At 61.1% G+C, this 269,634-nt stretch overlaps 15 protein-coding genes, 1 non-coding gene and 1 pseudogene across 27 annotated transcripts; 6 read left to right on the top strand and 11 right to left on the bottom strand.

Moving 5' to 3' along the window:
• The first annotated feature begins 35,064 nt into the window (after positions 1 to 35,064).
• Positions 35,065 to 91,808, top strand: CACNA1H (calcium voltage-gated channel subunit alpha1 H). Of its 2 annotated transcripts, XM_068967139.1 has the most exons (34): positions 35,065 to 35,357; positions 66,706 to 66,817; positions 66,977 to 67,110; positions 67,557 to 67,654; positions 70,083 to 70,242; positions 70,510 to 70,828; positions 71,000 to 71,092; positions 71,838 to 72,606; positions 73,924 to 74,366; positions 75,798 to 75,949; positions 76,598 to 76,783; positions 77,539 to 77,656; positions 77,909 to 78,064; positions 78,367 to 78,457; positions 78,615 to 78,823; positions 80,281 to 80,697; positions 81,142 to 81,242; positions 81,374 to 81,497; positions 81,575 to 81,643; positions 81,748 to 81,932; positions 82,114 to 82,240; positions 82,405 to 82,530; positions 82,735 to 82,824; positions 83,028 to 83,220; positions 83,788 to 83,805; positions 84,967 to 85,118; positions 85,844 to 85,953; positions 86,144 to 86,277; positions 86,409 to 86,479; positions 87,751 to 87,829; positions 88,507 to 88,628; positions 88,724 to 89,159; positions 89,400 to 89,560; positions 90,118 to 91,808. In XM_068967139.1, exons 1-34 carry the CDS (start codon positions 35,065 to 35,067, stop codon positions 91,117 to 91,119), a joined length of 7,050 nt encoding a protein of 2,349 aa, XP_068823240.1. In that variant the 3' UTR covers positions 91,120 to 91,808. The 2 variants fall into 2 exon arrangements, with proteins under 2 accessions (XP_068823240.1, XP_068823239.1); XM_068967138.1 differs by lacking the exon at positions 83,788 to 83,805.
• A 2,053-nt stretch (positions 91,809 to 93,861) lies between these two features.
• Positions 93,862 to 98,982, bottom strand: LOC138075901 (tryptase-2). 2 transcript variants are annotated; one of them, XM_068967974.1, is made up of 6 exons: positions 98,962 to 98,982; positions 95,043 to 95,097; positions 94,761 to 94,932; positions 94,386 to 94,651; positions 94,098 to 94,261; positions 93,862 to 94,026 (listed from the first exon to the last, which is right to left on the bottom strand). In XM_068967974.1, exons 1-6 carry the CDS (start codon positions 98,980 to 98,982, stop codon positions 93,862 to 93,864), a joined length of 843 nt encoding a protein of 280 aa, XP_068824075.1. The 2 variants fall into 2 exon arrangements, with proteins under 2 accessions (XP_068824075.1, XP_068824076.1); XM_068967975.1 differs by lacking the exon at positions 98,962 to 98,982 and having other exon boundaries at positions 94,761 to 94,926.
• Positions 98,983 to 100,946: 1,964 nt separating this feature from the next.
• Positions 100,947 to 102,181, top strand: LOC138075801 (tryptase-2-like). 2 transcript variants are annotated; one of them, XM_068967816.1, is made up of 5 exons: positions 100,947 to 101,001; positions 101,117 to 101,282; positions 101,392 to 101,657; positions 101,781 to 101,944; positions 102,017 to 102,181. In XM_068967816.1, the coding sequence occupies exons 1-5, from the start codon at positions 100,947 to 100,949 to the stop codon at positions 102,179 to 102,181; spliced, it is 816 nt and encodes a 271-aa protein (XP_068823917.1). The 2 variants fall into 2 exon arrangements, with proteins under 2 accessions (XP_068823917.1, XP_068823916.1); XM_068967815.1 differs by having other exon boundaries at positions 101,111 to 101,282.
• Positions 102,182 to 107,821: 5,640 nt separating this feature from the next.
• Positions 107,822 to 111,854, bottom strand: LOC138076214 (serine protease 33-like). The gene is made up of 5 exons (XM_068968429.1): positions 111,793 to 111,854; positions 110,342 to 110,500; positions 109,391 to 109,611; positions 109,037 to 109,140; positions 107,822 to 108,187 (listed from the first exon to the last, which is right to left on the bottom strand). The coding sequence occupies exons 1-5, from the start codon at positions 111,852 to 111,854 to the stop codon at positions 107,822 to 107,824; spliced, it is 912 nt and encodes a 303-aa protein (XP_068824530.1).
• A 2,973-nt stretch (positions 111,855 to 114,827) lies between these two features.
• LOC138076085 (mastin-like) lies at positions 114,828 to 116,585 on the bottom strand (annotated as a pseudogene).
• Positions 116,586 to 125,226: 8,641 nt separating this feature from the next.
• On the bottom strand, positions 125,227 to 133,184 carry LOC138076213 (mastin-like). The gene is made up of 10 exons (XM_068968428.1): positions 133,134 to 133,184; positions 132,691 to 132,789; positions 131,405 to 131,544; positions 129,703 to 129,739; positions 129,159 to 129,266; positions 128,622 to 128,682; positions 128,289 to 128,469; positions 127,813 to 128,087; positions 125,510 to 125,670; positions 125,227 to 125,424 (listed from the first exon to the last, which is right to left on the bottom strand). The coding sequence occupies exons 1-10, from the start codon at positions 133,182 to 133,184 to the stop codon at positions 125,227 to 125,229; spliced, it is 1,311 nt and encodes a 436-aa protein (XP_068824529.1).
• TRNAY-GUA (transfer RNA tyrosine (anticodon GUA)) lies at positions 132,637 to 132,708 on the bottom strand. The gene has a single exon. It is a non-coding gene; the product is annotated as a tRNA-Tyr (tRNA).
• Positions 133,185 to 140,423: 7,239 nt separating the features above from the next.
• UBE2I (ubiquitin conjugating enzyme E2 I) lies at positions 140,424 to 152,597 on the top strand. Its single transcript, XM_068969614.1, has 7 exons — positions 140,424 to 140,538; positions 144,923 to 144,998; positions 145,158 to 145,241; positions 146,022 to 146,094; positions 149,372 to 149,481; positions 149,570 to 149,649; positions 151,405 to 152,597. The coding sequence occupies exons 2-7, from the start codon at positions 144,933 to 144,935 to the stop codon at positions 151,466 to 151,468; spliced, it is 477 nt and encodes a 158-aa protein (XP_068825715.1). The 5' UTR covers positions 140,424 to 140,538; positions 144,923 to 144,932; the 3' UTR covers positions 151,469 to 152,597.
• A 9,195-nt stretch (positions 152,598 to 161,792) lies between these two features.
• BAIAP3 (BAI1 associated protein 3) lies at positions 161,793 to 170,335 on the top strand. 5 transcript variants are annotated; one of them, XM_068967350.1, is made up of 33 exons: positions 161,793 to 161,923; positions 162,135 to 162,222; positions 162,363 to 162,443; positions 162,756 to 162,779; positions 163,220 to 163,279; positions 163,413 to 163,479; positions 163,609 to 163,804; positions 164,035 to 164,079; positions 164,199 to 164,276; positions 164,385 to 164,487; positions 164,799 to 164,906; positions 164,996 to 165,091; positions 165,223 to 165,326; positions 165,539 to 165,659; positions 166,143 to 166,267; positions 166,398 to 166,488; positions 166,626 to 166,682; positions 166,780 to 166,877; positions 166,981 to 167,032; positions 167,122 to 167,252; positions 167,399 to 167,522; positions 167,599 to 167,742; positions 167,830 to 167,922; positions 168,013 to 168,204; positions 168,292 to 168,360; positions 168,451 to 168,530; positions 168,602 to 168,710; positions 169,117 to 169,188; positions 169,326 to 169,406; positions 169,489 to 169,609; positions 169,689 to 169,812; positions 169,897 to 170,102; positions 170,232 to 170,335. In XM_068967350.1, the coding sequence occupies exons 1-33, from the start codon at positions 161,793 to 161,795 to the stop codon at positions 170,333 to 170,335; spliced, it is 3,375 nt and encodes a 1,124-aa protein (XP_068823451.1). The 5 variants fall into 5 exon arrangements, with proteins under 5 accessions (XP_068823451.1, XP_068823450.1, XP_068823449.1 ...); XM_068967349.1 differs by having other exon boundaries at positions 162,741 to 162,779; XM_068967348.1 differs by having other exon boundaries at positions 162,672 to 162,779.
• Positions 170,336 to 171,319: 984 nt separating this feature from the next.
• TSR3 (TSR3 ribosome maturation factor) lies at positions 171,320 to 173,652 on the bottom strand. The gene is made up of 6 exons (XM_068969143.1): positions 173,541 to 173,652; positions 173,235 to 173,454; positions 172,687 to 172,880; positions 172,116 to 172,292; positions 171,897 to 171,960; positions 171,320 to 171,658 (listed from the first exon to the last, which is right to left on the bottom strand). The coding sequence occupies exons 1-6, from the start codon at positions 173,650 to 173,652 to the stop codon at positions 171,451 to 171,453; spliced, it is 975 nt and encodes a 324-aa protein (XP_068825244.1). The 3' UTR covers positions 171,320 to 171,450.
• A 122-nt stretch (positions 173,653 to 173,774) lies between these two features.
• Positions 173,775 to 185,255, top strand: GNPTG (N-acetylglucosamine-1-phosphate transferase subunit gamma). The gene is made up of 11 exons (XM_068969484.1): positions 173,775 to 173,826; positions 173,928 to 173,985; positions 174,065 to 174,132; positions 183,179 to 183,233; positions 183,297 to 183,380; positions 183,450 to 183,543; positions 183,616 to 183,730; positions 183,808 to 183,890; positions 183,964 to 184,095; positions 184,173 to 184,254; positions 184,351 to 185,255. The coding sequence occupies exons 1-11, from the start codon at positions 173,775 to 173,777 to the stop codon at positions 184,446 to 184,448; spliced, it is 921 nt and encodes a 306-aa protein (XP_068825585.1). The 3' UTR covers positions 184,449 to 185,255.
• Positions 185,256 to 186,665: 1,410 nt separating this feature from the next.
• On the bottom strand, positions 186,666 to 216,170 carry UNKL (unk like zinc finger). 4 transcript variants are annotated; one of them, XM_068969479.1, is made up of 15 exons: positions 216,094 to 216,170; positions 214,671 to 214,880; positions 205,829 to 206,005; positions 205,396 to 205,529; positions 202,672 to 202,807; positions 201,374 to 201,491; positions 200,899 to 200,983; positions 200,327 to 200,412; positions 197,269 to 197,331; positions 194,777 to 194,954; positions 189,335 to 189,427; positions 188,619 to 188,846; positions 187,823 to 188,025; positions 187,426 to 187,683; positions 186,666 to 186,856 (listed from the first exon to the last, which is right to left on the bottom strand). In XM_068969479.1, the coding sequence occupies exons 1-15, from the start codon at positions 216,168 to 216,170 to the stop codon at positions 186,704 to 186,706; spliced, it is 2,199 nt and encodes a 732-aa protein (XP_068825580.1). In that variant the 3' UTR covers positions 186,666 to 186,703. The 4 variants fall into 4 exon arrangements, with proteins under 4 accessions (XP_068825580.1, XP_068825581.1, XP_068825582.1 ...); XM_068969480.1 differs by having other exon boundaries at positions 186,666 to 186,861; positions 187,581 to 187,683; XM_068969481.1 differs by having other exon boundaries at positions 186,666 to 186,861; positions 187,581 to 187,683; positions 200,899 to 200,974.
• Positions 216,171 to 219,667: 3,497 nt separating this feature from the next.
• UQCC4 (ubiquinol-cytochrome c reductase complex assembly factor 4) lies at positions 219,668 to 220,782 on the bottom strand. The gene is made up of 2 exons (XM_068969045.1): positions 220,741 to 220,782; positions 219,668 to 220,664 (listed from the first exon to the last, which is right to left on the bottom strand). Exons 1-2 carry the CDS (start codon positions 220,758 to 220,760, stop codon positions 220,289 to 220,291), a joined length of 396 nt encoding a protein of 131 aa, XP_068825146.1. The 5' UTR covers positions 220,761 to 220,782; the 3' UTR covers positions 219,668 to 220,288.
• Positions 220,783 to 228,533: 7,751 nt separating this feature from the next.
• PERCC1 (proline and glutamate rich with coiled coil 1) lies at positions 228,534 to 229,334 on the top strand. Its single transcript, XM_068967219.1, has one exon. It carries the CDS (start codon positions 228,534 to 228,536, stop codon positions 229,332 to 229,334), a length of 801 nt encoding a protein of 266 aa, XP_068823320.1.
• Positions 229,335 to 229,958: 624 nt separating this feature from the next.
• Positions 229,959 to 238,405, bottom strand: CCDC154 (coiled-coil domain containing 154). Its single transcript, XM_068968427.1, has 18 exons — positions 238,256 to 238,405; positions 237,221 to 237,333; positions 236,908 to 237,138; positions 236,623 to 236,821; positions 236,447 to 236,478; positions 236,053 to 236,148; positions 235,493 to 235,616; positions 233,922 to 234,023; positions 233,719 to 233,847; positions 233,369 to 233,490; positions 232,951 to 233,077; positions 232,729 to 232,872; positions 231,768 to 231,881; positions 231,620 to 231,696; positions 231,133 to 231,250; positions 230,647 to 230,733; positions 230,196 to 230,383; positions 229,959 to 230,088 (listed from the first exon to the last, which is right to left on the bottom strand). Exons 1-18 carry the CDS (start codon positions 238,403 to 238,405, stop codon positions 229,959 to 229,961), a joined length of 2,283 nt encoding a protein of 760 aa, XP_068824528.1.
• Positions 238,406 to 238,824: 419 nt separating this feature from the next.
• On the bottom strand, positions 238,825 to 258,505 carry CLCN7 (chloride voltage-gated channel 7). Of its 2 annotated transcripts, XM_068967106.1 has the most exons (25): positions 258,353 to 258,505; positions 252,163 to 252,234; positions 249,395 to 249,466; positions 249,238 to 249,303; positions 248,577 to 248,709; positions 248,245 to 248,354; positions 247,765 to 247,845; positions 247,121 to 247,183; positions 246,940 to 247,023; positions 246,268 to 246,361; positions 246,014 to 246,078; positions 245,766 to 245,882; positions 245,167 to 245,221; positions 244,858 to 244,918; positions 244,243 to 244,381; positions 243,444 to 243,537; positions 242,561 to 242,730; positions 241,669 to 241,720; positions 241,382 to 241,509; positions 241,213 to 241,298; positions 240,988 to 241,117; positions 240,420 to 240,479; positions 240,148 to 240,324; positions 239,985 to 240,065; positions 238,825 to 239,850 (listed from the first exon to the last, which is right to left on the bottom strand). In XM_068967106.1, exons 1-25 carry the CDS (start codon positions 258,503 to 258,505, stop codon positions 239,764 to 239,766), a joined length of 2,430 nt encoding a protein of 809 aa, XP_068823207.1. In that variant the 3' UTR covers positions 238,825 to 239,763. The 2 variants fall into 2 exon arrangements, with proteins under 2 accessions (XP_068823207.1, XP_068823208.1); XM_068967107.1 differs by lacking the exon at positions 252,163 to 252,234.
• Positions 258,506 to 262,429: 3,924 nt separating this feature from the next.
• Positions 262,430 to 265,773, bottom strand: PTX4 (pentraxin 4). The gene is made up of 3 exons (XM_068968426.1): positions 265,633 to 265,773; positions 264,433 to 265,057; positions 262,430 to 263,070 (listed from the first exon to the last, which is right to left on the bottom strand). Exons 1-3 carry the CDS (start codon positions 265,771 to 265,773, stop codon positions 262,430 to 262,432), a joined length of 1,407 nt encoding a protein of 468 aa, XP_068824527.1.
• Positions 265,774 to 269,634: the final 3,861 nt, after the last annotated feature.

Genomic DNA, 269,634 nt, shown 5'->3' with positions numbered 1-269,634 from the left:
AGGCCGTGGGGTGCAGGGCATTGAGCCGTGAGAGGGTCTGGGGCCTGCCCAGCCCCCACCAGCTGGGTGACTTCGCCTCTCTAACGGGAATAACGGGACTCGGGGGCCTTTGCGGGGAGCAAGGGTGGATGGGCGACGATGAGCAGCTGGGCTGAGGCGTCCAGGGGTGTAGGTGCGGTTGGGCCCCAGCCGGGGGACAGAGGAGCTGTCTGGACGCTGTTAGTACTGGGGCCTGAACCCCGGCCAAGCTCTGGGTCTTGGGCTCTGGGGCTGGCTGTCCTGGACACCCTAACCTTTGATAGGTCTCAGGGCTGCTCACACCCCCCCCCCCCGACATTATGCCTCTGCAACCCCAGGAGAAAAAATGAGTGGGGGCCATGAGGCGGCCGGGGGGCACACTGCATCCCTGGCTGACCCTGAGTGTAGACTGTGAGGTCCCTGGGGACAGGGCCTGGAGGGGCCTTGAGGGGGGTCCCCTCTCCCCCTCTGTACAGGGTGCCTCCCCCAACCCCGATCTAAGCTGGCCTGTCCCCAAGGGGGGCCCCACGCTTCCCACCCCTGTTCTCGACACCCCCTCCAGGCGTGGTCCCAGCGACCTTGGACTGTCCGGCAGAGAGTCAGCGGGGGGAGCCGCCTCTGATGTTAAGAGGCTCCAGTGACATCAGCTGCAAGTGCTTCTGTGGGCAATCGAGCCGATTAGGGGTGTGCGGGCTCCAGATAAGAGCCCAGGTCACTCGGAGGGCAAGCACAGAGGAGGACCAGTGCAAACGCATACTCTCCACCCAATCCCTGCCTCCTACCCGCCCACCCCGCCTCGCCCAGCCCCTCTGGAGGCTCCCATCAAGGGCATGGAGCTGCCCTGAAGTCAATCCTCCCAGACGAGCCCTCATCTGGCCTGAGCGCTGTGTGACCGCGGGCAAACCCTTAACCTCTCCGGGCCTTGTCTGCAAACTGGAGGCATGGTCTGCTGTCAGTGACTATGAAAGGGTGTCCAGCTCTCTGCCTGGCAGGCTACAGGCCACAGTGGGCCCGGGGCACCCGTTGTCTCGTGCGGGGGACTCTGGGACTCGTCAGGGAGAAGGGTGAAGTCTGATGCTCCTCTGGTGGCCCCCGGGGGGCCAGCAGCGGGCTCTGGGTTACACTATGGCCCCCATCAGACAACAGGGGTCAGGGTCCCACATGCAGTGCGACTGGGGGTCCCCAGGCCCCAAACATCCCCCCACAGGAGTCCCCAGGAGATCTTCACATCACCTTTCTGTGGGACCCCCTCACGCCCCCCACCGCCACAGCAGCAGTTCTCAGCGCAGGGACTCTGCCCAGGGGATACTTCGCAACGTCTGGAAGCATTCGTGGTGATCACGATGGCCGGGGAAGCGGTCTGATGGCATCCTGTGGGTAGCAGCCAGTGGCTCTGGTTACCTCCTCAGCACCCGCCCCCACCACTGGCTGCATCAAGCGGATGGGTTGGAGGGGGGTAGATCCTGACCTGGAAGGGGCCTGGCTCTTCCTGCTAGCCATCCTGAGCACAACCCTTCCTCTCTCTCCCAGACCACAGTTTTCCAGCAGGAAGGAGGAGCTGGCGCCACCCCCAACCCCCAGCATCCTTGGCCAAGGGCATCCCAAGAACATCTGAAGGGATGTCCGGCCCCCGGAGGCGCCAGGAGCCGGAGGCCCCAAAGAGGACACAAATAGCCCCAGTGCAGCCCCCCAGGGGCCGCGGTGGGAGGACGGGCTCCACCCAGCACTCAGCCCAAAGAGCCCTGAAAATAGACAGAGAACGGCGGCAAGACGCACACCGAGCCCCAAAGGCCCTCACGGCAGCGGCGGACGTGGCGTGGAGCCACTTAGCTGAGAACCAGGACCACTCAGAGTCTCTGAGAGGGAGCAAGCAGCCAGTTAAGTGCTTGGAGGAGGGGGGCAAGGTCACCAGCAGGCCTGGCCAACGGGGCGGCTGCAGGCCTGCCCGCCAGCCCTCCTCTGTCTGCCTGCCACCCCCATGCCAGCACCCCCAGCCTCCCCACAAAGTCCCCCACACCTGCACCCACTGCCCTGCCCCGGACTACGTGAGCTCTCTGCCAAAGGCCCCCTCCTAGCTGGGTTTCCCAAGCTCGGGGGCCAGGGTGAGGGTCCCCAGGTAATGTTTGCGTTCCTGTTTCATCTCCTCGATTCGTCTGGTCTCTGGGGCTGTGGAAGCGACCTCAGGAGTAAATTCAGCTCCTGGGTGTTGTCCCTCCCTAGGCGGGTAGGCCCAGGCAAGCTCAGTCACTTGTGTCACTGGCCTGGGACCCCTGGGGGGCAGTGGGCTCCAGAGGTCAGTGCAGACAGTGTCCGACAGGGACGGGGCCCCAGGAGGAGGGAGCTCGGTCGCTGCCCTCTGAACTCCAGGTGCTCCCCGAGCTGGGGGACCGTCCAGGGGACTGTCAAGACCGTCCTGGAGGACAAAGGTTCAGGGGCCACGCAGGCATGAGGAGGACCCCGACCCAGGCCCTGAGCCCAGGGGAGGCCCCGAGGTAGGCCTGCCAAGACCAGAGCCTTTTGTCTCCGGTCTCAGCTCTGCCAGGCACTTCTGGGAGCCGACGGTCCCAAGGCCAGGAGGGATGGTGGGCAATGAAGCCCAAGCGGGACTCCCCCAACCCAACCTGGCGACCTGCACCTGCCCACGGCAGCAAGTCACCCTGAGAGCACCCAGTGTGTGCCCAGAACTCCAGGAGTTAGCCGGGGCTGGGACAGGCCCTGAGTCCACCAGCCCATCAGAGACCGGATCTCCAGCTGCCGTGTGCCTCAGTGCCTGGTCCCAGCTAGTGTCCACCCTTTGGGTCCCCTAAGAAGGGCAAGGAGGCTCCTGGGAATCGGGGTCTTCCTTGCAGGGAAGGTAAGTGCAGACAGGGCCTACTGGAGAGAGGGGTGGACCCGGCACGGGGCGGGGGTAGGGGGTGCAGGGGGGCGGGGAACAGCCTCTGCCAGCCCCCAGCGCCCGTGAGAGCTGCCCCGCCCGCGCAGCTCTGGCCAGCTCTAAACAGCTGTCAGCCAAGGCATCACCACCTGACATGAAGCCCATGAGGGAGGCCGCCGCCCGCGGGGGGCCCAGGCCCCCGCCCCCGCCGCCCGCCTGCTAATGCACTCTGCATTATTGGGCATCTCACTTCCCTGAGAAGAGCGGAAGGTGCTCTGGGGACCCTGCCTCTGAAAGGAGCTGGCGCCTCATCCGCACAAACACCATTTACTCCTGATCTGCGGAAAGTTTCCTCCCTGCGGGTCCTGTGTGCCCACCCCCTGGCCTGCCGCCACGGCCCCTGCCAGCCCCCCGCCCGGCCACTCTGCCGCCCAGGCCAGCCTCGCGGGACCTCAGAGCGCAGGCTATCCTGCTCCTGGGTCTCCCCCAGGCTGCTCACCCTCCCGTCTCTCTCCATCCTCAGGACTGGCCCCGGGACTCCTCCTTCAGGAAGCTCCCGGGCATCCCCAGACTCTCCTGGGCCTCCAGGTGGGCCTCCGAGTCGCCCACACTTCGGCCTCCAGTGGCAAGTGGCCACAGAGTGCCCAGGCTGACCACGTGGGGGGGACCCCACCAAGCTGAGCCTGCGTCCCTCCTCCAGGCAGCGGTGTGACCACTGCCTGAGGGGCCCCCCACTCAGCCTGGAAGGGCCACCAGCCCAGCCAGCCCCTCGGCCACTCCACGGCCAGCTGACTGGCAGGAACACCTCACAGACAGAGTGAGACCCAGCCAGAGGCACTTGAGAGTCACTGCTTCCCTGAGAGCTGGCATCGCAGGCCTTGGGGGCAGGGGCTGCCTTGAGTGCACACTTCCTTTGTATGTTACACACCAAGAAAAGCACCAGAAGATGTGAAGAGGCACAATCCGTGCTTACAGGAGCCCTTGACGGTATCAGAGACTATCAGGACGACCATGATTTAAGGTAGATGTTAGCTTCCAAAGTTTTAGTTGCTTAGTTGTGCCTGACTCTGTGCAATGACCCCATGGACTGTCGCCCGCCAGGCTCCTCTGTCCATGGAATTCTCCAGGCAAGAATACCGGAGTGGGTCGCCATGCCCTCCTCCAGGGGAACTTCTCAACCCAGGACTCGAACCCAGGTCTCCTGCATTGCAGGCGGATTCTTTACCTTCTGAGCCACCAGGGAAGCCCAGCGTTAGCACCACAACCGGGGACTTAACCCAAAGCTCATCCTCTCGCAGTCTGGAGACTGAAAGTTCCAAAGCGAGGTGTCTCAGCACCCCGCTCCCTCCACAGCTCCTGGGAGGATCCTGTTAGCCAGCCTCTCCCAGCTTCTGGGGCCGCTGTGTTCCTTGGCTTGTAACTAATTGAGTTCTGAGGCCAGAATGGGCTTCGGCTCAGCGTGTTGCTGGCCAGCAGGGGCTGGCGCCAGCATGGCGCCTTAGGGGGACCAGAGAGATGTGGTCGGGGGGAGGATTTGATTTCTGCGTGACAGGAAGCTGGCCCAGGTTGGTGGTGTACAAACGGGGCCTTGACCCCGTTCGTCTCATTAACAGATGCGGGGAGAAGAGGCCGCCTGTCCCCACTCACTCCCGGCCCTGGCCAGAGAGGGACACAGATGGCCATGGTTTACTCTGGGAATGTGGTCTGTTTCTATGGCGACTGGGTCTCCTGGTCTTGGTGGAGAATTGCCCACCAGGCCTTGGGAGCGGGGTGAGGGGATAGGGGTCGAGCCAGGCCCCCGACCTTTGAGCAAGGAGCACATCCTGCTTCTTGGGCATCTGGGTGCCCAGGGTCCATGAGGTGGGGCTTGGGATTGGCCAGAGCAAAGCTGCATGGGTCTCTGAGCAGACCTGAGCTCCCCAGTGGAGGGTCTGCCTCTCCCCGACCACCAGGCGGGGGGACAAGTGCCCCCACTGGGAGCCTAGATTCACCACATCCCCGCCCCGAGTCCAGAGCGGGGTGCTCATGGCCGGGTGCACAGCACCCTGCCCTGAGCTCCAGCCTCGGCATCTGTGGTGAACTTACTCTCACAGTCTTTAGTGGTCCGTGAGGAACAATGGGGTTTGCCATCAGGGGATTGTGCTGGATCAATAGGGACAGTCTGGGTTTCACGGCCTCCTCCTCGGCCTGCCATCTGTCCCCCGAGCTCAGCCTGGAAGACCCCGGAAGCTTCCAGAGACTGGAAGGGTAGTTATGGGGCTGGGAGCGGGAGGGCTTGGCTATGTCCTGTGAACGCTATGGCCTGCAGCCCTCCCCCAGCCCACAGCCCATCTGCAAGCCGCACCCATGGGAGGCATCAAAGGCCTCAGAGAGGCACCCTCGTCAGGAGGTCCCTGTGGCCGGCGGGGGCCCCAGGGTCTGCGTGGAACAGAGGGGGGTTCCATGGCCCGTGTCTGAGAGTCCTCACTGTAGAGTCACCACTGCCGTGTCAAAGAGACACTAAAAGAAACTGCTTCCAGGGCAACACGCGAACACACACAGGCAGGCCTGGGCAGGGGTGACGGAACAGACCCCCCATCCGAGAGAAGGAGGGGCTCCCCAGGCCAGGCAGCTCTCGCGGACCAGCCGCCATGGGGGTGGCCCGAGGCTGGGGCTGCGTCACCCTGGGCTCCTCTGCCATCCAGGACAGGCTCATCGGAGCACTCAGCCCAGATGGAAACCTGGAGTCCTCTGCCCTGGGGGCAAGGGCTGGCCCCCCTCTCAGGCCAGGGGTCTTGCCAGGGCTCCCCAGAGGGACTGTGTGGGCAGCCCACCTGGATGCTGGGGGCTGGGGGCGCACTGCTTGGCCCCGCCTCCCTCCGAAGGCCCCCTCGCACTCGGGTCTCAGTCCCGGGGTTCCCTTGCCAGCTCTTCCAAGGTTCCCCAGGGTCTGGGCCCTGGTCCCCAGGCTGCGCCTGGGGCTCTGGACAAGCCCGGCTAGTGCTCAGTCAGCGTTATTCCAATGATCATAAATCCAGGGCAGCAGGGCCTTACCCAGAAGGACAGTGGGGGCTGGGAGCCTCCTATGTCCAGAGGCTGGAGAGAGGACTGCCCCCTTACAGGATGCAAGAGAGTGGACCCCGGCCCCGCCACGGGCTCAGAGGGACCAGGCACATGGGGAGGCCTGGTCGTAGGGCAGGTGGCTGGCTGGGACCCCCAGGTCCAGGCCCCAAGGTTGGGGGCTGACTGGCAGTGCCTCTGTAAACACCCCCCAGCTCTGCAGGACATCTGCTGGTTGCCAGCACTTGGCACCAGGCTCAGCGTACATTTGCACGTGGAAATCTTGGGTGTGCGTTTTACACTCAACAAAGAGAAAGACTCGAGTCTGTCTGGCTCACGTGTGTGAATGTGTACATGTGTGGCGGCCCCCCTCTTGAGCCCACATCCATCTGCTGGTTTGGGCTGCGACTTCACGGGCTGGGGAGGGCCCTGCCTCCCGGGAGATGCGAGTCCTCGAGCGTCAAGAAAGCTGGGCCCCCTCGGGGAAGCTCAGCTGAGGCTACTGGCCTCCGGGGGACCATGGCCTGGGGTATCCAGGTGCCCTTGAGCCGACGGGGTGGCTCGTGCCTCCAGGGCCCTCGGGGGAGCTCATCCACTCAGCTGTCTGCCCCCGCTGCGGGACACCCCTTAGTGCGTGGATAGTCCTTGAGAACTGAGAGTCCCCACGATGTAGAGACCCCAACGTGGACCACAGAGTCCTGTCGTGAGGGCATGGAAACCCCCAACCCCCCAAGGGGTCATCACGTCATTTCCCCTTCAAAGCCAGCGCTCCCCGCCCCCTACATCACACCCTCTGACAGGGGGCCTCGGGGTCGTGTGGCCTGGACCAGGTCCCCCATGGGTGGAAAGCTGGGATGCCAGTAGGGGGAGCCTGCATCCTGGCCCCGCTTGCCTCACTCCTCAGCTGGGGTGGCTGTGTACTCAGCGCTGGCCAGCCGGGGTGGGAGGCACACTCAGATCAGGGACACCCCGGTCTGTGTGAGGGTGTGGATGTGGAAGGAGCCGGTGACCCGGGCCTGCAGTCAAGCACACACAGCCCAGGACCTGGGTGCTTCCCCAGGGGCAGGTCAGCAGGTGGCGCCCAGGACGGCAGAGAGCCCGAGGCCGTGCTGCCTGCACGTGGGAGACTGCCCTGCATGCTGGTGCCCACAGAAGGCCAGGGTCCCAGCCAGTGTGACCCTCCTACGAGACCAGCCTTCTCCCTCATCCAGCCCCAGTGCTTCCCAGCGGGTCAGCTGGGACCAGCCCCGCCTACCTCACCCCGCCCCACCCTGGTTGGCAGGAGGACCAGGGCAAGGTGGAGCAAGCCCACAGTGGGGCTTGGGGCTGGGGTTTTGCCCACGGCTGGGGTTTGGCCCGGGAGGAGTGGACCAGGGTGGACCAGACTAGAAGCTTAGTGAGCAGTATCCCCAAGCCTGGATGGGGCCCTCACTGTCCTCAGCCCTTCCCCCTGAGGAAGCCTGGCTCACAGTCAGTGCTGCGGGCAGTTCTGGGCCCCCAGGGGGGCTGGCTTCGATTTTGCCTCCCCCACGGCCAGGACCTTCTTTCTTGGAGTCTGTGGGGTCCCTGTCCTCTGGCCAGTAGAGCCCTGGGCCGCGGGTCATGCCGGATCCTCACGGAGCAGACAGGCCCCCCAGGGCCCTAGAGCACCTTTGGGAAACCTGGGGTTTCAGATGTCTGGGGGCCGCAGCCCGGTCCCCCACCAGCTGTGGAGCTTCACTCAGAGCACCAGCAGGGGAGGCTCTGCGGGCGTGCCACGTGCCACTGAGGACCACCAGGAGCCGCTGGCCCCAGGCTGGGTCTGACCCTCACTTTCAGCCAGGCTGAGGGGACAGGCGGCCCTCGGTGTCCACTTGGGCCCAGCAGGAAGGCCCCAGACCTGAGCTGCACCATCACAGCCTGTGGGCCCACAGCTCTAAGCCGCTTGGAGTACTCCGGGGCCCCTCCCCTGACGGCAGGACAGGGGAGACAGCGTTCTGTTCTCTGGGGACCCCGGGGCGTCCGGGACACGCTCCCCTCCTGCTGCCTTAGCAAGCGGCCAGCCCGACTCCTGGCACTATGGCTCCTCCGCCCCCCGGAGCCCAGACGCAGGAGATGCACGTGGTGGTTGCCTGGCAACCCCGCTGCAGCGCCGCGCCCCACGCCCACGCAGGCCGGTCCCGCCTCCCCCGGCACCTCCGGCTTGGCCAGCCTGAGGGAAGGGCCGCAGGCGGGGCTGGCCCCTCTGCAGACAAGCCACACAGCCTCTCCCCTGCTCCCTGGGCTGCAGGCCCTGGGGGGACAGGTCCTGGTCAATGGTGGCATCTGCTGGTCCAGCCTCTGTCCTCAGCATCCGATGTCCAGTCCCTGCAAGAGGAAGAGAAAGCAGGGCCCCAACTGCCAGGAGCCCCTGCTGTCTTAAGCCTCCGAGCGTCCCCTGGCACGCAGGCCTCTGGGCAGGCCTCAGACCAGGTGATGGGCGTCCAACACCTGTGCTGGGTCAAGGTCTCTGGCTGCATGGCCTTGATTGAGGTCACACTGCTTTTTTGAGAAGTGGAAGCCCGATTTTAGGCCGGCGAGTGACAGCCCCCCCAGGTGTGAAGTGTGATCTGCAGTGCTCCCAGTTAGAGCAGAGACGTCTTCAGAGCGAGGGTGAGGCCCCCACCCCATCACACCTGCAGAGGGAGCCCACGTGCCCCTCATCACCTGGGGTCACATGCTGGACCACAGCTGGCACGGGACCCAGGGCACTGGGTCTCACCATTCCGGCTCCCACCCGGGAACACACCCTGGGGCAGGGGCTGCCTTCGTGCCGTCTGATCTCTGCAGGGTCCCCAGTTCAGCCTTCGGGTGGCCCTCCAGCCACCCGCATCCCCAGGGCCGAGGGCACCCCACCCTGCAGTCCCCACTCTGACAGGGGGCTGGGGCCTTGCTGCCCTCCACTCGGAGGCAGGCTGACCACAGACACCGGCCCTTCTGATACAGGGCCTCCAGCCTCCTGGCCAAGCCGCATTCCCTGGGCAAGGAGGTGCCGGCAGGTCCTCCCCTCCAGGACACACAGGCTGTTCTGGGTGGGGGGCCGGGGGCGGGACTGGGCCCAGGCTCTCCCCGACCCCCGCAGCCCCACTGACCCACCCTGGGGCGGACATGCACCACCCTGCAGTGTCTTTGTTATTGTTTATTTTTGGCTGAGCTGGGTCTTCGTTGCTGTTTGCGGGCTTTCTCTAGTGTGGTGGGCGGGGGCTACCCTCGAGTTGCAGGGCACAGACTTCGCACTGTGGAGGGGAGAAGCGGCCCCTCTTGCAGAGTACAAGTTCTAGGCGCACGTGTTTCAGTGGCTGTGGCCCACGGACTCGGTGGCTCCGAGGCGTGTGGGATCGTCCCAGACCAGGGGTCGAACCTGTGCCCCCACACTGGCAGATTCTCACCCACTGCGCCTCCAGGGCCACCCCCCACCAAGGCTCCTACCTCCCCTCTGACCTCCACTCTGGATGAGGTCAAGGTGCTGGTGAGGCCTAGCTCTGCAGACACCTCGGGTCCTGCGGGGCCATGGGGGTGCACCTGAATGGGCCTGGCATCCCCCCGGGCAGTGAGGGGGGCTGGCCTGGAGCCCTCTGCTCCTCCCTGCTGGGCCCTTCCAGAGGCACCTCAGAAGGTGCTCCAGGTGAGGGCAGGGCCCACGTGGCTGCCTTGAAGGTCCCTGGAGCTCAGCAGAAGGCCCAGAGGCTGGGATTTCCAGGAGTCCCCACTCCTCACAGCCTGGAGAAGGTGCATGTCCCCCCACCTGCCCTCGTCCATTGGGGCTCTCAGCAGGGCTGGAGTGGCCAAGCCCAGCAGTTCCATGACTCTGAGATGAGTCCTTATCCACAAAACCAGTGGGGGCGGGGTGTGGGGGGTTGTTGGGGGGGGGTCCTGCCCCATTCCAGGATGTTGGGGGCAGAGGGGCCGCTCCTGCCTGGCTCTCAGCAGGGGTGGTGGACGCCGGTTATCTCGGCCAGTAGGTAGCCAGCTCAGGGCTCCGAGAGCCCGTGTGTGACTGTTTGTTGGAAACAGAGAAGCAATATTTGCATTTCAAGGCCATCAGCCCTGGAAACCAAATATTTTGTTTGGGAATCAGGCCTGGCACACTGTGACGAGCAGATGCCCAGTGCCCGTTGGGAAGAAGACAAGGCCGGAGTCTGGGAGCCCCTGGCACCTCCAAGCGCCCACCCCGAGGCGAGGGTGACACCCACACCCTCACTGGCAGGTGGTGCCCTGCCACCTGCCCCTGGCCCCACCCCGCCCCCTCAAGTGATGCTCTAGACATCGGGGGACAGCGCTTAAGGGCCCCTGACCAGGCCCTGGGTGTGACCTCAGGCATCTGCAGGCTCCTGAGGGCCTCCCGAGGCCTTTGCACCCAGCGGGCTCCCCCACAGTTCTGGAAGCCTTCGCCTGAGCCCTCCTCTCAGGGAACAAGGGGCTCTGAGCCTCCCTGACCCCCTGCCTCTGCTCCTTCGACTGCTCACGGAGCCCCCAAGGCTCAGCCTGAGCCAACACGTCCCGTGGGTGTCATCTTGCTTAACCCTCGGGGTGAAGTCGACGCGAGATTGTTTAAGGAGTGTCCCGGCAGGGATGGGTAACCTCTAACCCTGAAGTCTGCCCCTCCCAGCCTGTTCTTCCTGTTGACGGGACTGGGGGTCCAGCCGTGCTCGATTCTCCTCTGGCAGCCAAGCGGAGTCTGCACACACGGTGCTCCTTAGGCACTTTAGGAATGAACAGTGAGTCGGGCAGCTCCAGGGCTGCTCAGCGAGAGCCGCCTCCTCCTCCTCCTGCCCCGCCCCTTCCTGCTCGCCTGAGTCACTCAGTCGTGTCCTCCTCTTTGTGACCCCGTGGATTGTAGCCCGCCAGGCTCCTCTGTCCGTGGGATTCTCCAGCAAAAATACTGGAGTGGGTTGCCATTTCCTTCTCCAGGGGATCTTCTCAATCTGGGGATCGAACCTGGGTCTCCTGCGTTGCAGGCAGATGCTTTACCATCTGAGCCACCAAGGAAGCCCCTCACTACTTTCCACCAGACTCCTAGCTGAGCCCCGTCCAGCCCTCCTCCTCAGAGGCCAGCTTTGCCCTCTCCCTGGAGCACTGGACAGTCTGGTCCGCAGACCAGAGGCTTCGCTTGTGTACGTGAGCTGTGTGGGCAAGGACTAACCATGCACCCTCCTGGGGAGACCCTCGGGTCGGGGCCGGGGTCAGGTCGCCAGGAAGCTCCACTGTAGGCTCTGAGATATCAGACGAGACCATGGCCTTTGATGGCCTCGGTTTCCCCTCTGGGAGGAGGAAGGGCCCCACGTCTCCATGGGGTCCATTCACCCAGGGGAGGCCCCCGCTAGCACCCGCAGACCTCCGGGATGCTCTGGGGCCGTCTCTTCTCCGACTCTCGCTACCCCGTGGATGGGCCCAGGGAGGGGACAATGCCCTCCCCCCACCACGCCCGGGCCTCCCGACCCCATCAGGCGTCTGGCGGAGAGGCCGAGGAGTCAGAGGTGGCGTCCCCGCTCTGTCACCAGGTGAGGGACACTTAAGTGGGGCAAATGGAGGGGCTCGGGGGTCCCGGGGCTCTGTTACCCTCTGAGTGCGGGGCTAGGGCCCCTGGAGCCCACAGTGGGGGCTGTGGGCCTCCTGGCTCCACACACACTTCCGAGAGCCTCCACCGGCCCAGCCCCGGATCCGGAGGGGTAGGATCTGGGGCAGCCTGGGTGCTGGCTGTCAGAAGCTCTGTGGTGTCCACACGCACAGCCAGGTTGAGCACATGATCAGGACCTCCCCAGGCTCGGCAGGTGAGCAGCCCCTCCCCAGGAGGGCCTGACGACATCACTGTGGCCCCCAGGAGCCACCTGGGCACCACGGGCTCCACAGGCAGACATGGGGCCAAGGGGCTGTGTTAGGAGGGAGCCGAGCTCTGCCTGGCCACCCAACCCCCAGCCCAGGCCTCTCCCACCCGCCCTGGACGCCCCAACTCCAGCACCATGTTCCCACCCGGCCTCTCTGGAGGGCATCAGGAGGCCTTCCACAGCTGCCCACGACTGGTCGCCATGGCTGTTTCCATGGAGACCACCTCCACCTGGCCACTCCAGCTCTGCCCCCAGGATGGCTGTGGAGGCAGAGATGGACAAGTGAGGGGAGAGGGGGCTGGAGCTGTGCCAAAGCCAGGCTGGAGTCCCCGAGGTTCCTCAGGACATAGGCAGAACTCGGATGTGGCCCAGGACCCTGGGAGCAGCCGTCCAACGGGAAAGCAGGACCCCTCCAGCTCCCCTTGGTGGGGACAGCACCCTCCCAGCCACCTCTCGCAGGGAAGGAGTGGTGGCTCACATCAACCCAAAAGGTCTCTTCCAGGAACCCACACTGTCCACACTCTCCCACTCAGCCTCGACTCCCAGAGACGGAAATAGAAAGCACTTCTGGCTTCACTATTTTTTCCAAGATCTTTACCTCTATTGAGGAATAATTGCATGAAGTGAAAAGCTCAGATTTCAAGAGTACAGATCTCATGGGGTTTTGAAGAGTGAATAGGAGTTTGTTCTGATGGGCAGAATAAGGAAAGACATTCTTGCTAGAGAGACCGACCAGCAGCAGGTCAGTTTTTTTGTTGAGGTGGGGGGATCTTAGTTCCTCCACCAGGGATGTAACCTATACCCCCTGCAGTGGAAGCGTGGAGCCCTAACCACTGGGCCACCAGGGAAATCCCAGCAGGTCAGTTTGCTGGTATGAACCCTGAGGGGCAGTGATGCTGTGAGCTGCGTCTATGGTGGTCCATTTATCAGAGCTACAAGAAAGATTCAGGGAAACGAAGAAGAGCACCCCCCCAGGTTAATTATGGGATGTCGATGGTGTGACTAGGTCACACAGCCTGTCTAGGAGATCCGGTCGAAATGTGGATTCCCTTCTGGTTGCCCTTGAATCTGTGTCCAGGGAACTGTGTCCCAGCCGAGGCTGCTGGTTAACCCCCTCGCTCTCAGCCCATCTGCATGTCTGCTACTCTTAGTCACTGCCAAGGAGCCAGGAGCTTCGGGTGTGAAGCTTGGAGGCCTTTCCTGGGAAAGTTAAAAGGCCCCGGGCCCCCGCCCCCGAGCTGTCCCCAAAGCCCTCCCACTGCACCCGCCCAGGAGCAAAGTCAGCACCTGGCTTCCAGCTCCAGCCTGCTCCTCACTTTGCGCTGTCTGTCTGTCCCCTGGACTCTGAGGCTCCCAGGGCACAGAGGGGTCTCCTTCACCCAGGGAATGAGAGGCAGGCAGTGTCTCCTCTTCCCAAGAAAGCCCCCCCACATACCCCCTCCTGCAGCCCCCATGGCCCCTCCCCACTCAAGGTCTGTGAAAGGGGTGGTTCCATCCCCAGGTCCCTCTCAATGAACCCTGACCCCTGACCTCTGACTTCCCTGCCATCCCACGAGTGTTGCCCCACTGACACTGACACTCTGGGCTGGGGGCCTGCAGAGCAGGTCAGAGACCAGAAGGAGGGTCGGAGGCAGGGGCCCAGGGTATGGGGTGGCCAGGGGACAGGAGGAGCATCTGAGCTTCCTGCCTGAGACCAGCAAAGGGGAATCCGGGTCACGGGCTTCCAGGCCTGGCCGCCACTTCCCAGCAGCTGGCGGTGGAGGCAGCAGGCTTCAGAGGGTCCTCACCCTAGGCCTCTGCTCCTCCCAGGCTCTGACCTGCTTCCCCCGTCTGTGTGTCTGTCTCCCTCCAGCAGGAGACCCTGATAGATGGACAGTCAGGGCCCAGTCTCAGAGCTCGTTTGTCGCAGCCCGTGACCGCCCCGCTGCAGGCACGGTGGTCCAGCCCATCTTACAGGTGAGGGAATTGTGGCGAGTCGTGCAGCCGTGAGGTGGAGTGCCCAGTTCTTGGCCTGAGCCCACGCCTGCTCCAGGGTGCCCTAGCAGGCTGCTCCCAAGTGCCCCCTATCCCCTGTGAGGATTTGGGCCCCTCTGGGCCTCCCCCACCCTGCCCTGCTGCTCCTTCAGCCCTGCTCATGCCCTTGGGTCCAGCCCCAGAGCTGGACAGCCTCAGGAAGCTCCGGGTCTACCTGGAACACAGCCGTCATCCTGGCCCAGGGTATGGGCTGTCTCTCCCAGTTCCCAGGTTCTGCAAGACATCACGAGGGGCCGGCCGCCTTGCTCACTTCCTCCGAGAGGCCCTGACATTCCGCAGACGCGGCTCGGCCTGGCCACGTGGATGCTGCGTGTGGGAAGCCACCCGCCAGGGCAGGAGCCGAGCTGGACACCTGGCGCCCCTCCAGCCCTGCTCTGGCTGCACGATGGCCTCCTGGCTGCAGCCGTGCACAGACCCGCGGCGCAGAGGGTGCCAGGTGAGGGCTCCCGTGGCCCCCCTGGGAGTTGCTGAGTTCTTGTGGGGACCCTGGGCCCGGGACTGGATGTCTGCCTCCTGCCAGCCATGCAGAGACAGTGGGGCGGGCCTGCAGACCGAAGGCCAAGAGGCTGCACCCCAGCTGTCCCACCCCCTCGGTGCTAAGCTCGCCACACCTTCTGGAGGAGTCGGGGGGGTCAGACTGGGAGAGGACAGTGCAGCCTGGAAACTCCAGAACAGCCCCTTGGCAGCACCAGTGCTTTCTTAGGGGACAAAGACCAAACCTTCCATTTCAGAAGGAAGGTTGAAGGGAAGGGGAAATTCGGAGATGGGTCGTTCTCACCCTCAGGGTGCACAGACGGTCGTCTTTGGTCACTGAAGGTCCCAGCTGTCCCCAGCACAGTCTCCACATACCCTGCCTGGTCTCCCTCCGCTCTTGGACTCCAAGTCAGGAACCGGGAACCACAGGCTCCGACTCGCCTGCCTGTCCATCGAGGGACCAGACTTGGGCTCTTAAGGGGCCTGGGGCCACCCAGGGTTACACACGGTTGGTCCCCAGCTCAGTACAAGTGACACGGGCTGGTAGATTGAATTTTCCCCCCCAGGAGATAAGTTGGAGTCCCAACCCCCAGCAGATAAGTCGGGATCCTGACCCCCAGGAGATAAGTTGGAGTCTCAACCCCCAGCAGATAAGTCTGGGTCCTGACCCCCGGGAGATAAGTTGGAGTCCCAATCCCCAGCAGATACGTCTGGGTCCTGACCCCCAGGAGATAAGTTGGGATCCTGACTCCAGTACCTGGGAATGGACCTTATTTGGAAATTGCTCTTTGCAGATGAATCACTGGGGACCCTGGTCCCTTGGGTACTGTCCTTATGAGAGAGGAGACTTGGCACTCAGACACACAGGGGAGGCCCAGTGATGACCGAGGCAGGGGCTGGAGGGAGCTGGGTGGAGCAGGAAGAGCCCTGAGGCCTCCTAGCTCCTGGACTCCGGCCTCCAGAGCATGGAAGGATGAGCTCCACGCAGGCTCCAGCCGCCCGCAGCCCCAGGGGAAACAGATGCCCCACATCCTCACCCCACCCCCCATGACAGTGCCCCCAGCCCCGTGTCCTCGCCCCATTCCCCGCGACGGTGCCCCCAGTTGCCCGCCCCCAGGCAGCCTCCCTGCTGGGCAGCGCTGGACATGAGCTAGTCTGGCCCCACTGCACCCCCTACCCCTCACCACCCCGCCCCCCACCACGTGTCAGACTCAGGTGGGTCCCCAGGACTCCAGACGGGAAGCCTTAACTGGCACTGCCCGAAGGGAGCTGGTGCCGGAGGAGCTGCTCAGCCAAGGGCAGTGCTGAGCCCTGGCTGCACACAGGGCATTGCCGATAACACCAAGCCTGCAGCGCTTAGAATCCTCGTGAATGGCATGGGGCGGGTGGGGGGACAGTGTGTGTAACAAGGAGCCGGCCCAGTGCTGGCGGGCTTCCTGGAGGAGGCAGTGCCTCACTGTCACAGGAGCACTTGCAAGGCAGTCTCAACCCCCAGGCCTGCTTGGCACAGTTGGCACTCAGTAAACAGGGTCCCACGGAAGGGGCTGGAGACTCTGTGTCAGCACCCATCAGTGGTCAGCCCTGAGAGCGAGGAGACGCCTTGAGCTTCTGTTGTTTCGCTGGCCAAGTGAGGCCTGCCCTGTCTTCAGGACCGGTCCCCACATCTCCTTGGGCCACCGTGCTCCCTGTCAACTCATCCTGTTTAAATATTTAATCCTGTTAAATATTAAACCTCTTCCAAGCCCCAGTTATGATCAGATCGATTCTGGGCTGCGGTTGTGCTGTCTGCTGGCGTTCTGCCTCCTGGCGCCCGGGTTGGCCCGGGGTGCGTGTCGGGGAAGAGGGCCCACAGGTGCCGCCCAACGCATGGCTGGGGGCAGGAGGCGGATGGAGCCCAGGACCCTGGTGGAGACCCCTCTGCAGCCCGAGGCAGGCGTCAGCCTGGAGCCCAGGGGCGGGCAGCCCCGAGCCCTCATGGCTCTCCTGCTTTCGCGGCCACGGCTGCAAGTGGGCAGAAGCAGGGTCTGGCGTTTGTCTTCTGGCTGTTCTGTGAACCAGCAAACCCTCCTCTCCACTCTCACCAGGGCCCTGTCTCTGCCTGGGTCCTGCGGCCGCGCCGGGTCCAGCCTCAGCAGGAATTTACTCCCAGTTATCATAGCCACCCATTGCATGTTTGGGCTCCGTGTGTCTCTGGAATCTGACGTGTCTTGGCTCTCACCAGTTCTGGAGGAGTCTCGGCTGTGACGGTCCTACCCCCGCATCTGCTTCCTTTCTTCTCTGGTGCTCCTTCCAGGGCAGGCGTCACAAGCATCCCAGGCTGCATGGGCCCGAGTGTCTTCATCAATGATGTGACTACAGCTTCAGGCTGAAAGAGTTCACAGACTACGTGTGAGCTCCTGGGCGAGGCTCTGATCACCCACCCCTGATCTCCTGACCTCTCTTTCATTTATTCCCTTTTTGGCTCCACTTGGGGTGGTCCCCAGACCTTTATCTTCCAATTCTCTCCTCAGCTTCGCACAACGTGATGTCCACCACACAAAGCTCAAAGGTCATCCTCACGTCTCCGAGCTCCGCTGCTCTCCCCAGGACATCTCATCTTCCCTGGGGTCTTCGGCTCCTTCTTGTGTGTTTTGAGCACTCTTCCACACCCTCTTCCTATTCCTTGCCTCTAATGTGTGTTATGGTGTGTGTGTGTGTGTGTGAGTTGCTCAGTTGTGTCTGACTCTTTGTGACCCCATGGACTGTAGCCTGCCAGGCTCCTCTGTTCATGGAATTCTCCAGGCAAGGATACCACAGTGGGTTGCCATTCCCGCCTCGGGGGATCTTCCCGACCCAGGGATTGAACTTGAGTCAGCTCTTTCAAAAACTTTATTTTTTTGGCTGCACCATGAGGAATCCTAGCTCCCCGCCTGGGATGGAACGTGCCCCGGGCAGTAGAAGTGTGGAGCCCTACACGCTGGACCACCAGAGAATATCCCAGCTCCCGTTTCGGAGCTCACGGAGCTGATCTCCTTGTGAGCTGAAACTGGTTGGAGGGTTGCCCCTTCAGAGGAGTTGGCCGCTTGTGGTCCGGGGACCTGGGCTTGTCGCTGGCCCAGTTTCTCAGTCATGTCTTGGTTGGAGGACCCCTAGGCCTGCAGGGCCTGTGTGAAGCCAGGCTGCTGTCTCAAGTCCCGGGACACATCTCTCCCTCCTGCCCGGGGGCCAGGCGGACACAGACAGCACTGGCGCCTGGACCTCGCCAGTCTCCCGGTCCCCAGTTCTAATCCCCCCGCCCCCCTGCTACCAGATGGAAAGCCTTGCCTCTGCATGGCAGCCAACATTGAATCCCCTGGTTAGGAGACCGGAAGGCAAGCCATCCCGGCCCCTAATCCAGACAGAGGGTGCACATCCCTGGCTCACCGCCTGGTTCCCTGCGGCCCCACCTCCTGTGGTTTGTCTGTGTCCCCCAGATCCACATGTGCGAACCTGAGCCCCAGGTGATGGTGTCAGGAGGCAGAGCCTTCAGGAGGTCACCAAGCCTCGGCAGGGAGCAGCGTCCTTATGAAGGAGACCCCACGGAACCCCTCTCTCTCGACCCCGGCACAGAGACAGGTTGGCCGCCGGCAGCCCAGCCATGCAGGCACCTGGCCTCGGACATCTGGCCTCTGGACCTCAGGGAGGAAATCCCTCTGGTGGACTAGCCGCCCAGCCGGCTGCGTTCTGCGTCGGCCGCCCCAGCAGCTGCCACTCCCCCGACACTATCGCTCCCTTCCTTCCTGGGTAAGCCGAGCGAGCCCTTCGAGCAGCGTCTGCGGTGGTTTGTTCAGCGTTTGTCCAGTGTCAGCGGGTGGGGTTTTCAGCTCATCCTTTGCTCCTCACTGCTGCTGCCCTGGGCACCCCCCCAACCCTGTCCATCCTGAAAGTCCCTGTGGGGCCACGAGCCCCTCGGCCAGGAGCCGGCTCCCACTGGAGACCTAGAGGGAGCGGAGGCCACAGCGTCCAGAGGGGAAGTAGTGGTCAGCGTGGGCTCTGGGGACGCAGGGCAGGCTTTGTCCTCATCCCAGCGGGGCTGTTAAACATGGGCTGAACGTGCTCCAGCTGAGGAGGAATGGAAGAGAGGATGCAGGTCTGGCACCGCGGGGAAGTGACTGGCCGGGCGGCCGTGGCGATGCTCAGCGGAGCTGCAGGAAGCGGGGGCAATGGGACCATGTGGCGGTGGAGGGCACCTCCTGGGGGGCCTGGGGCACCCCGGCCCCAGAGGCCACAACAGGCGACGAGCATGGGCCACAAAGGGGCCAGGTCTCCAAGGACGACCAGGGAAAGGAGGGCTAAATGCTGAGGGGAGTCGGGAGCGAACGCTTGGTTGGTGGTCAGGCGATGGGGGTCATGCGGGCAGTGGCCTCAGAGAGAGCCCCACGAGAGTTCCCCCACCTGGCTGTGTCGTGGGACAAACACTGCCCCCCAGAGACACGCCCCCCTCTCGACCCCGGTACCTGCAGGTGGGACCTCACCTGGAAGAAGCATCTCTGCAGATGGAGTGAAGGATGTTGATCATCCAGACGGGCCCTGAGTCCAGGCCCTTGTGAGACAAGAGCAGGAGGTGAGACATGGCCACACAGGAGTCAGGCTTGACCGAGGGGCAGGGGGAGGCAGACGGGCCTCCCCTGGCAGCTCCGAGGGGGCACAGCCCGCAACCCCTGGGTGCTAGACTCTAGCCCAGGCCGAGAGGGTAGATCCTGCTGTTCGAAGCCCCCTGATGTGTCACTGTGGACCCCAGACACCACACAGGGCTCCTCTAGAGCAGAGAGCCCTTGGGAAGCATGAGTGCCAGTACTGTTTACAGTGCTGACGAGGCGCGGCCCGTGTAGGGACTGAGCATCCCGTGTAGGGACTGAGCTTCCCGTGTAGGGACCAAGCATCTCGTGTAGGGACCGAGCTTCCCGTGTAGGGACCAAGAATCCCGAGTAGGGACCAAGAATCCCGAGTAAGGACCAAGGATCCCATGTAGGGACCAAGGATCCCGTGTAGGGACGGAGCATTCAGTGTCGGGACCAAGAATCCCGAGTAAGGACCAAGGATCCCGTGTAGGGACCAAGGATCCCGTGTAGGGACCGAGAATCCCAAGTAGGCACCAAGAATCCCGTGTAGGGACCGAGAATCCCAAGTAGGCACCAAGAATCCCGTGTAGGGACGGAGCATCCCATGTAGGGATGGAGCATCCCATGTAGGGATGGAGCATCCCGTGTAGGCACCAAGGATCCTGTGTAGGGACCGAGCTTTCCGTGTAGGGACAGAGCATCCCGTGTAGGGACGGAGCTTCCCTTGTAAGGACCAAGGATCCTGGGTAGGGACCAAACATCCCGTTTAAGGACGGAGCTTCCCGTGTGGGGACTGAGCTTCCCGTGTAGAGACCGAGCTTCTTGTTTAGGGACTGAGCACAGTCTCTGCCCAAGATCCCTGGGGACCCTCACCCACCGCCCATCTCCTCTTGGGGGCTGGAGGCCTCCAGGAGAGCCAGGTTCACCCCTCCCCTGGCCATGGAGCAGCCCCAAGAGCACGTGCTGGAGGCCGCGGGTCCCAGGGTGGGGAGGCCAAGGATCCACAGCCCCCGCGCCCTGTGCTGCCTCGCTCGGGGCTGAGATGTCGCTTCCTCTGCCCCCAGCTCAAGATCAGAGGGGAGGAAAGATGAGAGCGTGAGAGGATGTGTGTGGCCTGGAATCAAAGCCTCTGCGGAAACCGTGTGCCTGTGGGAACCTCGGCCACGTCAGGACACACGGACTGGTGCTCAGCCCAGGGCCCCGCAGCCATACCCCACACCGGCTGCCTGCCCCTCCCTGCTCCAGTGTGAGGCTCCCTCGGCCTCAGCTCTTTGTGACTGAGGACGAAGGGACCTGGAGCAGGGACGTGCGCAGGCCCCTGGAGACTGGGCCAGCATCCTTGCACTCCTTGCTCTCATGCAGCTCCCGGAGGTGCAGCTCATGTGCAATAAAACACGTGCGTTTGAAGTCGGACACACACGATGCCTGTGAAACCACCAAGATTAAGACAGCAGAAACGCCAGACTCCTGGAAGTCAGGAGCCCCCGCACAACCTGGTGTCACTGCAGGTGGACTGACGAGGAGGGCGGGCAGAGGTGTCCCCTCTCCCTCGGGTTCCTTCCCTCGGCCTCTCTGCTCCTCCTTCCCTTGGCCTCTCTGCTCGGGGCTCTGTCCTTCTCCCCTGGCCTCCTTCCCTCGGCCTCTCTGCTCCGGGCTCCGTCTGCACCCACTTACCCCTGCTGCCATGTCCTATGCTCTGGGATTGCCCTGCTGAGGGCATTCGGGTTGTTTCCAGTGTGGGGCTTAAGTTTGCAGTCTGGATGTTTGTTCAGTTGCTAAGTCGCATCCGACTCTTTGTGACCCCGTGGACTGCAGCACACCAGGCTCCCCTCTCCCTCACCATCTCCTGGACTTTGCTCAAACTAATATCGGTTGAATTAGTGATGCCGTCCAACCGTCTCATCCTCTGTCGTCCCCTTCTCCTTTTGCCTTCAATCATATTTGTGTCCCCCTAAATTCACACACTCACACCTGACCCCAGAAATGGTGTTAGGATGTGGGGCCTTCGGGAGGTGATCAGTCAGAAGGGCGGGTTAGAGCCTAGGCAGAGAAATGGAAATGACCAGTGAACCTGAAGACAGGTATATGAGGCTTGAACTGTGGTGCTGGAGAAGACTCGAGAGTCCCTCGGACTGCGAAGAGATCCAACCAGTCAACCCTAAAGGAAATCAACCTTGAATATTCATTGAAAGGACTGATGCTAAAGCTGAAGCTCCTATACTTTGGACACCTGATGCAAAGAGCCAACTCATTAGAAAAGACCTTGATGATAGGAAAGATTGAGGGCAGGAGAAGGGGGCAACAGAGGATGCGATGGTTGGATGGCATCACCGACTCAATGGAGATGAATCTGAGCAAACTCCAGGAGATGGAGAAGGACACAGAAGCCTAGCGTGCTGCTGTCGCAAAGAGTCAGAGACAACTGGGCGACTGAACGACAGCAGCAAGTGAGACCCTGGAGAGCTCCCTCACCACCTCCGCCGAGGACACCAAGCGAAGCTGCCCCGCCAGACGCAGGAATCCACGGGAGCTGAGGTCTCGGCCTCTCGGCCTCCAGACAGCGGGAGGCAATTATGTCTGCTATTAGTAAACGGCCCAGATCACGGTATTTTTGTTCTGGTGGCCTGGGCCAACGGGGACTGGGAATTACGAGGAAGCTGCTGTGAACCTTCAGGCAAATCTTGGAGATGGAAAGCAAAACTCACACTTCCATCTCTCTGGGGTAGATAGCAGCTGCAGAAAGATCAGACTGCACAGTGTGAGTGCATTTAAGGAACAGCCAAAATCCCCCCGAGTGGTCCCGCCGCTTTCCAATCCCATCAGCAGTGTGAGAGCTCGGACCCTGCTCACCAGCCGACACCTGGTACCGCAGCCCACCTGACAGGGGAGGGTCTCTGCTGTGGCCAGCAGGTCAGGGCTGCGTCCCCCAGTGACCCGTGATGCTGGACTTCTCCACCACATGCACGCCTTTCTTGGTGACATGTGTGTTCCAGCCGTTGACCATTTCCGAATCGGCTTGAGCGCTGGCGTTCTTCATCCATCCTGGGCTCGAGGCTTTCCTGTGGACCATGCGAATGTCCATGCCCAGTCTGCATCTTCCCTTGACTTCCTTTTGATGGGCAAGTTTTAACTGATACAGCTCAGTGTATCAACATTTAAAAAAATATTTATTTATTTGGCTGCGCCGGGTCTTAGCTGCAACATGCAGACACTTATTTGGGGCGTGTGGGATCGAGTTCCCTGACCAGGGATTGAACCTGGGTCCCCTGCACTGGGGACACGGAGTCCTAGCCACTGGACCACCAGGGAAGTCCCTCGACGTATCAGTTTTGCCTGTAATGGTTATGTTTCTGTGTTTTATTTGAGAAATATTTGCCCACTTCAAAGTTGCATAGATACTCACCCAGAACTTCTACAGACAATCACAGTTTTAGTTTTTACTCAGGGGTCTCTGCTTCATTTCTGAGGTGGTGCTAGTGGTAAGCAACCCAACTGCCGGTGCAGGAGATCTAAGAGATGTGGGTTCAGTCCCTGGGTCAGGAAGATCCCCTGGAAGAGGGCACAGCAACCCACCCCAGTATTCTTGGCTGGAGAATCCCATGGACAGAGGAGCCTGGTACAGCCCACAGGATCACTACAAGTTGGACATGAGTGACGCAACTTAGCATGCAGACACGCATGCTTTGTTTCAGACCGCCGTGTGTGGGGGGTGAGGGTTGGGATGGACTTCCTGCTGAGTCTGCTGGTTTTCCTGGCACCATTTGTCGGAGCGAGTTCCTTCGTCCCACTGAACCCGCTCCCTGGGCCAGCTCCGTCGGGGCCACGTGTGCCCTCAGCTCCGCTGCTGGCTGTCACGGCGCCCACGCTGCGTCGATAGCTGAGGCTTCCCGGCTGACCGCGGGCTGCCAGTATGAGTCCTCCAGCTCTGCTTGCCTTTGTCAGGATGGTTTCAGCCCTTTACTCTCTGCTTGTCCACGTGCATCTTGGATTCAGCTAGTTAACTGCTACAAAAAAAAAAAAAGAATAAAGCCTCGGGGTTTCGTTTGGGGATCCCTGAATCTCACAGGGAGGGCGTGGGAGGGGTGATGTCTTGGTGATGCCAAGGCTCCTGGTCCCTGATTGAGGATCAAGTCTGAGCCTCTGCCAGCTGAGGTCTGGACCTCTCGCATCAAATTTCTGCTACACTCAGTTCACTCTGGAGGTCGGCACATCTTCTGTTAAATTCCTTTCCATATATTTTATGTTCTGTGATACATATATTTTTAAGTTTATTTATTTATTTTGACCACACTGCATGGCATGTGGAATCTTAGCTCCCCAAACCAGGGTCAAACTCCCACCCCCTGCATTGGAAGCATGGAGCCTTAACCCCTGGACTGCCAGGGAAGTCCCTGTTTCGTGATACTTTAAATGGAAATGTTTCCAACGTTCCTCTGCCGTTTGGTGCCGGAACACACTTCTGCCTGTGGTCCTGCACTCTCGCTAAGCTCCATGTTGGTTCTGGCTGATTTGCGGCAGATTTCACAACATTTCCAGACAGTCCTGATGTCTGTGTGTAAACGGTTTTGCTCTTTCCTTCCCAAACTTTCAGCCTTCTATTTCTTGTTCTTGCCTAAACGGGCTAGGCCTTCAGCACTGTACTGAGTGGCAGTGGCCAGCTCTGATCTTAGGGGGAAAGCTTCTAGCCTGTCGTCGCTGACAGTGAGGTCAGCGAGAGGTTATAGACACCTTGGTCAGGTGGATGCATTCCCGCTGTTCTGACCCCAGTGGGAGGACACCGAGCACCTGAGGCTCCTGGAGGCCCAGGGTCCCCCGACCTCCCCATGGGAGGCGGAGCATCAGTGCTGGCCCGCCGGGCAGCTGCACACCCGAGAGGGAGCCTGACGGGGACGAGTTCCATCCTCATCTCATGATGAAGCCACAGAAGACGCTATAAATCCAGGAAATTAAAGCAGCGGCATCTCCTGTCTCCTGCAGCCGCTCCCCAGCCAGGCGAGGGGGCAGGGGCTGGAGGAGGTTCTTGGCAGCCAGGCGGGGGGCTTGGAGAGGCCGTGTTGTCATTGCCCCATGCCCCTCCTCGGTAAGCCTAGCTGTAGGAGCCTCCTGGGTCCAGGGCCCTGTCCCAAGGCCCTGCCTGTGGAGGGAGGGCTTGCACAGGGCCTTGGGGATCAGAGAGGCACCCCAAGGGGCCGAGCTGCCAGCACTGGTGCAAAGCTCAGTCCTGGAGTCAGGCCCCACTACACCCAGCACGAGCCCAGATGTGCAGACGCCCCCTCCCTGCAGCCCGGGGAGTGGGCCGCTCTCAGCTCAGGGGACCCTCCATTTCACACAGAGAGCCCCCTGGAGCCCCCTCCTTGGGCAGCCTGGCCCACCCCTGCCGCCCCCAAGCCCTCATCCCCTAAAAGCATCTGCAGGAGGCCTGATCCAGTAGCTCTGTGGACCTGCTCTGCACCCCTGAAACAACCCTGCCTCCAAGCTGTCATGGGTCTCCCCTGGGGCCCAGACCTACGCCAGTCCCACCCTGCTGAGTCCCCAGGTCTCAGGCCAGCAGTACCTCCATGCCCTTTCCCACCTCATCTCACCTCTGCTCCCCACCGTTGTCAATGGGAAAGGACTGCAAGAACTCATTCATACTAAAATGTGAATGGTTGCTACAGCTCAAGACATAACCCCTCCCAGAGAATGTGGTCTTTGAAAAGATGAGCCCAAGGAGGCGCAGGAATTGCTTAACCTGATGCTGAAGCTCTGGGGGAAAGGCTCTCCAATGATCCTCTCACTCACATGAGTCCCTTTCTCCAGAGAGAAAGGGACGCCCCTGAGCTTCTCAGGCTGGTGGCCTGTGGGGGTCGGGTCAGATCAGCTTCACAGGGCCCGCTGCGTGGCGGCCAGCCAAGTGAGGGACTGAGCCAGCTTGACGACAGACGTCCGCCTTATCACAGACGCTGCCAGGACACACTTGTTATGATGGCAAATGACACTGTTTTCCTTCACCTTCACCTGCTCCGACAACAGAGGATGATTTACTAGTAAACACAGGAGGAGAAAGCCTCGGTGTCTCCTTGCTGTGACTAAAGGGCCAGCTGGAACCATCGCTTGGACCACTTGGCTGGCCACACGGCGGGAGGGAACCCCTGACGCCCTGGCGGCCGTTCGGTCCCGCACCCTGGGCTCACGGCGCTCCCAGCTGAGGACCTGCTGGGTGCTGGGGAGGAAGGCAGAGCTCTGACCCCGCCTCCCAAAGCCCCAGGCGCAGAGGGGGGGCCAGGCAGTGTCACCAGCACTGACGTCTGCACTCAGAGGAGGTCCCAGGGCCAGGGCAGGGACACGGGAGCACCTGCTCAAGAAACAGGTGGGAGAGACAACCCAGGCTCGGCCGAGCAAGGCCTCACCCAGCTCTTCAGGGAGGGGCCCCCGGGGGGTGACAGGAGCAGGTGGACGACACCGCCCTCCCCCGTCCCCCAGCGGATGACTCCAGCTTCGGTCTGCCTGACCCGCCAGGGGTGGGAGTGAGGCCTGGCTGCCCGGGAACAAACCCTCCTTTCAGCGTGGAGGCCAACTCACGGAAGAACCTGCATTTTACATGGTTTATTCTATGCCCCTTCAGTCTTCGAGCCTGCCTCATCCACCCCGCACCGCCTTCTGCTCAGGGCTGCCCGCCCTTCCTCAGCTGCCCTGTGGCCTTGCTCGCCGGGCCTGCCGTCCCTGAGCAAGTGCGCTTTCCGGGAAACAGACCAGGCCCCCACACACAACCTGAGCGGCCCCATTTCTCTGGGGGTACAAGACTCATTTGGGGCTTCCCAGATGGCGCTAATGGTAAAGAATTTCCCTGGCAATGCAGGAGACGTAAGAGATGGGGTTTGATCCCTGGGTCGGGAAGATCCCCTGAAGGAGGAAATGGCAACCCACTCCAGTATTCTGGCCTGGAAAATCCCATGGACAGAGGAGCCTGAAGGGCTACAGTCCATGGGGTTGCCAAGAGTCGGACACAAGTGAGCAACTGAACACACACACACACACACACGACTAACCTGGGGTTGCAAAACACGTCTGGGGACCCAGGCGAGCTGGATGGCCACCATCCATCCTGCTCAGGAGCCCGCCAGGGAATAGTGGGGACCCACCACCCCAAGCAGACTCTGGAGTCAGGGACCCTGGTGCCTTTCTGCTGAGCTGGGGTTGGGGAGGCGCTGGTACTCCCACGGACAGATGCAGACACGATGAGGGGGATGCTGCCCGCGGGCCCGGGGTCACTCTGGACCTGGCCCTCTCGCCCTGAGGCCTGTGGTCACCCAGCCCCCGTCAGCCCTCCCCAGCCTCCAGGTCATGGCCGAGAGGCCTGCCCAGCTGGGCCTCCACCCCCACCCACGGCCACTAAGGCCCCTGCCCTGCCCCGAGAAGGCAGGTCCCTGGGTTAGCAGCAAAGTGTCAAGGCTGTGGATGTGACTGGGGTTTGGCCCAGCCGGGCCTGTGCAGACCCACGTCTGGAAGCCAGAGAGTTCCAAAGTGCCCTCTTAGGGCTGGAGTCCTCTGGCTGCCAGCCTGCCCACTTCTGCTTCAAGGGCCCAGATTTGCGGAAGTTGATGTCAGGGAATTTAAGGTGCCCCTGGGGCCCACGGAGACACTTCCTGGCCCTGGTGGGTCCTGGCAGGTCAGCCTGCTCCCAGGGCAGGGAGGCTGGCCTGGTGGTTCTGCCTCCCGCCCCCACTTCTGGGCAGGAATGGACCAAATGGACCTTTCCACATCGTCTGCTTGTGTTTTCTCAGCCCCATCTGAGGGGCTGGACTAGGCCCGCTCAGCCCAGACAGCCACGCCGCATGCCCCTGTGTGTCCCAGGCTGTCTCCTTGGGCCCTGGGTCCCCACGCAAGGGACCCGACAGCCATTTGCCACGAGTTAGCGCCCTGCCACCAGGTCTGGGCACCAGGCTGGGAGCACGGACCATCTAAAACTCCTTCTGGGGGAGGCAGGGTGCCCTGTGCAGGGAGGGAGGCCGGGCATGCTGCATGGCAGAGGCGGCATGACTGCAGTCTCCCTGCTGGGCGTGTCTCCCCGTCTCTGAGAACGTGAACTTCCTGCAGCATCTGGGGCAGCCATGGAGAAGCGAGTATTAAGTGGAATCAAAGGAACATTAAACAACGTGGGAGCAATTTACAATCAATTATGCAAATGCTGTCGGAGCCTCCACCTCTGTCAGGCCTGCTGGTGCCCAGGGCGCCACCTCTGCTGTGGGGTGCCCTGACGCTCAGCTGGGTGGTCCTGCACCGACCCCACAGCTGGGCGGGGTGTCCCTTGGGAGAGGCTGCTCCATAGGTGGCATCTGACAACTTAACCCATTTAACCCAAAAGATGACATGGCCAGTGAAGGAACTAGCGGTACCTCCCTCCCTGCTGGGCTCCCTGAGGCCTGCCAACTGCTGACCACTGACCACCTGACCTGGGTTGACGCCTGATTTTCTCCAGCGAAGAACAGGTACAAAGTCAGGCCCCGCAGTGCACAGGGCAGCCTGGCCCCCAGGAAGCGCTTCGAGGGCAGGCTTGGGTGTCACACTCACACCCTCTCCATCTGCTCCCCCGGATCACCCGTCGGTACGAGGGTCTCTGCCTTGCTGCATCCAAGCTCCAGCCCTGGCACATGGGGGAGAGAGGGGGCAGGTTAGGGAAGAGGCCCCTGGCACCCAGTGGGCAGCCTTGTCTGGATCTCAGGGAGAACTGGAGCCCCCCAGGGAGTCATCAGTGGCCAAGGCCAGGTGGGCAGGGAGGCCAGCTGAGGACAAACCCAGGGTCTGTGGGCCAGCAGATTTGGCCTTTCAGGGCCTTCCTCTGATAAAGGCCCCAGGAAGCCCCCGTGGGCGACCACCTGCAGGAGGGGGCGGTGGAGCTGGGGGCTGTGCAGGAAATCGGGTTGCGGGGAGATGCGCTGACATCCACCTCGGGCCTCTGGCTTGCCCACACCCCTCCAAAGTGCTCGGGGCCATTGGCCGGCTCACGGCCAGCTTCCTCCCCAGGCCAGCCTCCCTCCGGGGAAGCGCTCTCCTTGGGGGACATTCAGCGGCTCAGGCAGAGGAAGCCTGAACCCCCGGATTCAAGGCTGAGACACCCCACTTGGAGGAACTCCTGGAGGCCGCCCTGACTTATTGGGGAGGAGGCAGCACTCCCGTGTGTGACCCCGTGCCTGGCTGGCCACGAGGCTGCTGCAAGGTGACCATCCTGGGCCCTCGATGCCTGAGGACCCTGGGGGGCAGACGAGCACCCTGAAGGCCACCAAATCCGCTCCCCTGGGGCCCCCCATCCCGGGGCAGCTCCCCTCCCCACCCCTAGGCCTGGGGGTCATTAAACACGACCCGCGGTCATGGGAGTTCACCCAGCGCCACGCCCTCCCTGCGGGCTCCCAGCTCGCCAGGATGGGGTTCCCACACCACGGGGTTCCCACACCCCAGGGTTCCCAGATGCACGGGGGTCTCAGGAGATTCAGGGTGGGCCACCACCCCAGTCAACGTTTAGGAAAGGACACCTGCTGTGTTCCCCCTCCTCCCCCTGGGGCAACCTTGGGCCTCCCAGGTGTGGACGCCCCGCGTCTGTGGCCTTGTCTGGCTGCTGTCACTCAGCGTCATGGTTTCAAGATTCGTCTGTGTTTCACTCACTCCTCTCTGTGGCTGAGTCGACTCCGCTGTGTGCGCGCACCACATACAGCTTGCCCACGTGTCTGCCGACACTGGGTGGCCTCACCGTTTGGCTGTAGCAAATCCGGCTGCTGTGAACGTTCGGCTAGGTGTCTGGATGTGGACTCTCACTTCTCTTGGTCACGTACCCGGGAGTGGAATTGCTGGTTCCTTGGTAACGCTGTCCTTAGCCGTTTGACAGGAGCAGCCAGTTCAATATCACTTTTCACCTGATGCAGGTTTTATCTTTCAGAGGAGGCAACTTAAGGCTCAGAGAGGTCAAGACATTTGCCCAAAGCCACACTGCCAGTGTGTGGCAGGCCTGGGATCAGAACCCAGGCCCTGTGGTTGCAGAGCCCAAGAAAGGCCCTGTAATAAGGTGGGAGGATTCTGCACTCAGCCCCACTAAGGCTTAGGCACTTCATGCTGAAACTTTCAAAGAGAATTGCTGCTCTGTTAAGATTCCAGGCAATATCTGAGGTCCCCGGAAAAGGGCAGCACCCTCTGTGAGCTGGGGGCCAGGTGCCCACCACTCGGCCGTCACAAGGCCCCTGTCTATGGTGAGGTTACCCCTCCCAATACAACATGAGCAGTTGTGGTTCCCCAAATCCCTTCAAGGCAAGCACAAGTCCCTGCATGACACGTCAGCACACACTCATTTAGCACCTACTGTATGCCAGGCACTGAGCAAAGAAGACCCCCAACTCCTGCCCTTGTGGGCCTTTTGCCCAAGGCCCCATGGAGTCATGCAGTTAGAGATAAAGGTCAAGAATCCTGCGTGTTCCACGGTGACCCACCACACTTTCTCCAGGGCTCAAAGGCCACAGTCCTCAGGCCATTTTCTCTCCCACACTGACCAGAGGGAAGCTGAGCTGGCTGTCCTGGGGTGGGGACTGAACCCTCCAAGCCTCCATGGGGAGAGCCCAGCCTGCAAGGTGCTGGCCACACAGACATACACACTCGGGGTGCTCCCACCCCAGTTTAACATCCCCCCCTCCAGGAACCTGGCTCAACTGGAACTGGCCCCTTTCCTCCCTTGCTACCTTCCTCCCAGCCCTTTATAGACCCATCATGCTGCCCAAAGAAGGGGCCCTAGATAGAATATAAGGCATGCAATTAAATTTGAATTTCAGATACAAATAAATGTGTTAAGTATAAATATATCCCAACTATCGCACCGGACCATAAAGAAGGTTGCTGTTGTTCAGTCTCTAAGTTGTGTCTGACTCTTTGCCATCCCATGAACTGCTTGCCCGCCAGGCTTCCCTGTCCTTCACTGTCTCCCAGAGTTTCCACAAACTGACGTCCATTGAATCAGCGATGCCATCCAACCATCTCATCTTCTGTTGCCCCCTCGTCCCCCTGCCCTCAATCTTTCCAAGTATCACGGTCTTTTCCAATGAGTTGGCTCTTCGTGTCAGAAGGCTGAGTGCAGAAGAATTGATACTTTTGAACTGTGATGCTGGAGAAGACTCTTGAGAGTCCCTTGGAATGCAAGAAGATCAAACCAGTCAATCCTAAAGGAAATCAGTCCTGAGTATTCACTGGAAGGACAGATACTGAAGCTGAAGCTCCACTACTTTGGCCACATGATGTGAAGAGCCGACTCATTGGAAAAGACTTTGATGCTGGGAAAGATTGAGGGCAGGAGGAGAAGGGGATGACAGAGATGAGATGGTTGGATGGCATCACAAACTCACTGGACATGAGTTTGAGCAAACTCTGGGAGATGGTGAAGGACAAGGAAGCCTGGTGTCCTGCAGTCCATGGGGTCGCAAAGAGTCAGATACGACTTAGCGACTGGTATTGCCATGGGATATACTTACACTAAGGTTGTCTGAAATTCAAAGTTAACTGGGCAAGCTGTGTTTTTATCTGCTAAATCAGACGCTTCTGTGAGTAGAGTGAACAGTGGCCATTCTGCAGCCAGAGACCAGAGGGAGGTCGGAGGCCCAGGACACCCGCTCCTCCTGGTCCCTGGTCCAGCACGGCCCTGTGGGGACCCAGAGGCGGAGGAGCCCGGGGCATATGGGGGTTGGGGGGCCACAGAGTGGCTTGTCTGAGTGGGCTGATTCCACAGGCACAGCTTGAGAAATAAACAGGACGCTAAAGTGCAAAAGAAACCACTGAGCATTACACAAACAGCATCTCCTGGACACCTGTGTCGACCAGAGCTGTGAGTATCAAGTAAGAATTTAGAAAAGCCTGGCCTTTAGCTGCCGCCTTGTGCTGGGGCTGGGGGTGGCACTGTCCACGGGGCAGGCAGCCCCCAAATCGCCCTTGAGCTGGGATGACCGCCCAGGATGCTCAGGCCTGGGCAGGCGTATGGGCCTGTCACTGGAGGCATTCCAGCTGGGCAGGGGTCCAGGCCTCTGCTGGCCCTGCCACCTGCCCTGAAGGCCACTCCCTGCAGAGCCTGGCCTCCAGCCCCACGCATGCCGAGGGAGGCACCTCTGGGTTCGGTTTCCAGGCAGCGGGGCGCTGGGCCCTGCTCCTCGGAGACAGTGGCTCATCCAGGAGTGTGTGGGGGGATGCTCAGCGTGACCGGGGGTGGCTGAGGGGGATCGGCCACCTGCAGAAAGCCCGGGACCTCTCCTGTGCAGTGTGAGCCCCCACAGTGGTGGTGGCGATTGGGCTCAGCCTCCGCCCCTCTGGGTGGCTAGCACCTCACCTCTTCCCCACCCTCACTCAGGTCACCACTCTGCCACTCCACGCCAGCCAAGCGTCTCCTGGCATCCCCACCCCCAGCTGCTGGGCATGGCAGGCACCTCAGACATGATGCAGCACCTGCCCCGGGAGCCCCAGGCCGGCCTGAGCACCGCAAGGTGAGTGCCGCAGGGGAGGTGTCGTGGTCAGAGAGGCCCTGGAGTGGCCACCACCGGCAGGAGGGCACCGTTAAGCTCGGGCCAGGTGAAGCGTCCCAGCAACAGGCAAGGCAGGGCCAGGGCTGGGCCTGGAGGGGCGCTTGGATGGTGGGTCTGCAGTCCGAAGGGACAGTGGGGCAGGACAGTTCCTGCTGACTTGAGGCAGCTTGACCCAGAGCCTGGGGCCAGTGGGGGCTTCTGGACGGGAGCGAGTGTGTGGTGGGGAGGGGGGACCTTTGGAGAGGAAGTAGGCCACATGACAGGTAGAAGGGACCAGTGTGGTGTGACGGGCCCTGGGGGCTTCAGCCAGCCTGAAGGTGGACAGGGTGCCTGGACACGGAGCAGAGTGGCCAGGTGGGGATGTGGCACTCACAGGTCAGACAGAGGTGACCCTGCTGCCCACTGCCCCACACCCAGCCTGCCAAGGTGGAGGGCCCCCAAGACAGCCTGATGGCCACAGTCGCAGCCATGCGCCCCCAGGGTGCGAGTCCTCTCCTGGGGGGAGATCTGGTTTTTACCTTCCGCTGGCTGAACCAATAGGCGGTTCATTCCCCCCATCTTTATCAAGAAAAAGCTTCGCCCTTAAAAAAAAAGGAAATAACAAAAAGCAGAACTAAATTTTCCAGAGGCCAAGAGGATTAAAAAAAAAATCTGAACACTCTGTACAGTTTAATTAAATACTTTTAATGCCAATTTCCAATTGTCCTATGTCTCATCTCTCCAACATTCCTTTCTAGCGATGTGAATATATTACGGCCTCATTGTTTCTAATGCTATTTTCTCATCTCCTATCACTCCACGATCTGTTCTTCATTTCCCGGCTGTGGGGCGAAGCTGTCCCCCATGCTGTGCAGTCCCCCCTCTGGCTGGAGAGCTCAGAGTCAATACCATCAAACGCCACGCACACAGTCAGTGAGTATCATCAGCTCAGGGGACTCGGAGCCCTTGAGGACAAGGCTCTTGGAGGTGCTGGAGGGAGCCGGATGTGGTGGGAGGAGGTCTCCTTCTGAGACCTTGAGGTGGTCCTTGCCTGTCCAGTGTCTGTGCAGCCTCACCTATCTATAAATGGGCCACGGGGCTCCTGAAGGCTACAGGCTTTGTCAGCTTAGAGATGCTGTCTTTAAAAAATAATGCCTACTTAAAAAAAGTCCATGCCCTATCCCTTCTGTAGACGTCTGAAGGACAGAGTGTGCAGACGAGGGTGACGGTCTGTCACATTAAAATCCCCTGCTTTGTGGGGCCCCGTGGGAACTCCTGCCCTGCCCTTGCTCACCCCCCTCCCCCATGTCACAGCAGGGCCCCTGCACGGGCATGCTAGGCTGTCTCTGGTTCTTCCTGCTCAGCACTCTCTGCCTGTCACAGGGCCTTTGCACAGTCTGCTCTTGCAGCTGGGAAGATCACCCCTGACCCTGCCCATTCCAGCTGCTTTCTTGTCCTCAGATGTATCTTCTGCCCCCTACTTGCCCCCCACAGCACTTAACATAGCCTGTAACGGTTCGCTTCCTCTATCCACCAGTTTCTTTATGGCTGCGTCCCCGCTGGAATGAAGCTCCAAGGGACAAGGATAAGGCCTAGACTGGTCACCGCCACTGCCTCCCTCGTTCCACACTGTGGGACTTCCACCGACTTTTGTCCAGCAAATCACTCACAGTTCCCCAGCCAGAGCCAATCTTCAGCTTCACCTTGAGCTTTGATGATCCGGCCAGTGTGAAAGGATCGGGAGGTCCAGGTGACCCCTGCCCAGGACGTTGCTGAGGCTTTTGGGTCTGCCCCACCCTTGCAAGCTCCCCTCAGCGCTCTCCCAGGCCCTCTCCTAGGTGACTGGGGCACTAATTGCTCTTTGAGGGCCTTAATTACTGGTCATGGCCCTCCACCGCTAAGTAGCAGCATTAAAATAGAGTAAATGTTTTCATTTTCTTGAAAAGTTCACATATACAAGAGGAAGTGCTGCTGAGCAGGGACGGGCTGCGCTGGACACCCCCTGGGCCTTGCCTGGGAACTGCCATGGTCCTGCCTTCCTGCGTCTTCCGTCCCCCAAGGCCCAGAGGTGGAGCAAGGCGCAGGGCCTCCCGGGCTTTCCCTACCCCCAGCACGGCCACCCCATTCTGGTTGCGTCTCTGCAGTGCCATTGAGCAGCGCAGGTGGGGAAGCCCTGGTTGAGTGACCTTGCCAGGGCCTCTCCAGATCTGGGGGTCCCCACGTGGGTCCTCTCACCCACTCGAACGACTGCTGAGGCCGGAGGCCCCTGGAGCCGCCCGTGTGGACCAGCCACCCCGCTCTTTGTCCAGCGTTGAGTGGGCTTGGAAGAATGGAGGTCGCACTCGGAGCCACCAGACTGGTGGTCGTGGAAAAGTGAAAAGCTTGTGAGGTTTTCAGTGGCCAAGGGGTCCGAGTGGGACCCCGGAGCACAGGGGGCGGTGTGTCTCAGTGTGAGGCTGGGGGGCTGCGGGAGGGCCTGGGCGCTTCCCCGAGGTCCCACGCGGCTCGCTTGGTCCAGGAGGAGGTTGGGCGAGGGACGGGTTCGCAGAAAGCCGTAGGTGCGCTGTGCGCGCGCGCGTGTGTGTGTGTGTGTGCGGGGGTGCGGATGCACGCGCACTCAGAATCCCACCCACGGATACAGCAGCGCATCACACGCGCGGTCACACCCAGGACACACATGCGGAGGGGGAGGGGCGCGCCCGCCGCGGTCTCGACCGCCGCGCACCGCCCACGCCTGCAGCCCCGCCCCTTCGCCGACCCGCGCCCGCGGCGCCAAAGGGCTGGGTGCGCGCCCCGGCGGGGAGGGAGGGCCCGCCTCCGCGGCTCCGGCCGCCCCCGCAGTTGGGGGCGGGGAAGACGCCGGCGCCGCCGCCCCGCCCCCGCCCAGCCTCTACGCGAGCGCCCCCTGGCGCCCCGCGCCCCGAGCGGGAGGGTGGGGGCGCGATGGGGGGGCGCGGGCGGGCCCTGCTCCGCCTTCCCGGCGGGGGCGGGGCGCCCTCCGCGAAGGGGCAGGGGCGGCGCGCGCTCGAGCTGCCCCCCCCCCGCGCCCCCCGGCCCGGCCCCGCCCCCGCCGCCGCGCCCCGCCCCCGCCCCGCCCGCCGCTCACTCCGAAGTTTCCTGCGCCGAGCGCGGACGGGATCCGCGATCGCTCGCCGCCCCGCCGCCCGGTCCGCGCCCCCCGCGCCCGGCGCCCCGCGCCCGTCCGCCTCGCGGAGCCCTCTGCGCCCGGCTGCCGCCACCGTCGCTGCCGGGCCAGCCGGAGCGGGAGCCGGCGGGCCGGGGGCGCGGGCCGGGGGCGCGGGCCGGGGGCGGCGGGGCTCCAGCCGGGGCCAATCGCCGCGCCGGGTCCGCGGTGACCGCACCGCCCGGGCCATGCCTGCGGGGACGCCGCCGGCAGCCGGAGCGAGGTGAGACGCGGCGAGGACGCGCGCCCCGCTGCGCGCCGGGACCCTCTTCAACTTGAGGCGGCCGGCGGGGGAGCCCCTCGGGCGCCGGCCCCCGCCCCGGCGGTGGGGGAGGGGCCGCCCAGCCCTCGCCGGCGGGAGGGGGCGGGGGGCGCATTTGTCTCTAATGAGAAAAGACAAAGACATCCCGGCGGCCGTGGCTGTTTCCGCGGATCCCGCTCCGCCTGAAGCGGGCGAGGGTGTCGTTCCCGGGACCTGGTCACCGCCTGTCCCCCGCAGGTGCTGCCAGCCGCTACCATGACCGAGGGCGTGCAGGCGGCCGACGAGGTCCGCGTGCCCCTGGGCGCGCCAGCCCCGGGCCCGGCGGCGGCGGCGTCCCCGGCGAGCCCTGGGGCCCCGGGGCCAGAGGCGGAGCGGGGGTCGGGGCCCAGTGCGTCGCCCCCCGAGAGTCCGGCGGCCGAGCGCGGCGCGGAGCTGGGCGCCGACGAGGAGCAGCCCGTCCCGTACCCGGCGCTGGCGGCCACCGTCTTCTTCTGTCTCGGGCAGACCACGCGGCCGCGCAGCTGGTGTCTCCGGCTGGTCTGTAACCCATATCCTTCCCGGGCCTCCGGGGGTGCGGGGATCCTGGGCACGGGGCTCCGGGGCGCGGGACCCCCTCCCGCGTGTGCCTCCCACGCCCGGGCTTTTTGGCCCTGGCGCGGTCTGGGTGCGCGGAGGACGCAGTACAGCGGCGCGAGGGGAGCGCTCCTCCGAGAGAGGCGGCCCCGGGCTGCGCTTTGTGGGGCAGCGGCCGCGGCTCTCTTGATCCGAACGGGGTGTCCCCGCTCCAGAGCCAACTCCGGACGAGAGAGGGTGGAATAGAAGCGGCGAGGCCACTGCGGGCTTGGTGGCCAGGAGGGAAGTGGGCACTGCCTGCGCCCCCATGGGTGCCGGGTCAGGACGGGAATTCTTCCCTCCGGATTTACGGGACCTCCGGCCTGAGGCAGGATCCTCACTGCGGTGGGGGGTAGGGGGTGCCGGCGGGACTTCAATAAGGGATCAAAGTTTTCTCCCTGTCCCTTGCACTTGGGAGAGTCTGGGAGACCCTGGGGGCCAGGAAGCCCCGCGCTCTCGCTGGTCCTTTTCCGTGGGGAGAGGCGGTGACGTCGGTTGTGAACTCGCCTTTCCAGGCTGAACTCGGTGTTGGGGCTGATTTAAGTCATGCGCAGCTGGGGTGGGGGGCAGGGAGGCAGCTGGCACGCGCTCCGCACCCTGGTGTCCCTTCTCCCGGTGCTTCCCTGACCCAAGAGGAAGGGGTCTCTCTTTTTGCTCTTGGTGAGAGCGACACACTTTCAGAGAAGGTTCTAGAGCAGAGCTGGGTCAGGCAGGGGGCATTTCTGGGACACAGCAGAGCTGGGGACCCCCGGCAGGTGGCCTTTGGGGACTGTCAGCGGGCCCTGGCTCGTTGTGTCCCGGCCGATTCTCCTGCGGGCCCCTGGCTGCCAGGTGGCTGGGCTGTGGGCACCAGGCATTCCCTCCCCTTAGCCTGGAGGGATTGGGTGACAGCAGGGTGGGGGACTGAGGAAAGGAGGCTGGTGGCGGGGAGACCTTGCTCGTGAACTTTCCCTGTCCACGTGAAGGAGACCGGCCGCATGAGCGATGCGTGTATATATTTTCCCTACCTTGTGTGTCTAACTGTACAAACATCACATAGGAAAGAGGAATGTGTAGCAGGAAAGTAACAAACCCTGTCTTTTTTGTCTTTCCTGAAATCCAAACGTGGGCTGAGTCAGAGTAGCCAAAACCCGCCCCCCACCCCCAATGCCGTTGTGCAAGGGGTCCGTCGTGGCCTGGGTTGAGAGCCACGGCCGCTTGCCACCCCAGCATGGCAGCAGGCTCCCCTGCCTGCCTTTGTCCCACAGCTCCTGGGTGGGCTTGGGGTCCCCCTCAACCGCCAGCAGCTGCCAGGCTGAGCTTGTAGGGGAGCTGTAGGCTGGTCTTCCCTCCGAAACCCGGGGCATATTCAGGCCACCTGGTGTGGGCGGGAAGGTGGCCCGACTGGGTGGGGTGCTGGGGGATACGGTGGGCACCCTGAGGCCCTGGGAGGGGAGGCAGCCCCCCTGCCGTGTCCTTCATCTGCAGGCACAGATGAAGGGGACCAGTCAGGGAAGGATGGGAGCGGGGCCTGCACTTTCTCTCTCCTGACAGCCCCCGCGTCTGGCCGCCCTGTCCCCGTCCCGCCTGACCCTGTGTTCTGCATGTTCCGGGCGGGCTGCGTCCTTCGGGACGTCTGACAAGGTTGTTTGTGTTCCTCAGTGTAGGGGAAGGGGGGTGCCCTATGCGGGTGGGGGGGGGCCCAAGGGGTGGGGGGTGGGGCTGGCAGGGCCACCCGCCCGTGTGTCTGTCCCTGGGCTCCTGGGGACTCCAGGAGCAGGAGGATGTCGAGAGGTGAGGAGGAGCCCTCCGCCAGGTCAGGGGCGGGGAATCTGGGAGTACCCTTCCAACTGGCAGGGTGTGGGGGAGCTCAGGTCCCAGTATCGTCTTTCCACGATACCGGGAGCTCTCCCGATTTCGTGGCGAGGTTGCCTGTGTTGAGTGGGGTGGGTTTGTCAGGGCCCTAGCAAGTAGGGACGGCTGTGAATCTCCAGCAGGTCCAGGCCCTGGAGCAGGGGTGCCTCGGCCGCAGGGAGAACCTAAAATAAGACAGTGCGCCCGACGGGGGGCCGGTCCCCCTGGGGAAGCCCGTGGGCCTCAGCAAGCCTGTTCCGAGCACTTCAGGTTCCTTGTGAGAGGCTGGGGTTTGGTGGGTGGCCTGCAGTCTGCCGGAACCTACGTGGTGTCCGTCCCGGGGCCAGAGGACACCCCTTGGCCTTGGTTCCCTGCCCTGTAGGTGGGTGTTATGCCGGCGGCACACAGCGTCCTTTCCTGGAACCTCTCCTGCTGTGGAGGGTAAACTTGGAGAGGGAGATGGGGTGACTGGGTTTGCTCTGGGAACCCACATGCCATGAAGCCACTCGATGCTCCCCAGAGGCAGGCAGAACCCCAGCCGGTCCGCCGAACCCAGCCCCGTGCAGGGACGAGACCAGCAGTGGGAACACAGGCAGGGGCCTCCCTCAAGCCCAGACTTTTGGGAACCCCTGCGTGGCGTGGACGGCCCCCCACACAGGCGAGCACGTGTGTCCTGTCTGCCTTGAAGGATATCAGGTCCACAGCAGAGGAGCTCCCAAGGGTGACCGGCGTCCTTATTGATTTACTTTGCTTTTTGAAAATATAATGGTGCTGGAACTTTTGGGTCGAGTGCTGTGTCTCCTACACAGGTTTATTTATAGCGGAAGGTGGGTGGGATCTGTGTTGCAGCCCGCGCCGCGGGGCTGTGTTCCCGCCCGGGCTCCCCCGGGGTTCCTGACTCGCGCTGCCTGTGCTGTGGCTGCCGCGTCCCAGCACCCAGGCCGGGCGGGGCCTCCCAGGGGTGCTCACCGGCTGGGAAGGGGGCCCTGCCACCACCTCCCTGGGAGCTGCAGAAGCCGGCTGTGGCCCTGTTTGGGCGCCGAGGTGCTGGGGGGTGGCTGTGGGGGCACCTGGGGGCTCGGGTGGTGGACATGCCCAAGAGGTGTGTCCCAGGGGCCCGGCAGTGGACGCCCCAGGCGCAGGGCTCAGAGGAGACAGAGGACGAGGCAAGGTCATGGGGCCAGCGGAGGACGGCTCTGGGTGAGCCCAGCCTGGCTTCCGCATCTGCGGGTTTGGCAGGGCGCTGCCCAGCAGGGAGGTGAGGCCCAGCGTCCAGGTCCTTGATGGTGTCTTGTGGATGCCGCTCCCCTGCGCTCGCTGCCAGCGCCTCGGCTCCCAGCGGGCATCCCAGCGAGGACACGCGGGGCATGGGGATGCAAGGGGACAGGCCCCATCTGCCCCTTCTGGCCCCATGGACTGGCCGTGAGTGGACGGTCCGTGTTCTCCCCTTCTTGAGCCCGTAGCCGCTGAGCGCTTTGTGGAGCCCAGGCCTGGGGGCCACTCCAGCTTCTGAGCACCTCCACCCAGCGCCTCGTCCGGGCCCTCGTTCTAATGCCAATGTGTGTTTGTTTCCCGGGGCCTGCTGCCCCTCGGCCGGCGGGACCTGGGCTGATGGGGCTGCCCCAACTTCCTGAGTTGGAAGGAGCTGCCATGTGTGTGTCCGTGTGTCTCTGGGTCTGCCCAGCCCCCCACCCCGGGCTCTAAGAGCATGTCCTGGGGTGAGGAGGGCAGTGGAAATAAAGATCTTGGTGGCAGAGATAGGGCTTCATGGTAGGGGGCTTCCTGGGGAAGGACATTTCCCTGAGAGCCGGTGGAGTGGGGCGCAGTGGAGAGGCGATCTCAGAAGACCTGCAGGAGGTTGGGAGGGGGAGCCCTGTCCCTGGGGTGCCTGCTCCTGGGGTCCCTGGACACGGGCCTGAGCTCCCGTTGGACCCTGAGTTTAGAGCCGAGGTGTGACACGTCAGTCTCTTGGCTGGTGTGTTGAGGAGGGCTTCCTGGGGGAGGTGAGGCTGGGCTGGGCTCTTCAGGTAAGTGCAAGGTCCAGGAAGGCAGGGGGTGTAGAAGGGGAAGTTGGGATGAGCTGAGGCACATCCGCCTGGGAGGGCCCGGGCTGCGTCTGTGCCACTCACTGCCATGAGACTGTGCGGGAATGCCCTGGCTGACCCCCAGCCCGCAGGGGCCTAGACTTCTAGACTCGCCCCGTTCTCCGCCTGGGCTCCTGCGGGGCCCTAACACAGGCAGACGGTTGATGTCGCACCAGCTTCTGGCAGCCTGATTAGTCGGCAGACGCCAGGAGCGCTGATGAAGTGCCCGTGTGTGGCACAGTGACACACAGTGACGTGAGCGCGGCCCTCGCCCCCACACCTGCTTCCCAGCTGGGCCCGGGGGTGCCCTGGGGGGTGGGGCTGGGTGGCCTCACTGTGCAGACCCCCCCTGGGCCCTGTGCTGGGCCCCGGGTCCTCTCGGCGGGCCACTTCCACTGCGTGTCAGCCTCCAGCCGGATTGTGCTGTGGGTCCTGGGGCAGGCGGGTGGGCCAGGTGGAGGCAGCTGGGGGCTGGGAGTCAGGGAGCCCCCTGCTCGCGGGGACCTTGTGGGGAGGAGAGGGGAGGGTGGACAAGGAGCAGGGGTGGCCCAGGCAGCCAGGTGACAGGTGCGAAGGCCCCGAGGTAGACGGCACACGGCTCTCAGCAGGAGGGGCGGCGGGTGTGCTGAGGTGGGGCAGGAGGGGCCGGGTGGCCAGAGAGGCCTGTGAGCATGGCAGGCGGGTGTGGGCTGGCCCAGGCTCTTGGGCTGTGTCTCGTCTTCAGGTAGGGGCCGTGTTGGGACTACTCTGGGGAGAAGTGGAGCACAGGGCAGGTGGAGGGGAGCCCGGGATCCAAGGGGAGGCCGTGGGCGCCCCATGGTGACCACCCAAATTCCATCCTGCTGCGGGAGACTGCGGGCACCCTCCCTGGCATGGTGCAGTGCTCAGAGGTGGTCCGGGTACCCCCCTCGCCCTCCCGGAGCTGGCGAGACGCCCAGCTCCAGGGTCAGGATGGGAAGGAATGCGGGGGATGGGCCGGCCTGTCAAACATCCGGGGGGTGAGTCCGTGCAGCCTGTGTGCAGCTTGGAGTCCGGACCTTGACCCAGCTGTCAAGATCGGGCGGGAATGCGTTACCTCTTTTCACGCGCGTGCCCGCCCGCCCGGGCAGGAGTGGCTGCCTCCTAGCCGGCTGAGTGGGCCAGTTTCCCTTTCCTCCTCGCAAGGGGCACGGAGGACCAGTTGCTTCCTCCTCCCCGCAGCGGTTCGCTTTGACAGAAGCGGGAACACCTCTGAGTCACGTGGGCCTCTGCTGAGTTTCCAGGCGGGCGCCCATCCTGGCAGCCGAGCGGTGATTTAGGGCCTGGCTCCCCGGCGGGAATGAGGGGAGCCGGGCAGGACGGGTCTGGGAGGCGAACAGCCCGGCCCTGGTGAGCTGGCAGCGAGTTCGGGCAGCATCCCCAGAGCCTTCGCGCCGCGCCCGCCTTGGATGACAGATGGGGCCGCGTGGCTGTGCTGTCTTCACAGAGTGAGTAGCGGCTTGTCGTTTTGTCAGGAGGGGCCCCGCTGAACGCACACGCACGCACGCACACACGCCTCCAGGGAGACGAGGCTGTGCTGCCCTGCGTGGCCTTTCGGGCACCAGGGCACTGGTGTTCCTGGTCCCAGGACGTGGGTCCTCTGGTGCTGGGGGGTGGGGTGGAGTGTCGCCGGCACTGGCCGAGCCCAAAGCTCCGATCAGTGGGGACAGCTGATGGATGTGCTCAATTAGAGCATTCCAGCCGGGATGCTTTCACCTCTGTGCCCCTGGGACCGGAGCAAGCAGGGAGCCTCACGGTGGCGGCCGCCCACCTCTGTGGCCCCCAGTGGCTCCCGGATGTGAGGGGGGCTTCGGGGGTCCTGGGAGCACCCCCTTTCCTGAGCATGATGTGGACAAGGACCAGGGCCATGTCCCGGGCAGCCCGTGTCAGCCTCACTCTTGGCTGGAGTCAGAGGTAGATGTGGTAGAGGGCCGGGCCCGCCCCGCAGGGGCTGTCTGGCTGCGACCAGCCTGCCTGCCCCGCTGGGTCTGGGACGGTCCAGGTGGCCCAGCCCTGTCTGGCGTTAGCTCTCCCTCCCGCGTGGGGCCGCCTGAACCATTCGTGCACACAGGGAGCCGATGTTAGTGAGATGCTTGCATTCCAGTGGGGGTGGGGGGCGGCGCGGGGCTGGAGGACAGGCCAGTTCTGCTGGGTGGGCACAGTCCCCGTCCGCTGCCTGGACTGGGCAAAGCCCAACCTGACGCTGGTGCCAAGAGGCCTGGCAGGCGGTGGCCAGCCCACTTGCTCATGCTGGCCCCTCCCCACTGCCCCCAGGTGGGGTCAGGGCGCTGGGACAGTGGGGACAGCACCCCTTTTCTGGGCTGCAGGGACCTCTCTGCTGCCCGCCTGCTCACCGGCACCCAGCGGGGGCCCTGGCCATGGTGGTCACATTTTGGGCTGTCGCTCTCCTGAGGACGCTCGTGGGGTCACCCTGACGCCTCTTCAGAGGCCACGGCCCCTGATGTCCCTGCGGCTAGGCTTCCGTCAGCCAGGGTGCTGGCCCCTCACGTGCCAAGGTGTTTTCCTCACGATTCCTCTTTCTTCTCCCGTCACTGACCAAGTGGGGTTTGTGGAACACCCCGGTGCGGGAGTTGAAGGCCTCGTCCAGCTCAGAGCAGCTGCTCAGAGGGCTGAGCTGTGGAGGCTTTAAAGGCCTGACCAGAGGCACAGCCGCCTCCCTGCTCTGAGCGTGCCTGGGTCCCCCAGCCGCAGCCTGCAGGGAGGGTGGGCAGCGTCAGGTGTTGAAGCGGGGAGGGGCTCGGCGACATCCCAGGAGGTGGTGGGGCCTCTCAGGGGACCAGGTCTGTGTCAGTGAAGGCCGACGCAGCGAGAGGTGTGGGCTCAGACCTGGGGACTGGGGCTGCCTTCCAGACCCGGCCCTTCTGTGCTGAGGGGCAGGCGTGTGCCGGAGGGGGCCCGCAGGCCCACCTGCCCAGGCAGGTCGGGTAGCCGGGGCCCATCTGCTGGGCTGGCCTGAGCGCCGGGCGCTCCCCTGGGAGCAGGCCTGAGGAGCTAAGTGGGCAGGCCTGGGCTCACGGTGGGGCCTTCTCGGCCCCCTTGGCCAGGGCCTGTGGGGCCTCCCCCCAGGTTTCAGGTGCCAGGCCCAGGCCGCCCACTTGGCACCACCAGGTTGATCTTTGAGCCGCTTGTGGGCACCCCGGGAGGTCTGGGGCCAGCGCAGCTCAGCCTGGAGCTCAGTGCCTCCTGTGACTATGCAGGTGTCCACCTGTCGGCGGGACAGGACACGCATGTCCCGAGCTGTGTGCATGTTCCAGGCTCTGCCCTGTATGCTGGCCATGGGCAGAGGGAGGGCAGGCCCTTGAGGGCTCCAGGGAGCCTGTGACAGGGGTGGAGCCTGTCTGGGAGGGCAGCAGGGTTGGAGGCCCCTGCCCTAAGCTGGGAGCGTCACCACAGGCCCAGGCAGAGCGACCAGGCCAGTGGGGTCGCTGGGGCAGTCGGAGCAGGCAGGGTGGGCGTCAGCGCGGCTGTGGGCGTGCCCTTCATCCACAGACCGACACAGGTAGGCTAGTGCACTGGCTGGAGCGTGTCCCTAAATTCACATCCACCTGAATCTCAGAAAGTGACCTTACGGGGAAGTGGGGTCTTTGCAGACGTAGTTGTGTTAGGATGAGGTCAGGCTGGGCTGGGGGGCCCTGGACCCGCTGATGGGTGTCCTCTAAGAGGAGTGGACGGAGATGCTAGGAGAGGCCACATGAAGCTGGAAGCAGTCGCTGCATGAGGCGGCCGCACGCCCAGGATCGAGGTTCCTGCAGCCTCCAGAGGCTGGGAGGGTCCTGGACAGGTCCCCACATGGCCTGCTGACCCCCCGTCGCAGACCCCTGGCCCCTGGACTGTGAGAATTCCTGCAGTGTGAGCCCAGGGCTGCAGTGCTTTGTTTTGAGGGCCCTCCCTAGCTCGTGTACCTGGGCTCACGTACCTGGGCTTGGCTCTGGAGGCAGAGGCAGGTGGTGGGGCTGGGCTGGTGGGAGGCGGCCCTGCCAGGTACATCGCACCATCCACCCCAGGTCAGCCTCTCCTCTCCACAAGGAGCTCAGCCACCCGGGGAAAACCAGCCGTGAAATCATCCATTTGGAGGCCTCGTCACCAGGGAGGCCCAGTCAGACCTCGAACGGTTGTGTCTCTGGGGTTCCTGGGAGGTCGCCTGCCCGGGGTAGGGGGGTGTCCCTGAGGAGGTGTCCATCCACGATGTTAGGCCTTTAGCTGCCTTTCCACCAGATGGAGCCTGCAGAGATCCTGTGGGCGTCTGGGACCCTCGCTCACCGAGTGACCTGTGTTACGGGCTCTCCGCTGGCCCGTGTGGCTGGAGTGCAGCGGCCGTGGCGGGAACCCCGGTGTCCAGCCTCGCCTGGCTCCATCCCGAGACTGTGGCCGCCGCGGGTGTCCTGCAGAACGCAGTGTGGACGGCTGTCTCCCAGCTGGGGTTCTGCTCCGGCTGCCGGGGCTCCAGGGGTGTCTGGCTCCAGCTGCTACCACGCCCTCTCCTGCCAGGCGCTGCCCCAGGTAGCCAGGAAAGAGGCAGCCTCGGTCCTGGAGCTGGACTCCCCCGATGCCCCCCACCCGGAGCCTGGTCCTGGGTGGACAGTGTTTGGGGTGGACCTGTAGGGTAGTCTACCAGGACTGGGGTGGAAAGGCCTGAACAGTGTGTGTTCCGGGGGCAGCTGAGGCTGGGTAGGGGGGTCCCTAGGTGCCCGTCTGGAGGCCAGGCTCCTGGCGTGGAGGTGAGGAGACGGGTGTGGGGACATCTGACAGTCAGGAACCTCAGGGCCGGGGGACCTTGGTTCTTCCCTTGGAAGGGGCGGCTGGGAGGGCCAACTGAGCATTGACCTGCGTCCACTGCTTTTTGAAGCTGCCGTTGCCGCACCTGCCTCAGGGCTGAGCGAGCCTGCAGGAAAGTGTGAAGGGGGTGACCAGGGGGTGCGAGGGGCTGACCGGGAGGTGCGGGGGGTGAGTGGGAGGTGCGGGGCAGATGGCGGCACGCAGCTTGCCCCACGCGTCCCTTTGTCTTTCAAGCAGTTGCCTGGCCGCAGTCTGATGAGTCAGCCTGCATTAGCGCCTCATCGAGATGGAAGAGGACGTGTCCCGTGTCCTGCTGGCGGGAGCCGCCTGGCTCTGGCCCCAGAATGGGACCCGGCCTGCTTGGGCCCCCGTGACTCTGTACAGGCCGCTGTGTTCAGCTGGCACGTGCTGTGCCTTGGGTGTGGCGGGCCAGGAGCTTGGCTCCAGAAGCTTGGGTTCCGTGGACATGTGTGCTCAGTCGTGTGGCTCAGTGGGCTCCAGGACGTGAAGTACACCCCTCGCGGGGTGCAGACGCTGGGAGAGGCTGAGTGGGCCCCCAGCAGGGGCATGAGTCTGCGGGCGGACCGCCTGGGGTGCGTTGTAGGCGGAAGGAGATTGGCTGAGCGTGGAGCCTCAGGGTCCCTGGGAAGGACCCCAGCAGCCTCTCAACGCCCCAGGGGCACTCTAGGAGCCGGGGGTAGCGTCAGTATTGCCGGCCGGTGGGGCCTGGGGCGGGAGGCTCAGGCAGTGCGTCCCCGGTGCAGCTCTGCGTGTCAGACACTGGGCTTTCCGGAACTCCTCGGTGCAGTTCCAGAGCCACTGAAATCTGGGTCAAGGGGACAGGAGGGAGGGGTGCAGAGAACCAGCTTGGGGCCTGTGGGGAAGGAGACCGCGCAGCCGCCGCTCGACCACCCCGCAGACACCACTGGCCACACGTTCTGTGTCCACATGTCCGTGTGGCCCGTTGGTAGATTCACACCAGCTACCCAGACTGAGTGGCAGGGCCTCTGCATCTGTGTTTTCTGACTCGGGTGTCACCAGGACGTGGGCGGGCGGGGGGCAGGCTGCTCAGTGTGCCGGCTCCTTCCCGGGGGTCCCTCGGCTTGGAAGGCCAAGCTGGGCTCTGGGTCATTTTGTTACATGTCCCTGTGGTCCAGGCACCTGCTCACCTCTGACCTCAGGGCAGAGGAACAATGGTAACCAGGCTCACCTTTGGCTCTGGGAGACCCTCCCTGTGTCTCAGGCCTGCGGGCACTTCTCACCCAAGTCCTGTCGGCCGATGAGGAAGCAGAGGGTCAGGGTGGGTCCCTGCACGTCCCCAGGATTCGGAGCTCAGACAGCCCCACCCCGGTGCCCGCTTTCTCTCAGCATTGTTGCGACGCAAGGCCCCGCACTGCGCTAGTCACACATGGTCGGCACTCTCCGCTGTGGCCACAGTTGCGCAGCCATCGCTGCAGCCAGTTCTGCAGGCTTTCTTGCAGAAGGAGACCCTGTCCGGTCAGCAGTCAGCACCCCCGCCCTGCCCCTGGCCCGTGCTTTATCTCCGGATGTGCGTCTTCTGGGCGTCTCATAGGAGTGGAACCACACAGAAGTGACCCATGTGTCCGGCCTCTCTCTGAACGCTTGTCCTCTAGGCTCATCCAGGCCGAGGCAGGAGGGTGCGCCACTCCTTTTGGGGCCGACGTGGTGGGACACTGCCTGCTCGTTCACTGCTGGCGGGCCTGGCTGTCTGCACCTTTCTGCTGTGAGCGGCGCTGCCGTGAGCACGCATGTCTGAGTTGGGCACGCGCCCCAGAGCGGAATTGTCCGCTTACAGGGAACTGTGGCAGAGTGCCTGAGGTGCCAAAGTATTCTCTAAAGCAGCGCCTATACACCGCCCCTGACCTGGGTCTCCCTTCGATGGACCTTCCAGGCGCGACCGTCGGAAGTGTGCGGCCTGCCAGGCACTGTGCCCTGGCGCACAGGCGGGCATATGGGTGGGGTGGTGCCAGGCTGTGGGGGGAGTAGCTGGCGTGTGTTTGCCCGGATCTGTGCCTCCATCAGCCCTCTAGAGGATTTCAACACCCACACTAGGAATAAAAAAAAATTATTAATGAGCTTGGCGCGGTTGCCATGGGAACCTGTTGCTAATGAATCTCTGGGGTTTCCTTTTACCTCCGCAGAGCAGCACCAGGCCCGAGGACGACACGTTTCAGGTTGCCATGGCAACGCCTGTCACTAATCCCCAGCCGGGCTCCTGGTTTACCGGCCTGGCCCGAGTTACATAAAGCGATTTAGCACGCCGCCCAGGGCTGCTCCAGGCCTGGCGACCCCGGGGCTCCTCAGCCGGTTTGCCTGTGACCAGGGCATCCCCGCCGCTGGGCGTCCTACCTCCTTCCACAGGCCACACCTTGGGCTCCCCAGATTCAGGAATTGGAGGCGCCAGAGCCCATGGAGTGTGGCTTTTTGTTGGAAAGACAAGCCCTGAGGGTTGCTTTTTTGCTCAGTCCAGCGTGTGTGGTGCCCGGGGCAGGGGTGAGATGGAGGCTAGCACCAGCAGGGGCTCAGTGCCCGCAGGGACCAGTGGGTGGAGCGCTTGGGGCAGGAGCTGGCGCATTCCCGGGCGGCCTGGGGCCTCTGTCGCTGGCCTGCAGCTGTCGTGTTCCTGTGGGGCCGCTGTGTGTGTGTCTGTCCCGGTCTTTTCTTATAAGGATGTGGTCTGTGTTAGGGTCCAACCCGGTGACCTCATTTTACCCTCTGTACCCCTTTACAGGCACCATCTGCAAACACAACACAGCCGCGTACTGAGGTCCAGGGCTTGAGCCACTCAGCCCATGGCACCTCCCCAGAGCTGTTGGATCCGAGGGTTGTCCCCTGGAGTCTGTGGCTACCTGGGCCTGTCGCACAGTGGCCCTCTGACCACATGCTCCTGCCCTGCTCCTTGAAGTCGTCGAGCAGATAGGTTAATGCCCGGGGTGACCTCAGCTCTGCGTAGAGCCAAGAGTCGTGGGCCACCAACACCCACTACCCCGCAGTGCCCTGGGCGTGCGGGGCCCCGCTCCTCTGTGTGGCCGCTGAGGTCTTAGTCCAGCCCGTCCAGCAGCATCAGGCTTCCCTCTGGAAGACTGTCTTCTCATCCCGGTGGAGACACCGACCAGAGGCAGAAGGGCTGGACAGCCCTGCCTCCTCATGGCCAGAGTGTCCAGGCAGAGACATTGCGTGAATGGCTTGTGAAGCGGTGTCTGCAGGGGGCTCCATAGGTCCTCCCCGCCCCCCGGTGGGGCAGGGCAGAGGCAGGCTGGGCGGTGTTTGTGATCAGACACCAGTGTCCACTCTGGCCATCTGGGCCCCATGGGTCGGCCCCCCAGGCCCTCTCTCTCTCTCAGTGGCTGTGGCCAGAGGTATGGCCAGACTTGTGTCTGCTGACTCTTTGTGGCTGGGATTTGTGACTTGGCGGGTGACAGGTCCAAGCTGCCCCTACGCCCAGCCAGTGGCTTCCTCTATAAGCTGCTAGAGTAGGCCCATCTCAGCCACCGTCCCCCAGAGTCGTGGTCCATGGGGGGGTGTCAGTGCAGGGGTCAGAACAGGGCCCCCAGGACAGCTGACACCCCGGGAAGCATCTCCTCCCAGCCTGGGGCAGTCCCAGATTGCGGCTGTGTAGGGGGCCCTGTTGGGGAGGGGCTCTCGGGGGGCCCCCCTGCGTTGCTGATTCAGCCCTCCCAGTGCCCGATGAGCCACCCTCTCCCATCTGTGCCGTGGTCCTGAATCATCTCCCCATGCCCCCCAGAGGTGGCATCCTCTGGACCAGCTTGATGGCCTGTGGGCTGACCCGTGGTGGAGCAGGCATTCTCCAGCCGGAATTCAGGGATGAGCCTCCAGCTCGTTGACGCCTGGAATTCCCCCACCAAGTGCTCACTTAGGGCTGTGCCCTGTTCCAGGCCGACCCCCGGCCCCTGGGAGTGAGAGGGCAGGAAGCTGGGGGAGGCTGGGCCCTGGAGCCAGGAAAGGGAGTGTTGTAGCCCCATGGGGCCCAGGCCAGTGCCCGAGGGTGGACATCCTTGCCCAGCACACACGGAGGCCTCTCCTGGGGCGGGGGGAGTTGGGAGGGCATTCCCAGTGCCACCCCTGCCCCCGCCATTGATGCCTGTGGGGGTTCCCAGCTTCCTCAGAGCCTCTTGGGAGGCTCCAGCAGAGCGTGTGACTCTACGGTGGGCTGGGGTCCTGGCCCCACTCTGAGCCTGCTGGCTTGGGGAGGCCCCCGCCGGGCCCCAGGAGGGGCAGAGCAGGCTGTGCCGTGCTCGAACTTGACCTTGACCTCTGCGTGCCGACCCTGCAGACCCACACTGGGAAGTCTGGGGCTCCAGGAGGAGGCCGGGGTGTTTCTTGCGCGTTTGAAATACGGCTGGCCTGCCTGCTGGTGGGAGCGAACGATGTTTTAATTCCTAATTTAGACTGTTTATCTGCAGAGCTCTGGAGGCCGGGCGAGGAGAGTCAGTGCCCCCCCGCGCCCCTCCCAGGCGCCTCCCACCTCCACCGTGCTCCAGCTGCCTGGTGGGCACTGCTGGGGGCTCGCCTCCGGACCCCCAGCCCTGCCAGCCCCGTGGTGGCCTCCTGGATGGGCATCTCTGGGCCGCCAGCTGGCTGCCACCCGCCCTCCACAGGGGGCGGCCCCCTCCCCACGCCTTCCGAGCCTTTCTCTGGGCCAGCACAGTGTGGAATCTGAAGCTGGGTAGACTCAGCTGTGGCCTGGTCTGAGTTTTACCTTAAAAGAGGGACTGGAGAAGGCAGGGAGGCTCGGGGGGTGGGGGGAGAGCCTGGTGGGAAAAACAGGCCTGCATCGGCCCCCTGCAGGTCCCCCGCCTCATTAACGACCAACTCAGGATCAATGTCACCTCTCCCACTTTAATTAGAAAATACGCCTCACTCTAGCCATAATGGTCTGGCTGAGGTCGGGCTGGATTCCTGGTTGCCATGCCGACTGGGTACGCCCTGTTTTGCTGCCCCTTCCTGAACGTCCTCTGGAGGGAGCTGGGCAGGGCGTCAGCAGGCCAGAACCCTCTGCTGGCTGGGACCCTCGTCAGCACCCGCGTCTGTGTGAACTTGTGTATTTCATCTTTATCCCCTGGTGCCCCCTTGCCTTTGGGGCGACATGCTCGGAACTGATGGCCAGGAGGGAACTGGGCTGAGTGTAGCCCTCACGCCACAAGAGGCAGCGTTTGGTCACTCTGGGGGCCTGTGGAGCTGTGTGAGCGTGTTTGGGGTGTCAGGCATCCCGGGGGCCCCCAGGGGGTATGAAGGTGAGGCCCAACCTGGGAGGCTGGTGGCAGCTTTCCTTGGCAGAGCCACCTGGGCTGGGGGGGCCAGTCCTGGCCAGCTGGAGGATTTGCAGACCCCACAACGCCCCTCCGGGGAGCAAGCCCCCCTCAACTCATCTGCTGGCCCAGGCCCAGGTCCACCATATCTGGAGCCAACCGCCAAACCCTCACCTCCTGATCCTTGGCCACATGGAAGCGTCTAGAAATGGGGGCAGGGGTCTGAAACGTGTCTTCAGTGAGTGCAAAGGACACCCCCCACAGGGACTTCTGCACCCCTGGGTTCTGCCAGGCCACCCTCGAGCTGCCTCTCCTGCAGCGGGGCCTGGGCCACCTACCCTAGGCAGCACATGTGCTGGTGGAGAAAGCCCAAGAATGGGAGCAGCAGGGGGCTTGTGCTGGAGCCCGGGGTTCCCTAATTAAAGGATTCATTATGGTGCCTGGGGTCCTTGGCACGGGCTTCCTGCAGCCCCAGAGACAAACGTCTGCCTTCAGCCTGCAGGCAGCCTTGTGGGGCAGGTGGGGGCCAGGCGGCCGGGGGTCTCTGCCCTAGGAGGTCCATCGGTGGGAAGGGTGGGCTTTGTTCCTCAGAGAGGGTCCTGCTGAGCCCCGAGTGACCCCCAGTCAGGGCCTTGTGGGGCAGAGGTGCATCCGGCCCGGCCAGCCAGCCCAGGGGTGGTTCCCTCAGGCCTTGACAGATGCAGGAAGGGGGGATCTGGGGACACATCGGGTGGGCCCCCCTGGCCAGCACTGGGTGTGGGAACCATGTTTGTGTGGCCAGAGGTGCTTTGGTCCCCTGGGGGTGTTGGGGTGTGTCCATTGGAACCCAGGGGGACCTGGGGAGGCACTGGCTTCGGACTGGGGTTTCTTAAAGCGGGCCCAGGAGGAAGGCCCCTGGGGGTGGGGCCTGGGGTGTCCAGCAGGGCAGGGAGGGGACATCCTTCTGAGGCTGGGAGCCCTGGCATGGTTGGGCACCCAGACCCTGTTCTGCCGCCTCTGAAACAGGTTCCCGAACCCCAGGGCCTGATGGATTGAGGCCCCAGGAGGTCTCTGCAATGGGCCTCTGTTCTGCTGTTTATCTTCTTGGAGTTTAAGTTGAAGAAATTTAGAAATCGTTCTTTAGTCATTAATTTAGAACAATAATAAACTCATTAGGTGTTGCCATAGCATTTTCTTTCATGAAAAACGTCTGTATTTTCCAAACCATAAAAATTCAGCTGGAAAAGGGGCATTGTGGGGTTTTGCCAGTCTCTCGCCCTGGCCTGATAGAAGAGCTGGAGACAGCAGGGCCCTTGGGCACCAGTGAGGATGGGGTGGGTCCTGCCCTCTGCCAGGACCGCCAGCCTGGAACAGCGGCACTCACCTGCTGGAGAATGCTCCAGGCTCCCCCTGGGGAGGGGGTGCCGCTGGGGTCCCCGCTTTGCAGATGAGATAGTGCTCCTGGACCCTGACCGCCTGCCCTGGCCCATTTGCTCAGCCTGCTTGGAGGCTGGGCCTGAAGTCTGCTGGTCACCCTGGCCCTGTGGGGCCTGCACCCCAGGGGGCATGTGCTTTGAGGAGCTGGGAGCCCGGGAAACCCAGGTGTAAATTCAGCTTCTGTCCGTGGCCAAGGTGGGGAGTGGACGGTCTCCCTCCCAGAGGGAGTACCAGCGAGTGACTCCTCCATGAGGGCCCGCGTCTGGGCCGGGCTGGACTCAAGGGGAGAGCTGGACGGGTCCCAGAGCCCTGGGAGGGACGTCACGGCTCTGGCCAGGCCGTTGGGGCCCCTTCCCCACGAGGGGCACAGCGAGGGTGGACAGCCTGCCACACTGGCGAGGGGAGAGGCACCCTATTGTTAGTTTAAAAAAATGACTCAGATCGTTCGCAGAAGCCTTCCTTTTCCTGCCAGTTTCCAAGAATCCTGCTCCGGCATAATGGATCGAGTTATTAGAGGATCGATGCAAAGGCAGGCAGCTGGAGGGGAGCCAGCATGGCTGCGAGCTCCCCAGGGCCCAGGGCTGCGGGCAGGGGGCTGCCGGGCGGGTGGCGGCCAGGAGAGGTGCCCTCCCGCAGCAGCGGGCCCGCAGGTCCCTACCGTCCGCCTGGTCCATGCATGTCCTGATCACGCCGCCGTTCATTCGTGACTCGGGACAGGACGCAGTTGTGCGCACAGGCCGAACTCCTAGCCATGCATGATCTGAGGCCCTGTGAGTGGGTGACTCCCATGTGCAGTGTGGCCCTACTGTGTGCACTGGTGTACCTACCAAGGGAAGACTCCTGTGTGCAGGGTACCCCAAGGGGCTGTCCTTATGCTGCGGGGGGAGGGCAAGCAGTGCTCTGAGAAGGTCCGGCAGCCTGGGCTCTGCACCTGGGTCCTGTCCACACCTGGCTGGGGCTCCCACGCTTCGGGGGCTCCCTGGTGGCCATGCTGGGGGTGCCGCCCCGGGGCCGTGCCGCTGCCCCTCTGGTCATGGGAAGTGCCCCACTTGTCGGCTCCCCATGCGGTGTTCTCCCCATCCTGCAAATCGGCTGCATAATGGCTCAGCTGGGCTCTCAGCTTAAAGAATTTCAGCCCATTAAGCGCAAATTCTGTGTCATTCGAAATGTTTGTGCCGGCCGCCCCTCTGTTGCTGTTGAGCACGCACCACACGGAGCTCTAATTAGCATCTGATGGAACCTGAGGCGCCTCTGGAGTGTCTCCCTCCCTTGTCCTGGGCTTGGGGGTCGTGGGCAGAGCACATGCGTGTGTTTTGGACACTCCCTGGCCCTCACCCACCTGTGGGGGCCTTTTCCTGGAAGCTCCAAGGGCCCAGCTCTGTGCTGCCTGCCCAGGTTGGGTCTCTGTTGGGTCTGGGGGCCCGTACCTGCCGGGCTGGCGGCTGGCCGCCCCAGCCACCCGCCGCGCGGGGAGCCTGCTTCTGCGTGTGTGAGCCCAGCTGCTGAGACTTCCTGTGGGACGTGGCACCGGGAAGGGGCGGGGAGGGGGTGAGACAGAGCCACACCAGAGACGGCGGCGGGCTGGCTGCTCCGGGAGGGCGGGGTCTGCGCTGGGGCAGCGGGAGGCAGGGGACCCCGGGGGCCATCGGGCCACATCGGATTCCCAGAGAGCGTGGGACCAGGGGCACAGGGTGAGTGTCCCCTGGGACCGGCCAAGCCTGGCTTCCCTGTGGCCTGGCAGGCAATGTGCCCTGAGTCTCGGTTTATCTATCAGGTAAACTGCAGTGCCGGGAAGAACATGGGACCCCCCCACACACAGGGGAGTCACCAGTGTCCAGCTGTACATCTGTCTGGGCAGCCAGACCCCTCTCCCCCGAGCCACTCCCCCCAAGCCTCTTCACCCAACTGACGAGCTCATGCGACAGGGCACTGGGGCCATGCCTGCCCCTAGGGAGTCCTAGCCCGGGTAAGGCAGGACCGAGCTGGGGGCAGGAAGGGTCCCCCAGGACCTGGTGGCACTTGGGTGTGTTTGCACGGGGTGGCGTGACAGCACCACAGGCGAGGCAGCTCAAACAGCAGATGTTTGTTTCCTCAACAGATGTTTATTCCCCCCAGTCCTGCAGACTGGACGTCCGCAGTCAGGGCTGGTCTCTCCTGGGGCCGCTCTGTGTCCTCACGTGCCCCCCACAGTGTATGTCCGAGTCCCGATCCCCTGCTTTCACAAGGCATTAGAGCCCGCCCTAACCTCTCACTTGACCTTCAGCACTTCTTTAAAGGCCTGTCTCCAGATGCACTCACATCCGAGGTCCTGAGGGTAGGGCTTCAGCATAAGGACTTGGAGGGACACAGTTCAGTCCACACCTGGGAGGACGTGCTCATCGGAGGGGCGGGCAGGGGGCCCCGGCCCGAGCCAGAGCGTGATTCTTGCACTTGAGGAAGGTGTGGCCCTGGGCCATGGCCTAGGCTGCGCTCCAACCTACCCGCTCCGCACTCCGGGCAGTGGGGCACCACCAGCCCTGAACTTTGGGCAGGACATCCGAGCGGCATCAATGCTGAAATGTCAGGGGCGCTGCCTGTGGTGAGGGGGGGAGCGGCAGCCATGGGGGTGTGGGAGACAGCGGTCCAGGGACACGAGTCCAGGGCCAGCGAGCTTCACCTTGAAACTGGTGTCCTGAGTGTCTGGGCTGTCCTTTGAAACTGGCATCCTGGGTGTCTGGGCCGTCCTTTTAAAATGTCACTGCTGCTATTAACACAGGCAGGGCCGAGGTTGTACCCGGCCAGAGGGCCTCGGGGGTGCTGAGGGACCTGGGGGGAGTGAGTGCGGCTGCCCAGACCTTTCAGAGGGCTGGGGCCTGGGGCCTAGTGCCTGGCTCAGCTCAGCAGTGTGGGCAGGGGGTCTGCTTGGGTGCAGGGGTCCCATCCTTGGGGTCTGCGAAGAGGAGACGAGGGGCTCCTGCAGGCCTTGAACTTGCTGCCCAACTGGGAGCTTCCTTCTCCCGGCCCCAGTGTGACATCTGTAAGGGGGGGTGGCGTCCGAATGCGTGGCTTCCTGCCCCCCAGATGGGCAGAGTCCTTCCAGAGGCTCCTTGGCAGCCCCGGGGGCGGGCCCTAGGCTGTCCACACCCCCAGGCGGGGGGAGTTGGGGTGGGCAGAGGAAGAAGGATGCTCAGGCTGGAGAAGCCAGTGGTTCCAGAGGTGGGATCAGCACAGGGGTAAGCCCCAAGGCCCTGAGAGGCTGAGGCTCTCCCGCGGTGGCCTGGGGGTTCTCCGGTGCGGGGTGGTTGGGTCTAGGGCACACCTCAGGAGGGGTGCCAGAGAGGAGGCCTGGACCCTCTCCAGGCAGAGGGCCCCATCCCCCGGTGGATTCATCACTGTGGGAGCCCCATCCCTGATGGGGTCCCACCCCCTGTGCAGGATCTTTCTTGAGAAGCCCACGGGGGCCTGAGGCGGCTCTGTTCTGGAGGGCGGGGGTCACCTTAGCTCTCGGTGCCTGTGACTCATCTGGAAGGTTCTGGACACTGCCTCTGTTTCCCTCGGGACAGCCCCTTCCTGGGGCCCCTGCTTGGCAGGGCTGCTGCTGCATCCTGGGGGCTGGCAGAGTGGAGGCGCTCGACCCCTGAGGCTGGGCTCCCGGAACCTGCCTGGGGCGTCAAAACACCTGTGTGGGCCCCCAGCTGCTGTCCCCACCCCGAGGAAGGGCTCTGTCTTTACCCAGTGCCTGGGGGACTGATGAGGAAAGGGTGTGGCTCCTCTGGTGGAGGCTGGACTCTGGGGTCCCTGACCTTATTCTTGAGCTGCCCTTCTGCTTTCCCCCACCCTAGGAGGGGGCCCGGCTGAGTCAGCCCTCGGGGTGGGGAGGCCTGACTGCACAGGGATGCGCCGGGTGCTGTGGGAGGGCAGGCTGCCCCTGGCAGGCGGGCGGGCGGGCGAGGCTTGGCCTTTCTCCATCTGTTTAATAAATGCCCGGTTGCCCAGCAACACTCATAGGGAAGCTGGGTTGCAGGGAGCCACCCACGTAGGGTGAGGGCAAGGGGACAGTACCCCTTGCGAGTTGCCGGCCCATGTGCCTCCCATCGGGGTGACTCGGTCTCTCCTGTGCAGAGATGTACATGCACGTGTAAGCCTGTTCCCACCACAGTGGCTGTGTGTCCCAGGTGTGAGCTGGGCCTTACTAACACACACAAGAGCTTGAGACCAGGTGTGCAAAGGCCTGAAGAACTCCCCGCCTGGGCCCTGGCACTTGGGGGACGCGGGTCTGGGCGCAGGGGGAGGCCCTGCGGGGGGCCCCAGGTGTGCTCACCCCAGTCTCCTGTGGGAAGGAGCCGGCTGCAGCCAGCCTTCTGCAGACCCCGGGCCCCTTCTCTGGGGACAGCCTGCCGGCTGTGGGGGGCGGGGCGGGCCGCTCCAGGCTGCGTTCCCATGGAAGGAGCGAGCATTCCCCCGGGGTCGCTAATTCAGGCCGCGGGCAGCTGTGCAGTGGCGCGGAGGCGGTTATTTCTGGCCTGGAGAATTCCTGCCCAGAATGGGCCCCATGCTGGGCAGTCATCTTCCCAAGGGGCCCCTCCTGGCCCTGTGCCACCTTGCCCTCCAAGGTCCAGGGCTGTGAGGAGTCCCCCAAGATTGGCAGAAGTGTGGCTGGAAGGAGGCCTCACCTGGGAAGGCTGGGCCTTCCCACCTGGGCCCAGGACAGAGCCAGCCGGGGCGGACCGTTCCGAGCCCTCCGCTGCTCCCTGCGGGAGCCAAGACGGAGCTGTGACAGAGAGCTCCGTCAGGAAAGCTGGAAATAAGGGAGGGGAATAAAGAAGGCTGGAAGGCTGGGGGACGGCTTGGGTGGCTTCACTTGCAGGCAGGAACATTCCTGGGCGGGGGCTATGGGCCACCAAGTGACTGGCGGTATCTCCACGAGGCTCCGTGGCCTACACATGCCGGCTTCTTGCGGGCGTGGTGATCGGCGGTGGAGACCAGGCACTTTTTCACTCAGTTATACCTTGAAAAACATCCCAAATCAAGCTCGCTCTTAGGAGCTGAAGGGAACCGTTAGCACTCTTCCTGATGAGAACAGTTTTCTGAACTGGGTGCTGGTGCCAGGAACCGTGGGCATGTGGTGTGGTTCTTTGGTGTCCTGCAGTCCTGGGCGGGGGTCTTCCTCCCGAGAAAGAGGAGTGCCAGGCCCCTCTCAAGACCACCTGCAAGATGCACACGTGGCAGTGTGCACAAGCGTGTGTGTGTGCAAGAGTGCCTGTGCACATGATGGCGTGTGTGTGCGCGAGTGCATGTGTGTGATGGCGTGTGTGTGCGCGAGGGGGTGTGTGTGCATGACGTGTGTGCGTGGTGGTGTGTTTGGTGGACAGAGGTGTGAGCATGTGTGTGCACAGACAGTCTTGCTTGGGTGCACACTGGGGTATGGACGGCTCGCAGGAACAGGCAGAGCACAGACGCGCACGTGCCTGGCATGTGTGTGCCAGGGGCACAGGCTCGCTCGTGCAGGGGTCTGGCTGCCCACTCCCGGCCCTGCCTGGCTGGAGGCGAGGGGCTGCCTCTGCTCCTGTCCCCCTCCTCGGTGGCACACAGGTGTGGACTGCCAGCGTGATAACGGCGCTCTCCTGATGAGCTGAGAACTCTCACAGGCGGGGGCGGGGGGGGGGGGGCTTCTGTGCCCCAAACTGCTCAGACCATGTTGCCTTTAAGACCCAGGGTCTGGGCGCCGGCCCACATCCTGCAGCCCCAGTTCGCAGGGGACTGGGGGAGGGGTGTGGGGCAGACTAGGGTCAGAGCCGGCTTCCAGGGAGCCTCTAGACTCAGCTCAGGAAGCCTTTCAGGGCCGCCGGCACAGGGAGGGGCTCTGAGGACACAAAGTTGGGTCCAGGGGGAGAAAGAACGTTCCAGCAGCCTCAGCCGGCTGCCTGTGGGGCGATGAGCGCCCATCACCGGGCTGGGTGGGGAGTGGGCTCGCAGGCCCCCAGGCGTCCGGGGACACGCTCTCCCTGGGACAGCCCAGCACCCCCAGTACCCCCCTCGTGACCTTGAGCCTCGCTGAGAACAAACAGCTCCATGTTTGGCTGGCTCTCGCTCCCCACCCGGCCGGCGGCCGACCGAGCAGACTGAGTGAGTCATATGGGCCCGGGCCGGGGCGGGGGCAGGGAGACCGGCCCCGTGCAGCGGGGTCTGAGCGGGTAGTGGGGGAGGCCAGTGGGCGCCATCCGGGCGCGGGGATAGGGAGAGACCGCAGGTGCCCGCGGTTGGCTCCTGATCCAGACCCCCGCCCCGTGTGCCCACAGCAGGTCCCCAGGACGGAGCAGGAAGGAAACGGGGTACTGCCGCACCCCTGACGGCCAGGACACGTCCCGCCACCCTGATGTTGGGTGAGCGCGTCCAGGGAGCTCTAGACAGATGGGCAGACCTGTGGCTCCAAGGGGCACAGGTGACCTGTGGGGACTGGTGGCCACTTGTCCCCACAAACGTGGACAACCGGGCAACTTGGAGCTGCCCACAGAAGATGGCGCCCTGCCACGTGCAGAGCCGCTGGGGGCAGGGAGGGGCCAGCGGGGCCTTTTTCTAACTTCACGTAAGCCTGCCTGCGCCCACCAGAGGCCGAAACCACACACCCAGCTCCTCCCTGGTCTCGGGTCCCCTTCCTGCCCGCCCCACTTCTCAGACAGCAACAGGATCCTCTGGGCCCACCCCCTCCCCCAGTTAAAACTTATGGAGCCTTCCTGTGGGGGAGACTGGGGGCAGCCCCTCCACAGCCCCCTACACCTGTCAGCAGCTTGTTGCCTTGGCGACAGCCTGGGGGAAAGAGTGGCTTCCTAAAATCATGGTTTCCAGTGGCGTCCTCCCCTGAGAGGCCCCCCAGACAACCCCCCTTGCTCTTCCCTGGCATCAGGACAGCCGTGCTCAAGCCCCACTCTGGGAGCCCCGTGGGCACCGTGTGCTCCTGCACTTTGTGGGGTTTCTCTCACCTCCCCCGCGTGACGTCTCCTGACGGCAGTGAGCTCGGGTCCCGGGCAGCCGGCTTTGCCCTTTGCAGTGTCCTTGCGCGTGGACCTTTGCTCCCCCTAGGCCCCAGGTCAGAGCCCCTCCATGCTGGATCACCACACCCTTGGAGACAGGCCCTGCCCCCGTGTCCCTGCTGGCAGTGGCCTGGGCACCCCTTGGGAAAGGGGGCATTTGGCCTGGTGCGGCTGAGGGGTGTAGCTACATAAATGTCTGGGTCCCCTTGAGGGGATCCCTGACCAAGGTTCCATTTTCAGCCTCCCAGCCTTGGCCACACCGGCCTTTCTCTGTCTGCAGCCCCGTGTGAGTGAGCACGTGCTGGGGGACCCACTCTGTCCCTCTGCCTGGAGGCCCCCAAGTCTATAGAGCATCCCACTCCTGGCTGGGCCCTGTCACCACAGTGGGAACCTTCATTAATGAATTACCTTGCTAATTAATTAATTATCCAAGAGTGCCTGTGGAAGAGGCATCTCCAGCCTCCAGGGAAGGTACATCTGCCTGGGGTTGGGGGGGCAGGCGCTGAATGGGGGCTGCAGGTGAGGCCAGACCCCCAAGGAAGGGGCCAGAGCGCTTGCTTTCAGGGGTCTGTCTCTGCCTAGACCCTCTGGCTGCAAGTGGAGGCTGGCAGCCGAAAACTGGGCTGAAACTCACCCCACCCCAGGGGCAGGTGGGTCTACACAGGCCTCCGTCCACACCTTCTGCCTTCTCAGTGCTGCAGGGGGTCAGCCCCTGGCTCCCACGCTGCTGCATGCCAGAGCCTTGCCCCTGCCAGGGCCCTGAGACCAGGGAGAAGACCCCTACCTGAGGGTCCAGCCCAAATCCCTGGAGGTGTGGGCGTCACTCACAGAGGGGAGGATCGGGGCCTTGAGGCCATGGAGAGCAGGTCTGGGGGCCTGGAGTCTTGGACCCTGCTGGAACCTGAAGGCACACAAGGGGCCAGGCCCGGCTCTGGGGGTATCCATGCCGAAGCCAGGGTTGATGCCATGTAGCATGGCCTGAGTGCCACGTGTGTGGCTGCTGCCCAGCCCTTGAAGGGCACGACCCGTGCCCAGGGGCCCGGCTCTCATTTGGTGAGGCTCAGCCCCTGCCTGGTGGGTGTCACTGTACCCCCAGCCCATCTCACCCACACCCCCGAGCTGCTGAGGCCCTGGGAGCCATCACTGGATACCCCGCCCAGCCCAGCCCCTCCCACCGGCCACACTGGCCTGCCCGAGGGAGGCTCATTTCAAATGGCATCTTCCAAGGTGAAGTTCAGGTACTGTAATACAGTCAGCACTTTTATAGCGAACGGTTTAGCAGCATTTAGTTCATTCATGGCCTGACCGACCACCACACCTGCCTAATTCTGGAGGTTTACCTCACCCCAAAGGGACCCCGCCCCCTCTGCCAGCCCCTGGCACCCAGTGGGTCACTGCCTATGGATCTGCCAGTTCAGCACGTCTCGTAAACTAGATGGGATTGTACTAATGTGGCCCCAGTGTCTGGCCTCCCCCGCGTCATGTGTTCAGGCTTGTCGGTGCGTGGCGGCAGGTGGTGTTGCTCCACTCCTTTCCATGGCCCAGTAACAGTCCGGTGCTTGGGTGGACTACGTGCTGCCCGTCCATTTATCTGGTGCACGTTGGGGTTGTCCCCGGTTTTCGGGTGCTGTGAATGCATGTATGAGCATGTGCTAAGTCACTTCAGTTGTGCCCAACTCTTTGCGACCCCATGAACTGTAGCCCACCAGGCTCCTCTCTCTGTCCATGGAGCTCTCCAGGCAAGAACGCTGGAGTGGGTTGTCGTGCCCTCCTCCAGGGGATCTTCCTGACCCACGGATCAAAACCACATCTCCTGCAACATCTGCATTGCAGGCAGATTCTTTACCACTGAGCCACCAGGAAAACCCTGAATGCGTGTGTGTGTATGTATTAAGCTCCGGGTTTTGGGTCTTTTGGTGTGACCCTGGGCTGTGTGGGGACTCAGGTTAACACTCTGAGGAATTTCCAGACAGCAGCTCTTCATCTTTCTGCTTCCTGGGGGTCCGGAGTGGGGGCTGCACTTGGACAATGTCTGTGGGTCCTGCCAGGAGCCCTCTGAGTTCCTTGTGGAGCTGGTGGTCCACAGACGGTGCTGCTGGCCAGCTTAGTCTCACCAGCATGCCAGCCCCTGGGTGGGGGCCACACTCATGGTGTGTGAGCCACCAGTCCTTCCGCGGGGACCCTGCCAGGGTGAGGCTGGCGAGGGAGGCCCCCCTTGTTAGTGACGTGTGTCTGCTCGGATGCCGGCGAGAGAGGAGGCTGCTCTGTCTGTGGCAACCTTGGGAGGTGCTGGTCACCAGCTGGGGGGCTGGGCAGGAGGCCTGTGGGCTCTGGCTGCCCCAGAAACACTGGGCTAGGTGTGTCTGCTTGGGTGGGTGGCTGGGGAGCCAGGAGTGGGGACCCCTCCCCAGCCTCACTTAGCCACCAGCCCTTGTGGACTGCGGTGTCCGCACTTCCTAACACCCCAGCTTGGTCACTGCACCAGCGATGTGGCTCCAACGACGCTTACGTTGTGTGTGGATCAGACTTCCCACATGGGCCCAGCCCTCTTGCCTGCCTGCTGGTGCGCCTGCACACGCGTTCTCTGTAACGGGGTTGCCCTGTTCCCCACCGCAGACTTTTCCCACTCAGCCACACAGGACATGTTTGGAGCAGCTCACGCACCCGTCCGTGGTATCAGGATCACAGACACTGCTGTCGGGTGGGGCTTGGCCCCCTGCACCCGGACCGAGGACGTCAGGGTGCCTCACCGCCGTAGCGGGTCCTGGAACGGAGCACTTGGTTCTGGACACTGTGCTGCGCGGCTAGGGGTGGGCCCTGGGGTCTCCGTGCTGCCCTGAGCCCTGCCCACGGGATCTCTAGCGGACTCTGGGGAGGCGCGCTCCCTCCCAGGCCTCAGGGCCCAGGTCGTTCTTCCGCAGGGCAGGGCTTCCTCCTCCATGAATAAACATGTGCTTTTCTTCTCCAGCAAATAGGAAGCGCAAGGTGAGTGCTCCGGGACTGGAGGAGACAGAGATGAAGGCCGGCTGCGTGGGCGTCGTGCAGCTACGGGAGGGGCAGGCGCAGAGCCTCGGGAAACGGGCGGCCCCGGGGCAGGGAGGGGTTTCCCACCAGGGGCCGCCCACAGGCGATGCGTCTGTGGGCAGGTCCAGAGCCCCAGTAGCAGCCTGGTGTCCACCCTTCAAGCTCGTCTTCAGCCGTCCATCTTCCTGCCCATTGGGGCAGCTCTTCCACACCAAATGGGACGGCCCGATGCTGGACCCTGGGGGTGGGGTTTGGAGGCCCGGCCTTCTCCCGCTCCCCACCGCTGCAGGACAGCCTTGAGGGCTTCCCTACAGGGGTCTTCCTGCTAGGGGTCACAGTCAGCTAGGGCCTGCTCTTGCATCTGTGTGGCCTGGACCCTGGCTTACTGGAAGGAAAGGGTCCAGGGGCTGTCGTGGGTACCGGGCAGGCAGCAGGGAGGAAGTGGTTCTGGCGTGAGCAAGAGTGGCCTGGCCTGGGTGGTGGCCTTGGCCATGGTGAGGAGGGCACAGATGCTGACCCGGATGTCTGGCGTGGGCAGCTCTGGGCCACCCCACCAAGGGTTCCTTTTCCTGGTGCTGGAGCCCCTTTGCCTGGGCATGTGGACGTTCATGCAGGACAGTTGTGGGCTGGACCTAAGAGGGTGAGTGAGCCCAGCAGATTGCTCTGGGGGCAGCCAGCTCAGGCCTTTTCATCCTCCTGGGAGCTTTGCATCTCTGTCCATGTGATATCAACGTGGCCTGTGGGGTCAGGGTTTGACCCCACATAGCAGTCACACCCGGGGACCCCGCCCCACAGCCCTCAAGCCCTGTGTTCCCCGTCAGTTTGTGCCTTTAGGATCTGGAGCCGGGTCTCTGGGTGAGGATGCCCAGTTCTGCTGTCTGACCCCTGGTGATGGTGTCCCTCATCCTGACCCTCCCCCACAGACCCTGCCCTACATCCTCAGGTCCTTGGGAGGGGGGGCATGGTGTCCCCTCCCTCCGCATGTCCCAGGCGGCAATCAAGGGGCCCGTTCATCAGGATGAGGGACAGGTTGGGGGCGTCTGGGTGACCGTCCTCATCTGAAAAGTAGATAACATCACCACTGCTGTACAGGTGGAGAAACAGGCTAAGAAAATGTGAGAGGTGGGTGGTGGTGGTCAGTCGCTCAGTCCTGTCTGACTCTTGGCAACCCCATGGACTGCAGCGCACCAGACTGCTGTCCATCATCTCCTAGAGCTTGCTCAAACCCTTGTTCATTGAATCAGTGGCGCCATCCATTTATCTCATCCCTGGTCATCCCTTTCTCCTCCTGCCCTAGTCTTTCCCAGCATTAGGGTCTTTTCCAGTGAGTCAGCTCTTCGCCTCAGGTGGCCAAAGTATTGGAGCTTCAGCCTCAGCATCAGTCCTTCCAATGAACCTTCAGGGTTGATTTCCTTTAGGATTGACTGGTATGGTCTGAGGCTAAAGAAGGGTGAGAGGTGGGTGGGGGTCATGAAGAGAACCTGGCAGTCAGGTTCTTGTCCTGACTCGTGGAACCAGCAGGCCTGGGTGGGCTGTGGGCAGCTGCATGATGCTGAGAATTTGGCTCAGGGGTCCAGGACCACATCATCCTGCACCACCCAGGCCTCAGGGACCCCCACCCCGTGCCAGGACCCTGGAGACCGGAGTTCCTGGTGATGGACGTGGTGTGTCAGTACCCCATGGCATGGCTGCTGGCGGGGGGCTGGCCGCCCCTGGCGTGTGCTGATCGAGCCTCTCCTGACCTCCCTGAACCCCAGCTCCCCACCTTGCAGCATCCTAGCACCTTTGGGAGTCACCTTGCTCCCCAGTTGTCTTCCAAGCAGCCCTGGATGTGCTTTTCTTAACTAGCTGGGAGTCTGGGAATGAGAAGGGACATGAAGCTAGACATTCTGAAGTGGCTCCACAGAGCCCAGCCCTGGGTGAGCCCAGCCCCTCAGCCCTGAGCTCCCCAGATGTGGACAGTTCAGCACCATGGACAGCGGCTGCTGTCCACCTTGCCCTCCTCGCCCTCTGGGCCTGTCATTGGGTTTGTGTGGGGTGCTTTGCAGCCGTGGGCTGGGAGACCGTGGAGCCGGCACCAAGAGTCTTCACGACAAGACTTGAGTTCCTGCTCTGCACCGGCGGGGGGAGGCCAGGCCCATGGGCATGGCTGCGGGGGTGGGAAGGTGGTCCCCACCAAGGCTGCAGAGACAGAAAGAAGGGAGGAGCTGGGAGGAGGCTGACGCAGGGCCAGTGGATGCGAGGAGAGCTTCGAGATGGAGTGTGTGACCTGCGGGGTGGGGCGGGGGCAGGTTATGGCACTTGAGGGTGTCCCTGGATGGACCAGATCCCTGCCCCCTCTGCTGACTGGGTCTCCAGGCTTGGCTCTGGGTCCCTCTTCGAGCCTCTCTGAAAACCCATTTCTCATTGCAAGCCCCCAGCCTGGCTGTGGGACAGGCTTCCCCAGGGAGTGTCAGTCCAGGCCCCACCCTGCCCAGGCTGGACAGCAGGGCTCTGTCAGGCCAAGGCTCAGGGTGGGTCCGGGAGCATGGGTCAACAGGCTGGCTGCCTTTCTTTCAGCCTCCAGGCCTGGGCAGAACCTTCCTGGCTGTGGGGTACCCGAAAGACCCATGCCCCCAGCTCCTCTGCATGTGACCAGGCCTCTTGCCGGGCTGGTGCAGCCATCTCTGCCCAGCCACACAGCCTGGCTTCCTTGGACCTACAGTGGAAATTGACTGATTTGTAGAATTTGGTTCAAACCTACAGGATTTTTAATTAAAACCCAGAAAATCCATCTATGTAATTAAGCCTCCAGAAGTCAGCGGCTGTGAGATGAGAGTCCGGTTGGCACCGCCTGTCGTCAGCTGCCCACTGAGGCGTGACTCAGGGATGGCTGGCCTGGGGGGCTGATGGAGCCCCCCTCCAGCGGGTCTCCTCTCTGGACTGGGCCAGGGGCACCCTGTGCATGGAGAGCCCTCCCCGGGCAGGGCGGCTTGTGTCTCCTGGGTGCACTTTGTACAGACACGACTTGCAGGACCCTGGGACCTCGTCCCTCACATGGTGTTTAGGTGGGGGTGGGGCGGGTGTATCATAGGATGGTAACCACCAAGGGATGTGCTTGCGGGTATGGATGGGGGCCATATTGGCCAGGTAGGTCACCCCAGCCACATGGACCATGTGCCTGCTGCTCTCGTGAGTCTGTGCTCATCCCTCAGGGTCTCTGCGGCCATGGAAACTGTCCTGAGCCCCTGGGGTAGGCCACAAGGTTGAGGAAGGCAGACAGGGCCGGCAGGGTCAGGAGAAGCTGAGGTTGAGGGGGTTGTCTATGGTTTGGGAAGGTATTGAGGTAGGACCACAGCCCAGGACCTCAAGCTGGACTGTCTTTACAACTTGCTGGGGACCTGGCTTGAGGCACTGGCGGGGGACTGCGACCCCCAGTTCCAATAGCCCTTCGTGGGTCCTGGTCCAGACCAGCCTGGGGCTCCAGATGCGCACAGAACCGTCGAGCGCCAAGGTCCTCAGCTCTGCCCTATGGCAGCTCCAGGGTCTGGGGTGACCTCAGAGTGAGAGTGGGTGCAGGCCCTGGAGGAATCAGGCTGGTGACATCAGTCTGAGAAGAGGGATGTGATGATGGTGGAAGATGGGAGGGGCTGAGGGCTCAGGGGTGGGCTGGGCCGGGCACCTTGCTGCTCCTGGAGCAGGACGTTCACCACGTGGGAGGCAGGGCCAGCCAGGCAGAAGCCCTTGGGGTAGAGGAAGAGCTAGGGGAATTGGGGCAGGGAAGGGGTGTCGCAGGAGCCCGGTACGCAATCCCCACACCCCTGCTGCCGGGGACGGGCAAACCAAGGGCGCAGGCTGCTCTGCACTGCCTCCCTGCAGGGGTGGGGGTGGGAAGCCTGCAAGACCAAGGGTCCAGCCAGCTCTGGGGAGTATCTGACCATCACCCGCCAGGCCCAGGGCTGCCTGCTCACGGTGGCCCGCCATCGCGGACCTGGGGGCTGGGCCCTCTGAGCTATCTTAGCAGGATGCTGATTTCTGTTTCTCTGCAGCCAGATCACAGCAGAGGCACTTGTTACTGCTGAACCCATTAAGTGTAATTATGGCGCTCTCAGCGGGAACGGGTAATTACATCGGTGGCCCAGTGCCACATTGCAAGGGGCACCGGGGACCAGGGGCTTCAGAGAGGCCACTGTTGGCCCTGTCCCTGCGGGGCGCCAGGGGAGAAGGGTCTGCCCTTTCTCCCAGTGGGGCGGGCTGCCGGCTCCACAAAGGAAGGAGACAGACACAGCCCGGCCTTCTCCTGCCCATCCACCTGAATGAACACACAGGCCCTGAACTTGCTCACGCCTTGTCCCTCCCTGACCCCGGTCACAGCATAGCCTCTGCCAGTGTGTCAGGTGACCTCAGGGTCAGAGACCCTCATAGGTGGGGCCACATGGACCCCAAGCCTAGCACCCACGTGCAGTGGGGCGCAGGGTGGGCAGTCAGGGCCCTGGGGACCGACCCACTTTGCGGAGCCAGGCCCTACTGCTTTGATCACCTCATTGAATTGTGCAATGCGCGCTCCCCCAACTGGTGGACACTGAGAGGGCACAGAGGGGCACCGAGGCTCCAGGGCACACAGCCCGCATGTGCTGCAGGCGGTCTGGCCCCTGTCGTCCTGCCCAGCCCCCTGGGCGCCTGGGGTGGGGCTAGGGGGCCCTGGTACCGAATTTTCCAGGCTGTCTTCCAACAGTGTTTTCCAAGTGCTGACTCTCTCTCTCTTTAGTAGGAGGCCCTTTCCACCCCACAGAGCTCGAGAAGGCTTCCCCGGTCCCCTGCTATCCACCCCAGGGCGGGGCAGGTGGGCAGCCCCACAGGAAGCCTGCCCCGGGGGAGGAGGGGTGGTGGCTATGTGTCCTGGTGGGAGGAGGGTACAAGGAGTGCCCCAGGGCCCTCCCATCTGTGGGACACCTGCCTGCACGCACGGGCTTGGATAAAGCCCCACTGCCCCCGCCGGGTAACCCCCTTCCTCAGGCCTGGCACTGCTGACCCACCACGTGGCTCCCTTATGGAGGAGCGGAGGGGGACCTTGAGGGGTGCACCGTGGCTTCTGTGGAGCCGAGGCGCCACCTGGTGGCCACTCTCAGAATGTGCATCCTCATTGATGTGGCGGGTGGCCTTCCGTCCTGAGGGCCAGCAACCCTGCAGGTGATCAGGTTCACACAGCACGGATTGATACAGCACTGGCTGCTGGCCAGGCGCCCTAATGTCCTGACTGGACACCCTCCTGCCAAAGGGAGAGTCTCCTGGACGGGACCCTTCACTAGCCGACTAACTTGGGGGGTGGTCCTCACTCACCTGACCTTTGTCCGTGTCCCAGCCCCCTTCATCCAGTAGGTCCTCTGGGCCCAGGCACTGAGCTGGGCTAAAGTTCCCATCCCTCTTGCCCCGTGGTCAGGGCAACCTCTGGGGTCACAGGAGGGACTCTTGCAGGGCCACGGAGAGGGTCTTTGAGGCTGCCTTTATGGCACCCGTAACAATCAGTGGGCATTTGTGGTACTTGGGGTCCCAGCTGGACAGCAATGGTGAGCCTGGCCACGGTTTAGGGAGCCTGGTGGAGGGGCCAGTGGCGGGCCCCGCACCTCGGTCCAGGGTCCTGCTGTACACGAGAGGTTGGCAGCGGTGCCCAGAGGCTGGTATTGGGGTCTGTCCCTCACTGCGCAGCTGATGGGCTGGGCACAAAAGGGGGAGATTTTGAGGATGTGGCCCTGTGGCGGCTGGGGGGTGCTGGGGGCTCGTCCTGGGGCTGCTTAACTGCCACGTGGACCCTTAACTCGGCACCTGCCCCACGTGGTTCGAGCACGTCAGCATGCTGGTCATCATGCTCAACTGCGTGACCCTGGGCATGTTCCGGCCCTGCGAGGACGTCGAGTGCCGCTCGGAGCGCTGCGGCATCCTGGAGGTGGGCGGGGTCGGAGGGGCGGGGCCTGGAGGTGGGCGGGGTCGGAGGGCGGAGTTGGGTGCGGGCGGAGCCTAGAGGGAGGGTGGGGGCGGGGCCCATCACCAGCGGCCCGGGCCGTGTGAGGGGCGCAGGCCCCGCTCTCAGGCCCCCCTCCTGCAGGCCTTTGACGACTTCATCTTCGCCTTCTTCGCGGTGGAGATGGTCATCAAGATGATCGCCCTGGGGCTCTTTGGGCAGAAGTGCTACCTGGGCGACACGTGGAACAGGCTGGACTTCTTCATCGTCATGGCGGGGTACGGTCCCTCCCCCGAGGGCCAGCCTGGAGCGACCCCGGTGCCTGGTCAGGCCCGCCTGGGAGCGGCCCCGGGGGGCCTCAGGATGAGAGATGGGGAGGTGCACTCAGGCGGGACGGGGCCCAGGGAGTGCTTGGGGTGGGGTGCCAGGGGTGGGACCTATCCCGGGATCCCTGTGTCAGCACCAGGGACGGTGGGGCAGACACAAGGTGTCCAGGGCGGCTTGTGAGCAGCGAGGATCGTCCAGTGCTGAGCCGAGGCTGTGCTTTCCCTACCTCTGGGCAGCCGGGCTGGGCGCACGGCATGGGGATCATGTCTCCAGCAAGTGCTCACCTCCTGGCCTCAGCTGCCAGGGTATCCTGGAGAGAGCCGGGTGCCCGCGGCCTAGCTCTGATCCCCTCTCCCAGCACCTGTCCCCGCTGAGCATGCCCCTGCTCTGCCCCCAGTATGATGGAGTACTCCTTGGATGGACACAATGTGAGTCTCTCGGCCATCCGAACAGTGCGCGTACTGCGGCCCCTTCGTGCCATCAACCGTGTGCCCAGTAAGTGACCCCCACCAAGGGCTGGGGTAAGCGTGGCCAGACAGCCCTGCTGAGAGCTCCTGAGGCCCCACTGGGCACAAGACCCAGAGACTGTACCGCCTGTCTGGCTGCTGGGTGCTGGGGTCCCAGCCCAGACCACGGTGCAGGCCTCTTGCCGCTTACACGGCAGCTGAGGGCTTGCCGCTGCTTTTCAAGAGTGGCAGGGGGCGGGTGGGAACAGAGTAACCCTGTACCGAGCCGGGGTGTGATGGGCAGTCAGGATGAATGGTGGCCCCATGTTCCCCAGGGCTGTTGAGTGTCAGGGGCCATTCGGAACCTCAGACTCCTCATCCACACAGTGTTTGGGGTCATGTCCTGGAGCCATGCAGGACATGGTGGGTTCCTTGTTTGGCCCGCCATAGCAATCCTCCTGTGTGAGCCCTGCCAAGGAGCCTGGTGCTCAGGGAAGCATGGAGAAGCTTCTAGGCAGTCGTGTGGGTTTGGATGGTATGGCTTTGGAAGCTTATTTGGAAGGTGGTCTGTGCTGACCTTGGTCATGCCCACATGGGTCTGTGTGGGGGTCTCCGTGTCTTCAAAGTTTCCAGTGTTCTGACTGAATTCAGCTGTTAGTTTTCCTGGGGTATAGTGAGGGGTATTTCCCACATGACTGTCAAATGTGTGTACTCACACATACAGGTGGGTCTCGTGTACCACCTTGGTGTGCACAGCCTTTCTGGCTGCCTATCTTGGGTCCTGGTAGCTTCAGCACCGTGGCCCAAGGGATCAGGGCTTGTCCTGCAGCTCCTCCAAGAAGTATCCCCCGCAGGATGGGTCACTGTCTCCCCCTGAAGCTGTCAGCTCCACCAAAGAGCAGGAGGGTGAAGGGTTATGCTGTGGGACTCCTAGGCCTTCCATCTAGCTGCCACTTGGCTTTACCCTCAGGGATCAGACAGGATTCAGATGCTGTGTGACCTTGGGCAAGTAACTGCGCCCCTCTGAGCCTTGGTTTACCCACCTGTGAACATGGTACCCCTCAAGGACAGCTCTGTGCCCAGCACCACCATACACTGGCTTCGTTCACCTGGGTCCCCTTTCAGTGCCTGAAGTGACAGCACAGCCCCTTTCACAGCACAGATCACTTTTTAGGCCAAATGCTGCCTTCAGCCTGGTCTCCCTGTGGGGTCAGGCCCTGGTCCCAAACATGGTGCCTCCCCCACACTGGACCATGTTCCCCTCACTGCGAGCCCCCAGTGGGCATGGTCCAGGCTGCGTCTCACTCTGGCTGCCTGGGGTCTACTCTGAACCCTGGATCATCTTTGGCCTTGGAGCCAGTTGCGGTCTGGTGATGGTGGTGCTCTCGGACTTTGTCCCTGGTGAATCTTCCTCTCAGCCGTTTCTGAAACTGCAGTGCCCCTCCCAGCTGTGATTACTCCTGTAGCCCCAGGGGCCCCTCTGTCACCCAGCAGCCCCTGGGTGCTCTCCAGGGGGCCTTGGCATCTGCCCCTGGCTCTGCCTGCACCCTTAGCCTGGCCCTTGCTTGTTTCTGGAAGTGAGACATGTCCTTGCTGAGGTCTGGGAGCAGGGCAGAGCCAGGACCAAGCGGAGGGCTGGTGGGGCTGGCTGACCCACTCCCTGGAGTGTTCACACACTCCATCACACCCAGGAACGAGAGCTTCAAAACGCTCTCTCAAAAGCCGCCTCCTGGGACTTCCCTGGTGGTCCAGTGGGTCACTGTCTCCCCCTGAAGCTGTCAGCCCCACCAAAGAGCAGGAGGGTGAAGGGTTATGCTGTGGGACTTCACCTTCCAATGCAGGGCGTGTGAGTTCGAGCCCAGGTCTGCTGGTTAAGATGCCACATGCTCATGACCAAAAGTCCAAAACATAACACAGATGCAGTATTGTAACAAATTCAATAAAGATTTAAAAAATGGTCCACATTAAAAAGAAAAAAATCTGTAAAAAAAAAAAAAAAAAACTGCCTCCTGCCCTGGGGTGCACACAGCCCCTACCTCCCCTCCAGGGTTCTGCTTCACATGATTCCCATAGAGAGTGGGAAGAAACACTGGTCCCCAAACACAGTGCCTGCTTCAAGACCCGTGCCTCCTGCATGCAGGAGGCAGCCCAGAGTCTGAGGTGCTGGGGCTTCCCCAGGCTGCCACTCCCATGACGAGCCTGGGGCTGCGGGACTCCTGAGGTGTCACGCTGGGAGCCTGTCTGGAAACTGTGTGGTCCGGGCCGGCATTCCTGAGGAGCAAGGACCACCTACCCTGAGCCCTTCCAGTCGGTGGCCTTATTTACTGCCCTCCGTGGGGTCTGACAGAATGTGCAGGGGCCTGGGTCGTGTCCCCCGCAGATGCCCACCTGTGAATGGCAGAGAGCTCAGGAGGGGTGGGGCCTCAGGGATGCCCGGGAGGGCTCTGCTGCGCTGACCAGCTGCGTGATGCCTGCAGGCATGCGGATCCTGGTCACGCTGCTGCTGGACACACTGCCCATGCTCGGCAACGTCCTCCTGCTCTGCTTCTTTGTTTTCTTCATCTTCGGCATCGTGGGCGTCCAGCTTTGGGCCGGCCTGCTGCGCAACCGCTGCTTCCTGGACAGCACCTTCGCCAGGTGCGCAGGCCCTGCCCCTAATCCTCTCTTCCTGGGCCTGCCTCTGGAGGCTCCACCCCAACAGGCCCCTCCCTCCAGGCCCCGCCTCCGGAGGCTCCACCCACAACAGGTTCCGCTCCCCCAGGTTCCTGCCCTCCAAGCCGGGTTCCCCCAGACACGACCTTCCGAGAGCGGCACCAGCGCTGGCGGACTTAGGTCTGCCTCTTACCTTTTGTTTTGTTTGTGTGTATACCTTTGTGTGTGTCTGTCTCGCCGTCTCTCCTCCAGGAACAGCAACCTCAGCTTCCTGCGGCCGTACTACCAGCCGGAGGAGGGTGAGGAAAACCCGTTCATCTGCTCCTCCCGCCGGGACAACGGCATGCAGAAGTGCTCGCACATCCCCAGCCGCCGCGAGCTGCGTGTGGAGTGCACTCTGGGCTGGGAGGCCTACGGGCAGCCGCAGGCCGAGGGTGCAGGTGGCATGGGTCACCACACCTGCATCAACTGGAACCAGTACTACAACGTGTGCCGCTCGGGCGACTCCAACCCGCACAACGGGGCCATCAGCTTCGACAACATCGGCTACGCCTGGATCGCCATCTTCCAGGTGGGCTTCGGGTCTCCCCGGTACTGCGCGCCCAGCGTGTAGGGCTGGGGGCTGTTGCCAGAAAGGGCTTTCCTGCCCCGCCAGCTATGCCACCCTCCCCAAGACAGGCGAGGAGGGCCCACTGCCCTTACAGGGCCGTCCGTGTGTCCAGCCGCCTGCCTCCCCCACCAGGTGATCACGCTGGAGGGCTGGGTGGACATCATGTACTACGTCATGGACGCCCACTCCTTCTACAACTTCATCTACTTCATCTTGCTCATCATCGTGAGTGCGGGGTTGTGGGGGGACATCTGCTATGAGGGGTGGGGGGTGTCCCCACATGGTGGCAGACCTGTCTCAGATCCTGAGCTCCCCTGTTACTGGCCACAGCCCTGCTTCTGGGATCCATGGAGGTCCTGTGCCATCCCGGCCCTCCACAGGGAGTGTGACCCCCAAAGGTGGCACTCAGTTGGTTCTCTCAGTGGCCCTGGGGTCTGAGGCAGGGTCTGCATAGACCAGAGGTGAGTTGAGCCAGGAACTCGCCCCTTGTTATCTCAGACCATAAACCCAAGCACAAGAGAGTGTCACCTGCTGACCCTGCCACGGAGGACAGTGCAGCCTTGGGGGCTGGGGGAGGCCTGACTCAGGCAGGAGGATCTAATTGAAAAATATATCTTCAGGAGAAGGGCATGAACCACACAAATGACAGGAAGGAGTCTCCCCACATGTCCTCGAATTGTCCACAAATAATCAAGGAGCAGCCACTGCCCACCACCCATTTCAGATGCTGGGGCTTAGCATCGAATCAGCAGGGATCTCGCCCGTCCCAGGGCCCCCCGCCGGCCCCTAGATCGGGAAGCCCACAGTAGGGCTCAGTGTATTTCTCATCAGGGGCTTGATTGTGGTGTAGAAACCACAGCTGCTGCCCTGGCCTCCTGCCCCACCCGAGTTGGTGGATCCCAGTGCTCCCCGCTTCCCCACCTCCTGGGAGCACATGGCCAGCGAGCTCATGGCTGCCTACCCACCACAGGTGGGTTCCTTCTTCATGATCAACCTGTGCCTGGTGGTCATCGCCACGCAGTTCTCAGAGACGAAGCAGCGCGAGAACCAGCTGATGCGGGAGCAGCGGGCCCGTTATCTGTCCAACGACAGCACGCTAGCCAGCTTCTCTGAGCCGGGCAGCTGCTACGAGGAGCTCCTCCGGTACGTGGGCCACGTGTGCCGCAAGCTAAAGCGCCGTGGCCTCCGCCTCTATGCCCGCTGGCAGAGCCGCTGGCGCAAGAAGGTGGACCCCGGTGGCGCCGTGCATGGCCAGGGCTCAGGGCGGCGGGCAGGCGGGCGCACCGCCTCTGTCCACCACCTCGTGTACCACCACCACCACCACCACCACCACCACTACCACTTCAGCCACGGCAGCCCCCGCCGGCCAGGCCCCGAGCCAGGAGCCGGCGACACCAGGCTGGTGAGGGCCGGAGTGCCAGCCTCGCCCAGGCGCGGGCCCCCTGATGCTGAGTCGGTGCACAGTGTGTACCACGCTGACTGCCACGTGGAGGGGCCACAGGAGAGGGCGCGTGTGGCGCACGCCGCAGCCACTGCCGCTGCCGGGCTCAAGCTGGCCGCCAGGCTGGGAGCCATGAACTACCCCACCATCCTGCCCTCAGCCGCGGGCAGTGGCAAAAGCGGCCTCGGGCCCAAGGGGCAGCGGCCTGGTGGGCCCCCGGGAGCAGGTGGGCACAGCCCCCTGAGGCTGAGCAGCCCGGATCCCTGCGAGAAGATCCAGCACCTGGTTGGGGAGCATGGTAAGGACCTGCCCCTGTGGGGAGCAGTGGGGGGTGGGGTACAGGGCTCCTGGGACGTCCCAACTTATGTGCCCACCCTCGTGAGCCCAGCCTTCTCCTTTGGAGTCCTGGACAAGAGAGAGAAAGGGGGTCTAGGGGCCTCAGATGGGAGGAGGTGCCTCCCCACCACCATCCATCCTGTGTTCTTGAGCAGCTGATGGCTCAGTGGGGTGCGAGTGTTTGCCACAGGGAAATGAGAATTCTGAAGCTGGCAAGCAAAACAGAAGCCCTGGGGCCATGTCCCATGGCCCACGTTCAGCCCCGAGCGGGTCGGCCAGTCGTTTCTCAGGAGGAGCACTTGGCCTGCGCTCTTGGTGGGGAGACTGTGGCTAGGGCGGGGGGGAGGGGAAGCCAAGGTCACAGAGCTCCCACAGGCCGAGCAGAGAGGAGCCAGGGTGCCCCTCGGTACACCCGGTCCTCCCACCTGGGCCCTCGGCCTAACCAGCCTGGCTCATGGGGTCACACCAGGCTGAGGCCTCCCAGGTGGCCTGCACTGGCAGGGGCACCCGGGGCAGGGAAAGGTGTGTGTGCCGGGGCCGCCCTGTGTGCTCACATGGTGCCCCGGGCATCACCGCACACATGCCTGCAGCTCTGCACTGCGCCCTGGGGGAAGCATGGCCCTGCAGGGTGCCTGGCTGCGGCGAGTCTAAGCCTCTGTGGGTGCAGAGTCACCTGGGCCCCAGAGACTCAGCCGGGGAGCCAGCGCGGAGTGACGATGGCTCAGGGCATCATGAGCCAGAACGTTCACGGTCACGGCATCCGTTTACTGGAAAGAGGCTCACGTCATATTTTTGTGGGTGGTGTGGCTCCTGCAGGGATGAGCCTCTGCCTCTTCTTATCCCTGAGTGAACAGAGAGCAGCTCTGCAGGGCGTATGAGTATGCAAGTGTGTGTGTCTGTTCCTGTGCATGTGCTCAGCTGTGTGCCCAGGTGTGTATGAGAATGCCCAGATGTGCACCCCTGCTCAGGTGTATGCAGGTGTGCGTGGTGTGCTCAGGTATGTACAGTGTGCTCAGCTGTGTGCCCAAGTGTATATGAGTGTGCCCAGGTGTGTATGAGAGTGCCCAAATGTGCACCCGTGCTCAGGTGTATGCAGGCGTGCATGGTGTGCTCAGGTGTGTACAATGTACTCAGCTGTGTGCTCAAGTGTATATGAGTGTGCCCAGGTGTGTGCAGGTGTGCACACGGACACCATTCACCCCACAGCAGCCTCCGTGAGCGCCTGCTTCCTGGGCACCAGCTGAGCTACCTGAGGCTGCCCGCATCCTTCTCCCCGCAGGACTGGGCCAGGCCCCCAGCCGCCTGTCAGGCCTGAGTGTGCCCTGCCCCCTGCCCAGCCCCCAGGCGGGCACACTGACCTGTGAGCTGAGCAGCTGCCCGTACTGCACCAGTGCCTTGGAGGACCCCGAGCTGGAGTTCAGCGACTCAGACAGTGGAGACTCAGACAGCAACGGGGTCTATGAGTTCACACAGGACGTGCGGCATGGGGACCACCTCGACCCCATGCAGTCGCCCCCTGTGACGGAGGCGCCAGGCGTGGGCAGCACACGGCGGAGGGGGCTGCGGCGGGCAGCGGCAGGCGAGCAGGGTGGGCTGAGCCACATCTGGGCCTCCTTCAGCGGCAAGCTGCGCCGCATCGTGGACAGCAAGTACTTCAACCGGGGCATCATGGTGGCCATCCTCACCAACACGCTGAGCATGGGTGTCGAGTACCACGAGCAGGTGGGCGCCCACACAGACAGCCTTCAGAGTGGCCCTGGGGCACGTCCCACCTGCCTGTGTCTCCTGCAGGCTTTAGCCTCTCATGGGCTCCACGGAGGGCTCTCTGGGGTTGGGGAATAGGCGTAGCAGTGGGACTGAAGGTCGGCTGTGAGGGAGTTTTTACGGCTCACTCAGCGGAAGCTCGGGCTGCTCGTTGGTGGGCCTCTGCTGAGTGGAGACAACCTGTGGCTCCCATCCAGAGGTCCTCTGTCTGGGCTGGGGCATTGAGAGTGCAGACCCAGAGGCAGCAGGGAGCCGAGGGCACTTGCCAGGCCATCTGGTGCTTTTCAGGGTGGGATCCCCAGAGCCCAGCTTTCATGGACAGAGCCCCCCGTATGAGCTGGGCCTTCAGGCTGGGATGCCCTGGGTAGCCCCAGAGGGGAATGTGGCAGTGGCACGTGGTGCTGTTGCGCGGCCTCTGCCCTGGGCTGGGGCTTCCCCGAGGAGCAGCGGCTGGGCCGGCAGGGAGAGGTCGTCCTCCCTGGGGATCGAGGCCAGTTCACTCTTAATGACCAAACTGCCTTCTTCCTTTTCTGCCCTCTGGGCTTTTTAAGTCCCTTAAGCTCTGGTCTTTCATCCTTTAGCAATTTCAGGGAAAATGCAAGTGATGTTAGCCTCCAGCTGGCGGCTGGGAGGTGCCGTCTGTGAGGGTGAGATCCAGGGCAGGAGCAACAGCAGGCTCGGGGATCCCTGGCCAGGAGGAGCTTCTGCACGCACACACATGCACACACGCACGTACGCAAAGGTTATCTGTGCAGATGTGAGCTTGTGCACAGACACACACGTGGGTGGCCACGCATGCACACAACACATGCGGGTACATGCAGACTCACATGTGCACACAAGCAGACCACACACTGGCACACACACAGCAGCATTTACGCTGGTACAGGTGTGCACTTGCACACATAGGCAGACTAGCATATCCCTGGTAAGAAAAGGGCCTCTGGGGCCTTCTGCTGACAAGGAAAGGTGTGCGGGGCCACCAGGGCCAGGGCAGCTGCTGGGGGAACCACTGTACTGCCTGCACCCCGGGTACCCACACGCCCACCCCAGAACAGATGCTCTAGGCTCTGTTCCCAAGGCCTGTGCTGTTGGGGTCTGGGAAGTGTCCGGAGCCCTGTTTCTCAGACATGCTGCTGGGAAGGTCAGGTGGAGCCAGGGACAGTCAGGGTGGGAGGGCCAGCCAGGCTGGGGTGCAGCTGGAGGGGACACCCCTGTGGTCCCTGTTTCCTCCTCTGGACAGCAGCCGATGGGTCTCCTCCTGAGATGTTGCCACAGCCCCTTGATGCAGCCTTACCTGCTCCCAGCTCAGTGGACTGGTGCCCCACCCTGCCATGACAGGCAGTGGGGGCTGGGGGCAGGCCCTGACAATCACTCTGCCGCCCGCAGCCCGATGAGCTGACCAACGCCCTGGAGATCAGCAACATCGTGTTCACAAGCATGTTTGCTCTGGAGATGCTGTTGAAGCTGCTGGCCTGTGGCCCACTGGGCTACATCCGGAACCCCTACAACATCTTTGACGGCATCATCGTTGTCATCAGGTGGGTCCCCTCCTCCCCTGGGGCCTGGGGAGGCTGCAGTGTCCACCACAGCCCTCGCAGATAGCAGAGCCCCCACCACTGGGAAAGGCCCTGTCGTCAGGGTGCAGAGGTGGGGTCTCCTGGGGCGGGACCCTCACCCCTCCTCAAAGGCAGAGTCGGGTGCACATGGTGAAGTCAGCTGCAGCTCAGGTGGGAGTTTCTAGAAGCTAGTAGAGCTGTTCCCTGCGGGAACAGAGCAGGCGCTCAGTGGCCGTTCAGCCTTGCAGCCGGCCTCCACTGAGGGCTCAGCCCCCGCAAGAAAGGCCAGCTTGCTACAGCAAAATCCGCACAGAAAGGACCAGGGGGATCTGGGGAAATTCCCTCCCCATGGGACAAAGCAGGGCCCTTGGGAGTCAAGGGGGCCCCCAGCCTAAGGAGAGCAGACAAGCCAGGCACCCTGGAAAGGCGCTCAGTCGAGTCTGCCACCACCACCCCTCAGCCGCTCCCACGCTTTGATGCAGCCGAACCTGCTCCCAGTTGGGGTTGAGCAGAGGCCACGGTGGCTCCGGGCTGTCGTTCCTGCCTCTGGGAAGAGGGTGTCCCAGAGTCAGGGCGAGAGTAGGCCATCCTAAACCCTGTTCGTCCCACCCCCCACCCCCCGTCCCCCAGCGTGTGGGAGATCATCGGGCAGGCGGACGGCGGGCTGTCAGTGCTGCGCACCTTCCGGCTGCTGCGGGTGCTCAAGCTGGTGCGCTTCATGCCCGCTCTGCGGCGCCAGCTGGTGGTGCTCATGAAGACCATGGACAACGTGGCCACCTTCTGCATGCTGCTCATGCTCTTCATCTTCATCTTCAGGTGTGTGTGCCGCGCAGGGGCCTCCCTGCCCCGGCTGGCTGCAAGGGGAAGGCCTGTGGCAAGGAGCCCGCACTGGCGCTGGATGGGAGGCCCGGCTCCCAGCTGGGACCGCCCACCGCGCCGGCACCCGGCCCCCCCCCCCAACCCCCCCCCCCCCCCCCCCCGCACCGGACGGCCCCGCCCACCGCGCCGGTCCCGCCCACCGCGCCGTCCCTGGCTTCGGGGGCCTGGGATGCCCTGAGCCTGAAAGAGGAAGACAAATTCAGTTACTGTGGGTTTTGCTGCCAGGCGCCAGCACGCAGTGGGGTACTTGGAACTGTGCTCAAGAGCCAAGGGCAAAGGGGCGGAGGAGGGCGGGGCAGGCAGGCAGGCAAGCTGGGGCTCCTGGGCTCCTGGACCCCTGCTGCTGTCGCTGAGCCCAGGCCGTGGGCCGGCTTGGCCCCGGGCCTCCGGGAGCGGGCTGGGGCGGAGAGCGGCCCACATAGGCCGGGTGAGACAGACACCCAGTCCTGGCCGCTGTCTGAAGCCAGAGTGGCCTCCAGTGTTCCCTCCGTTCTTGGCTTTGGTCTTACCTATAGAATGGAAACAGCTTGTCCATGGACCCTGGGCAGCCCTGCCCACGAGGAAGCTGGAGTTCTGGGAGGTGTAGAGGAGTGGATGGTGGGCGTGGGGTGACCAGGCTGGGTCCCCAGCCCCATACCTGGCCCTCTGCACCAGTCACTCACTGTACCTGTGCCTGTCCACCCCCCCCTCAGCATCCTTGGCATGCATCTCTTCGGCTGCAAATTCAGTCTGAAAACAGATACCGGAGACACAATCCCTGACCGGAAGAACTTTGATTCCCTACTGTGGGCCATCGTCACCGTGTTCCAGGTACAGCTGGGCAGGCCGTCCCCTGCTGTACACGGGTGGTCCCTGGAGGGCCATAGCCCTGCTTGGAGCTGGCTAAGGCCCCTCCGAGACCACTGGGGGTGAAGAACGGTGGCCGGGACGTTGGGGTGGTGGGCCTGGTCTTACTCGTCCTTCTGGTCCTGAGATCTGGTGGTATTCCCCCAGCCAGGACCCCGTCCTGGTGCCCCCTCGGCCCCCACATTGGGCCCACTCTGCCCACCGCCCCTCCCCCAGATCCTCACTCAAGAGGACTGGAACGTCGTCCTGTACAACGGCATGGCCTCCACGTCCTCCTGGGCCGCGCTGTACTTCGTGGCCCTCATGACCTTTGGCAACTACGTGCTCTTCAACCTGCTGGTGGCCATCCTGGTGGAGGGTTTCCAGGCCGAGGTGAGGGGGAGCTTCCAGGCGAAGTGAGGGGGCTTCCAGGGGAGGTGAAGGGGAGCTTCCAGGGGAGGTGAAGGGGCTTCCTGGGGAGGTAAGGGGGCTCCCAAGGGAGTGAGGGGTTCTAGGGGAGGTGAGGGGCTTCCAGGGAAGGCGGTGGGAACTAGGAGTGTGGGGCAGACTCCCCCCAGCCATCCTCGCCCTGCTGGGCTCTTCTGTCCACTCCCACCCCTTGTGGGCCTGACCTTTCCATCCGGGGTCACCCCCCATGGGGAGCCTCACGTGTGCTGTGTGCTCGGTGGGCACAGGGCGATGCCACCAGGTCCGACACAGATGAAGACAAGACGTCCACCCACTTGGAGGAGGACTTGGACAAGTTCCGAGACCTCAGGGCCACAGGTGCGCGTGTGGATGGGGGGCAGGGATGGGGCGGAGGGGATGCTGCCTCTAGGGTCTGGGCACAGCTGGGACTCCGGAGGGGGATCCTAGGCGGACAGGCGCTCCTTCCTGGGAGCACTGCAGGCTCGAGTGGCCTCCCCTCTCCCCCCTCCCCTAGAGATGAAGATGTACTCGCTGGCAGTGACACCCAACGGGCACCTGGAGGGCCGGGGCAGCCTGCCCCCTCCCCTTATCATGCGCACAGCGGCCACGCCCATGCCTACCCCCAAGAGCTCCCCACACCTGGACGCGGCCCCTGGCCCCCTGGACTCGCGCCGTGGCAGCAGCAGCTCCATGGACCCTCAGCTAGGAGACCAGAAATCTCTGGTAGGGGACCCTGCCCTGGCCTCAGGGCACCTTCAGGCTCACCCCCCCCCCCCCGCAACACACAGCTCCTTAGGCCTTTCCCAGAGATGAGTGAGGGTCCTGAATGTGCCCTCCCCACTCACACCCCAGAAATCCCTCAGGCCCAAGCGCTTTGTTTTCTATAAATGGAACTAGAAACCACTGTTCTGATGGGAGGCATATGAATAAGCAAGTAGAATAGCAGACCAGAAGTTTATCTTCCAATTTGCGCAATGTAAGATAAAAGCTGGCAGAACACAGAATGTACAAGAAGGGAAAACAGAGAAGGATGGCAAAAAGGTGTAAAAGCTGAGTACATGAAACAGGTGACGGAAGCCGGGCAGAGGCTTCTGTGCGTCACCAGCAGCACCCTGTGGACCTGGGGCCCACAGTCCTTCCAGACAAACCCAGGAAGCACCACCCCAGACAGATGCAGCTAGAGCCGGCTCTGTGCATCTCAGAAGGGCCAGAAGGGGTGGATGGAGCAGGACAAGCTAACTTGGGGTGGGGTGGGGGGTGAACCTGGAGGAAAGTCCAGGCGAACCATCGAGAGGGGGAGGGGACACCGAGTGTCGGTCACAGAACAGCTGTGGCCAAGCACATCACAGCTAAGCTGCTAGCTCCCCCAGGAGGAGGATGGGGCTGTTGGGCCAGATTCCAGCTCAGCTCCTGCTGACCCAGGAGGTGAAAACGGCGAAGGGCAGAGAGCATAGGTGCAGCAAAGGTGAAGTCCCAGAGCACAGCCCAGTTTCTCTCCTGAGGCGGTGCGTGGCTTCTCCTTGGAAGTCCAGAGCCTGCCAGCCAGAAGCTGATGAGCGGTCCCTCCTCAGAGCTCCAGGTCAGCTGCTGGGCCGTATCTGAGGATCCCTGGCCCGTTGATGACCTTCGCCCACCCTCTGGTCCTCAAGCTGCCGTGCGAGGCCCACTCAGGGCTCTGACACTTGCTGGCGATGTCTCCAGCTCACCGTTGACCCACTGTGTGCCACAGGCATCTCGCGGAAGGCTCCCTGCCACTAGCAGCTCCCCAGCAGGGCTGTCCGCTCCTTAGAGGAGAGGCCCTGTTTAGCTTACACATGCATGTTAGTTGCTCAGTCGTGTCTGACTCTTTGTGGCCTCATGGACTGTAGCCCGCCAGGCTCCTCTGTCCATGGGATTCTTCAGGCAAGAATTCTGGAGTGGGTAGCCATTTCCTTCTCCACGGGATCGTCCCAACCCAGGGATCGAACCCAGGTCTCCTGCATTGCAGGCAGATTTTTTTACCATCCGAGCCACCAAGGAAGCCCGTTAAAAGAGATGATCCATGTACGAATGTCACCCACAGGTGTCAGTGGAGATCCCTTTCACCAGGGAAAGGGCCGTGAGCCAGGTGCCCTGAGGCCAGCATGTTGGGGGTGACTTGGGAAGTGTGTGACCTGCTCATTCCTGCCCCTGCCCCACAGTCTAGCCTCCGCAGCTCGCCCTGCGCCCCCTGGGGCCCCAACAGCGCCTGGAGCAGCCGGCGCTCCAGCTGGAACAGCCTGGGCCGCGCACCCAGCCTCAAGCGCAGGAGCCAGTGTGGGGAGCGTGAATCGCTGCTGTCCGGCGAGGGCAGGGGCAGTGGCAGCACTGATGAGGAGGCCGAGGATGGCCGGCCAGGGGCGGGGGCCTCGCCGGGCACGCGTGCCACGCCGCTGCGGCGCGCCGAGTCCCTGGACCACCGCAGCACGCTGGATCTGCGGCCCCCACGGCCGGCCACCCTGCTGCCCACCAAGGTCCACGACTGCAATGGGCAGGTGCTGGCCCTGCCCAGCGAGTTCTTCCTGCGTATCGACAGCCACAAGGAGGATCCGGCCGAGTTTGAGGACGATGTGGAGGACGTGAGTGCGGGTGGGCCTCACGTTGGCCCCTTGCCGCCGCTCCCCCTGTCGTGGGGGCAGCGTCCATGGGAGGCCCTGGGGGCGGGAGGGGGCGGGAAGCAGGACAGGCTGGGCCAGAGCACATCCATGGGGAGCTCTGGAGCGGGATTCGCCCCAGGGTCGGCCCCACCTCTGGCTGAGGGCTGGTTCTGGGCTGGAGTTGGTCAGGCAGTGAGATGTCTGCAGGGGGAGGGGAAGTGCCTTCTCATCTGGGCACCCCACTGCCCAGGGCTGCTGGGGGCCACCTGGGTGGGGATCTGACGATGGCCACTCACCGGTCCCCTAGACCCCAGTGTAGCTCCCTGGCCCGGTGCCTGGGTGGGTGGACAGAGCTGAGCCTGAAGGTGGCAGGGGCTGGGGTTGGTCAGGCTGGGAGGGGCCCTGAACACCCCCCCCCCTCCCCAGAGCTGCTGCTCGCGACTGCAGAAGGTGCTGGAGCCACACAAGCCGGGGTGCTGCCGGAGCCGAGAGCCCTGGGCTCTGTACCTCTTCTCCCCGCAGAACAGGTGAGGGGCGCACCTGGGAAAGCTGGCCCCGCCCCGGGGGCCCCCTTTGTCCCTACCAGATGGTGAGCTCTGTGGACAGAAGCCAGGGCTTGGCCAGGACTGTCCCCAAAACCCCCACCCCTGGCTCCCAGGTTCCGCATCTCCTGCCAAAAGATCATTGCTCACAAGATGTTTGATCACGTCGTCCTCGTCTTCATCTTCCTCAACTGCATCACCATCGCCCTGGAGAGGCCTGACATCGACCCCGGCAGCACCGTGAGGCTCTCTCCTCGCCGGGGAGGGGTGGGTCCCATGGCCATGGCCACCGGCTCCCATCTTCCTGTCTCCTGCAGGAGCGCGTCTTCCTCAGTGTCTCCAACTACATCTTCACAGCGATTTTCGTGGCGGAGATGATGGTGAAGGTACACCGTGTCCTGGGGGACCCGGGGGTCTGTCCGTCTGGCCTTGCAGCTGTGGCCACATATACAGGGCCTAGGTCCATGAGCCCATCATCTGTACTCACCAGGTGGTGGCCCTGGGCCTCGTCTCGGGTGAGCACGCCTACCTGCAGAGCAGCTGGAACATACTGGATGGGGTGCTGGTCCTGGTGTCCCTGGTGGACATCGTCGTGGCCATGGCCTCGGCTGGCGGTGCCAAGATCCTGGGCATCCTGCGTGTGCTGCGCCTGCTGCGGACCCTGCGGCCACTGAGGTGGACTGGGCCGTGGGGCGGGGCCAAAGGAGGGGATGGAGGCAGGAGGGCGGGCCCACACGTGGGGCGGGAGAGGGGCCCGGGCTGCAGGGCAGCCAGGTGTTTGCAGTGCTGGGCGCTCCTCCTGGTGGCAGCTCCCTTGGGCGCATCCAGCAGCGCGTTCCTTCTGGCCCTCTTCCAGGGTCATCAGCCGTGCGCCGGGACTCAAGCTGGTGGTGGAGACTCTGATATCGTCCCTCAGGCCCATCGGGAACATCGTCCTCATCTGCTGCGCCTTCTTCATCATCTTCGGCATCCTCGGGGTGCAGGTGCGTGGCCTGCCTGCCGGAGGGACGGTGGGCGGTGGGCAGCAGCGGCAGAGTCGCCCGGGAGGGCTGCGGCCCAAGCAGGCAGGGAGAGGGCGGGGCCCGTGAGGGGGCGGGGAATGGCAGGGCAGGGCCGGGCCCTCTGAGTGACCGCCCCTCCCGGTCAGCTTTTCAAGGGGAAGTTTTACTACTGCGAGGGCGCTGACACCAGGAACATTTCCACTAAGGCCGAGTGCAGGGCCGCGCACTACCGCTGGGTGCGACGCAAGTACAACTTCGACAACCTGGGCCAGGTGGGCGGGGCTGGGGCGGGGCGGGCAGGGCTGGCGGGTGACTCACCCACCTCCGCCCTGATCTGGAGTGGGGGAGCCGCAGGGTCTCAGCCGGCAAGTTAGGAGGGTTCACGGTGAGCGAGCTGAGGCAGCGTGTGTGGCCCTGCAGGGCGCGCCCAGCAGTAGGCCACGCCCAGAGGTGCCCGCCTTGCTCTGGCCTCGCAGGCGCTGATGTCGCTGTTCGTGCTCTCGTCCAAGGACGGCTGGGTGAATATCATGTACGACGGGCTGGACGCCGTGGGCGTGGACCAGCAGGTGCGGCGGGCAGCCCTGCCCCTCCGCTTGGGCCTTCTCCCTTGGTCTCCGCTCGTCTCAGAGCGCGCAGCGTCCCCAGAGACGAGGCTGCCTTTGGCAGAGGTCCACATCCGGGGTCAGAGCCCGTGGGCGGGGCTCAGCGCATGTGGGCGGGGCCAGAGCCCGTGGGCGGGCCAGCACCCATGCACTCTCCTGTGCTGCAGCCGGTGCCCAACCACAACCCCTGGATGCTGCTCTACTTCATCTCCTTCCTGCTCATCGTCAGCTTCTTCGTGCTCAACATGTTCGTGGGCGTCGTGGTGGAGAACTTCCACAAGTGCCGGCAGCACCAGGAGGCCGAGGAGGCGCGGCGGCGCGAGGAGAAGCGGCAGCGTCGCCTGGAGAGGAAGCGCAGGAGTAAGGCCCTCCGAGTGGCGGTGGCCGGTGGCTACTGCGCGTCACCCAGCTCCTCCCCATCCACCTAAGCCCCCCTTTCGCCTGTGGGAGGGTGACTGGGGACCGGGAGGCCAGCCAGGGGCAGCTCCGCGACCTGGCTGCTGCCGCCGAAAACCAGGTCCGCCTCGCCCCCAGCCCAGGGCTGTGGGGACCGCATCCGGGCAGCGGCTCAGCACCCTGGCCCCGGAGCCCCCCGCCTGGCCCTACTCCTCGCGGCCCTGGCCTCTCTAGATGGCTCTGCACGCTCGCCCTTCATGTTCTCAGAGAAGAACGGCTGCGGAGGAGGCAGGGGACCCTTCCCAGGAGGCACAGGGATGAGACCCCAGCCCCCACGCCCACCACTGCAGGGGCAGGCTCACCCCGCTTTTGTGTTCTCACGCCTCGGTGGGGGGAGCAAGCAGAGCCATTCAAGACAGAGAGAGGGTCTTAGGACACCCCTGCCCAAGCTGGGGAGCAGAGTGGGCTTCTTCCAGGAGGGGTCCTGGCCCCGCCCACCGGCCAGCTCAGACCATCTCCTTGTCTTTCCAGGCACTTTCCCCAACCCAGGTACCTGCCCCCACCCCGCATGCCTCAGCCCTGCTTCTGCCAGCCACTGCATGGGGCTGCGAACTGGCCTGATCTCTGCCCCTCTGCCCCTGCCACAGGGAAGGGTGGACATTGCAGGAGGGTGCCAGGCCCCCTGGGGTCCACCGCAGGGTCAGCACGGGATGGCTGTAGGGCGCCAGGCGCCAGTGGGAGGAGGAAGGATTGCTGGCTGGCCTGCCTGGTGTTCACGCTGCTGCCTCTGAGCCCGTGGGTGCCTCTGCCCGGCTTGCACGCCTGCCTGCTGTGCTGGGACGCCTGCCGCCTGGCTACCCCATATCCTCAGTGCTGGCCTGGCCTCACTGGCCTCTGGCCCCCTTGGCTGCTGCGCTGAGCTCTCTAGTGACCGCATGCCAGACCGAGGAGCATGCGGGCCCCAGGGAGGGGTTGGTTCCCATCGGCCCCCGCTCTCCCTGGTCCCTGCCCACAGGTTCTGAGGCCAAGGCGGGCCCCCTGTGCAGTGGGGGCAGCCGTGCCCTCATCTGGCGGGCACTGGTGTGCCCTAGGGAGTTACTGCAGGCAGAGCGTTTAGTGCAGACAGAGCTGCTGGGAGATGGACCCCCTCCCATCCCCCAGGTCATGGCCACCAACCTCAGATGGACCAGAGGGCAAGCAGGCCCCAGACAGCAGGCACACGGCCACAGGCCTCCTGGAGGACAGGGAGCAGAGGGACTCCGGGCCTGGTGGCCAGAACGCAGCATATGCCCAGTCGGGGAGATGGGGGGTGTGGTGGGCCACCCTGCCCTGCCCTGCCCTGCCTTGGGACTGTCCCTGCCCCCTAAAAAGCTCCCATCTGCCCCTCCCTTCATTGCTGAGGTATCTCTGGACCCTGATGCCAGTCCAGGAGAGTAGATGACACAGGCCCTGGCTTGGGACCTCCTGGCAGGGTGAGGGGTCCAGACAGGGCTTCAGGGCAGGGCCCAGGTGGAATCTCAGCTTCTATGCCCACTCCAGGGATCTGCTCTGAGGCTGAGGCCCTCTTGGAGGAGGAGGTCAGTGGGTGACCTGCCCCGAGGCCCACGCGCGAGCCTGGGCCCTCCCCCAGCCCCCTGACTCCCCAGCACCTGGGAGGCAGCCCTCTCATCTCACCCCACCTGCCTGCTCACCACTGTGCTCTCCCTGCAGAGGCCCAGCGCCGGCCCTACTATGCAGACTACTCGCCCACCCGCCGCTCCATCCACAGTCTGTGCACCAGCCACTACCTGGACCTCTTCATCACCTTCATCATTGGCGTCAACGTCATCACCATGTCCATGGAGCACTACAACCAGCCCAAGGTGGGGCTCACTGTCATGACACACCGGCCCCCCTGCCTCCAGGCCTGCAGCCCGGTTAGGGGGTGGTGTCGGTCGCCAAGGGTGGGGTCTGTTGCCAGCCAGGTGATGCTACCCTGAGAGCTGGAGGCCCAGGTCTGCAACCCTGCCTGAGCCCTTGTCAGGGTTTGTGGGATACATGGAGGTGTGGCTTGAACAAAGGGCCCTCCTTCCTTTAAAGCCAGTGGACACCCTGGGCCACCTGTCCCAAGGGCATCCTTGACCCTATGACAGGTTCCATCCAAAACGCTGGCTAGGGGATGTCCCCAAGTCCAGGAAAGGTCAGACTGAGAGGGTGATGCTCTCAGATCCCATCTCCATTATTTCATCAAAGACGGGACGCCCCCTCCTCCCAGAACAGCTGAGAGCCTCTAACTCTGTAGCTGAAGCTGAGCCCGTCTGGTGGGCTGGCTTCTACCCTGGGCTGAGGGTGGGACTGGCCTAGGCAGGGCTGGGAGTCTGGGTTCCCAGCAGCGGGTTCCCCAAACTGAGGGTCGTCCTGAGAATGCTGTGAGGTTCAGGCCAGGCAGGCCTCCCTAAGCCAGCACAGACCTCCATCCAGTAATAGCTGAGGCCTGTCTGTGGGCAGGCCTGGGGTGCCCCGGTTGGTCAGCAGAGCAGAGAGGTGGGGCAGGGCGGGCAGCACTGCAGGGGGCCTGACGTTCAGGAGCCTGGTGCTCACCCCCCAGGCTCTGGACGAGGCCCTCAAGTACTGCAATTATGTGTTCACCATCGTCTTTGTTGTCGAGGCTGTGCTGAAGCTGGTGGCCTTTGGGTTCCGGAGGTTCTTCAAGGACAGGTGTGTGGGATGGGGCAGGTGGGAGCCACGGCTGGAGGCCTGCAGAGGTGACGGTGCTGAGCAGGGGTGCCCCTGGTGACACCAGGACATTCCCAGGGGATGGGGAGGGGACTCCAGGTGCTCCGAAGGGCCAGGGGTGCTGGGGAGGAGGCACTGGCTGGCACTGAGCCATGCCTGCCCACCCGCCCAGGTGGAACCAGCTGGACTTAGCCATCGTCCTGTTGTCCATCATGGGCATCACGCTGGAGGAGATTGAGATGAACGCAGCGCTACCCATCAACCCCACCATCATCCGAATCATGCGTGTCCTCCGCATCGCCCGCGGTAGGCCGCCACCCACCTGAGCCCTGTGCTCACCTGCCCCAGTGGACCACCTGGGGACCGGGAGGTGGGGGATGTGTAGTCCAGGTCAGACCAGCCCCATCCCCCCACTAATGCTCGGCTCCCCGTCCTAGTCCTGAAGCTGCTCAAGATGGCCACGGGCATGCGGGCCCTGCTGGACACGGTGGTCCAGGCGCTGCCCCAGGTATGTTGGCCACTCGGGGGCCTGGCCTGGGTCTGGCTCCCCTGCTCCCAGGGTGGGCATCACAGACGCCCCCCAAGAGGACAAGACTGCAGGAGGGCCTCACTCACTGGTCAGGCATCACTCGTTCACGTGGTCTTTCTAGTCTCTAGACAAACGCGATTATCAAGCCCCTCCCCGCCACCTACAGGGAGTAATGGGCTGCTGAGCTGTGCTGTGAGGGGGCAGCCCGCCTACTTTGCGGCCTCACTCTAGTCTTTCTGGGGAAGACCAGGGCCCACCACCCGGTGCAGTTCTGCGCTCAGTGGGCTTTGGGCAGAGGGCAGAGCCTGTGTGGCTGCAGTGGGCTTGTCAAGTTTGGAGGACCACACCCAGGCCTGTCTCTCCTGAAGCCAGCTCAGGCCCTGTCCTCACATCCTGTGTCCACAGCCCCAACCCTGACCCTGTGTGGCTTCTTGAGTTGAAAGTCTCATTGCCCCATCTGTGTAGTATTCAGCCCGTGAGCCAGTCCACCCAGGCATCCATGTATCCATCTGACCGTGACTCCAGCCCTCTCAACAAGCCATCCAGCCATCCAGGCTTCTATCCATCCATTCAGACAGTTGTCTGTCCCCCATCTACCAGATGTCCAGCTGTCCCTCCTCCAGCCCTCCTGGCCACTGGCCACCAGCCTAGCATATATCTATCCACCCAGCTGCCTCCCCAGCCGTCCACACTCTGCATCTTCAGCTGGCCTCCACTGGTCCCCAGCAGCCTTCCTCAGCCCAGAGTTAGTGCTCCTGTGCAGCCCCCCCCTATCTGGGAGTTGCCGGATGGGGGTTGGGGGTGAAGCCCAGGCCCCAGCCACCCCTGGTGCGATGCCTCTGGGGGCTGGTAAAGAGGGGGAACAGCCACATCAGAGTCAGGAAGGTGTGGAGGAGGGGCGGCAAGTTCATGGAAGAGCCGCGGGCAGGGGTCGGGCAAGACTTGGCGGCCTGCAGAGCTTCCCCCTTTACCTCCCCGTGGGAACCCTGAAGCTGGAGTCCACCCAAGCCGCTGGGAGGCGCTCGGGAGCAGAGGAACTGGATGCAGCCCGCCCCCGGGTGCAGGGCGGGTGTGAGAGCCAAGGAGGGGCCCTGGGCACCAGGCAGCCCTGGGGCCACAGGACCCTCGAGGCCAGGAGGCCTGGAGCAAGAACGGGGCTCAAGGCAGGCCTGGGAACTGCCGAGCAGGTCGCGGGTTGGGGACGGGGCGGGCTGAGCCCCCTGACCTCACTCCGCTTCTCTCCCGTGTAGGTAGGGAACCTCGGCCTGCTTTTCATGCTCCTGTTTTTTATCTATGCTGCCCTGGGAGTGGAGCTGTTCGGGAGGCTCGGTGAGTGCGGCAGCGCGGTGTCCCACCCCCAAGACTCGCCTGGGAAGCGCAGCTTCCCGCATGCGCATGCGTTTGGGCCGCTGGCCCGGCCCCGCCCCCGCGGACTTCACCTTGAGGTAACTGGGCGCCGCGCATGCAGACGCGCTGTGCAGACCCGCACACGTGTTAACACCCAGGCCAGGCCGACAGAGCCGCACACGAGTGTGAGTGCACGCGCCCACACACAGGTGTGGCCCCAAGTCTACTGGCCCCAGGGTCGTGCTGCAGCCAGCCCTTCCTGTCACCCAGGGTCTCCTCAGAACTCCCCAGCGTGCGGCTCCGGCCAGTCTGGGTGGGGGCCTGTGGGGACCTTTCGTGGCGGCCCAGGTCCTGTGGGAGCCCCCTCCCACTGGATGTCACTGAACGAATGCTCAGTGGGTTCCAGGAGCCACCAGTGGGCCTGTGTGGGAGGGGATCGAGGTGGCTGTAAGTTGGTGCCGCGACCCTGGACCTGGCGACTCCCAGGCCTGACCCAGAATCTAGGGCTCTCCGGTGCCAGGGCCGCCCGGTCATTCCGCAGAGCAGGGGACTTGATGGACCACCGCCCTGCACCCCGAGGAGCATGGCTTTCTCCCGGGCGAGGGCAGGCCTGTGTGCCCTGGCCCCGTGGGGCGGACTGACCCCGTCGCTCCCGGCAGAATGCAGTGAGGACAACCCCTGCGAGGGCCTGAGCAGACATGCCACCTTCTCCAACTTCGGCATGGCCTTCCTCACGCTGTTCCGCGTGTCCACCGGCGACAACTGGAACGGGATCATGAAGGTACAGGCTGGCGCGGCGGGCGGGACGATGGGAGCCCCCGGAGTGGGGGCCTGCAGGCGGAGGTGGGAGCCTGCCCGCCGGCCCTCTGCCCGCAGGACACGCTGCGCGAGTGCGCCCGCGAGGACAAGCACTGCCTCACCTACCTGCCGGCCATCTCGCCCATCTACTTCGTTACCTTCGTGCTGGTGGCCCAGTTCGTGCTGGTCAACGTGGTGGTGGCCGTGCTCATGAAGCACCTGGAGGAGAGCAACAAGGAGGCCCGCGAGGACGCCGAGCTGGACGCAGAGCTCGAGATGGAGATGACGCAGGGGTCCCCCGCCCGTCCCAGGCCCGCGGCCCCTCAGAGCCCCGGCGCCTCGCCGGACTCCCCCAACGTGCTGCTCGTGCGCAAGGTGTCGGTGTCCAGGATGCTCTCGCTGCCCAACGACAGCTACATGTTTCGGCCCGTGGCGCCTGCGGCAGCCGCTCACCCCCACCCGCTACAGGAGGTGGAGATGGAGACCTACGTGGGCACCGCGGGTACAGCCCCTGGCGGAGGCAGCCCTGCGGGGAGGGGTGGGGGTCCGGAGCGGAGCCAAAGGGGCAATGGGTGGGGGCAGGGACCGGGGCGGGGCCAGAGGGGCGATGGGGGCGGAGTCACATGGGGCGCAGAGAGGCCGGAGCGGGGCCAGAGGGGCGGTGGGGCAGGCGGGGCGGAGGTCAGAGGGGCGTGGGTTGTCGGGCGGGGCCCGCTGGGAGTGGATACACGTTTCTGGCGTTTTCCTGCTGCAGGCCGGGTCACCGCTGCCCACTCGCCGCCTGTGGAGTCCTGCACCTCCCTCCAGGTCCCGTCCGCCGTGTCCTCCCCGTCCAGGGGCGGGGACACCCTCCGTGCTCTGCCCCCGCAGGGTGCAGCCCGCTCGCCTAGTGTCGGCCGGCTTCTCTGCAGACAGGTAGGAGGCGCTTTCGGGTCCTCAGCCTAGCCCTGGGGTCTCTAGGATTCCCTCCCCATTTGAAGTGGGAGAGACGTGGGCGCTGGGCCCTTGGAGTGTGTAATGACCACACCCGGCCACGGGGACCCACGGCCCCTTAAACAGCAGCCTAAGCCCCCCAGACTCCCCCTCCCCAGAAACCGTGCCGCGAGCCTGGTTGCAGCCAGAGATCAGATCCCCTCCTGCCTGAGCCTTTGGTTCCCCCCCGCCTCCCTGCTTGGGGAACCAAGCTGGCCTAGTACCGCAGACAAGCAGCGGCTGCAGCCGGGGTCTGTGCCCCTCAGGGTTTCCAGGGCCCTGGGCAGGTTCTGCCCACAGGAGCTTGGCCTCCAGTCCTCCCCACGTGACCAGACTCGGTGAAGGCTCCTCTGCTCCAGTTGCAGGGCGAGCCCATCCACACCGGCATCTTGCAGCCTCATCTCACGCTGGCCCATAGCCGTGGGGGTCACACGGTCACCTGGCCTGGAGTGGGGAGGGGGTCCCTCTGGCTGGTCTCACCTGACTCCCTGCCTTTGCAGGAGGCCGTCCTAACGGAGTCCCTGGAAGGGCATGTTGATGGCACTGGGGACAGCAGCCCATTCTGGGGAGAGCCTGGCGGGAAGACCCCCATGAGACAGGCATCCCTGGGGCCCTCCTTGCGGTCCCCACCCCGGTCCCCACGGCCCTCCAGCATCCGCACCCGCAAGCACGCTTCTGGACAGCACTGCATCTCCAGCCGTCCGCCGGCCCCAGGCGGGGAGGAGTCCGAAGCCCCAGACCCGGCCGATGAGGAGGTCAGCCACATCACCAGCTCTGCCCGCAGCCCTTCGGCCTCGCCCACTGCCTGTGGGATCGTAGGCAGCGAGCCAGACCTGCACAGGCTCTACAGCGTGGACGCCCGGGGCTTCCTGGACCAGCCGGGCCGGGTGGATGAGCAGAGGCGGCCCTCGGGGGAGCCGGGCATTGGGGACAGCCGTCCAGAGGCCGGGGAGGCGAAGCCCCGGGTCCTGGAGGCCGAGCTGGCCCTGGGGGCACGCAGGAAGAAGAAGATGAGCCCCCCCTGCATCTCCATAGAGCCCCCAGCAGAGGACGAGGGTGTGGCCAGGGCCCCTGCGGCGGAGGGCAGCAGCACCACCCTGCGGCGGCGAACCCCATCCTGCGAGGCTGTGCCCCACAGAGACCCCCTGGAGCCCTCAGATGGCGCAGGGCTGGACGCGGCTGCCAAGGGGGAGTGGCGGGGCCAGGCCCCCTGCCACACAGAACACCTGACTGTCCCAAACTTCACTTTTGAGCCGCTGGACGTGGGAAGTCCCAGTGGGGACCTGTTCGCGGATGGGGGCCACAGGGCCACCCTAGAACCCAGACCCTCTTCAGGCACTGTGGCCCCTCCAGAACCCCGGGAGACGGAGTCCCCAGTGCCCTCAGGAGACCCCCCAGAGGAGGGGCGGGGGGTGCACCTCACCATCCCGGAGAGCCCACCGAAGAGAGCATCCCCCCCGGCTGTGCCAATCCTGGATGACGACGTGGATGAGCCCGTGTAGCTCGGGTGCAGTACCCACAGGCTTTGGCACGGGGGTTGGGGTGCGCCCAGCAGGGTGGCGGCCAGGACAGGGCTGTGTGTGGATCCTGGCTCGGGCCCCCCGAGGGCAGAGGAGCCAGAAGGATGTCAGCGCAGGGAGAGGGAGGCCCATGCCGTTCTGGGCACGTGGAGCAGCGGGAGCCCACAGCCAGAGGCCTCCGTCCTGTCGATTCAGGTTTGGGATTTCTCAGTGTGCCAAGGTGGTCCCAGGCCGTGTTGGCGGCCCGCCCAGGAGTCCCAGGGACAAGGACCAGAAACCGACCAGGAGGAGGAAGGCAGAGGCCGCCCAGCAGAGCCCCATCCTCACGTCCACTTCTTTTTATAGGGAACACGCTTGGGGCCTCTCGCGCCCTCTGGTGGCGGCTTCCTGCTAAAGGCCGCCGTGGCCACGCTTTCCGTCACTCACAGTCCTGAGTTTTCATCCGTGTCTCCACCACTCATCGCTGTCTCATCTCCCCTCCACACCCACTCCCCGCCGTTCCAACCCCTCAGGATTCCAGAGAGCACCTTGACTCTGGTCCCTGGGAAATGACCGGTCGCCAGGGAGTGGGGACCGTGCAATAAGACCCCCACTGCCCGTGGGGCCTGGTTCAAGACTTTGAGCTGATGGCCCCATCGTTTCACTTTCTTTTATAAAGGCAGGTTAAACGTTTGCAATAATCCAATGCGGAAAACTCGGCTTCTCAAGTCAAGGGGAGGGGAGGGGAGGGGAGGGGGGTTGCAAAGCAGAGCGGAATAAATATTAACTTATTTAAGAAACACATTGGATTTCCACCGCCAGAATTGGTACCCCACTCCCCCATGGGAGGGTGGCCAGCCTGTGGCCTTAGCGAGGGCAGACCTGGGTGATGCCACCACCAGCGTTACAGGGCTCCACAAAGCCCCCCTGCTCCCTATAGGTCCTCGCCACTCCCCAGTTCCCCTCACCACACTCCCTGGCAGATCTCGGATAGAAAGTTCTGCTGGGAAAAAGCCAAGCTCACCTTGGCAGCCAGAACCACGTGGCATCATTCACACGCTGGAGTCTGATCAGACTGGGAAGAAGATTTTGCCAGGGCTCCCAGCAGGGGTGGAAGCCAGGGCATGGGCCCCTGTGAGAGAGCTTCCCAGCTGGGCAGTCGCTTGGGGCTGCAGGGGGCACTGCCTCCCGGCCTGCTGTCTCTCTACCTGTGTCCCTGCCTGAAGGCTCTGAACCCAGACCTGCCCCACGTCCTGCTGGCCTCAGCTGCAGCCCCAGTGTGAGACCTGCTCCCCCCACGACCCCTTCCCCCGAGAGCAGGAACAGAGGGGGGCCGGGTCAGCTTAGAACCTGTGGTCCTCCATGGTGGACTGTGGCTGTGACCGCGGTGGGGGGCTGTACCCCGTGCGCGGTTGGCTCCCCGATAGCATGCAGGCCCTACCCTTCACTCAGCAAAGCAGGTGCCCACGGCAGCAGGACAACGGCTGCCTCCAGGCTGGTCCAGGTGGTGGGAGGTGCCATCTGGGACTTACCTGGCTGAGACCGGGACCTATTTGCTCTGACCCAGGTGGGCAGCGAGTCTCCAGTATGAGGGACCTTGGGCTGCAGCCGGCCCCTCCCCCGCTTCCACACCTGCCTGGCCCCGCCCACCTGGCCCCGCCCAGCGCCCAGAGGCGGTAGGGGCTCCTTCTGGTGGAGACTCGAAGAACTGCAGGACTCCAGAGAGCAAGCAGCCTCGAAAGTTGGGCAGAGTGGGTGGGCAGAGGTGGATCTGGGGTGCTAGGGTCTGTGATCCTCCTGCCTATGATGTTGGCCTCAGTTTCCACAATGAGAAGACGCTGCTCTGGGTCGGACCCAAGGCTGCTGCACTAGTTCTTGCCCCAGGCCCCAGCAGAGGCCCCTACTCTCTGTGCCAAGGACAGGTCGTGGGTCAACGGTTAGAGAACAGGAGGGCGGGACAGTTGACCAGGCTGTGTGCAGAAGCAGGGACGTGGACCGCAGTCCTCACCCAGCTCACCTGGGTGACGTATTGGCCCCTGGGGAACAAAGGTTCTCCAGGTCACCTTGGGGAGGGGTGGGGACCAGGGTGCCAGGGAGTCCTCATCCTCCGCCGAGAGTCTGGGGTCACCTGGCAGGCCTCCCAGGGGCTGCCTGGGGGGCTGGGTAGTCCGGATTGTTAGGACAGGGCCCTGGGGCGGGGACAGGCTATAGGGGATGATAATCTGATTCTTGACTCAATCCTGGATACCTGGGGCCCCGAGAATAATCTCAGTGACTGTTGCTTTACCTGTTCTGAAGGCACTTTTTACCTCACCAAAAAGACAAGCCAGTGTGCAGACAGTGGCTCTGGGCTCGAGGGGCAGGACGGGGCCACCCCCAAGCCCAGGGGTGGGGGACCCACAGAGATGGTGGCTGCACCCAGCCGGGCCCTGGGGCCCTCCCCTCCCTCGGTGACACCTGCAGCCAGAGACAGGCAGGACCACGTCTGCTCTCCACGCTCTTTAATGAGTGTCCGCAGCCCCTGCCGGCGCCCTGAGCTGAGCGGGGAGGGGGCTGGGGCAGGGGCTCAGGGCAGGGAGGGGTCAGCAGAGAAGGGTCAGCTGGGAGGGGGGTCATCGGGGGTGGGAATTGGGGCAGGGGGCCGGGGAAGGTGAGGGAAGTTCTCCTCCTCGGCCGGAAGCAGTGGGGAGGGGACAGAGGGGGCCGGCTCCTCCACTGACCCAGGAGGCAGCCTGGGGACCAGGCTCAGGGCTCCTGGGGGACGTACTGGTGGATCCAGTCCAGGTAGGAGGTGACGCGGGTGTAGATGCCGGGCCAGTTGGGCTTCGCGCAGCCGTCGCCCCAGCTGACCACACCCGCCTGCAGCCAGGTGCCGTTCACCTTGCAGACCAGGGGCCCTCCAGAGTCGCCCTGCGGGGTGGGGTGGGGGGTCAGTGTGGCTGCAAAGCCAGGCGGTGGGGGCTGCAGCTTTGCTGACCCACCTGGCAGGAGTCCCTCCCGCCGTCCCCAGCACACAAGTTATCCTCTTGCACGATGGGTACGCTGTAGTCCGTGGACAGGCCAGAGTGGTACTTCCAGTCACAGACACTGTTCTCCACGATGGGCACCTTCACCTGCTTCAGGGGGTATGGGGGCGGCAGGGGCCCTGGGGGGAAGGGGCGGAGGGAGGCAGTATCAGGGGGAAGCACGTGGTGGGGACCCTGGACCCCAGAGGAAACACCAGAGCCTGGAGCCTGGCCCCACCTCATCCTGGGGTCCCCAACACTCACTTCCATTGTCCACGTCGCCCCAGCCCGTCACCCAGCACTGCGACCCTGGGGGGAAGGTCTCCGATGCAGGGGGCAGGGTGACGGGCTGGACGTGGCGGGAGATGCTCACGGGCTCCTCCAGCTGCAGCAGGGCGATGTCCACCCCGTTTTGAACCATATAGTAGTGGGGGTGGGGGATGACCCTGCTGATGGGCAGCAGCCGGTCCTGGTAGTACAGGTGCTGCTCCCGAAGCTGCACCCTGAAGTCTGAGGGCTCCTGGAGTTCCCTGGGGACAGAGACGGGCCCCCTACTCAGAGCTGAGCCACCTTCAGGACACCCAGGAGCCTGGGTGGAGCCCCGGGCGCACCCCACCCGCAGGCCCCCTAGAGACTCACGGTCCGACGCAGTGGGCTGCGGTCAGCACCCACTGGGGGTGGATCAGGGAGCCCCCGCACTGGTGCCTCCAGTACTGGTCTCTGACTCTCAGGCTCACCTGCCAGGGCCACCTGCTTCCAGGGGCCTCCTTCCCCCCGATGATGCCCGCGCGCTGCAGGGCCTGGCCTGGGCCTGGAGCAGGAAGCCTTCAACCCTGGGCTCCTCCGAACCCACCACCCGCCCCTGGGCTTGTGGGGGTGGCAGAGGGCAGAAGACTCCACGAGCCCGGGGTTAGGACTCACCAGGGGCTGCGGAGACCAGGCTCAGCAGGAGGGCCAGCACCAGCAGATGGAGCATCTGGAAGGAGCAGGGAGGGGTCTGGGGGTGCGAGTCTGAGGGGTGTGCAGTCTGGGAGTATGGAGTCTGCAGAGAGGGGTCTGGGGGTGTGTTGTCTGGGGAAATGGGGTGTGGGGTCTGGGTCTGGGGTCTGGGGGTGTGGGGGTCTGTGGTGAGGGGTCTGGGGGTGCGGGGTCTGGGGGTGAGGTGTCTAGGGTCTGGGGTCTGGGGTCGGGGGTGTGGGGTGGGGTCTGGGGTCTGGGGGTGTGGGGTAGGGTATGGGGTCTGGGGTGTGGGGTCGGGTGGCATTCGGCCCTTGATCAGGAGGTCTGTCCAGGCAGGGGTCTGGGGCCTCAGTGCTCGGCCACCCGGCTGCACAGTGACAGCCGGTGTCAGGGTCCTGCTGGGGGGCTCACCTTGGCAGGTCCAGGCTGCTCCTGCCCAGCCCGCTCTCTCTGCCCCTTTATCCTCACAGACAACGACAGGGTCAGAGGAGGGGGCAGGTCCTCCAATCCAGGGGAGTGGGGGAGGAAGTGGATGACTCAGACCAGAGTGAGTCCATCTGGTCAGGAAGGGGCCCTGCCTCCCCCGTCCACACCAACAGACCCGATTCCTCCATGTGGTCCCATATCCATCTCTGGCTGTTATCTGAGAAGTTAACTCTACCATCAGGGGAGCCTTGTTATCTGGGGATCTGAGTGCCATCGCAGAGGGACAGGTCACGGGATGTGATGGGGAGGGGACAGGAGAGGCCAGAGCCACCTTCCCTGGACACTCCCCCACCAGGCCCAGCACCCCTGTCCCCCGCCTGCAGGCCGGGTGAGCCCCATCCCTGTCCACCCACCCCTCCTCCTCACTCTCCCCTGGGCCTGCTGGTCACCCGGTTCTGCAGTCCATCTGCCCGCCTCACCTCACGGCCTCCTGACCCCTGCCTTCCCCTCCCTACCATCCATGTGGCACCTCCTGTCCTGCCCCCACCCTGCTGGGACACCAGCCTGGCTCTGGGGCCCTCTTGTCCCTGGCTGGCTTTCTTGAAAACCCTAGGGGTGTACTCAGCTGGATTTCTCAGGTGAGCACCCCTCAAAACAGGCAGGGGCTGCCTGTGCCCCATCTCCAGCCGACCCTGGTCACTGATTCTCCTGCCCCCACACCAGGCCTCCTGGGCCCTGGGAGGGGTGGCCTGGGCCCCAGTTCTCACCACCGCAGTGCCTCCCCCAAGGCCACCTTCCTAGGTGTGTAGTCCCCATGGGCTCAGAGCGTAGGTAGAGCCTCTAACGTCCTGATTTGTCAGCTGATCAAACAAGGAGCGGGCTCTGGGCCCAGGGTTGGCAGGGAGGAGACAAGTCTGCCCCCACTGCCTCTGTCCCCCTCCACCGCGGATCATCAAGCAGCTCCCTACCCAACCCCGTACCTCAGCTCCCCCACACCTAAGAGGGGGCCGTGGCCTCGAGCTTTCCAGAGGAACCGCCGCCTGTGCGTAGGAGCTGAGCAGGGGGCTGGGGCAGGAAGGAGGGGCAGGAAAGTCCCGGCCCTCCCAGGGGCCTAATCAGCTCAGTCATCAGGCCCTGGCCAGGCAGAGGACGGTTAGGAAGGGGCTGCCCCAGGCTGGGCAGCTGGGGCTGTGCCCATCTGATCTGCGGTGGGGCCCAAGGGACCCGGGGACGGGTGGGCACAGAGACGCCAGTCACAGGGCTGAGCTGGGCCTCAAACCCTATTCTGTATTTCTTTTTTTTTAATGTAATTTTTTAGAACGGGTTTAGATTTGCATAAAACTCTCCAAAGCAGTGCAGACGCACCCGTGAACTCCAGTGACGGTGACACTCAGGTTCCCGGGTGCTCCCAGGGACACAGCTAGGGAATTGCACAGAATCTCACACGTGAGCACACACAGGCACACATGGGCTGGCATGTGAACACAGACAGGTACACACGTGCACAAGGGATCACACACATGTACACACGGGCTGATGCGTGAGCACACACACGGGCTCTCACTCCCTGTATTTACTGAACTGTACAGTTCAGTGTCTACACTGAAGCCATCAGTCTTCCCCAACCCCAGCTCCACACCTCAGGGTTTACTGCAGCCCCGTCTCCTATCTCCTGCCTTCTCCGGTGGGTAAAGCCCGGTTCTGCCCCTAATCCAGCGACGTATTTGGTCAATGCCCACGTGTCCATTACCCTCCCATCTCCATTAGCCTTGCCTGAACACAAGCCCTTTTGCTCCGGCTGGCACCCTCCTCTCTTTTCTGCAACACTGACCCCTTCTCGAGCGAGCGCCCACCCAACTGCGCAGCTCAGAGGGACACGGGGAGGCAGTGGGCAGAGCCTGGGGTGTCCCTGCATTTCAAAGGGTGAGTGGCAGCGTCTCCTCTCTGCACTTTCCTGATGAGGAAGAAGGTGCTTCACCTTTGAGGAAGCGTCTACACACGCTGCTGCCCCTTTAATCAGTTGGGTGTCGTCTGAGGGGTTGTAAGCCTCCTCCTCTCCCCGCTTTACCTGGCTCTTGCCTCACAGATATCCTTCTCAGTGGGTGGGTTACGCTTTCGCTTTCTTAATGGTGTCCCTCAGAGTGTAAGTTTTCAATTTGGCGAGGTCCAGTTTCTTCTGACTCAGAAACTCACCAGCTCTTCTGTTTCTCTTGGAGGTTTCCGAGTCTCCTCGCCTTCCTCCAGGTCAGGGTTTCCCGCTATAGTTTCTCTCCCGTGTTTTACAGTCTTATCGTCTACACTGAGGCCTAGGGTCCCCTGTGAACAGTTTCTCTGTGTGTGCTACAGGGTGAGCACCAAGGCTCACCTCTCTTCCCACACAGATGACACAGTTGTTCCAGAAACATGTGCTAGGAAGTTCCCCCTCTCTGTCTCCTGAAAATAGGGGACTGTTTCTGAGTCTCTTTCCAGGCTACTGTCCTAACACTCTGGACATCACCCTGCACTGATAACACCCTCTCACAGCCGCTGTGGGTGCCTGGCGTTCCGTGTGTGACTCTGCAGCACAGGGCTGCTACCCGCTTCCCTCTGTAGAGCTCCCCCTGATCCTAGCCTCCCCCGCTGCCCTGCAGACCACCAGCCAGGACGACCCGACCCAGAGGGCAGCCGCTATCGGCTGGCTGGACGTGCTGCATCCCCAGGACCCCAGGGAGGTCGGGCAGGTGAGCCCAGGCTCGGAAAGTGGAGGATGAGGACTCCCTGGCTCTCTGGCCTCCTGGGCCTACACCATTCTGCCCACAGGACAACCTAGCAGACCTCTGGTCAGCTAGTACCTGACTGCAGGTGAGCTGGGTGAGGGCTGTGGCCGTCCTGACTGGCCCACATCACGGGCTCTCCGGGCTTCCTGCTCTCTGACCCTCGACCCGTGACCCCTCCGTGGCAGGGAGAGCACAGGCCATAGGCTGGGCCTGGGGCAAGAAGCACTGGGTCCAGGCCACCTCAGCGTCTCTTCCTTGTGGGAACTGAGACCACGGTCACAGGCAGGAGAGTCCGCAGACCTCAGTGCCCCAGGTCCAGCTGTGCTCCCCACGCCCTCCTCAGAGGTCCCAGCCCAGAGCCACAGCTGCAGCCAGACCGCCACTCTGAGACCACGACCTGGTGGGCAGGTCAGGGATGGCCGGTCAGCTGGTCCCTCCTGACACACACTCCCCAACTCTGATCTGCTCCACACTGCCCCGGTCACTCCCAAAGACCACCCCTGGAGAGACCTGCCCCCAGGTCCGTCTTCCCCAGGGCAGCAGGCCTCTCACCCGGGGTGGCCCAGCCCCACTTTCTCTGCATCACCCTGTCCTTAGCAGACTGAGGCTCTTGGGGCATCCCCCAGGCTCCTCCCTGGGAGTCCTCCTCCTGTCCTTTCTCACTTCAGGTCCCACCTCAGGCCAGTGGCTTGCGATGCCTGGGGAGGCAGGACCCCCATCCCTGGCCCCAAAGACCACAGCCTCAGACAGAGACTTCCCCTGGGGCTACCATGGGGGGTGAATGCACTGACCAGCTTCACTCATCACTTATTCATTCTGCAGTTGGGAATCCACAGAAAGCTCAAGAGGCCACTGGTTTAGGGCTGTTGAAGACAGGACACCATCGGCCGACAGCATCGCTTCCCCAGCCGGTGGGACACGTGGGATGCATCCTCACACCACCGGGAAATGCATCTCAGAACCTTGCAAACTGGACCCCCAACACGATCGCCCAATTTATATCGTGTTTTCATTAACTAGGTAGAATCTTTTTAGGTTACATTTCTTCAACGAATTATTTATTTATTTGGTTATTACTGATTTTGTGCAAGGGGCTTAAACTTATTGCTGAGTTTCAAGAGGAGGAGGTGGTCTTTATGAACTAAGGATACTCAGTTGAGAGGGTCTTCGGGAGGACTCACGTGGGGTCTGTCCACACCTTCCTATCACCTAGCCCCGCCCACATCCCAGGCCTGACCAGGTATTGGTCCAATGTTAGCCAATCAGAATAAGCACATGCTTAAGCTGCTGATTGGCCCTCTTCCCAGGGCTAAGCCAATCAGAGCTTCCTTTGGAGGTAAGGCTCTCTGGAGCTCCCTAAGCCTTCTCTGGTCCCCTAGCAGGCTCTGGGCACCAGAATGTCACTGTTGTCCCTGTTTCCCCCGCTCCCCGCCCCCCGCCCCGACCGTGGGCTCCTAGAGTTCCATCTCCATCAACCTGCTGCATGGGCCCGGATGCAGCACCTGGAGGCCCTGGGATGAATTGTTGATAGAATAAGTGACCAGGGTCGGCTGGAGGGACGCCTGAGATGGGGCCTGGGCAGCCTGTCTTCCTGCCTGCCTCCAGGAGTGCCGACCCCCAGAAATCCAGCTGAGTACACCCGTAGGGCGTTCAAGAGAGCTAGCCAGGGACAGGAGGGTCCCAGAGCCAGGCTGGTGTCCCAGCAGGGTGGGGGCAGGACAGGAGGTGCCACATGGATGGTAGGGAGGGGAAGGCAGGGGTCAGGAGGCCGTGAGGTGAGGCGGGCAGATGGACTGCAGAACCGGGTGACCAGCAGGCCCAGGGGAGAGTGAGGAGGAGGGGTGGGTGGACAGGGATGGGGCTCACCCGGCCTGCAGGCGGGGGACAGGGGTGCTGGGCCTGGTGGGGGAGTGTCCAGGGAAGGTGGCTCTGGCCTCTCCTGTCCCCTCCCCATCACATCCCGTGACCTGTCCCTCTGCGATGGCACTCAGATCCCCAGATAACAAGGCTCCCCTGATGGTAGAGTTAACTTCTCAGATAACAGCCAGAGATGGATATGGGACCACATGGAGGAATCGGGTCTGTTGGTGTGGACGGGGGAGGCAGGGCCCCTTCCTGACCAGATGGACTCACTCTGGTCTGAGTCATCCACTTCCTCCCCCACTCCCCTGGATTGGAGGACCTGCCCCCTCCTCTGACCCTGTCGTTGTCTGTGAGGATAAAGGGGCAGAGAGAGCGGGCTGGGCAAGAGCAGCCTGGACCTGCCAAGGTGAGCCCCCCAGCAGGACCCTGACACCGGCTGTCACTGTGCAGCCGGGTGGCCAAGCACTGAGGCCCCAGACCCCTGCCTGGACAGACCCCCGGATCAAGGGCCAAATGCCACCGGACCCCAGACCTCAGACCCCAGACCCCACACCCTACACCCCACACCCCCAGACCCCAGACCCCACCCTGCACCCCCAGACCCCAACCCCAGATCCCAGATTCCAGACCCCAGAATCCAGACCCCAGTCCCCGCATGCCCAGACCCCGCACCACAGACCCCACACCCCCAGACCCCAGACCCAGACCTCAGACCCCCAGACCCCACACCCCCAAATTCCACACCCCTAGACCCCAACCCCAGACCCCAGACTGCAAACCCCCAGACTCGCACCCCCAGACCCCTCCCTGCTCCTTCCAGATGCTCCATCTGCTGGTGCTGGCCCTCCTGCTGAGCCTGGTCTCCGCAGCCCCTGGTGAGTCCTGACCCCAGGCTCATGAGGTCTCTGCCCTCCCCCACCCCCACAAGCCCAGGGGCGGGTGGTGGGTTCGGAGGAGCCCAGGGTTGAAGGCTTCCTGCTCCAGGCCCAGGCCAGGCCCTGCAGCGCGCGGGCATCGTCGGGGGACAGGAGGCCCCTGGAAGCAGGTGGCCCTGGCAGGTGAGCCTGAGAGTCAGAGACCAGTACTGGAGGCACCAGTGCGGGGGCTCCCTGATCCACCCCCAGTGGGTGCTGACCGCAGCCCACTGCGTCGGACCGTGAGTCTCCAGGGGGCCTGTGGGTGGGGTGCGCCCGGGGCTCCACCCAGGCTCCTGGGTGTCCTGAAGGTGGCTCAGCTCTGAGTAGGGGGCCCGTCTCTGTCCCCAGGGAACTCCAGGAGCCCTCAGACTTCAGGGTGCAGCTTCGGGAGCAGCACCTGTACTACCAGGACCGGCTGCTGCCCATCAGCAGGGTCATCCCCCACCCCCACTACTACATGGTTCAAAACGGGGTGGACATCGCCCTGCTGCAGCTGGAGGAGCCCGTGAGCATCTCCTGCCATGTCCGGCCCGTCACCCTGCCCCCTGCATCGGAGACCTTTCCCCCAGGGTCGCAGTGCTGGGTGACGGGCTGGGGCGACGTGGACAATGGAAGTGAGTGTCAGGGACCCCAGGATGAGGTGGGGCCAGGCTCCAGGCTCTAGTGTTTCCTGTGGGGTCCAGGGTCCCCACCGGGTGCTTTCCCCTGATACTGCCTCCCTCCGCCCCCTCCCCCAGGGCCCCTGCCGCCCCCATACCCCCTGAAGCAGGTGAAGGTGCCCATCGTGGAGAACAGTGTCTGTGACTGGAAGTACCACTCTGGCCTGTCCACGGACTACAGCGTACCCATCGTGCAAGAGGATAACTTGTGTGCTGGGGACGGCGGGAGGGACTCCTGCCAGGTGAGTCAGCGAACCCGCAGCCCCCACTGCCTGGCTTTGCAGCCACACTGACCCCCCCACCCCACCCTGCAGGGCGACTCTGGAGGGCCCCTGGTCTGCAAGGTGAACGGCACCTGGCTGCAGGCGGGTGTGGTCAGCTGGGGCGATGGCTGCGCAAACCCCGACTATCCTGGCATCTACACCCGCGTCACCTCCTACCTGGACTGGATCCACCAGTACGTCCCCCAGGAGCCCTGAGCCTGGTCCCCAGGCTGCCCCCTGGGTCAGCGGAGGAGCCGGCCCCCTCTGTCCCCTCCCCACTGCTTCCGGCCGAGGAGGGACCTTCCCCCACTTTCCCCGGCCCCCTGCCCCAAGCCCACCCCCGATGACACTTATTAAAGAGCATGGAGAGCAGACGTGGTCCTGCCTGTCTCTGGCTGCAGGTGTCACCGAGGAGGGGAGGGCCCCAGGGCCCGGCTGGGTGCAGCCACCATGTCTGTGGCTCCCCCACCCCTGGGCACCCACCTCGCTGTGGGGGTGGTCCCGCCCTGCCCCTCGAGCCCAGGGCACACTGGCTCATGCTGTAGAGCACACATCTCCTGTGGGGCAGAGCGTTTGCTGCTGTTGTGGGGTAGCCCCCAGGCGACCGCCCCCGCAACTGTCCCGGCTCATCTCAGAGACACGCCTGGGCCCCTGCCTCCCAACTGTCTTCACTGGGACTGTGCTCCTGCTTATGCACAGGCTGCTCTTGCTGTCTGGAGAAGGCGATGGTGCCCCACTCCAGTGCTCTTGCCTGGAGAATCCCAGGGATGGAGGAGCCTGGTGGGCTGCCGTCTATGGGGTCGTACAGAGCTGGACATGCCTGAAGCGCCTTAGCAGCAGCAGCAGCTCTCGCTCTCAGCGTCCCAGCGCTGTCTCCTCATTGGCTGTTGTGTCTGGAGCAGGTTCCCTGGAACCCCATGGCAACACTTAACCATCTCCAGAAAGGCTGGTCCCCTGTCTCCTCCCACCTGTGGCTATCACAGCACTCCCCTCATCAGTGTGGCCCCTGAACCTTCTCCTGGCCCAGCGGCACCCTTCCTGGTTACATGCTACTTTACCAGGAACCTTGCTGATTCAGCAAGATCCCCACCCTTAGTACCTGATCACCCTTGATATCTGATCAGAACCCTCACTCCCCACCCAAGATTTCATCTCCCTGGGCTGTGTCAGGAGCCTCTTTCGGTTGGTTGAGCCAGAACTCCCCCAGACATGCTGTCTCTGCTTAGAAATGCTCCATCCATCAGCCCCTTGCTCCTTGACCCTCAATCCCCGCTTGCTTCCTTCTGAGTGGAGCCCAGTCTGTACTGGGGTTTCTGGTCCCTTGTTGCTCTGGTTTTCTTTGAATCCAACACCTTCACACAATGTGAGACATACCCTGGAAACAAACCTGAGACCTAATCTATCATGTCACTGAAGTGCAATAATGTAAACATGATGCCAGATACATAATATGTGATACACAAGATATAAAAAAATGTATCATATACTACACTGTGAGGCTTGCCCACAATGTAAGGGGGTTTGCCTTAGGGCAGCTCTGCGCTTAGGTGGTGCTAGTGGTAAAGAATCTGCCTGCCGATGCAGAACATAAAGATCCCCTGGAGGAGGGCATGGCAACCCACTCCAGTATTCCTGCCTGGTGAATCCCATGGACAGAGGAGCCTGGTGGGCTGCAGTCTGTGGGGTCACAGAGGGTCGGACACAACTGGAGCCACCTAGCACACACACACGCATACTATGTCGAGGGAGTAAAGGCATAATCAGTACTCAATATTTTAAATTATTGTAAAGAGTAGCATCCTTTGGCTGCTTCATTTTGTAGATTGCATTTATCTCATTGCTGGGGTGTGGGGTTTGCCTTAGGGCACTTCTGCATTTCCCCGGCAGGGAGGCTTGTAATCCTTAGGTTCTTCCCGTCATTTTGAGGTTTTTCAACGAAATGACTGCATTAACACTTTCGCAGTTGCTGAAACTTGTTTTTGTTGGCTTTGTAAATTTGAAGGTGTTTGTGTTTACAGATGGAAGATTTGAACTGTTACACATGCAGACACGTGTATACTCACACATGCGGATATACTTTGACATTAATCCTCTAGGACTGATTTCCACATCAAGTGAGCTTCCAGAACCACGGAGGCAAGACTGCCTTTGTGTTTCCCAGTCCTTTCCTGCCCCACCAACCTTGAGCCCTGCAGCTCCACCAAGGCTGGGGCGCGAACGGGCACTGGGGTCCACCTTGCAGAGCCCCGGAGGTCAGGCCCTGGTCTGCAGCCAGACTCTCAACTTCTGACTCTGACTTGAAGCCATACACTGGAGGAGGTGACGAGGCTGCTCATTCTCCATCTTAATCTCAAATCATTTTTAATCATAAATGTAGCATGTACATGTCTCAGCTCCCGCACACCTAAGAAGGGGCTGCTGACCTCAAGGGTATCGGAAGACCCACAGCCTGCAGTTAGGAGCTGGGCAGGGGGCTGGGGCAGGAAAGTGGACAGGAAAGTCCCAGCCCCTCCCAGGGGCCTAATCAGCTAAGTCATCAGGCCCTGGCCGGACAGAGGGAAGTTAGGAAGAAGCTTCCCCAGGCCGGGTAGCTGGGGCTGTACCAATCTGATATGTGGTGGGGCCCATGGGACCCAGGGATGGATGGACACAGAGACGCCAGTCACAGGGCCTGCGCTGTCTCCATGGGGCTCAGTCTGGGCCTCAAAATGACACCCTCCTGAGGAACCCCAAAGACTAAGGTCCTGGAGGATAGAGGAGGGGAGACAGTGTGCCTGGCAGGAACCAGGGAGGGCTTCCTGGAGGGGGTGGCACTGGCTCCAATCCCTGCCCAGTTGGGGAGAAAAGTCTTTGCAGCCAAGATGCTTGGGGTCTGACCTAGCCCTGCTTAGTTGGCCACTTGCTGCCACGTGACAGTGTCCACAAGGGGACAAAGAGAGATAACAGGTCCTCCCTGCCTCCCTGCAGGAGGAGGGAGCTCCCCAGGCCACACAGCAGACAGCAGAGACGTGGGCTCTCAGGGCCTTTTTCCAGGGATGGGACGCCAAGGGCAGGCCAGCTGTGCAGCTGCAGGAATCCAGGCTCTCCTCTACAGGTTTTAGGTTTGCTAGGGGATGGGGTCCTGGCAGGCTTTTGACAATGTCCCTGGACCCCTCCAGTGAGGAGACAGGGCTTCCCAGGCCGGGACAGGCCGCAGCAGCAGAGCCTGCCCTCTACACAGGCGGCTTCTGAGATGTGGACAGGAAGCAGGGTTCCACCAGGCAACTCCAGGGCCACAAGATGCCGTCCAGGCCCCTTCCGGCCGTGTCTGCACCCAGAAGCTGGGGCCCTGCCTGCTACACCCCCTCTCCGGACAGAGGAAAGTCTCCTCGGACCCTCTTCCTAGCCGGGGCGTGGTCAGAGGACAGGCAGAAGGAGGGGCTGGGAGCGCCTTCCCAACTGGGCTCCCTGGACCCAGTCTGTGCCAGGAGCCACTCAGGGCCACCCCTTCCTTTGCCGATGGCCAGGATGGGAGGGCCTGGGGTGTGGACGCAGGTGTGCTGGGCTCTCTGCTCCCTCCTCGTGGCTGGACAGTAAGACTTGGCCCGGGGGTCTAGGGCACAGGTGACCTGGAATCACATCACCGCTCACACCCTGCAACCTGGATGGGCCAAGCCATTTGGTTTCGGTGAGAAAGTCCCTGGATGGGGGAACAAGGTGGGGGCCACGGTGAGGGTCAGGCCCGCTTCCCTACCACACAGCCGTGCCTATGCTGGAGGTTGTGGGCTCACTCTGTGGGTGTCCCTATGCAGAGAAGAGCCAGACTCACGGAGAGACTCGAAAAGAATGAAAAAGTCATTACCTGCCTTTTACGTAGACACTGCCAGGTATGTAGCCTTCCTAGACTGCCGGGAGCCAGCTTGAGGAACTCCGCCCATGGCAAAGGTCATGAGGAAGGAGGCTTGGCATACGCAAAGGCGTGATCAAGCCTCAGGAAACCCCCTGTTCCCGAGCATCTAACCCCAAAACCAGAGTCTGTTTTATGCTCTCACCTACACCTCTGACTTTACGGGGGGCTCTCCCCCATAACCGTTTCTCTCAGAGAAGGAGTAAACGTGCAGCTCCAAGGCAATAAAAATTCCTGGGCGTGACAAGAGTGTTTCAGCTTACAGACTCCTCTGAAGGTTATCTAGCCCGCCTGTATAGGTTCGTCCCGCCACATGTGATTGTTTACAGCCTCCAAATCTGAGAGGCACGAGATGTTTTAGACTTACTAAAGGCAAATTATTTTGGGGAGTTAGAAATTATTAGTATAATGGGTTGGTTAGGAATTATATTGGTGAAAGGTTCTTCATTTGTTGTGTCAATAATTGCTGCTAATTCCCTGCTCTGGGTGGGACAAGGATGTCTCAGGTCAAACCTCTCTGCTGACAGACTAGCTTGTGTGACAGGATTATCCATATTCCTGCCACTACGCACATGATTGTTTACTACCTCTTAACCATAAGCAGCATAGAGAGTTTTGGAGTATTTTGAGTCTTAATTAGCATAGGGCTTTTTCTTCTTCTTGAGTCAATGATTGCTGCCAGGCCTCCATATCCCTAAGCACTTGGGAATATATTAGTCAATGTATTTGGAATATAGAAAAGGAAATATAGTAGTTTTTGATGTTAGCAATACTAGACGTTTTGAGTTAATGGATTTTCTCTTTTATAATAGATCACTGTACTTTGTTATAAATCACTGTGTCCTTGCTATGTAAAAATGTAACTTTATCATATCTTAAGACTAAATAGATCTTAAGGGGAGCATTGGTGAAAGGATTTTCATTTGTTGGGCTGATGTTTGCTGCTAAATCTCCATGTTCCCTACCCTTATAATGAATATAACTAACATATAGGAGAAATAAGTATTAACCTTTAAGCATATAGGAGAAATAAGTATTAACCTTTAAGATTAATCCTGTTAACCTTGCGTTAAATAAATTCCTTTCTTGATTGTAACTCACTACACCCTCACCCTATAGGAATGCAACTTTATTTGGAGGGTGGTGCCTGGTTTAAGAAAAAACACCCTTGCAAGAAATAAGTTTTTTGGTTATCAGAAAGAAAGGATCATAAAATATCAGCAAGTCTCACTCATAGCCAGAAGATGATGTAATATCCCTAAGACCTTTTTTTTTATACATTTATGTGAAGCACCTGATTTTGATAAAGGTCAGGACTGCTGACCCCCGCGTGACTCTGTATTCATCCCTATGTGTAACAAAAGGTATATAAGCAAACTCAAAAATAAAGAAATCGGATCAGTTTCCGGAAAGACTGATTCCCCCATGTCGCTTCTTTCTTGCTCTCGCTTTTCTGGCTGAATTCCCATCTGAAGCATGGATGCTATTCCACGTAATCCAAGTTATTCAGCCTCCTTTTCTCCACTAATCTTCCTACTACACTATCCATTTCTAATCTCTCTATATCTGTGATTAAATATGTATTTTTCCAAAGACGCCGACTCCGTCCCCACCTTCGAATCACCCTGGATCCACCGGGGCTGGACCCCGGCACCAGACCAGGATGAGCCCCAGGCCACTGCTCTGAGAGCAAACACTAACACAGCCGGCCCCCCGCCGCCACAGACACCCCCAAACCAGGGGCACAGAGCCCCCCCGGGGATGTCCGCTTAGGGCATGTAGTCCAGCAGCCCCCACTGCCATGACAGTTCAAATGAACAGGCCAGAGGAGCAGGCCACCAAGCATTTGGTGTTAGCAACAGGGTGCTGGCCGCCCCCAGTCCCCCAGGGCCCCCAGGGCCCCCGAAGCCACCCGCAGGGCCCAGCAGCATTGTGCTTCCCTCCTGACCCAGCTCTTTGCCTTAAACAAGTCAAGCCGCCTGCATGCCCTGGCCGTCTTCCATCCTGGTCACGTGGGGGTCAGGGTGGAGTGCGGGACAGGTGGGGACAGGCGGGGACAGGCGGGACAGTGAGGCAGAGCAGGGAAGGGCTCCACAGAAAGGGGCAGCTCGGAGGAGATGATGGGAGAAGGGCAGGCCATGCCCCAGGGAGGGGTCAGCCCCCGCGCAGGTGTCTCGGCAGGAGGCCGTGGCACGGATCCAGGGCTGGCAGGCGGAGACCCTGGCACACACGCCTGGGTGGCTGGGCTCAGCACAGACCCCACTGAAGCTCACCACTGCCACCTGCACCCAGTGCTGGTCCTGAAGCGGGCAGACCAGGGAACCTCCAGAGTCACCCTGGTAGAAGCAAGAAGAGCAGACAGGTCCCGGGGCTCTCGGGCTGAGGCTGACTTCAGGGAGCACAGGGACAGAGAGGGGCGGGATGCTGGGGCAGGGGAGCGGGGCACACAAGGCAAGCTCTTTGGGGCTCCAGGTGTCCAGGCAGGAGCTTCATCCTTGATCTGTCCTGTTGGCAGCCCTGCATATCAGCTCTATCTGCCTCTTTTTTTTTTTTTTTTGAGGCCTCTGAGGCTCAGAGAGGTTAAGCAACTCCCTAAAGGTCACACAGCTAGGTTACAGCATCGCTGAGATTCAGTCACTTTATTATTATTCCAAGCCTGGATGCTTCCCCTGATCCACGCTGCCTCCCTTATAAGTCACATGGCCTCTCTGAGCCTGGATTCCGACCCTCTGCATCTTTGCAGCATCCGCTCACCTCCCTGCAGCAGCCAGAGCCCGAGTTCTCTGGCTGTTTATTGTCAGGTTGACTCCAGACTCATTCTTGTAACAAGCATCCGTCGAGCTCCAGCTGCACCAGACACCATTCCACCTCGGGGGCAAGACAAAGCCCTCCACCTAGTGGAGCACGATGATGATATCTCTCCCCTGCTCTGTGTCCAGGACCCAGCCTGCCTCTCGGGGTCACTTAGGATAAAAGGGGACCTGGGGAGCCTGGCTAAGCATGGAGCAGGCATGTCACAGACTCCCTGTGAATGCGGCTCTGCTTCCTCACCTCACTGTGCTGAGCAGGAAACAGGCCTGGAGGGGTCCGGTGGCTCCCCAGGCCCCGTGGAGGACCAGGGCAGGAGTGCCAATGGGGTCTGAGCTTGCAGAAGCCCTTCCAGCCCTGGAGTGGCCAGCACCCACCATCTCCTTGGTGATGGGCTCCAGGCAGGAGAGCCTGCGGCAGCTCTGAGGGCTGGCAATGTGCACATCCACCTCCTGAAGCCTGTGGGGCTCCAGCAGGGCCACTGAAGGGGAGGGGCATCAGGGAGGGAGGAGGGGCCCGCCCGCGGGTGGGAAGTGAGGCTCTGCCTGCCCTCGGGGGTGAGCCCCACCCCACATGGTGAGGCAGATGCCTGACCCAAGTGGGCAGCGAGGTGAGCGGTGTGCAGCACCAGGCACTCGGGGACAGGGACGCACAGAGAGGCCACGAGTCACCCCTGCACGTGGCCTACTCCACCTCGGGGCCGCCCCCTCCGCCCCTGCCCCCTCACCCACCATCCTGCCTGATGTCCCCCAAGCCAGTCAGCCAGCAGAGGGTGCCCGGTGGGAAGGAGGAGACTGCCAAGGCCAGAGTGATGGGCCTGATGGTTTGGGAGACGGGCACAGCCAAGCCAGCTTCAGCAGACGCATTCTCGTTGAAGGAGGGGTGTCGGATGATGCAGAGAACGGCCACGGAGACAGCCTGGGGGGCTGGTGTGGAGGACAGATGCTCCCAGCTGGACGGTCAGGCTCACAGAGCTGTGCGGAAAGCGGAGGCAGGTGATGGGGCATGAGGAGGAAGAGTCTGGTGGCATTGGCACCATCGGAACTGGCTTCTGGGGGTGAGGGCCATGCGCTTGGGGGCTTCGTTCAGACCCTCTCTGCTCAGCCCTGGCCCACGGGGCTGGCCACATCTGGGTGGGGACAAAGACTCCAGGGTCCACTCCAGCCGTGGAGTTAGATGATCCATCTTTGTGCAGAGCCCGGCATGAGGCGGGGCCTTGCTGCTGGGGGTAGAAAGGACTGGACCCCACTCTTCCCAGGCCAGGCGGACAGCGAGGCAAGCGGTGCCCGACAGCAGAGGCCGAGGCTGGCAGCGGGCGGCAGACAGGTTCTGTGCCAGGAGGCAGGCAGGCGGCCAGCTGGAGCTCAGGGGCTCCAGGTGCAGCTGCGGGGCGGGTGGTGGCGGATGGCCCCCTCCTAGTGTTTGAGGACAGCTGAGCTGAGCCCTCTGGCAGGTAAGACACTGACCTGAGATGGGTCAGGATGGGGTCCCCTGAGGAGAGAAGTGTGCAAAAGCACACGGGCAGGAATTCTTTTTTTATACATACACTCATTTTTGTTTATGTGGCTGCACTGGGTCCTAGTTGCAGCGTGTGGGATCTAGTCCCCTGACCAGGGACGGAACCCCGGGGCAACGGGGGTGGAGGCATCACACAGCCCCAGTGAGAGGGAAGCGGGACTCACCTGCAGACGCAGTGGGCGGTGGGCAGTAGCCACCGGAGGCTGATGAGGCTGCCCCCGCAGACGTGGCGGCCCTGCTCTCTCAGGCTGACCTTCCAGGGCCACTGTGGGGGGATGCCTCGGTGCTCCCGAAGACACGGGCCTCTGGGACAAAGCCGCTTGCTGGTCGAGAGGTGGGTGAGAATGCTCATGGTCAGCCTAGCAGCCCCCAGGTGGCCCCTCTGCAATAACAGGGCCTGGGGCAGGGCCCGAGGTGGCTCCCCTCCTGAGTAGCTCTAGACTCCTGCCTGTGACCAACTTTCTGTACCACAAGCAGCCGCCCCCTGAAACTTTCCACGGTAAAGGGCTCAGTACCTCGGTTTGTGTGACTAAACTTTTCACCTGATTTTAATCAATTTAGACATAAGTGGGCCCTGTGGGTGGTGAGTGGCTCCCAGGCTGGAGACTGGGGAGGCCTCAGTCCCCCTGCTGGGACAAGAGGAGGGTCTCCTGGGTGTCGTTCTGAGGTTTCGGTGAGAAGGCCTGGGGGTGAGGACGGCTCCACCGTGTTCTGCGTCTGTCTGCTCCTGAGCCGGCTGAGCAGCCTCAGGGAAGGACTTCAAAAGTTATCAAAGCCACAGGACCTGAGTGTTCTCACACAGACCCAGCAGGCACAGGTGACGGCCTTCAAGAACCAGTGGGCGTGGGGGAGAAGGGCTAGTTAAGGACTTTGGGAAGGTCACGTGCACACTGCTATCTTTAAAATGGATAACCAACAAAGACCTACGGTGCAGCACAGAGAGCTCTGCTCACGTTGTGTGCCAGCCTGATCGGAAGTGGGGTTTGGGGAAGGATGGATACATGAGTCCCTTCACTGTCCACCTGAAATTATCACAACAGTGTTAAGTGGCTACATCCCAATACAAAATGCTTCTTGGTGTTAAAAAAAGATAAAATTGGAAAAAAAAAAAACTGGTGGGCTTGGAAGTGACCCCACACATATCTCCCGGGGGTGGAGCCGGGAAGAAAAGCTAGATGATGTGAGGGCTCAGGACAGACCTCGGAGCGAGCAGGACACATGTGGCCGGAGCCCTGCCTCCCTGCTGGGGAACACCCAGCCCCGAGGAGCCGCAGCCTGCCCAGAGGGCCGAGGCCTGGGCTCTAGGGCAGCAGGACGCCTGCCTGGGCTCTCACCTCTGTCTCCCAGGAAGGAAAGCCCCAGGAGAGCCAGACAGAGCCACACCTGCGGGCGGAAGCAGGGAGACTGAGCGCCAGCACCTGGGAGGGCAGGCTCGGCCCTGACCTCTCCCTGGGGCCACAGCCCAGAATGCTGCCCAGGGTCTGGGCGCTGCCGCTCACGACCCCCCGTCGGAAAGACCAGGGGTGATGGAGAGCCCGGCCCAGAGACCCGCCGTGGGGCCACAGCACCACAGTTCCAAGAGGCCTGCACCCCTTGCCCTCCTGAGACCCCTCACCTGGAGGGACACCTGCCAAGGGCCGGCAGCAGCTCCAGGTTCTCCTTCTGTCCTGGCCCCATCCGATCTGGGCTTTGGGGTGCAGGGCCCGGCAGCCGGCGGCGGCCAGGACTGATCCTGGGCGAGCCTCCCTCCCTGCCAGGCTGGGTTGTAGATAAGAACGTGCTCCCCGCCCCCCTGCCCGCTGTTGCGTGGGCCCTGCGGCAGGCTGAGGGGGAATACAGGAGAATCCCAGGCATGCCGTGTAGAAACGCGTGACCTTAATTGTCTGCCTGGTCTGGGCGCCAAGCAAACCGGAGGAGGAGGGTACGTTCTGGGAGCGCCTGGCCCCAGAGCCGCATCCCTGCCAACTTGAGCAGGCGCCTGCGATGCAAGAGCCTCCCTCATCTCTGGGAGCCTTGGCCTTTGCTGCCCTGCCCGGACCTCCCCTTGTGGCCCGTCAGCCAAGAGGACAGTGGGCAACATGGGGAAGGGGCCCTGTCCCTGTCCCTGGGGCCAGCCGCCTCCCACCCCTGCCAAGAGGGAGAGAGGAGGTGCAGGCTGAGGGCCATGTCTGCCAGGGCCCGCAGCTCCTCCAGGGGGCCATGGGACCTGCTCTGGGCACCCCAGGAAAGCATGCCGACCTTTGCCCCTTCCCGCTGCTTGGGTCTTGCTCCCACCTGCCCCCACTCCCATCCTGGGGTCCAAGCGTCACCTCCGTTGAGACCCTGGTGCTTTGCTCGCGTACAGGCAGCTGGAACTGGTTCCCACCCAGAGACGGACCCTGCGGGAGCCAGTCCCTCACCTGAGTGGTCCCCAGGGGAGCTAACATCTCCCCAGAGAAGAGATAGTCATGTCATTCACGGGTCACATTCACGTGGCGACTGGCTAATTCAGAGAACAGAGGCTGCCTCACAGGAGAAAGGGGTGGGTGGATGGGTGTCCGGGGGTGGGTGTGACACCAAGCCACAATCATTTGACTTGGATAAATTCCCTTTGGAACCGTGCACAGTGTCACGTGGTAAATTCTGGGACAGGCGGACCGAGCTGGGGGCTGTGGCTTCAAGGTAGAGCTGCCGCTGAGATCCCTGCTGTTCTCTGCCAAGCCAGGGCGGGCATTGGTCCCAGGAAGGGGACTGGTCCCAGCTCAGCCCTCTCCGCTCAGGGCTCGGGACACCTCCCCCCAGGGAAGCCATGACATCCTGGTCAGCCCCAGCACCGCCGGGCACTCCTCGTGGCCGTCAATCAAGTGGAGGCCTGGGGCCCTCTCCCTTGCCCCCTCCACCACCACCAGCATCTCCCTGCTGCCTCCTCCAGAGCCAGGGGAGCCCTGGACACTGAAAGACTGGGACAGAAGGTCAAGGGCGGGGCCCAAGCAGTGAGTCTGGGAAGAAGAGGAGGAGGTCAGGTCCTCCGGCTGACCTAGATTGAGGCCAAGGGGCTGAGTCAGGGGAAACTCAGGATTTGCTGCTAGGTGCCCAGAATGTCACACGGGGCCCAGGCAGAGCCCCAGCTGGGCACCCCCTGCAACTGCTGGGAGCCTCTCACCCTGCAGACAGGAGGCCGTGGTGTCGCCCTGAGGCAGGAGGGGTGGCTGTGGGGTGCAACTGCAACAAAATGGGCAGGACCGGGTGGGCCTCTCGCAGCTGGAGACAGGAAATGACTAGCGAGTGCCTGGCCGGGCGTCTGGGAGGGAGTCTTATCACGGACGGAACACCAGCATTCAGCGCCCCAGGAAGGGCGTTTACTTTCCTTAATTCTGACCAATGCACCCTTTTCTTTAATAATTAAATCAGGTGCACAATGTGTGTTTGATGGCCACAAACAGGCTGAGAGTTGTTAGCATAAGATCGAGTTCAGTCATGTATAAGATGGAACGACTTCCCCAGACCCCAATAAGTGAGTACTTTTTCCATCCTGGGTCAACAAAATGTATTCCACTTGAGGATTTGGTTGTAAATCCTACAGCACCTTACAACCAACCGTTATTTCACTTTTTTAAGTGTCAAAGAGTTTAATGATCACTTTTTATTCCCTCAGCCTGTCATCAAGACACTCAGATCACCTTGTCCTGCTGACACCGAGGGTGATCGCCACTTAGGCCCATCGACCTTGGACCCAATTTCACCGATCAGGCTCCTGTCTCCGCTGCTACAAAAATGGGCAGGTCCTCCAACTGGCACACGGCCAGCTATCTGCCCAGTTTGTTTTCAAGGACTAGGAATCAGCTGTGTCCAGTCTGAGCTCAAGCCAGTTAAAACTAATTAGGACCCAAAACACTGTAACTGGGCCCCAAACTTCATCCTCAGAGCCCTTGGTTCCCACAGGGAGAGGGGCCAGGATCCACTCTGGACAGATGCCTCGTTCTGTTCAGGAAAAGCTGGCTCTTCACATGGGTCCTGAGGGGCTGGGCCGGGGCAGGGGGGGTCAGCTGGAGGCCAAGCAGTGTGAAGACACAGAGCTGGACACCCCTCTCCCTGGGCCCCCTGCCAGGCTCCCTCCGCAGACTCCAGGCCCCTTCCTCCTCCAGTGTCACCTAGACACACCTCCGAACCCCAGAGACCAGCTGTCCAAGGGGGCCCCCAGGACACATCCCATAAGAAACAGCTGTAGTCATGAGAGATGCCGATGGGGACCCCATTCTCCTGGTGTGGGTGTCAGGTGGGGAGGGGTGGGGAGGGGTGGGGAGGGGTGGGGAGGGGTGGGGAGGGGTGGGGAGGGACGTGTGGACTGAGGCCGCAGGGTCTCAGAGAAGCGGGCAACAGACGGCGACGGCGGGAGGGGGAGAAGCCGAGGACACCTCCCCGGGAGGCGGGCCCACCCTGCTCCTCACCAACTGTGCCCAGGGAGCCCGCCCAGAGACCCCCCCCACCCCCACCCAGGTCAGGTCAAGCACACACAGCCTGGGAGCAGCTCTGCACAGTTTAATGAGGCTCACGTCACAGACAGCTGACTGCCGGCCTCTCCCTTCCACGCAGTACCCCCTTCTGGAGCCCCTGCCTGCTCCCCAGGACCACCAGGGGCCCCTGAGCGAAGAGGATTGGGGGTCTCCAGGTCTAGGGCCCTGGGGACAGCAGAACCTACTGGCAGATCCAGGACATGTAGCTGGTCACCCGGTGTACACCCCAGGGAAGTCGGGGAGTGCACTTTTGTGGTCCCAGCTGACAACTCCCACCTGGACCCAGGAGCATTTCCAGAGGCACACCAGGGGCCCCCCGGAATCACCCTGCGGGAAAACAGAACTCAGTAAGGACTTCCCACGCCCCCAGGCAGTGGGGCTGGCGGGTCCCCCGCTCAGGGGTTGGGGGGACAGATTAGAGGGTGAGTCTGGGGTCCCACCTTGCAGGAGTCCTGGCCCTTGCTCCTGGCACACAGCATGTCGTCCTCGATTGGCTTGGTGGTGTTTTCAACTTTCCGATAGTGTTGGTTGCAAACCTGGTTCCCCGCGATGGGCACCTCCACCTCCTGCAGGTGGTAGGGCGGGGGCAGGGGCTCTGCGGGGAGAGGCTGGGTGAGCTCTGTGCTGGGGAGAGGCTCCCCTTGGTCTGCGGGGAGCCTGGGGACCCACTGTCAGCCCGACCCTGGGGTCCAGACCCAGCACCCCTGGCCTTGGACTCAGTGTCCCCACAGCCATGAATCTGGGGTCTGATCACATGACCCTCAAACGTCTAGGTGCCCATCTCCCTGCAGCATGGAGGAACCCTGAGACCTTGGCGGGTCGCCCACGCTCAGTGACCCACACCTCCTCCCCATGACCTGATGACTTCCTTGCGTGGTCAGGCTGAGGGGGTCAGAGCCCAGGACGGCTGGGGCAGAGTCTGACCAGGACCCAGAGCTAGTGGCCCACCCCTGAGGTTGTTCCAGAAGGTTCCCATTCAGAACCATGCAGGACACCCCTCCCTGGGGTCCAAAGGTCTGCAGAGTGAGCCGCTTTCCCTGAAGACCCAGCCTCCCCAGTTCCTCATCCTTCGCCTAAAGTCTCCCCAAACCTACAGTGAACCGTGACTCTGCCCCAGCCCGTCACCCAGCACATCTTCCCCTCGGGGACCGTCAGCGAGGCAGGTGGGAGGGAGACCACCTGGACGTGAGGGGAGAGGCGCACGGGAGCCTCCAGCCTCAGCAGGGCGATGTCCGCCCCCACCTTAGCAGACAGGAGCTGGTCAGAGTCCGGGTGTCGGACAATCTAGGATGCTGCTCGGCTTGTCAGACTCGTAGTCTCAGCTGCCCAACTTAGACCCTGATGGTAGCAGCCTGCCAGCTCCCCTGAGGAGAGGGACTGCGAGCCGCTCAGAGGAGGCTGGGGACCCCCAGAGCTGGGGAGGGGCCCCTGGACACCCACACACCTCCCCCAGCCCCCTCTGCTCCCCACCCTCCTTGCAGCCAGCCACAGGGACAGCAACACAGAATACTCATGGCTTAACACAGTGGGCAGCAGTCAGCACCCACTGGGGGTGGATGAGGGACCCCTCACAAAAGTGTATCCACAGGCCAGCTGTCCTATTGTAGAACCTCAGGCTCACCTGCCACAGGTAGCTCCTGGCCGAGACATCGCACCGCCCCATGATGTGTATCAGCTCATGTCCTGAGCTGGGGCCTGGGGAAGCAAGGGAAGGGGCCATCAGGGACCCAGACAATGATCTTCCCAGGCAAAGCTGTTTAGAAGCGGGGAGGCCCCTGCCCCCAAGATGGGTGGACCCTGGGTGCAGAAACGGGTCGTGGGATCCTCAGGGCACTGCGTGGGGTGTGGAATCACCTGGGGTCATGAGCACGGAGCGCCCCAGGCAGGGGAGGGTCATGGCCAGCAGCCACAGCATCTGCAGGCGGTCTTGAGGGGCAGCTGGACCCCCAGCACCAACTTCGGGAAGGGCGGCCGGAAGCTCCGGCTGGTCTGGACAGGAGGGTGGCCTCCTCTGAGCTGCTTCCATGTCTCTGCCCCCGGTGCCCCCAGGGCCCCGTTTATCCCCCTCACACAGGAAATGGGCACAGGGCTGTGTGCTGCGGCCAGGTCTATCCTCTACCCGTGGGGGCCAGGGACCAGGGCCGGTTCAACTCAGCCTCCTCCGGCAGAGGGTGAGGGTGGGGGCCCAGGCAGGGGAAGAAGTGAGAGCCCGGAGCCCCCAGCCCGGGTGGGTCCCGTTGGGAGGGACACTCGGTGGGCAGGGAGGAGGGAGAGGACTGAGGGGCACTGGCTGGCTGCCGCCCTAGGGGGGCTCCTTAATCGGAGGCGGGGTGGTGAGGCCAGGGCCCTGCTCTTCTGGGTACCGGCCACCCCCAGGGACCAAGGGCTGCTCCCCAGCCTGGAGCCCAGCGCCTGGGCTGACGACCCTCCTGACGTCTCTCCCAGACCCTGAGGACTCACAGTTACTGACTCCCGTGGAGGCTCCAGATCCAGGACAAAGGAGCATTCCAGCACCGAGTGAGGGCCAGGTGCTCACGGGAACGCTGGGACCTGGGCATCTCCGGGGGTATGTGGTCTCAGTGCTGCCCTGACCACAGCCTCTGAGGGCAGGACGGGTCTCAGAGCACGGCGGGTGGAGGGTCAGCTCAGGGCCTGTTTGTTCTCAGGTTTGAGGTCAGGAAAGAATCAGAGGATGAGGGTTGAGGGTTTCCCTGGGCCCCTCCCTGGTCCTGGTTCCCAGCCCCTTGGGAGCTGGCACCCCTCTACCTGGACCCACTTGCGAGGTGTCTTGTAGGAGAGCCTGGGGTCCAGAGGGACCCCTGTGTGTGAGGAAGTGCATGCATTTGAGAGAAGTCAGCCAGACTCAGGAGGGCCGGAGGTGTTCCTCCCAATTCTCCAGGGAGCCCGGGACCCCTATGTGGCCTGAGTGATGTCCCCTGCATTCCTGTGTTAAAGCCCCGGCCCCCATTCCTCAGGATGTGACTGTATTTGAAGAGGGGGTCATTAGAGAGGTCATCAGGGGGACAGTCTAATCAACATGGCCGGTGTCCTTAGGAGAAGGACACAGACATGCATGGGGAGACCTCAGAGGACTTGGGGAGAAGGCGCCATGTGCAGGCCGAGGACAGAGGTCCCCGGAGGACCAGCCTTGCCCCAGCAAGTCTCCACGTCCAGCACCGGGACTGGGAGGAGACACTCCCGCCTGGTCTGCGGGCCTTTGCCCAGCCCGGTTGCCTCACAGCTGAGCCCAGGATCCCTGGGCCTGGGAGGAGGGAGATGCTGGGCTCTCGCCTGCAGCCTCTTCTCTGCTCAAGCAGGTCTTCAGCAGGGAGGGCTGGGGGAGGGCAGCAAGGCATAGGGTTGGGGGAGTGCTGCGTTCGTTTCAGATGTACAGCCAAGCGACTCAGTTACACACATACACACATATTCTTTTTTGTATTCTTCTTTATACATTATTAAAAGACATTGAATATAATTCCCTGTGCCATACAGGAGGTCTTTATTGGCTGTCTATACACAGTCAAGTGGTTCTGTTAATCCCAGACTCATAACTGACCCCTCCCTTCCCTCGTCCTCTGGTCACCATAAGTTTGTTTTCCGTGTCTGTGAGTGTGTCTGTTTTATAAGTAAGTTCATTTGAATCATAGTTTAGATTCCATATAGAAGTGATATTATATGGTATTTGTCTTTTTCTAACATGTCCCTTAGTATGATATCTCTAGACCCATTTATGTTGCTGCAGATGCATTGTTTTATTCTTTTTCATGCTTGAGTAATATTTCATCATGTATAGGTACCACATCTTCATCCAGTCATCTGTTCGTGGACGTTTAGTTTGCTTCCAAGTCTTCGCTATTGTGTTAGTGCTGCTATGAACATTGGGGTGCATATATCTTTTCAAACTAGAATTCTGTCTGGACATATGCCCAGGAGTGGGGTTGCTAGGTCATATGGTAGCTCTGGGGCTTCCCAGGTGGCTTAGTGGTAAAGAACCCACCTGCTCTTGGCAGGAGACACAAGGGATGCGGGTTCAATCCCTGGGTTGGGAAGATCCCCTGGAGAAGGACATGGCAACCCACTCCACTATTCTTGCCTGGAGAATCTCCATGGACAGAGGAGCCTGGCCGGCTGCAGTCCATGGGGTCGCAAAGAGTCGGACGTGACTAGAACGACCTAGCACACGTGCATGGTGGTAGCTCTGTTTTTAGTTTTTAAGGGACCTCCATACTGTCTTCCACAGTTGCTGACCAGCTTACATTCCCACTGACTCCAGGAGGCTCCCCTTGCCTTCACAGCCTCCCTAGCCCACGCTAGTGTAGACTTCATCACGATGGCCATCAGCCAGGCGTCTCTGCCCTGAACACGCTGCACGTGGTGCAGACGAGCCCACCTCCCCATCTGAAGCCCACAGGCCGCGCCCTCACCACTGCGAGCGCTGCTTCACCTGCGTGGCGTTTCCAGTGGGTGACCCTGCGACTCATCCCCCGTCTGTAGTGACACCAGCATCGCGGCCTCCAGCATCTGCCTGCCTGCCTGCCTGCCTGGATGGTGACAGGGCCCCCCCAACACAGTCATTCTTCTCAAGCAGAAGGGCTTTCAGGTCGTGTCAAGACTCTGCCTACATGAACATAAATAGTGTTTCCATTTGAATCAATTGCTGGCACGCTCTTTTACCACCTTCCTTCCCCACCCTGAGGGACAAGGGCAGCGGCCTGGCTCCTGAGCTGCCCTGCAGGGCAGAGGGACCTGCCATCAGCCCTAGAACGTCTGCTCCCTGCTTCTACCAACTCCAGGCACTGTCTCCTCAGTCCTCACCCATCTGGGGTGCAAACGGCCCCTTCTAGATGCTCTCAAAAGGGCTTCCCCGGGGACTTGGTGGGGGACCAGCTTTCAAATGCTCACCTTTCATCTCTTATTCTATAACCCACCCCCTCGGTACTTGTGGTCTCTCAGGCTGAGGTTCCCAGCCTGTTCCCAGCAGCATGTGGCAGCACGTGGCCTGGGTTTGGTGCCACCACTCCCCATCACTCCCCATCCTCACCTGGTCCTCAACCTGAAAGCACCTCAAACCCCCGTTCTTCAGCATAAATCCCATTCAGACAATGGGAAGCAGCTCAAAACTTGGCTCTTGTCAAACACTCCTGGTGAGACCAGGGGCACGCGACCCATCTTCCTCTCCATCCTTGAGGACAGAGCCCTGTGTCAGCCACTCCATCCACAGATGGAGACTCGTCCCAGCAGAAAGCCTCATGCCTGGCCCTGCCGTTGGTGCGGCTTCACAGCAGGACCGAGGTCAGGTGGGTCCACCCACCGACGGCTCCCTAGTCCCTCTGGAGCGATGTCACAGAACGATATGTTCTCCTGACTCCAGAAGAGCCACGGCAGAGAAAGCTCCTGAACCCACAGTGGGAAGCCTCTCCATGCCTGTGTCACCAGCCCTTGTCCCCTCCCTGCCAGGATTCCCTCCCTTTCCACAAGGAGCCTCCCCTGATTCTTCATCTCAGGGCAGAACCGAAGCCAAAACAGCAGGTGGCACCCCTGGGGTGGGCTGGGCAGGTGGAGGGGATCCTGACCGTGTCTAACAGTCTGAGGAGTCACAGCTCATTTGAAAAATCAGTAGTTGTATCAGATGATCCTACAGTAACTGCAGATGCAAGTTGACAGGCAAGTAATCTTTCAGAGTGGCAAAGACGACAGTTTAGAAGCAAGTGAACAGCTGTTTGAGGAAGAGGGCAACACAAGCATATTCTCAGAAACACCACATCCCAGACCTTTGAATCAATTACAGTAAAGCTCAATAAAAGGCAAATGTCCCAAGAGATACACTCAGCAAAGGAAATCAAATCTCATCATCAAGGCCACTCTTATCTTTTTAAAAGAGATGCCATCAAAGAGAACAACCCAGAATTAACAGTCTAGATGCTGTCCAGATGGCCGATTCGGGGCACGTGAGACAGGAGACAAACAGCCGATCAACGTCTTCTCTTACTGGGGCAATGCACAGATTCTGTTCTAGAAGAATAAGGGGAGAAGGCAGAGAAATGCTGGGACAATGTAAATTAGTAAGTTAAGGAGGCAGAAGCCAGTCTGAGGACGTCAGTGATTATATGGCATCAAGGCGGTGACAGTGAGCTCAACAGTTCACACACCAGCACGGAAGGAGGGCATCGGAAATACCCCAGACACAGGCCACTCACGAGAGAGAGCGACCACGGAGAGTGTGGGACAGAAAAGACACTACAGGCAAACCCCCGCCAAAGGGGAGTGCGGGCCACAGACAGAACCTCGGGGACACGCTGGATTGCATCAAAACCAGAAACCTATGTTCCTCCAAAGACACTCCCAAGAAAATGGGGTGAAGAGTCCCAGGGAGAAAATAATGGCAACACATAAAGTACTTGTATCCAGAAAAGATAAAGAATTCCCCAGACACTATCCTGAGAAACAAAAGCGTGTTGAGTCCTGCCCCAAGGCCACTGGTTCAAGGCCTTCTCCCAAGGTCACGTCCCAAGGCCACACAAGTGGAGCCCAGAGCCAAGGTCACCTCTGAAGGGGACTGAGCCCCTTTGTAACCATTGCCAAAAGACCGCCCCCTGCCCCCAATCATCACTAGCAGATTTCCTCATCCCAAATTAGGCAAAGATGCCCGCCCCAGTAGTCAATCTACAGTGCCCTAAAATAAAAAGTGTTAGTCGCTCATCTGTGTCTGACTCTTTGTGACCCCATGGATTGCAGCCTGCCAGGCTCCTCTGTCCATGGGATTCTCCAGGCAAGAACACTGGAGTGGGTTGCCATGTCCTTCTCCAGGGGATCTTCCTGACCCAGGGATCGAACCCAGGTCTCCTTCATTGCAGGCAGATTCTTTACCACCTGAACTTAACCAATTACCTAATGCCAATCTTCCAGCAGGAATTTTCTCTGTCTTGAGGCTGTAAAAAATGGCTACTAACCCATGAAAACCGTCGACTCTCCCTGGCTTGTGAGGAGGTCGGCCTGCTGTGCTCGCAGCACCTGCATTATCTCTGCCTTTTGCTCTTCATGAGCTCCCTCCCTACTGCAGTACTCTGTGTCTGGAAATTGTCTTCCAACCTGCGATCGGACTGCCCCAACAAAGCCCAAGTAGAGAAAGTGTTTACAAGAGAAGCTGGGAGGGTGCCAAGGAAACACATGAAAACACACAGCAGACTGCATCATTAGCAAAATGCAGGTGAAAATAAGTGCTGACCTGTGAAAATGGCATTTCAGGGCCAATGACAAAGGCAAGGGCTACAGAGCAAAACGCAGGCTTTCCGAGAAGAAGAGAAACGGACACACATTCCCACGAAAACCAGTGTGAAAGATTGGCCTGATACGTACTCACCAGAGACCTGGAACAGCACCAATGTCCTGAGCAGGTACATTCAGGTTGAAACAAAAAAAAAAAAAAGGGAAAGAAAGTTCAAATAAAAATTAACAGGTAGGTGACTTCCATGGTAGTCCAGTGGTTAAGACTACAAGGTGCCAAAGCAGGGGGCGCAGGTTGAGGGACTAAGATCCCGCATGCGGTGCAGCCAATACGTTAATTAACTAAACAACATGGAAACAAACAGCGGTGCGTTCACGCAGCGGAGAGTGTTGGATGCTGGACACAACCGGAGGCCAGAGACTGCGGCTGAGAGCCGGGCCGGGAGGGGGCAGCAGGAAAGGGCACACGGGGAGTTTTGGAGGTGTTGGGATGGCCAAGCCCTCCCCTTGAGGACTACAGCCCAGGAGAGCTGTATCAGAGGGGCTGCAGCTCCCGGCCTTGGGGAGCCAGCGTCACGCTCCTTTTCCCTCTGGGAACCACCTGCTCCCAGTGGTGGTGGTCTCCACCCACTGTCCAGCCTCGTCTGAGGCTGTCCACCATGGTGTTAGGCCCTCCACAGTCTCATGGGATCTTTCCCTGGGGTTTCAAGGTGCCCACGGGAGCCCTCCGAGCTGGGGAGGGCCTCACTCTGCCTGTTGGGGGAGCCGTGTGCCCACTTCATAGAGGGGGCCGCTCCCTACCCCACGTGCCCCGCCCCGTCTCAGCCCTGACCCCTTGAAATGCCCTGAGCCTCAGGCCTCGAGTCCCCAGGACACACGCTGGGTGCTTCCTGCCCCTAGGACCCAGGCCTGGACACAGGTGGGGGGGGCACCCTAGTGTCTCCAGGGGGACCTCGCCGGGGCTGGGGGCCCACCCACTGCTAGACCCCAGGCTTGTAGATGCTACGGAAAGGGGCAGGATGCATGTGCCCCCGGGCGCCTCCAGGCCCCAGGTTGGAATGACTTTCCAGGCTGAGTATCAGCCTCAGGGAGAGAAACGGGACAGGCAAAAGGGCTCATGGGCCAGTCCCTGGGGCAACCCTCCACCGGTGCTGGCAGCTCTGATCTCACCCGTGTCCCTGAAATGCACAGGGTGGGATCAGGACCACCCCTTCACTTACTGGGTTAAAGCCCCTCCTAAGATCTTTACTACTCAGATAATCACAATGGTGTGATAACTAGAGCCAGACATCCTGGAATGTGAAGTCAAGTGGGCCTTAGAAACCATCACTACAAACAAAGCTAGTGGAGGTGATGAAATTCCAGTTGAGCTATTTCAAATCCTGAAAGATGATGCAGTGAAAGTGCTGCACTCAATATGCCAGCAAATTTGGAAAACTCAGCAGCGGCCACAGGACTGGAAAAGGTCAGTTTTCATTCCAATCCCAAAGAAAGGCAATGCCAAAGAATGCTCAAACTACCGCACAATTGCCCTCATCTCACATGCTAGTAAAGTAATACTCAAAATTCTCCAAGCCAGGCTTCAGCAACATGTGAACCATGAACTTCCTGATGTTCAAGTTGGTTTTAGGAAAGGCAGAGGAACCAGAGATCAAATGCCAACATCTGCTGGATCATGGAAAAAGCAAGAGAGTTCCATAAAAACATCTATTTCTGCTTTATTGACTATGTCAAAGCCTTTGACTGTGTGGATCACAATAAACTGTGGAAAATCCTGAAAGAGATGGGAATACCAGACCACCTGACCTGCCTCTTGAGAAACCTGTATGCAAGTCAGGAAGCAACAGTTAGAACTGGACATGGAACAACCGACTGGTTCCAAATAGGAAAAGGAGTACGTCAAGGCTATATATTGTCACCCTGCTTATTTAACTTATACACAGAGTACATCATGAAAAACGCTGGGCTGGAAGGAGCACAAGCTGGAATCAAGATTGCCGGGAGAAATATCAATAACCTCAGATATGCAGATGACACCACCCTTATGTGGTGTCACCACTTTCTGAAGAGGAACTAAAAAGCCTCTTGATGAAGGTGAAAGAGGAGAGTGAAAAAGCTGGCTTAAAGCTCAACATTCAGAAAATGAAGATCATGGCATCTGGCCCCATCACTTCATGGGAAATAGATGGGGAAACAGTGGAAACAGTGTCAGACTTTATTTTGGGGGGCCCCAAAATCACTGCAGATGGTGATTGCAGCCATGAAATTAAAAGACACTTACTCCTTGGAAGGAAAGTTATGACCAACCTAGACAGCATATTCAAAAGCAGAGACATTACTTTGCCAACAAAGGTCCGTCTAGTCAAGGCTATGGTTTTTCCTGTGGTCATGTATGGATGTGAGAGATGGACTGTGAAGAAGGCTGAGCGCCAAAGAACTGATGCTTCTGAACTGTGGTATTGGAGAAGACTCTTGAGAATCCCTTGGACTGCAAGGAGATCCAACCAGTCCATTCTAAAGGCGATCAGTCCTGGGTGTTCTTTGGAAGGACTGATGCTAAAGCTGAAACTCCAATACTTTGACCACCTCATGCGAAGAGTTGACTCATTGGAAAAGACTGATGCTGGAAGGGATTGGGGGCAGGAGGAGAAGGGGACGACAGAGGATGAGATGGCTGGATGGTATCACTGACTCGATGGACATGAGTTTGAGTGAACTCCGGGAGTTGGTGATGGACAGGGAGGCCTGGCGTGCTGCAATTCATGGGGTCGCAAAGAATCGGACACGACTGAGCAACTGAACTGATCTGAACTGAACACGCTCCAGAGACCCTTCCTGGGGGTGAAAGTCCTCAACCAACGTCATGGGAGGCAGCGGGGGTGGGGGTTGGGATGTGATCGGAACAAAGTCACTGCCCTGCACTCACTGGAAAGGGACACACCCAGGGGCAAGGTTAACCCTCCCCCGCAAGCTCCCAGAAAGCTTCCCGGCAAATATCCCAACCCCCAGATGTGGCAACCCAGCCTGGCGCCAGAGTCCAGGGGGACCCCTCCAGGGTCCCCCGCGCCTCTCCCTCTAGCAAGCACAACGCCGCGATCCCAAACCACAGTCTAGGGCTGACTCTTCCGAGTTTAATGGGAAACAGAGGGTGAGAAGCAGGCCAGGGGCCACCGCACTGCTGGGAGACAGCAGCACGTGGGCTTCTTGCTATCTCTCCCTCCCAGACTGGGGGCCACGGTGTCTTGAGGGCGAGGGGGAGGGGGGTTGGGAGGACAAGGCTGGCCCTGGGGAAGAAGCAGGGTGTTGGCTGGGAGGGTTGGCAGTCAGTCTTCTCAGCGTGCAGACCCGTCCCCTGCCCCGTCTAGGGTCTGGGGGGGCGGGACATACTGGTGGATCCAGGACACGTAGCTGGTCACCCGGGTGTACACCCCAGGGAGGTCGCAATGGCCACAGACGTCTCCCCAGCTGACAACGCCCACCTGGACCCAGGTGCCATTCCAGCTGCACACCAGGGGGCCCCCAGAGTCACCCTGCAGGAGAGGCGGCCCTCAGCGCCCTGCAGTGGCCCCTCGTGGGCGAGGAGGGGCGGGAGGACAGAGCGGGCCTGGGTCCCACCTGGCAGGAGTCCCGGCCCTCGCTGCCCGCACACAGCATGTCGTCCTTGATGATCTGCCGGGCGGCATCTGCAGAGGTGTTCTGATAGTGCCGGTTACAATCCTCATTCCCCACGATGGGCACCTCCACCTCCTGCAGGTGGTGGGGCGGGCGCAGCGGCCCTGTCGGGGGTCGGGGGCCGGGTGAGGGCAGGCACTCACTCTGCTCCACGCTGGGGCATCAGCTGTGGGCTCCAGGCCCCTACTGCGAACCCTGACCCTGGGTCCAAACCCAGCACCCTGGGGCACTGGGGCTCAGCTTCCCCACGGCCAGTAAACCCACCCAGTGCCAGGACACAGGGCTCCATAAGCCTAAGGACAGGACGACCCAGGACAGCATTCTCCCGGGAATTCTTTTTCCCTGGAGAAGGGGTGTAGCAAGCAAAGTGCTCTGAGCCGCATGGGTTCAAGTTTTCACCTTCTGACATCTGAGGCCACGGCAGACCCCAGCTTCTCTTTTTCTGTTTGTTTGTTTTAATTATTTTTTTATTGGAGAATCGTTAACTTACAATGTTGTATCAGTTTCAGGTGTACAGCGAAGTGATTCGGTCATACGTGCACATAGATAGTTACACATATATAAAGATGCTGTTTCAGGTTCTCTCCCCAGGGAGGTCGTTACAAAGCATTGACTAGAGTTCCCTGTGCTTTACAGTAGGTTCTTGTTAGTTACCTATTTTATATATAGTAATGGGTTTTGTCCCTCCCCAGCCCTTTCTCTCCTGGCAACCACAGTTTGTTTTCTATATCTGTGACTATTCCTGGTTTGTAAATAGGTTCATTTGTACAATTTTTTACTATTCCACATATAAGCAATATCACACGATATCTGTCTTTTTCTGTCCTGACTTCACTCAGTACGACAAGCTCTAGGTCCATCCATGACCCTGCACATGACACTCTTTCGTTCCTTTTAACGGCCGAGTGATATTCCACAGTACACGTGCACCACGTCTGCTTTATCCACTCATCTGTTGGTGTACATCTCGATTGTCTCCATGTCTCGGCTATTGTGAACAGTGCCGCAGTGCATGTCAGGGCACAGGCATCTTTTTGAATTTTGGCTTTCTTCAGGTACATGCCCAGGAGTAGGCCCTAGCTTCTCGAGCCCAGGTTTGCTCGCCTGCAGGAGGACAGCCAAGGTCCACCCTGGTGGTCATGGTGAGGACCCATGAGGACCATAGGGGTAATTGCTGGGACCTGGCAGAGAATAAAGGCCCTGAGTCCCTAGTATCCCACAAATCTGCCCAGCTGAGACCCAGGCCTCACGCACATTCAGCTCAAAGGGGAATCCCCTTCAAAAGATCAAACAGAATTAGTGGATGACCCAGAAATTCCATACCTGATCTAGACCCAGAAGAATTGAAAATAGATGCTCTAATAGGTGCTGGAAGCCTCAGGCTCACAGCAGCTTGACTCACAGTAGCCAAAGACTGGCAAACACTCAGGTACCCATCAGCTGGTGAACAGATACACAGAATGTGGTTCATCCACACAGTGGAATATTACTCAGCCGTAAAAGAGGAATGAGGCGCTGAGACTCACTGCAATGTGGATGAACCCTAAAAACATGCTCAATGAGATGAGCCAGACACAAAAGACCATACATTGTATGATTCCATTTACAGGAAGCTTCCAGAACAGGCAAATCCCCAGAGACAGAGAGCTGGTGGTGGCACCAGAGGCTGGGGGAGGGGAGCCAGTGCTTGAGCGGGATGGAGCCTCTGTGTGGGGGGACGTTCTGGTGACCAATGGTGGTGATGGTTGTGCAGTCATGTGAACGTACTTCATGTACAGTTAAAAGTGGTTAAGATGGCAAAACTTTGTTAGGTACGTGCTGTGCTAAGTCGCTCAGTTGTTTCCAACTCTTTGTGACCCTATGGACTGTAGCCCGCCAGGCTCCTCTGTCCATGGGATTTCCCAGGCAAGAATACTGAAGTGGGTTGCCACTCCCTCCTCCAGGGGATCTTCCCAGGCCAGGGATGGAACCCAGGTCTCCCACATTGCAGGAGGATTCTTTACCGACTGAGCCACCAGGAAGCCCAAGAATACTGGAGTGGGTAGCCGTTCCCTTCTCCAAGGGATCTTCCCAACCCAGGAATCAAACCGGAGTCTCATGCATTGCAGGTGGATTCTTTACCAGCTGAGCTACCAGGAAAGCCCTTGTTAGGTATATTTCACCCCACTAAACAAGGAGAGGATTTCTCCACATCACAGAGAATAAAGCGTCTCTGTGTACGCCCACTGGGTCTCCCAGAACCTTACCTCCGAGTCTGATGTCACCCCAGCCGGTCAGCCAGCACATCTTCCTTTCGGGGACCCTCAGTGAGGCAGGTGGGAGGGAGACCACCTGGACGTGAGGGGAGAGGGTCACGGAGGTCTCCAGTCTCAGCAGGGCTATATCCGCGCCCCCTTTGGCAGACAGGAGGTGGTCGTAATCAGGGTGTGGGATGACCTCAGTCACCTTCATCAGCTGGTCTGGGTCATAGAGCCTCAGCTGCCCGACTTGCACCCTGAAGGCAGAAGCCTGCGGGCTTTCCCTGAGGGAGAGGGGCCGGAAGCCACTCAGAGGCCTGGGCTGGGGCAGGGCCAGGCCCGTCTTGCAGCAGGAACCGGGCTGGCCGCTGGCAGAGCCGTGGCTTTCTGTGCGGCCCAGCGCCCGGCCCCCAGCCCACACCCCCCTGTGCCCCCCACCCCTGCTCCCCTCCCCAGCCACGGGGGCAGCGGGCAGAGAGACCCACCGTCCAGTGCAGTGGGCTGCGGTGAGCACCCACTGGGGGTGGACGAGGGAGCCCCCGCACATGTGCTCCCACTGCTCACGCTCCTTGCTGTGCCTTCGGAGGCTGGCCTGCCATGGCCACCGGCCGGGAGGGGCATTGTGCACCCCCACCGTGCCATGCTGCTCCCTCCCCAGGTTGGGATCTGGGAAGCCGAGGAAGGGCACCATCAGGGACCCCTCCCCGGCTGCACACACTCAGTCCCTCCCGGGGGTCGACTGACCAGTCCCCTCTGCACAGGTACGGGGGCATCTGGGCATCTGGGGCAGGGGACAGGGACAGGGAGTCAGGACTCACCCAGGGACACAGGCACGAAGCCCCCCGGGCCCGGAAGGGTCAGGAAGAGCAGCCACAGCATCTGCGGGGGAGGGCAGGGCGCCCGGTGAGGCACCCAGGGCCAGGACCCCGGGGGGAGGGTGGACAAGCAGGCCGAGTGGGGGCTTCCTCACAGGGGTGCACCTCTCACTCCCCTCCAGCCCCTCTGAGCCCCTGGACCCCCACCTGGTCCGCGAAGCACCTCCTTTCTTGGGCCCGGTGGGGACCGAGCTTGGCGAGTCGATCCACAGTCACTGAGGCGCTCCTGCCCCTACCCTTGCTGGCAACATCCACACTCTGCTGTGCAAGCACGCTGTCCTGTCCGACTCTGTGCGACCTCAGGGACTGCAGCCCGCCAGGCTCCTCTGTCCATGGGGTTCTCCAGGCAAGAACACTGGAGTGGGCTGCCCTGCCCTCCTCCAGGGGATCTTCGTGACCCCGGAATTGAACCCACGTCTCTTCTGTCTCTTGCACTGGCAGGCGAGATCTTTACCACTAGCGCCACCTGGGAAGCCCGACATCCAAAACCTCAGCTGCCAACCCACAACCAGGCCAGCGGAAACGGGCCCGGAAGAACGTGAAGAGGATGCAGGCTTGCTGGATGAAGTCCCGGAGCACTGGCCCAGGCTGGCGGGATGAGGGGCAGCATTCGCCAGTGACGGGGCCGCTTGAGCCACGGGGCAGCCCTCAGGGGGCCACTGAGCTTGGCGGGGCAGCTGGAGCATGCCACCATCTGCCTGGAGCACAGCTGGCCACCACCCTCACTGCCACCAGTGGAGGGACACGGCACCCTGTCTGCTCTGAGGCTGGGGTTCTTGGAAGCTGTTGCTGAGACAGTGTGACCCACTGGGCCGTGGAAGGCAGGTGGATGGAGCCAGGCTGGGTGGAGGGCGATGCAGGGCTGAACACTGCCTGCACAGCCCTCGTGGGGACAAAATGCCAGCCCTTACACCACCCTAGATTAGCCAGGGGGCCGACGGGAGTGAGGCAGCCACAAAGGAGCTGCCAGCCCCCCAGACACGGGTCAGCAAGTGCTCCCCAGAAGGGGGCCGTGGCAGCCCACCCTGTCCAGCACCGTCCACTGTGTGGGGGGACGGCAGCTGTAGGACAGGGGAGAGCGAGACTCAGGGTCCAGCCCACAGCCACTGCGGCCGTGAAGGGGACCAGCAGGGCCCCCCACTGTCCATTAGACCCCCTTCGGCGATGACCCGCAGACTCACCCCATCCCTGAGGTGTCTGAGCTCCGTCTGGCCACATGGACGTCTGGGCCAGGACTGCAGCCCCGGGCCGTCACAACTGAGGTGGGCCAGGGGTACGCTCTGCATGTCCCCTGCCCTCCACTGTGACACAACAGCCCTCCTCCTGGCGGTCATTGTCACTGTCCTACCAACAGGATGCCCCTCCTTCTTGCCCAGGGGCCTCTGGATACAAAGCCCAGTACAGCCAGGCATCAACCGCGACTTTGCTTTCAACACCCTTACGACACTGGGACCCTTTGAGGGGCCGTGACCTTTGATCTTGCAGAGTGCAGACTTGTGGGCTCCGGGAGCACCAGTCCCCACTGAGTGTGACAGTGGGCAAGCCTCGCTCCCCTTGCGCCCTCTCGCACACTGTATGGCCCCCACACTCCGCTGGGGAAACCCTGCTCCCCCATGGCACCCTGCTTCCCTCCAGGGGCCCTGCTCCCCCATGACCCCCTTCCCCTCGTGAGCCCTGCTCCCCCCTGCCCCCGGGGCCCCCACTCCCTCCATTGCCCCTGCACCCTGATTCCACAGTTGGAGACACAGCTCCAGAGAAGGCCTGCAATTCTGCCCGGGTTTCGTCCAGAGGACAGCCCGGCCCATGACGTGTCACTGCCCAGCTGGGCCACTGGCCAGTGGTTCCCAGGTGTGCCCAGAGGGCGCCCGGCCGTGGGCCTCTCTCTCGCCTCCTAAGCTCAGAGTGGGTCTGGGCGCTGACACCATGGGACAGGATTCAGACACCTGAGTTCCCGGATATGGTGCCAGCTGACTTCCTGCAAAATCACAGGTGGACATGCCTCCATCACCACAGGAACAAACCTTTGGCCCTTCCAGGAGCAGAAGCACTGACATGGGCATCTGTCCACAGGGCCGGTTGCTCCCTGGCAGAATCGTGCCATCGGGGCGGGCGCTGGCGTCCGTTGCCAGGAGGCTAAACCAGCCCTGTTGAGGACACCCCACTGTGACCACCTTTCCACCAGCCGCTTGGCCGGCTGGGCAGCAGGCAATGCGCTTCGCTCCCAGCGGGAAGAACGGCGGGTGCCGCCGCCCGCTGCTGCTTTGAAGTCAGTGTTGCCCACCCCCCAGCTTGGGACCCCTAAGTATTCGACTCATACCCCCCGTCCCTCCAGATCAGACTGGAGCTGGGTGGTCCCTCGATCCAGTGGTGGGTCTCCTTGTAAGAAGAGGGGAGGGCGCTGGGAGACACCCAGAGGAGACAGCCGTGGAGGGGACAGAGGCCCAGACAGGAGGACGCGGCCACCACCAAGGATGCAGGCGACCCTGGATACCGGGCGGTCCTCCAGAGCCCCCAGAACACCCTGAGCTGGACCCCTGGCCTGCAGCCACGAGGATGCCTTCCATTGCTGTAAGACCCCACCTCCCCTATCCTTGGCAGCCCACCAGGAAGAGCCCACCCAGCCGCTGCTTGGCCACAGCCTCAGGCAGGGACACCCAGAGCCGGCTCTCCTGGGTTCAATGAGCTGCACAGAGAGGAGGCGGGGGAGGCCGTGATGCTGGCCCCACCTGAGGGCACGGTCCAGCTGCCCCCTGAGCTGAGGACAGGGGCCGGGCAGAAGGGTCTCAGAGCAGGGGGCGGTGGAGGACGCAGCTGAGTGGAGAGTGGGCATCGGGGAAGGAGCAGTGAGGGCCCCCTCCTCAAACACCTGGGGGGTCCGACATTGGCCCGTGCCGCCAGCACCCCGGCTCCTGCCCGGGGCTGAGGGGCTGAGGAGCCGCCGCGGCCGCTGTAGCACAGGCAGGAGGCCACTCCAGGAAAGCGGGGCCACAGCGGTGCCCTACAGCTCACCACCCCAGCTGGAACCAGGTTCCCCTCTGGTCACAGCACCGCACTCGGCGAGCTCAGGTCTCCAGGGACCCATCACTCCCTCTGGGGTCGGAGTAACCAGCATCCTTCCTGCTCCTCCAGGCAGGCCCAGAACCTCAGGAGATGTTCAGGTCTCTACAGAGAACAACCCAGATCCCAAGAGGCCAGGGCGCCATCACGGGGAGAGAGTCTGCACACAGGAGGGGAGGAGTCCTACAGGCCCTGGGCACAAGCTCTGGATGAGTGAGGGGGCCTTCTCCCGACCCCACCCCCACCCCTCCACCCATGGCGGTGTGTGTGGGTGTGGAGCTGGCTCAGCTCCGGGGACACATCACAGAGGTGAAAACCAGGAGCCCCAGGCCCCCAGGGCCGAGCCTGAGCCTGGGCCCTCCCTTCTCAACACCCCCAAGCCCAGGTCAGGTGAAACGGGCTGGAGCGGAGCCGGGGAGAGGGGGGCGCAACCGCTTCCGAAAAGAACCCCGAGGGAGAACACTGGGGGCAAAGACAGGGTCTGAACGTGGCCATTGGATATGCCAGAACCAGAAGCAAGAAGTTTGAGGTTCATGGGGGACAAGCCTCCTGACTATTATTGGCAGATAATGTGATTTTCTTTCCGGAAAAGCCAAAAGCTTCAACTGAAGAGGTTTTTAAATTAAGTTTCTTAAAGTGTGGAGATGGAAGATAAATATTCTAAACACAAATAAGTAGAGAAAGAAAGAGGCCAGAGCCGCATCGGCGCCCCCACCTCCTCTAATAGCTGCACAAGGAATGTTTGCAGGTCTGTGATGACTGCAAAACTCTCCTGAGAAAGGGAACAAAATGCCATTCAAGGTGAAGTGAAGTCGCTCAGTAGCCTATCAGGCTCCTCCGTCCATGGGATTTTCCAGGCAAGAGTGCTGGAGCGGGGTGCCATTTCCTTCTCCAGGGGATCTTCCCAACCCAGGAATCGAACCCAGGTCTCCCGCGTTACAGGCAGACGCTTTACCGTCTGAGCCAGCAGGGAAGGGCTGTCATCAAACATCAACCCTTCAAACCCCACCGTGACGTGAACTGCAGGCAAATCTGCTCGTTTTCCCGAGGGTGTCTGGAGGGAAATTCAGGGGAGGGCGGCCACGGCGCAGAGCAGGGGGCAGCCAGCACGTAGTGTTGTCACGATGCAGGCGGGGCTCCAAACTCACAGCGGAGGGCCCGCCGGCTTTCAGTGCTCACTCCCTAAACCCCGGCCACAGAGAGGCCAAGCAGCCGCAAGTAACTAGCATCAACTCAGAGGCGAAGAAAGAGGCCACAGCGTCGTGTCCACATCTGATGGGCAAGCGTTTGGACACTGGGAGGAGGTGACAGAGAGAGGGAGCAGCAACGGGCAGAGGGCAGATGGGCAGAGGGCAGAGGGCAGGGGGCAGAGGGCAGAGGGCAGATGGGCTGACTCACGGGGCTGCTGGAGCGCAAGTGCACAGACAAACCTGCAACATTCTTCGCCATTACAAGTGTCCACAAGAACCGTGCATGCGGTTGGAGCTTCATAACCTAAACCTCTTCCCCTCTCGAGTCCCTGGTCACCCTCCTCTTCCCTCCTGCTGGCCTGGGCCCCACTGTGGGCCCACAAGGAGTAATGGCAGGCCCATCATTTAAAGCTTCTTCAGTTCAGTGCAGTTCAGTCGCTCAGTCATGTCCGACTCTGCGACCCCATGGACTGCAGCACGCAAGGCCTCCCTGTCCATCACCAAATCCCGGAACTTACTCAGACTCATGTCCATCGAGTCAGTGATGCCATCCAACCATCTCATCCTCTGTTGTCCCCTTCTCCTCCTGCCTTCAATCCTTGCCATCATCAGGGTGTTTTCAAATGAGTCAGTTCTTCGCATCAGGTAGCTAAATTATTGGAGTTTCAACTTCATCATCAATCAGTTGGATGAATATTCAGGACTGATTTTCTTTAGGCTTGACTGGTTTGATCTCCTTGCAATTCAAGGGATTCTCAAGAGTCTTTTCCAACACCACAGTTCAAAAGCATCAATTCTTTGGCACTCAGCCCAATTCTCACATCCATATATGACTACTGGAAAAACCATAGCTTTGACTAGATGGACCTTTGTCGGCAAAGTAATGTCTCTGCTTTTTAATACGCTGTCTAGGTTGGTCACAGCTTTTCTTCCAAGGAACAAACATCTTTTAATTTCATGGCTGCAGTCACCATCTGCAGTGATTTTGGAGCCCAAGGAAATAAAGTCTCTCACTGTTTCCATTGTTTCCCCATCTATTTGCCATGAAGTGATGGGACTGGATGACATGATCTTAGTTTTCTGAATGTTGAGCTTTAAGCCAGCTTTTTCACTCTCCTCTTCCACTTTCATCAAGAGTCTCTTTTTAGTTCTTCACTTTCTGCCATAAGGGTGGTGTCATCTGCATATCTGAAGTTATTGATACTTCTCCCAGCAATCTTGATTCCAGCTCATGCTTCATCCAGTCCAGCATTTTGCATGATGTACTCGATATATAAGTTAAATAAGCAGGGTGACAATAGACTGCCTTGACATACTCCTTTCCCAATTTGGAACCAGTCCATTGTTCCATCTCCGGTTCTAACCGTTGCTTCTTGACCTGCACACAGATTTTTCCGGAGGCAGGTCAGATGGTCTGGTATTCTCATCTCTTGAAGAATTTTCCAGTTTGTTGTGATCCACACAGTCAAAGTCTTTAGCATAGTCAATGAAGCAGATGTTTTTCTGGAATTCTGTTGCTTTTTCGATGATCCAACAGATGTCGGCAATTTGGTCTCTGGTTCCCCTGCCTTTTCTAAACCCAACTTGAGCATCTGGAAGTTCATGGTTCATGTACTGTTGAAGCCTTTGGACAATTGGCAGCAACGGGCAGTGGGTGGTGGTCAGGGCCTCACGATCTCCACGGAAGCTTGTCTGCTTGTACCCCCACCATGACCCACCTGCTAGCATCACTCTGGGTTCAGGGCCCAGCACTCTGGGAGAGGTCCCCACACCTCAGTGTTGAGCCCAGCCCCTGTCCGGCCATTTCCCCCAGAGCACCAGGCATCCCGGGAGTTCTTAGGGGCAGGGCATGTCTCCAATTTGTCTCTGGCCCCGAGGCCATGGTGGGCAGGGGCAGGGGATGGAGTGGACACAGTTTGCAACCCCCAGACACTAACAGAAAAGCTCCCAGGGGAGGGCACCTGGCAGGATGCAGCCACCAAGGAGAGGCAAGGAGCAAAGACCTCTGTTTCTCGGGTCCGAACCCTCCCCCATCTCTGCTCCACGTTTTGTCTTTAAATTTGTTCGAAAGTTTAACTAAGATCCAGATTAAAAACAAAAACCATAGCACTGTATAGGAACAGAAAGCATTGTCACTTGTCATAAACAGAACTGCAACACAAAACTCTCCTGCTCACACACCCTCCCTGCAAGGCTGAGGCCCATCGGGACCCAGAACCTTGGTGGGGGCGCTCACCAGGTCCTGCCTGGTGGCCTCACCCCTAAGGGCCCAGCTACACCTGGGCGGTCTCCCCTCTGTCTCCCCTCAGCTCGTTCCTCTGCTGGGAGTCACTGGCCTCTGGTCCTCCTTGGACAACCAGCTCTTCAGGTTTGGCTGTCTGTCTCATTGGTTTGGTGCGTGTGCTCTGCCCAGGAGCCCACGGACCTCCACGCATGCTCCAGCCTGGCCCATGTGTGCTGGCGACCTGCTGTCCTGACCTGTCTGGATTGAGGGGTTACCAGAAGGTGAGATTTCAGGCCATTATTACCATTCGCACCATCGTTATTGTAAAGCACACAGAAGCTATGAATGTGCTGCTGTAACCATTTAAAGTGAAGGATTCAAATAACATTCACAGTGTTATTTGACTCCCACCTCTTTCTGACTCCAGAACATTTCCAAGGCACGAAAGGAAACCCATCCCCATGAAAGCACAGCCCCCCATTCCTCCCCGCACCACCACCCCCCACCCCGGGTGACCACCCATCCACTTTCCATCTGCCTGTGGATTTCCTCATTCTGAACATCTTGTACAGAGGGGGAGACAAGCTCCGTGGTCTTCAGTGTCTGGCTTCCCTCGCTGGCTCAGCACGTTGCCGGGTGCGTCCACGTGGTGTAGGGTGTGGGCCGGATGCCATGCCCTGTCTGGATGGAAGGGTCTGCTGACCCATCTTCCCCTGAGGAGCCTGTGGGGTGCTCCTGTTTCTTGCCTGCCGTGAACAGGGATGCTGTGAACACACATGGACACGTCTCAGTGTGAATGCCTGGTTTCAGTTCCTCTGCATGTTCACCTAAGGGCGGAAGCGGTGCTGGGTCACATAGCAAGGAGCTTTCCATGTTAAACCCAACCTGCAGGGGTGGGCCGCCCACTTATCACCTGACCTTACAGCTACCCTCACCCTGCTGCTCTGGCTCCTTCACAAGCAGCCTCCACCATCCGGCTCCATGTCCACTCCTCCACAGGCTCCTCTGCTCGAGCCCCACAAGCCCTGCCAGGCGGAGAGCTACGGGCAAGGCCCAGGCTATGAGCCTGGCAGAGGCCCTGGATATGGGTGGTGGGCCACACAGGGAAGGAGGCGGGCTGCCCTCCCTGCTCCAGGGCTCTGGCACTGCCCCTCTGAGACTGTCCCCCTGCTTGAGGACAGGCTTCCAGGGACAGAGCAGCTTCAGGGACACACACATGGTCCTGAGCGCCACTGGGGCCTGGAGTCCTCCAGGACGTGGAGTCTGAGCTCCAGGAAGCTGGGAGGGACATGTCACAGTGGCCTCAGAGCACACTGGTGTTGGCTCTAGGCTCATCACTCAGAGTGGGGACAGAGAACATCTGCCCACAGATAGTTCCCGGGCTCGAGGAGCCTGCAGTAAAATCAAATTAGAGGATGAAGGAGACATGCCAGCTACTTGTAGAATCCCTCAGTTTAAAGCCAAGAGAAAGGCTTGCCTTTGAGCCGCTGTGGCTACTTCAACACCTCTCCACGTCCTGGTATCCTTGTTCCCTCCCATCCCCAGCCCACTTTAACAAGAAAGGACAAGTGGGGCCCGAATCTGGGCAGGTTAGGGTCAGGTAAGGCCATCAGGCTTCAAACTCAGAGCGCGGTTCAGTTTGCACTGTTCTTTAAGTGCAAGGCACAGGGACACCCCCTACCCAGCTGTGTAAAAAGCCTCCTTTCAGCAGCTGCTAAGTGTGCAAACACTGCTGGTCTAGTCTGGACGGGCAATGCGAATGGCCGGGGTCGAGCCTGCCTTACCTGCCGCCGAGCTGGGGCGGCGGCGGCGCTTTGCTGCCACCTGGCGGCCGAGCTCAGGGCGAGGCGCCGCGGTCTCATTGCCGCCCGCCGAGCCAGGTGAGCGCCGCCGGCCTCCCGGTTATTCCGCCTGGCACCCTGAAAGCTCCTCCCCGAAGCTGGGCGCAGGTTGCGGGGGAGCGCCCCCGAATCGAGGGCTGTAGATCCTGTGGGCTCGGCCTTCTGGCGTTGGGAGAGGACCGGGAGGGGGCTGGGGCTTAGAGCCGGCAGGAGGGGACGCAGGAGGGGAAGGCCTGGCTGCGGTGCTGGGGGAGGGGAGGGGCGCAGGGGTGCAGCAGCGGCCCGGGCCTCAGCCTCGCCCTTGAGGTAGAGCTGGCTGAGTGCGGGGAGGGGAGGGCCGAGTGCAGGGGACTTGACTTGGCCAGCGGCTCTGGGGTCCTCAGAATGCCTACTGAGATCTCGGGGGCTGAGTCTGATAGGGTGCCAGGGGGAGACGCTGAATCACGGCTCATGCAGAGGGGAGGGCTCTGGAAACGTTCGCAGGCGTCCCCACCTGCAGGGCGTGGAAGCCTGGACCCTCCCGGGTGTGCCCAGCTCACCCCTGAGCACCCTTTCTCTCTCATTGTCTTGTAGTAGTAAACATGTTCTCCCATGTTAAGATAAAACCAACCAATCCTTTCTTAGCCCCGGGCTCAATGACAAGGCAGGGAGTGAATGAACCTATGACCAGTTAGGAAGGCACCCCCACCTCACATCCTCAGTCTGTTTCATGGGGGTTGGGAGCCAGGCTCTGTTGGGGCCACGTTCTTTCTGCTCTGAGAGGCATGTCCAGCTGCCCCAGGTGACGTTATCCTCCACTTGTAGAAAGGCTCGTGACAATCAAATATTTCTCACCCTGGTGGCTCAGCTCTCTGCAGGACACATGGGAGCATAAATAAAGACCCACCCTTTCCCAGTCGGTGGGCACCCATCCTATGCCTCCTTGGCACGCTTTGCAACCCACAGATACCCCCAGAGTGGGAAGTCCAGAAGTTTGGTTCTCTGAGGATGGCTCCCAAGCTCAGGGAGACAGATGCAGTCCTTGCAAGCCCTGGACCTTCCCATCTTCCAGATTTTTCCATGGCAATTGAACCAAAAACGTTTTATGTAACCACAAAAACGTTTTATGTAACCACCATCTCACACAAGGCTTCTCCATATTCCAGCCAACACTCTTTAATTTGCATTTCTTTAGTGACTAGTGGTGTTGAGCATCTTTTCACATGCTCATTGGCCATTTGTATGTCTTCTTTGGAGAAAAGTCTTTTCAGACCCTGTGCTTGTTTTTGAACTGGGTTTGTTCTGTTGATGTTGAATTGTAGGCACTCTTTATATATTCTAAATGCTAACCCCTTATCAGATATGTAATCTGTGTTTTTTCTCCTATTCTGTGGGTCACCATTTCACCCTGGTAATAATGTCCTCTGATGCACAATCTTGACATTTGATTCATTTATTTTTTCCTTTTTAGCTGCCTCTGCTTTTGGTGTCACATCCAAGAAATGATTGCCAAATCCAGTGTCATGAAGATTTTTTCGTTTTCTTCTAAGGGTTTTATAGTTTGAGCTCTTCTTTTAGGTCTTTGAGTTGGTTCTGTATGTGGTGTGAGGTAGGGGTCCAATTTCATTCTGTTGCTTGGATTTTCTTCCTTTTTAACTCAGCCCCTGGAGCAGCAGCCCCTACACACAGACCTCCCAGGGCCTGACCCTCAACAGCCACCTGAGGGAGCTAGCGGTGGCACCCCTACTCTAGGCAGCTGCCAATCACACCTACTACCTCTTCCCCCCACAGTGGGCACACGACCAGGCGCAGTCCTCCAGGATCCTCTCCCAGCAATGGCCACCACTTTTCACCAGCAAATGTTACTGGACTGGGTGACTTCCCTGTGCAGCCCTGTGCAAACCTCCCCGGTACCCTCACAAAAAAGATGGTGCTGGCACTGAGCCCATGCTCCTGGGGTTCTTAAAACTGTAGCTCAGTGGTCAAGTGCTACATGGCAGGCCCAAGTGGGACACTTGTTAAAACACAAACTTCTACTCAGAGCCGACGAACCAAGGCTGGGGACCCAGAGAACAGATGTCTCAGATAAGCCCCTGATCCTGGCATCTGCCCCGGTGAATAGACAGGGGAGGCAGTGTCCCAGAGCAGGCCCACACTGGGCCACAGCTGACCCAGAGGCACCCTAGGCAGACTACCTCCCCAGCCCAGCGGAGCTACCAGCATCAGGAGACGCCCCCACCCCAACCCCATGCCCAGCCCGGGGCCTTCTCAGGGCTAGTGACCATCCTCACAGTAACAGACGGGCTGGGAGCGCTGAACACCTGCTGAGAGCTCTGGCCCAGACGTGGGCCTTGGGACACTAGCCTTGCGGGGGCGGGGCGGTCTGCCCTGGAGGCCAATAGTCTCAGTACAGTGCCAAATAGGGGGCTGCCGGGGGTGAGGGTGGGGAGGATGGAAGGAAACGGAGGAAGGAGGAGACCCAGGGCGAAGGGGTGAATGAATGCAAGTCGGGGGGCGGGAGGGGGCGGTCACCTCCCGCCACTTGACCCCAAAGAGCCCACGGGCGGAGGGGCTGACCTTGGAACGCTCCCTCTTTCCCACTCTGGGCCAGGGGACGGGGGTCGGGGGCCGCTCGACGGGGAGGCGCCCAGCGTGGCCGGGAAGGACAGGCGTTCGCGCGTGGGTTCGGGGCGGACCTGAGACCCCGGCCACAGGGGCCCAGCCCTGCCCCTGCTCCTCCCCCACCCGCCCGGACCACCCGGACCACCCGGACCACCCGGACCACCCGGACCACCCGGCGCCCCTCCCCCCAGGCCAGCCCCTGGGTTAGGGAGCGTCTGCACTTCTCCTCCCGTCGGTCGGGCCCGCACTTGGTCTTGTGTACGGGGCCTGCTCATTGGGCACATTAGACGGATGCCCCGCCCAGGGCCCCGAGTTGGCCAATCGCAAGGGGTTTCACAGCATGCCGTAGGCGAGGGATTGTCACCGTGCTGCGACGCTTGGGGGTTCCCTAGGCCTCAGTGGTCGTTGCTCCTCCGCCCCGGGCCCTAGCCTCGAGGAGACCTCCGGGACCGCTACCCGGGGAGGTGCCCGCGGGGCATCCGGAGAGCCCGGGGAGATCTCGGCCGCCCTGCTTCCCCGCCGCTAGCCGGCCGGTCCTCGCGAGGAACAGTGCCCCGCGAAGGGGAGTTTGCAGACGCTCCCTCACACCCGGGACGCGGCCCCTTTAAGGACGCAGGTGTCCATGGCGCCGCCTGACTGGAAAGCCGCCTCCGGGCCGGGCTCCCGAGCGGGGCCCGGGGCGCGGGCGCGCGGCGGCGGGACACAGGCAGCGGGCGGCGCTCGGCGGCGCGGGCGGCGCGGGGCTGGCGGTGGCGGCGGGGTGGGGTGCGAGGCAGGCGCACGGCGGGCAGGCTCCGCAGGCCCCGCCCCGCCCCGCCCGCGCCGGGGTCCTCGAGCGCTCGGGCTGCGCGCGGAGCGGGCTCGGGAGGGAAGTCCCGAGACAAAGGGAGCGCAGCCGCCGCCGCCGCCGCCTAGTACGCCTCGCTCGCCGGGCCGGGCCGCCCGAGGTGAGCGCCGCGGGGCGGGTGCCGGGCCGCGGGGGCCCGAACCTCCGCTGCCGGCGGGCCCAGCCGGGCAGGCGCCCTCCGCGCGCGGCCCGGCCCGTTCCCGGGGACCGGCCCGCCCCGGGCTGCTGACGCCGCGGCGGGGGCCAGCCCGCCGGGCTCCCTTCGGGCGGCCCGGCCCCCGGCCCGCCGCGGCCTCGGCCCGCGAGGTGGGGGCGTCTTATCCTCCGGGCGCGCGCTCGGGGCGAGTCGCGTCCGGGGCGGCCGACGGCGCGCTCGGCTCGGGCCGCGCTGACAGGAGCGCCAAGCCCTCCGCTCAGGCGGAGCGTTTCCGGGGTCACGGTCTGCGCGCGAACCTGTGGCGCGTTCCAGCCTGGTAGAGGACGCGCTGCACAAAGAGTGCAAAGCCGCGCGCTGCAGGAGCGCCGGCGCGTTTGGGGGTGGCGTGTGATGCCTGGAAACGAAAACAAGCCAGAGCTCTTGCGCCTCCGAGCTCCGCTCGCCGTTGCGGGGGACCCACCGAGTGTTCGCTCTTCCCTTGACGGGGAGATCTCGTCCCAAGACCGCTTTATACCAATTGCACGGCGGCTGGAGCTGATAGTTTTCGCGAGTAAGAGGAAGGCGAGGGAATGATTAGCTGGGCTGATGGTAACAGCCAGCAGCTGTCCTTGAATCACAGAAGTAACTGGTTTGGTTTGTGCGATTTGAAAACAAGCTCCGTTCGCAGAGTTTCTCCTCTGTTTGCGGAGTTGGCTTTCGTTGGTCTGCTCTTAAGCCCGTGGTCCTCTGTGTTTCTTGCTCCCAAGGAAACTCTGCCTTTGGACGGAGAACCTGCCCAGCAGCAGGGGGAGAAGGAGCCCACGTTTGTGCTGACTTGATTTTGGGTGGGTTAGGGGTGAATTCTGCATCGTGCTGCACGTGAGTCTCGCTGGGGCTTCCGGGCTTGCTTTGGAAACAGCTGGGCGTCCTGGGAGGCGTGTCAGGAAAGACCAGGGAAGTGCCCCTGGGCTGGAGGATCTCCTGAGCGCAGGTGAAGCCAGTGCCTTCCTTCTTCTGGCGAGCTTACGTTTGGGTGGGAAAGTCCACCAAAGGCCGCGAGCCTTTATCGGTTTCATCCTGGGCCGACCTCTGGGCTCACAGTGCTATCGCCCATTTTACCGGTGAGAAGGTTGAAGGGGGAGAGGGAAGCCGTTGGCCCTCACCTGCAGCCAGTAAGTGGCTTCACAGAGATTGATCTGAGAAGCGTGGGTTCAAGCACAGCCCACGCTGGAGAAGGGTGGCTGCAGACTTCAAGGGTCTGCCCCAGACCCGGATCCTGTGCTCCAGGCTGTCTCTAGCAGGTCATAGATATCCGATCTTTGCCTCTTAGTGATTTTGCTGCCCTGAAGACTGCTCACACTTAACAGCTCCTTAAGTGCCTCCCTGTCAGTTGGGAAAAGCTGATTCGATTCTAAGTGGGATGCTGAAGGACTGGTTCCGTGTTGTAATTAAAATGTAGCAAATTGGCTGCTTTCTCCTGGGGAGTGAGAGGCCAGCCTCTCTCTCGGCTGGTGCAGGTGTGCGCCTGTGACTCCGCCCTGGCTGCAGCATCTATCTTTCTGGTGCCCAGTTTGGTTGTCACCCCCAAGGATGGGGTTGCAGCAGCTCTTGTGGGACACCCCTCCCATTACTTTCTGCACCTGAGACAGTCACAGCTGGCGCCCCAACAGGGTCTGCTGAGGCGGCTTTGTTCTTTGTCAGTAGAAGAGGTGGCCTGTGGCGGGGTCCTGGCATGCGGTCAGCAGGCATGCGGCACTGAGAATCACCCTGCTGGCCTTTTCTACATCCTGGCCTAGCCATGCCGCTCCAGAGCCCTCGAGTGCCAGCTTGCCCATTCCAGAACCCATGTGCTGCCCAGGCTCCAGGAACCAGTCTTGAAGCCTTGCTGAGCGCAGACTCAGCAGGAACCTCGCAGTGCACGGAGAGCCAGGCTGCTTGTCTGTGCCGCTGAGCTCCCGTGTGGGACAGTTTAGAGGTGGTCCTGGCCCATGAGGGGCTCATGTAGGATTTCCGCACATCCCTAAGCCCCCACCAGGGGAGGGAGAGGCGTTCCCATCAGCCCTGGGGATGAGGCGGGGGCAGGTTCTGTTTAGAAGGGTCATGTGAAGTGAAGGGTTTTCAGGCTTCAGGATTACTGCCCTCATGTCTAATCAGAGAGGACCTTAAAGAGGACCAATGTTCCCATGGACCTGAAAGCTGCCCGGCGCTGCCCTCTGCTCTGCCGGCTCCCCGCTTGAGGGAAGTGACCCCAGCATCTCCCACTCTGTCCTGTTTGTGGACAGTCTGGTGCTGCAGGCAGTGCCCAGGTGGCCAGCCAATCACCACTAGGACCCAGGGGCACCAGCACGCCCACGTCAGCCTTCGGGCAGCCGCACTTGTGGTCTTCAACTTATATCACATGAATGAATGAAAATACCAGATGGGTGTGCACGTGTAGGGAAGGAGACCCCAGACAGGGTCCTGTCCATCAGGTCCACAGATGAGGAGGAGGTGAGCAGGCCAGGACTGGAGGGTCGGGGGTGGCAAAGAGAAATTCTCTTTGGGGTGTGGGCCTTCTTGCTTGGGACTTGACCTTGAGGTTGGGCAGGGTTAGGGCCCTTGAAGAGTGTCCTTAGTGGTCAGAGCCGGGCAGCAGCTCCTGTCACCAGGCCTCCTGCGTGGGAGCTAGAGTTTCACGCTCGCTTTTCCTTGTGTTGACACAAGTCTCCGTGTTTCTTGACAACTCACGGCACCCAGTTGTCTGGTGTCTGCAGTAAGTCACCCCACTTCCTGGACCCTGGGCTCCTGGGTGAGGCTGGAGTCTGTGGTGGCAATCCCAGCCCCGCCTCCCATATGCGTACTTATTGGGGAGTGGTCCAAGAGCCAGACCGCTATAGAGTTCTGGCTCCTTGAGGCCACTGGGCCTGGGAACAAGCAGCCAGAGAAGCAGCCGCCCAGGGCCTGGCTCTGCTGTTGACCTGCTGACCTGACCCCGCTCCCCTGCACAGATGTGGGCACACCAGAGTGGCCACCAGCAGCCAGTGCTGGGACAAGGTCACCATTTGGCTTGCTGGAGAAGTTGGGGGTCAGCCTGAGCCAAGTGATGGTGGGCCAGGGGCCTCGGTGAAAAGCGGCCCTTCTGTCCCTCGGTTTGACTTGAGGCTTTGCCCCCAGTGGGCAGGTTACCTTCTGGGTCTTTCCTTCTCAGCTCTGACCAGGGCTTGGTCCCCTGCTTTGGGGCAGGGCCAGCACTGCTGGGAGGTATGGCCGGTTTCTTGTTCTGTCTTTGGCGGAAGTTTGTTTTGTGGCTGTGGAAGGCACGGCTTGTTGTCCTAGGAGCCTCCAGTTGCTGGGCCTCTCCCCTGCCAGAGGCGCGAGGTGGGGTGAGCTGGCCACCCCAGCAGATGTGCCCGGCTCGGAGACCCTCTCCTCAGTGTGGTTAAAGTCGTGCTTGTGGAGGTACTTGATTCGGAGTACTCTCTGATGTTCCCATGGACTTGAAGACCAGTGAACACACTTAGGGTCAGATTCCCCAGAAGGTTCTGTGGCCTCTGGGGCCGGGTTCCTGTGGGTGGAAGGGCGGCGAGGGCAGTGGGGTTCTGACCTGGGCCTGTGCCTGGTCTGGTCGGCGCACGGGGTCAGCCGCCCTGGGACGTGACCCAACAGCATCAGGCGATGGATCTGTGTGCTGATGGCCCGGCCTTGAGGGTCTGGGTTCCATAGGTGGGGGTGGGGAGGGCATTCAGAAGTGACTGGGGGCCCCAGCAGCCTGGCTACAGGGCCCACTGCACCTTTTGCTGACTTCCCCAAAGTCCGGGGGACAGGCAGCGTGGTGGCCGGTCCTTGGGCAGGGTGTCAGATGAGGAAGTGGCAGGGCCGTGGACGGCCTGGTGGTGGAGTTTGCTGGAGGCTGGGCTTGTGTGGCCCCTGCCCCTCGTGTGATTGAGCTGCTCTCTGCCCAGGGCTGCCTTCCAGAACACAGGCTCCCCTCCTGGCTGGGCCCGAGCATGGATTCTGGCAGCACCCTCACATCCCTGTGCCCAGTGACCACCCCCCAGGTCTCAGGCCGGCCCCCTGGATGTCTTTGTCTTGCTCTTGCCTCTCCTAGTGATATCGTGGTCCCTGTCACTCCAGCCGGAGTTGAAGGACAAAGAGGGCAGGGCTGCTACTGGGCGCAGGAGGCGCCCCAGGAGGCACGACCCCCATGCAGACCCCAGGCGGAAGCCTGCCCAGAGAGCCTGTGAGGCGGCCGGGGGCCTTCATTTGCTTGCTCCTCAGAATCAAGTCTCGGGCTGGGCCAGGCGTGGGGTGAGGGGCGGAGGGCCCGCAGATACCTTTGCTCATCACACGTTCTGCCCGGCTCTTCCAGGGACACGAACATGTCGGGGATCGCCCTCAGCAGACTCGCCCAGGAGAGGAAAGCTTGGAGAAAAGACCACCCGTTTGTAAGGAAAGCTTTATTTCTGCATGCAGCAGGGTGACGGCGTCCCCTGACCAGAATGCCTGCTCCCTGCGGGTCCTCGCTTGGCCTGGGCTGCGTGGAGGGCTGGTCCCGGGGTGGGCCTGCTGCCCGGTGCCAATGCGCTCATGCTCTTCCCTCTCAGGGTTTCGTGGCCGTCCCAACAAAGAACCCTGATGGCACGATGAACCTCATGAATTGGGAGTGCGCCATTCCTGGGAAGAAGGGGGTAAGAGGGGCCGCCCCTTCAGAAGGACCCAGGCAGGCCCTGGTCCCGTCCCCTGGCCAGGGGACAAGGTTAGGGTGACACGTGCCCCCTGGGCAGTCTTAACTTCAGAGAGGAGCTGGGCTGTAGCAGGTGGGGAGTGCACCATGGGGCCCCGTGTCTGGGAGCAGGGGGAGCCCTGGAGGGGTGGAGGGGGACGGACGTGCTGAGGCTGAAGCGGTGCTCCCAGGGCCGAGGCGGAGGGGCTTTGAGCCTCGGACCCTGGCAGATCCTTAGATGCAGAAGCGACTTCTGTCGGCCTGGTGTCCTTCACTCGGCGCCACAGCGCCGCTGGGTACGCTGGAACTGGCACGTTGGAAGCTTCTGTGGGCTTCCGGGGCGAAAGGAAGGAGACCACTGAGGTGCCTGGGCGGTGACAGGGCTTCGTCCCCGCACCCCTCCCTGTGGTTGGCACGAAGGTGCAGCAGGAGTGGCGGTAGGGGGATGCGCTGTGGAGCCGGGAGGCTGCCTGGGCCTGTGGGGTGTCTGGGGGTGGCTTCACAGAACATCCCTCCCAGGGAGCCCCCTCCGTGAGTCTTCACCACACCTGCTGGTGTGGGTCCAGGGCCAGGTACTTCCCCAGGGAAGGCCCTTTCTGTCTCCCCTTGGGGCCATAGAGGCCCCAGGAGTCCCGGGGAGCTGCCTCGGGGCCCTCCTCCTGGGGGTGCTCTGGAGCCCATGGCTCCCTTGCCCTTCTGGGGACTGGCCACTAGCGCTCCTGATCACAGTTTCATTGCCCAACAGACCCCATGGGAAGGAGGCTTGTTTAAACTACGGATGCTGTTCAAAGACGATTACCCATCCTCACCGCCAAAATGTAAGTAGGACGAGGTCCTCAGGAGTCAGCCGCTCCCACCGTGTTCAGCGGGCGGTCCAGGTCCCCCTGGAGAGCCTGGGCCTGGGGAGCCACGCTTGTGTTCCCATCTGCTCCTGGCGGCTCTGCTAGAGCCTTTGCTCCCTGAGGTGGGCGGTGGGTGTGAGTCTGTTTCCACCCCAGTGGCGGGAGTGCACGTAACAGGCTCAGATCTCAGAACCCAACTCTCATCCCTGGGGTCCGCAGGGCCAGCTGCCACCATCTTCCAGCCCTGGAGGGAGGCAGGTGTGTGGAAGGGCCGTGGTCTGGAGCCTCCACTGCTTCGGGTTTTGTCGCCTGTTGGGATTTAATACCTGGTGGTGCTGTGTACCGACCCTGTGTGGGTGGCGCATTGGCGCCTCCAGAGAAGGCGCGGGAGGAGCAGGCCCGGCTGTGTCTAAGGTGGTGCTGAGGCAGACCTCCACAAGCAGGTCCGCAGAGCTCAGGCAGGGCCAGGCCCCTCCTCTTGGCAGCTGGAAATCAGCAAACGCTGTGGCTGGTTCGTTGAGCACATTAGCTCATGCCCAGCGCGTCGGGCAAGACTGTGTCGGCATTCAGTCTGGTGCTTGGTGATTCAGGAGTGTTGTCTGTTACAAAGGCAGGGCTGGGAGAATTTCTGAAGACAGTCAGCCCCTTGGCAGGAGACTGACTTCATTTGGGTTGTTCTTTGCTGTTTCAATTTTTTGCCACATAGTTACTACCTTAAAGAACATCTTTAAGAAATGAGATAAATTGTAGCAGCTTTCTTCATCTGTCCCACCCTGTGTTGGAATTCCAAGCTGATCCAGCCAGACCGGAAAAGGAAACCCCCGTGGAATTGGAGGACAAGCCTACAGCCAGTATTTCTCCAAGTCTAAGGCTGCTGAATGAAAGAGCAGTTCACAAAAGTCTATTTTCCTGTGATTACCAGAGATGGCATCTTCTAAAGTATACTACATGCATCAAATACCACTGGGTAAATCCAACAGATGTAAGGCCTCACTGCTGGAAAAAAACATAGAAAATAATTTTAAAGGGAATTCCCTGGCGGTCCAGCGGTTAGGACTCCACGCTTTCACCACTGCAGGCAGGGGTTCAGTCCCTGGTTGGGGGACTAAGATCCCACAAGCCCTGCAGTGTGGCCAAAAAAAGATGCCTCGGCAAGGACCTGGGCTGCCTCAAGCCCTGGCAGGACGAGTGCCTGTGCGGCCCAGGAGCGCGGGGGCCGCGCCTGCCCTCGGCTCTGCTCGCGGGTCCAGTGTGATCAGGCAGACTTCTGTCAGCTGCCACCCGGGCTGAAACGCAGGGGAGGCAAGTGCTGAGAATAGCCCCGGCTTTGGCACTCTGGCTGGGGCCGGGGGGTCCTGAGGCCCAGGCCGGGGCTCGTCAGGTGAGAGCCCACCCTGACAGGGGCGCAGGCCTGCGGAGCAGAGGCCAGCCGCGTACGATTGGTTGGGGTGGGCGGGCGGGTGGGAGAAGAGGGACGGGCACTCCCGGGGATCCTGGCCCCCAGAGGAAGAGGAGCTGCTGGGGAGACAGCCTCCCTCGTGTTGGTGGACGAGAGCCCTTAACTGGAAATACCAGGGGGAAAGCGATGAGCTGGGCGGCCCTGGAGTCAGGACTGTGCCCTCCCCCGGGGCAGTGCGCGTGAGGAGGAGGGATGGATGTGTCTGTTGTCGGTTCTTTCCTCACATTCGCCGGAGCCCCTGCACGCTGGTGAGGAGAAGCAAGCAACCGTCAGCTCGGATGGCCCTTCTCGGAAGAGGCTCTCCAGCTGGCCGGCGGCCCGGGAGGGCACCCAGCTCCTCGTGGACACTGCGGGGGGCAGCCCAGCGGCCCTGAGTGCTCCCTGGAGAGCGCTCGGCAGGCCTCCTGAGGCTGCACGTGATGCCTGTCCCTGGACTGGTGCTCCCTGAGAGCCCAGCAGAAGGCCAGAGAGACCTGGGGCAGCCCTTGAATCTGCACAGTGGGCAGAGGTCAGTCTGCGCAGAGGGAAGGAGGGCCCGCACGTGCCGGAGACGGGAGGCGCTGACCGTGTTCAGTTGGGGTCAGCCATGCCCGTGAGGTGGGGTAAGGTCACGGCGGGGCTTGGGGTCCTGGTGCTAGGCCAGCGTCTTTGCACGAGAAGCAGTCGCTGCCTCAGGTTCAGTTAAAGATGGGAAGCGACATCTACCAAAAAGTACGACTAAAGAAGCAAAGAGACAGACTCGAAGTGGGGGACAAATACCTGACAGTGGGCCTGTGTCCTGCGTGTATGTGTACAAAGAGCGTCTGCAAGTCAGCAAGAATGACGTGCCAGAGATCGAGGAAGAGCTTCCCAGAGGAGCAGCCCTGACCAGGCATGGCGGGCCGCACATCAGCACCATGGCCGGCGGGCACCACCGGGCTGGCACGGTTGGAAAGCCTGGGAGCCTGAAGACCCACTGGCAGTGTGTGAATTGATGCAGCCACCGTGCGAACTAGTAGCATCTGCTCAAGTGGCAGTTTCACGCTGAGGAGGCCTTGTGGCTCCATTCATAGTGGCTGAGCTGTGCCCTGGGGTTCGTAGGCCAGCGCCCAGGCCTGCCAGCGAGGCCTGCGTGGTAGTGGGGTGGGCTGAGCCCCAGGCGGGGGCAGGTTTCTCAGAGCTGTTGGACAAGTGGGTGTGCTCACCTTTGGTAATTCATCAACCACGCTGCTGCGCTTGCTGCCCTCTTCTGGGTGTGACGTGTTTAGACAGAGGGGAAAGTGTCCAGGTGAGAAAAACTGGCCAAAGCAGCAGGTGAGTGAACGGTCCGTGGTGGGGCTCAGGGTGGCAGGCTTTTCCAATTTTGTATGTGTATCTTTTCCTTAAAGAAGGCGAACTATGTTTTTTGTTCTTGAAGAAAGAGCCTGTGGTCCTAAAAGCCTCTGGTTTTGAAGCAGGATGAATTTGAAAATGGCCGCTGGTGGGGAAGGGGCCCTGCGTTTCTGCCCGGTGCCCCCCAGGCCCCTCGTCTCCCGCTGCAGGAACTCCTTGCCTTCTTCCTGAGCCAGGCCACTGGGAGGCCGTGGGGCAGGGGTCCCACCCAGGGCGCGGTGCTCTGATGCCACCCCACCCCACCCCCTCACAGCGGGGCCTGCCTTCTGGGCCTGTCCGCTCGGCCTGCTCCTTCCCCCGCCGCCTCCCTGGGGCCGGTTAGTTTTTCCCCGCCTGGTGTGGGGGAGGGGCGCCAGGGAAGCGGTGGGCCCTGTGCAGGGGACACCTGCCTCCAGAAACGTCTCCTCCCTCCCTGTGCTCCAGGCAAGTTTGAACCGCCACTGTTCCACCCAAACGTGTACCCCTCGGGCACAGTGTGCCTGTCCATCCTGGAGGAGGACAAGGACTGGCGGCCAGCCATCACCATCAAGCAGGTACGTTCCCACCCCACCCCACCCCCCAGTGGGCCCAGCCCACGCCAGAGAGCCTGCCCTTCCCACCGCTCTGTTTTCTCTCATGCAGATCTTATTAGGAATACAGGAACTTCTAAACGAACCAAATATCCAAGACCCAGCTCAAGCAGAGGCCTACACGATCTACTGGTCAGTAGTGACCCACTCACTCGCTGCGCCCTCTCCTTGGCCTCCCTGAAGGCCAGTCTAGGCCGCCCCTGGTGGGCGGGGGAGCGGGTGATGGGGTGTCAGGAGGCGGCACTCGGGGGCTGACCACTTCGTCTGAGCCCTGATCCAGCTCAGTGGGAACGTTCCTCTGGGTGTGGGCCCTGGAGGAGGGGTGACCGGTGGCCCACTCAACCAGGGACCCCAGCCTCCCGCCTTGGCCTTGCTGCCGCCCCTGGTCTCCCAGCCCCTCTTCCCTGTCCCGCTGGGGCTTGGTGCCTCTCCAGGGGGCAGGGGCGGCAGTAGGGTACGAAGTCAGGCATCTGCTTCATGCCCAGCCCTTTGCTGCGTGTCCTTCGGGGCCTGTGTCCAGGGTCGGCGCTGAGGGAGGAGGCTGGGGTGATGGAGTCGGGAAGCAGCCGTTAACACCTGGCGCTCTTGTCCTTCCCAGGCTGGGGGCTCTGACACCCTGGCCCCACCCTTCCCTGAGGGGGCTGGGGAACGGAGCCCTGGTGCCGTGATGGCCTGGCACCCAGGGCCTGTCCTTCCTGGAGAGCATGGGGAGGGGGCGAAGCCGAGGCTGGGGCTGTCCTCAGGCCCTGCTGAGCGGCCAGCACCCCAGCTGCCTGAGTCCCCCAAGAGAAGCACCAAGTTACTTCCCCAGAATGGCTCACGTCCCCGGGCTGGGCCCAGTACTGGCCAAGGGCAGCACAGTGCCCACCAGCAGGGCAGAGGTCCAGTCCCTGAGCCCCGGCCTGCTCGCCTCCAGCCTTCAGTCCCCCTGCCTCCTTGGGCCCCTGTTGGGAGCATCACTCATGGTTCTAGCGAGCACGTTCTCACTGCCGGGTTGGGTGTACAGTGACTTCTGCCTGACCCCGAGTTGGCTGCTGGGTGCTGAGTTCTGCACCCTTAATAGGTAGGGCCAGTGGGTACACACCCCAGCTGATCCCTGCAACAGGAGCGTGGCCCATAAAGTCAGGGAGTCTCCTGTACCCGTGAGCTTGGGGAGCAGTGCCCCAGGCCGGTTTTCCTGGGTTTCCGTGTTGGTGGCGGTGTGCGGCCGGGTGCTGTGGGGACACCACTCCTCGGCGTCCGCGCCCGAGGCCTCCCCAGTGGTGTGGCCGGTGCTGGCCCGCACGCCTGCGTCCCCTGGGGCGCACTCAGTCTGCTGCAGGCTCTGGTCGCTCTGCCTCGCTCTCGGCTCAAGCTGTCCCGCTGCAGGTGCTGCGGCCGTTCCCTAGGGACAGTGCAGGCAGGGGCTCAGCGGGGCTGCTTTTGCCTCCCCACGCCTGGCTGGAGGTGACCACTGGGCCTCAGGCTGGGGTCAGCTCGCTGAGGGGTCACGCTTGTTGAGAGCACAGCTTGAGGGAGGGGCCCTGGCTTCCTTTCTTTCACACACCTGTGTGCGCATCCCTGACGAGCCTCGATTGTGAGTGTCGTCTCCCCCCTGGGGCACAGCGCCCGTTTCATCAGTGGTGGTTCTCACCCTGGAGCCTCCCGCCGTAAGCTTCCCACATGCAGCGCTGAGAGCCAGGGGCAGACCCCCGGGGCTTGTCTGGTTTGAGGCAGATGTGCGGACGCTTTGTCTCCTCCACTGACCAGGGTGGTGGAGGCTGCCTCAGAGACAGAGGAGCTGCTGCTCCCTGCTGACTGGTGAGCCCACAGGCTGCCCCGCAGGCTCCCAGTGCAGCTTGGGTGGCAGCTGCACCTTCTAACATGTCTCTCTTTTGACCTCCTCAGCCAAAACAGAGTGGAATATGAGAAAAGGGTTCGAGCACAAGCCAAGAAGTTTGCTCCTTCATAAGCAGCGACCTGTGGCATCATAAAAGGAAGGGATTGGTTTGGCAAGAACTTGTTTACAACATTTTTGCAAATCTAACGTTGCTCTACAATTACTGGTCACCTGGGGAGGGTGGGCGGGCGCCATTTTCCATTTCCGCCACTGGTACAGTCTCGACTCGCTGAATCGCCCAGTTTTTCATACAGGGTCTCTTCCTTCAGTCTTTTGTATTTTTGATTGTTATGTAAAACTTGCTTTTATTTTAATATTGATGTCAGTATTTCAACTGCTGTAAAATTATAAACTTTTATACTTGGATGAGTCCCGAGGAGCGCGTTCCCTTTGCTCGCGGACGCAGGCATGCTCCACGCCGCCCAGAGCTGCACTTAGCCTCCCGCTGGCCGCCCGACACCGGAAAGCAGAGCCGCCCGCCCCCAGCGCCCCAGCGCCCCAGCGCCCCAGTGCCCCAGCCAGCCAGCCAGCGTCGCGTTTCCGCATCACTTCCTTTGTGTTTATATGGCGTTTGTCTGTGTTGCTGTTTAGAGTAAATAAACTGTTTATATAAAGGTGTTCGTTGCATTATCATCATTAAAAGTGAGGAGGTGGCCTCCGTGTGCCCCCAGCCCGTCCTCTGTTAACAGTGCTGGGCATTCTCTCCCTGCCACGTCAGGCTCGGGGCTGCGGGCGCCGGAGGGTCAGGTCTGGTCAGGCTGGAGCTGGCATCCAGACGCTTGTCAAGCTTGCAGGCCCAGGCGTCAGGAGCAGGAGACGCTGACCCAGGCCGGGCAGGCGGGAGGACCATGGTCCAGGCGGCTCCTCCCCAGTGCCAAAGTGTGGCTGAAGGCTGCCGGGCCGGGCAATGGGGCCCAGACTGCAGTGAGGCCTGTGCGGTGAGCTGAGCCCCACACCCCCGCCCCTGCCCCGCAAGCGCAGCCGGTGCCCCACAGGCCCCTCCCTGCTGCGGAAGCGTCTGCACCTGAGGCCGCTCCTCTGGAGGCTCCGGGATGCTGTCAGAAGCATGTCTGCCCGCTCAGGGGTCCCGAAGATGGAGACGGGACAAGGGAGGTGAGCTTGGGCCCGGGTCCTGGACCCCGGAACCACAGAGGCAGGGACCTGGCCCCCAGGTCCCGCCGAGGCCCGGGTCGGGCTGCCCTCCCACCCTGCGGACCCTCACCCTCACTGGCAGACTGGTGCCTGTGGCTCCACCCACAGGCTGAGGGCAGGTGATGGATGCTCCAGGAGCCCGAGGAGGACTGATCACCTCGACCCGTCCCACTGCCCAGTGACACGATCATGCTGGAAGCTGGGGGCCGTGGCTCCAAGGCCCGCGTGGCACGACTTCTCGCTGGGCTGGACTCGCATGAGCTGCTGACACTCATACGTAGGCACAGAGAGCCTTTGGGGGTCCACGGGCTGTGTATCTGTAACTTCTCACAGAACATCTTATTTTGTAATGACTGAACTATTCTTCGTAATAGTTCCCTGTGTATATGGTTAATACATACGGAAATTCAATCTATTTTCTACTTAAAGCATTCTAAGGTAATCAGTGTTTCTAGCAAATCGTCGTGACTTTGGCTAATGAAATGTACTTTTGTGCCACAGTCCTTGGCTTAACAAAGATGTGAATCTTGTAACAAGAACTATGAAATGTGACCACCCTGTCTCTACTGTAAGGGAAGAGCGTGTGTCCCCAGCATGAGGCGCCTCATAATGTGTAAGGAACAGTGGGCTGTATCTAAAATCCTCTGATTAAAATGTTTCTGATAACCGCTGCCTGCTCGAGTCCTTTCCTCCCGCCCTGCCCCCAAGGAACCCGGCTGGCGGGCCCCTCCTCCCTCGGCCTCCAGCGTCAGAGGTGCAGCGACCTGCAGGTGTCAGGGGGTGACATTCCCTAGAGCCAAGGTCGAGGGTGTATCTCGAGGTCAGAGCGCCAGCAGCCCAGGCGGCCCGTGTCCAGTGCTGACCCCTGGCCCTGTCCCCCAAGTCTCACCTGCTGGAGCAGGTACGCCCCACGTGGGGCTGTTCCCACCACCAGGGTGGCCCTCCCCAGGGAGCCGGGACGCCATCCCAGGGTGCTAAGGTGTGTGTGAGTCCTCAGCGTGTCCAGGACAGGCTCAGGGCAGCCTGTTACACAGGTGCCGAGCAAGGAACGCACGTTGGGGCTTCCAGGAGAACTCGACCACAGGACAGGCTGGACACCGCTACCCCAGGAACCCCTGTGCGTGGAGCCCCCGGGGCTTCTGGCTGGGCTCTCGGTTCTTGGGGCCCCCTGATCTCCCTGGACTCTCCTTGCCGAGCCAGCACCGTGCCCTTGTGCCTGACCCAGCAGCCCGAGGCCCTCCCACCATGCACCAGACCCTGCCTCCCGCTTGGGGTTGCCATGACGACGAGTTGCCAGGTTGGAGGGCCTGAACACTGACTTGGGCTGGCTCGAACCGGTCTCAGCCAGCTCCAGCAGGGAGAAGCCCAAGGAGTGCTGGTCCAGGTCTGTCCCCAGGTGACACTGGTGCTGAGTCTGGGGGTGTCCTGCCCCAGCGAATCAGGAGGTTCATCTGGAGGCCTCCAGACGACCGTGGTCCCGTCTGCGGAGGCTGTGGGCCAGGCAGAGAAGCGGGAACACTGGGCCTCCTCCACCCCAAGTTCTCAGACACATGGGCTTTGCCACCTGGCCCGAAATCTCAGGCATCAGTTGGGAAAGTGGGTGGTTCAGATGGTAAAGAATCTCCCTGCAATGTGGGAGACCCAGGTTCAATCCCTTGGTCGGGAAGATCCCCTGGAGAAGGGAATGGCTGCCCACTCCAGTGTTCTTGCCTGGAGAATTCTGGAACAGAGGAGCCTGGCGGGCTACAGTCCATGAGGTCGCAAAGAGTTGGACACGACTGACTGACAAACACACTTAGAAAGTAATAAGGGAGCAGCAAAAAATAGTTGCAGTGCCCAGGCCTGGGTCCTTCCTCCCTGGGCCTCTTACAGGGAGGTCCCAAGGTGGTCTTTCTCACCTGAGGGAAGAACCGGGGGCCCCAGAGCCAGTACGAGTGCCTCCACCTCCCGCGTGCAGAGGGGTGTGTTCAGAGGAGCAGGCACCCAGCCCACTCCCAGCCTGCAGCTCATCGGCCCAGCCTCACGGACACCCGCACGTCCTGACTAGGGGGCTGCTCTGTGCCCCCTGCAGCCCCATGGAAACCTCGGGCCTAAGGCCCCACCTGCACAGGTGGAGGACCCCCTCTCCCCCCACATACACACGATGGGCTTCTGCTAAGTACCCCATGCCAGGTGCCACACCTGGGCTGGACCTTCACCCACCTGGAGCCTCCTCCTCTGCTGGCAAAACCAGCACCCAGGCCAGATTCCTGCAGTCCCTCGGGGTCCTCCAGCCTCGGGCAGGCAGGGACCCTGGCTGAACCCCTTGGCCATGTGCCCAGAAGTTCCCTGGGGTCCACCTCCTCCCCACTTTGCCTGCCACAGTTCTTCCACTGGCGTGGGGGCCAGAGTCGTAGGAGCTGTGCCTGCAATTCAGGGACTGACCCCAGAGGGCGGGATTCATGCCTTATTAAACCTATGGCAGGGGACTTCCTGTGGCCAAGACTCCCAGCTCTCCTTGCAGGGAGCCTGGATTTGATCCCTGGTCAGGAAACTAGATCATCCCACTTGCTACAACTGAGAGTTTGCATGCCGCACTTAAAGATTCCATGTGGCGCAAGGAAGATGGAAGATCTCGCATGTGCCAACTAAGACCTGGTGCAGCCAAATCAATACCTTTTTATAATGATGGTGGTGCCCTGGCCTCACAGGATCCCCCTCACCTCTGCAGCCCCCTGTTCCTGCCCATCAGCAGCCATCAGAGTGGCGACCCAGAGCCTGGTGCTTTTCTCCTGGCCCTAAGGAGGGAAAGCCCCTCCTGCTGCCTGCCAGACCCTGTCCACCCCAAGCCCTGAGGGTAAACCCACTTCTCCAGGGGCCCCACCAAGCCCTGACCCCCTCAGGCAGGGTGTCTTGCGCCCTGACGCCCCTGCATGCCCCGAGCTGCCCTCTCACTGTGCCTCGAGCTCAGAGTACTGTTGGGGGTCTAGGGCCAGGTAGATCCTTCAGCCTGAGGTCTGGGATACAGGCTGGGGCCAGGGGCGCCCTCCCTGCCCTCTGCCTGCTGTGGGGTCACATGAGGACGAGCTTACACTTCCAACCTGCTGAGGCCAAAGCAGTCCCCAAAGGAAAGAGCCCCTCCTGAGGCCCCTGTAGGGCCCCCGGTGACGGCCCCCACTTCCTCTCCCCTGGAGTGGAGGAGCTGCCGCTGACTCAACCAGCACTTGCTCCTCCTCTCTAGGACGGCCCCCAGCCCCTGCTGAGGGCTGGGCTCCTCTGCTGTTATTTCTGTTTGACAAATGAGGAAAGCAAAGGCCCAAGGTGCTGGAGGAGGGCAGCAGGGCGGACTATGACCCGGGAGGGCCTGACTTCAGCCTCAGGACAAGTCGGGAGACACTGAAGGGGCTGGTGCCAATGGGACCATCACTCCGTCCCCAGGAAATGTCAGTGGAGGGAAGGGTCTGAGGGTTATGCCTTCCTGGGGAAACTGAGGCCCTGAGTTGGGCTTGGTACCCAGCCTGTTGCCTGGACAATCCCTTTCCCCTCTCTGGGCCTCAGTTTCCCCACCTGCAAAAGAGAGTATGAGGTCTCCAGGGGCCCTCTGTGGTGTTAGTCTTGGGGGCTGGTGCATCTTCAGGGTGGCGCTGGCCCCCAGCCCCTTGGCTCCCCTTGGGCATGGGATGGGGGTTCAAGCAAGGGCCCCCTCCCTTGGCAGCTGCCCCTCCTTACTTCCTGTTTACAGCAGCTGCAGAGTCTCATCTCTTCACCCCAAAGCCATTATGATCACCATGGCAACCAAACCGTGTTTGTTCCAACAGGTTGGAAGAACCTGATGTAAGACTGCAGGGGTTGGGGGGGCGGGCATCGGCTACAAGATCCTGGCTCAGGACCTGCCAGATCCTCAGGGAAGGATGTTAGTTGCCCCGACCCCATTCCTATCCCCTTCCTTAGAAGGAAGCTAAGGGGCGGCTGGTTGTGTGGGGTCCAGCCCCCTCCCCTGCTCATCTGATTCATCTATGCAAAGCTGCTGTGCATTTCCCGAGCTCCCCCACCCGCTCTGCCCAGCTGTGCTGGGTCAAGATGGAAGCAGGACCAGGGACTAGAGCCTCCAGCAGCAGAACACACCCTGCAGGGCTGCCCCTCTCCCTTCAGGGCTGTACCCCCTCCCTGCAGGGTTGTTCTCCCCAACCCAGGTGGTTCCGCGTCTCTTCCTGCACAGATAGGTACAGGCGGCTCAGACGTCAGTCTGAGTCTAGAAGCTAAGACAGGTGGTGACCCTCTCAGAGCAGTGTCCGCCCCCTCCTGGGGTGAGAGGGGTGGATCTGGTCCCCTCTAGACCAAGGAATAGCGAAATCACAGCTGCCTCCGCATGCAGCTCTGTGCTGAACCCTGCTCCTCCAGGGTCTCCTCCGCTCAGCTCAGCCCTGGCCTGCCAGAGCCAACTGTTCTTTGATTCTGGGCCTGAGCAGAAGTGGGTTCCAGGTCTGTCTGATCCCCAGCCAGCCTAGAGTCCCCCCACTAGAGACGAGGTCCTTTGGGGTGAGAACTCCAAACCAGTCTGATCCCCCAAGTACAAGGTGCTCTGAAGGTCCAGCAAGGTCTACTAAAGGCAGGAAGGGGACCCAGGGAGCCCAAGCATCTGAGCAGCCCGCAGGGTCCTCAGCTGGGGTGGGAGAAGCCTCAGATGGTGAGACCCAGCCCCAGCTCTGGGAGTCAGCAGGCCCCGGTGGGCTCAGCAAGCTGTTTTTACAGGCTTCCCAGGTGAGCATGGCACAGTAGAGGGGCACCAAAGATGGGCTGGGAACAGCGCGAGAGGGCTTCCACCCGTCGGGGTAACCTGGCAGGTGGCTAGACGTGGGCCGTGGGGTCGGTCGCCCTTTCGGTGACGAGGATTGCTGCGGGCGTTCTGAGTTGACGCCTGCAGCACACACACCCCGGGGTGCGGGCTGTCCCCTCTGAGAAGAGCGGTTGGGACCGCGGAGGCGGAGTCCCCAGGCCCAGGCCCGCTCCAGGCTGGTGGTGGGGACACTGCTGGCTGGGAGGGCGACTTTGGAGATGACCACACAACCCTTCCAGAAAAGTCTGCGCTGCGGGCCCAGGCATATCCTGTTCTGTTTCGGCGACTCTTGTGTGCCCTGGGGTCCCCGAGAAGGGGTCGTGATGCAGAGCGGGTCTGCTCCGGCTCATTACCCACGTATGGATTGATTGGCAGCCCCGAGCCTCCTCCCCTTAGGAGCCTCGGGCCGGGCACTAGGGGCACGTGGATCCTCGCCCTGCGCCCCTAGCGGCGCCGGCGCGGGCGGAGAGGGGCTTGAGGGAGGCGGGGGCGGGGCGGAAGCGAGCGCCGAGCGGCGGGGCGGGGCGAGCAGGCTCAGCCCCGCCCCCGGCCCCTGCAGCCCGGGCGCCGGGCCCCTGGCGCTCAGTCGTCGGCGCTGGCGATCCCGGAGCCGGCGCCAAGTGCGGCGCCCGCAGGAGCCCCGTCCCCGCGCCCCTGCCGCCCGACCCACGGTGAGTGCCGCGGACTCCTGCCCGGCCGTCGAAGCCCAGGCCGGCTGACCGCCGGCGGACCGCGATCGTCGCTACCCCGGGGAGCCGGGAGGTCGCCAAGACGCGCCGTCGGCACCGAGGAGACGGCTCCTCCCCCGCTTGGAGGCGCGGGGCCTCGGACCGGGAGACGGTGCGCACTGCAGAGGGGCGGGGGGACCAGACCTCCCAGCCGCGGAGGGCGCGGGGCTCCAGGACCACAGCCCCCCGGGATGCGCAGGGTCACTCCGCTCGGACCCGGCTCCCTATATCCGGGGGAAGGCGCAGGTGGGCGGGGACCGAAGACCCCGAGACCCTCCGCGGGGTTTCCCAGTCCACTCTCCAGCGATTAAGACGCCCCTGAGCCCGGCCCGCTCCCCCTCCCACGGATCCTGGCAGGACCCCTTGTTTTCCCCAAATTCTTCCTGGCGTGGGTGGGTCCCCCAAAATACACCCTCTCCAGGCTTCCAAACTGTCCCCGAACCGAACACCCACCAATGAGAGAAGCATCCCGACAGAACAGGGGTGGGGGAGAGGTCCGAACGGCGGTCGGGAGGAAGGGGCGAGGCGGGAGCCTGTCCCTGAGAGAAGTGGGAGGGGTGAGCAGGTCAGAGGGCCTGGCTGGCCAGGTGGGAGGGGACCTCTGAGGAAGATCGTATGGGCACTTCATTTTAAATGCGTTCATTCTAGAAGCATCTCGCCAACCTTTTACTGCTGGTCTCCGGCTTCAGAGCGCTAGGTCCGCCCGCGGAATTGTTTACAATACAGACCTCAAACCCCTCCCTGGAACTGGGTGGGCATGAGACCCCAGTGAGCAGTGCTCCTAAGAGGCACTGCAGGCGGACTGCAGAAGGCACTGTGTGCAGGCGAGCACTGTGCAGGGAGTCAGCGGAGAGGGGCAGCCGGGAACCTCCTAGAAGAGTGAAGGGGGCCAGCTGGGGGCTGGGCGGGGCAGCAGGGAGAGCCAGGTGGCCAGGCCAAACCTTCTGCCGCCCCCTTACTCATGCCGGGGGCAGCATCGGTGGATGCCCTACTCCTAAGTCCCTAGGGACCGGTTTCAGTGAGCGGCCCCAGCATCCTGAGGGTGTTGATTCACGTCCAGGGCAGCCAGTGGGCTGCTGGGGACTCTTCTAGAAGACCAGGCTGGCTCTCCAGTTCAGCTCCACTGCTCCAGCCCTGCCTGCTTCAGTGCCAGCCCCCAGGTAGGGTAGCAGGACACAGCTTGGCTTTGAGCCCTGGGTTCTGAGCAAGTCACCCCATCACTGGGATGTGAAATGCGACAGTGACATCACTTTGCAGAGTGATCCTTTCCCATTCAACCCCAGGCCTTGGGCACAGCCCTGAAACACAGCAGGCCTGTTGCTTTCGGCTGGGTCCTGGTACCTGTGGGGCGTCCAGCTCCTTGGCTGGCCTCACTGTTCATTGGACAAACTGGAGCCGGTGGCCAGGCCTGAGTGGGAATACAGGTGTGTCCTGCTCAGGGCTTTTGGCCAGGCCTGGGCGGGACCAAGACACGGAAAGTTCAGGAAGGAGTCCTCTGGGACCCGTCAGACAGACAGGGGGTCCCCTGAAGCCTGTACCCTGCTCACTCTGCCCCATGCACACCGAGAGCCCCTGGCAGCCGGTGAGTGCTCCCTAACGACCAGCCCCACACCCTCTGTCCATGACAGTTCTGAGTGGGTGCTGGCTGGCCCCAGGGCCCAGGCTGCCGGGTGCAGCAAGGCTGTGGCGGTGCAGGCAGCCCGGGGGTTCCCAGGGGACAGAGGGGGCTTCTAAGCTCCCAGGAAGAGCCTCTGCACCTGGACACCGCTGCTGCCTCCCTCCTGGGCACAGGCTGAGACAGGAGCAGGGAGGGAGCAGCACAGGGGGAGGCCGGCCCGCCTGCACCTGGGACTCAGGACGAGCCAAGAGCTTAGCGCCTGGACGCCAGAGCCTGGGAGGCCGTGACTCCATCCCGGGCTGCCTGCTGGCTGGGTGACCCTGGGCCTCATGAGCCTGGGGTCTCAGTTTCCTGGTCTAGGTGTGGGGAGCAGAGCGTCACTTCCCATCCAGGGCTGGTCTGAAGAGGGGGCCCCCCTTGCCTTGAACACTCTGGTCTCACCGAGAAAGGCCCCCACCCTGCAGCTCAGGCCACTTGGCTCCTGCGTCATCTTTGTCTCCGGGACTCTGAGCCCTGGAGCCCCCGTCACACGTAGACGCAGCTGGTGGTTGTCCTGGCAACAGCTCAAGCAGTGGCTGCTCCCTGGCTTTGGGGGGCTGTTGGGGAAGCAGCGTTTTCCACTCAGCTAGAGAGGAAAAGGGGACCTGTGACACCCAGCCCCCAGGGACCTCACAGCTTTCTGGGCTGCTGAGCCCGCAGCAGGGTTAGGGGCTCCCTGGGGCAAGCACCGACCGGTGTGAAGCGGGTCCAGGGCTGCTGGAGGCCGAGGTGCCCCTTCTCCTGTCCCAGCTCTTGGGCCTGGCCGGATGGGTTCCCCTGGCCCTGCAGCTCCAGGATTGGAGGATCAGGGAGTGAGATGAGGAGCTGAGAGCTGGAAGGGGGCACATACCAGTAATGGCAGCCCGGGCACCCCACCCCCCACCCCAGAGATACACCCGGCTTGCTTGAAAAATCTGTCCAGGACCCTCAAGGCGGCAGGTGTGCCCGGCCCCGCTGTCCCAGCAGAGGGTGACCGTCCAGGAGGAGGTCAAGCCTGTAAACGAGGACGGGCCAGCACTCACATGGCCCCTGGCAGTGGGCACACAGGGCAGGGCTACCCCACTGCCAGGTGCCCGTGAGAGACGGGCCAGTAGAACTGGATCCGGCGGGGTCCCCATTTCCGACTTTGTCAAATGAAAAGGACAGGCTCGGGCTGATGTGCCTGGCCTGCGGGGGGCGCCCTCGAGTGGACAAGGACATGACCCAGGCAGTGGGCAGGTCCCCAGGTGAGCCAAGGGGAGTATGGCGTGTCTGGCACACAGAGGCCAGCAAGCCAGGGCCAGAGAGGGTCTTCGCTTTGTCCTGATGACTTTCAGCGCAGGCACACGAGACCATGAGACCACGAGACCACCTTGTGGGACGCTGCTGGGGGCGGGGGGGATCGGGAGGCCAAGGCCGGAGGTAGTTGCCTGGGCCAGGTCACGGGGTGGAAGAGGCGGACTGCAGGGCCCTTGGTGGCTTCCCCCTAAGGTCTGCAGGGGGCACTGAGCACCCGCAAGGTGTGAGGGTGTAACAGCGCAGGCCGGTCAGGTTGGGGGCTGAAGTTGGCAGTGACAGCCGTGCGCTCCTCAGGGGCATCCCAGGGCGGGGGCCCCTGGACAGGAAAGTGTCCCCCGAGCAGGTCCCACTCCGCTTCTGCAAAGTGTGGGCTGTGGGGCCGCGGCCCCTGTCCGCTCCCAGGGCCTGTGTTGCCATAGCAACTGAGCCACCATGCAGCATCCTGCCTGGAGCAGCCTAGATGTCACCCTGGGGCACGGGGATTCTTCATGCCAAGGGAGGAATGGGGCCTGGGCCTGGCGGCCCCTGCCTGTGTGTCCCCTGAAACCAGCTCAGTCCGAATCATTCTGGTCTGGGAAGCCCGAACCTGTGGGGGGGCGGGGCTTGGACTGAGCAAGTCTGCAGCCTTGGGAGGGTTGGAGTCCATGGCCCCAGCAGAGGGCACCTCTGAGTTCCAGCTCACACCTCTGTCACTGCTCAGGGTGGCATCTGATGTGACCACAGGGGACAGTAAGGCAGGGCTCTCTGCCCCACAGGTTGCCTGCCATGTCCACTTTGCTGGAGATCAAGAGCAGCGTGCTCAGGCAGGTGCAGGTGTGCCCATCCTTCCGCCGGAGGACGGAGGAGGAGCCGGCCAGCGCCAACGCCGACCCGCCGGAGCCCACGGCTGCAGCCTGGTGGGTGACCCCGGCCAGCTCCCTTCCTCCCCTGACCTCACACACCAGCTGCCCCCACAGGAGGCTCTGAACCCAAGGCCGTGGAGGGCATCCCACTGCACCCCCAGCTGTTCAGAGACCCAGGGATCCCTTTGAGTCGTGCGGGCCAGCACATGCTCTGAGCTGCAGCGTCGGGAGGGTCTGCTGACCCCGAGTGTGGCCTTTCTTGCAGGAAACCCGGAGATGGTGTAGAGTTCTTCTCCCAGATGCGCCTCATCCTGAAGAAGGGGGAGGGCAGACAAGGGCTGCCGTGCCCTGAGGTATGGATGCTGCGGGCCCGGCTGCCCCGCATGGGCCTGGGCCGGCCTCCCCAGCAGCCGCTCCGTGCTCCCCTCCCTCCCTCCCTGGAGCACTCCCTGCCAGGGAGCCGCGGAGACCCTCACCCCTGGCGCCCTCACAGGTCCTGCTGTGCAGCAGCTCGCCTGCCCCCGCAGAGCCCGTGGACCCCAGCCGTGGCCTGAGAGCTTTGAGCCAAGAGGAGGTGAGAGGGTGGGGGGTTTGGGGAGGGTGGGCCGGCCTCCCTATGGGGGTGAGCAGAGGTCAGGAGTGGGGAGGGACCCCTGGTGGAGGCCCCAAAGGTGCAAAGGCTCAGAGGCAGAGACCAGGCTCTGCCAGTGGGAGGAGCGGCTGGGGGCTGGGCAGAGAGGGTGCATCCGAGGAGCCAAGAGCCCCTGCGGTCGGCACTCAGGGCCCACGCCCCCGCCTGCAGGTGGACATGCTCTACGAGGAGGCTCTGTACACGGTCCTTCACCGAGCAGGCACCATGGGCCCCGACCAGGTGGACGACGAGGAGGCCCTGCTGAGCTACCTGCAGCAGGTGAGCCCCAGGCCCTGCCCACTCGGCTGGCCTGGCCCCCCCGCCTCTGGGGGTGGCCGAGACACTTTCCCCACCTGCTTGTGTCACTGTCGCCTCAGCGACACACAGAGTTGCCCCACATACATACACACACAGGTGCACAGGCAGACACACATAGGCTGACAGGCATGCCCAGGAAGGTGGACAGACACACAAACACATCCAAACAGAAGAACACACAGATGGACACAGCTCCAAAGAACATTGGAAAAGACAGGTAGACAGATGTACGACTCACACAGAAGGATGGACAGACACACAGAGAAAGGTAGAAAGGACAAACCAGCAGGTGGACAGACCCCTTTCTTCCTGTTGTGTGCTCTCCCCCACCCCGTGAAGCCCCCGGGATGGTAACTGGCCTGCTTCAAGGGCACCTGGGCCTCACACCTGCCGGCCCGCAGGTGTTCGGCACCAGCCCCGAGGAGCACGCCGCAGCTGTGGAGCACGTGAAGAAGGCCAAGGTGAGGCTGCCACCCGCTGGGCAGATGCCACCCCTTGCAGTGCTTGTGGGCAGAGGCTTGGGGTGGAGGGGTGCAGAGCCGGCTGTGTCAGGCCCACACCGAGCCCCAGAGACAATCGCTACCCCCACTGCAGGCCCCCACCTACGCCCTGAAAGTCTCCGTCATGCGCGCCAAGAACCTGCTGGCCAAAGACCCCAACGGTGAGCAGGAAGCAGCCAGGTCAGGGGCCCCGGGGTGGGGGTGGGGGGGTGCTGGAACTGAGGCCTCGGGGGTGGGCCGGGTCTGGGGCCCTGGGGCGGGCTGGGACTGAGGCACCCACCATGTCCTAGGCTTCAGTGACCCGTACTGCATGCTGGGCATCCTGCCGGCCTCAGGCGCCATGCGGGAGCCCAGCCCGCACAAGGAGCAGCGCTTCAGCTTCCGCAAGGGCAGCAAGCGAGGTGGCCCACTGCCAGCCAAGTGCATCCAGGTCACCGAGGTCAAGAGCAGCACCCTGAACCCCGTGTGGAAGGAGCACTTCCTCTTGTAAGGCTCCTTGTCTGGTTGGGTGGCAGGGTGGGCTAAGTGGGGTCTGCGGCGGTGCCAGCTGATCCTGGGGCAGCTACGCCCGTAGGTGGTCTCAGTGCCTGCCCCCGGGAACCGAAGGGCTGGTCCTGTGCCCACTTTCCAGAGCAGGAAGCCGAGGCTCAGAAATTGTCCCTGCCCCAGCACTGGGCAGGGCATCACCTGGACCCTCCTCTCTGTTCTCCTTACAGTGAGATCGAGGACGTGGGCACAGACCAGCTGCACCTGGACATCTGGTAGAGGCCCTGTGCCCTGCAGGGCAGGGGTGCGGGCGCCTCTGGTCTGGGCGGAGCGGGAGGGGGCAGTCAGAGCCAGGCTGAGCTGCAGACAAGCCAGCCCCCCCCCCCCACCCCAGGGATCACGACGATGATGTGTCCCTGGTGGAAGCGTGCAGGAAGCTGAACGAGGTCATCGGCCTGAAGGGCGTGAGCAGGTGGGGCAGGTGGGACCCTCAAACCCCTGACTCTCAGTTTGGCCACAGGGGCCAGCGGGTGGGGGCTCCTCAGGGGCCACAGGCGTGAAACCATCCTGCTGCCCCCAGGTATTTCAAACAGATTGTCAAGTCTGCCCGCGCAAATGGGACAGCGGGGCCCACTGAGGACCACACTGATGACTTCCTGGGGTGCCTCAACATACCCGTCCGGGTGAGTGGGCTGGCAGTTTCGCTTGACGAATGCTTGCTCCTGGGTGTCCCATTTGGCAGCAGTCCTGCCCCATTGGTGCTATGCCCCGTGATGCCCTAGCAGCTTCCCATCCTTCCTGGGCTGGGGCTGGGGGAACATAATGCTGCAAGCGGGGAGGGACAGCCTCCAGGAACCCCTAGTGTCCAGGCACCCTGAGCTGGTCAACAGAGTTCAGTAGGAAGCAGAGGCCTGTTTCTCCTGCAGTCCCAGAGACAGTCTGTGCAGGCAGGGGGCATTAGGCAGAAACACCAATCTGAACCCCCTTCCCCCAGGAGGTGCCTGTGGCTGGGGAGGACCGCTGGTTCAAGCTGGAACCGCGCTCTAGCGCCTCCCGGGTGCAGGGTGACTGCCAACTGGTCCTCAAGCTGATCACCACACAGGTGGGAGCCAAGGGCCCCCCCTCCTGCAGCCCTGCACCCCAGCCCATAGGCTCATGAAGGGCTGCTGACCGGCCGGCCCTGCGTTCCAGAGGGACACGAACATGAGCCAGCGTGGGCGGTCGGGCTTCCTGTCGTACCTGCTGCTGCTCAGCCGTCTGCTGCAGTTTGAACACCGAGCCGGGGAGGTAGCGCCAACCTCGGGCCCCAGGGGCAGCCAGGGGCGGCGTGGGTAAGGCGAGGCGGGGAGGCCAGGGACCTGGGGGCCGAGAGGGGATGGGGGTCTCTCGCCTCCACCCACGGCCAGCCCATCCCCCAGCCCAACTCGAGCAGCTGGCGCGGCGAGCTCAGCGGGCCTGCGGCCACCGTGCTCTGCCTGCACGGCGCACAGAGCAACCTGTCGGCGCTGCAGCTGGCTGTGCTGTGAGTGGGCGGGGCCGTGTCGCGAGGGGCAGGGCCTCAGCGCCGCAGGGCCTCAGCGCCCCAGGGCTGCGTGGGCGGGGCCTGCCGCACGGGGCGGGGCGGTGAGGGGCGGGGCCCGGAAAGGGGCGGGGCAGTCAGTCGGAGGGGCACGGGTTCCCTGCTGGGTCGGGCCCCTGACGCACCTGCCCTGAGCCCGGGCTGGGGCCCCGCAGGCACTGGCAGGTCAGCAGCCGCCACCATCAGACCCGCACCCTGGACTACGGCTACCTGCTGGGGCTGCTAGAGGACCTGCAGGCGCACTGGGAGGAGGCGGGCTCGCTGCCCCAGGAGCAGGTGGGCTCGCATGAAAATGTTCCTGAAGGGTGTGCCGGGGGGCTGTTCAGGCTGGGACAAGCAGGGACAGGACCGCCAGAGTCCTGCCCTGCTGGGGTGCACAGCCTGTGGAAGTGGTAGGGGGTTAAAAACAAGCGGACAAAGCGCGGGCTTAGGAGAGAGCAGCTGCTGTGCGGTCCCAGGACCTGGCTGTGCGATACCAAGGGGGAGTACCGCGGGAGGCGGGCCGTGCGGCTTCAGCCCCGCGAGCAGCGGAGGGAGTGGGCCGCATGGAAGGAGGCGCAGCTGGTACTGCGAAGGCCCTGGGGGGCGTCTGTGTCTCCAGGGGGCGCTGTGGAGGCTGCAGAGGGCACCAGGGCGAGGCCAGTGGGGTTGGAGGCCCGTAGTAGGGAGGGGGCTTTTCAGGGCAGGGCCTTGCAGACCGGCTGCTTTTGCCGAGGAGCGGGCACTCAGCAGTCCGTTCTGAAGGGCCCTGTCCCTCAGGAGGAGGGCCTGGCAGACAGCTTCTCTGCCTTCTCTGAGTTTGGGCTTCAGCTATTGCGACAGCTCCGGGACTACTTTCCTGCCACTAACAGCACAGCCGTCTACCGCCTGGAACTGCTGTTGAAGTGGGTGCAGCCGCTCATCTGTGGGTGGGGGGTTGGGGCTGGGGGACTGGGTGGGTGCAGCCGCTTCCCGGGGGTGGGGGTGGGGGGACTGGGTGGGGCAGCCCCCAGTCAGCGGCAACCCCTCGCCCAGGTGTCTTGGCAAGCTGCAGCTCTTCCAGCCTTCGTTTGAGATCTGCCCCTTCAAGACGGAGCTAAACATGGACATTGCTGCTGCCCTGAAGGTGCGTCTGGTAGCTGAGTCTGGGCTAACTGCCCGTCCTTGCCCATGCCCCTGCCCTCAGGCTGGACCTGCGGAACCACACACACTTGCCCTTCTTCCCTCCCACCCAACACGCTTCCTCGGTGGCTTCCCTTGCAGAGAGGCAACCGTGAATGGTTCGACAAGCTCCTGAACACCCAAAGTCCTCGTGAGCAGGTGTGGTGGCAGAGTGGGGGGGTGTGGCCACAGGGGAGGTGAGGGGCCACAGGTGAGTGTGTAGGCCAGAGGGTCAGTGTGCTGGGCCTCCTTGCAGCCAGGCCCACAGCGCCTTGCCGGGCTGGTCAAGCTGGCTGACACCATCTACGAGGACCTGCAGTCCTGCTACGGCATCTACGCCAGCCTCTTCCACAGGTGGGGCCAGGGCTCTCCCTGCTGCCCCTGCGCCCAGCCCCTAAAGTGCCACCACCCGGCTGGGGAGCAGGGCGAGCAGGTGTCTGAGGTGTGTCCTTTGCAGCATCATCAAGGTCGACTTCTTCACTCTCACCTTTCGGCAGCTGGAGCGTCTGGTGAGGAGGGGGTGTGGGGAGAGCCCCCTGGCTGGGAAGGGGCCTGGGGTTCCTTGTTGCCACCAGCCTGAGTCCACTCTCCTGGGCAGGTGGCTGAAGAGGCCTGGGTGCTGACAGAGGAGCTGAGCCCCAAGATGACCCTGGAGGTGGCCTCAGGGCTCTTTGAGCTCTACCTGACCCTGGCGGACATCCAGCGCTTTTGGAGCAGCATTCCAGGCCGGTGGGTGCCCTGCCCCACCTGTCCTCCAGTCTCCTCTTGGAGGGCTCTCTGTGCAGTCTCCCCAGAGCCTCCACAGGCTGGGAACCTGAGACATGTTGGGTCAAGGTGTTTGATCAGGGTGAGTGCTGACAGGCCTCGCACTGCAGGGACAGCCGTTCCCTCGCCCTGGCCGGCATCCACGCCCCATTCCTGCCTGCTGTGAAGCTTTGGCTGCAGGTGCTGCGGGACCAAACGAAGTGGAGGCTTCAGGGAGCTGTGGATGTGGACACAGTGAGTGAGCCCTCAGACTTGAGGGGGCTGGGCTCATCCGGGCTCCCCCCAACCTTGGCCGCCTCCTGCTTCCTAGCTGGAGCCCATGGATGCCTCCTCCAAGCACAGCAGCTCTGCAGCCACTGCCAGCCTCTGCTTCAGCCACATCCAGGAGCTGTGGGCCTGCCTGGCATGGCCTGACACCACCCAGGCCCAGACACTAGGCACCCAGCTCAGCCAGGTGGGGACTACCCACCAAGAGGAGAGTGGGGTCTGGGTGCAGAAAGGACATAGCCCACAGCTCCTGAGCCCCCGTCTTCCACCCCAGGACCTGTGTGAAGCTGCCCTCTTCTACACAGAGCTGCTGCGAAAGAAGGTGGACGCTCAGCCTGGGGCAGCTGGAGAGGCAGTGAGCGAGCCCGTGAGCAGGGGGGTGCAGGAGTGGGGGGCGGAGGCTCAGGGTGGCCACCACCCTGCTGCCAGCCCATGCATGTCCGTCACACTTCCCCAGCTCTGCGTGGTCCTCAACGACGTGGAGCTCCTCCGCAAGGCTGCTGGCCAGGCACTGCGTGGCCTGGCGTGGCCGGAGGGGGCTGCGGGGCTTGAGGGCACGCTCCCACGGCCCCTGCTCAGCTGCACACAGGCCCTGGACGAGGACCTGCAGCGGGAGGCCCGAACCGTGACGGCACACCTCACCTCCAAGGTGGCAGGGCTGGTGGGCTGGGGCGGGAGCTGGCTGCCCCTTCCTGCACTCCGCATTGCTAAGCACCACTCTCCTGCTCTCCCACAGATGGTGGGTGACGTCAGGAAGTATGTGCAGCACGTCAGCCTCTCGCCTGACTCCATCCAGAATGATGAGGTGAGTGCCCTGCCAGCCGAGGTCTTGGGTTCGGCAGAGAATGCGCGTGTGCACTGGGGCCCAGTCCTAGTCTGAGGACCCTACCTGCAGGCTGTGGCCCCCCTTCTGAAGTACCTGGATGAAAAGCTGGCTCTGCTGAACGCCTCGCTGGTGAAGGAAAACCTAAGCAGGTACGGTCCTGGGCGGGTGGGCAGAGCAGGGCTGGCCCGTGGTCGGGTCACAGATGCTGAGCGTCCTGCAGGGTGCTGGAGGCCCTCTGGGAGCTGCTGCTGCAGGCCATCCTGCAGGCTCTGGGAGCGAACCGAGACGTGTCTGCCGACTTCTATGGGCGCTTCCACTTCACGCTGGAGGTAGAGCCCCATGGAAGAGCCTTTCCTGCCTGAACTCCTGGTTCCTGGCCCCTCTGCCCCCGCCCCCTGGCAATAAGACTGCTGACCCTTCCAGCTGCATGCTCCCCTCCGGCTTGGTCCCCAGCCCAGACACTCCTCCTCTGGGAAGCCATCAGGCAGCATCTTTTTCCCTGAGTCTGCTGAGTCAGCAGCACCTGGGCCACCTGTTCTGACAGCTGTCTGGCTTTGGGTGTCCTCATTTACCCAAGCTTCCTGGCAGCTTCTGATAACAGCCCAGGTATGAGTGGCTCTGCCTTGCGCTCCAGACAGCCCAGGCCGGGTGCTGCTCAAGGCTCCATTCCTTCCCACTCTCTGTCTAAAGCACCCACCCGGCCCCTGACACCTCTCATGTCTTGCCCCACCCCAGGCCCTGGTCAACTTTTTCCACGCTGAGGGCCAGGGTCTGCCCCTGGAGAGCCTGAGAGATGGAAGTTACAAGGTGAGGTTTGGCCCTGGGGCCTCTGACAGAGGAAGGGGGAGGAGTCGACACCTGAGACCCAGGTTTGAGTTGAGCCCCGCTCTGAATGGGGCCTGTGAGGAGCTCCCGCATCACCAGGCGCCGCCTTTTCCCTGCAGAGGCTAGAGGAGGAGCTGCGCCTGCACCAGTGCTCCACGCGGGAGTGCATTGAGCAGTACTACCTGGACAAGCTCAAGCAGGTAGTGCGGCCCAGGTGCTCGCACGAGGCTCCGCCCCCCGATGACCCCGAGCTCGTCTCACCGGCTCCTGGCCTTTCCACAGAGATCCCTGGAGCACAACCGGTTCGGGCGCCTGAGCGTCCGCTGCCACTATGAGGCGGCCGAGCAGCGGCTGGCGGTGGAGGTGCTGCACGCCGCCGACTTGCTCCCCCTGGACGCCAACGGTGCGGGCGAGCGGTGGGGAGGGTTGTCACCGGGCGGGGCGGAGCTGGCGGCTGGGTGCGCTCACAGCCGTGTCCCCAGGCCTAAGCGACCCCTTTGTGATCGTGGAGCTGGGCCCGCCGCACCTTTTCCCGCTGGTCCGCAGCCAGAGGACCCAGGTCAAGAGCCGGACGCTGCACCCCGTGTACGACGAGCTCTTCTACTTGTGAGTGTCCCTCCGCGCCCTGCCGACCCGGAGTGGGGAGCAGGGCTCCAGATAACCACCTGCCTCCCCTCGCCCCCACTGCAGCTCCGTGCCAGCAGAGGCTTGCCGCCGCCGTGGCGCCTGCGTGCTGTTCACCGTCATGGACCATGACTGGCTGTCCACCAACGACTTCGCGGGGGAGGCAGCCCTGGGCCTGGGCAGCGTTGGCGGCGTCGCGAGGCCCCAGGTGGGAGGGAGCGCTAGGGCCGGCCAGCCCGTCACCCTGCACCTGCGCCGGCCGCGAGCCCAGGGTGAGTGAGCTTCCGGCAGGGCGGGGCCAGCCGGGCCGATGTTGGCCCTGCCCCTTGCAGAGTCCAGGGTGACTTGAGCAGCGAGAGCGGGGCCAGGAGGACTGACACCGCCCCCGCCCCCGCCCGCAGTGAGGTCGGCGCTTCGGATGCTGGAGGGTCGCCCTAACAAGGAGGCGCAGGAGTTTGTTAAGAGGCTCCGGGAGCTGGAGAAGTACATGGAGGCAGACCCCTGAACCCTGCGGGCGAGAGCCAAGCCCTCCCCACGTCCTGCGCTGTTCTCTTGCCTTGTGGTCAGCTCTGTGCAGCCCCGCCATGGCGCCCTTCCCAGCTTCATGGTGTGTGTTCTGTGGCTGGACCCCCCGGCTCCCTTCTGCCCCTCCACGTCTGTGCGGTATGTGCTGTGAACCCGTGTCCAGTAAGCCCTACCCTGCTGGATCTGGACAGCCGACTGGACGAGTCCTGGCCACCAGGTGAGCTTTCCCCTTCCCTCAGGTTCCATGGCCTCAGGGTGGGAGGGCCCTGGTCTTAGGGCAAGGTTCTCAGCTGGGGGCCTTGCCCCCAGGGGACGTTAGGCAGGGGGGATCAGTCACACCCAGTGAGTGAGTGGTGGCTGTACTGTTGGCACCAGTGGGTAGAGGCTAGAAGTGTGGTTTGACATCCTGCCATGAGCCCTCCCCTCAACAAAGAATCATCCACCCCTAAATGTCACCAGTGACCAGGGAAGACCTCTGTCCTGGGCCTCTCTGGGGTCGGGGCAGAGTCTCCTTAAGTGGAGAGGTTGGAAGGTCTGGGTTTGGAGTCTAGACAGTCCAGGCCTCTGAGGGAGAGGTGAACACCTGCAGTGCCCCCACCTTCTCTGGGGATGCCCCTCCCCAAGAGGGCATATAGAAGGGGTTCTGCCTGAGAGCTCCACAGGTCTCCAGTTCCCACCCAGCTCACAGGCCCAGAAGAGGGACCTCTGTGGTCACTGTGGGAGGCTGAGGATGTCACACCAGGCTGGCTGGGTTAGTGTAAGGCGCTCTGTGCCAACTGTGTGGCCGTCTCCTTTTCATGAACGCACAGCGTCCACACAAGAGCTACCCAGGGGTCCCATCTCTATGCCCCAGGCTCTCTAGGCAGGATCTGGCTCACTAGAGGCCAAGTGCTGAGAAGCAGAGGCTCACGCGGGGGTCTTCTTGGCTTGCAGCTTCATTGAGAGGGCTCTGAGGCAGGACCCAGAGCAAGGCTGGGTAAGAAGCGCCGGGAAAGAACCCAGTCAGAGTCCAGTCCTGCTCGCAGCTGCATGGCCTGAGGCCGCCAGGCCCGTCTGTGTTCCCACAAGCTCCACTGCCATCTCCAGATGTTCTCGTCACTCAGCCTCCAAAAATACACACCTCTGCAACTTTCCGTTTCTCTGCCGTTTTTTGATTCCTTTCCAAATCTCTGTGGGGACCCTGGCTTCAGCCCCTTGCTCAGCAGTCTCCTCCTCTTCCTGGCTGCTGCTGCCGTCTCCCCCGCCGTCAGGGTCAGGCCCAAGTTCCTCAGACTCATCTTCAGTGTCACTGTCAGCACCATCTCTGGGCAGCCAGAGAGAGAGGGGTATGTCCACTGGCCTCCCCGACACACCTACTCACTCACCAAAGCCCCTAAGCTGAGGACATCCTCTCAAAGTGGAAACCCCTCCAGCTTCCCTTCTCTGCAGTCAGAAAACCATCCTGATGTTTAAGACACTCCCCCACCCTGCAGAAGGAGGGACTGAGATCAGAGGTGGAGGAGAGCCCTGGGTCTAGGCTGTCATGAAGCTGGGGGACCTACCGGGAGCCAGTCATGGGCCGATTGGGGTTTGCAAACTCTCGCCCTGAGTCCACATCAAAGGGATCTGAATGGAAGAATCAAGGAGGAAAGCGGCCTGAAGTAGGAGTCCCACAGCTGTGGCAGAAGGGTCTTCCCAACCCTGGGGCTTCTCAAGGGAGGGGGCAGGCCTGGAGGGTCCTGGCTCCCACCTGGGCGGCAGGTGTCCCTGCCAGGCCTCACCGATTTCTTCCTCTTCGGGGTGCTCCTTGGCGTGGGCCAGGAACTCCTGCTCTGCCTGCAGCACCTCCTCTGGGCTGCTGCAGGCCGCATATTTGTCCAGAAGCTGGCGGTTCAGATCCAGAAACCCCTTGCCCCACTTGAATTTCCGCAATAAAATGACAGCGAGGTCTGAGAAACCTGTCGGTGCAGGAAGCAGGAAGCCCATAGATGTAGACAGTCCCTCTCCTGCCCCTCAGGAACTGAGAGTCCCGCCAACACCGGCCCACGGCCCTCTGCAGCTCACCAGGTCCCTCTCCCCACAGGGCATCTCACGGGACTGCCCCTCTGAGCCTCTGTGTGGACCTTAAGTTCTCAGGAGATGAGCTGGGGTGACAGGTCTCTGGGGGCCGTCGTGCCCTGACAAGAGCTTGGAGGCCAGTGGTCTGTTCTGTCTCCACCTCCACCTCTCAGGGAGAGGACTCAAGTGGGAGCTGGGAGGAAACCCTGGCCACCGCCCAGCACGTGGTCAGGCTCCTCCCGGGACTGGCAGCAAAAGCACACCGACTCCAGGCTGCCAGGCCCTGACACTCACCCAGGATGCAGAAGGTAGCAGCGAAGGCCTCCACGCAGGACAGCCTGCAGGGCCGGCCATAGTTCACAGGGTTGGCGGCCACCAAATGGGGCAGGAGCCGCAAGTGGCTCCCACGCATCTTCCCAAACGGAGTCTCATCCAGTCTGGCCCAGGAGCAGTCGATGACAGCGACCCCAGACTGTGCCACCAACTGTCTGTCAAGAGCAGTGTAGGGCTTGGTTCTTGGCTTAACTGGGTGCTGGCCCCAGGGCAGCTATGTCCTAGGAGACTGGCCGCCCTGGGGATTCAGAGGCATCATTCAAGGACTCTCATGGGCCAAGCATCTGAGGCAGTTGGGGGAAAGCTGTTCCTCCAAAAGGCTTTTTTTCACTCAACAAATGTTTACTGTAGCCTGCTACCTCCTGGGTTCTGTGCTAGGCAACGGGGGCCAACTAGACAGATCAAACAGGTGAGCTCTTCAGGGAAAGATGCGCCAGGGCTGGGGGCTAATTAAGAAGAGTCCGGGCAGGCCCACTCCGTTTCTCCGCACCCAGTTCTCTCGAGCCTACCTGTCTGCGGGGGACACGTACTGGGAGCCCACGGGGCTGAGCACGAGGCCGCCGAACCTGTGGCCCAGGCGCAGGCAGCGCACCAGCCCCAGGCGGGCCAGCTTGCGGCCGGTGCAGCGCCGGGGGTCGCAGTGGCCCAACTCCCACATGGCCAGCGTGCAGGGCAGCTGCGCCGGGCCCGGGCCGCCCTGGTCCCCAGGGGCCTCTGGCTCCACGGACGCTGCGGTGGGCAGAGAAGGGGATCCGGCCTCAGGCGCGGCTCCGCGGCCCGACCCTCGGCCCCCCTCAGGGTCACGCCCCACTCACCGCGCAGCGCTGCGCCCACCTCCTCGGCGAAGGCCTCCAGGGAACGGCCCGCAGGGCGCCGAGCGCGGCCGCCCTCCGCGCCCGGCCCGCGCGAGGCCCTCCGGCGGCCCATGGCGGGAAGCCGGGCCCGCTGCGCCTACTGCGTCTCCGCTCCTCCGGCGGCCGAGTTGCGCGCGGGCACCACTTCCGGTTCCGGCGCCCACGTGACCGCGCGGCGGCGGCGGCGGGGGCGCGATGGCGGCGAGGCTGGCGGGCTTGGCGGTGCTGCTCGGGCTCGCGGCCCGCGGTGAGTGACCAGCCCGGCGCCTCCGTCCCGGAGCACCCGCTGTGGTCTCCGCGGCCCCGCCCGCGCTGCCTGCCCGCCTCCTCACTGCTTGCTCCCCGCAGGGCCCGCACCCACATGCGCCGCCAAGATGAAGGTGGTGGAGGAGCCCAACACTTTCGGGTGAGTGGCCGCGCGCGGAGCGGGAGGCGCGGTGCCGCGGCCCGGGCCTGCTTCTCCCTGACCCTGCCGCGTCTCGCAGGCTCAACAACCCGTTCCTGCCCCAGACCAGTCGCCTGCAGCCCAAGAGGGACCCTTCACCCGTGTCTGGTGAGTGCGGGGCCCTGACCGCTGACGTGCCGGGGACCCACCGGTGGGCCGCGTCAGTCCTCGGGAGCCGGCGCCACGGAGGGAGAGGGGCCTTGGAAGTTAGGACCTGGAGGCTCATGCTGTCCTTTGTTAGCCTTCTAAGTGCACGCTAACCTTCCAGAGCGTGCCTGTGCCGGGTTCACTAGTTAGGGACTTAGTCCTTAGTTTGTTTTCCTAGAGGTGATCTCTGTTATCAGGTTGGTGTGTGTTTTCTTAAATGTTTTTTAATGCGTTTACGTGCATAAGGTTACACGTAAAAAACGTGTAGTAAGTTTTTTGTCGGAGAAGGGCAATGGCACCCCACTCCAGTACTCCTGCCTGGAAAATCCCAAGGACGGAGGAGCCCGGAATGCTGCAGTCCATGGGGTCGCTGAGGGTCGGACACGACTGAGCGACCTCCCTTTCACTTTTCGCTTTCCTGCATTGGAGAAGGAAATGGCAACCCGCTCCAATGTTCTTGCCTGGAGAATCCCAGGGACGGGGGAGCCTGGTGGGCTGCCGTCTATGGGGTCACACAGAGTCGGACACGACTGAAGTGACTTAGCAGCAGCAGCAGGTTTTTTGTGTGTGGCCTTTGCTTTCTTGTTTTGAGTAATACCATATTACTGCTCAAAACAGGGGATTCTCTGGTAGCTCAGCTGGTAAAGATTCCCCCTACAATGCAGGAGACCCCGGTTCGATTCCTGGGTCGGGAAGATCTGCTGGAGAAGGGATAGGCTACCCACACTAGGGTTCTTGGGCTTTCCTGGTGGCTCAGCTGGTAAAGAATCCGCCTGCAATGAGAGAGACCTGGCTTCGATCCCTCGGTTGGGAAGATTCCCTGGAGAGGGAAACTGCTATTCACTCCAGTATTCTAGCCTGGAGAATTCCATGGACTGTTTAGTCCATGGGATCACAAAAAGTCAGACACCACTGAGCGACTTCCACTATGCAGGTTTGCTTGTTTGCTGTTGTCGCTCACTGTGCGTCTTCGCTCTTCTCACTTGGTGCCTAGCATTCCATAGGATGCTCTGCGTTCTTTCATTGTCCAGCAAGGTGTTGTTTATGCGTTTTGGTCACTAAAAGCATTGTTGAGGAGAATATCCCTTCTAGGGGTCCCTGTTTCTACACCTGTGGGAGTTGTTTCCTGCAACAGGATCTCAGGAATGGAATTGCTGTGTTGTTAAATGGGTGTTAAATATAACAAACAAAAAATCCAAGGGAATTCTCTGGTGGTCCAATGGTTAGGACTTGGTGCTTCCACTGCAAAGGGCACTGAGTTCAATCCCTGACGCAGGAACTAAGACCCTGCAAGCTGCACAGTGCTCAGGCGTGTCTGACTCTTTACGACAACATGGACTGTAGCCCGCCAGGCTCCTCTGTCCATGGGATTCTCCAGTACTGGAGTGGGTTGCCATGCCCTCCTCCAAGGGATCTTCCCGACCCAGGGACTGAACCCATGTCTCCTTCATTGCAGGCAGATTCTTTACCAATGAGCCATCTGGGAAGCCCACCAATTAAAGAGAAAAAATCCAAGATCTCTTTTTAAAACAAATATTTATTTGGCTGCAGCAGGTCTTAGTTGAGGCACTTGGGATCTTTGATCTTCACTGGGGTATGTGGGGTCGAGTTCTCTGACCAGGAATTGAACCCAGGTCCTCTGTGTTGGGAGTGCAGAGTCTTAGCCACTGGACCACTAAGGAAGTCCCCCAAATGTTTTTTTTTTTTTCAATTGAATGCTACCGTATGTTAGGGTCTATGCTGTGGATGCAGAAATGAAGAAAACATACAGTGTTCTCATGGAGCTGACAGTCTTAATTGACAGGAGAGTAGGCTGACAATAAACAAAAAAGTAGGTAAAATGTAGACTGGTGAAAAGTGGTCTGTAGGTATGGGAGGCAGAGAAGAGTGTGTGGGGGGTTGTTCTGGGGATTACCGTTTTAAATACGGGGTTCAGGAAAAGACTGAGAAGTGAAATTTCGGTCAGAAACTGAAGGGGAGTGGGAGTTAGGGCTGTGAATATCTGGGGGAGAAGAGTCCAGCAAAAGGAGTGGCCAAATACAGGCCGTGAACACGGATGCCAGGCTGGAGGGATTGGCCACGGGGTGGGAGTGGGGTGCTGAGATCCGAGACAGAGGGTACAGCTGTGAGCTTTCACTCTAGACAGAGTTTAGCTTTTTACTGTGAAAATATTGAGTAGAAAAACGGAGGAATGGGGCTGTAAACAGCAGCGTACACGCCGACTCAGTGCAAGAGTTGATGTTCTGTGCTTTACCTTCTTCTTGTTTGAGACCGGGGTTTGATCCCTGGGTCGGGAAGATGCCCCGGAGAAAGGAATAGCAACCCACTCTAGTATTCTTGCCTGGAGAATTCCATGGAGAGAGGAGCCTTGCAGACTACAGTCTGTGGGGTCACAAAGAGTTGAGCACAACTGAGTGACTAGCACATACACACAGAATGCCTTGCATAGCTGTCCTGGGTCCCACACTCGCCCCCGACCCTCGCCCTGGGAAGCAATCAGGGGAAATATATGCATCTGGTTAATTAGGCGCTGGGCCAGCTGTCTCACTATGAAATAAGTGAGCGAGGTTTGAGACTTGCAGTTTATTTTGGAGTGTGTCCAGCCAGAGCTGGGCAGCAGGGCGCTATGGTCCACCCTTCACGAGGTCATTCTTTTCTATGTCATCAGTTTGATTTGCAGTTGGGTTCCTGTGCTTCTGCCTGTGCTCAGTTTTAGTGCTTACTGTACACATTTGGAGAAGGCGATGGCACCCACTCCAGTGCTCTCACCTAGAAAATCCCATGGGTGGAGGAGCCTGGTGGGCTGCAGTCCGTGAGGTGGCTGAGGGTGGGGCACGACTGAGCGACTTCACTGTCACTTTTCACTTTCACACATTGGAGAAGGCGATGGCACCCACTCCGGCGCTCTCGCCTAGAAAATCCCATGGGTGGAGGAGCCTGGTGGGCTGCAGTCCGTGAGGTGGCTGAGGGTGGGGCATGACTGAGCGACTTCACTGTCACTTTTCACTTTCATTCATTGGAGAAGGAAATGGCAACCCACTCCAGTGTTCTTGTCTGGAGAATCCCACGGATAGGGGAGACTGGTGGGCTGCCGTCTATGGGGTCGCACAGAGTTGGACACGACTGAAGTGACTCAGCAGTAGCAGCTACACATTTTTACTTTTGATTTTTCCTTGACTTAAAAAAAAATAGTTCTAGCCAATTTCAAGCAGGTGTGAAAGTGGGAGGAGGGTGTGTGAAGCACCAGGCACCCTCAGCCAGCTTTCTTTTTGCCACTCTGGTTACTTTGAAACTAATTTCTCTCAGTTTATTTGTAATATTTTGTGCATGTGTTGAAGGGCACAGCAACAGTATCAGTCGGTTAAATCCCCTCATTGTTTGAGATGTCTCTGCTGCTGCTGCTAAGTCGCTTCAGTCGTGTCTGACTCTGTGCAACCCCATAGACAGCAGCCCACCAGGTTCCCCCGTCCCTGGGATTCTCCAGGCAAGAACACTGGAGTGGGTTGCCATTTCCTCCTCCAATGCATGAAAGTGAAAAGTGAAGGGAGGTCGCTCAGTCGTGTCCAACCCTCAGCGACCCCATGGACTGCAGCCTTCCAGGCTCCTCCATCCATGGGATTTTCCAGGCAAGAGTACTAATGGTCTCATACTCTTAACCAGGCTGGTGGTTTGAGTAAGTAGGGAAGGGCCGTGTGTCGTGCACTTGACACGCGCCCACGTGTGCTCCAGCTTCCTCAACTCTATAGATCCCCTCCCTCCGGCTCCTTGCGATTTATCTACTAAGGAGACTGGCTCGCGTGTTTCCCACATTCTGGACTGTGTCCATTGTATTCTCGTGGTTAACATTTGTTCGTGTAGTAGCTGGAGTCCAGCTGTGCGCCTGCGTGCTGGCCGGTCTTCTGGGTTTCTCAAGAACAGTGGGGAGAGGTGTCCCCCACCTGGCCTCTGTCTCCCGCCTGAAGCTCTCGTGTACAGCCCTTTCTCAGGGAGAGGACCTTCCAGGCTGTTCCTGGTTGCTGAGTTTTTACCATGAATAGCTGTTGGGTTTTGTCAAAGGTTTTTTCTAAACCTATCAAGGCGATCCTGAGTTTTGTTTTTCAACCTGTTTCTAGGGTGGGGGAGAAGCTCTATACAATCAGCAAAAAGACCAGGAGCTGACTGTGGCTCAGATCATGAACTCCTTATTGCAAAATTTAGACTTAAATTGAAGAATGTAGAGAAAACCACTAGACCATTCAGGTATGACCTAACTGAAATGCCTTAGGATTATACAGTGGAAGGCCAAATAGATGATAGAGTGAGTGCCTGAAGAACTATGGACAGAGGTTCATGACATTGGACAGCAGATAGTGATCAAGACCATCCCCAAGAAAAAAGAATTGCAAAAAGGCAAAATGGTTGCCTGAGAAGGCCTTACAAATAGCTGAGGAAAGAGGAGAAGCTAAAGGCAAAGGAGAAAAGGAAAGATATACCTATTTGAATGCAGAGTTCCAAAGAATAGCAGGGAGAGATAAGAAAGCTTTTCTCAGTGATCAGTGCAAATAAATAGAGAAAAACAATGGAACGGGAAAGACTAGAAATCTTTTCAAGAAAATTAGACCAAGGGAACATTTTATCCAAAGATGGACACAGTAAAGGACAGAAACGGTATGGACCTAACAGAAGCAGAAGATATTAAGAGGTGGCAAGAATACACAGGACAACTGTACAAAAAAGATCTTCACAACCAAGATAATCACGATGGTGTGATCACTCACCTAGAGCCAGACATCCTGGAATGCAAAGTCAAGTACACCTTAGGAAGCATCACTACGAACAAAGCTAGTGGAGGTGATGGAATTCCAGTTGAGCTATTTCAAATCCTGAAAGATGATGCTGTTAAAGTGTTGCATTCAAGATGCCAGCAAAATTGGAAAACTCAGCAGTGGCCATAGGACTGGAAAAGGGTCAGTTTTCATCCCAATCCCAAAGAAAGGCAATGCCAAAGAATGCTCAAACTACCGCACAATTGCCCTCATCTCACACACTAGTAAAGTAATGCCCCAAAATCTCCAAGCCAGGCTTCAACAGTATGTGGATGGTGAATTTCCAGATGTTCAAGCTGGATTTAGAAAAGACAGAGGAACCAGAGATCAAATTGCCAATATCCGTTGGATCAAGAAGGCAAGAGAGTTCCAGAAAAAATCTACTTCTGTTTTATTGACTATGCCAAAGCCTTTGACTGTGTGGATCACAACAAACTGTGGAAAATTCTTCAAGAGATGGGAATACCAGATCACCTGATCTGCCTCCTGAGAAATATGTATGCAGGTCAAGAAGCAACAGTTAGAACTGGACATGGAACAGCAGACTGGTTCCAGATCAGGAAAGGAATATGTCAAGGATGTATATTGTCACCCTGCTTATTTACCTTATATGCAGAGTACATCATGAGAAACGCTGGGCTGGATGAAGCACAAGCTGGAATCAAGATTGCCAGGAGAAATATCAATAACCTCAGATATGCAGATGATACCACACTTATGGCAGAATGCAAAGAAGAATTAAAGAGCCTCTTGATGAAAATAAAAGAGGAGAGAGATGAAATTGGCTTAAAACTCAACATTCAGAAGACTAAGATCATGGCATCTGGTCCCATCACTTCATGCCAAATAGATGGGAAACAGTAGAAACAGTGAGAGACTTTATGTTTTGGGGGCTCCAAAATCAATGCAGATGGTAGCTGTAGCCATGAAATTAAGAGATGCTTGCTCCTTGGAAGAAAAGCTATGGCCAACCTAGACAGCATTATTAAAAAGCAGAGACATTACTTTGCCAGCAAAATCAAAGCTATGGTTTTTCCAATAGTCACATATGGATGTGAGAGTTGGACTATAAAGAAAGCTGAGCACTGAAGAATTGATACTTTTGAACTGTGGTGTTGGAGAAGACTCTTGAGAGTCCCTTGCACTGCAAGGAGATCAAACCAGTCCATCCTAGAGGAAGTCAGTCCTGAATATTCATTGGAAGGACTGATGCTCAAACTGAAACTCCAATACTTTGGCCACCTGATGCAAAGAACTGACTCATTGGAAAAGACCCTGATGCTGGGAAAGATTGAAGGCGGGAGGAGAAGGGGACGATACAGGATGAGGTGGTTGGATGGGATCACCAACTCGATGGACATGAGTTTGAGCAAGCTCCGGGAGTTGGTGTTGGACAGGGAGGCCTGGTGTGCTGTAGTCCATGGGGTCGAAAAAGAGTCGGACACAACAGAGCGACTGAACTGATAGGCTGGGGAGCTTTGGTTTAACACCCTGGAACATGGTTGCAGTATAGCTGCTTTAAAATCCTGTCTGTGTAGGGAAAAAACCCCGTTTGTGATATTTTGTTATAGAAGCTCAAATGAACTAAGTACCTCATGTAAGTGGAATCGTAAAATACTTGTTCTTCTGGGATTGGCCCGTTTCACTTAGCACAGTATCTCGAAAGTTCATTGTGTGGCCTGTGGCAAGACTGCCTTCCTTTTTAAGGCTGAATACACACTGCATTCTGTTCATTCATCTGTCAGCGCCCACTTGGGTTTTCTCTTTTTGGTTACTGTGAATAAGGCTGCTGTCTCAGATTTTTCTCTAAAGATTTTTCAGAAAAACCCAAACGAACCTTTGGCCAACCCAAATGTTTAAGCTTTCTGAGGAACCACCAAACTTTTCAGCAGCGGCTTGTACATTTTACATTCCCACCAGCAGTAGCAGTGTGCAGAGGTTCTGGTTTCTCTGTATCCTAACCAACATTTGTTTTCTGTTCGTTTAATAATAGTCATACTAATGTAGATGAAGTGATATCTCATTGTGGATTTGATTTGTGTTTATTTTTCACTTCAGAAAAATGTCTAGTAATCCTTGGTCCATCTTTAAAAAAGTTTTTTTTCCTGATGTATTTGGCTGTGCTGGGTCTTAGTTGGGGCATGTGGGATCTAGCTTCCTGACCAGGGATGGAACCTGGGCCCCTGCATTGGGAGCTCAGAGTCTGAGCCACTTAGTCTGAGCCACTTGGACCAAGGAAGTCCCCGTGGTCCATCCTTTGATTGGGTTCTTTGGGGCTTTGTTGTTGTTAAGGGAGCGCCCCCCCGTTTCTAGTTTTCCTTTTGGTACCGCTGCCTTTGGCGTCATTGCCAACACTGATGCTTGGTGCTGTGTGCTTGTAACTGTCACGACCTTGGTGAGGGGATCCTCTCCTGTATAACACCCCCCTCATCTCCCTGAACAGTGCTGACTGGTCGTCGGGTGTCGGAGTGGCCGTCCCCGCTCGCTCTACTTGCGTCTTTTTCCGTCCTCTCACTTTCAGCCTGCTTGCGCCCTCGAGCTTCAGTGTCTCTTATAGAGAGGATGCACAGTTGGGTGCATTTCTTTACCCGTTTAGCCAATCTATGCCTTCTGAATGGGAGAGTTTGATCTGTCTACGTTTAAAGTAATCGCTGATAAGGAAGGATTTGGAGAAGACAAAAACAGCAAAATTTGTTTTACCGTTGTTTTTTGTTGCTCGTCCCCTCCATTCCTTTTGTTGACCTTTTCCTAAGCGACCTGTTCTGACATCCTTACCTCCTTTTGTGTGTATTCTATGTAGCCATTTCCTCTCCAATCGCCAGGGGATTATATATGATCATGTAACTCAAGTCTAACTTGTACATGATTGAAGTTGGTGTGACTTCAAAGACTTCTCCTGTACAGCTCTGTCCCTCCCCAGCTTTGTGGTGGACTTCAGAAACTGACCCTTCAAGCGTGGATCTGTAATTAGACCCATGCCTCCTGTCTTTTGAACCCTGTAGGTTTGCGGCTCAGGACTGTGGCACTGCTTTGAGTTTGCCCATGTATTTGCCTTTCCTGGGGGTAATGAAGGGCTCCGTCCAAGGCAGGCTTGGTGGTAATGAAGTCGCTCAGCCTTAGTCTGGGAGGGTCTTGATTTTGCCTAACTCTTGGAGGAGGATTTCCTGGATATAGACCCCTTGATTGACAGTTTTATCTCCCACCCCGCTGCTTCCTGGCCTCCCAAATGTAGCAGAGAAGTGGGTGGATAATCTCATTGATTCCTTCATGTAACGAGTCACTTCTTGCCACTTTCGACTTGGTGTCTGCCGTCTCTCTCGTGTCTCAGTGGGGGTCTCTCTGAGTGTGCTGTACGCAGAGTTCAGTGAGCCGCTTGAATCTGTTGGGGTTGGGGCAGTTATTTCCTCAGATCCCGTCTCTGCCCCTCCTCTTTGCCTCCACTGTCTCGTCACTGGTCCTTCTCTCTGCTCAGAAGTGTTGAACTCCTTCTGTGGGTCTGTTAGTTCAGTTGTATTTTTCGGCTCCAGGGTTTTGTAGTTCCTCTCGACCTGGTTCACTCTCTGCCCACGTGTCATCTTCTGGACACGCTTTGGTTCTTTCTGTTTCCCTCCAGCCCCTTAAGCGTATTTTAGGCATTTGTTTAACTGAAGTTTTCAGTCAGTCCAGCGTCTGGGCTTCTCCCAGGTGGTCCTGTTGGGTTTTCCTTTGGAGAAGCTACAGGTGCCTTGCAGACTGGCCTGGTGCTGGGGCAGCCTTCACCAGGGTGGGCATGTTCAGAGCCTGGGGGTGTCCGCGTGCAGGCCTCCGGGGTCTCCCTGCACTCCTCCTGTGTCCAGATGGCCTGCTGTGTGTGTCTGACCGTCACCCCTTGCCCGCAGCCTTCACGAGCAGCCCCCTGTCCTGTCTGGGATCTGAGTTGGGCAGAACAGAGGCCAGGCTCCTGGCAGGCCCCAGCCAGGCTGCTCCTCACGGCCTCGCTGGGGCGGGGGCTTTGCTGCAAGGGGTGTTCTCCGGAACGCTGGGGGTCAGTGCTGCTGGTTGCAGTGGTCCTTGGCGGTGTTTTCATGGGGTGTGAGCTGGCGCTCTGAGGTTACTCACGCCCTCCACCTGGTTGCGCGTTTCTGGCACTCTCCGTCCACGAAGGGCCCTGGCTCTGGGCCCGCTCAGGGCACCGTGCTCAGCGGGCTGCGCTCTCCCTGCAGGCCCCGCGCACCTCTCCAGACTCTCTGGCAAGTGCTTCAGCCTGGTGGAGTCCACGTGAGTGAGGGCAGGGCAGGGTGGCTGGGGGCCAGGGCCCCGCTGACGGCCCCGTGCCCGCAGGTACAAGTACGAGCTCTGCCCATTCCACAACGTGACGCAGCACGAGCAGACCTTCCGCTGGAACGCCTACAGTGGGATCCTCGGGTGAGTGGGGTGCGGCCGAGGCCCCAGGGCGCCGTGCCCCACCCTGCCTCACTCTCTGCCCCTTCGCAGCATCTGGCACGAGTGGGAGATCACCAACAACACCTTCAGGGGCATGTGGATGCGGGATGGTGATGCATGCCAGTCGCGGAGCCGGCAGAGCAAGGTGGGCAGTGGAGGTGGGCGGTGGGGGGGGGGGCCGCCTGCTTCCCCCACTTGCTCACTGAGGTCCCCCCAGGTGGAGCTCACCTGCGGCAAAAGCAACCGGCTGGCCCATGTGTCTGAGCCGAGCACCTGTGTCTACGCACTGACCTTTGAGACACCCCTCGTCTGCCACCCCCACTCCTTGTTAGGTGGGTGCCCAGGTGGGCGGGAAGGGGGGTTGGGGAGCAGAGGGACTCAGCTCAGCCAGTTTCTATTGGACCCTCAGTGTACCCAACCCTGCCCGCGGCCCTGCAGCAGCAGTGGGACCAGCTGGAGCAGGACCTGGTGGACGAGCTGATCACAGCCCAGGTAAGTCACGAGCAGGCCCCGGATGGGGGCTGGGCAGCCCAATGGGCGCTCCCTCTCCATCCTCCACCTGCAGGGCTACGAGAAGTCGCTCAGGGCGATTTTTGAAGATGCTGGTTATCTGAAGACATCAGAACCAAGTGAAGCAGCGCAGCAGGAAGGAGGCACCAAGGGCCTGCGGTTTGAGACACTGGAGAGCTGCCAGGAGGTATAGACATGGCCCACCCCTGGCCGAGGACAGCCTCCCACCAAGGGCTTGACCACCCCTCTCCACTCCCGGTCTAGGCACATAAGGCCCTGTCACAGGAGATAAAGAGACTGCAAGGCGTGCTGACCCAGCATGGCGTCCCCTACGGGAAGCCCACAGGTCCATGGTGCCCAGTGGGGGGTGGGGGGCCCAAGCCCACCTGGGCTTTGCGCCTGCCGGTTGGGTCCTGACTCCCACTGCCTGGTGTTTTGGCAGAAACACCCAGCTCTGAGCACTGGGGCCCCCAGATGCCCACGGCCGGGATAGCGGAGCCCCTGCGAGGTGACCCTGGACTGCGTGGGGACACCCTGTGACCCTCAGGGCTGTGAGCCTCAGCCTGAAGACCTTTCTCTCCTGAGCCAAGCAGACTCAACTCTAGGGGTTGTCCTCAAAGATGCAGACAAAATAAAGATCAGAGTTTTAATTAATTTCCATACTGATAAAAATAATTCCATGAATTCTGTAAACCATTGCATAAATGCTATAGTGTAAAAAAATTTAAACAAGTGTTAACAACTTTAAACAATTCAGTACAAGTAAATGATTATGCATTATAAATACTACCTTCTGGGTTAAGAAAACTCCATCCCAATAGCATTCTCATCTAAACACTCGAACATACAGATTGGGGCTTCCATAAATTAATTTGTATGAAGCATCCACAAGGAGTCGAGGTCTTCTGCCCACAGCGTCAGATGATGGAATGTCACCGCTAACACTGAGCACTCAGGAGCTGACACTTGGCAGCAAGAACCGCAGCCTCGCCAAGCACCGTGTAGCTTCAGCTGCTACACCCAGCACCCCCTTGTCATCTGAGTGCGGGGCGGTGACACCCTGAGACCCTGAGCCTGGCCTGGCCCAGCCTGGGAGGCTCGCTCCGCCCCTCAGAAGGCCGGGGCCACCCGGCCGCTGGGGGACAGCCCCAAGAGCCCCACCCCGGTGGTTCTTTGGTCTTCCCACCACACCTGTCCTCAGAGCCAGCAAGTACCTTGGGGGGGGGGTGCGCCTCCAGTTCCCAGAACCCCACAGAGAGTACTGACCGGGGTAGCTTATAAATATACCTAAAGCTTAATTGTTCCTGTTTATAATTTGAAAATGTCTAGGCTAAAAGTCGATTACAGACATTGTCCCATTTCCCTAGAAGGCCAAAGGTCTGCCATGGGAAACAAGTGCATAAATATTAATAAAAATAAAGAACTTTAAACAGTGATAACAATAGCACAAAATATACATAATTTCTAAGAGCTAATAAATCATCATCACTATAATTAGAAACAAGGTTCACCACAACCGAGTCAGAGTTACCGTTAGCAGCGGGCGAGCTGCATGGAGCCGTGGACCCACCTTTGAATGACAGCTTTCCCATCAGTGTGTCTTACATTAAAAAAGGTTTCCAACCTCTCACTACAGTAAATACATTCCAATTTGGTCACTGATAAAAATTTTTACCTAGTCACTTTGCACTTTTAAAAAATGCTATATAAAGTCTTTGGCACAGCCCTGGGCAGGCGGGCAGGGGCGGCTTGTCCCTTCCGGGCCAGGGCCCAGTCCTCGCTCTGTGCCCGCAGCAGACTCCTGGGAGATCCTTGCCCTATCTATGCCTGTGAGTAAGGTCTCGGCCAACTACAGACTGCTTTTACTTCCTCCCGGATTCCTCAGAAAAGTGACCCAACGCAGACAGGAGAGACCGAAGCCGCCACTGAGATCCGACCTGTTCCCAGAAGCCCTGCTGTCACCCTGGCCCTGCACAGCCCTCACAGTGGCCAGGTCCCCCCCACCTGTGGTCACATGACCACAACACCTGGACAAACAGACCTGGCAACAGTGTCTCCCACGTGGTTGGGCGACTGGGCGTGGCTACAGCCGGGAAGCCCACCAGCGAGCTTGGGGGAGGAGGAGCATGGAGGGCTCTCCCTGCCGTCCCATTGCCCTGCTGACTTGAACGCTGGCCAGGTCCAGAGACGAGGAATGCGCCATCCCCAGCTCTCCGAGGCATAGGCACTTGAGCGGGGGCCTGCGGCAGGGCTGTCACTGACGCTGCAGTTACTGTGCACACGTTCAGGAAGTGAGTTCCCTTCATAAAATTTCATCTACATGTATACGTCTCTCAATAATCACTCTGCTATAAATACTATTGGTTTGCACTTAATTTGAAAACTAAAAATCCTAGATATCTCTACTAGATAAATGCTCACTTCGTAAGTACTAATCTCAGATAGGAACTAACATGGTTACCGTGCTACGGGCTAAGAGAGACCGAGAGGAAGTGCTCTGTTCACAGTACACATGTAAAGCTTCATATTATCGCATATTAAAAACACGAACCTCAAAGCAGCTCAGAGCAACTTGGAACCTCTGCCTAAACTCTTCCGTCTACAAAGTGCTTCTCGGGACTTGAGCTCCCAGGATCCAGTCACAGTGGTGTCAGGACCACAGACCCCGAGGGGTCACCCTGCCTTTACGCCCCGTGGGGTGTCAGGGTCTGCGACGAAGAGTCTGAGGCCGTGGGTGGGCCGCGCGGGGCTGGGGTCCCAACGTCGGTGGCACCAGGAAGCGCACGAGGCAGCCGTCACCAGGGCAGGGGCTGGCCTGTGCAGTAGGCGCACTCGGGGGCGCTGCCCGCACAGGGCTCGCAGAGCACACGGTGCTGGCAGGGCCGCAGAACGGCGCCCGCCCGCTCCCCGCACATCACGCACTGCTTCGCCCGCAGCTGGAAGATCACCTGTGGGCCAGATGTGAAGCACCATCAGGCAGGGGCAGGCTGCCCTCCCGCGGCCACCCAGGAGCCAGGAAGGAGGATCCACCACAAGCCTCCGGGGTGGGGCTGGGCCCCAGGGCCTGCGCCACCACAGGGCGAGGGGAGGAGAGCCGGGCAGGCGGCCGGTGGAGGGGCCTGGGCAGGATGGACCCCAGCTCCCGAACAGCCTCCGGCAAGAAAAAGCCAAAGCCCGTGTGCAGGCCCCTTGGAGATGAGGTGTGTGCGGGCCGGGCCAGGGAGGTGGTGTGCATAACAGGCAGGGCTGGGGAGCCGCCAGACGCCCTGGGCTCTAACAAAATGCCTGGTGTGGAAGGGTCTTCCTGCTGAGCCAAGGGCAGCGGGTTCAGCACTACAGCAGGGGGGTGACCAAGGATCCTAGAGGGTGACCCAAAGATGTGGGCGACTTGGCCCCTGTCCAGGGGGGCACAGCGGCTGAGAGAAGGCGAGTGGGGAGTGGACGGAAGCTGTGCCCGGCCCCCCACCCCACCTCGGTGTTCAGCCCGCTGGTTCCTTGAGGACGAGCCTGGACTCACCCCGTCCACGGCCTCCAAATCCAGGCGCAGCTGACTCTGCAGGGAGTGCAGCTTGGGCAGGGGGATGGCACCTATGTCGCCGCAGCCGCTCAGCCCGGGGAGCACGGAGGCCAAGCCCTGGCCTTCCAGCTCCTCCTGCAGCCGTCGGAATTGCGCCTCCACCTCCTCCTTCTTCTGCAGCGCCAGCTGCCGGGCACTGTCGGCTGCGAGCGCCCGCTCCTTGGCCTCCTTGGCCTCCCGCTGCCATGCGTCGCAGGCCTGAACCCCAGGAGCTGCGGTGACCTGGCGGAGCCGGCGCCCCGCCCCACGCCCTGCTCCGCCCCGCCACGCCCCGCCCCGCCCGCCCATGGGCCCCGCCCCTGCCCCGCCCCCCGGCACCGTGGCCCCCCCAGCTCACCTGCTTCACCTGCTGCCAGGACTCCTCCCACTGCCGGATCTTCCTCTTGGCCTCGTCCAGCTGCCGCCGGACCCGGGCCAGCTCGGCGCTGCTGGGATTCACGCCCGAGGAGGCCGCGGGGCCGGCGTTCAGGATGGGGGACGGGCTGGGAGAGAAGCTGCCGGAGACGAAGTCCCAGATGCTGCCAGGGACGCCGTTCAAGCCTGAGTGTGTGGAGGAGCCTGCTCGAGCTTGGGCCTCTTGGGCATCCCCCCAGCCAGCTCTGGGGACCCCAGCCCTGCCCCCCAACAAGGATGCCTGAGCCATCACTCGCCCGAAGAGCTGCGTCGTGGGGGCCGCGGAGCTCAGACCCTGGTCCCAGAACCCTGTCCACACTTAGGACCTGGAGGACCCCACAGGGTTTCTGATTATGTGAGTGACATCTATTGATGTATGTGACATTAGAGAGTAAAACAAGTATTTAAAAACATGGTTTCTTTAAAAAAATAATAAAAATAAAAATATTGTTTCTTTAAAAACAAATCACAAGTTTCCATTTGCAGATGCTTTCTGCAACTCCATCTGCTTCTGTGCTTGGCCTCTGCTGACTTCCTGCGCCTGGCAGTCTGCGAGGCGGGTCCCACCACAGTGGCGTCCTAGGGCGGCATAGGGTCCCAGGCACGCTGAACCCCCCAGAGGTGCAGGTACGAACCCCAGGCCCCCTTCCCAGGGCACGTGCAGCCAAGCAGCTGCAACAGGACATGATGGACCGCACTGTGGCTCCCCCCCAACCCTGGGGCCCCTCGAGGCCACTCACCAAAGGAGTTGTAGGATGAGACTGAAGGGCCCAGCGCTCTGGGCTCCGACTTGAGGGGTGGCGGCTGCTGGGGGGGTGTCATGGCCGAGGAGATGAGTGGGCCCGGCAGGGACTGGGAGAAGGAGCCGAGCGGGGAGACGGACAGGGATGAGGAGGAGTGCAGGGATGGGGAGCGTGGCAGGCAGCCTGGGATGGCCACAGGGGCCGAGCCCCCCAGCAACCTCTGACCTGCACAGAGTTGGGGGTGTGACGTCGGGTTAGTGGGAGGCAGTTGCTGCAGTCCCAGGGACCAGACACGACAGGAGACCCTCTGCCCGGGAATCACCCAGCACTGCCCGAGCTAGGGGACTCCTACCCAGGGGAGAAGGCCACATGTCTCACCCCTCAGATGCTCTCTAGGCCCACCTGGGTGACCTGTCCACAGGCACAGTGGTCCCAAGACGTTTTAGGCCCCATAAGTGGTTTAAGATCAGAGAAATTAAAAAAAAAAAGATGAACTTTTACACTGAAAAAAACGATTCAGTATCTGACGTGAACCGTGAACCTATTTGTCTTCATACCAATGTGGTGGTTACCCATCCCCTCGGAATGGCCACAAAGGCCTGCCCCTGACTCTGCAGGGGCTTTGGGGTGGGGGGGTGCAGGGAGGCAGACAGGACCCCTCCCACCCCAGAGGCACAGGGGGCGGCCCTGGAAGGTGTGGGCTTAGGCACTACCTGTGGGTCCCAGGTCACGGCCGTCGTGCTCCTCCAGGTCCTTATCCGGGGACACGAGGCTGATGTCACCAAGGTGAAGGTCTAGGGTGGATCCTGCGGGACAGACCCAGTGTCACCGAAGGGGGATCCAGGCTCCTGTGGCGGCGGGACCTGCCTGGGCTAGGGGTCCGCCCTTCCTATAGCCATGGCAACACTGCCCTCATCTCGCCGACTCAGCTTCTGATCGTTTGGTAAAATCTGACCAGATCACATGCCTGCCTAGTACAGAAAATCTGAGGAGAGTGACGTCCATGGGGAGAAAGGGGCTCACGGACAATGAGGGGGGACCTGCACTGACCTCCACCCCAGGGCCCAAACCAGGTCCCGCAAGTGGGCAGGGCTGTTTCCCTCCTGTTCTGCTGGGGACCCCCGTGCACCCCCCCAGGCCCGTCAAAGGGACAGGGGAAAGGGCCGTGGCCCTCTTGGTGCTGACCACCCCCCACTGTCCCCACCTGACACGCCCTCCTGGGGCCCTGGCACCGACTGGGATGCTGTCTCGGGATGGCCAAGGTTGGGTCCCCCAACGCCCCGAGTTCCCGTGGCCCCATGGGGGCGACTTGGGGAAGGTGTGGCCTGGGGACCAGGGTCCGAGGGAGCAGGAGCTCCAGGGACAGACCCAGGGCCTGAGCAGCCACCCAGCACAGCCACAGCCAGGTTTGGGGAGACGTGGTGATGCTGAGGGCCCAGCACATGACAGCGCTGCCACCCCAGATCCCTTCTGTCCCCACCTCCCGCTGGGGTCCGCTCCAGAGCACGCCCTCCAGAAGGCTGGGGCCTCTCTGGCACGGCCCGGTCCTATGCCCCCTGCTGGCCACAGGGCCCCACAGTGCCCCTGATGCCTGGCCGGACACACCGAGGCCCCAGCCTCCAGCCCGGAGTGGACCATGGGACCCTCGTCAGGCCTGCCTGTTCTGGGTCAGCCTCCCACCTCCGCTCCCAGGTGCCCGGTGCCAAGTGGCAGAATTCCTGGGTGGCGGTCTACAAGCGGCAGAGGGCTGCGCTTCTGCCAGGCTCCAGGGGCCCGCCCTCCTGCCTTCCCAGCGGGCAATCCTCAGTGGCCCTCAGCCTGTGGATGCTCCGGCCCCCCAATGCCTCTGTCCTCACGTGGTCTTCCCTCTCCTTTATTCTGTGTCCAAATCTCCTTCTTCTAAGGACACGTTATATCATATTAGGGCCCATCCTAATGACCTCATTTTTACCTTAATTACACCTGTAAAGACTTTTATTTTTCATTTTTTGGTGAGGGGCAGGCTGCACTTCACGGCTTGCAGGACCTTAGTTCCTGAACAGGGGTTGATCCTGGGCAGTGAAAGAGAGGAGTCCTAACCGCTGGACCACCAGGGAATTTCCTGCAAAGACTTGTTTCTAAATAAGGTCACGTTCCCAGGGTCAGGGGCAGAGAGTGCAGGGCTGAGGCAGGCCTTTAATTTAACCCACAATAACTGGGACCACCCATCCTTGCCAGGCTGTTCTCTGTGTCCAACAGCACCTCCTGTGAGCTGAGGGCTCCAGGCCTCTCAGGACCCCTCCTGCCGTGGTCAACTCTGCAAAAGAGGCCACCTCTGGCTCCCACCCTTCCTAAGACATGAATCGCAGGCCCCGCAGACCCTCAGCCAAATCCACCCCGAGTTGGCTGACCCCCACTTCTTGCGATCCCCAGTTGCCGTCTCATTCTTCAAACTGTCGCCCCAACCTTGCTCTCCAGCCCTGAGTGGTGCTCCTAAACGCCCCCACCGCCACCCTCCACCTATCCCTCTCCCCTCCTCTGCCTGGGGCCACCTCCCAGCCTTCCCGTCCTCCTTGGCAGCCCCGCAGCCCCTCCTGTGGCTGTCAGACCTGGACACCAGTGACCTCTGTGGTGCTGACCTGCAGACACCAGCTGTCCTCCAGCATGGCTGCATCACCGCCTGCCAGCAAGGGAGGACCCACAGCAGCCCCAGCCCCTTAGCAAACTGTGCGTGCGGGTGCCTCCCTCAGGCTGCTGCACCAGCACCCACGTGCTGAGCAGGAGCCCAGCACGGCCCTCAGCTCCTCTCCCCCACCCTCTTAGGGCCCCCATCTCTGCACGCTGCCCAACCCTGACCTCTTCTGTCCCAGGAGGAGACTTTCAGGGATGCCAACCCCTCCACGTCCCAAGGCCTGCCTCCTAGAAAAGACACACCCCCCCCCACCGCCCAGTGACTGGTCCACACTTCCCAGCAGGACCCTCTCTCACCCTCACCCACTCCAGCGAGGGCTCCTCTCTGCCTCCACACTGCGGCACTGCCGTGGGCAGCAGCTTCGCACACAGCTCCCATCAGCCCCAGCAGTTCTGAGAAAACTCCTGCCCAGCCTCCAAAACCCTTCTCAGAATCTTCCCCTGCTAGATCCCTTCAAGTCACCTGGACTGTGTGGTCCATCTCAGACCCAGACCACTGCAGGCTGACGTGCAGACTCACCTACTGTGCATAAGCAGGGTGACCCGCCCATTGCATACTTGCCCCGCATCACCTCCCCAGGCTCCCAAACCGCCAGGCACGTCCACTGCCTGGGACACACCAGTCAGCTGAACCCAACAACGTGGACTTAGCCCTTCACCCTGCAGTGGGGGGAATCAGATTGGCTTCAAAGCTGGCAGAGTTTCATAAACGTTTTTTTGACTAACAGGCATGTAAAAGGAAGGAGCGGATGGATGGATGAAAATAAACTGGGCGCAGGAGCCTTCACCTTGAAAGCATTTACTTCATCCCACTCCCCCACCCCCAACCTGTGACTCAGCACAGAAGGACCTTGCTGTTGCCCTGCCCCCTCAGGTGCAGCCGGGCACAACCGGGACCAACTCTCACCTGACAAGCCACAGCCTGTGTGGGGTGGTGGCAGGCGCCCCTGAGAGGTGTCCTGGCCCCCAAAGCAATCAGCGCTGCTTCTTGCCTTCTACTACACACCCCGCTTCTCCCTGAGATCAGATCCAGGTTCTGAGATGTTCCCTCAAAAGAAATCACTTTTAACACTCAGAATCTACGTGACTGAGTCACCTGACCTCTAACCCGCTGTGTCAAAGTGCCAGGAACTGCCCAGACATTAGTGAGCAATTAGCTGAAAACTGCTGAGTAACAGCCCTGGTAAAGCTCAATTCCCAACGTGACACAGCACATCTGAGGGATGCCCAGGTCCCCAGGACCGGGCGACACACGGGGACAACTTACAGCGCAAGGAATTAGAGACCAGAATGGGGAACCCTGACCCGTCACCCCCTGGGGCGGGCCAGGATGCCCCTGGCGGGCTGTCCTTCCGCTAATCGCTAGATGGACACGCACCCGACAAAGCGGCTCATTGCTGGTCTGAGTTCCCCATAGTGCAGCGGCAGTTCGCAGCGGGACAAGGCAGAGACCCTGGGAGCGGGAGACCCACCCCCGCTAGGCGATGCAGGTTTCCCTGGAGAACCCGGGGGATGGCACCCACGCAGGAAAGACCCGAGCGCCCCGCAGAGCAGGGTCCTAAAGACGGGAGATTTGTTTTGACCTCATTCCGCAACCCGTAAGATCCTGGCACGGACCCTTGGCTGTCACACCTGGTCGGGGCGCCGGTGCCGCAGACTGCTACGAGGGCCACTGGGAGGGGAGGGGGCGGCCGGGGCGGCGAGAGAAGAAGCGGATGCACCGCACCTGAGGGGTCACCTGGCCTGCTTAGGGAGACGGGAGTTGGCCGCCTGCGGGGAGGGGATGGGGGGTGCATCTAGCGGGGAGAGTTGGCACACCGCCCCATCCGCAGCTCCGGAGAATGACGGCCCGCACCCTACCGGCGCGGGGCTGACGATGCTGACTCACCATTCCCGTGCCCCGCGTTGGTACCGCTGCCGCCGCCGCCGCCGATTCAAACGCGGCCGGCTCCCCGCCCGCCCGCCCGCCCGCGCGCCCGCGCGCCCGCGCCGGCCCCGCCCCTGGTGACGCAAACCTGATCGCCCTGCCCCGGCACGGAATGCCCCGCCCCCGGTGACGCAAGCTTTAGATCGCCCCGCCCCCGAAACGTCCCGCCCCGGTGACGCACGCCCCACCACACCCTGCCCCGCCCCCTGGGTACCCCCGCCCGGCTACCCAGCCCCCACTGGTCCCTGGCCCCGCCCCCAGGGTACCCCGCCCCTGGCCCTGGTCCCTGGCCCCGCCCCGCCGCGACTGGCCGGCGCACCGCGGACAGGGGCTTGCGGACTGGTGCTTGCGGAGTGGTGCTGGCCTCGCGGCTCCGCGTCCTCGGAGCACCGCGTCCCACTGCCCAGAGCACGGGCCTTCGGCGGGGCACTCCACCTCTTCGCACCAGCACCTGACTCTTCCGGCGCTGCGAGGCGGTGTGCTGGGACCCCGGGCCCAAGGTGTGCGAAAACCACCGCGGCGAGGGCTGCTCTGGTGGGTTAAAGTGGGATCTCCACAAGCCCTGTCGCTGGCCGGCTGCTCCTACTCTGCCCACCCGCAGCGGCTCAAGTAAAACGCTCAACCCAGCGTCCGTGGGTCAACAGGCAGTGACCCTGCCCTCAGCTACCCACAGCCCAGTGTCCCTCCCTCCCGGGTCCCACCGTTTGCCAGCCACCTGGCAGTGAACTCTGCAGGGTTCCACCTGTTTGTGTGAGGTGGAAGGCAAGGGAGAGGAACCTGCCCAGTGGCCCTGAAAGAGCTCCGCGGAGTCCATGAAGGGGGAGGTCTGCAAGGAGCGCCGGCTTGTTTGAGCTATCAGGCAGTGACTGCATCGCAGAGGTGCAGCCTGAACGGACCCCGGGGGAAGCAGGGTAGCCAGCACCTGTCAGCCCTGCAGCGGCCGGGGGCGGGGGGAGGGCACTGTGCACTCCAGGTCCTGGGTGCCAACAGCGGAAAGGCCAGCCAGGGCCCTCCTCCCGGGGCCAGAGAGCAGCTCTGAACATTCTGTGACTTCCCACAACAGCAAGGTACCCACTGCCCAGACGGGGACCAGGGGACCGGCGTGACCTGGCAGACGCCATCTCACGCACCAGCTCCTCTTCCCTGGGCTTTCACCACAGTCCCGGCCAGGGCTCTGTGCCCTGACCACCACCCCTAACCGAACCCCCGCGTCCGATTACGTGGGTGATTAGTTTACAAACCCACAAGAATACCCAGCCGCCAGGGATGCCTCCACAGCTGGCAGCGGTGCCTGTGCCTTGGGAAAGCCTCCCACTCCCCACCCTGGTCACCGTCTGACCTAGAGGACCCGTCATTTCTCTGAAGCCTCAGGTTCTCAGTGGTGCTGCCGCTCTGGCCCGCCCGTGGCGCCCAGCAAGGTAGGCGCTCTCCTGGGGCAGCACGGCCCGAGTGGCAGGTGACCACCGGAAACGCGCTTCTACAAAGGAGCGTGTGCACACACCTGTGCACAGGAAGGTGTCAAGGCTAGTGCAGAGAGGCAGCAGAGCCCCGGGCTTACCTGGGATGCCCTCACTGGCGCTGCTGGAAGGGTCGAGCGGGTGGGTGCGGGCCGAGAGGGCGGGCAGAGCGGTGGGCGAGGAGCCGCCTGAGCCGGTGCTGGACGCCAGGCTGGACGCGAGGCTGGAACTCACGCTGGGAGCGAGGGGGTGACCCACTGCCAACACCGCAAGGTGGCTCTGTATAAAGACACAACAGGATGAGCCAGCACTGGGCTCGGGGACAGCAACGTGACCACGGCCGTGCAGTGACAGAGGACAGTGGGGGACAGAGAAATGACAGAGTCACAACGGACAGGCCAGGTCGCTTCACTCCCCAAAGCAGACCAGAGAGCCAACTACTTTTCCAGATATTCTAGAGGGAGGGGCTTTAAATGTCTGGTTAAGTTAGAAACCGTCACCGCAGAATCGTAAGCTGTTACCACCCAGGGATGGAAACAAGTGCATCCAGAGAGTGTCATTCTTACTAGTGACAATAGAAAGAATCACGATAATGACGATGCAGAGCAGAAAGGAAGAAGCCACCAGGGCACGAGCAGACAGCCAGCAACGCTTCTGATGATGTCGATGAAATAACCTTGTAATCTCATTATCCAACAACAAAAATAAAAGATTGGGGCAATTCGCATTATCTTTATTTGATAGATTAAAAGGAAGAGAACTGGCACAATCTTGGATAAACAGCCAGGAACGTGGAGGGCACTGCGCACAGTAAAGGCAGCGATAAAAATGAACTGAGTCATGAAGTCAGGCCTCGGGGCTTTCCAAGGTCACCAGGAAACCAGGGGTCAGAGGCTGTAGCAAAGCGAGACCGTATGTTGTCTGGGCTTTGCTGTCAGGGCCCAGGGACTCAGGGTTCTGTGGCTGCAGGAGGAGACGGAGGTCCTGGGGAGGAGCGGACGGCACCCACATGCAGGAAGGGGTCCCCAAAGCAGCTCTGAGCACCAATTGCCCGCAAGAGCCAGGAGGCCAGCCTCACAGCCATGGCGTCCCCTGGACATTCCAGCAGACCCTTCAAACAAATGGAAAGCTCAGGGCCCCAGGGGCCCTCTTAGATGGCTTTCCGATACGGCCCCCCAACCCCTGTTCACTGTCCCTGGAGCCTGGCTTTGGGACAGGACGGAGGGGGTCCCTGGGTGTAGGTGAGCACTGGCTGGTAGATGAACTTGGCCAGCCTGCTCACAGCGCCTGAGGGGATACAGCTCACTCATCACATCAGGAACTACCCAGCCCTCTCGGGGTGCCCCGCCATGCACCGCACTCCTTTCCAGGCCCTTCCTCCACAGCCCTGAGACCACAGCCAGGTGCCCTGTTGGCTACGCTACTATTAACATTTCATGTTTCAGATTCTTAATGAGCAATGTCTCAATTTCAGTATCTTTTTAAAAAGTCACAAAGTAACTGGGTTGTATTTTTACTTTCAATCATCCTGCTGACTTCAGAGATGGCTTCAGAATTTCCTAATGGCAAAATGTCCTGATTATCTCCCTCTGAAAAGTCCCCCGGGAAGCACCCATGGGGCACCAAGAAAACCAGCAGAAAAGAAACAGCGAGACCCTGTCCACTTGGGGATTTAAAAGAAAGCTCCGAGCAGAGACAAGTGACAATCGAGCAGAGGGTGTGTGCTTGCTGTCTGCCGGCCAGGCCCCGGCCTTGCAAAGCTGGTGAACCTCCCTCCGCCTTTCCATGGTGGCAGAAAAACATGCATCCCATGTCTGAAAAAAATCCCTGTTTCTCAAACAACTCAGTTAAATGAGCACACGGGAAGCTGGGTGGCACAGAAGAGAGAGAGAAAGGGTCCGACTTGGGGGGAAGCCTCCATGTAGCCTCATAGCTCCTGCAGAGGTGAGAACGAGCCCAGGTTGTGACCCAAGAGGGAGCCAGGCTCACCAACGGACACTGTCGCGGGCTCGGCTGGAACTGACATGGGGGTCCTGACCCCTCGCACCTCTGGGCGGGACCTGACTGGGAGTCGGGTCTTCACCGAGGGAATCAAGTTAAGACGAGGTTGTCAGGGCAGGTCCTGATCAACAGGACTCATGTCCTGATGGCAAAAGGACGACTGGAGACAGACACAGATCCAGAGGGAAGACGGCGCCCACTGGCAGATGGCAGAGGGTGGCCCCGGGAGGAACCGACGCCGCTGACCCCCCGTCTGCAACTTTGGGCTCCGGATGGAACCAAGGCCTGCAGTTTAAGCCTCGGTCTGTGGGGCCGTCACCCATACAGAAGACCACAAAGGGCTCCTCTTCTTTTCCCAAGGTGGGAGGAAACTTTAAGAGGCTTTGGTTCTGTTGTTTCTAAGGTACAGCACATTTTTCAAAACATGAAGACAAAGGACACATGGAACAGACAGCTCTATGGAGACCGTGAGAAAGGTGCTGTCTCACAAGTGGACGTCAGCCCGGTCACGGTGTGAGGCGGAGGTGAGTGTGACCGGCTGCATGCAGAGTCCCAGCACAGGCAGAGGTCGGTCGCAGACAGCACGAAGTACCTGCTTGCCGTCCTGCTCACTGGCCTTCTGGCTGCCGCCGGCAGGTGACTCTCTCCGCTTTGCCTGCAACAGAAAATGCACTTGCTGTTGGAAGGAGAAGCAGTTGATCAGAACCACACAGAGAGACCTCAGCTCCACCAGGAAGGCAGGAAAGGCCAAGCACTGAAGTCCAGGGAACAGAAAAGGCTTTCAAGTTGCTGCTTCTGCATCAGCTCTCCTGGGCTCCATTTCCCGCGCCTGACATGGATCTCTGAGCTCTTGGCTGGTCCGTGTGGAGGCAGGTGAGAGGTCCCTGAACCCACAGCATCAAATAAAGTGTCCCAGGCAGGGCTGCACTCTAGAGTGGAGAGTCTTGGAAAGTCAACCCCTGAGGTAAAGAAGGATGGTTTCCTGGAAGGTGATTCTCTGTCCTCTCCTTCCGGCCTGGACACAAGGCCTCTCAAGAGAAGGGGAAGAGCTTCACCCCAGAGAACTCAGATCACTTGGGGCTTCAGGAAGCTGAACCTCACCACAAACTCTCTACATAACCCTCCTCTTCCACTATTTCCCCCAAATCTTTACCATCCCGTAATTCAGCTACCTGAAAGCAGAAACCCCTAGCTCTAGTCGCTTCTCCACAATTCATCACTCTCTGTTAAAACGGTAGATAAGTCCTCAGGTCTGGCATCCCAATGAATAAATAATAAATCTTTTGTCCAGCTAAGCTGGCTTTGGTCAATTTAATTTGCGGGACCCCAGACACTAACCCTAAAAGGGTAGAGGGAACTGTTTCCCCCCTTGCCTGTGTGTGGAGCTCCTGACTCTCACGAACCACCTTCGGGGGCACCTGCACGAGGATGGCTTAGCCTGCAGCATCAGTGCCTCTCTCAGGGCAAACGTCGGCACAAAGCTGCCGTGGAACACCCCGCAGGCCTGAGAGGTATTCTGATTCCTGTGTCTAATCGTATGATAAGTGAGCCTGTGACGGCTCCAGTCACCCCGTCCTGTTTGGTTTCTGGATTTGCAGAAGGACCCATGGAGGGTGGAGAAGAGATGCTCACGCTGGCCCTGATCAGGGCCCCTTCCTCCTACCCGATGGCTCAACTCTGAGGCCATCTGGGTATCTCTGGTTTCCTAGAATTCCACAAGTGACCCCGCAACCCCAGTTTGGGCGATGGCTCCAAGGCCCTGACCCGGAACCCAAGACCCTCGCTCTAAGGAGAAGCTACACTGAGAAGGAGGCAGGCCATCCTGAAACAGCTCCGCTTGGCTTCCTCATCAAGTCCCAGGGCTCTGCCCCATCCAGGCCCCTCTGCCTCTTCCCTGTGCCGGGGACAGGGGTAGAGGGGCTCATGCTCCGCAACGCTAGGAACTCCCATCACATTGAGCAGGCGCTGAGCTGTGCATGGACGCGCTGGAACGGGGCGGGAGGAGGGTGGGGAGAGCAGTGCGCCTCTGGGCACAGAGCACTTCACTCACGCTCAGCTCGGCTGTCAAAGGCGATGAGATCCTGGGCAACAGGGAAAGGAAGCTGACCTCTAGTCCAAGCCCCCACTTGGCTTATTTATTTTTTCATATTTATTTATTTGGCTGTGCTGGGTCTTAGTTGCAGCACACGGGATCAACTTCCCTGACCAGGTGGATCAAACCCAGGCCCCCTGCATTGGGAGCTCAATCTTAGCTCCAGTCTACCAAGTCACCAAGCAAATCCCCTCACCATCACCTTAAATGAAAATGGCTCATTTGGGACAGCAAGACCCATGTTGAGGTCTGAGGGTCTCCAAATACCCCAACCGACGTATTCCCTTAGGGTCTTGACCAAACCAATCGTCCCTAACCTCACGCCGAGAGGCGTGGGCCCAACTGACCCCAGCACCTCAGATCCCGCATGTTTCCTGGACTCTCAAAGTCTATTTGAGCATTTGCTGAAAACGTGGGGCAGAAGGAAAAGCCAGTTTCCAGATCCTGCTCCAGCCCAGGGGAAGGCTGGATGTTTCACTCTGAATCACTTTGCTCTGATCTTTTATTGGACACTTTGTAACACAGAAGAACAAATCTGACTCCATATTGGATCTCTTTCACTTTAACATTTGTATTGTATTGCTTTTGCTACAAATTAATCACTAAAAGAATGTTGCCTATAGTCTGAAATATACAGGCTAGCCCCACCAACCACAGTCCCACTCCCGTTTTAGTGTGGAAGCAGCCTGATTTCTAACTGGGCTCTTTGAGACACTAGTCTATCGTTTTCTTGGTCTCCCAGCTTTCTGAATAAAGTTGCTATTCTTTGCCCCAACAACTCAGTCTTTTGACTTACGACCTGTTGTGGTGAGTAGCACAAGGGATTCTGTAACAACTCCTTGGAGGATCTTAACTTCTCCCTCAATTTCCAGTTCTGGAGATTTCAGGCTCAGGCCCTCCCGAGTTCTAGCTCACATAAGCTCAACCAGAAATGGTGGCTGGACCACCGCTGTTCACCCTGAAGGAGCTGCACTGGAGTCCCACCTCAGGGTAACTGAGGAGCTGGGAGGGGGGTGCATCCAAGTGCAGCCCTGCCTACGGCAGCAGTGGAGCTGAGAGCCAGAGCCGGGCACAGCACGGGCATCGCCCAGGAGGGCAGCCCAACTCCCTGCCCCGCTGAGAGGACTCAGCTCCACCTGCAGGCAGATGCGGAGGCAGCGCCTGCAGATGGCTTTGTCGAAGTCACAGACGGAGAAGAGGAAGAACTCCTGTGACACTCACTACCCCAAGACGGTGACCCTGAGACACGCCTGCACCTCAGACACCGAGTCCCAGGCTGTCAGCTGTGCTCCTCACGGGAGCCGCCAGCACAGCCTCACCTGCCCGACGGGGGTCCTTCTTCACCCTCAGGCAGAGACTGCACCTCACACATGACTGACACGTGCGTGTCTGACAAAACGAGAGACTCGGCCAGGACTCTTCTAGACGCTTCTACGCCACCAAGCCTGTAGGCAGGCTGCCTCCAACCGCATCACACAGAGACCACACCCATCTGAGTGCCTGACACTGGATTCAAACCAAACAGCGGCGGGCATCTTCCTTGGATGCCCCCACTTACATGTCCAGGCTGCCCGCTGGGGGTCGTGGGGACACTGGCGAGGGCAAGGTCTCGGCAGCTCCAGTCATTGGCCATCCCGAGGCTCTCTGCTGAGAAAGGGGGCTTTGAGTGGCTCCTGGCTGAGACTCTGGTTAAGGGACCCCAAGCTGGGGGGGGGGGTGGGCGAGTGTGTACTAGCCTCTGACAGGTATGAGCTGACCCGCAAGGGACTCCAAAGTCATGGAGAATTTCAACAGGAAAAACCACCCTCACCATTAAAATAGAAAAAAAAAAAAAGTAAAATCAGAATTCGTAACATGCTCGTAAGAGCAGGAACCCACGCTCACAGCTTTAGGAGGAAGCTCCCGGGGGCAGTGAGGAAGGGCTACATCTGTGCACCTCCCGAACCCGAGGCTGTTTCCCCTTCAGATGCTTTGTACCGGCTCATCTGGTCACAGTGACTGCACTCAGGACCCTGGGGCACCCAGAGGCGGGGCTAGGCTGGGCCCCAGGAGGCCCAGAGGCCCCGACCCTCCCAGCCACCCTCGCCCGAGGCGAAGCCCCCGCCCGCTCCCGGCAAAGGGGGCACGTACTGTCCACGTGTGCGAAGGCGCAGAAAGGACCCCGGGGGCAGTGCCCGGTCTGGCGCATGTCGTTGCACTTGGTCGACTTGTAGATCTAGGAGACAAGGGCGACACAGCACGCAGAGCACCAGGCTGCAGGCCTGCGTCCGCGGGAGGCTCGGAGCCAAGCCAGGCAAGACGCAGAGCTCGAAGAACCACACCGCGGCGGGGCCTCCCGAAGACGGATGGCGACGGCGCGCCTCCCACCCCCCAACCCTCCCAGCGGCCCGGACACCCCGCCTGTGTGGGGCCCGTCAGCCCAGGAACCACGTGGGCCCAGGCCACTCCTGTGGCGCCTGTCCTCAAAGCCACCCTCCAGGTCAGCTTGGCCACTTGGCATTTCCTGAAAGATGCACCTGGCTCAGTGCCCGCCACCCAGCAGTGCCCAAGTGGCCAAGGCATCCACCCCGTGAGAAGACCTCGAGTCCCCATCGGGCGCCCGTACCTCGGGGTGGAACTGCTGCTCTGTGCGTGAGTGGCAGTGCGCACAGCTGTCCCCACTCGGGCACCTGGACGGCTCGCCCCACTCATCACCATGCTTCACGCTGGGGCAGGGCGTGGACCTGCAGCAAGGAGGGGTCAGGCGGGCAAACGGCCTCCCTACGCGCCACCGGGGACTAGGCGCCAGCCCTGCACACTCTGGCCCTTCCTCACCAGGACAAGCGTCCAGGGGACCCTGGAAGGCATCTGGGAGCCCGTTTTCATTTTCCACAAAGTGTGAGGTGAGTCTCAGTCAGAGCCCCCAGGGCCCCTGAGACTCAGCCAGGCCTCCTGCAGCGTCTGGGCGACCAGGTTCAATGCCGCCCGGCCTACCAGGGACTAACACCCTCTTTCTCCCCGCCAGACTGCTTCAACACTGAATCTGAGACCTGGGTCCCACAACACGAAAACCCTAACAACCCTCTCCATGCTTCAGGTGCTTCCTGGCAGCTTTATTGTATGGGGTTTACTTTAAACTTAACTGTGGGAAATAGGACATATTTTACAATTTTCTAACCTTGTTATATGCAGTAAAATTTGCTTTATCTTCTCAAGATGACATCAAGTGACTAATACTCAGAGGTTCTCTGACCCTCAACTCTCGTTAAACCACTCAGAACAGTAACTGTCATAAAAAGATCTCTTTCTACGGGAAGGCCAAGTGAGGCATGCAAGGCAGTGTCAGATGATTGGAGAGTGACTCTTTGCTCAAAGAACAAGCTGGACACAGACCTGGGGACCCACAGGAGGGGCAAGGTGAGGGCCCAGATGCCTGGACACCCCTGGGGATTCTGCACCCCCAGCCCCTACCATTCTCAGTGCTGTGCCCGTGTGGCGGGTTGGCAAACCCGAGGATAAGCAGGGCACCAAGCTGAGGACAGCTGGAGGGAGGAGGAAATGGCCCAGGAAGAGATCAGGACGGCCCAGGAAGACATCAGAACTGCCCAGGTGCACGACCCCAGCTGAGACCCAAACCCACAATCCGAGGAAGTCAGGCCCCCGGAGAGGGTGAAGCAGGCTGTGGGCACCGGGACTCCCAGGGGTCCCAGAGGGCGCACAGGTTGCGGGGGGGACAGGGAAACAGGAGCCACACCCTGACCACACCTGCCACCGTGGGGGCATCTGCTGAGCTGGCATCCCTGGACACCGGGGCCTCCAGGGAGGCTGAAGGGAGTGGAGGGGCCGCTGCCTAAAGCAGAGCCTCGAGCCAGACGTGAGCCTGGCGGAGGGGCAGCCAGGCCCACACCCGCGACCTGGGCTCACCTGTACTGGAAGCGCCTGGGGTCCCGCCTCCGGTCCCTGCTGCTGTGGAAGTGCGGGCAGGCGTAGCCCTGGCGGCACAGGCGCGGCGGCTTGGGGCACTGCTCCGTCTTGTAGCTGCCCAGCACGAAGTTGGTGTCTGCAAGACAGGGGTCCACACGGGGACGTGCGCACACCCACTCACGGCAGCCACGCTGCCACAGGTGTCTCTGGGCAGATGACCAGAAACGCCACGAGGCCTGTCCCATGGCGGAGGGAAAGGAGCGAAGCACGGACACACGTGCCACGTGGGTGAGCCTTGAGCGGGCCGGACCCACGTGGTCAGCAAGAGTGGCTGACACGGAAGGCACGATCTGATCCTACTTAAAGGAAGCGTCCAGGACAGGCAAACCCGCGGCAGAGTGGCTGGGGCTTCTTCAGGGAGACCGGACAGTTTTAGAACCGGATGAAAGTGAAGGATGCACAACACTGAACAGACTAGAAACCTCCGAAATACACTTTTAAAAGGCGCGGTCTGACCCGCAGGTGACGCTGTGACAGCCGTCCCCTGGCACCAGGGCCACTGCCTGTGGGGAGGCAGTAGCCGCGTGACAAGCCCCAGAGCATTCCACAACGTGGACCCCAGACCTGCCCTGAGAAATAAAGTCTATTTTCTAAATGGTTCATTTCATGTTATCTGAATTTTCTCTCAAAGCAAAAATAAAAACCTACCAAAGGTTATTCATAAGCCGTAACCAATAAAAGGAGATTCTTGAAAATAATATGCATTCCTGGGCAATGTGGGAGACTGGGTTCGATCTCTGGGTTAGGAAGATTTCCTGGAGAAGAGAATGGCTGCCCACTCCAGTATTCTGGCCTGGAGAATTCCATGGACAGTCCATGGGGTCACAAAGACTCAGACACAACTGAGCGACTTTCACTTTCTCTGGGCTGGTTAATAATCGACCTTCATTTTTTTTTACAACCGCCATTCTTTTTAACCAAACTTGCCCAGTGGGGCTGACCGTCGAGGTGTTGCAGGAAAGGCCGGGGCAGTGCTGTGCCGACCCCCAGGACACGCTTCCACGCCCAAGTTTAATGGCCCACCTCTACCAGGCCAAACTCAGTTCCAAATAACTGATTAAATGACAAGAAACATGAACCACACAGCAGGGCATGGTGAGGACAAAAGGAGTTTGAACAGAAAAGATGATTTTGAGAAAATGAAAATGGTAAGCTATTTGTTCGCAAGCACTGACCAAAGGCCTCCAACAGACAGAGGTCCTGCACTGCATGGCATGACCCGCAAGGAAGTAGGCAGTGTGGCAGCATCAGTGAGTCCCAGGGGCTGTGGACACCCATCGGAGGGTGATGGATGAACAAGCCCCCCAGACCTCTTCAGCAACAAGAAGACACTAGCAAGCACTGAAGAGACACAGGGACCCCTGCACACACAGCACCAAGTGCAACAGCTGCACACTGTGGTCCCAACTGTACGACAGGACCATGAGGTGAAAGGTCAGCAGCCAGCAGGGGTGGGAAGGGACCAGCCACAGAGCAGAGAGGGTCTGAGGGCAGTGACACCCTAACGGGAAGATCCAAGTCATTACACATCCGCCCAAACCCTGAGGATGCACAAGGCTGGCGAGAAGCCTAGGGTAAGCTGGTCAGCTTACGATCAGGTATCAATCCTGGTTGTCAACTGTAACAAATGTTACCACATCAATACCAGGGGTTCCTGAAGCACTAACAAAGAACTTCCCTAAGAAATAAAATCTGCTCCTTAAAAACTCAAATCACAGGGCTGAGAGTCACTGGGCCTGGTCCAGCCCACTTTGCTTCTTCAAGCTCAGCCCGCCTGACGGTGACGAGGGCACTCACACCCCGACCCAGGCCACCAGCCGGAGCGCACGGGCGGAGCTGGGGTCTCGGACCAGGGGCTGAGGGGCTGCAACACAAGACGGCTGCTCTGCTGAATGACAAGCTCTGAGGTGCCGGCAAGTGGGAGCTGTGGGTGGCCATTCATTTGTGGCAGCCTCTCCCAGGGGGACACGGCACAGCGGGACAAGCACTCGGATGGCAGCCCGCGAGGCCTGTCCTGAGAAGACTTGGGCAGCCACCGTTATAAACACATGCCTGGGCCCTTGGCGGCTCAGGTTTCAGCAAGCAGGGGAAAAACCCTCGCAGGGAGCTCAGCACTGAAGGGAGGCAGCCTGAAGTGTTGTGTGCGAAGCTTCCAAGGAGACATGCTGGCATAACTTAGGGGTGGTGGGGGCGGGGGGGGGGGCGTCTCTTAAAACCACACCGCCCGCAAGAAGCATCAAACAGGTGGCCCCATGGCAGCAGAGCCAGGCCAGGGTTGTGAAGGGGGCCCACTAACAGGCAGGGGTTTCTGTCCAAGGTGATGGAATGTTCTGGAACCGAGGTGACGGCTGCACACACTGTGGACACACCAAACGCCTCGAGTCGTGATGCTGAGATGATTAAAATGGAAGATTTATGTTGTGAGTGTTCCACAATTAAAACCGCTCGCTGCCTGTGCCCATCACCTGTGAGGCTGCTGGGGAGCAGGCCGGCTCCAGCACTGGACGCCCCGCAGGGGCAGGGGCCGCCACACACTCCCGTCCCCAAGCAGCCCGGGGACCAGACCCACGAGTGGGGGTGCTGACGGGGGCCAGTGTGCACAAAGCCTCGGTCTCGAGGTCCACCGTGCGGGTGCTCTGCAGACAGCGGTGGCCACAGGGTTACCTTGCCACCGGGGGTCCTCGCCCAGGATCTTCTCCATCAGGGCCTGGCTGGCCAGGACCCCGGGCTGCAGGTCAGGGACGCCATCCCCGGTGCCGAGCTGGCCATTCTGCAGGGCTTCCTGTGCCTGCAGCTCCCTGAAACCAAACATCGCGCGGTCACGGCACTGCGGCCCGTCCGAAGCCTCAGACGGCAAGATGGCCACCGGGCTGTCATTTTACGGAGCCACCGTTCCGGGAAGGCCGCCTCAACTCAAACCCCAACAGCCTCAGAGCTGAGCACCCAAGATGCCCGAGCTCCCAGCACCCAGGTCAGCAGGACAGCAGCGGGTCACTTTCTCCTTGGGAATAAAATCCAGGCCCCAGTGGAGCCACTGGAGGCAAGTGAAGCCTGAGGCCGGGGGAGCAGGGCGGCTCCTGGTGGGACGGCCACTCACCGGGCGTCGCAGACGGGCGGCCGCAGGTCCAGCGGGCCGTGGGCGAAGGCGCAGTGTAACCCATTCTTCACGCAGTGGCCCCGCGCATCCGTCCCGTGGGCGCAGGCGCCTGTCTTGTAGTAGCGCAGGTGGTACTTGCGCTCCGTGTCCCCAGTCGTCCGGTGCAGGTATGGGCACCTAGGGGCAGAGGATGGTGCGCATCGGGTGCTGTGGCCACCACGGCGTCCACCTGCCCCTGGCCAGCTGGCTCGCGTTGGCTTTTCCCAGACGCCTGCTCTGGTTGGAGGGTGAACAGCACCAGAGCCCTGTCCCTGCCCCAAACCCCTCACACAGCCCTCAGACCCCACGAAGCCCTCGACGACACATGGGAGGAAAGCACAACACCCAATCTCCTGGAAAATCACCCATCATAATTTTTTGAATCAAGTGGAAAACAAAATTCCCATCAGACAAGCGGCTGACAGCTCTCCCTCCTCCCATCCTGGTGCCTCTGGGGACCCCTCGGCGGAGGTGGCTCTGGAGGACGCTGTGGGGGACAGGCCGGGGAGAAGCGGCTGGGGGAGGAGGGGACAGCATCCCTGGGGCCACACAAAGGCCCAGAGCCTCACATGCCCAGGGAGAGACACGGGCAGCTCCAGGAGCACTAAGGATCAGGGTCAAGGCCAGGGTCAAGGGTCCCACGCAGGGAGATGTCAGCAGTGAGACGGCATGGACAGTCCCAGCACACACATGGTGGGAATGAGCCCGCCTCTAGGTCGGTCCCTCCAGACAAAAGCCACGGACACAGAAGGATGGGACGGCAGCCCCTCTGAGGAGCCCCTGGATGGCCCGAGGCTGATGCAGGCCACAGCTTCAGGCCCCCAGGTCTAAGAACACGGCCCTCGGCCCCTCCCCGAGACGGCAAGGCAGCACCGTGTGGGGCTTGGGAAAGGCCCACTCCTGCCTCGCTGTCAGGCAGGCCACGACCCGGGTGCTGGGAGCACCTGTTGGGGTGCGGGGCGCTCCCAGGCAGAGCGCAGATGGATGGACAGGACCAAGGGTAAAAGGAAAGCAACTGAGGGGCAAGCAATCCACATCCCCATTTCAGAAGATGAAGAAACAGAGGCTCCGAGTTAGGGCAGCTCACCCTAGATCTGACCACACCTTCGGCGTGCAGGCCGTGAGCAGGAGGCAGGAGGCAGAGAAGATGCCATGCCCGGCAAGTCCCGGGGGCTCTGCAGCCACCAGGCAGAAGGTAAATGCTGCAGGCCCTGAAGGGACACCTCCGGACGTATTCCCGAAGGAGCCGGGGTCTCGAGGAGACATCTGTGCCCCCATGACCAGAGACACGAGAGCTTAAAGCTGGAGACAAACCAAGTGTCCACCAACTGATGGACAGATGAGCAAGGCGTGGTCCATCCGGACAGCAGAGTAAGTGTGGATGCGGCTGCAATGGGGATGAATCCTGAACACGTCATGTTATGGGAACCAAGCCGGACACCAGGGGACACACACTGTGGGGGTCATTTCACACGAGGGCCCTAAAGCAGTCACTTTCACAGCAACAGGAAGGGGAGAGTGGGGCCCAGGGAGGGGGAGGGGAAGGGGGATGGGTGTGGACGAGGGCGGAACTTCTGTCTGGGAGAAAGAATCTGGAAAAAGACGGTTGCACAACATTTTGAATGTAATTAACGATGCTGAATTGTACATTTATAACTATTTAAAATGGCAAACTTTAGGGATGTTATCACAACTTAAAGTCCATTGGAGACACAGAAGAAGCAAGAGCTACTCTCCACATTTGTAGTGAAATACACAAACTTACAGGGACACGTGTCACAGGTCACATCTGGCTGCCCTGTGGCATTTCACCTGAGTGGCAGCATCCAGTTCAAGAGGATGGAACACAGCCAGCCCGAGGGCCCCTCACATGGGCACGGGGGTGGGGGTAGGGGACAGATCGCACCCTCTTGTACAGCGGGGAACTGAAAGTGAGGCAATTCCTCCAATTACCTCTGCACAAACACCTCCGGGCAATCCCAGCGGCCAGAGCCTGTCTTCGTGAGATAAAGGAAAAGAGGAAGGTGGAGAAAGCAGGTTACAGGTCAAGTTGGTCCTCGCTTTGCAAAAAAGAAAAGAAAAAACCTGACTATTACTGTCTCGCACACAGATAAGGAAACACTGCGTGCTGACTGTGCTCCACATGCCCAAATATGAGCTGTTTCCTCCGTGTTCCCAGTGACAGTTCCAAGGAACAGTTCTCAGGGGGTGTGAGTGGAATGGTCAGACGTCTCCTAAGGAGTTTTACTGCGTTAGGTGCCGGTGCAGCCTGCTTGAAAATCCCTCCCTCGGAGCTGCATCTCTCGTCTCAAGCTCCTCCCGGCACTCCTGCGCATCTCTGCCCGACTCAGTCCCTGGGGCCCCAGAGAGGAGAGCTGTCGGGGTGTAGCCTCTGCCACACCAGGGAGCCTGTTCTAGAACAAGGACCCTCTACTTTTTGCATTAATATACAGACTAATATCACTAACAAATAACGTAGAATTAGGGACCAGAAGGTCACAGGACGACAGCTAATGAAACAAACCAGGAACTTAGCTCAGTGAAAATGCAAATGGTCTGGGGCAGTGAAAGGCACTCGTCCTGCTTCTGATGAGAGAAACTCACCTGTTCGGACAGAACCCCAGGCGCAGGGCGACAGCCAAGTGACACTGTTGCCGGCCAGTGACAGGCACCCAGAGGACACGTGCCCTTACCCTCTGTCCCAGGAACCGTCACAGACAGACTAGCAAACAGAGACAGAAAGATGTACTGTTTGTAACCGCCAAAGGTTGCAGACAACTGAGTTGTGGGATAAACACCAAGGGAGCTCCGCAGAGGCAGAGGAGAGAGCTGGTGGTTTGTATGAGGGGTGGTCTGCATGGAGGGCTTCGGGAGGGGCGCCAGGAGGCACCTGGAGGTAAAAGCACCAAGAAAAGGAAGCGCTGCACCCTCCAGTTTACGTCGGAAGGTGGGGGAGGGGCAAGAATACAGACACACCATCTGCTTCCATCAGGAATCATGGAAGGAAGGGCTGCTTCGTGGGGACGTAGTTTCCGTTTGAAGATGGAGAAATTCTGGAGGTGGATGGTGGTGATGGCTGCGCAACACCGTCAATGAACTCAACACCACTACACTGTACACGTAAAAGAGCTAAGCTGACACATTTAATGTTATGTTTTGCTTCAATAAAATGACTTAAATAGGAAAACAGCCATTCTGCAAAAACAGTTCCAATCTTCAGAAACACTCACTCGTCTACTGTACGTTTAAAGGAAGAGAATTCCAGAGTCTGGGGAGGGGGCCAGCACACCGGAGCCGAGGCAGCATCTGCAGGTCTGTCTGTGGAACCAAGCCTGCAGAACAGCCCGAGCAGGACCACAGGACCTCGAGCACCACCAACGGGCTGACACAGGCTGTGGCAGAAGCTGCAGGAACCCCCCAGACCCAGGGAGGGAATGTGGTGGGCGCCACATCCCTCCCATTTCCTAGCGGTCCCCCAGGTCTGCTCTTAGCATCATTTTGTTTCTTTGCCAGCACCATCTCCACAGCAACCAGAACCTGCCCAAGGTCCCCCTCTCCCTAGCACTGAGCACCAAACAGGCACTATTATTTCACTAGGGGCATGTTACCTCTGCTTGAAAGCATGAACTGAGATTAAGATACTGGAGAACATTTAATGAAAAGAAAATGGCTTCACCTAAGAACATCTAAGGGGCTTCCCTGGTGGCTCAGATAGTAAAGAATCTGTCTATAATGCAGGAGACCTGGGTTCAACTGCTGGGCTGGGAAGATCCCCAGGAGAAGGAAGTGGCAACCCACCCCAGTATTCTTGCCTGGAGAATCCCATGGAGCCTGGCAGGCTACAGTCCATGGGGTCGTAAAGAGTTGGACATGACTGAACGACTAATAGACATTAAGAACATCTAAGAGACAAAAGGGACCAAACCTAGGCCCTCACCAAAGTGGGGAAGGAGCGGGGAGATCCCAGGGGTCAGCTCCATACAGCCGGCAGGTGCTTCCTCACCTCAGGAGTTCAGTCATCCACCCCCCACCCCCAACCCCCGCCGGGCCACTGACAGCCTGGCAGCACGTGTTAACACGACTCAGTCCCACAGCCCACCAAATCCAGGGCGGTGTCCATAGCTGACAAATCCATCCCACAAGTGACCCACTTGGCGTAATTAACACAGGGCTCTGTGGACGCTGCGGTGCAGCAGCACCTGTCAGACGCAGGTCTGCTGCGAAGCTCTGGAGCTGCTGGAACCAGGAGGGAGGGGTAGAGAGCAGCACAGCTCCAGGAGTTCCTTTCTGCAACTCGCCCCACGCAACGGTGGACCCACAGACTCAGTGCCACTCTGCGTTAACACCAGTTAGCAAGCCAGGCCAGAGCACCTCAGAACCGTCTGGACGGCCTGGGCTGGTGCTGGTGGGAACCATGGGTCTGAACCGAGGGCAAGTCTTCAGGTGACGGTGCGGCTGCTGGGCTGGGGCCGCGCTGCGCCAGCTCTTCTACCTCCCGGTCTCACAGACCCGACTCAGTCACCCGACTGCAACGTCCTTAAGCCGGCCAGCGTGGAAGCCTGTTGTCTTCCTTGACTTCTACCTCCCGGTCTCGCAGACCTGACTCAGTCACCCGACTGTAACGTCCTTAAGCCGGCCAGCTTGGAAGCCTGTTGTCTTCCTTGAGCCTGTTAAGTAGCCCCTGACTCCTCAATAGGGCTTTCAACGTAGCTCAGTGGTAAAAAATCTGCCTGCGATGCAGGAGACAAAAGTTTGATCCCTGGATGGGGAAGATTGGAGGAGGAAATGGCAACCTACTCCGGTATTCTTGCCTGGAGAACCCTGTAGACAGAGGAGCCTAGCCAGCTACAGTCCATGGGGCCGCACAGAGTCAGACATGACTGAGCGACTGAGCACGCACAACTCCTATTCTGCTCTGATGTTCCCAGCCTGCCCTTGGCTTTCACCTCACCCCCAAAAGCCCAAGCAGAATTTACTCATAAGGTCGGTTTAACACCAAGAGTTTATAATCCTCCCGCAGTGAACAGACTTTCACCTAAGCCTTGGGTCCCAGGACACCCAACTCTTTAAACATGGCAAGGGCATCTCTCAGCAGAGAGGCCAGACTAAGGACACGTGTGACACAACAGGCACACCGAGCCTTGGGCAGGTAGCAAAGCTTCTGTAGGTCAGCAAGCTCCCATGGTGCCCAGATTCACAGGTGGAAGGTCCCCAAATCACACATCATCGCCGAAGTAATGGGGCCGTGTTACCAGATGCCCCCGGTGCAGTGGGGAGAGGACAGGGCCTGCCGCAGCAGCCACGGCAGGGAGCCCTGCAGGCAGGCCTCTAGTGCCAACCTGGAAACTTAGAGCACAGGAACGGGGCAGGCCCACTTCTTACCAAAACTAAGAAAACATCTATTAACCGTGGGGCCTGGAAGGCCACCCACGGGCGGCCTGCCTTTGGCAGGAGGGTTATCAGGAAAGAGGGAGGCAACTTTGTACCTGGCAGAGTTGGGGGCCTCTTGTATTGTTTGCCAATGAAAACATTTCTGGCAGGGGCCCCTCAGAGTCCTGGAGGGGCCTTCGCTTTGAACCGACCTCTGTAAACGCGCCTGACACCCTTTACCAGCACAGCAGGGATACAAGTCTCTGGGGAACGGAAGCAAGACCCGCCAGCAGGACCAGATGGGGGCCCGGCTGCTCTCGGACAGCTCTCAGCGGGTGGCTGACCTGGGGAGACCTCCCGCCACGCTGCGCTCAGGCCTGCGCCCCTTTCTCGAAGTGCCAGCCTAGGGAATACCTGAGACGGATCCGCACAGGGGGTGGGGGAACACGCACCCGGGGCTGCGGGCCTGACCCCGCGGCCAGAGGCAGCGCCGACTTTGAAGTGAGCAAGGCGAGCTGTTCACCCGGGCTGCCCCGCCGCAGGGAGGCCGGCTCCCACGGCGGAGGGGGGGGGGGGGCACGTGACCCCGCGGCCAGACGCGGGGGAAGGGGCGTGGCCGCCGGAACAAAGGGTGCTGGGGGGTGGCCCACAGGGTGTCTGCTGGGGGCGAGGCGGGGCCAGGGAGGAGGTGCGACAGAGAGGAGGGTGACTGACTGCTCTGGGGAAAAGGAGTGACAGCGGCGTCGGGGGTGTGCCCGTGGGGGAGAGGAGATGGGGGCTACCGAGAGACAGCTGGAGTTCTCACTGGGGTGGTGGGGACAGGTGGGGAGGGCGCCCCAGGAGAAGGGGCGACAGCAAGAGGCGAGAATGACCACCTGCCTAGCACAGGAGCTGACATCAGGGATGCCAGCCTTCTTGGGGGTCCCCAATCCTGCCCGTGGCTCAGCCCCACGGCTCCCCCATCAGACCGGTAGAACCACCTTGGATGCAAAAGTCACCTAAGCCGGCTGAAGGGTCTTTGCTCTCTGATACACATTCATGATTTACAGTAATAGGTTGGTCCTATAAAAGCCCAAAATAGACATTTAAGAACCAATGAACTGAAATAAAAGGAAGGGGGCTCCTTCTCTGCTCTGAAGGGGAGTCTATTTACAGATCCCCTGCCAACCCTGAATGAGCCAGAATATGTCATTCAACAGGACAGACTCCAGGGAAGTCCGTCTCAGGCTGAATGAGCAGCTGCCTGGCCTGCCAGACACTCTCTGTGGGGCTAAAGCAAGTCATCTCACTTGCTCAATAAAAGTCACAAAGAAAAGCTTTAAGAAGACACACATGCACTTTCATACTATGTGTATATGTTCACAGGACACACCCAGAGCAGTGTCAGACACCCACCTCAGTCCCACTCTTCTCAGTGACGACTTGCATGCTGTTCAGGCTACAAGTGTTTCCACCCCTACCTCCCCACCCCCCCCACCCCCCCAACCCCAACCCCCCCCACCGCAACCCCCCACCCCCCACTCCCCGCCATGCTGCCCCACTTGTGGGATCTTAGTTCCTCCACCGGGGACTGAACCTAGGCCCTTGGCAGTGAAGTGTGTAGTCCTGACACTGGACCACCAGGGGATTCCCCATGTTAACATTTTTATAATAAACTGCAAGGCTATTTAATTAACATTTAAAGCCAGCTTAAAAGGACCATTACCAGGTAGGTGTTCACCGCAGTATACTCTTCATCCCATAGGAACTGGACCCTACCCTGAAGCCCAGCAATGGGTCTGAATCAATACCAGGCCATTCAGACTCTGGAACCCAAAACAGCCACTAAAATACACTTTCTTTTCATCATCCATGAATACTGCCAATCAGTCTCCTATCCTGGACTCTGGAATGGGGTCACACACGCTAGGTGACTGGATCTTTGCAGCAGGGTCTCATCAGTGGCCCCCCGAGGGCAACTCAAGACTTACATTCAGGAGAGGTGACAGACATGGCCAACGGAAATGAGGAGTCAGGGGCTAAGCCTTAGCTAGACAAAAACATCTCTCTTCCAAGAACACCCATTTGCAGGAAACAGCAGGTCAAAATGCAATTAAATAACGCACTTTTAAGACCTCACAGAATACAATACCATCTTAACCAAAATGGAGCCAGTTACATTATTTCCACAGGCTACAGGCTGCCTTAACAACCTTATTTGACTATCTGGTGTTCAATTAAAAAACTCTCAGGAAGTAGACAGAGCTTTTAAGATGATCGCCATAGATCAAAAGTTTACCCTCTGGACCTAAGCATTTTTTAAATGAAAACCAGGGGACTTCCCTAATGGTCCAGTGGTTAAGACTTCACCGCCCAACACAGCGGGTGTGGGTATGATCACACATGCCCCAGGGCCCAGGAGCCAAAGCATAAAGCAGAAACAACACTCCAGCAGATTCAAGAAAGACTTTAAAATATTTATCGATCAGCATTAGTCGCTCAGTCGTGTCTGATTCTGTGACACCATGGACTGTCAGAGCCTGCTAGGCCCCTCTGTCCATGGGATTTTCCAGGCAAGAGTACTGGAGTGGGTTGCCATTCCCTTCTCCAGGGGATCTTTCTGACCCAGGGATTGAACCTGGGTCTCCCACATTGCAGATTCTTTAATATCTGAGCCACCAGGGAATCCCCCGAGGAACTAAAAAGACCTTCCCCAAATAAGACTTGGATCTGACAGAAGCTGAACCCTAGACGTTTTTTCCAAGAGGCCCTGGGGCACAGCACCGCCACCTCACCTCCAGGTGGGACTGGCGAGGCCCTTTCTCCTCACACAGCCCACAGGAAAAAACCAAGACCTCCTGCTACCCATCTCTGCTGGTTTCATGAACGTACAATCTAACTTGTTTTTCGTATTCTACATACTTCAAAATGAAGACATCTGTTCATAACACCATTAGGAAACTTGTAAAAAAAAAAAAAGCAACCAAAACAAAACATGGATTTCTTAAACTTTAAAAATGCTATACAAGTGACAGTCTGCAAATAACCTTCCTGTCAATTCTTTAAAATTTAAACATATAAACAGCAAGCAAGAAGCCATTCTGGATACGTGTGCACAATGCGAGCAAACCTTCTAACAAGCTCTCTGACCAGAAAGCAAGAGACGACTACAAAACGATCCTAAACTCAAAAGCTGTACCTCGTGAGGGTTGGCTCTAATGCAAGTTCAGAGAACTGGGCCGTGACCAAAGCGGGCAGCGCAGCAAAGTCTGCAAGGGCTACCCGCGGCCTCACGCGGTCCTTCCCGCACCGGCTGACAAATGTTCCCACCAAGACCAGCGGTCAAGGGGAAAGTTCAAAGCGGAGCCGGGGCCTGCCGGCGCGAGGGGCCGGGAAGCCCGCGTCCACACCCGCCGGGTGTGGGCCGCGCCGCCCCGCAGCCGCGAGCACTCACTCGTCGCCGTCCGGACACACGCCGCTGGCCTCGTCGTACTTGGAGCAGTACACGTCCGGGCTGTAGTTGAAAGTGCCGTCGCGCCTGCGGAGCGGTCTGCGCCGACGCTGATTTAGGAAATGCCAATGGAAACAGGTAAATGGCCTGTGCTGGGTGCACTTGTGCTGCACAAACAGGGAGCACTGCTCTGTCCTAAACTCCTTTAGATACCTAAAAAGACAAACAGCGTTGGGGTCGCTTCCGCCGCCCCCGCCGCCGCCGGCGGGCGGCCCGAGGACTCCCGGGCAGGGGTCGGACCCCATGCGCCCGAAGGCCCCGACCCCAGGCGCGATCCCCCACTCTGCCGCCCCCCGCCCCGCTCCCCCGGCCCAGGCGGACCCCAGACACGATCCCACATCCCCGACCCCAGGAGCAGCCCCCAGCTCCAATCCCAGGCACGGCCCCCCCGCCCCAGGCGAAGCCCCCCATCCCCGACCTCAGGCGCAGCTACCCATCCCAGACCGCAGGTGTGATCCCCAGTCTCATGGGCGACCTCTCAAAGTTCAGACCTCTCCCCACCTCCCTTCCCTCTCCCCTTGCCCCGCCTCCCTTTTCCCTCATCCGTCTCCCTCCACTCCCCTCCACCGCCGCCCTGGAAGCCCACGCGCGTTGCTCGGATCCCAGGAATGATTCGTCAGTGCCAGACACGGTCCCCGACCCCAGGCACGACCCTGCAGAATCCAGACGCGAATTGGCCCAGGGCGCAGCTGGCCCATCTCGGAGCTCAGGCGTGACACCCACTCCGATTCCAGACGGTCCCAGGCGGCCGCTCCCCCAAAGCCCAGGAGAGTCTCCTGGATCTCAGGCGCGTTCCCTCAGACCCCGCGCGCAGCCCCCTCATATGGAACACAGACACGACCTCCGGGACTGCAGGCGCGCCCGGGACAAGCCCCAGTACCAGTCCCGAGCCAAGGAGGCAGCCGGAGTCCAGATGGCCGCCCTTCCCTCGAGCCCAGGCGCGGTTCCCCATCCCCAACCACGGGCGCATTCTCGGAGGCCCCGACCCACGACCCCAGGCGCTTTTCTACGGTCCCCAACCCAGGTGCGTGGACCCCCAAACCCGTCCCCCAGCCCCCAAACCCAGGTGCCACTCCAGAACCTGGGCGCCGCCTCCTGAGCTCAAGCGGCGGCAGCCGAGGAGGATGGCGGTCCACCCTCCAGAGCCCAGGCATCGCGCGGAGGCTGGGGGGCCAGTTGGCTAGGGGCCGGCAGATGAGAGGCGGGGGCGGGGGGAACCGGCAGAGGGGCGGCGCGGGGCCCCAGGCCGCACCCGGCGGCAGCTCCCAGGCCCAGGGGCGCGGGGGCGCGGGCGCGCGGGCCCGAGGAGCGCGGGGCCGCCCCCTGCCCCGCCCCCGCTCCTGCCGCGGCCGGCCGGGGCACTGACCTGTAGTGGGTCGGCTTCTCAGTCTGCGGGGGGGACCCGCTCAGCGCCGCCGCCGCCGCTTTCGAAACCGACGGCATTTTCAGTCAAAACAATACAGCGCGCATGCGCCGCGCGCGCCCGCCCCCGCCTCTCCGGATCTCCCCCCGCGTCGAGCCCACCCGCGCCCCCCGCCCGGCCGGCCACGCCCTCCCGCCACGCCACACCCGCGCGCCACGCCCCCATCCGGCGCCCTGCGTGGAGCTGTCTGCCCTGGGCGCCTCCGCTTACCCTGCGCCCGGAGGGGACGCGCAAGCACCCCGGATCCCGCCACGCCCCGAGCCCGCAGTCCCGGTCGGTCGCCCCCACCCACTTCCGCGGGGTCCCCGAAGTCCACGTTCACGGCCCATCCCGCACCCGCTCAGTCCGCGGCCCCGCTGCAGCCTTCACCCCAGCAGGGCTGCTCACGCGCTCCGCACGCCGGACAGCGCCCTGCGCAACTCCAAGCTCCGAGACAGAGGACAGGTCTCGAGTAAAGACAGCGCAGCCCGGCTGTCACACGCGCCTTCACTCATTCTGTGACCCCGGGGGAATGCTGAGACCGCGAAGAGTGGCTCCAGTTGCTTAGAGCTCGGTGTGGGAGATAAGGGAGCGGAGAGGCCTGACTGCTCACTGGTACCCGGGTTCTTTTAGGCGTACGAACAGGGTCCTAAAATTAGAATGTGGTAGTGGTTGCTCTCTGCGAACGTACTGAAAATTTTCACTTGTTTACTTTAAATGGGTAAATATGAACTGCATATCAATAGAGCTGATTTTTTAGAATCCAAAGGCGCGAAGTCAAGAGGGAGACCAGACACACACCCTTCGCCAAAAGGGTGGGAGGGGATGCACAGAGGGCGGAAACTCCGCGGCAGGCAGCATCCGCCCCCCACCCTCGCTCCCGGCCCCCGTCAAGACTCACACGGAGGTCCAACTCAGTGGTTCCTGAAGGAAGCAGCACAGTGTGCATTTGAGGAAGAACCCAGGCCCAGAGTATATTATTTTGTAAATATGTAGCATAAGAGACATTCTTTTTTTTTTTTTTTGCAGGGCTGGGTGGCTTGTGGGATTTTAGTTCACCGACCAGGAATTTAACCGAGCCCTCACGGCATTGAGACTGCAGAGTCCTAACCACTGGACCTCCAGGGAATTCCCAGTTCAGCTCAGTCGTGTCCGACTCTGCGACCCCATGAATCGCAGCACGCCAGGCCTCCCTGTCCATCACCAACTCCCGGAGTTCACTCAGACTGGCGTCCAGCGAGTCAGTGATGTCATCCAGCCATCTCTTCCTCGGTCGTCCCCTTCTCCTCCTGCCCCCAATCCCTCCCAGCATCACCAGGGAATTCCCAAGACCTGTTAAATGTTCAGCCTCGCCAGTAATTTTTTTTTAATGCAAATTAAACAAAGAAGGGGGCTTCCCAAGGCAGTGCTAGTCCTAAAGAACCTGACTGCCAATGCAGGAGACAAGGGTTTGAGCCCTGGGTTGCGAAGATCCCCTGAAGGAGGAAACGGCAAGCCATCCCAGTCTTCTTGTCTGGAGAATCCCCGTGGACAGAAGAGCCTGGTGGGCTATAATCCATAGGGTCGAAAAGAGTCGGACACAACTGAAGCAACTTAGAACGCACAAATAAGAGCTCTTGGAACAGGCACTTTTGTTGTTTTTCTGAACAGAAAACCAACAACACTCTAACCTGCAGCAAGAATACCCTTGAAGGAACTGTGGCTAGAAGGAAAGGATATGGATTTTTATGGAAAACTAATTTGTTCCATTTCTAGAAACTCCAACCTAAAAAAGAATGAGATTCAGACAAAGATGTAAAGATATCAGAGTTACTTGGCATAAACTTAAGAGCACCTCGCAGAGAATAAAAATGCTTTCTGAGAATTAAGAAAAATGCTCCCCCTTATGTGACAAGACAAAGCAAGATATAGCAGTTCCGTACATTAGTTCCCAAGAATGTCAGTTCCTGTTGTTTTTTCAAATACAAGTAATACAGTGAAATAGTATAAACTATCATTGGTGGTGGGATGAATGACTACCATCTTTGTATGTTCACATTGGCTAAAAAATATACTTCTACAAACTGTACATTGAAACCTGGAAATTAAAATAGCAAAAAATGAACAACATGACATTTTTTAAGGAAATCAAGCAGGAGAATGAAACAGGGCCCGTGAATTCTTTGGAAGACAAAACAGATCAGACTGCCAGGATGTAGGGAATGAGAAAGAAGCCTAGGATAATTCCAAGGTCCCAACCTGGGAAGGATACAAAGAAACAGGTTTGGGAGAGCTGAATTGTTTCCAAGCTAAGGAGTTTGAAGCTCCTGTGAAGTCCAGTGGAGAGGCAGAGAGAGCTGTGTGTGCGTGCTCAGCTGTGTCCGACTCTTTGCGACCCCGTGGACTGCTGCCCACCAGGCTCCTTTGTCCGTGGGATTCTCCAGGCAAGAATACAGGAGTGGGTTGCCATTTCCTTCTCCAGGGGATCTTCCCGACCCAGGGATGGAACCCTTGTCTCCTGCAGATTCTTTACCACTGAGCCACCAGGGAAGCCCACATACAGAGAGCCACACTGGGCTTTAAAAAGGGCTCAAGATAAAGAAATCTGGGCATCTTTAAAACGATGCCTCCTTTTCCTCCTCACTCAAGAGGCACCTTCCTTGAAGAGAATTGGGATAGGCTGTAAAGACTGTCATTTTTTGGACTTTTGAAGAATGTTCTTAAAAGGCTGGGATAGTACCCAGACACATACAAAAAATAGCACAGCTGCTTAGATCATCGACCTCAGTAACTTTTCCTGGGATTAAAAAAAATTTTTTTCTCTATCTTCTGCCAAAAAGCATTCAAAGCAGTTATCTCTAGGTGGTAGGACTACTAGTGTTTCCAATTCTCTTCTTTCTGCTTACCACAGTGTCTAACTTTTCCAAATATAGCTTATTGCTTTGATCATATGAAAGTTAATTTTAATGAAAACAAAATATTTTCTCGTTAGTTCTTTCTTGCAGGAGCTAGTGAGAGTAAAGCCAGGATTCAGGTCTGAATGACTTGCTCGAACAAAATGGTTCACAGCCAAAAAGGTCACAATCACTCCAGGCCAGAGAAAGGAAATCTTAATTCTCTGCTACTAGTGGAACTGAGGATGTAGCCTGAGCTATGATTAGGCCAATCTTTTCAAATCTTGGTCTCTTCATCTTTAAAAAAATGAATATACTTGACTCAGTAGCCCCTCCCTAACAAGCATAATTTACCAAGGTGGGCCAGCCACTTAGAGCACTTCTGCAGAGGTCTTGCAAGCAACCGGTACACTGCCATAGTCAGTGGTCTTCAATCCCAGTGAGAGAAATTTCCAGTTAACTTTGGCACCAAAAAAGTCAAGATAAAATGTTCTACTAAAATGGTAAGTAAATAAAATCATCCTTTTACGCATCGTGTATTTAATCCAGAATTAAGCACGTTTCCTACTAAGCAGTACTTTGAGAAACATAATCATTTACATACCCAAAATACTGTAAGTTGTCAATAAAAATATTTACCAATTTTACTCTACTCAGAAAGTTATTGCCTTGCTAAAAATAAAAATGTACAGAGAGCTGAGAATGCTCATTATTTCTGGTATTGTTTGATCATATTCCACCAGTTACATTTAGGTTTCTTTCCTCAGCTCCTATTCTGGGAGGCAGGAAAAAAGGAATTGAAATGACTAGAAGGCTCCCTTTCTTAAAATGAAGTGGCTTAACTTCACATTACCAACTTAAAATTTTATTGTTAAACTAACATTAATTTATACACATCACAGTACACTGTAAGATAAAATGTTTAACTCTTCTGCCAGTCACTCTGTCTCAGAAAGTAGATCACACTGGACTACAGGTGTCACTACGTTGCTTTGTAAACATGATAATGTACGAAGACACCACAAATCCAACAGCACATGCTGCGACCTAAACCTTTCCGTGGACCTGAGAAAGCTTTCCGACGTATTCGATGGGAAACGAGCATCAGACAAGGAGCCGGTTCCGATCTGCTGACATCCTGTGTCGCCTTCAAGGGGTCAGCTTGGCCAGGTGGGTCATCCAAGTCCCTCAGTCTCAGGACGCGCGTAATAACGGGGACAGAAAACGGTCAAGCACGACGCCAAAGCCTAAGGGCGGAGGTCTGTTGCTTCGCTCCTGGCACCCCATTAAGTCCTCGCCCCGTGGGCCACCGGAGCTCCAGGCTCTTCAGAAGTGTCGCTAGGCTGCGGTACCTCTTCCAGCAACATCCGTCTCAACCACCGGTCCGCGCTGGTCTCCTTCCTAAAGAAGCACCAAATGACCAGACCCATGAGGGATAGGCTTAAGGGCAGCACCACCCACCAGGATCGCTGCTGCCCGGTTCCCAGGGACTGCTTCACTGTCCAGCGGAGCGGCGCGGCTCTGCTGGAGGAAAACCGAAGGGGCAGGTGAGGATCATCCTCTTCGTCGCCCTCGGCCGCGAGCTGGGCTCGAGCCCGGCCGCTGGGCGGCGGAGGCGGGTTTCGGGAAGCCCAGCGCACGAGTCTCAGCGCCAGGAGCGCCCTGGAAGAGAGAAAGCAGTGAGCGCGCGCGCCCGCCCCTTCCGCCCGAAGTCCCGCCGAGACCCCGTGCAGCTCACCCGGCCGCCGGCGCGGACATAACGCGGCTCCTCGCGACCCCGGCTCCGCGCTCGGCGCCGCCGCGCGCCGCAATCTCGTCACTTCCGTCGCACGAAGCCGGAAGTTCGGTGCTGTTCCGGGCCTCCGCGCACGACTACAGAACGTGGGTCCCCGCTCGCGCAGCGGAAATGACTCACGTCCTCCTGCAACCTCTTCCGTAGCAGGCCCGCCCCCGGTCGGCCTCTCGGGCATGCCGGGAAATGTAGTTCACGGCCGGCCCGAGGCGGCGCTAGCCTTCCTCAAACTGGGCTTGCGCCCCAGGGCTGAAGCCTGTCTGCGGGGACGGGGCTTTAGCATGGTGCTCCGAAGAGCTCGCCTCAGCGCGGGTCCCCCGATGACGGCCCACACTACGCACCCCTCCCGCCGTGACAGCGCAGCCCCGGACGCCTCTTCCCCCCGCCTCGTGCCGCTGTCTTGCTCTCTTCGTGGGACTTCAGTCAGTCCCGTGTCGACTAGTGTACCCGGCCCCGGGGCCGCGGGCCCGCACCCAGCCCTCGCGCTCTGCGGGCTCTGAGCTGCGCAGCCGTCGCCGCATATACACCATCCGCCCTGCTTGGCAGGCGCACTGCTCAGCCGCAGGACCGTGGGCCTCACCCACGGCACCAGGGCACGCCCGTGGCCCTCTCCACGGAGCCGACGGGCACTCGGGCACGTTTCCCTCTTCAGGCCAGCGGGACCACCTGCGGAGCGCTATTGTTGTGGATGGAGGCTACAGCGTGCTCCTCGGGGACCTTCCGGTCCACCTGCAGGAGTCAGGCGGGAGAGGCAGCCCTGAGCTGTCCGGACTCCCTGTCTACCCTGTTCCCCAGTCAGCTCTATAGGGAAGCTACTGGAGCCTTCTGCCTTCAAGGCAAACTGGCGCTGGGTCAGCTGAGCCGTCCTGTCTGGAGACCACATAGGAGGACCCAGGCATCACCACAGACTCTGTGACGATGTGGGAATGTGCTGGGGTGGGGGTGAGGGGGCACTTGGTGACAAAATCAGATTACAAGGCCACCTTGTGAGCTGTGACATTTGAAAAACAAAAAGCACATTAGAGGGGGCTTTTTTTTTTTTTTTGGTCAGTTTTCCCTTAACTCCTTTCAGGGTGTGTTGAAGGTCAGCCACTATGGTGGCTAGTGACCTCATTTTTGCAGAACTGGGTGGCGAGACAATCTTTGGTTGGCAGCTGTAATTTGCTGCCTCCCTGGTTCAGCGCCTTTGCCTCAAGCATATTCTGCACCTGCTTTCTGGTGGGAGAAGCACCAGCCTCGGGGATCCTGCCACACCCCAGGAGTGCTGGAGACACTTGAGCAAGCGTGGCGGACTGGAGCGCTTCCTAACTCAGCAGCACCTGGGAAGTCTCCCCACCTGGGGAAGCCCAACCCTGAACCCCTGGTGGCGGCTCAGCTCCAAACCCAGGGCTGTGTTCAGAGCTGCTGTGTCAACAGAGGTGCCTCTGTGTGCTCACGTCCTCCTCACTGGGCTCCGCCCTACCTGTTCCACCCCAGAACCCCACCCAGAGTCACTGCTGAGCCAGTTCAGAGGAAGGAGGATGGACCACAATCATTCTGGTGTGCAGCCTGTAGGGCTTCCTGGGAGAAGTGAAGACAGCCTGAGCAGGTAGCCTCAGGAGGACCCTGAGGCTAGGGACTGAGCTGCTACCTACACTGATGCAGCCACCTGGTTGGTCTGCTTTCCAGCATCTGGGCACAAGCTGCCCTGGACCAGCAGAGGGGGCTCAGAGCTGGGGAGGCCAAGGGCAGGGGCTGGGGGCGGGGTGCTGGGACCGTGTCCCCCACCCCCACCCCCCCCCCCCCCCGTGCAAGGCAGACTCTAAAGGGTCATTAAAACTGTTTTGATGACTGCCTTGGATGCGTGACAGAAACTAGACACCTGGACAGGCACCTCTTGAGCCTCTGCTTCCTCGGCTGTAAAATGGGCATCTCCTGTCCTTCACGGCTGCTTCCAGGACTGGAGCTCTGCCTGAGGGGCCCTCAGCAGCCCCCGGGGCAGCTGTTAATGTTAACGGGACAGCGTTGAAATGTCCTTCCATCCTGAAGCAATGGATGTTCCCTTATGGCCGCTAGGCTCCTAGGGTGCTCTTTCAGAGTCCTGGAGGAGCAGTGCAGGCCACAACAAAGATTTAGCAAATCCACATGTCCTCTGTGCCCAAGTCCTGCTGGCCGGGTCTCCATTCTAGGTGAAGGCATGATGCACAGGACACGGGGTCCTGTGGAGTCAGCAGTCCCTGATCTCTGGGAGCTGGTCTGGGGCTCAGAGCTGGGCTCTCCCGTGGGACAGAAACAACTTCAGAGAACATCTGTGTTGGACCAGGGCACTCCATGACCACAGTGGCTCAAGACAATCACGTCTGAACACAGACAAGACATGGACGTGGCCCAAACCTCAAAAAAATACCAAATACCTGCTTCCTGGCTAAGGGGAGGGACTCTGGTCATTCACTAGCCATGGCTGTCCTCCTTCTGGACAAGATGTATTAAGACGCTATACTAGGGATGCCCCTGGTGGTTCCGTGGTTAAGAATCTGCCTTCCAGTGCAGGGGATGTGGGTTCAAACCCTGGCTGGGAACTAAGCTCACACATGTTGGGAGGCAACTACTGAGCCCATGCACTCTAGAGCCTGTGCTCCGCAACAAGAGAAGCCACTGCAAGGAGAAGCCCGAGCACCACGATGAAGAGTTGTCCTCTCTCTCAACAACAAGAGGAAGCCCGCGAGCAGTGAGGAGCCTGTGTACCACAACAGAGACCCAGCACGGCTAAAAAGAAATACAGCTTTTAAGTGATGCTACACTGGACTGAACAATGTTCTTCCAAATTCTGTCCCCCTGGAGCCCACCACATGATCCCTATTTGGAAAGGTCTTTGTGGATGTAATTAGTTGTGTCATATTGGATGGGGTTTCCCAGGTGGCACTAGTGGTAAAGAACCCGCCTGCCCGTGCAGGAGGTGTAAGAGATGCGGGTTCAATTCCTGGGTCAGGAAGATCCCCTGAAGGGAATGGCTACCCACTCCAGTATTCTTGTCTGGAGAATCCCACGGGCAGAGGAGCCTGGCGGGCTACAGTCCATGGGATCGCAAAGAGTCGGACACGACTGAAGAGACTTAGCACCCACGTATGCATATCATATTGGATAGGGTGGGCCCTAAATGGCGTCCTTAGGAGAAAAGACTCAGAGACACATGGGGAGAAGGCCATGCCAAGAGGCGGGCGGAGACTGGAGTGATGGAGCCAAGAGCTGAGGAGCTGGGAGGATCCTGGCTGCACCAGAAGCTTAAAGAAAGGCCTGGAAGAGTTTCTTTCTCAGAGTCTTCATGGTTTCAGATATCTGGCCTCTGAAACTGTGAGAAAGGAACTGTGTTGTTTTAGCTCCCCCCGCCCCGCCTTGTTGGTGATCCTTTGTTACAGCAGCCCCTAGAGATTCACAGCCCCCAGAGCACAGCCCCCCCACACACACACCGCTGAACCCAGAGCCCTTTGTTAAGGCCCACCTCCCGAGACACCTGCACTGCAGGCCATGAGCTCTCCCTGCTGAAATCCACTTGTTCAGTGACACGTGTGTCCCCTCTGGCCTCTGGCTGGAGAGTGACAGCAGCCCCAAATGCTGGGGTTTGCTTGACTCTCCGATGTGGGGGAACCCCGATGGGAAAAGCCACAACCAGATGCTCCTGGGGCCACCCCCAGAGTGTCTCCAGGACCCTCCCCTTCCTGACCCCAGCAATCTTGGCAAGGCGCTGGGTGACAGGTTCCCCACACTGTCAGCGATGCCCCTGCCCGCCCTCCCCCCCCCACCCCCCGGGGCATAAACCAACACCTCAGCCTTCATTATCTCAAAGCACACACAGAGCAATCTCACACGGGCCTAATGCTCCTCTAATGGGAGGGAGGCTGCCGCCCAGTGTGCCTGATGGCGGGAGTAATTTACTGTAGCGCCACTTGAGAGCTGACATATTGGACCTATTGATTTTCCCTGGGAAGATCAATACAGGGTGCGTGGGGACAGGCAGGGCCATCACCTTTGGAAAAGCAGAACCTGTCTCCTGGGGGCCGAGGCCTGAGAGCAGAGGTGGGGGTGGGTGGGCACAGAGTTGTGAAGTCCCCACACTGCGCATGAGGGGGGCTGGCCGGAAGCAGGCGCCGGAGGGCCTGGCAGCCTGAGGGCCTTAGCCCCCGGCCCACTCAGGGGCCCCAAGGGTTAGGGGGCTTGGAGGCCACTCCATTCCTTGGCTTGAGGCCCTGCCCTCATTCAAAGCCAGCAGGGACCCTCTGTTCTGTTGACCCGTGTCTGCCCACCCGGCGCTTGGCCCCTCTGAAGGCCCCTCCGCCTTCCCTCTGAATCATGGCCCGTGGGGTAACCCAGGACTGCCTCCCATCTCGGGGTCCTCTGGTCAGTCAGCCCCGCTGGGTCCCTCTGCCAGGTGAGGCGATGGCAGTTCCCAGGGCGAGGGAGTGGGCATCCTCGCCAGGCCATCCCCACTGCTGCAGCGCCTTCACTGCCCCCTCAGCGCCCGCAGACCCCCTCCTTCATGAAGCCCCCCTCTGGCCACACTGCAGGACCTTCTCCAGGGCAGGGCTGCACCTCACCTTCCTCAGCCCGGCGCCCCCCAGCCAGGGACCCAGCACAGGCGAGGGCTGGAGACTGACCCACAGGCCCTCCTGGGGCCTCCACCCAGATTGCACTGCCCTCGCCACCCTGTGGGGCTGACCCAGAGCCTAGCTGGACTCCAGCCTCTCCCCAGGCCTGGGCCCTGGCTGTTCCCGACAGGGAACTGCAGCTGGGGTCCGGGCAAATGCTGGGGTCCAGGCCTGGGTCGGTCACGGAGGGCACTCCTGGGGGCTGTGTCTGGGGAGAGAGGGACCCTGGGGTCCCAGCCACCCTGGGCAGCCACTGGACCCTGAGCCCCAGCTTCCCTTGGCTGCTGCGAAGGCCCCTGTGGGGCAGGTCACCAGCCTGGCCTGGGGCGGATCGCGTCCCTAGGGTAGAACTTTGCATTTCCTGTCATTTCCCCGAAGCCAGGTGAACCCAGTCCTGAAGGCAGGCATTGGGCCCTCCAGGTGGCAGAGAAGTGACTGGCAGCTTTCAGCGGGGCAAGTCCCCCCACAGTCCCCGCTAGGACCCCAGTGGGATGGGAGAGGAGCAGCCCCCTTGCAGAGGGCGGTGGAGCCTGGAGCTGAAGGGCCCTGGAAGGGGGTGTGCAGGTGAGGCCTGCAGCCGGAGGGAGATCTCAGGCCGTGAGTGACCCTGGGGCCCGGGGGCCAGGCACACGCCAGGCTGGGAGGGGCTCCTATCCTGTGCTGAGAACCTGTCCCCCAAGCACTGGGGCTGCTGTCTGGGAGGAAAGCACCCAGCTGCACCCACACGTGGTGGGTGACGAGATAGAACAGTGTCCCCCAAACCGTGTCCACATGGACCTCAGAAGGGAACCTCACGTGGAAGGAGGGTCAGTGGGGCGAGGTCAGAGGGACTGGAGTGGCCCTCAGTCCCAGGACAGGTGTTCTACAAAGAGCAGAGAAACTCGGACAGGGACACAACACGGGGTGGGATGGGGCAGCCCTGCGATGAGCAGAGGCTGGGAGTCTGGGATCAGGAGGGAGCGGGGCGGGTGGGCTCCCGGCTAGAGCCTTGGGTAGGACCTTTCACTTCGGGCTTCTGGCCTCCAGGGCTGTGAGAGGCTCCCCCAGCTCTGCTCAGCCCCCCAGTTTGCTGGGAACTGGCTGGGCGAGGGCAGCAGCACATGGAGGGGGCAGGGAGGCTGGCCTGGGAAGCTGCTGGGGTCAGGGCCTGGCTCCTGGGCGGGGGTTGGTGGGGTCCAGGCCTTCTGGGGTCCTGCTCGCGGTGGCGACTGTAACCGCCTGGGAGATGCGGTGAGGACACCCCTGGGCGGGACCCCCAGGGCTGGAGGGGCTACCACGTCCCTCGGAGGAGGACCCAGATGCCAGAGAAGCAGGTGCCAAGGGCGAGGCCCTGGGGTGGCAGGGGTTCCTTGGGGTTTGCCGCACATGCACTCGCAGCTCTGGGGCGGTGGGAGGTGGTGGGAGCGGCCTGGCTGGTGGTCTCTGGCCCTCCTGCACATCCAGGACTGCTGCTGGCCCAGAGCCCGCACACCCAGGACGCTGTGGAGGCAGGATGTCCTCTAGAGAAGGCTACTCCAGAAGTCAAAATAGCATGAAATTTAATTTTCCGCCTATTTGACAAGGCTGGGTCTGGGCCCCAATCAGCGGCTGAGATAAGGGTCCTCGGCCGGGTGTGAGCCAGCTGGGCGAGTGGCAAACACTCCACCGTCCCCAGGCAGGCTGAGGCTCCCCCAGCGGGGCCCTGGTTGCCGGGCGCTAAAGCAAACGGGCTCTATTTGCCCAGTCTGCGATGACAATGCAGTCATCAAATATTTGCTGGCCTGGCCGGCCACGGAGCTTGGCTATAAATGCTGAGCCCAGGTGGAGGTGGGCCTGCCCAGCTGGAGCTGCAGGCCGTGGCAGGTAGGAGCCAGGCTGGGTGGCGGGTGGGCGTGGGCAGCAGAAGGTTGTGGGCTCCTCTGCCCAGGTGGTCTCTGCAGACCACCCACCCACGGGGAGGGGTCACCAGCAGGGTGGGGAGGGCTGGGTCATTGAGGACAAAACCAGGCCAGGGGGAGACAGAACACCCGAGGCTCGGCTCCCCACCAGCGGCCATCCGTGCCCCAACGCTGAGGCCACGGGACACCCAGGCAGGGAAGAGAGACCCCAGAACTGTGAGCAGAGGGCAGGGGCAGGGGGCGGGGGAGGGGAGCTCCCCTGACTCCGACTCTCCTCCCCTCCCCCACACACAGCGTGGTTTCCTGAAGCTGGGACCCCCTCCCTCTCTGAACCCCCTTCCCTTTCTTCCTGCCCCCTGCCAGGGTGCCCCAGGAGGCTTCTTGGCCAAAGGTTGGCCTGCCTGCCTCCCTGAAGCAGAGGAGCTTGGCCTGTCCTGGGGTGGGGGCCTCCCGCATTCAGAATCAGCTCCCCGCATCCCCCACCCCGCCCGCAGCCCCCCTTGGTCCCTGTCAGTGACTTGCCCAGTCCTGCCTGCACCACCTCCCCACACCTAGCCTCAGGCAAGAAACATGCCAGGTGACCCCCCCCACAGAGAGCACAGGGAATCCTGGGGCGGTGGGGGTAGAGAAATGGCTCTGCCCTCCCCCAAAGGCCCCCCCCAGAGTCACCCTCAGGGCCCCTGAAGCCCCCAGACTTCCAGGGACAGAACAGCTGGGTCAAGGTGGCCAGGCCTGGCCTCCCGGGCTCAGCACTGGCACCTCAGGGACGGGGGGGACCCTGCCAACCAGACACTCATGGGGGGCACCAAAGGGATCTCCCGCCCCCGCCCCACCAGCCAGCCTGTGTGTCAGGGGCTGCAGCGACCCTGCGCTGCGACAGCGCTCTGCTCTCCAGACCCCACAGCCGCCCGCAGCCCGCCCGGCCGGCTCCCTGCCCCCGGCCCGCTCCCGTCTCCGAGGCGCTGCTTCAGTGGCACTGTCGCCAGGCCCCCAGCCCACAGGGCAGGATGAACCCGCCCCTCGGGGTGACCATGGCCAGCACGCCCCCTCCCGCCGCGCCCACCCGCCCGCGGACCACCACCTCGTCTCTCCCCAGACATCAGCCGTCCCTGAGCTCGGCGCCTGCCCCAAGCCTGCAGTGGCCGTTCCCCTAGCAGGGCTGGGGGCCCCGACCACTATCCTGTCCCCTCTCTGCCTCCCTCCACAGCCGGAACCCGCTGCCCCGACACTCCACGAGGAGATGGCTGCGGGGGTCATCCGGCCGCTCTGTGGCTTCCGGCTGCCCCTGCCGGCCCTCCGGCCCTTCCTGCCGCCCGCCCTGGAGCCCCCAGACACTTCAGAGGAGGAGGAGGAGGAGGGGGAGGAGGAGAAGCTGGAGGCCGAGGGGCCAGAGGGGCACAGCCCAAAGCCCCACAGCCCAGGCTGGGCCCCCGAAGTGCCCCCCCTGGACCCCAGCAGCCCAGAGACGCCGCTGCAGCTGCTGCGATTCTCGGAGCTCATCAGCGGCGACATCCAGCGGTACTTCGGCCGCAAGGACCGGGGGCAGGACCCCAATGCCTGTGACATCTACGCTGACGGCCGCCCAGCCAGCAGCTTGGCCAGGGAGCTCTCCTGTGCTGACCTGGTGCGCCCAGCCTGCAGCGCCCCCCTGGAAGACCATGAGGCCACTGAGCCGGGGGGCTGCTCCCCGGGGTGCCCCGAGGGGCAGGTGCACGGGGCAGGCCTTGGCAGGGATGGGCCGCCACTGCTGGGGCCCCTAGCCGAGCTGTTTGACTACGGGCTGCGGCAGTGCTTGGGGCCCCGGGCGGTGGGTGGGCGGCGACTCAGGCTGGAGCGCAAGTATGGCCACATCACCCCAATGACCCAGAGGAAGCTGCCCCCGTCCTTCTGGAGGGAGCCGGCGCCCAGCCCCCTGGGCCTGCTGCACCCCGGCACACCCGACTTCAGTGACCTGCTGGCCAGCTGGTCAGCAGAGGCCGGGTCCGAGCTGCTAGGCATGGGGACCCCGGGCCTGGAGGCGGTGCAGCTGGCCGAGGCCTAGTGATCACTCGAGGGTCAGTGGGGGTGAGCCAAGGGCTCCAGGCATCTGGACTCACCTTCCTGCCGAACTGGAAGGAGCCAGGGGACCCCCAGCCACGGTGGCCACCAGGACTTGGACCAGCTCAGGTGGGGGCTCCCCAGGCCAGGGCAGGGTTGGGCTGGAGCTGCCCAGGGGCTCTTCCCACAGAAGGGAGGGCAGGGCAGGAGCTGCAGCCCCTCGGAGGTGGGGGCTCAAGTCCACATGGTGTGGGTGAGTCCCATGTCCCCCAGGCCAGCCCCCGAGTTTCCAGCCAGTGGTGTAGGGCCACCCTCTGCACTGCCCGCTCGGCTGGCCCCAGGGTGGCCCCTCCTTGCAGTGTCCGCAGCAGGCCAGGGCCAGCTACTGGGCCAAGGGCTCTCTGGTGGGGCAGGAAGAGGGCACCATCTTGGTGTGGAGCGAAGGCCGGGGGTGCACAGTGCTGTGGGCAGGAGGCCCTGTGGAGCTGTGGGACCTGGGCTTGGTGGCTCTGGCTGGAACGGGTTCTGGGAGGCTCAGAAAGACCCTCTTGGTCTTTTCTCTGCCTGGGGCCTCCTGCCTGGCCCCGGGAGGGAACTCTGGACTCTCACAGGAATGGGGCGGGCACATTTATTTCTGGGGAACAGGCAGGGATGAGAGTCGGCAGGCAGGCTTCTGGCCAAGGGGCTTCTCCAAGGCCACGCTCCTGGGAGTCTGCCGGGCTGCCAGGTTCATGAGAGCCGTCTTCCACTGTAGCCACCTGCCCAAGACACTGCTCACACCCGGGGCCCACCTCCATCCCCTGCCCTGCGGCCTCCCCCGAACCCGGACCTGCAGGCGCTCTGGAAGGCGGCTCCCGCTGCCCACCTCACAGCCTGATACACGCCCCAGTGATTCACAGGGACCACGTCGTTGGGGGCCACGTCCTTGACGAAGAGCTGCTGCCGCCCCAGGGACATGGGGCCCCTCCTGCTGCTCAGCGTCGGGGCCCAGGGGCCCTCCTCACTCCACAGGCGCAGCACGCTCTCCTGCAGGGTGGCCATTGCCTCCGTGCGCTGTGGACGAGGGAGTCGGACCAGACGGGGCCTGCCAGTGGGGATTATCTCCCTCTGGACAAACCCGGGCCTTATCTGCTGGGAAACGCAGCTTGGGCCAGACACGCAGACAGACAGACAGCTGCACAGAGAGGAGAGTAAGGGGTGGCCGGGCTGGGGGTGGCAAGGGCAGTGGGGCATCAGGCCCCGCACAGAGGAAGGCACAGGCAGCTCACTTGCAGGCCTGGGGGGCAGGAGCGGCCAGCACGGGGGCCGCCTCTTACCAGCTTGGTTTCTGTATTAAACTTGAGATTCTGGATGGTCTTGTTGTCCTGGATGCTGGTTTCCAATTTCATCATTTGGTTCTGAAACTAAACATGGCCCCCTATTTGTGGCCACGGACACAGAAAGCCTGCAGCCCCGGGGGGCAGCCCCACCCCAGCCATTCGGGGCAGGAGGCTCTCCCACGAGAGGGTCCAGGACCCTGGGTGGAAACTGGGAGCATCACTCTGCCCAGTGACAAGGCGGGACTCAGCAGTTCTTAGGGCCGCTTTCTCCCCTGTGACCGTGGACGTGCCCCAGCATCCGGGGGCCCATGTGGGAGCCCCCACTGGTACTCTCAGAGGCCAAGGTGTGCAGAGCCAGCAGCAGGACGGCTGGTTCCATGAGCCTTGCCCCACCCGCCAGGCGGTGTCCTGGATCAGAGCCTCCCTGGTTGGGGGAAGTCTGCGTGGCCCCTGCCCCCGCCAAGTGTGCCAGGCCCTGGGTACCGTGGCCAGCTTGCCCTGGATCTCGGCGATCTTGCGCCCGGGGTTGCCCTCTCTGAGCAGCTGCACGGAGGACAGCAGGGCAGCCAGCTCCTGCCTCACGGCCTCGACCGCCAGCTCTCTGTGGGCACAGAGGCGGGGCTGCCGGGCTCTGGGAGGGCCCGCAGGGGCATGCAGGGCGGCGGAGGGAGGAGGCCCTGGGTAGGGCAGGGGTGCTAAGCCTTGCTGGCCCTCTGGTGGGCACCAGGGGGTCCCCAGGAGGTGACAGCCCCCAGCAGGACCCAAGCCCAAAGCTTGGGGCCCCAGCCCCACCTGGGCCAGGTGGGGCTGGGGAGGGCTCAGGGCAGCCACAGGGGCGGGGGCTTGGGGAAGACGCCCACCATCAGGAGGCCTGGGAGGCCGCAGGTGGTGCTAAGATGACTGCCCTGCTTGGGGGTGGGGGCAGCCCCGCCCCGAAGGCCCTGCTGACCCTGTTGGAGCTGCGCCTCACCTGGCTGTGGCCTCGGCAGAGATCTTGCAGTCCGAGTCGCTCTTGTGAAGCACGCACTTGTCGGTGACAGCCTCTATCTGAAACGTGGAGTGGACGGGCAGCTATGGGCAGGCACAGCGGGAGGGGAGACCGCCCAGCCCGCACCCACCTGCTGGGGCAGCTGGTCCACTTGCTCCTGCACCTCCCGCAGGTGCGCCTCCGCCTCCTCTCGACACCGCGTCAGGCCTTCCCGCCACCGCTGCTCTGCGACCGCCCACTCATTCTGTGTCTGGGTGGGGCACCAGTGAGGGCAGGAGCCCAGCGGGAGGGGGAGGGGGGACGGGAGGACAGACGGACACGTGGGTAGACCCAACACGGTCACCCGCACACAGCAGAGCTCCTAGAGGGCATGGGGCACCCGCCTCAGGTCTGAGCAGGTCCACGCTAACTGGACACAGCCTGGCGTGGCAGACAGCGGGCCCGGCTCCCTGCCCCAAGTGGCCCACAAGCCTGTGCAGACAGGGACTGAAAACAGGCGCCTGCCCCACCGCCAAAGGGTGATCACGTGTGCACACGTGTGTTCACAGCAGGACTGAGGGCATCAAAACGGCAGCAGCTCAGTGCCCATCAGCGGACAGATGCATAAGCTGTGGTCCGTCCATGGTGAGATGTCACAGCCGAGAAAAGGAGACACGTGCTGATGCACAGCACGGATGGACCCCAGACACGCGACGCTCAGTGAGAGACACTCACAGAGGCCACAGGGTGTTCGGTCCCACTTATGTGAAACATCTAGAGCGGGCAGATCCACAGACAGGAAGCAGATCAGTGCTTGCCTGGGGCTGGGAGTGTCTGCGGACACACGGGGTTTCCTTCAGAGGGGAAGGAAAGGTTCTAGAAGTGACCATGGTAGTGCTTATACAGCTCAGAACGCACAAAGAACCACGGAATTCACACTCTGAAAAGGTGGACTGGTGTGTGCCCTGAACCTCAATAAAGCTGTCAGAAAAAGAAGACAAAGAACCCCTAAGAGGAGGCTGCTGTGCTGGCCACTCTGTGGAGCCCATGCACTCTGGTCCCAGGGCCGTGAGGCCAGTTGCCGGGGAGGCGGGGCCCCTCCTGTCTGGGACACTCGCCTCCTGCAGCCGGATGCTCAGCGTCTGCTCCTGCAGGTCCAGCCGCCACCTCAGGGCCAGGAAGTGGTCACTCAGGTCCTTCACCTGCCTGACCAGCTCAGCCACGGACACCTCCAAGGCCTGGCTCTTCTCTCGGAGCTGCGGGGAGCGGGGCTGAGTGTGCCGCCTGCCTGGAAGGGGGGCCCTGCGAGCCCGCCCCCCGCCTGGCGGCCTCACCAGCTCCAAGGCACCATGCGTCTCCTGCTGGGCCAGCTCGCTGGCCAGCTGCATGGCCTCCAGGTTCTCCTGCAGGTAGGTGGCCAGCTCCCCAGCCCGGCTGTCCTCCAACTGCCCCTTGGCGTCCCTGGGGGTGGGTGCCACAGAAAGACTGACTCTCAGCCAAGGCCGGCCCCCACCTCGGGCACTGGACCAGGGCCACTGGCATCAGAGCCTTCCAGGAGGCCCCAGGGACGAGATGATGGGTGTCATCCCAGGGGCCACTAGACTGGGCTGTGTCCACTGCTACCACTCAGAGCACCCTGCGAAGGACAGGCCAGGGTGTTGAGGGGAGCCCCACTACAAGGCCGCCCCTCTGCCCTGGGGCACCGTGCTAGGAGGTCACCCGCCCTGCCTGAGGGCCTGCTCGGCCACCCACCAGGCCTTCTGCTCGGCCAGCAGGACGCGGTTGAGTGACACCTGGTTCTGCTGCACAAACTCGGTCAGCTGGACCACGGCCTTGTCCAGGCCCCGGCACTGCTCCAGGAGGTGGCACTCTTCCTGCTGCCAGGCGGAGGGGGCCTGGCACGCTGCCCGCCTGGCGCTGCCCCTACAGGGCCCGCATGTGCCATGCCACCCACCTAGTCTCCCCATCACCCACCTGCCATTGCTCGTCCCCCCTACCTGGGCCTGCGCCTCCCTGCTGCCTGGCAATGTCCCCACCCTCCTTGCCTAGCACCGCCCCCCAACCTGGTACCGCCCCTCCCCCTGGCACCGCCCCTCCCCCACCTGACACTGCCCCTGCAGGGCCCGCACACGCTCCATGTCCAGCTCCTGCAGCTGCCGCCACCTGCCCTCCAGCTCCTCCCGCAGGGCGCTCTCCGCCCGCAGCCGCGCGCTCTCTGAGGCCTTCATCCTCTGCAGCGGCCAGTGGCCATGAGCCTGGGGCATGGGGGGCGCAGCCACTCCCCCCTCCCCCAGTAGGGGCACACCTTCTCCAGGGCCAGGAAGCTCTTCTGCAGGAAGCCGCACAGCCTGGCCTCCCTCTTGAGGAAGCGGAGGCTCATCTCCTCCCCCAGCTTGGTCATCTGGGCCTGTGGGTGGGGTCCATCACGGTGGCCATGGCCGTGGGCATCCCCCACGCCCGCCCCCTCGTCCATAGTGCCATGCTGTGCTCTGCCCAGCCTTTTCTGTCGGAGGCAGCTCTGGTCCCCCACCTGCAGGGCCGGGCCCGTCACGCCCTCCAGAGGTCGGCAGGTGGGCAGGCGGGGCCCTGGTCCCCAAGGGCAATGAAGAGGCCCAGGACACACGTGGTCCCCACAGTGACCCCCAGATCCTTGGGCCAAGGGACACAGCAGACCAGCCACCGATCCCATCCCTGCCAGGAGCTTGGTGTCCGTTTGACCATGGGCACACACACGCAAACACATGTACACACACACATTCACTCGCACTCTGCCTGCCCTCGCCCCAGGGCCCAGGGAGGAGGCCCTTCCCCTTTCTCCCTCCATTGTTCCCTTCCTGCCTCACCAGGGGTCTGGGTGCAGCCCCGCCCAGCACCGCCCCCGCCACACGCCGACAGGCACAAGGCACTCTCTCCTTTTAAGGCCGGGAGGGCCGCCCCCAGTCCAGGGCAGGTGTGCCCTGAGCCCGCACGGGCCTCCCCACCCCATGCAGGCTGACCCAGAGCCGGGCTTGGCTGCTTCTGTAAAGAACCAAGAGGCAGACATTTGGGTCGATGGGCCCAGGGTCTCTGTCACAACCCTCCAGCTTTGCGGCTCCTGCGCCAAAGCAGCCGTGGGCAACAGTAGACAGATGACCACAGGCTGAGGAGCCTACTCAGTGCCCTGGGGCGCACTAGGGGGGTGGCGGGCCAGCCGGGCGTGGGGAACCCTGAGCCCCGATGCTGCCCGGAGCACCTGCCTCTCGACAGGGCCAGCACACCGCCTTCCCACAGGGCCGAGGAGGGGCAGCAGGCAGCGGGGCAGCTGAGCTATGCGGGCAGTAGCTGGGAACACGGCATGAGGCCTGGTCTCTATCTGCAGAGCTACAGAGTCTGGGCAGAGGCGCACGGCCCCAGCCCCACCTTCTAGGCCACACACGCTGGCCCAGCAGTGGGCCCACCAGGATATGCATGTCCATGTGTGGGGGTGGAGGGTGGGGAAGGGCCTCAGGGTATGAGCTTCTGTTTCCTGATCCAGGGGCTGGTCCCTCAGGACGGGGAGGCGCTCGTGATGGACTTTCTGTGGGGGAGGACGTGCTCCGTCTTGTGGCTGTGGCAGTCGGCGCCGGCCACAGGCGGCCACAGGGCACTGTGGTCTGGCTCATCTGACCAAGGAGCCGACATGCAGAGACCCCCATGGCTAGTGGCCACCACGGTGCACAGCGTGGGTCTTGGGGGTTGGCCCAGGTCCAAACACATGGACAGAACCAAAAAGAGCAGGGGAAAGGAAGAGCCCGCCAACGGAGGAAACGCTGGCTGGGAGGGATCCGGCGTGGACCAGACCACTGGCAGCTCGTCGGCCGCTCAGATGCCTGTGCCTGGCCCGGGCCTCCCGGGTACCTGCATCCTGGCCACCTCGTGGTCCACCTTCTGGCCCACCTCCTCCTGGCTCTTCTGCAGGGCCCCACAGGCCACCTCACGGTCCTGCTCCTCCTGCTTCAGCTTCCCGGTCAGCTCGGACAGCCTGGGGGCAATGGCTGCAGGTGACGGCAGCCCAGCTGGCCAAATGGCCTTGGGGGGCCCCAGGGATGCAGTGGGGGCCTGGACGCCAAGTCCTTCTCAGGCCTGAGCCTGTATCCGGGGGGCGGAGACTGATCCATGGGCTGGCAGAGCAAGGGGTCTGACCTCACCGGGGTAAACGCCAGAAGCCCAGTGCATGTCCCCCCCGCACCCCCACCCCGGGATGGTGAGAGCTGGGCTCCCTGTGAGCGTGATGACGGGGGAGGGGCAGGGTGCGGACGCTGGGCTCAAGTGTCTTTTCCCCCCAGAGTGTCCACAGGGGTTCTGAGGCCTCTGGTCAACCAGCAGCTTGGCACCCAGGGCGGGGGGATGCCTGCCCTGCCATGGGATGCCCCCAAGACCACTCGGCAGGTCCAGAGACTGCCACCATAGGGGCCCACCTGAGGCTGGCCTCCTGCTCAGCACCCTTCCGCTCAGAGTCCTGGAGCGCCTGCTTCCTCCGGATCTGGGTTAGAGCCTCCCGGACTTCCACCAGCCTGGCACAGAAGAGGCATCTCTGCCTGGGGCCCGCCTGCCCCCTCCCGGCGGCCAGGAGCAGGCTGGGCAGCCTTCAGGGTGGGGGCTTGGCCAAGCCTCAGCCCCCTTCCTGGGCTCCCGGGCTCCAGCAACCAGGCCTTCTGGAGAGGAGCTGAGAACAGATTTGCTAACCTGAGCAAGACGCCACGTAGGAGGGAACCAAATCCCGGGGCTGGGGCCCACGCTGGCCGGGCAGCAGCGGCTGCTTTCCCAAAGGCCCTCTCCCTCCCCCAGGTCTGCTCTGTGAGTGGGGGGTACCTCTTGTCCAGAGCCTGCATCTGGTTCTGCTGCTGTGGGCCAGGGAGCTGCGAGGCGGAGACACAGGCTGAGTGCAGCCGGGGCCTCGGAGCTGGACCCCGGGGGTTGTCGGGGTGCTGGGCCTGGGCTGAGTGGGGCTCAGGTTCCAGGGAGGCACTGCCCCCAGGCCTCGGGACACTCCCTACCTGGATGTCCTCCTTCTCGGGGGCTGGAGCCGCCTGCCGCGCCTCCAGCTGCAGCCTCTTCAGCTGTGTGTCCTGCAGCTGCAGGCAGGCCCGCACCTGCAGCAGCTCCCGCAGCAGGCTCAGCGTGGCATGCTCGCAGCGGGCCCTGTGTCCCCGCAGGGACGCCACCTCGGCCTGCAGGTCGGCTACCCTGTGGGGCAAGGAGCAGGCCATCGGCTATATATGTGGGGCGGCGGTACTGACCGCAAGGCTCCCTTGCCTGCCCTAGGGGCTCACCACTGCTCTAGCTGCTTCCAGCGCTTCGGGGTGCCCTGCTCCAGGTTGGAGGCGTTGGACGGCAGGCGGCTGCACGCATCATTCTCCAAGACCTCCTCCAGACTCAGGGGCTCGGGGCTGGCCAGCTCTTCCTCCAGGAGCCCCAGGTCCTCCAGGGCGATGGTGCTCAGCTGGGAGGGCGGCGAGGCCTCAGATGAGGGGTTGCTGTCTGTCCGCTCTACAAGAAGGTGCCTTGGAGTTCGCCTTTGGGGCTGATGCGGGAGCTGCTCCCAGATGGACCCCAGACCCTGCCACGGGCACCTGCTGCGCTCACCGTGGCTCATCCCCCTGGGCATACAGCGAAGCCCAGGGAGGGCTTGGCTCCCACTGTCCACACAGGAAGCTCAGGCTCAGAGAGGTCCAGGCCCCGCCTGAGGACACGCAGTGCTGGACAACAGAAGCGGGACAGTGCCTGCCAGCCCCAAAGGTGGCCGGGGCTGTGAGGGGAGCCGGGGCTCCCACGGACACAGAAGCTCTCGCCCAGACAGGCCCCCTAGCTCCAGCCGCCACTCACAGCTTCACTTGCAGCACCGCTTGTGGTCGGCTCACGTCATGCGGTGGCCCAGAGCCGGACCCAGGGGTGGGAGTGAGGGGTGGGGGCGGAGGGGGAACGGTGGGGAGTCAGAGCCGGAAGCTCCGGGGTCGAGGAAGCACATGGGGCGCCAAGAGGCCGCCCCTGCCCTCACATCCCTCCTTCCGGGACAAAACCAAGGTTGGAGGGCAGTGGGGCTCTGCTGGAACCTTCTCCCCAGCAGAACCTCCTGAGTTCACGGCCCAACTGCCAGTGGAACCCGAGCCCTTAGCTTCCCCGTCCCAGCGAGGCCGCCCCAACTGCCCACTCTCAGATGGACCCGAGGGATGCCCCTCCACCCATTGGGGGAGTGGCTGCCGGCCACTGGGTCAGCCAGGGAGCCGCTAGCCCGGTAGGAGGGCTGGCCTGGAAGCGATCACCCGCCCTCTGGTCAGGGAGCCTGAAGGCCAGAACCACACCCGGTGGGAGGGGCAGCCATGCCAAGGGCATAGGGCCACAGGGGCGACGGGGCGAGGCTGGGGCAGGGCCACCTGGAGGGTGCGGCCGCAGGGCAGGTGCAGCCCCACAAGGAAGGGCAGGCCGAGCGGACCTGCAGTCCACTCTAAGGAGGTAACTAACATGCCGCCCAACCCCTCTCGATGTCAACACTTTGTGCCCGTGCTCTCCTCATGCCTCAGCCTGGAACCAGGTGCTGGGGGTGTCGCATCTGGCTTTAGGCCCGTGTGGACACTCGGGCCCCTCACCCCACCCAGGTGGTCCCCCTCCCAGTTGCCAGACCTGCCCACGAGGGCTGTCAGGGGGCTTCTCTCTGACAAGGTGTGCCTGTGTCAAAGGCAACCACTCCCCAGCGAGCCCGACGCCCTGCGGCCGCATCACACACTCTGGAGGCCGGCAGGTGAGGGACAGGGTGGCACTGAGGGGCCGCATTCTGACCAAGCGGCCGCGGCCTGGGGGCCTCCGAGTGTGGGGACCGGGGCTGTGGTCAGGAGCCAGATGGAGGGAAGACTGCCTTCTCCAAGGGCTCTATGGTGGTCCCAGGAGCAACGTGGACGAGGATGTGGTGGCTGGGGTCCACCCTCCCTGGGGCATGGGGTGTCCCCAGGCACTTGCCCATCCAGGGGTCTCTGAGTCCCTCACCTGCATCCCCCACTCAGGGGCATCCCCACTGGGGTATCCCCTCCTCCACCCCTGTGAGCCCGTGAATCCTGGGTGCTGGATCAGGGCCCACACTGGGTGGAAACAAGGAGCTGACAACGGTCATCAGTACCATTCCTTTATTTCTCCCATTCAGATCCCCATACTCGGACCCCCGTGCCCCCCACAGAGGGCTTCCCCACCAGGAAGAGAGCCACCTTCCGAGGCCCCACCCCCTTAAAAGGGGCTGAAACCCAGCTGGAGTGCCCGCCAACCCACCACAAAAATTCATGGCTGCCATCAGAGTGGACCAGGGACGCCAGTCCCTGCAGAAGAAAGGTCCCGTGGGGCCTCGGGGACACAGCATCCCAGCTCTGGGCCTGCCTGGCCTGGGAAGGGTGCGTCCCTGCTCTGGGCTCGCTGACTCATCCCAGAAACCCCCTGCCCCCGATACTGTAAGCAGAGCTGCTATAGCGTATCACTCAGGGCCACTGGGGCACCATGTGCCAAGAAGATCCGCCTTCCCAGCGGTGTCCACAAGGGCGTGGTGACAGAGACGTGGTTCGACTCGGGTGTCCAGGCCTGAAGGAGGGTCTCAGGTCTCCCCCTGGGCCCAGACCCCACTGCACTGAGGGGGGCGAGGCCGGGGCTACAGAGGTGAGTCTGGGAGTTTGGCTCTGGGGTCTACGCTCCAAGGTGGTCCTGCTCCCTGAGCCCTCACCTCTGTGCCTCCAGTTCGGATCTGTCCAGACTCAAAACCTGACGGCCACCAACTGCGCTGAGGCCCGAGGGCCAGGGCCAGGGACGTCTGCTGCAGCCGCTGGCGGTGCTCAGGGCGCGGGCCTAGGAGCCAGCCCGTTGTGGGGCTGCAGCACTCAGACCCACGGGCCCCTGCTCGCCAGCTGTCCCCTTGCACACGCGTGCTCTCGGGCTCTTGGGAAGAAAACAGCAGTTGCACAGATTCCTGAAGAATCAGGAACAGGAGGCTGGGTGTGGAATCCCAGGGGTGAGGTTGGGGGAGGGGACACTGAGAACACAAAAGTGTCCATGTGCGCCACACGCCGGCCGGGCCATCCCCAATGTCTCACAGTCACTGGATCTGCTGCCAGGGAGTGAGGCGGGGCCCTGGGGGAGGAGCAGGCGCCAGGGCCTCATGTCTGGGCCAGAGACAGCTCCTCCAGGCCCCCCTTTCCAAGCCGGTACCTGGCCAGGTCCTTCCTGGTCACCAGCCCGACCACCTGAGGAAGCAAAGCCAGGGCATGAGGCCCAGCGTTCCCTCTGTGGATGCCCCTGCCCTGGATGTAGGGGATGGCACAGCCTGGGGGAGTCCTGGGGGTGGGCAGGCAGGCCAGGGGCAGCAGGACCCCCTCACCTGATTGCAATTGTCCACCACCACCAGATGCCGGAGGCCCAGGGCCCGGAACAGCTTGAACACCCGTGGGAGCGACGCCTCCTGCAACATGGACACAGCCTCAGCTCACCCACCAGCCCCGCCCCACCCAGGAGGGGACGGGCCAGGATCCCCTCAGCAGTACCTGGGGCACCGTGTAGGGCGAGGGGTTCATGAACTCGGACAGGTCCATGGTGCACTCCCGCTCGTCCTGCGACACGTGGATGGACTGGATTGGGGGGAAGCGTGGGTAGGCGTCACGGAAGTCCTTTAGCCGCAGCCGGCGTCGCAGCAGGCCCATGCTGGAGCGCTCCACGAACACCTGCGGGAGGCGGGGTGGACGGTGGGGCGGGCACTGGGTGCTGGAGGTGCAGAGCCCAGGGCCCCGCCCGGCTCCTGGGCCACCCGACGGCCTACCTTGTGCTTGAGCAGGACGATGAGCTGCGAGCGCAGGATCAAGCCCTGGAGCCGAGCTGGCTGCACGAGAGACGCCTCATCTGCAGGGGCCCCGGGACCCACCAGCGCCAAGCCAGCTGGGGCTCCAGCCAGGCTCCCGGGTGATGCTGGCAGCATCACCATGCTGCCGGCACTTCCCCAGTCAGGCTTGCTGGTCCCCGAACGCCCAGGAGAGGCGGCAGGACCCGGACCACGAGGTGCCGAGGGGTCACTGTGTTAGTGTGGGCAAGCGGCAGACTCTGGCCCCGGCCCAGATGCCAGAGGCAGCATGGCTGCAAGTCCTGTGGACCCCGACAGTCACAGCCCCGACTCCTCGGCTGGGGTGCAGCCTGGGGTGGGACCACAAGACGCTGCTGGGGTGCTTCAATAACCACCCACACCACAGGAACTTCGCTCACGGGCACAGCGGTATGAGCAGAGAATTCTACCAGAAACCCCAGAGCAAGATGCCCACCTTCACGGGAGCCCGCCCCAACCCGCCACCCTGGTCAGCACAGGTGGTGGCCTGGCCTTCCACGGGGCTCGGTACCTGCGTGCCGTCAGCATCCTCCACCACGGGGAAACCGTTGTGGTTGGATGCCGTGCTGCTCAGCACGTCCACGATGACGCCCACCTTCTCCCTCCTCCGCAGGCAGGTGACTGGCGTGCTCATCACCTCCCTGGGGAAGAGCCACGCCGTGACCCACCATGTAGCTGACGAAGCCTCCCAGGGCGTCTAGCGCCCACCCAGCCTGCGGGCCTGCCTAGAGGGTACCTGGCGGTGAGTGAGTGCGAGGTGACGGGGGCCTCCCAGTGCAGGAAGGGCACGCTCTGCAGCTGGATGTGCATGTCGTACAAACCCTGGGGAGAGTGGGCACGGCCATGCACAAGGCTGCTGGGCCCGCCCTCGCCGCAGCCGCCGACCCCCAGTCCCCCTGCCGCACCTCGATGAAGACGTCCCCCACGATCTTGGCGGTCATGAGCACCAGCATGATGGGGAAGCCATAGGTCACGTTGCTGGTGGCCTCCATCATGATGACCGTTAAGCTCAGCGTCATCCTCACGATCCCACCTGCCCGGGGGAGGGGAAGAGGGAGACTAGGCGGGTGGGGCAGCACCCTGCCGTCCATCCAACCCCACGGCCTGGCCCCCAGGCAGCATCAGATGGGCGTGGGGGAGGTAGGGGGTGGGGGGAGGTGGGAGGGACACCCACGTGGTAGCCAGCACTCACCCAGCTGAGCAGCGGCGCCCATTAGGGCGTACTTGCCAGGGTCCGCCCAGACCTGCAGGGAAGACACGGGGTGCTGGGGGCGTGGTAGCCCCAACCCAAACCCACCCAGGCTGCACTGACCACACTGCCCAGGAACGAGCATCACCTAAGTCTGTGAACATGGTCACCGTGACCGCCCAGGGACGACTGAACCTGGCCGCCTGAGACGGGCACGAGGTATGCTGGGGCGGGGCCGGGTGTGTGCAGGAGTCCATACACAAACACCTGGGCCACGCCAGGAAGCGTAGAAAGCAGCGAAAAGCCAGCTCACACCAGCGCACGGGCGAGCCGTGAAGACACGACGCTCACGAGGACCCGCCTGCACAGACGGATTCCCACAACAGCCGGCAGAGGCACGCCCACGGAGGCAGAAAGCTGCCCAGGGCTGCCAGGGGCGGGGACACCAACGGGACTGCCTAGCACGGACAGCTGTCCTTCTGGGGTGACGAGAACACCCGGAACCCAGTGGTGGTCGTGGTCACACAACTACGACACGCTGAGGGGCTGCCCAGCCACTCACTTCCACAAGGCGGGAGTTTACAGTATAAAAGTCACCGTAATGAAAGCCAAAACTCTGTCTGGAAGGAAACGGGACACACGACTCAAACCTGGCGAGAGGAGACTCACTGTACCCCTCTTGACGGCTTTTTAAGGTCTTGTGTGAACGACTGCAATACAGCTGGAAGGCCCACAGGCTGAAGGCCAAGCCACCCGGGGAGGCAGGTGGGAGGCAAGCAGGAGGCAGCACCGGTGCTGAGGCCTGAGCTATGACCCCAGGCCCCGCCCCCCCAACCCTGGGCTGCTGGGCCCGCTGTGCTCTTTCAGGGCACTGGCCCGGCGGACCTGCACTCACCGCGGCCCCCGTGATGTAGGACAGGGAGATGCCGAACAGCCGGCCCCAGGCAGCGCCAATGAGCAGAGACGGAATGAAGACGCCGGCCGACACCGTGAGCCCGTAGGTCCAGCAGGCCAGGAAGAAGTAGACCAGGGTAAACAGGCCAAGTGTCACGGGGTTGTAGGAGCCTGTGGACAGGGCGCTGGCCAGGGCCTGCCACACGGACTCAACCCTGCGTGCTGCTGCCCGCCCAGTGGTCCAGCTGAGCCCCTGGTCAGAGCCCTCTCCCCGAGCCTCCCCGTCCTCAGAGGCCCAGTGCAGGGTCTCAGGGCCTGGCCCTTGGGCGCGAGCCCAGCCGCCCAGGGGGCAGGTGACGGGGAGCGAGGGCCCTGGGCTGCCACTGATGGTGGGCAACAGCCAGAGCTGAGGCAAAGGGGTTGCAGACAGGCGCCGAGCGGTCAGGGCGGCCCCTCACCCCCAGGTAACTGAGACCGCTGAACTGGAAGCAGGTCCATGTCCGGCCTGAGCCTGTCTGTCATTAGGAACACGGGACTGCACAAGGCTCCAGCGCCAGAGAGCGCCTCCCCAGGCTGTCTTCTGACCGAGTGACCCCTGTGGGCAGCGGCCAGGAGGGAAGCCCACGCTGGGGGGCGAGTGCATCTGAACAAAGGACAGGATGGCCTCCAGGAAGAGAACCAGACAGCCTGGGGAGCCTGGCTGGACCCCTAGGCACTGGCTGCCAGCTGCAGGCCCTAGTACAGCCAGCCCTGCAGCAAGGCCACGGGTGCTCAGCCAGAAGGCGTCAGTCAGGCCGGCCCACGTCTGTGTGCGCGCAGACAGGTCAGAGGGCACAGGGCCACATGGGGACAGGCAAACGACAGCTTGGAGCAGGGGCACGAACCTGGGGGGTCGTGGAAAAGGCTGACCACACTCTTCTCCGGGGTGTTGAAGAAGGCCGCAGCCATCGAGTTGTACTCACCATCAGCGCAGAAGAGCTGCAAGGGGTGAGAGTGGACAGGCCAGTGGGATGCGGAGGTCCTGGACCAGACGGCATCAGGCACAAGCACGCATGGGCGGGGGGGGGGGTCTGGCTGCGGCCTCAGAAAGGAGGCGGGGCCTGAGAGCTTGCGTCAGGAGCAGGCTCCCACGGTGCCTGGGCAGACATCGGTGCCCGGCGTGTGTCAGGCCCAGCCCTCAGGCTAAGCAAGACTGTGTGCCCCTGGAGGCCTTAACGTGAGCAGGGGCTCCCAGCAGAGTGGCATGTGTCCACCCCATGGCCCTAGCTGCAGGCCCAGACAGGCCTTTGAGTGTATATTCCGCCCTGGACAACCGGCAAATGGCTCCCGTCTACGAAGGAGCCTGCTCTGGACATTTCCCGTAAACAGAACCACGCCACGTGAGGCCCTTCCCATCTGGCGTCTCTCATGCGGCAGTGTGGGAGCGCATCAGAGCTCAGCCCTCTCCACAGGGAGGGGACCCACCGTGTGTGAGACACCCGGTTCCTGCTTGTCGTGGGCGTGCACCGGGGCTGAGGTGAAACCTGCCGTGGTGAGCGTGGGCACATGGGTCGCCCCTGCACACCCACCACCCCACCTTGCAGACCCTGTCAGCCCGCCAATCCAGGAGGCCAGGTGAGACTCAGGCCGCAGTGCCCGCCCTCGTCTGGGGGCTTGCCCTGCCCCACCCCCCTGGCTGCCTACCTGGAGGGGGTAGGACACGGAGCTCCCCCGCAGGGGCTGACAGTCCCGGGACGAGTAGATGAGCACGAAGGCGGCCGTGGCGGTGACAGCGGCGACCAGCGTGGCCTCGACCACCTGGAGGCAGGGCCGGTGGACGTACCTGGAGCGCACAGCCGGGGCCAAGTGTGGGCCGGCCGATGGCCAGGGTGATGGGGCCCGCCACTTGGGAGGGCCGCCCCGGGCGCCACACCCATCTGCCCATCCCCCAACAGGCTTCTGCCTGCTCTTGGCTGCCTCCCGGAGTGAGAGGACGAGGAGAAAGAAGGCCAAGACCCCGGCACAGCCGAGAACGCCAGAGGGCCCCGGGATGGCTCTCCCAGCAACACGAGCAACTCTGCCAGACCGAGTGTGCCCGGCAGACAACCCTGCAAACTGGCGAGACTGACGCAAGCAGCCCAACACACCTCACCAGGGCCGCGCCGGATCCATGGGCCATGCCTCCTGCCAGGCCACACATGCCCCACCACGCAGGGGGTGGGGAGCACGCTGGGCATGGGGCTGCCACATGGTGAGAGCACAGAGCGGCCTGTTTCTAGAGACCCGGTGCAGCCACACCTCTCAAAACTGATTTCTCACCTGATTCGAAACATCGTCAGCCAGTAATTCAAGGCGTTGAACACAGCTCCGAGAATGCCCCCTGGAAAGAGAAAAGAGCAGATAGGTGTCTGGGACTCAGGGAAGGCTGCCCATGTGGCAGGGGGGCCGGAGGGGACGCCTGAGGATGGAGGACCCCCCCATGGACTCAGAGTGAGGAAGGTGAGGAGCTGTCCCCAGCCAAGGGGAGCTTGGGCCCCCCTGGTGCCGGGGACAGCCAGCAGGGGCGGGGCTGCAAGCTTCTCTGGCGCCCGAAGCTAGGCTGGACCTGGAGCCCGAGGCCGTCCTTACCCACCACACCCATGGCGATGAAAATGGGGATCTCATGGATCACGTACACCATGGTCTGCGTGGAGAGAGAAGAGCAGGCATCCATGAGCAAACCACTGGCCCCTGCTCAGACGAGGCCAGGCGTGCCCAGGGGCCCTGTGCCTCCCCACAGGACACAGACCCCAGGAGAGAAACCCTGGGCACTTGAGCAGACCAGACCACGTGCGAGGAGGCTCTGGGGATGGCCCAGGGTTTTGCAAATGGGGAAGTGAGGGGCCACGAAAGAGGGAGAGGACGCTGGTGACCCGGCCACCAGCAGCCTGTCATGGGAAAGAGCCAGCCACTGAGGACCTCTTGGCCTCCGGAAGCCACTGCGGGGCACCAGCCATCAGCCTCAGTGATCCTGCCCGACAGTCCGCAGACGCCTGAGCCTCCCCGAACTACTGCTGGCTGATGGGCGCCCCACCTGCAGGGCCAAGCGAGACACCCCCTCCCAGGGCAGCTCCAGCCTCAGCCCCACAGACAAGGGCTCCCCCCACAGCTGCTCAGGCTGCGCCTTGAGTGCACAGCCTGGCCCCCTCAGAGGAAGGCTGCAGGGTGAGGGGTGCCATGGCGGGCACCTCAGTATCGAATCTTCCAAAGTTGATGAGCCCAGGGCTGGACAGGTCCCACGCGTTCCCATGATAAATACTCAGGACGAAGTTCAAGGTGAAAGTGGAGATCATGGAAGCAAAGAACTGCAAGCAGAGAGACGCGCACTGTCAGAGCCGACGTGTCGCAGTAGCGGACGCCCCAGCGGGGGACGGCAGGGAGAGACCGTGGGCTAAGGGCTGCTCAGCCTCAGAAGGAGGCCGTCCCCGGCACTCACGATTCTCCACGTCAGGAACTGGTTCCAGAAGGACGCACCCTCCTCCAAGCTGAACAGCACGCCACCTGGAAGAGCAGCCGCCAGCCCTGAGGCACCTGCCCCATCAGACAGCCCTGCGCCCGTGGCCGCCCCAGCTCCCACCCCCAGGGCCGTCGGGGCTCTCGGGAGGCCCGCCCGACGCGCTCAGTGGCAGAGGCCCCCAACACCAAGACCCTCCTTCCCCACAGCGGGGGCTGGCAGTCACCCCTCCTCACCCACGGGGGCCCCGAAGGCTGCGGACACTCCAGCTGCAGCTCCTGCCGAGACGAAGTCCCGCTTCTCCGTGTCTCTGCGAAAGTACTCGAAGATCTGGGCCAGGACAACAGAGATGCCTCAGCCCGGGCCTCCGATGGCACTTCTCTCAGACCAGGGGAGGGGGCCCAGAGTGAGGGGGAGGGGAGGGGTGGGGGAGGGGCCCAGAGTGAGGGGCAGGGGAGGGGTGGGGGAGGGGCCAGAGTGAGGGGCAGGGGAGGGGTGGGGGAGGGGAGGAGAGCGGGGAAAGGGCCCAAAGTGAGAGAGATGGGGAGGAAGAGAAGGGGGAGGGGAGTGGATGGGCTCAGCCACGGGGTCAGCTGGCATGACTGCAGAGCAGGGTCTTGGGCAGCCTCCTTGCCCACTGACGTCCAGAGAAAACTGCCCACTCCAGCAGTGACCACACGCTGCAGTCTGTGCAGGAAGGACCAGTCCGCACAAGCGAGCTTCCCAACCTCTCTGGGCCGCATTCCCGTGGACATTTCTCAGAGCTACACGCCGTTTCCACACAGACACACACCCCCGCACGGAGCACCGAGCGACCAGACGCCCCACGGACCAGAGGCTGAGGCGAGGAGGCTACGGGGGAGGTGGGCCTGGCCCGGGGTGTGGCCTTGGGGACTCGGGGGACTCACCTTGAAGTCCCGCTTCAGCGACGTGGACCTGCCCTGGGAGATGCCCGCGGCAATCACCGAGCCCGAGTGGATCATTGGCCCCTCCTGGAAGGCACGGGCGGCGTGCTCTGGAGGTCAGCCCGCCCCCGTGGCCCCAGGGCAGCGGCAGGGGGTACACGCTGGGGCAGCCGCCTTCCGTTACCTTCCCCACGGCCAGTCCCCCCACCACTGACAGGATCACGCCGGACACTTTGATCACCAGCGTCTGGAACACAAAGGAAAAGATGCCAAATCTGATTACAGGTGACGCGTGGTCAAGAACCCAAGCGACAAACTGCACACAGAGAGGAACCTCATAGTGACCCCCGGCAGGCAGGAGGCCAAAAGGGGGCCATGACCCAGGCAGGCGTCCAGGGATGGGGACTGGCAGCCGGCGTTCCCTTGCCACCCATCTCCTCAGACCTTCCGTCCCGGGCACTCACGTCCACACAAGGAGACACGCAGAGCAGCTTTCGCTCTGACCTCGGGCTTTGCTCCTTGCTCCCCTGAAAGGGACCAGACCCCCCACTGCCTGGAGCACCCCATCCCCAGAAAGGGCACGAGTGATATCACCTGCTAACCCCTGGCCCAGGTCCACCAACCACCCCCTGGAAATGCCCAGAAGTCGTCGTCCAAAGAAAGCTCCCATAACCTTGCCAGCATGTCCACACAGAGGCGCGTCAGCAGCAGACAGTGCGGGTCTGGGCAAATTTTGGAGGTGAACGTGAGCAAATAGAACACTCCTAAGTCGGCAAGGATGTGTCCTGGGCTGAGCCCTGAGCCCCCAGGGGCCACCTCGTACCTCACCTTGAGCCTGACCACGTGGGGGATCTTCACCCCGTTGAGGAAGCACTTGATCTGGGGGATCCCGCTGCCAGCGGCGACCGGCTGGAAGGAGAGGAAGCATTGAGCCCGCAGGCCAGACAAGCCACTGCCGCTGCCACAGGCCCAAGAGGACGCACCTGGTGGGGGCTCGGTCCGCCAGGGGAGGGGGCGGCTTGCCGACCACCGAAGGGAACAAATGCCATGGGCATAGGGGGCCCGGTGGGCCCCTGGGCGGGTGGGGGTTCCCAGGACAGGGGGCCTGCTGAGGGGCCCGTGCTCTTGCCCGCCCAGGGGACCCTGCACTGCATCCAGATGCTTCCGGACATGGCCCCCTCCTCCTTCCAACGCCCCCACAGGGAGGAGCAAAGGGGCATGGGGAAGAAGGGGGTCCTGGGGCACGTAACCCCTCGGTGGGGCCCTCCACCAGCAGACCTTCGGGTCTGGGCCAGAGGGCCCACCTACCTCTACGAAGGCGACGATGGTGGAGCCGAGGAGCACGAAGGCGGCATTGAGTGCGGCCCAGAGCAGGAGGGAGAAGGACAGCCCGCCGTGCTCAGTGAACCTGTCGATGTCTGCGGCTGTCAAGGGCCACGTACTGTGGGGTCACGGGGCGCTGCTCCCCAGGGGGCTGTGCTCTGGCCTCCAGGGCACTTAATGGGCATCTCGGGGTCACCGCACATCCCCACCCTGAGACTCGTAGCCCCACCCAGTCACGCTGCCCAACCCACAGCAGAACACGGCGGGGGTCCCTCCTGCGGGTCTACTGGCTTCCAGTGACCACAGACAAAGGATACTGTCCTTGACGAGCCTGTATTTGAGGCCGGCGAGCTTCTCCACCACGATGTCAATGAAGCAGGCCACGAGACCCGTGAGGATGCCCACCATGGCGCAGATGACCCAGCGCTTGATCTCCACCGTCCGGAAAGCCTGCGGGCCATCACGGGCGGGCATGGTTGTCAGGGGCCGCTCTGTGACCTCCACTGGGCACAGGCTCACCCTGCGGGCCTCCAGACCCAGAAGAGCAGCCCCACCGGCGTCTCAGAGGCTGTGGAGCCCTAGGGGACGGACCCCCAACCAGGGCGTAACTGGATGCTGATGCTGCGGCCGCCATTGAGAACAGCCTCCTCAGAGGTGACAACGCGACGCTGGCATGGGCACCTGAGCCCGGCCGCGGGCAGCGCTCACCCCAGAACGCCAGGTGGGGCTGGGGCAGGGAGGAGATGGAGGGAGGCGGCGGGGTCTCACACAGACAGACAGACGGATGGACACACACACACACCGCCCCCCACCCCACCCAGCTCACCCGCAGGCTCACCACCCAGCTTGCCCCCTGGCTTGCCCGTCCCAGCTCCCCCGCAGGCTCGCCCCCCAGCTCCCCCGCAGGCTCCCCGCCCCTCACCATGCAGGCTGCCCCGCAGGCCGGGCCCCCCAACCCCGACTCCCCCGCAGACTCACCGTGTGGTTGATGCGCCGCTCTTCCTCCAGGAACAGCTGGTTCTCGCTGTTGTCGTAGTCCAGGCTCTGCAGACCGGGTGGCAGACAGTGGTGAGCGACCCTGGCCTGCGGGCACAGGCCAGCCACGCTGGGGCAGGGTGGGGCGCAGGGGGCCCACCTCGTACTTGAGGGACAGCAGCTTCTCGTTGTGTGGGATCTCCCTGGGGAAGGGGTGAGGGGGGTCCATGTCCTGCGGGGAAGAAACAGAGCTTGGCAACCCAGCACGTGTCAGGACGCAGCAGCACAAGGGAGGGGCTGTGCCCGCGCGCCCCACAGGGCAGCGATCCTGAGCCCAAAACCAGGCTAGGCAGGTGGCTGGACGCAGAGACGCAGAACCTCACAGGAAGCAGGTGGTCAGGCCCTGTGACACCTGTCAGGCAAGTTATTCCAAGAACCAAGGTGGCCTGGCCCCAAAAAGCAAGATGGAAAATGTCTGTGGCGCGACAGGACACCCACTGTGGGCGCTCGTCCATGCTCCGGCTCTGGCCCTGGACGCCCGGCTTCTCTGAGTGACGAGTGAGTCTGGGCTGAGAGAGGGCCGGGCTGGGACTAGAAGACCACCGCAGGACCAGCGGGCTGGAGACGCAGCTGATCTCCAAAGGGCAGGGGTCAACCAGTCCTGCCCATGTGATGGACCTCCACTCAAACCCCACACGGAGCGGTCAGGGACCTTCCGGCCGGTAAACGTGGAGGGCTGGGAGGGGGCTCCCGGGGACGGTGTGGGGCTCTGCACCCCTCCCCACACCTTCCCTGGGGGTCTCCCCCATCTGGCTGTTCCCGAGTTGTGTCCTTTGTGGTAAACCAGTAACATAAGCAAAGTGCTCCCCTGAGTTCTGCAAGTCATTCTGGCAAGTTATGGAAGCAAGGAGGGGGTCGTGAGAACCCTGATTTGCACTGGTCAATGGGAGCACAGGTGGCGGCCTGGACTGGTGTGGGAGGGGGTTGTTTCATGGACTGAGCCCTCAGCCCGTGGGTCTGTGACGCCGTTAGGGCCAGAAGGAACCGAGCTGCAGGACACCTGGGGACGTTTGGACAAGCAGAAGGTGACGTGGCATAAAAGCAGAAACAGGCCAATACTGTTTCAATAAAGGACCAAATCCACATAGAGCACCTCAGCAGACATAGGAAAAACATCTGACAGAACTCAACAGAAGAATTCGGGGACCTCCTCCACCCGATCAAGGTGCCTATGAAGACCCACACGTAACAGCACGTGCAGGGATGAGAGACTAAGGCCTCTCCTCTGAGACCAGGACAAGACGAGGATGCCTGCTCGGGCACCTCTGCTCAGCTCAGTCCTCCAGGCTCTATCAGGGCAATCAGGCAAGAGAGAAAGGGAAAGGCACTCAGGTCAGGAAGGAAGAAGTGAAACTCTTCTTTGCAGATGACATAGGCTGATATGTAGAAAACCCCAGAAAGTACTCTAAAAAAACATATTTCCATGTTCCTGCAATGAACAATCCAACAAGAAATTAAGAAAACAACTCCATTTACCACAGCATAAAAAGTAAGACTCTACAAAACAAAACGTATTTCTAGAAAGCACTAAACAAAGCAAGTGAAGATCTGTACGCTAAGAACTATAACATGTTGTTGAAAAAAAAAAAAAAGAAGACCTAAACAAATGAGAAGCTATGCGGAGCTTGTGGATCAGACGACTGGATGTTAAGAGTCGTCGCCACCTCTGTCTAAACTCCAGCTGGAGCTTCTGAAGAAACTGATGAGCTGAGCCTGAACCCCACATGGAAACACACAAGGGACCCTGAACAGCCAAAACCTCTTTCAGGAAATGAACAAAGTGAGATGGCTCAAACTTCCTATTTCTGAGACTTCCTACAAACCTAGAGGCGTCAGGGGAGTGTCGCCTAGGCACAGGGACAGGCTAAGAGCCCAGAAGCAAACCCGTCACAGCAACTGACCTTCATCAATGGTGCCGAGACAACTCGACAGGGAAAGCGCTACCTTCTCAGCAAACGGTGCTGGGAAAGCTGGGCACCCAGGTACAAAGAACGAAGCTGGACCCTTATCTTACATCATGTACAAAACTAGGGGAAAGCGGATCAAAGATCTAAACTGTAGAACACAAAAGACTGGAGTAAATGCTTATGACCTTGGCCTGGGCGGTGGTTTCTTACCTATCACACCCAAAGCACAAGCAACAAAAACGGGCCAAGTGGACTCTCTCTGTCAAAATTAGCAGTGTTTGTGCTTCAAAGGACAGATAGAAAGTGAGGAGACCAGTAATGGACCAGGAGGAAATTTTGGCAGATCCTGCAATTGACGAGCAATGTGTGTCTGGAGTGTACAAAGATCTCTCAGAGTTCAATCACAAAAACACAAAAAACCTGGTTAAGAAACGTGACAGGACCCAGAAGTTCTCCAAAAGACTCGAAGGCTGGATGGCGCCAGCAGCCTCAGGGGGATGCAGGCTGACTCCTGAGGAGGGGGTCAACCGCACGTCTGTGGGAGGGGTCTCGGGAAAAGGCTGGAAACTGCTGGATACTTCAACCCCCAAAACAGGGGCAGGAAAAGGGACATCACCCAGGTCCAAGGGCCCAGCACCCTGAGATGCCCTCCCCCAGGCCACCACGGGCCTCATGCCTGGCCCTCCCAGGCCGCACACGCAGCTTGCTCCTGACGTGCATGCCCCCACCTGTGCTCATCATCTCAGCCTTGGGGATGGGGTCCCACAGGGCAGCCTCCCCTGGTGGCCCCCGTGTGCACGGCACTGTCCCCACACTCTGCACGGCACTGTCACCGCCTGCCATCCTCCTGTGTGGTGTTCTCCGTCCGCCCTCTGCCAGGCTGCATCTCCACAAAGCAGGCCTGGCTGTCTGGGGCGGGGCGGGGCGGGGAAGGGGCCTGGTTGAGCAGGATCCCACTCACAGGGTTCAGAAGCTCATCGTCCAGCTCCACGCTGCTCAACTGTCCGATCCGAAAGAATGCCGAGTGTGGTGACTGGAAGCAGAAGAGAACCACAGGCCTCTCAGCTGCAGGACGAGCTGCACTGGCATCACCCCCCCAACCCCCTGACCCCGGTGTCCCGGGCTCCTCGGGGGAACACAGACCTTCGCGTGTGGGAGATGCCAGCTGGGCCGGCGCTGCCCCCAGGCCCGGCCCGGGACCCACAGCTTGTCCCATCCCCGGGGTCCTCCTGGGTCCCCCTCTCCTGTCCTGGGAAACCCAGCACCCCGCACCTCCTGGGATTGAGCCCCTCCTCTGGGAGCCCTTCACCCCGCACCTCCTGGCCACCCGCAGAGGCCCCATCTCTGTCCCCCCATCATGACATGAGCCACTGCACCAGGTGGGCCCGTCACAGGCCTCCCAACTACCACCCCCACCCAGACACGCGGCCAGAGGAGTGTCCTTTCTGGGGCAAGGCATTCTGAAGCAAGGCGCATTACTGGGCCCGGGACAGGTCAATCACAGAGGACAGTCACCCTGGCACGTGCCCACCCTCACGCCCAGTGCCAGGCATGGCACACGTGAGGACCAAGAGACGAAGCACAGGCCGCCACAGGCACGGCCCCGGGAAACGAGCCCCCTGCAGGACATGGGCACAGCGTGCAAGTGCGGCTGGGCTCCTGGCACTCGGGCATGCAGGGACGAAGACTGAGGGCCCGCCACATGGGAGCCCGGAGCACACGGGCACTCCACAGGAGGGAGTGCACTCAGCAGCGCACCCAGCCACCAGCAGTGCTGGCCCCAGGCTGCAATCACAGCTGCACAGGCCGCGGCCTGCACGGGGTCGGGAGGGCGGCCCTGCCCCTTCCCACCTCCGGTGGTGTGGCAGCCCCTTGGCTGTGCTCACATCACTCCAACCTCTGCTCCGCTGCCACCGGCCTTCTGTGTGTGTGCACGTGTGCGCCTGCAGGTGTGCACGCGGATAGGTACGCACGCATGGGTGTGCATGCGCGTGGTGTGTGCATGCACTTGAGCAGGGGTATGTGTGCACGCGTGTGTTGTGTGTGCCCCCTCTGAGGACACCAGCCTGACCACACTGGGACCTGACCTCAGCTACCGAGGCCCCACACAGGCTCCAGGCTGGGGGGACCGCCCGGGGGCACTGCTCCCCCACGACAGGTAACCTGTCAGGCGTGCTCACGAGCCCACCATTCTGCTCCAGCCGCTTTTCTCCAAGTGTAAATGGCAAACGTCAGTACAATGGAAGGGAGCAGAGAAACATAACTGCTTTCTTTCGTAAAAACAATTGACAACACCCTCAAAACTGCTGACTCTGATGAGGAAGGCAGGAGGGCCTGGCTGGCTGACCCAGAAAGGACCTGATTTCCCAGGCCGGGCCCGAGCTGGCTGCAGCCTGTGCTCCCCACACAGCCACACGTCACCAGAGGACATGCCGGCCACCAGCCCGCCAGCGGAGCACACACTAGGGACTTCTTCATTGAGGAGATGGGGTGCAGAGACAGGCAGAACTGAAAGTGGGGTTCTGAAAGCAGCAGGAAAGACCCAGCTGCCCTCCGACCCGACAAGCGGAACCGCAGAACCAGGTGGAGGGGGCACGCGTGTCTCAGTGCACTGACGGAGCGCACCGCCAGTCGCTCCCACTGAGCCGTCGGCCCGCAGAGCAGCGCCCCTGCCAGCTCAACAGCCCGAGGGCCAGGCTGCAACCACGCGGCCTGGGGAGAGGTGGGCAGCACGGCCCCAGAGGTGTGGACCCCCCCACCAGGAGTCACGGGTGAGCACACGAGGGAAGCAGGGAGCTGCAGTCAGACCGGGCACGGGCTCCTGCAGAGACGGAGCCCCCACTGTGGCTCCCGGCCGCACCCCTCCTCCAGCGCCCTCATGTTTTCATCATCTCTTTCCCGAACTCTATGAGCATCTCACAAGCAAATTATCTTTTATGATGAAAAAGCCATTCACTGGATGTACGGGGACTTGCTCTCTCTCTTTTCTTACACCCAAGCTAATTGCTAGCGCTTCCCCACACTGCTGATGCACACGACAGCCTGGATGAAACCTCTGTGCTTCCGGAAGGACTGCAAGATTTCACTGCATGTGGCTCCCCTGAGCCGACATGCTTGGAACGCCAGTCCTGAGGGAGAGCAGGCAGGGGCTGGGAAGCGGCTGTGAGAGGCAGGATGCGGGCACTGATGGGTGTGCCCACGTCAGCGCCCGGTTTCGGCATGGCACTGCCCCGGGGTAAGACGGAAGGCCCTCGGGAGACGGGGTGCGGCACACAGGCCCTCCTGTACTGTCTTTTCAACTTCCCGTAAATCCACAATTAATTAAAAATTTATACGCGAATGGGACTACATCAAAGTGAACTTCCGGGCATCAAAGGAAACAATGAACAGAGTGAAAAGAAACCAGTCCTACAGAGCGGAACTCCTGCAGCCCAACAGCAACGAATGACTCGACTAAGAAGACCAGCCCCGGGGCTTGGGGCGTGAAGATCAAAAACACAATGCGATAACACCTCACACCTGTGAGGACGGCCAGGGTCAAAAAATAAAGAAACAAGCTCTGGTGAGGATGTTCTGGAACCAGTGCCCTTGTGTGCTGTTGCTGGGAGCGTAAAACAGAGCAGCTGCTGTGGAAAACAGGACAGAGATTCCTCTAAAATTAAAAAAAGAATTACCTCATGATCCAGCAATTCCACCTCCGGGTAGAGGCCCAAATGACCAGCAAAAGGGGTCTCAAAGAGGTGTGTATACACTCACACTCACGGCAGCATCGTTTACAGTAGCCAAGGGGCAGAAGCACCCCAACTGCCCACTGGAAGATGGTGCATAAGACGTTAGGCCGTCTAACACACAGTGCAGCGCTATTCCGCCTCAGAAAGGAGGAAAGCCCGTCATGTGCTCCAGCACCCACAGACCTGGAGGCGCCGAGAGAAAGAAGCCAGTCACAAAACAATGAACGCCCTATGACACCGCTGCTCTGAGACGTCACACAGACAGACAGCAGACCGGCCTTTGCCAGGGGCTTGGGGAGGGCTGGGGATTCGGGCTTCACAGGGAACAGAGGTTCAGTCTGGGAGGACGAGAGGTCCTGGAGGTGCTGCTGCTGACGGTGGACTCAGTGCTGCCGACTGCATATGCTTGGTCACGGTTAAGGTGGTAAACTGTGCTACGTAGTTTTTGCATCATTAAAACAAACGGCAAACAGTTTACGGGCTGTCTGCGCACCTCTGTCCTCTGCTTTCCAACCCCTTCAGCCCGAAGCCCCCCGGCCTCGAGCACTGAGGACACGCACAGGGCCTCTGCCACCAGGGGCTTATAGTCAGAAAAACCAGGCTGCCCACAAACAAAGTCAGCGTAAACCGTGAGGGAGGCTTTGAGGGTGATGCCAGGGCCCGAGGGAGAGGCCAGGGTCCAATGGCAGCAGGGGCAGTGGCATTGGGCCGAGAGCTGATGAAAGACGGTGGGGGATGGGAACAGCCCCACCGTGGCCTCGCTGTCCGAGCACAGCCATCTCTGCCCGGGGGGCCTCCCGGACGCCCTGACCAGCTCTTGGCCCACCTTGTCCTCACCTCTCCCACACGGTTCGGCTGTACTCACGTCCTCTGCCTCCCAGACTCTGAGTCGCCCGCACCGGCCCTGGGCAGAGGCTACTGCAGGCCTGGGGGAGACAGGGGAGAGAGGGAGCCCTCGGGGAGGGCACCGGGGTGGCTGGCCTGCACCCTGTGGAGCTGGGGCAGCTGGAAGGGGAGGAGGACAGCACGCAGACACCGAAGCAGAGGGACTTTCCGCCAATGCTCACCCCAGCCTGGAGCTGCTGCCGGCTCAGGCTTCCCTCTGTGAGTCCTCAGAAGCCTCCGCTTCCTGTTGCCCACCCTCTGCCCACGCACATGACTGTGACTCGCTGGCTGACGCCACCTCCCCTGCCCCAGGGGTGGACAGGCAGCAACTTGCCTTCACCCCACACTTGGGCACGACGGGCTGAGGACCAGAAAGAGAGAAGAGCAGCTCCGAATGGCCTGGTTCCCGACGGATGGGGTTAAGCTCAGGATGCCCCACAACCCATCCTGCCCAGGACGGCCCAGAGCGGCACCCCACAGTGCCTGGCAGGTTCCCACGTCGGGTGCACCAGACTCCAGCTGGGGACGCCCTGCAGGAAACCCCGAGGCACTGGGCTGCCACTTCAGTTCAGAAGGCCCTGTTCCAAAAGCAGCTTCCAAGTGTGCTGCGGTGAACTCAGCCCACCGGTCCAGAACCACCCCTCCTGCAAGATGGCTGGCCTCGAGGGGCTGAGTCAGCGGCAGGGGAGTCGCACCAGGAACAGCAACCCAAAGACCATCAGAGCCCAACTGCTGTTTCTAACACCCCTGGGAGTGACCAGTGTTGGCCGCCTCATGACGGGTGGCTGGGGACTGGATGTGGGCGACCCTCCTTGCCAGCAAGGAGCCTGAGCACTTGCCTCTGCTGGTACAGGGCAAAGCTCCTGCATCAATGCCTCCGGTGACCCCTAGCCCCTCCATTCGCCCATCCCAGGCTGTCTGCGCATCCTTCAAGCCTGGAGTCTCCAGCTTCCCGAGGATTCTCCATGAGATAAAGACAACTGGAAGCCTGCAGCTGTCCCCTGCGGGTCCACCCTGGCTCCTTCCCCAGCCCCACCACTCACTCCAATTTGCTTCTCAAATGCACTCTCCCTTTCTCTCTCCCCTCTGTCTACTGGCCTAAGGATCATGCAGGCTTCAAGACTGGACCCAGGGTGACCTCTCCTGGCCTTGGGGCCCCTCATGCAGTCCTCCCGGAGCACTGGGCCTGCTCTTCCTGGAGTTGGAGCCAGTGGCCAGGGAGCTGCACTGTTCACCTCTGTGTGCAGCTGGAGCACACGGCAGATGCACCACACATTATTTTCAAATTGCTTAAGAGCAGCTGATCACTTATTATTAAACACAAATGAAAAACAAAAAAGCCTGTAAAGGTTTTTTACAGGGGAATGAGTTTCAAGGGAAGAGTCAACAGGTTCTTAAGAAAAAAAAAAAAAAGCCAACTCCTGTGTCTATGCTGCCTAAGGAGAACTGAGAAACCCCAGCACACTGAGTCCTGAAATAAACTCCAATTCCATCTGGAAGCTTTCAATCACTTTACCTGTCAGCTCTTAGGGCCAGTTTTTCCTATTTGTAGTTTGTAGATTTCAGATCACTTTCTTTTAAAGAGGAGAAAAAAAACAAACATTTTCAGAAGAAAATAGCACAAAGCCCTGTCTCCTAGCAGATTAAAAACCACTGCAAGTCAGACCCTTTAGGTCACTTCTCATGTGGACAGACAGCACTTGAGCAGACCTCACTCACGGAGCAGACCGTGATCCTCACTGTCCAACGCATCTCTCGGGGAACAGGGGAACCTAAAGAGAAGTTCTAGGGGAACAGCCCCATGCTTGAGTCCTTCCTAATTAAACACCACACAAGGGTGTAAAGGACACATCTAGGACACAGTGAGAAAAAAGAAAGGGGAATAAAAGTCACAAAACAGAGTAAGGCCACGCAATCAACTCAAAATTAACACCACACACAGGAACTGACTTAAGTGACAAACTTCTGTGCTGACTCGCGGGGCACATTTCGACCACTCGGATTTGTCTTCCTGCATCTGGCTGCGCTTGCATTCCAATGAACAGCTGCGGGAAAACCGAACGCACGTCCCTATCATTGCAAGATGGCCCTGAAACCGCTGCGTCTAAAGGGGCCCGGCCGAGTCCCCAAAGTATGCCCACTGAAAAAGCAAACTCCGCGACCTAAGCTCTTGAAACGTCCTTCTTAGCGGATCAAAAACGACCCGGTAAAAATAGTACCTCGCATTAAAAAAAACAAAAACAGAAAGTAATGGGTGACCTGAGCAGCAGACCACTTGCCTTCTCTTCACAACCGCTGTGGAGCAAACAGGGAGAAAACAGCTTCGCGCTGCTGGGGCTCGACCGCAGCGGCCGGGCTCCACCGGGGACGAGGGGCCGGTCCCGCGATCCCGCGAGTCCGGAACCGGCGGGGCCCGGCTTCCGAGCCCGCCCTGCCGTCCGCCCGGCGGTCCGAGCAAGGACTCTCCGCGTCCCCGGCCCCCGGCCCCCGCGAGCGCGGCGCGGACCCGGCCCGACCCCCCAGCCCCCGGCTCACCGCGCGGGCGGCAGCGGGCCCGGCTCCGTTCAGCAGCGGCGCCGCCTCCCCGGCCGGCGCCCCAGGCCGCGGCGCCCTCCGCAGCAGCGGCGCCGCCTCGTCGTCGTCCAGGTCGCGGCCGGACCACGACACCTTCTTGGAGACGTTGGCCATGTCCCGCCGCAGTGGACCGGCTGCCGGCGCCTCGGCCGTGTTTGTTCTCGTGACCCGCGCCGCCGCCACGTGACGGCCGTTCGGGTCACGTGGCCCCGACGGCGCCCTCGTGACACGACGGCGCCTCGGGGCGCGCGCGGCCTTCTGGGAGTTGCAGTCCCGCCGCCCGTCGCCGGCTGGGCCGCGCGGGGAGCGAGCCGGCTCCAGCGCGAGTCCGCACAGCCGTGCATGCAGACCCGCCTGTCGGGACGGGTCCCCGCGCAGCAAACGGTTGTGTTGAGGACACACCATGTGGCCCTGTGGCCTTCCTGCAGAAAACGCTGCACTGAGCGCATCACACAGGGAAAATCCAGTTGAACCCCAATTTCGGGACACGTGCCAGCTAGGCAGCTCTTCCTGCGGTGTCAGCGTCCACCGAGAAACACCGAGGAACACCGAGAGACCGCCCTGGATGACAGGAGATTAACGGCCGGGCAACGGAGGCTGCTCGTGGGCCTGGCATTTGGGGGACAATTGGCAAAGATCAGACTTGCACTGTGCATTAGGTAGGGGCGTTACTGCGGCGCCCAAACCTGGGGCGTACCTTCGTTGGGTGTCATATCAGAAAAGCCCATTTCCTCTGGAGACAGCACTGAGATATTCAGGGACTGTGATGTGATGTCTGCAGCGTAGCCTCAGGTGATTCACAGGCTAATGGTAATCACAGTATGTAGCTACCCACAGAGGGAGAAAGTAAGCTGGTGGGATGTTAGCACCCATGAATCCAGGGTAAATACACCTGTGCCATGTATTCTTCTTGTAACTTTTTTCTTTAAATTTGAAGCTTTTCAAAATAAAGACATTGCAGAAATTCTTTATAGGCTTTTCTCCCACATGTTTCAAAAATAAAACCAAAACTGAAACCAAAATAAGAGGAAGGAAGCCCAACAGGATTGTAAGTTTTCCCCAAGATAGCAAAAGGTGTGACCTGGCTTTGCCCTTTTGCAGGATAAGCCAGCCCTGTCTGTGGAGGAGGGCCTGGAAGCTATGGAGTGCAGCTGGCTCAGGCTCCGAGGAGCAGTGGGGCTGGTTTTCGACTGAAGGGAGTGGGCGAGTGCAGGTTGTATGAAGCTCAGGCCTGTGGAGAGCTGCACAGAGCGATGGGGAAGTGAGAATAGGCCTAGGGACGAAGGGTCCGGAGGGGAGGCCCCTCTGCATTTTTCCATCCTCCCTACCCAGGAATGCAGTGGACTCAGATCAGAGGTGGGGTTGATAGGATTCGAGGTGGGTGTGGCTCCCGTCATTCACCCATTGGGGATCCCCATGTCTTGTTCAGCCTTCCCTGCCCCAAAACCGAGACGGGCTTCCCTACACTCCTCGGTGGAAAGCCCTGCTGCTGCTGCTGCTGCTAAGTCGCTTCAGTGGTGTCCAACTCTGTGCGACCCCATAGATGGCAGCCCACCAGGCTCCCCCGTCCCTGGGATTTTCTAGGCAAGAACACTGGAGTGGGTTGCCATTCCCTTCTCCAATGCATGAAAGTGAAAAGTGAAACTGAAATCGCTCAGTCGTGTCCAACTCTTCTCGACCCCATGAACTGCAGCCTACCAGGCTCCTCTGCCCATGGGATTTTCCAGCCAAGAATACTGGAGCCCAGCCCTGCCCAAATGCCTAACGACCTGAGTTCCCACCAATCTCCCCCGCAAACACCTTCCCAGGCGGGTCTCCCCTCCTGGAGAGGCCCCACCAAGCACCTGGATGCAGGTCGGCTGACAGTCCACTGCCACACTACCTCTGCCAAATGCCCACCATTTCAGCATCTGTGAACACTGGGCAGAAATGCTGCTGTGAAAGTTAATAGACGATGCTGTGGTGTTCTAACAGGTGTTCGTAACACACCTGAAAGCTGCTGAGGGTGGGAAACAGCCTGCGTGTTCTCTCAATGCTGGCGACCCAGCTGTCCCTAAAGAAAGACTTCCTAATCAAATTAATCTTCCCCTAAAAGATGTCATCTCTCCCTCCTCAATGGTGCAACGCAGCCAGGGCTATGGAAAAGGCCAGAGGAGCCTGGGAAAGAAGGGACTGAGAAGGGCAGCTCTCCGTGAAGACAGATACGCCCTGGGGAAGTGCCAGGGGAAGCAGAAGTCTGTGGTTCTAGGACCTTCCTGTGGCCACTCAGGGGGGTTTCCAGACCTGGGATTCATCCTCTGACCTTGACTCACGGATGGCTGGGGAATGGGCTGGGAAGGGGGAGGGGAGGTGGCTGGCCAGACTGGCTAAAGGCCTGGGATCACCGCTAAGAGGCCCCAGGGACTGATTTCAGCACCGCCCCCAACCCCCGCCCACTAGCAGGCCTGTTTCCAGACAGTGATTCTAAGCTTTTCCGACAGATGAACAGACGTGCTTGCCGCCCCCCCCCACACACACCCCAAAGCTGCTCTTTTCTGCGCCCACAGATTGACTTTCAGGTTCTGAGATCTTGCAAGGATTAATTTACATCACACTGATTCATTTTCTTTTTTTTCTCTCGGGCTGAGTCCTAGCCACTGGAGTGCCAGGGAATTCCCCACACCTATTCTGTCAATGTGTTGTTTTTTTTTAACTTGCCATGATTCAAAATTCTAAAAAAAAAAAAAGGCTGTCAAAAACAATACCCAGTACTGGCAAAAATGGAGAGTTATGGCAACCATCATAGAGTGCCGGCAGGGATATAAAACAATGCAGTCACTTTGGAAAACAATTTGGTGCTTTCTTTGAACGTTTAAACATGATTTTATCATTTAACCCAGGAATTCTGCTGTTAGGTATCCACTCAAGAGAAATAGAAGCATATGTCTACATAAGGACTCAGAGGAGGGTGTGCACAAAACAGCTTCATTCACAGGGGCCCCCTACTGGAAACCACCCAAGTTTCCATTGACTGATGAATGGATAAACAAAACGTGGGTCATTAGGACGGAAGGTCTTTCAGCCACACAAAGGAATGCAGCAGAAAGACGCTACAACACCGATGAACCTGGAATGCATGATGCTCAGTGAGAAAAGCCAGACACCGGGGACAACACAGTGAAGGAGTCCATTTATGTGAAACGTCCAGAACCAGCAAATCCACAGAGACAGAAAGCAGGAGAGTGGGGGCGGAGCTGGGGGAGGGGCTGTGTGGGCACAGAAGTGACCCTAACAGGCATGATGTCTTTATGGCGGGGGACAATGGAAATGTTCTAAAGCTGGATCATGGTGATGGTTGCATACTTGGCAGACTGACTACAAGCCTTCAAACTCTACACTTAGAATGGGTGAATTTCATAGTATGTAAAAGCATTGCCCATCCTTAATGTGTGTTTCTGAGTAGACTGTTTCCTTCGCAAGCCCCCTTCCTGGCACCTCTAATAGCCTCACCAGCCATGTCACAGAACCTTGATGGACCCCCAGGGTGAAGGAGCTGCAGTGCCAGGAAATGGACTCTCCAGCCCTCCTCATGAAAGATGTTAGAACAGAGAACAGACAAACAGAAACTCTCACAAGCCTCATGGAGAGAGGACCACGGCAGCTAACACAAGGAGAAGAGTTTTCTAGGAACCAGCCTGTGGCTGCCCCAAACCCACACCCAGGAAGCATGGAGCTAGAGCCCGGCACCGCCACCTGGCCGGTAAGCTGGGCTGAAATGACATCATACTACAAAGGGGGGTGTTTGTAAGAACACTGCAGTGAAGGGGAGAATGCAGTCCTGGGGGCCCTGAGGCCTGGCTCTGCCTTGCCGGCTACCCTCCTCTGCCCCCATGCAATGCCCACATTCTGTGTTAGAGGGCAGGTGTGCTTGGTCCAGGTCAGGGGCAGCAGACTGGCCCTCAGTCTGAGTGGGGGCCCTCTATAGACTGTGTGGAGTTTGGGGGTGCCCTTCCCGCTGGCCACCATGTGAGTGCCACTGCTGTGTGTGTGGGTGAGCCCTCAGGGACACAGCTGCAGGCAGGTGCAGTTCACCCTCTGCATGAATCCGCCCACTGACGTGGCATTGGCCAGTGTCAGGATGGCACCCGTCGGGAGCGCCTTCCCCATGGCCAGGTTCGAAACCTCCCCAGGGACCAGCACGCGGTCCCATATGGCCAGGCCTGCCATGCTCCCCACGAAGGCCTCAGAGCTGTCAAACCCACCCCCGACGTGGTCTTGCTCCTGGCCTAGCACCAGGGACCCTCCTGGGGGGATCTCGTACCCCTCCCTGAAACGAGAGCCAGTGGCCACGAGCCTTCGGTCCACGTGGAGCCAGTACCTGCCCAGGATGGACGTCCAGATGACACACACGTGGTGCCACTGGCCATCTAGCAGTGGCTGGAGGGGCAGCTCCCTGAAGGCCGGGTCTCCAATCACAAAGTGGACGGAGCCAGGAGTCAGGGAGTCGCGGCCGTGCAGAACCAGCTTGTTGTCGTTTTCCTCAGTGGCATAGGACAGGAGGGTGCCCAGGTGGTCAGCGGCTGTGCGGACCCAGCTGCAGATGGACAGGGCCCGCAGACCCGTGAGGAAACCGGGGCGGAGGAAGCCCACATTCATGGTGGAGGCATTTGGGAAGATGAGCGCAGGGCCCACGTTGCAAACTAGAAACAGACAAGAAGGGAGAGTCAGCCCGCGTCGCGGAGGGGTGGCGGTTCACTTGTCCTCACGTGACCGGCGCCTTCTCCCAGATGGGAGGACTGACGCAGGGCACCTGGCCAGGCCCCCCACCCCGCCCCCGCTCCTCTCAGCAAGGAGCCCTGGATAAGTGTCACGTGGCTGCTGGGACAAACCCCCCACAAACGCAGTATCTGCACGGCTAACCCAAAGTTAGCATCTCACAGTCTGGATGTCAGAAGTCCCCGTGGGTCTCTCTGAACTGAAGATCATGGTGTGGGTGGGGCTGGTTCCTCTGGAGGCTCCAGGGAGAAGCCCTTCACTGCCCTCTGACCTCTGCTCCTGCCTCACATCTCTGTCCCTGACGCTGAGCCCCCTGCCTCCCTCTCCTGAGGACCCTGGGATGAGGTCGGTTCAGCTCCCATCGCAGGGAGCTGGATGGACTTTCACATTAGAAAGTCCTCTTGTCACGTGAGGTGACGCAGCCACAGGGGCTGGGGCCAGGACATGGGCATCTTTGGCGGCATCATCCTGCTGACCAGACTTCCTCCCAAGTCTGCCCGAAGGAGGGCGGGTGGGGCAGGGGTGGGGAGCCTGCATTTCTAGCTCCAGGGTGGAAGCGGGGGCTCCTGTCGTGACCCAGGGCGGCGGTTTTCAACTGGACACACCTGTGCGCCCGGGGAACCTCCAACGACGCCTGCAGACAGTTTTGGTTGTCAGGATTTGGGGGTCCCCAAACTTATAGCCCCGCTTTCCCAGGAGCCCTGTTGATTCCCTGCAGGTCAGCCAGTCAGCTCAGTCTTACTGGTGAGGCCCCCAGAGCCGTGCAGATGAAGGGAGATCTGCTCCAGACTAATGGGCCCTCAGGGCTGCAAGGCCAGACTGGGCCACAGCTGAGAGCTCGAGGCAGGTGGAAGCCAGAGAGGTGCCGAACACCTCTCGGTGCCCTGGAGGCCCCTACAGCTGGGGACGACCCGACCCCAGGTGCCCCTGGTGGAGAACCCTAAGCTGGCGATGAGAAGCAGCAGAGGCCAGGGGCCCTCCACGAGTGAGCACAGACCCCACGGGCTACAGACTGGAGCCCTGGCCCTGCAGGAAGGACCCTGCTGGTGACGGCTGAAGATGCCAGCCCTGACCTGTGTGATCACCAACCCTGAATGGGCATTTACTGCCCGCGGGCAGCACCCTACTCGTGGGTGTGCCAGGTGGCCTGACCTGCAGGCAGGCCATCTCCTGGGTGGTTCCTTTCTTTGAAGGTGGGGTGTGTGGGGCTGTGAGGGCACTAAGGGCTAAGCAGGCCCCCGAGGGAGAGGTGGAGACCGATGGGGGCGAGTGGGCATGCTGCTTACCCTCTTCTGGGCTCTCAGGGGGCCATGCCTGCTGATTGCCTAGGCCCCGGGGCTCTTGTGCTCCCTGGAGACGGTGAGCGAAGTCCAGAGGTGGGTTCCGGGGCTCAGGCGGAGCTCTGGACGCCTGCCCACCCCCCTGCAGCTGTGGGGTGCTCAGGTTCGACGGCCTAGATGGGGCCAGAGTCACATTTGGGGTGGTGGGGCCGGTGCCGGCTACCCGCAGCTGGCCCTCGAGAGCGGCCAGCCTGGCTCCCTGGCTTTGGACGAGTGGCGTCAGGCGGAGCAGCGCGTTCTGCAGGGCCCACACGTCCCGGGCCAGGCCTGAGACAGTGGCCTTCTGTGTCTCCTGCTCCCGGGCGCGCCGCGCGCTGCCCTCGCTCACGGTGGCACTCAAGGCCAGCAGCCTGTGGTCCGCCTTCCGGCCTCGGTGCTGCGTCCTCCGCACCCAGGTCTTGAGGTGGCCCAGCTCTTCCTGCACGGCTGCCTGCGACTGGTTGAGTGCCAGGGCCACAGCCTGGCTCTCCCGGGCCAGGCTCCGGAACCGGGCCTCGATGTCGAAGGACAGGTTGTAGTGGCTGGCGATGCCCGGCAGGTGCGTCAGGGTCACCTCTTGGAACCTCCGAAACTGCGGAGAGGACACAGGCAGTCCTGGGGGCTCGGTCTTCAGGGCAGCTCGGGGAGGTGACTGACCTCCGCCACCAGCACCCGTGCGCCGAGCTCGGAGCTGCGGGACAACCCCAGGTCTGTGCTGCAGGGGACGAGGGCCCCCAGGCGGCTCCCACCCCTTCCTGCAGCCACACTCTTCACTCCCTGGGTGAGGGCGGGCGGCTTATGTGGGGATCAAAGTGAGGAGGGCTTGGGCTCCTAGGAGCCAGCTGTGGCCCCACACAGTAGTCTCTGCTCCATGGGGAACCTGAGATCCGGTACCCCGAGGCCCAGCAGGCCCCAGCACACCTGTGGGTACCCTCCTCGGGGTCGCCCCAAGTCTGCCCACCCTCACATGCAGCTGGCTTATCTTCAGAAGGGGCCCACCAGACCCGTTTTGCTGTTTCAACCATAGGTGAAAAATCAGACCATAAAAACTGCAAACTCCACTCTGAGGCCACAGAGCACAGAAGCTTCCCATTGTTTCTGTATCACCTCTGCTTCACCTGCCGTCAATTAAAAAACTCTACCGCCTCAGACGGTGGGTGCACTTACCTGCTCTTCTAGTCTACGGAGCCTCTCGAAAAATGGTTTCCGTTGCTCGACAGGGCGGGTTGCTTGTGACAAAGCTCCATGTAGATATATGTGCACAAGGATGAGGAAGAAAGGCAGGGCTCTTCCCGTCGGGCTGCCCATGCTGAGAAGGGGCGAGAGGCAGCCTGAATGCAGGAGGATGGTCTGCTTGGAGCTGGGCCTCCACTAGGCTGCCTGCCTCTCCTGGGAGTGGCTTCCCTTCTTCCCCTCTGGCGAGCAGTCAGGTGCCTCCCACCACCTTGATGAGAGGCATTCACTCTGGAGACTTGAGGTTCCCAAGGACACAGGCTGAAAACAGATGCAGTGTCTTTGGAAAATAGGTCTACTGGGTACAAGGCCTGGTCCAGCTGGCTCGGAGGTGGGCGGGGTGATTGCTTTAGCAGGAGCACACAGACCATGTTCCCACCAGAGAAGTGGAAGCTGCACAGGCACCCTGGCGGGGGCAGGGGCTCCTTAGAGCTGTCTGCAGCGGGCCCAGCGTGCTGGCCGTTCACAGTGGATCCAGATCCATGAGGCCTCGCCCTTGGAGGAGGCAATGGAAACAGAACTGGGAGCTGCGTTAATTCATCTCGGGCCTCGGGCTATGAAGTGGACTGAATGGTAGGTCCCAGCCTAACCCTGGTGCCTCCAAATGGGAGCTTATTTGGGAAAAGGGTCTTTGCAAATACAATTAGGGATCTTGAGATGAGGTCATCTTGGATCATCCGTATGAGTCCCAAGTGCAAGGATGAGTGTCTTGAGACAGAGAGGCGACACGCAGGGGAGAGGGCCATGTAACGTGGAGGCCAAGGTTGGGGTGGTGCTGCCCCAGGAACACAAGGAGCTGGGGGCGGGGGGCAAGAATCCTCCCAGGAGCCTTCGGGGGGAACGTGGTCGTGCCAACACCCTGATCTCCGACTTCCGGCCTCCAGGGCTGCGAGGGAAAGCATGGCTGTTGTTTTAAGCTCCCCCGTTTGTGGTCATCGGTAACAGCAACCCCAGGAGATGAACACAGGCCGCCTGTCTAGGTGAATGGGGGGCAGAGACCTCATTCCACGGCCGGGTCCGTGGCCAGTGTTGACTCAGTGAGGGGAGCAGCAGAAAACCACGGTCAAGGCCGAGAGTTCCAGGTAAACAAGGCGCCAGGCACAGAGACTGGTCTCCTCTCTCTCCCCAGGGTCACTCTGATGGCGGCCAAGGGACACAGCTTGGAGGAGCCACAGGGCAAAGAGAACAGATGCAGCAGCTGCCCTGGGGAGCAGAGGAAGGGGCAGAGGGGACCCGGGCGGGCAGGAAGCGGGTCTGCCTCCTGGGGCTGCCGTACCCCATGACCACCCTGGGGAGCGGGCACAGGAGTTCATTCTCCTCTGGCTCTGGCGGCCGGAAGTCTGAGGTGGAGGGGTCAGCAGGACCACCTGGATCTAAAGGCTCTCTGGGAGGATCCCCCGGCTGCTCCTGGGGCAGCCTCACCCCAGCCCCGGCTCCGTCTTCTCCAGGCCTTCTCCCCTGTGTGTCTCTCCTCTTCTGTCCAACAAGGACACCAGTCATTGGATCTAGGGCCCACCCGGATAATCCAGGGTGCTCTATCCCGAGATCTGAAACTTGGCTACATCTACAAAGAGCCTTTTTCCAAAAAGGTTCACATTTATAAACACGGGGGTTAGGACTTGGATGTGTTTCTTGGCGACCACCATTCAGTCCATTACAGGGAGGTTTGAGGGGTTGGGGGCTGTCCAGGGATGGTTGGGGACTGGGGTGATGTGCAGGCTGGAGAGAAGAGACTCATGTCAGTCTGAATACAGAGTTGCCGGCCCCCTGTCTCCTCCCTGACCTGCTGCGCTGGGTGGCTGCTCCTGCTCACCAGCCCAGCCCCAGAACATGGTCAGCCGGTTCTCTGAAGCTGCAATGTCCAATCCCAGAGCCCCAGCTGCATGGGAGTGTTGAGCCCATCCCATGAGGCTAGCCTGGGTGGAGATCTGCTGCAAGTATAAAATGCACACTGGATCCCAGGATTTAGTATAAAAAAGGAAAGAGAAATACTTCCTCAATCATCAGGTTTTATGTATGATTATAGGTTGAAATGTTAATAATATTTTGGATGCACTGGGTTAAATAAAATAATGTTTTAAAAATTAATTTCAACTGTTTCTACTTTTTAGTAAGACTACTAAAATATTTAAAATTAAATATGGAGCTCATGTCATTGTTTGGACAGTGTCACCTTGGAGAAAGACTGTGGGTTTGCGGGCCCCCAGGCAGAAACAGGGGTTTTCCTTTGACTTGCTTTCATCATCTGTTCTTTAAAATAAAAAAAAGGTGGAAAAAAATATATATCATAAAGTTCACTCATTTTAAGCGTGAAACTAACAACACGTTATTGAAGTAAACATCTGCCTATTGGACTGTGGGAGTCTGAGGGTTCTGCCAGCTTCTGGAAGCGGCAGACAGGGAGCTTCCCCAGGCACCTGCCCCCAGGCAGGAGGAAGGAGGGAGCTTCTTCAGTCCACACAGAAAACCTGCTATTACTAACATCATGGGCAAGAGCTTCCTGCCAAATGAAGGAAGCCCCGCCAAACCAACTTCCATCCACAGGGTAGACAGAAATCTGCCCAAACAGAAGAGGAACCAGGAGACGATGCAGAGGGCCAAGGAAAGGCTCAAAAGCAATCTAAAGAACACCTTCAGAAAGACAAGAAAAGCTTTGTGTCCACAAGGCAAGAAATGGATGCTGTGGAAAAAGGAATAATCAGAAAGGAAGAAGCTGCTCCTGGAAATGAAAAGCACAATTTTCCAAAATACAAAGGAGTAATAAAGTAAAATGCAAAGAAATAAGTAGAACAGAAAAATTAAAAGGCAAAGTTAAAGAAGTTGGTTAGAAAGTAGGCAAAAAGGCAAAGAGATAGAAAAGAAGAGCCAAAACACTGGACTGATCTCAGTCCAGTGGAAAGACACTATGGAGTATGAGACTACAGGAAAGAGGGGAAGGAATTACTAGGAAGATAATCTGTGACGGTGCTGCAGACAGGGCAGCAATCACTTGAAGACCTCGTGGCAGAGAGCCCCAGGCCAAGGTACAACTACAAGGCTCATCCTGAAGTGTCAGACACCGCAGATGAGAAGAAGATTCTAAAAGTGTCCAGAGGAAAAAACCTGGTCACCTGTGGACTGAGGCTTTCCCCAGAGGCCTGTTGGCCACCTCAGCAGCAAGGCTGGCTGCCAAAGACAGGGGACAACACCTGATAACTCTGAATGAAATGATTTTCATTTAAAACTGAGCAGGGCTTCCCTGGTGGTCCAATGGTTAAGAATCCGTCTTGCAACTCAAGGGACACCATTCGATCCCTGGTCCCGGATGATGCCACATAGAAACCAGCCCACCCAGGGCCTGTGCTCCGCAATGAGAGGAGCCGCCACGGTGAGAAGCCTGCACAGTGCAACAGAGTAGCCCCTGCTCGAGGCAGCTAGAAAAAGCCTGAGCGCAGCATCCCAGAATGTAAATAAATCTTCAACAAATCAGCAGTTGGAGTGACCAGTTAGCTCAGATAGTTAGAGAATAATACTGAAGACTTGTGTATCTATTAATAGCTCAAATGTGAATCCACCTGGAGCAAAGAATAAAGTCATTTTTCAGATATCCAAAGGGTTAAGAAACGTATCCTCTGTACCCAGTCTCTTGAGACGTTACTGAGTGACAGGATTCAGAAAAACGTGGGGACAGAGGGAGAAGGAAGCAGCTGTAGGAGCCAGGAGTGAGAGCTGTAGTCCAGAAGCCACCTGCGAGGAATTGGCAGAGAGTCCCAGCAAGGCAGCATCCTCTCCTCCTTCTTCCTTTGCATCCACATCCAACCCACCTGACCCCTGGCTGTTCTCACACCGGCTGCCTCTCTGGGCTTTCTGCATCTGCGGTTGCTCCCTACCGTACACTCGCCTAACTGCACCCTGGGTGGACCTTTCATCAAGATGAAAGTGTAAGAGGAAAGTGGA

This window comes from Capricornis sumatraensis, chromosome 3 (assembly GCF_032405125.1).
Source record: "Capricornis sumatraensis isolate serow.1 chromosome 3, serow.2, whole genome shotgun sequence".
NCBI classification, from domain to species: domain Eukaryota; kingdom Metazoa; phylum Chordata; class Mammalia; order Artiodactyla; family Bovidae; genus Capricornis; species Capricornis sumatraensis.
This window is presented reverse-complemented; position numbering and strand designations above follow the sequence as displayed.

Coding starts and splice junctions, on each gene's coding strand:
- UBE2I (XM_068969614.1), top strand. CDS start 144,933: ATGTCGGGGATCGCCCTCAGCAGACTCGCCCAGGAGAGGAAAGCTTGG. Junction 145,242..146,021: donor CCATTCCTGGGAAGAAGGGG/GTAAGAGGGGCC, acceptor ATTGCCCAACAG/ACCCCATGGGAAGGAGGCTT. Junction 146,095..149,371: donor CCCATCCTCACCGCCAAAAT/GTAAGTAGGACG, acceptor CCTGTGCTCCAG/GCAAGTTTGAACCGCCACTG.
- PTX4 (XM_068968426.1), bottom strand. CDS start 265,773: ATGGGCAGCCCGACGGGAAGAGCCCTGCCTTTCTTCCTCATCCTTGTG. Junction 265,058..265,632: donor TCCGTAGACTAGAAGAGCAG/GTAAGTGCACCC, acceptor TCCTCTCCGCAG/TTTCGGAGGTTCCAAGAGGT. Junction 263,071..264,432: donor CCCTGAGAGCCCAGAAGAGG/GTAAGCAGCATG, acceptor GTCTGTTTCTAG/TTTGCAACGTGGGCCCTGCG.
- UQCC4 (XM_068969045.1), bottom strand. CDS start 220,760: ATGTCCGCGCCGGCGGCCGG. Junction 220,665..220,740: donor ATGTCCGCGCCGGCGGCCGG/GTGAGCTGCACG, acceptor TCTCTCTTCCAG/GGCGCTCCTGGCGCTGAGAC.
- CACNA1H (XM_068967139.1), top strand. CDS start 35,065: ATGACCGAGGGCGTGCAGGCGGCCGACGAGGTCCGCGTGCCCCTGGGC. Junction 86,278..86,408: donor TGTCCTCCGCATCGCCCGCG/GTAGGCCGCCAC, acceptor TCCCCGTCCTAG/TCCTGAAGCTGCTCAAGATG. Junction 89,160..89,399: donor CACCGCGGGTACAGCCCCTG/GCGGAGGCAGCC, acceptor TTCCTGCTGCAG/GCCGGGTCACCGCTGCCCAC.
- GNPTG (XM_068969484.1), top strand. CDS start 173,775: ATGGCGGCGAGGCTGGCGGGCTTGGCGGTGCTGCTCGGGCTCGCGGCC. Junction 173,986..174,064: donor GAGGAGCCCAACACTTTCGG/GTGAGTGGCCGC, acceptor CGCGTCTCGCAG/GCTCAACAACCCGTTCCTGC. Junction 183,381..183,449: donor GCCTACAGTGGGATCCTCGG/GTGAGTGGGGTG, acceptor GCCCCTTCGCAG/CATCTGGCACGAGTGGGAGA.
- LOC138075901 (XM_068967974.1), bottom strand. CDS start 98,982: ATGGGGGTCCTGCCTCCCCAG. Junction 94,933..95,042: donor CCTGGTCTCCGCAGCCCCTG/GTGAGTCCTAAC, acceptor TTCCTGCTCCAG/GCCCAGGCCAGGCCCTGCAG. Junction 94,262..94,385: donor GGGCGACGTGGACAATGGAA/GTGAGTGTTGGG, acceptor CCTTCCCCCCAG/GGCCCCTGCCGCCCCCATAC.
- CLCN7 (XM_068967106.1), bottom strand. CDS start 258,505: ATGGCCAACGTCTCCAAGAAGGTGTCGTGGTCCGGCCGCGACCTGGAC. Junction 244,919..245,166: donor CATCGCCATGGGTGTGGTGG/GTAAGGACGGCC, acceptor TTCTCTTTCCAG/GGGGCATTCTCGGAGCTGTG. Junction 241,510..241,668: donor GGGCGCCGCTGCTCAGCTGG/GTGAGTGCTGGC, acceptor TCCCCCGGGCAG/GTGGGATCGTGAGGATGACG.
- UNKL (XM_068969479.1), bottom strand. CDS start 216,170: ATGCCGTCGGTTTCGAAAGCGGCGGCGGCGGCGCTGAGCGGGTCCCCC. Junction 188,847..189,334: donor CCGTGACCTGGGACCCACAG/GTAGTGCCTAAG, acceptor AACTCTGTGCAG/GTCAGAGGTTGCTGGGGGGC. Junction 188,026..188,618: donor CTCATCCTACAACTCCTTTG/GTGAGTGGCCTC, acceptor CCACACACTCAG/GCTTGAACGGCGTCCCTGGC.
- PERCC1 (XM_068967219.1), top strand. CDS start 228,534: ATGGCTGCGGGGGTCATCCGGCCGCTCTGTGGCTTCCGGCTGCCCCTG.
- BAIAP3 (XM_068967347.1), top strand. CDS start 161,793: ATGTCCACTTTGCTGGAGATCAAGAGCAGCGTGCTCAGGCAGGTGCAG. Junction 163,480..163,608: donor GCTGGCCAAAGACCCCAACG/GTGAGCAGGAAG, acceptor ACCATGTCCTAG/GCTTCAGTGACCCGTACTGC. Junction 164,488..164,798: donor GCCTCAACATACCCGTCCGG/GTGAGTGGGCTG, acceptor CCCTTCCCCCAG/GAGGTGCCTGTGGCTGGGGA.
- LOC138076213 (XM_068968428.1), bottom strand. CDS start 133,184: ATGGCGAAGAATGTTGCAGGTTTGTCTGTGCACTTGCGCTCCAGCAGC. Junction 128,683..129,158: donor TGGCAGCTGAGGTTTTGGAT/GTCGGGCTTCCC, acceptor CCTCCCCCGCAG/ATGCTGTGGCTGCTCTTCCT. Junction 125,671..127,812: donor GGGTGACATCAGACTCGGAG/GTAAGGTTCTGG, acceptor GACCCCCGACAG/GGCCGCTGCGCCCGCCCCAC.
- LOC138076214 (XM_068968429.1), bottom strand. CDS start 111,854: ATGGGGCCAGGACAGAAGGAGAACCTGGAGCTGCTGCCGGCCCTTGGC. Junction 110,501..111,792: donor CTTGGCAGGTGTCCCTCCAG/GTGAGGGGTCTC, acceptor CCTCTCGACCAG/CAAGCGGCTTTGTCCCAGAG. Junction 109,141..109,390: donor GGGGGACATCAGGCAGGATG/GTGGGTGAGGGG, acceptor CCTCCCCTTCAG/TGGCCCTGCTGGAGCCCCAC.
- CCDC154 (XM_068968427.1), bottom strand. CDS start 238,405: ATGCGGCCCCTCAGTGCCACCCTGTCCCTCACCTGCCGGCCTCCAGAG. Junction 235,617..236,052: donor GAGCAGGAGGCCAGCCTCAG/GTGGGCCCCTAT, acceptor CATTGCCCCCAG/GCTGTCCGAGCTGACCGGGA. Junction 233,078..233,368: donor CTGGCCGAGCAGAAGGCCTG/GTGGGTGGCCGA, acceptor ACCCACCCCCAG/GGACGCCAAGGGGCAGTTGG.
- TSR3 (XM_068969143.1), bottom strand. CDS start 173,652: ATGGGCCGCCGGAGGGCCTCGCGCGGGCCGGGCGCGGAGGGCGGCCGC. Junction 173,455..173,540: donor GGTGGGCGCAGCGCTGCGCG/GTGAGTGGGGCG, acceptor TGCCCACCGCAG/CGTCCGTGGAGCCAGAGGCC. Junction 171,961..172,115: donor CCCCGAAGAGGAAGAAATCG/GTGAGGCCTGGC, acceptor TCTTCCATTCAG/ATCCCTTTGATGTGGACTCA.
- LOC138075801 (XM_068967815.1), top strand. CDS start 100,947: ATGCTCCATCTGCTGGTGCTGGCCCTCCTGCTGAGCCTGGTCTCCGCA. Junction 101,658..101,780: donor GGGCGACGTGGACAATGGAA/GTGAGTGTCAGG, acceptor CCCCTCCCCCAG/GGCCCCTGCCGCCCCCATAC. Junction 101,945..102,016: donor GCGGGAGGGACTCCTGCCAG/GTGAGTCAGCGA, acceptor CCCACCCTGCAG/GGCGACTCTGGAGGGCCCCT.